Source organism: Oncorhynchus mykiss, chromosome 17 (assembly GCF_057628025.1).
Source record: "Oncorhynchus mykiss isolate SJ-2025 chromosome 17, ASM5762802v1, whole genome shotgun sequence".
Taxonomy (NCBI): domain Eukaryota; kingdom Metazoa; phylum Chordata; class Actinopteri; order Salmoniformes; family Salmonidae; genus Oncorhynchus; species Oncorhynchus mykiss.
The window spans coordinates 40,712,864-41,001,221 of NC_143038.1; the positions used below are offsets into that span (position 1 = coordinate 40,712,864).

The following is a 288,358-nucleotide window of genomic DNA, read 5'->3' on the forward strand; positions in this document are numbered from 1 at the left end:
GGGGCGGCTGCTCGGGACAGCGGGGCGGCAGCTCGGGGCAGCGGGGCAGGGGCTCTGGCGCCTCTGGGCTGAGGGGCTCTGGCGCCTCTGGGCTGAGGGGCTCTGGCGCCTCTGGGCTGAGGGGCGACACTGGCGGCCCCTGGCTGACTGCGGCACTGGCGGCCCCTGGCTGACTGGCGGCCCCTGGCTGACGGGCGGCACTGGCGGCTCCTGGCGGCTCCTGGCGGCTCCTGGCAGACGGGCGGCACTGACGGCGCTGGGCAGACGGGCGGCACTGGCGGCGCTGGGCAGACGGGCGGCTCAGGCGGCGCTGGGCAGACGGGCGGCTCAGGCGGCGCTGGGCAGACGGGTGGCACTGGGCAGACGGGTGGCACTGGCGGCGCTGGGCAGACGGGTGGCACTCGCGGCGCTGGGCAGACGGGTGGCTCAGGCGGCGCTGGGCAGGCGGGAGCACCTGTAAGGATGCGCCGGAGAGACAGCCTGGTGCGGGGGGCTGCCACCGGAGGGCTGGTGCGTGGAGGTGGTGGCGGATAGACCGGTCCGTGCAGGCACACTGGAGCTCTTGAGCACCGAGCCTGCCCAACCTTACCCGGTTGAATGGTCCCGGTCGCCCTGCCAGTGCGGCGAGGTGGAATAGCCCGCACTGGGCTATGCAGGCGAACCGGGGACACCGTACGCAAGGCTGGTGCCATGTAAGTCGGCCCCAGGAGACGCACTGGAGACCAGATGCGTAGAGCCGGCTTCATGGCACTTGGCTCGATGCCCACTCTAGCCCGGCTGATACGCGGAGCTGGAATGTACCGCACCGGGCTGTGCACCCGCACTGGGGACACCGTGCGCTTCACAGCATAACACGGTGCCTGCCCGGTCTCTCCAGCCCCCCGGTAAGCACAGGAAGTTGGCGCAGGTCTCCTACCTGGCTTCGCCACACCTCCTGTGTGCCCCCTCCAATAATTTTTTGGGGCTGCCTCTCGGGCTTCCTTGCCAGCCGTGTTCCCTCATATCGCCGGCTCCTCTCTCCGGCTGCCTCTGCTCTCCTAGCTGCCTCCACCTGTTCCCATGGAAGGCGATCCTTTCCCGCCAGGATCTCCTCCCAGGTGTAGCAACCCTTGCCGTCCAATACATCGTCCCATGTCCATTCCTCTTTGCGCCGCTGTTGCTGTTGCCCGTTACCACGCCGCTTGGTCCTGTTGTGGTGGGTGATTCTGTCACGGTTTTCTAGGTGTGAAGGAGAGTCGGACCAAAATGCGGCGTGGTAAGTGTCCATGGTAAATCTTTAATAAAGAAAGTACTGACACTGCATACAAAACAATAAACAAATGACGACCGTGAAGCTACAAATTAGACCTGTGCTGACACAAGCCACTAACATAGACAATCACCCACAAACAAACAGTGCAACCCAGGCTACCTAAGTATGATTCTCAATCAGAGCCAACTAATGACACCTGCCTCTGATTGAGAACCATACTAGGCCGAAACATAGAAATAGACAAACTAGACATGTAACATAGAATGCCCACCCAGCTCACACCCTGACCAACCAAAACATAGAAACATACAAAGCAAACGATGGTCAGGGTGTGACAGCAAGTTTGAATTTTGTAAAGTTAGTGTGGGAGCGGTGGGAAAATGATTGTTAACGATCAATAATGACAAACCTCCTGGCATTGACAACTTAGATGGAAAGCTTCTGAGGATGGTAGCCACTCTATAGTGGCTACCATCCTATAGCCACTCCTATCTGTCATATTTTTAATCTGAGCCTAGAGGAAAGTATTTGTGCTCAGGCCTGGAGGGAAGCCAAAGTAATTTCGCTACCCAGAGTGGTAAAGCCGCCTTTACTGTTTTTAACAGCAGACCTATAAGCTTGCTGCAAGCTCTTAGCAAACGGTTGGAAAAAATTGTGTTTGACCAAATACAATGCTATTTCTTCATAAACAAATTAACAGACTTTCAGCATGCTTATAGAGAATGGCACTCAACATGTACTGCACTGACACAAATGACTGATGATTGGTTGAAAGAAATTGATAATAAGAAGATTGTGGGAGTTGTACTGTTAGATTTTAGTGCAGACTTTGATATTATTGAACATAACCTGTTGTTGAAAAAACTTAAGTGCTATGGCTTTTCAACCTCTTCAAGCTTCAACCTTTTCAAGCTAGAACTCAATAGAACTCAAAGGGTTTTCTATAATGGAAGCATCTCTGATGTCAACCATGGAAAGTGAGGTGTACCGCAGGGCAGCTCTCTAGACTCTCTACTCTTTTCTATTTTCACCAATGGCCTGCCACTGGCATTAAACAAAGCATGTGTGTCCATGTATGCTGATGATTCAACCATATTCGCATCAGCAATCACAGCTAATGAAGTCACTGAAACCCTTAACAAAGAGGTGCAGTCTGTTTTGGAATGGATGGCCAGTAATAAACTGGTCGTGAACATCTCTAAAACTAAGATCATTGTATTTGGTACAAATCATTCCTTAACTGCTAGACCTCAGTTGAATATGGTAATGAATGGTGTGACTGTTGAACAAGTTGAGGAGAGTAAATTACTTGGCGTTACCTTAGATTGTAAACTGTCATGGTCAAAACATATAGATTCAATGGTTGCAAAGATGGGGAGAGGTCTAGCCGTAATAAAGAGATGCTCTGCTTTTTTGACACCACACTCCAAAAAGCAAGTTCTGCAGGCTCTAGTTTTGCCTAATCTTGATTATTGTCCAGTCGTGTTGTCCAGTGCTACAAGGAAAGACCTAGTTAAGTTGCAGTTGGCCCAGAACAGAGCGGCACATTTTGCTCTTATTTGTAATCAGGGGCTAATATTAATACTATGCATGCCAGTCTCTCTTGGCTAGGAGTTGAGGAGAGACTGACTGCATCACTTCTTATTTTTATAAGAAACATTAATGTGTTGAAAATTCCAAAATGTTTGCATAGTCAACTTACACACAGCTCTGACACACAAACTTATCCCACCAGACATGCCACCAGTGGTCTTTTCATAGTCCCCAAATCCAGAACAAATTCAAGAAAACGTACAGTATTATATAGAGCCCTTATTGCATGGAACATCCTTCCATCTCATATTGCTCAAATAAACAGCAAACCTGGTTTCAAGAAATAAATAAAGCAACAACGCCCAACGCACAACGCCTCTCCCCTTTTTGACCTAGATAGTTTGTGTGTATGCATTGATATGTAGGGTACGTGTGCCTTTTTAAAAATGTATGTAGTTCTGTCCTTGAGCTGTTCTTGTCTAATGTAGTTCTGTATTATGTCATTCTGTATTATGTTTCATGTTTGTGTGGACCCCAGGAAGAGTAGCTGCTGCATTTGCAACAGCTAATGGGGATCCTAATAAAATACCAAATGAGCAAGGCAAAGGCAACAAGCCTGATATGGAGATGGTGCAGAGATGGCAGGAGCAGTGGAATAGATATATTAAGGCATTTATTTCAAGTACAGAGGAAGGTTGGGGAGGGTAGAACGGCAGTAAGGGACAGAAGAGAGGAGACGATTTTTTGCAAAATTAAACTTGAGACCCAGCCAGTTGAATAAGATCTGAAATGTGATAGAAAAGCATCCAACAGGAAAGTGTTATTCTTGCCATTAAACAGATACAGTGTGAGCAGTTTCAGAGGGAAAGAGACACTGAGATCTAGTACGAGGGAAAAGGGGATACAGGAAATTAGTTTAATTAGTATATTGAGTAGAATGTTATTATATATTTGATATTTTTTAAGAGCAACGGGCCTGGCAGATAGGATTTAGTTTCTCACTTTCTCTGGCCCGCACTCCAGTACAGTAGGTGGCAGTAATGTACCATAACGTTGGATGCCAACTACTGATAAACCCCACCAAAGAAGATGTTGTGTTACTGGCTCAGTGGTGTCACTGCACTTGCTTGTGTCGACATCTATCTAACGTTAGCTATGTGTTATTTAATGTAATGACATTTACACGACCATACTTTTTACACGCTATATCCAGGTAAGACGGCACATTTTTTAAAAATGTATTCCAGTGGTTGTTTTACTTGTGAACTGTGCAGCTATTTAACCGGCTAATTGCTTGCCAGATAGGTCAAAGTTAGCTGGCTAGCTAGTTAACGTTAACTGTTAATAAAAAAAAACGAAAGTCACGATAACATCTTTCTTCACTGCTTTATGGTAACGTTACTCATTTGATGTCTACTTTTTGGTCATTTTAAGTAGCTGCCAACCATAGAAATGTCTAGACTTTCTGGCTCCCTTCCTAATCCACTTGCTTGCTATTTAACGTTAGTTGTTTTTGACTGGGTCTCACTGTCAAAGTGAGCCCATGTGATCAAACAGTTTACAGGAAATAAATATAGTCTAGTGTCCAAGTAGTCCAAGTAGTGCTCTTAAGGAGCCCAATGTTACCGTTACTCCTTAAAGTGGAACCGACAGCCTTTGAACTACTTTGCAGATATGAAACACAATCATAATATCAGTAAAAAAAAAAAAATCGAATTCCCAGTTTATGCTTAAAAACTAACTTCATAAGAATTTTTAAAAAATGATTGTATTTAACTCTATTCCATGACATGCATATTGCGTGCGTTCATACTCTGATTTCAGAGCACTCTTGTCTGAGTGTACATATTATACACATTTGCAAAATGTGTAAAAAGTCAAGGGGTCTGAATACTTTCCAAATGCACTGTATTTGCAGAAATTCATTCGGGTGTATTTTGTGGCTTTTGGCGAATGCATTCCAATGATCAGAAGTCGCGCTACTGCCTGTGAACACAGTCCAATTCAAAGGGAATGGTGGCAGGCCCGTGTGACAAATGCCTTATTAGCCTATAAGCCTATTGCAGCTTTGATTGGCTATGGGTCACCGGTCTGTGTAGACTTCTGTCCTTGAAAAATATGTTTTTATTAGGTTTTATTGACTAATTCTATGAATTTATGAAAAGATGAATATGACCATATCTAAGTGCTCGCTTGTCAGAAATGGTGCAAAAAAAAGTGTCATATTCTTCCTGGGGGTGTATATGAACATATTTGAATAAGATTTAATATTGCTAAATCGTTGTCAGTTCCAGTTTAAGGTCCAAAGACCTTAAGTCATTTTCAGAAGTAGACTGGCTCTGGCAGCCAATACTGCATCTAAACGTGAATCGGTTATTCATTGCGATACAGTTCTTGAAATATAAAGCCTTTTACTTTCATATCACAATTTCACAAATACAAAACACACTTACTGTACACTGTTTTAACCGGCTTTATCACAGCTGCAGCCAACAGTATTTTTCTTCTGTTACCTGCGCTAATTATCTGTCTACAGTCTGTTTTCTGTAAACACATGCTGTAACATGGATATATGCCCATGTGGGAATACTAACTCTAACCCTATAACGGTGTGTCTCAATTTAATGTATTTTTTTTAAATATCACTCTGATATGAAAGATGAGGGCCTTATGCTTCCAAAAACGTAATGTAAGCGATGCGTGTTAATGTTCAGACAGTGTCGACGCTATTTACAAAACTCCACCGTACAAAATACTCCTTTGTCCAATGACTCTTATGTGTACTGTAATGGAACTGAGAGTCATGATCAAGGGCTAGTCTCATGTATGCAGTGTAGGTTGCAGGTTCAAACATATACCTTACATAACTTCACTGTTTGAAATACTGCTAGTTCATCATTTTAATCTTCTCAATGGAGTAGTGTAGATATAGGTACAGTGGCATATCCCATCCTTGCATTGAGGTATGTTTTCTTACCCATATCTCGCACCAGCACCACAGTGTCTTAATGTAACCATGATTGCGTTCTGACCTCAGTGTAAACTATCATAACGGTATGGTCGATATCTTTTGGCAAGGCCTATAGCCTAGTATAACATTTTAAACAACTTTATAAGATGTTCTAAAGTTGCTACGCTGTTCATTCAGCCCTCTGAGGCATTTCTAGGTCAAACTGTTCCTTGTCTTGTGAGGAATGTAGCCTAAAGATTTGTGCTTCAGTCCTAATTTAGGCTGTTGTACCTTTAAAAGAGATTGTGTGTGTGCAAGGTCCTTGTTCCGTTAGGGAGGTGACAGATATGGAGTGAGCTGTTTTTTGCAGATTAGGTCTGGTAGAGAGAGAGGAGGGGGGCGAGAGAGGCCTGAGGTTAGGGGGAGAGCAGAACTGCTCCCACTCTGTTCCATTCTTCTCAGTCTCATGCGTCTGTTCTTGGGAAGAATGAATGACCGGGACTGGTAATTTGACAATTTTGACTGAGTAGTCCTATACACAGGTGCTATACAATTTAATTTGATTTACATTGATTGGGGTGTAAGTCCAAGGTTGACAATGGATAGGGAGTCGTTCCATGTCATTTCAGCATGCCATGACACCCACCATCTCAGATTGTTCTGAAGTTGTTTCTGTAGTTAGAACCAAGTAAAATAGGCATTCTTGAAACATTATTTTGTTGAAATTTAATTTGATCTCAAAGAAATTAAGAATTGCACACATTGGCCATTTTTTATTTATAGGATTCAGATAATATTAAATAATTCTATTACCTAACATCTGATTTGGGACCAAACTTATTCCTACCCATTAGGGCTGACCACATTTAGTCGATTGTTTGGACGATAGGCTGTTGGTCAAGCAAGATTTTTTTTTTAGTCGAGCAGTGGCAAATAAATTATTTTTATATATGGCACACAAGTCACCTGTCTAAGTGGACTAATCCATTATGGAGGCCGCAGGGATGGCACACCAGTATCACCAGTAGTAACCTACATTTACCGTTAAATTAACATAATTTGTCATCTAGAATGTTTTTGTTATGCACGTGAGTGAGGACCCAAAAGCGGTTTAACAAAAACAGAGTCCTTTAATGTCAAAACACAAATGAAACATAAAGTCCTTCTGAAAAGCACAGAAGAGTTCCCCTTCTAGCAGCAGAGGAGAATAGCTGGGTTAGAGTCCCCTTCTAGCAGCAGAGGAGAATAGCTGGGTTGTAGAGGACAGAGGTACCTGATCACACGTAGCCTCAGATGAACAGGCAGATTCCGACAGGACAGGACAAGGTTGAAGCAAACGAGACGATAGTTTGGTTCTGGCATGAGAAACTCAAACGAGAATCTGACAAAGACAGAAGCAGGAACAGAGAGAGAAATAGAGACCTAATCAGAGGGAAAAAAGGGAACAGGTGGGAAAAGGGTGAACGAGGTAGTTAGAGAAGATGAGGAGCAGCTGGGGGAAGGAGGGGAAGAGAAGGTAACCTAATACGACCAGCAGAGGGAGACGGAGTGAAGAGAAAGAACAGGAACAAGACATAATATGACAATACATGACAGTACCCCCCCACTCACCGAGCGCCTCCTGGCGCACTCGAGGAGGAAACCTGGTGGCAACGGAGGAAATCATCGATCAGCGAACGGTCCAGCACGTCCCGAGAGGGAACCCAACTCCTTTCCTCAGGACCGTACCCCTCCCAATCCACTAGGTACTGAGGACCACGGCCCCGAGGACGCATGTCCAATATCTTACGGACCCTGTAGATAGGTGCACCCTCGACAAGGATGGGGGGGGTGGAAGACGAGCGGGGGCGCGAAGAACGGGCTTAACACAGGAGACATGGAAGACCGGGTGGACGCGATGAAGATATCGCGGAAGAAGTCGTCGCACTGCGACAGGATTAATGATCTGAGAAATACGGAACGGACCAATGAACCGCGGGGTCAACTTGCGAGAAGCTGTCTTAAGGGGAAGGTTCTGAGTGGAGAGCCAAACTCTCTGACCGCGACAATATCTAGGACTCTTAGTTCTACGCTTATTAGCGGCTCTCACAGTCTGCACCCTATAACGGCAAAGTGCAGACCTGACCCTCTTCCAGGTGCGCTCGCAACGTTGGACAAAAGCCTGAGCGGAGGGGACGCTGGACTCGGCGAACTGAGACGAGAACAGCGGAGGCTGGTACCCGAGGCTACTCTGAAAAGGAGATAGCCCGGTCGCAGACGAAGGAAGCGAGTTGTGGGCGTATTCTGCCCAGGGGAGCTGTTCTGACCAAGACGCAGGGTTACGAAAAGAAAGACTGCGTAAGATGCGACCAATAGTCTGATTGGCCCGTTCTGCTTGACCGTTAGACTGGGGGTGAAAGCCGGAAGAGAGACTGACGGAAGCCCCAATCAAACGGCAAAACTCCCTCCAACATTGAGACGTGAATTGCGGACCCCTGTCCGAAACGACGTCTGACGGAAGGCCATGAATTCTGAAAACATTCTCGATGATGATTTGTGCCGTTTCTTTAGCAGAAGGGAGCTTAGCGAGGGGAATAAAATGAGCCGCCTTAGAGAACCTATCGACAACCGTAAGAATAACAGTCTTCCCCGCTGACGAAGGCAGTCCGGTGATAAAATCTAAGGCGATGTGAGACCACGGTCGAGAGGGAATGGGAAGCGGTCTGAGACGGCCGGCAGGAGGGGAGTTACCGGACTTAGTCTGCTTGCAGACCGAACAAGCAGCCACAAAACGACGCGTGTCATGCTCCCGGGTGGGCCACCAAAAACGCTGGCGAATGGAAGCAAGCGTACCCCGAACGCCGGGGTGGCCGGCTAACTTGGCAGAGTGAGCCCACTGAAGAACGTCCAGACGAGTAGGAACGGGAACGAAAAGAAGGTTCCTAGGACAAGCGCGCGGCGATGGAGTGTGAGTGAGCGCTTGCTTTACCTGCCTCTCAATTCCCCAGACAGTCAACCCGACAACACGCCCCTCAGGGAGAATCCCCTCGGGGTCAGTGGAGGCTACTGAAGAACTGAAGAGACGAGATAAAGCATCAGGCTTGGTGTTCTTAGAGCCCGGACGATAAGAAATCACGAACTCGAAACGAGCGAAAAACAGCGCCCAACGAGCCTGACGCGCATTAAGTCGTTTGGCAGAACGGATGTACTCAAGGTTCCTATGGTCAGTCCAAACGACAAAAGGAACGGTCGCCCCCTCCAACCACTGTCGCCATTCGCCTAGGGCTAAGCGGATGGCGAGCAGTTCGCGGTTTCCCACATCATAGTTACGTTCCGACGGCGACAGGCGATGAGAAAAATACGCGCAAGGGTGGACCTTGTCGTCAGAGAGGGAGCGCTGAGAAAGAATGGCTCCCACGCCCACCTCTGACGCGTCAACCTCGACAACGAACTGTCTAGAGACGTCAGGTGTAACAAGGATAGGTGCGGATGTAAAACGATTCTTGAGGAGATCAAAAGCCCCCTGGGCGGAAACAGACCACTTAAAGCACGTCTTGACAGAAGTAAGGGCTGTGAGAGGAGCTGCCACCTGACCGAAATTACGGATGAAACGACGATAGAAATTCGCGAAGCCGAGAAAGCGCTGCAGCTCGACGAGTGACTTAGGGACGGGCCAATCAATGACAGCTTGGACCTTAGCGGGATCCATCTTAATGCCTTCAGCGGAAATAACAGAACCGAGAAATGTGACGGAGGAGGCATGAAAAGTGCACTTCTCAGCCTTCACAAAAAGACAATTCTCTAAAAGGCGCTGGAGGACACGTCGAACGTGCTGAACATGAATCTGGAGTGACGGTGAAAAAAATCAGGATATCGTCAAGGTAAACGAAAACAAAGATGTTCAGCATGTCTCTCAGGACGTCATTGACTAATGCCTGAAAGACAGCTGGAGCGTTAGCGAGGCCGAAAGGAAGAACCCGGTACTCAAAGTGCCCTAACGGAGTGTTAAACGCCGTCTTCCACTCGTCCCCCTCCCTGATGCGCACGAGATGGTAAGCGTTACGAAGATCCAACTTAGTGAAAAACCTGGCTCCCTGCAGGATCTCGAAGGCTGAAGACATAAGAGGAAGCGGATAACGATTCTTCACTGTTATGTCATTCAGCCCTCGATAATCTATGCAGGGGCGCAGGGACCCGTCCTTCTTCTTAACAAAAAAAAAAACCCGCTCCGGCGGGAGAGGAGGAGGGGACTATGGTACCGGCGTCAAGAGCTACAGACAAATAATCCTCGAGAGCCTTACGTTCGGGAGCCGACAGAGAGTATAGTCTACCCCGGGGGGGAGTGGTTCCCGGAAGGAGATCAATACTACAATCATACGACCGGTGTGGAGGAAGAGAGGTGGCCCTGGACCGACTGAACACCGTGCGCAGATCGTGATATTCCTCCGGCACCCCTGTCAAATCACCAGGCTCCTCCTGTGAAGAAGAGACAGAGGAAACAGGAGGGATAGCAGACATTAAACATTTCACATGACAAGAGACGTTCCAGGAGAGGATAGAATTACTAGACCAATTAATAGAAGGATTATGACAAACTAGCCAGGGATGGCCCAAAACAACAGGTGTAAAAGGTGAACGAAAAATTAAAAAAGGGTTTCGCTATGATTACCAGAGACAGTGAGGGTTAAAGGTAGCGTCTCACGCTGAATCCTGGGGAGAGAACTACCATCCAAAGCGAACAAGGCCGTGGCCTTCCTTAACTGTCTGAGAGGAATGTCATGTTCCCGAGCCCAGGTCTCGTCCATAAAACAGCCCTCCGCCCCAGAGTCTATCAAGGCACTGCAGGAAGCTGACGAACCGGTCCAGCGTAGATGGACCGACAAGGTAGTGCAGGATCTTGAAGGAGAGACCAGAGTAGTAGCGCTCACCAGTAGCCCTCCGCTTACTGATGAGCTCTGGCTTTTACTGGACATGAAGTGACAAAATGACCAGCGGAACCGCAATAGAGAGAGGCGGTTGGTGATTCTCCGTTCCCTCTCCTTAGTTGAGATGTGGATACCCCCCAGCTGCATAGGCTCAGCACCCGAGCCGGCGGAGGAAGATGGTAGTGATGCGGAGAGGGGGGCAACGGAGAACGCGAGCTCCTTTCCACGAGCTCGGTGACGAAGATCAACCCGTCGCTCTATGCGAATAGCGAGTTCAATCAAGGAATCCACGCTGGAAGGAACCTCCCGGGAGAGAATCTCATCCTTTACCTCCGCGCGGAGACCCTCCAGAAAACGAGCGAGCAAAGCCGGCTCGTTCCAGTCACTGGAGGCAGCAAGAGTGCGAAACTCAATAGAGTAATCTGTTATGGATCGATTACCTTGACATAGGGAAGACAGGACCCTGGAAGCCTCCTCCCCAAAAACAGAACGATCAAAAACCCGTATCATCTCCTCCTTAAAGTCCTGATACTGGTTAGTACACTCAGCCCTCGCCTCCCAGATTGCCGTGCCTCACTCACGAGCCCGTCCAGTAAGGAGAGATATGACGTAGGCGATACGAGCTGTGCTCCTGGAGTAAGTGTTGGGCTGGAGAGAAAACACTATCACACTGGGTGAGGAACGAGCGGCATTCAGTGGGCTCCCCAGAGTAACACGGCGGGTTATTGATTCTGGGCTCCGGAGATTCGAAAGCTCTGGAAGTGGCCGGTGGATCGAGGCGGAGATGGTGAATCTGTTCTGTGAGGTTGGAGACTTGGGCGGCCAGGGTCTCAACGGCATGTTGAGCAGCAGACAATTCCTGCTCGTGTCTGCCTAGCATCGCTCCCTGGATCTCGACGGCTGAGTGGAGAGGATCCGAAGTCGCTGGGTCCATTCTTGGTCAGATTCTTCTGTTATGCACGTGAGTGAGGACCCAAAAGCGGTTTAACAAAAACATAGTCCTTTAATGTCAAAACACAAATTAAACATAAAGTCCTTCTGAAAATCACAGAAGAGTTCCCCTTCTAGCAGCAGAGGAGAATAGCTGGGTTAGAGTCCCCTTCTAGCAGCAGAGGAGAATAGCTGGGTTGTAGAGGACAGAGGTACCTGATCACACGTAGCCTCAGATGAACAGGCAGATTCCGACAGGACAGGACAAGGTTGAAGCAAACGAGACGATAGTTTGGTTCTGGCATGAGAAACTCAAACGAGAATCTGACAAAGACAGAAGCAGGAACAGAGAGAGAAATAGAGACCTAATCAGAGGGAAAAAAGGGAACAGGTGGGAAAAGGGTGAACGAGGTAGTTAGAGAAGATGAGGAGCAGCTGGGGGAAGGAGGGGAAGAGAAGGTAACCTAATACGACCAGCAGAGGGAGACGGAGTGAAGAGAAAGAACAGGAACAAGACATAATATGACAATACATGACAGTTTTGTTTGGTTATTTTTGTTGATACATTCAGCATACACTGAATGAAAATATAAATGCAACATGTATAGTGTTGGTCCCATGTTTTATGAGCTGAGATAAAATAAAAAGCTTATTTCTCTCAAATGTTCTGATTTGTTTAAATCCCTATTAGTGAACATTTCTACTTTGCCAAGATATGCCACACCTGTCAGTTGGATGGATTATCAAGAAGCTAATTAAAAAGCATAATCATTACCTTGTGCTGGGGACAATAAAAGGCCACGCTAAAACGTGCAGTTTGTCAGGCGTCACAATGCCACAGATGTCTCAAGTTTTGAGGGAGCGTACAATTGGTATGCTGACTGCAGGAATGTCCACATGGAGCTGTTGCCAGATAATTGAATGTTCATTTCTCTACCTTAAGCTGCCTCCAATGTCGTTTTTAGGGAATTTGGCACTACGTCCAACCAGCCTCACAACCACAGACCACGTGTCTGGCGTGTTGTGTGCGCACAAGTGGTTTAATGATGTCAACGTTATGGTATGGGCAGGCATAAGCTAAGGACAACGAACACAATTGTATTTTATCGGTGGCTATATGAATGCCCAAAAATACCGTGACGATCCTGAAGCCCCTTTTTTTTTGTCAATTTATTTGTTGTCTTTTGTTTTGAGCACTCCTGTCAATTTTGATTAAGGACACTCACTTGATTATGCGGAGAAGGAGAAGGAGACCTAGGCTGCCTGGCCTGCATGCAAATTTAGGCCCCAAAATTTGCCCATTTGGGGATCTGATACTATTTCTGATTGTCTTAACTCAGCATCACTTTGGAGCTTCTCAAAGTAAGTTTTTCTTCGCCTCAAACAGCAAGTAAATTATGTCTATTTTTACATCCATTGAGAATGACAATAGTTCCTCAACTGTTTCCAGCTCTATCCCTTGCAATAACCACTCACCATGAAAGGGGAAACAAATGTGATACTCTGATCCGGTGGAAATGTCATAAAATAGGCCTACCTGATTACCCATTTTCCTTGCGCAAATAGCCTACAGTTGTGTCTGTCTGGAGCTCACTGGCATGGGAAACAATGTTGTAAGTTTGCTAGCACTAATTTAGGGCCTGACCAAGTTAATAGTTGAAAAGTATTACAGCCTTATTCTAAAATGGATTCAATTGTTTGTTTTTTATTATATCTCAATATACAATACCCCATAATGACAAAGCAAAAAGTTATAAAAAAAAAAACAACAAATGTTGGCAAATAAATAATAACATTTATCACATTTGCATAAGTATTCGGTCCTATATTCAGTACTTTTTTGAAACACCTTTGACAGCGATTACAGCCTCGAGTCTTCTTGGGTATGACACTACAAGCTTGGCACACTTGTATTTGGGGAGTTTCTGCCGTTCTTCTCTGCAGAGCCTCTCAAGCTCTGTCAGGTTGGATGGAGAGCGTCGCTGCACAACTATTTTCAGGTCTCTCCCGAGATGTTCGATTGGGTTCAAGTCCGGGCTCTGGGCTCGGCCACTTAAGGACATTGAGACTTGTCCTGAAGTCACTCCTGGATTGTCTTTGCTGGGTGTCCTGTTGGAAGGTGAACCTTTGCCCCAGTCTGAGGTGCTGAGTGCTCTGGAGCAGGTTTTCATCAAGAATCTCTTGGTACTTTGCTCCGTTCAGCTTTCCCTCGATCCTGACTAGTCTCCCAGTCCACGTCGCTGAAAAATATCCCCACAGCATGATGCTGCCACCACCATGCTTCACCATAGGGATGGTGCCAGGTTTCCTTCAGACATGACGCTTGGCATTCAGGCAAAACAAAGCATGATTCGTTGACAATTATAATCCAAGCCCAACCTTATTTGTTGTCTTTTCTTTTGAGCACTCCTGTCAGTGTGACACACTGAGGTTCCAAACTCAGTTTTAGACTAGACTGGCTTTGATAAAAATGATCCTATTTACACTTTGTAGTCAATTTTGACACCAGAATAAATGTTTGACTCGTCAATCCCACATAGACCGTTTTCAAAGGGATTAGTTTCTTTTTAGGGGCAGTCGCTCTTTACAACTGAATTCATGAGAATCACCCTGCTCTCTTAGGGGGCTATCCCTATGCAATTCTCATATGAAGACTTTTCCTATAAGCCCAAAATATTGATTAAGAAATGGGCAAGGGACTACAATGTTGGGACTACAATGTTGTAATAACCTTAATAAAATAAATAATTGCATGGAAGTCTCATTTAAAAATAAAAGAAAATGAAATGATCAGGAAACAGCTCTATCTATTGTGATTAGTGACATTTACCATTAAACCCAACGCAACCCAAAACCATTAAAATTGCAAATCAATACACAGTGTGTTTGGAACTTTTACCATTGATGATCATTACAGACCATACCATTGAAACCATTAGAACTAAAGCCTAATGGTTTGCTTGTTCAACAGGAATGGTCTAACAATAACTAATCCAGACCTTTCTTGAAGAGAGAACTACACACAAAGGGGTGGTTTCCTAGACACAGATTAAGCATAAAAGACCAACAAACTGATTTTCTTTCATGGAGGACTGGCTTGAATTGTGAGGATGACCACACAATTGTTTTTCATCATGAGGCAAATCTATTGGTTTTCTACACAAAGTTGCAAAGAATATGTTGTGATCTATTTAATTAACACGAGACCTGCAAAATATATAAAAGACTGGCGGTATTGCGGTAACAGCTGCATTGTGAACAAAACCTGGGGTTTCCGCACTACTTCATGGTAAACAATATAAGTGACTTCAATTATTCTCTCTGAACAGGGAACACATTACATAGAATGGAGAAGCAATACTACAAGCCGCAGCTTCATACTACTGGTCAAACATAGTGTATTCAGACCCCATCCCCTTTTCCAAGTTTTGTAACATTATTATACATAATTTTTTCCTCATCAATCTAAACACAATACACCATGATAAAGTGAAAACTAATTCATAAAAATAAACAGACACCTTTTTTACATATGTATTCGGACCCTTTGCTATGAGACTATAAATTGAGCTCCAATGCATCCTGTTTCCATTGATCATCCTTGATGTTTCTACAACTTGGAGTCCACCTGTGTTAAATTCTATTGATTGAACATGATTTGGAAAGACACACACACCTTCCAGAAGGACAACAATCTCTGCAGCATTCCACCAATCAGGCCTTTATGGTAGAGTGGCCAGATGGAAGCCACTCATCAGTAAAAGGTACACTACAGCCCGGTTTGCCAATAGGCACCTGAAGGACTCTCAGATCTTGAGAAACAAGATTCTCTGTTCTGAGGAAACCAATATTGAAATCTTTGAACAATGAGAACTTTTTAAACTTAATATAATACATAAATAAAATCAATTTAGTCTCAAATAAATGATGAAACATGCTCAATTTGGTTTAAATAATGCAAAAACACAGTGTTGGAGAAGAAAGTAAAAGTGCAAATGTGCCATGTAAAAAATATAATGTTTAAGTTCCTTGCTCAGAACATGAGAACATTTCAAAGCTGGTGGTAAAATATTCCCAGTTCTTCAATGATCTCATTTAAGAAGTTTTAGGTTGTATATATTATAGGAATTATGACGCGTAGACTATTTCACTCTATATACCATTTGTATTTCATATACCTTTGACTATTGGATGTTCTAATAGACACTTTAGTATTGCCAGCCTAATCTAAGGAGTTGATAGGCTTGAAGTCATAAACAGCACTGTGATTCAAGAGTTGCTAAGAGCAGCTGGCAAACGCAATAAAGTTTGAATGAATGCTTACTAGCCTGCTGCTGCCTGCCACCACTCAGTCAGACTGCTCTCTCAAATATCAAATCATAGACTTAATTATAATATAATAAACACAGAAATACGAGCCTTTGGTCATTAATATGGTAAAATCCGGAAACTATTCAAAAACAAAACGTTGATTCTTTAGGTAAAATACAGAACCGTTCCGTATTTTATCGAACGGGTGGCATCCCTAAGTCTAAATATTGCTGTTACATTGCACAACCTTCAATGTTATGTCATAATTATGTAAAATTCTGGCAAATTAGTTTGCAATGAGCCAGGCGCCCCCAAACTGTTGCATACAGAAGTGACACAATTTCCCTAGTTAATATTGCCTGCTAACATGAATTTCTTAACTAAATTGGCAGGTTAAAAAAAATATACTTCTGTGTATTGATTTTTCTGATAAGGTAAAATGTTTCTGTTTCTGTCTCCATATGATAGGGTAAATATATCCAATGCAAAGAAAATCTACATTTAAATGCTATTAATATTAATTTGCAGAAGTCGGAAGTTGACAAACACCTTAGCCAAATACATTTAAACTCAGTTTTTCACCATTCCTAGTAGAGAATAATAGTAGAGAACATGATTTATTTCAGCTTTTATTTCTTTCATAACATTTCCAGTGAGTCAGAAGTTTACATACACTCAATTAGTATTTGGTAGCATTTAAATTGCCTTTAAATTGTTTAACTTCAGCCAAACGTTTCGGGTAGCCTTCCACATGCTTCCCACAATAATTTGGGCTCCTGACAGAGTGGGTGTAACTGAGTCAGGTTTGTAGGCCTCCTTGATTGCTTACACTTTTTCAGTTTTGCCCACACTTCAATAGGGTTGAGGTCAGGGCTTTGTGATGGCCACTCCAATACCTTGACTTTGTTGTCCTTAAGCTATTTTGCCACAACGTTGGAAGTATGCTTGGGGTCATTGTTCATTTGGAAGACCCATTTGCGACCAAGCTTTAACTTTAACTGATGTCTTGAGATGTTGCTTCAATATACAGTGCCTTGCGAAAGTATTTGGCCCCCTTGAACTTTGTGACCTTTTGCCACATTTCATGCTTCAAACATAAAGATATAAAACTGTATTTTTTTGTGAAGAATCAACAACAAGTGGGACACAATCATGAAGTGGAACGACATTTATTGGATATTTCAAACTTTTTTAACAAATCAAAAACTGAAAAATTGGGCGTGCAAAATTATTCAGCCCCCTTAAGTTAATACTTTGTAGCGCCACCTTTTGCTGCGATTACAGCTGTAGGTATGTCTCTATCAGTTTTGCTCACTCCTTGCAAAACAGCTCGAGCTCAGTGAGGTTGGATGGAGAGCATTTGTGAACAGCAGTTTTCAGTTCTTTCCACAGATTCTCGATTGGATTCAGGTCTGGACTTTGACTTGGCCATTCAAACACCTGGATATGTTTATTTTTGAACCATTCCATTGTAGATTTTGCTTTATGTTTTGGATCATTGTCTTGTTGGAAGACAAATCTCTGTCCCAGTCTCAGGTCTTTTGCAGACTCCATCAGGTTTTCTTCCAGAATGGTCCTGTATTTGGCTCCATCCATCTTCCCATCAATTTTAACCATCTTCCCTGTCCCTGCTGAAGAAAAGCAGGCCCAAACCATGATGCTGCCACCACCATGTTTGACAGTGGGGATGGTGTGTTCAGGGTGATGAGCTGTGTTGCTTTTACGCCAAACATAACGTTTTGCATTGTTGCCAAAAAGTTCAATTTTGGTTTCATCTGACCAGAGCACCTTCTTCCACATGTTTGGTGTGTCTCCCAGGTGGCTTGTGGCAAACTTTAAACAACACTTTTTATGGATATCTTTAAGAAATGGCTTTCTTCTTGCCACTCTTCCATAAAGGCCAGATTTGTGCAATATACGACTGATTGTTGTCCTATGGACAGAGTCTCCCACCTCAGCTGTAGATCTCTGCAGTTCATCCAGAGTGATCATGGGCCTCTTGGCTGCATCTCTGATCAGTCTTCTCCTTGTATGAGCTGAAAGTTTAGAGGGACGGCCAGGTCTTGGTAGATTTGCAGTGGTCTGATACTCCTTCCATTTCAATATTATCGCTTGCACAGTGCTTCCTTGTTTAAAGCTTGGGAAATCTTTTTGTATCCAAATCCGGCTTTAAACTTCTTCACAACAGTATCTCGGACCTGCCTGGTGTGTTCCTTGTTCTTCATGATGCTCTCTGCGCTTTTAACGGACCTCTGAGACTATCACAGTGCAGGTGCATTTATACGGAGACTTGATTACACACAGGTGGATTGTATTTATCATCAGTCATTTAAGTCAACATTGGATCATTCAGAGATCCTCACTGAACTTCTGGAGAGAGTTTGCTGCACTGAAAGTAAAGGGGCTGAATAATTTTGCACGCCCAATTTTTCAGTTTTTGATTTGTTAAAAAAGTTTGAAATATCCAATAAATGTCGTTCCACTTCATGATTGTGTCCCACTTGTTGTTGATTCTTCTCAAAAAAATACGGTTTTATATATTTATGTTTGAAGCCTGAAATGTGGCAAAAGGTCGCAAAGTTCAAGGGGGCCGAATACTTTCGCAAGGCACTGTATCCACAATTGTCCTTCCTCATGATGCCATCTATTTTGTGAAGTGTACCAGTCCCTCCTGCAGCAAAGTACCTCCACAACATGAAACTCTCACCCCCGTGCTTCACGGTTGAGATGGTGTTCTTCGGCTTGCAAGCCTCCCCCTTTTTCCTCCAAACAGGGTCATTATGGCTTCATCAGACCAGAGGACATTTCTCCAAAAAGTACAATCTTTGTCCCATGTGCATTTGCAAACCGTAGTCTGGCTTTTTTATGGCAGTTTTGGAGCAGTGGCTTCTTCCTTGCTGAGCGGCCTTGCGGGTTATGTTGATATAGGACTTGTTTTACTGTGGATATAGATACTTTTGTACCCGTTGCCTCCAGCATCTTCACAAGGTATTTTGCTGTTATCCTGGGATTGATTTGCACTTTTCGCACCAAAGTCTGTTCATCTCTAGGAGACAGAATGCGTCTCCTTCCTGAGCGGTATGACGGCTGCGTGGTCCCATGGTGTTTATACTTGCGTACTGTTGTTTATACAGATGAAGGTGGTACCTTCAGGCATTTGGAAATTGCTCCCATGGATGAACCAGACTTGTGGAGGTCTAACATGTTTTGAGGTCTTGGCTGATTTCTTTTGATTTTTCCCATAATGTCAAGCAAAGAGGCACTGAGTTTGGTAGGGTAGGCCTTCAAATACATCCATACGTACACCTCCAATTGACTCAAATGATGTCAATTAGCCTATCAGAAGCTTCTAAAGCCATGACATAATTTTCTGGAATTTTCCAAGCTGTTTAAAGGCACAGTCAAATATGTGTATGTAAACTTCTGACCCACTGGAATTGTGATACAGAGAATTATAAGTGAGTGAAATAATCTGTCTGTAAATTTTTTGGGGAAAAATTACTTCTGTCGTGCACAAAGTAGATGTCCTAACCAACTTGCCAAAACTATAGTTTGTTAAACAAGAAATTTGTGGAGTGGTAAAAAAAAAAAAAAATCCCACGGAAAGTTTCCACCTGTGAATAGTCCACAAAATGTGCAACCTTAGTCAAGTGCCAGTTTTGTCACAATCACCCAGCACTTGTGGGGACTATTCAAGGAGAGTTGGGCTGAAGCGTTAGGTTGCGATTAGGACAAAGTGAATTGCTTTCCTGGAGGACTGGCTTGATTTGTGAGGATGACCACACAATCTATTGGTTTTCTACCCAAAGTTGCAATGAAAATGTTATCTATTTAAACACAAGAAACCAGCAAAATGGATTTAAGAGTTTGGTGGTATAGCAGGAACAGCGGCAACTAGTGGTCTGAATTTGGTACTTTCCCACTACTTTATGGTAAATAATGCAAACGTCGATGACCTAATTTCTCTGAACATGTGAAAAATAAAGTAAAAAATCACCTGATTCACAGGGAATACATTACATGGTACTGTATGTAGAAGCAATACTCCAAGCCACAGCTTCTTACTACTTGTCAAAAGTCAAGAACTGATACTGTATAATCCTACAGGTTTTTAGTTTGTGATTGGCATGAGGGGTCTGAGTGGCTTTTGTTTTGTTTTGTTTTTCCCCCTCATGTCTTACTCACTGGTAGGAAGAAGTTTGGTCCAAATCGGATATATTTATTTAATATTATCTGAATCCTCTAAATTTGAAATGGGCAATTTGGTTTCAATGAATTAGCTTAATTTCTCAGGGTTCAAATTCTATTTCTGCAAAATCTTTCATGAGTGCTAATCGTGTCGATCTAAGATGGTGGTTGTCAAAAACCTCTCATGCTTTTTGAGGTGGAACGACGACCCAAGGGTCTTCTGATATCTCTTGTATGGGCATTTGTAAAGCTGTACTGTGTAAATGAGGTCAGGGGTTTTTTGTTGACTTCACATTGAGGGAAGTACTGAATAAGATGTATTCTAACCATGGTGACCATATTGAGGTCAATTCAAGGCTTTTGTTATGTTCTCACTATTAGGCTAATATGAGGGAAGTGGTCATGTGCAGTGTTTGAAATTATATTTTTCTTAATATTTTTGTTTTAATTTCAGTTGTCTGTTTCCAGACAGATCTCCAGTCCCTGCGTTTACAGAGCTCCCCCTCCCCTCGGGCCCCCCTTTAACCCCACCCCACCCTAATGAAGACAGCGCGGGAAGCAGACCAGGAAGGTAACTTATGATAACAGAAGCACGACACACTCACTCCTACGCCTTACTGTGGTCAGCTCAGCACAGATGGTGCACTATAGGCCCTATGCCTGCCTACACAATACATAGAATTGTAGAATTGCTTTACTAAAACTCATTTATTGTTAACATTTCGGTCCAAGACCTTTTTTACAAGACAATGTGAGATTCACACATTGTTCTAGAATATAGAAATGCTTTTGCAAAAACGTCCTGCACTACAACGAGAAGCTTGGTAGTGGGAGTGGTAACTCTCTTCTAAAGTGCACACAATAGATTCACTTACAGTGCCTTCAGAAAGTATTCACACCACTTGACTTTTTCCACATTTTTTTGTTACAGCCTGAATTTAAAAATTATTCTATTTTGATTGGCCAACATACATTACCCCATAATGTCAAAGTGGAAAAGCTAAAATGTCTTGAGTCAAGTATTCAACCCCATTTGTTATGGCAAGCACCTCTTGTGACTAGGGGGCAGTATTTTCATTTTTGGAAAAATAACGTTCCCAAAATAAACGGGATATTTTGTCAGGGCAAGATGCTAGGGCAAGATGCTAGAATACGCATATACAGTGCCTTGCGAAAGTATTCGGCCCCCTTGAACTTTGCGACCTTTTGCCACATTTCAGGCTTCAAACATAAAGATATAAAACTGTATTTTTTTGTGAAGAATCAACAACAAGTGGGACACAATCATGAAGTGGAACGACATTTATTGGGTATTTCAAAATAAATCAAAAACTGAAAAATTGGGCGTGCAAAATTATTCAGCCCCTTTACTTTCAGTGCAGCAAACTCTCTCCAGAAGTTCAGTGAGGATCTCTGAATGATCCAATGTTGACCTAAATGACTAATGATGATAAATACAATCCACCTGTGTGTAATCAAGTCTCCGTATAAATGCACCTGTACTGTGATAGTCTCAGAGGTCCGTTAAAAGCGCAGAGAGCATCATGAAGAACAAGGAACACACCAGGCAGGTCCGAGATACTGTTGTGAAGAAGTTTAAAGCCGGATTTGGATACAAAAATATTTCCCAACCTTTAAACATCCCAAGGAGCACTGTGCAAGCGATAATATTGAAATAGAAGGAGTATCAGACCACTGCAAATCTACCAAGACTTGGCCGTCCCTCTAAACCTTCAGCTCATACAAGGAGAAGACTGATCAGAGATGCAGCCAAGAGGCCCATGATCACTCTGGATGAACTGCAGAGATCTACAGCTGAGGTGGGAGACTCTGTCCATAGGACAACAATCAGTCGTATATTGCACAAATCTGGCCTTTATGGAAGAGTGGCAAGAAGAAAGCCATTTCTTAAAGATATCCATAAAAAGTGTTGTTTAAAGTTTGCCACAAGCCACCTGGGAGACACACCAAACATGTGGAAGAAGGTGCTCTGGTCAGATTAAACCAAAATTGAACTTTTTGGCAACAATGCAAAACGTTATGTTTGGCGTGTCTATAATACCGCCACACCGGCGGTCACGAGTCATGACTGCAGTCAAATTCCACTTGACCGTTTAGTCATGGTAATTAGTCTTCTCCAAGCTCTGATGCTGCTGATGGTCATTAGTAGCCTACCAAACATGCTAACTGCCTGGTACTCAGCACTCTATTGTCCCTCTAAACACTCTGACATCGATGCAAATGTATTCGAAAATCGAATCAAACACTTCATGAGAGCCCATGAGCTCATGTTGCGCAACATTTCAATAGGCTATGCAATTGCGTGAGAAAACAGTGAGATTGCCTCTATTAAAAAGAAGATCCCATCAGCTTTCTATAAGCTAGGCCTACTATATTTATTTCTCAAATTTCCTAATATTAAGCACATTGCTTCTCTTTACAACAGGAGTATAGCCTACCTGGCTGGCATGAAAATGAACCGCGGGAAGAGTGTCCTCCATTCGCTATTTAAATGCATACAGTAGATTACTTTTTTTTCTGCCCCTGTTTTCGAGACCCGGTGCATGATAATCGTCTATTCTAAATCAAAACAAATTTCACATATTATTTAGTATATGTCAAGACAAGATAAATCAAAAATAGTCTAATTGGTGGCAATATTAGCTGAAAACTTGTGAATTATATATGATCAATTGTGAGTGATGCCCAGCTTAAGGCAAGAAACAGCCATGCATTTGCAACTTTTTAAAATCATTGTCGCACACCTCATGTAGCCTAGCCCAATGGCCTATAAGGTTTGTATCACAACTAAAGTGGCCAAATTTATGGTCACTTTTGAGAATGGTGTTTTTCTGCTAATGGAACAAATGCGCATATCCGTGTACGCATTTCTGCGCTAATAATGTGAAGAAATAGTCAAATAGTTTCTCAACATTTTAAGTTAAACGTTCTCATCTGTTGCGTAAACCTCATTGCTTAAAACTGTTTTTTTAAAAAAATGCTAGTCATTGTATTAATTTGGGATCCATCGCATCCCACAACTGTCCCAGACTATGTTTGGATATTTATTTATAGCACCGAATAGAATATGTAAACTTTTGTACTATGGGGGATAGTAGATTGACATAGGCTACTGCTTTTGCTGTTTGTTAAACCTACTCATCTTGTTGGCTGACGAAAAGTAAAGGACAGTTTTTCCAATATCTTTAATATGCGTCTCAGATTTGGATAAGGATGCGCGCAGTTGGGTCCCCGATGTGTCTGTCTTCACTTGTAGCCTGTGAGAAAGACCCGATCACCAGACAATGAGAGGTGCTTCGGAATGCATCCGGGAGAATGAAATTATAATTATTATATTCAGCCTAAGGGCGCAATGGCCACTGGCTGCAAAAGGCATGGATTTTTTGGGTAGAAATTACAGCCACACAAAGGGGATGCAGCCGGGAAATTTGAGGCATTATCAAGTGCTTGTCAAATTGTGAATGAGAGACTGATGAACTGTGTACAGCCTGCACAAAAAAAACTAAGCAAAGCCCATGCCTTTCATGCAACTTTTTTCAAATCATCATTCATCGCATCATGTGTAGCCTTAGAATGTGTTAAAAATCAAAACATATAGCCCAACATATGTAGCACAAATAAATGTACATAAATAACTCTAAGCATATAAGACTACCTGTTTCTTTGTTAACCGCTCAATGCAGAATAGCTGCATGTGCGACTTCCCTCAAATCGTTTGGAGGAAATATATTTATATTTGTATTCAGAATACTATAAAATACTGCCACAGAATTCTAAGAAATCTTGTCTGCTAAATGATTTTGTGTAGCCCACAGCCTTATGGCATAGCCAGATCAGGACCTAACATAAGGACAACTCAGAGTATGCTATTATGTTCTTCTGAAATAGACAACATTTTCTTCATATCATGTTTCTTTAGACCTGTCTAAAATAAATAATGGATTTATTGTTATGGTGTAGGCTATATTACATGGATTTATTCGATTTGTTTTAATTGTAGTTTTTCCAAAGGTCTGCATCAGTGGCTTGTATGCTGTGCGTGAAAGCCAGGAGATGCTAAATAGGTTTATGTTAATTAATGCTAAATTAACGTGAGACCGCTTTTCAAATCAAATCAAATTTTATTTGTCAGATGCGTCGTAACAACAGTTGTTGACTAGCAGGGAATTGCGTACTTACGAGCCCGTCTCAACAATGCAGAGAGGAAGAGAAGATAAATAATAGTAAAGTAAGACAAGTAATAATAAATACACAATTAGTAACGATAACTTTGCTATATATAGTGCCTTTGGAAGTATTCAGACCCTTTGCATATAGCAAAGACTCGAAATTGAGTTCAGGTCCATCATGTTTCCATTGATCATCCTTGAGATGTTTCTACAACTTGATTGGAGTATTTTATTTTTATTTAACTTTTTAATTTAACTAGGCAAGTCCGTTAAGAACAAGTTCTTATTTACAATGACGGCCTACCAAAAGGCAAAAGGCCTCCTGCGGGAATGGGGGCTGGGATTAAAAATAAATTAAATAAAAATATAGGACAAAACACACATCACGACAAGAGACAACACAACACTACACAAAGAGAGACCTAAGACGACATGCCATGTGTTGCTGCCATGCTAACACAGCATGGTAGCAACACAACATGGCAGCAACACAACATGGCAGCAGCACAACATGGTAGCAGCACAAACATTGTTGGGCACTGACAACAGCACAAAGGGCAAGAGGGTAGAGGAGACAATACATCACCCAAAGCAGCCACAACTGTCAGTAAGAGTGTCCATGATTGAGTCAAAACTGTCCAGTTTGAGCATTTGTTGCAGCTCGTTCCAGTCACTAGCTGCAGCGAACTGAAAAGACGAGCGATCCAGGGATGTGTGTGCTTTGGGGACCTTTAACAGAATGTGACTGGCAGAACAGACAGAACATGTGGCGGATGAGGGCTGCAGTAGATACCTCAGATAGGGAGGAGCGAGGCCTAAGAAGGTTTTATAAATAAGCAACAACCAGTGGGTCTTGTGACGGGTATACAGAGATGACCAGTTTATAGAAGAGTATAGAGCGCAGTGATGTGTCCTATAAGGAGCATTGGTGGCAAATCTGATGGCCGAATGATAAAGAACATTTAGCTGCTAGAGAGCACCCTTACCTGCCGATCTATAAATGACGTCTCCATAATCTAGCATGGGTTGGATGGGCATCTGAATTGGGGTGTGTTTGGCAGCTGGGGTGAAAGAGTAGCGATTACGATAGAGGAAATCAAGTCTAGCTTTAACCTTAGCCTGCAGCTTTGATATGTGCTGAGAGAAGGAAAGTGTACCGTCAAGCTCTAAACTACCTCAAGCTCTAAACCCTCAGAGGTAGTAATCACACCTTTGGAGTACACTTGTGTGTGGTAAATTGAGTTGATTGGACATTATTTGGAAAGGCACACACCTGTCTATATAAGGTCCCACGGTTGACAGTGCATGTTAGAGCAAAAACTAAGCCATGAAGTTGAAGGAATTGTCCTTAGAGCTCCGAGACAGGATCGTGTCTGGGGAAGGGTATCAACAAATGTATGCCGCTTTGAAGGTCCCCAAGAACACAGTGGCCTCCATCATTCTTCAATGGAAGACATTTGGAACCACCAAGACTCTTCCTAGAGTTGGCCACCTGGCCAAACTGAGCAGTCAGGTGAGAAGGGCCTTGGTCAGGGAGGTGACCAAGAACCCGATGGTCACTCTGACAGAGCTCCGGAGTTCCTCTGTGGAGATGGGAAAACATTCCAGAAGTACAACCATCTCTACAGCACTCCACCAATCAGGCCTTTATGGTAGAGTGGCCAGACGGCAGCAACTACTCAGTAAAAGGAGTAAACTAGGAATAAAAGCTATTAACTATTTAGCAGTCTTATGGCTTGTGGGTAGAAGCTGTAAAGGGTCCTGTTGGTTCCAGACCTGGTGCATCGGTACAACTTGCCATGCGGTAGCAGAGAGAACAGTCTGAGTGGCAGAAGTATTAGACCATTTTTAGGGCCTTCCTCTTACACCGCCTGGTCTAGAGGTCCTGGATGGCAGGGAGCTCGGCCCCAGCGATGTACTGGGCCGTATGCACTACCACCTGTAGCATCTTGCACTCGGATGCCAGGCAGTTGCCATACCAAGCCGTGATGCAGCCAGTCAAGATGCTGTCAGTGGTACAGCTATAAAACTTTGAGGATCTGACGACCCATGCCAAGTCTTTTAAGCCACCTGAGGGGAAAGAGGCATTGACGTGCCCTATTCACGACTGTGTTGGTGTGTTTAGACCATGTAGTTCGTTAGTGATGTGGACACCGAGGAACTTGAAGCACTATGGGCGTGCTCAGCCCTCTGTTTCCTGTAGTCCACAATCAGCTCTTTTGTCTTGCTGGTTGTTGTCCTGGCATGTGAGCGGAGTTAAGAGGTTGCACCCATCTATTTTTGACTACCTAGACCTGCCATTTGGTTTTGAAGTATTGAAACCAAACCATATGATTTGAATGATGAGTATTTTATTAAGCAACATGGAAAGGTGACTAAGAGGAGCTCATAATTTCAAATAGGCTTCATGTCATATTAAACAGCACATAAACACTAGGTCAGTAGCCAGACAGGTAGCCTAAAAAATGAATTATTTAGACTATAATATTAGCCTATTTCAGTTATTTCAAGGCTATAGCCTACAATAAATTAATTGTGAATCAGTTGTTGGTGCGGCACACTAAGCTGGGGGTAACATTAAGCACTCAGCATTTAAGCAACATTTTGTTGTATTAAATCATTATAGTCTATAAATTGCGCATATGGGCTATGACTTCGAATTAAATGGGCTCCTGAGTAGCGCAGCGGTCTAAGGCACTGCATCTCAGTGCTAGAGGCATCACTACCGACCCTGGTTTGATTCCAGGCTGTATCACAACCGGCTGTGATTGGGAGTCCCATAGGGTAGCGCACAATTTGCCCAGCGCCGTCTGGGTTAGGGTTTGGCACACATCACACTGCCAGGTCTTTGATCTCCCTATAGGCTGTCTCAACTTCGTCGGTGATCAGGCCTACCAATGAATATTTATTCATATCACGTGTCGTGAACAGTCGTTTGATCAGTCTGTTAATATTTTAACTTTTAAGGAACTGCATATATAGCATTGAAGTACTATTCTTTGTTTACTTTCTAGATGTATAATTAGGCCTAGATATAGCCTATTTATGTAGACAAAAATGTCTTAAGAGAAAAAGGTGTCCTTAGTCGCCTTGCGTTAACCTATAGTTGACATTTCATCTACTTTTACTTTTTAACCTGAAGTGTTTAAAATTGTGTCAAAACAGGTTTGTGGGTCCTTCCTGTGGACTCAGCTGATTTCAGAGTATTGATTGACGCACTCTTTACACATGACTTTGATGTACCGGGCTATATGTGGCACTTTCTTGTTGAAAATGGCAAATGCTGCCTTCTAGGCATTTATGACGTTAATGACAGAAGTGATTGTGGAGAATGAAAGTAGAGCTTTCAATCTGTTGACTGTGGCAAGGTTGCCAATGAAGGTCTGCTTTCATCTGGTGCTGTATAGAACAGATGGCTTGTCATGGGAATAGTGGGGGTAGAATAGAATCTCTTCATATTGTTTAGGGTCATATGCTCACAATTGTTGTTTTCATGTCAACAGAATGAAGTATAGGCAACATGCTGCTTTTGTTGAAATTGTTGAGGGACCTTTTTGCCTCTTCCTCTCCTTTCTTCAGAGGAGCCTCCACAGGAGAATGGGATTATCCAGACCACCCAGGACCAGCACAGCTCCATCTCTCCGCCATCCTCAACAGTGTCTGGGGCCCCAGACGACGAGCCCTTCTCTACATACTTTGAGGAGAAGGTGCCAATCCCAGAGGATGTCACCCAGGTACTGAGGCCATTACATGGCTTATGACCTCACAGGGATTATTAACACAGAGCCTATGACCCCCAGGTTCTATGACATCACAAGGAAAACTATGGTTCTTTCAAGACAATTCAGAACCTCAGTTAAAAGTGTGCATATCTTTTTTTGCGTAGAGCTTTCTATTGGTTGATTCTGATACTTTCCAAGTAGGAAACTCAAACATTTGACTTGGAAATATAAAGGTGAGCTCTATTTCCAAGTCGAAAGTTTGAGATGTTTTGAACGCGGCATCAGATGCCCATGGCATCAAAGGGCTTTCATGACCGCATATGGACTCTGACCTCAAAGTTATTGAGTCATCGAGCCTGTGGAATCACAAGAGTTATTATAACCTCACCAGGTATGACATCACAATGATTATTGAGTCATAGAGCCTATGACATCACAGGGATTATTACCTGTCTGACATCACAGCGATTATTGTTACCTCTGTCTGACATCATAGAGATTATTATTACCTCAGTCCGTGATATCACAGGTCCTCAGAGCCTATTACATTAAGTTTATGACCTGTATAAAGTGATATACACAAAATTGCTTTGACTATAGAATAGTTTAGAAATTATGAATCATCCTAACTTCAATGACAGATAATACTTCATGCTAAGATTTATTTTCAGGCGTTAATTGTGCTATTTGTGATTCTCTCGTTCAGATGTTCAGTTTGCGTAAACTCTGGGCCTTTACGGGACCTGGTTTCTTGATGAGCATCGCCTATCTGGACCCAGGGAACATCGAGTCTGATCTACAGTCTGGAGCTAAAGCTGGCTTTAAGGTGAACACAGACACAACATCAGCCACGGGTGACCTTCACTCTCTAGCGGCAGGGGTACTATGCTCAAAAACTATGGCAAAAAATGATTTAATCTGCAAAGTTCTATCTCCGTTTGACATTGAAGTTGTACTTTATTCCATTCAATTCTATAATCAGCATACCCTGTTCCCTCTGGTATTTTTTCTCTTAGTTATCTCTTCATTGACTCATTTAATCCCATGCTTCATTACCATTGTACCGTTCTCCCTCTTTCAGCTCCTATGGGTATTGTTAGGGGCCACCATCATCGGCCTCCTCTTGCAGAGGTTGGCTGCACGCCTGGGGGTTGTCACAGGGATGCATCTAGCAGAGGTCTGCAACCGCCAGTACCCTACTGTGAGTATCCCTCCCTCGCCTTACACACACACTCATGTTCTTCATACACACTCTGGGATAACACCATATAAAAGGGTTTGGTTTTGTTTAATGTCATTTAATGTGGTTGCTGTGCGTGTTATATCCAGTCTTGTTATTCACACCTCCATCCCCTCCTCACTCCCAGGTTCCCCGTATTATCCTGTGGCTGATGGTGGAGCTGGCCATCATTGGCTCAGACATGCAGGAGGTCATTGGCTGTGCCATTGCCTTCAACCTCCTCTCTGTTGGCAGGTAGCTACAGTACCACCAGCCAGTGCCCAACTAGACTACAATTTACTACACTAAGAATCAAATTTTATTTGTCACATGCTTCGTAAATACGTGTGGACGAACAGGGAAATGCTAACTTACGGGACCTTCCCAACAATGTAGAGACAAACATATATAAATAGTAGAAGAAATAGAAAAAATAATAACACAAGGAGTTTGCTATATACACAAGGTACCAGTACTGGGTCGATATGCAGGGGTACGAGGTAATTGAGGTAGATATGTATAGGTAGGGATAAAGTGACTAGTCAACGGGATAGATAATAAACAGTAACAGCAGCGTATGTGATGAGTCAAAAGAGATTAGTGCAAAAAGGGTCAATGCCTATATTCTGGGTAGCTATTAGTTAACTTTTGAACTATTTAGCAGTCTTCTAGCTTGGGGTGTAGAAGCTGTTCAGGGTCCTGTTGGTTCCAGACCTGGTGCATCGGTACAACTTGCCATGCAGTAGCAGAGAGAACAGTCTGACTTGGGTGGTAGGAGTATTAGACCATTTTTAGGGCCTTCCTCTGACACTGCTTGGTCTAGAGGTCCTGGATGGCAGGGAGCTCGGCCCCAGTGATATACTGGGCCGTACGCACTACCCTCTGTAGCGTCTTGCGGTCAGATGCCAAACAGTTGCCATACCAAGCCGTGATGCAGCCAGTCAAGATACTCTCAATGGTGCAGCTGTAGAACCTTTTGAGGATTTCAGGGCCCATGCCAAATCCTTTCAGCCTCCTGAGGGGGAAGAAGTGTTGTTATGCCCTCTTCACTATTGTGTTGATGTTTGTGGGCCATGATAGTTCCTTAGTGATGTGGACACCAAGAAACTTGAAGCTCTCGACCTGCTCACAACAGCCCAGTGGATGGGGGTGTGCTTGGCCCTCCGTTTCCTGTAGTCCACAATCAGCGCCTCTGTCTTGCTGACATTGAGGGAGAGGTTTTTGTTCTGGCACCACACTGCCCGGTCTCTGACGACCTCCCTGAGGCTGTCTCGTTGTCGGTGATCAGGCCTACCACCGTTGTCATCGGCAAACTTAATGATTGTGTTTGAGTTGTGCGCCATGCAGTCATCGGTGAACAGGGAGTACAGGAGGGGACTAAGCACTCACCCCTAAGGGGCCACTGTGTTGACGGTCAGCGTGGCAGATATGTTGTTGCCTACCCTCACCACCTGGGGGCGGCCCATCAAGAAGTCCAGGATCCAGTTGCAGAGGGAGGTGTTTAATCCCAGGGTCCTTAGCTTAGTGATGAGCTTGAAGGGCACAATGGTGTTGAATACTGAGTCAATGAACAGCATTCTCACATAGGTATTCCTTTTATCCAGGTGTGAAAAGGCAGTGTGGAGTGCAATAGAGATTGTGTTATCTGTTGGAGTGGTATGCGAAATTGGAGTGGGTCCAGGGTGTCTGGGATGATGATGTTGATGTGAGTTATGACCAGCCTTTCAAAGCATTTCATGACTACAGATGGCTATTGCCCTGTAGCACTCACATTTAGACAGGTTACCTTGGTATTCTTGGGCACAGGGACTATGGTGGTCTGCTTGAAACATGTAGGTATTACAGACTGGGTCAGGGAGATGTTGAAAATGTCAGTGAAGACACCAGCTGGTCAGTGCATGCTCTGAGTACGCGTCCTGGTGATGCTTCTGGCCCTGTGGCCTTGAGAATGTTAACCTGTTTAAAGGTCTTATTCACATCGGCTATGGAGAGCGTGAACACACAGTCGTCCGTAACAGAGGGTGCATGCATAGTTGAGTGTTGCTAGCTTCGAAGTGCGCATAGTTGGTATTTAACTTGTCTGGTAGGCTCATGTCACTGGACAGCTCACGTCTGGGTTTCCCTTTGTCAGTGCATTCGGAAAGTATTCAGACCCCTTGACCACAATTTGTTATGTTACAGCCTTATTCTGAAATGGATTAATAAAATCATCAATCTACACACAATACCCCATAATGTCAAAGCCAAAACAGGTTTTTAGATATTTTTGCACATTTATAAGAAACAGAAATACCTCAAAATTGAGCTTGGGTGCATCCTGTTTCCATTGATCATCCTTGAAATGTTTATACAATTTGATTGCAGTCCACCTGTGGTAAATTCAATTGATTGAACATGATTTGGAAAGGCAGACATCTGTCTATATAAGACAGGATTGTGTCGAGGCACAGATCTTGGGAAGGGTACCAAAAAATGTCTGCAGCATTGAAGGTACCCAAGAACACAGTGGCCAACATCATTCTTACATGGAAGAAGTTTGGAACCACCACAAGACTCTTCCTAGAGCTGACCGCCCGGCCAAACTGAGCAATAATGGGGTGGTCAGGGAGGTGACCAAGAACCCGATGGTCACTCTGACAGAGCTCCAGAGTTCCTCTGTGGAGATGGGTGAACCTTCCAGAAGGACGACCATCTCTGCAGCACCACCAGTCAGACCTTTATGGTAGAATGGTCAGACGGAATTCACTCCTCAGTATGAGGCACATGACACCCCGCATGGAGTTTGCCAAAAGAGACCTAAAGGACTCTGACCATGATTAACAATATTGATGAAACCAATATTGAACTCTTTAGCCTGAATACCAAGCATCACGTCTGGAGGACCAGTCAGGATCGAGGGAAAGGTGAACGGAGTAAAGTACAGAGAGATCTTTGATAAAAAACCTTCTCCAAAGCGCTCAGCACCTCCAACTGGGGTGAAGGTTCATCTTCCAACAGGTCAACAACCCTAAGCACACAGCCAAGACAATGCAGGAGTTGCTTCAGAAGAAGTCTCTGAATGTTCTTGAGTGGCCCAACCAGAGCCCGGACTTGAACCCGATCGAACATCTCTAGAGAGACCTGAAAATAGCTGTGCAGCTATGCTCACCATCAAACCTGACAGAGCTTGAGAGGATCTGCAGAGACGAATGGGAGAAACTCCCCAAATGTTCCAGGCTTGTAGCATCATACCCAAGAAGACTCGAGGCTGTAATCGCTGCCAAAGATTCTTCAACAAAGTTCTGAGTAAAGGGTCTTAATACTTAAGTCAATGTTATATTTCAGTTTTAGATTTTTAATGCATTTGTAAAAAATTCTAAAAAACTGTTTTTGCTTTGTCATTATGGGGTATTGTGTGTAGATTGATGGGGGGGACGACGACGACGACGTTTTAACCCATTTTAGAATAAGGCTGTAACATAACAAAAAACGTGGAAAAAGTCAAAGGGTCTGAATACACTGTATAATGAATGCACTGTATAACCTTTGTCACGAAAGTAGTGCACAATATAGGGAATAGGGTGCCTCTGGTCAAAAGTGGAGATGCAGACATGCAGTGACTTTTGAGATGTAGACATAGGCATAAAACGGCCGCTCTAGAGGTCAATTTATTGGGCTCAAACTAACATTGTTGTTTGCCATCTACCAGGATTCCACTTTGGGGAGGTGTCCTCATCACCATCATTGACACCTTTGTGTTCCTCTTTCTAGATAAATATGGTGAGTGTTTATTTGACGCACACCAAGATGTGTATGTGATTTAATGGTCCTTGGGTACTGGTGTGTATCAATTTCTGCCTAGGTGTGTTTCAATGTGATTTTCAACTTTTGTTTTTTAGGCCTGAGAAAACTTGAAGCCTTCTTTGGGTTTCTCATCACAATCATGGCTGTAAGCTTTGGGTATGAGGTAAGAACAAGTTTTTCTCTGTATTGATCATTAACACTTTCCAACTTCTCCCGTAGACCTGGCAGCAGGTTTGATAATATATACCGTAGCTTTGATAGAATTTGGTAGGTTTTTGTTTCTGCGTATGTGTATCTGACTGTCTTTTCTTGTATGTGCCTGTAGTATGTGATGGTACGTCCGGACCAGGGGGAGCTGCTGAAGGGGATGTTTCTGCCGCACTGTGAGGGCTGTGGTCCTGCCCAGATGGAGCAGGCTGTGGGCATCGTAGGAGCTGTCATCATGCCCCACAACATCTACCTGCACTCAGCTCTCGTCAAGGTAGGTCTCTTGCATTATGACATGGTGCAGGGGAGTCAAAGTCCTGCTTAGACATAGTATGAACCCTCAGACCCTCCGTTATACAGCTGAACCATTGAGAGCATCTTGACTGGCTGCATCACCGCTTGGTATGGCAACTGTGGCATCCGACTGCAATGCGCAACAGCCCATAGTGTAAGACTTTCACTGACATCGTACAGGGGAGCTAAATGCCTTTACTGTGACAGTACAGTTTAGTCAAATAAGTAATTGGGACATAGTACAAGGAATCAGACCTTCACTATGACTTAAGACCAAACAAGGACCAACCGAAATTTGACTTCCGCTTTTAACCCAACGCCTCCGAAAGACAGACATACATAGGCTTACATAAGGGTCTTTCTATAAATAATGGGGCCAATGTGTGACATTGGGATCAACATTTGAAATGCTTTGAAACGTAAATAAAAAAGATTTTCATGCAGTTCCACATATGTACTTAGAGGAATGAATATATGCAAATTGGCCCATAACTCCAGCTATATAACAACATAGGCCTAGACTATACATCCTTTAAGCAGGGTTCATACAGACATTGATAAGTCAAATTCAAGGACTTTCATGGACCTTTTAAAATACTTAATTGTAATGTTCAAGGACCTCAATGTTATATATGGCCTAATACAGAACCCCCCCCCCCCCCCCCCAAACAAAAATGCTAAAAGTGTCAGAAAAAGTAGGCCATTATCACTTTAAGAATAATGCATTTTGTAGGCCTTGCCAATGCATTGATATTCAAATGATTAAATGTGAGAATAATGTGTACATTGCCTGACGAAATAGATTGGATGCATGCATTTATTTTCTGTAGACTATGGCAGACGCAGGCACACATAAAAAGCGGTAGCATTAATCTCACCATTTTTAATTTCACAGTCGCTGTTTTTATAATGAGAAAGTGACCAAAAACCAGGTTGCTTTTTTAAACAGAAGGATTTGTATGGAAAGCCAAGTTGAAGCCAACATTAGATGTTGTCCTCATAATAACCACACATGGTTTTAACTCAACAGAGTAGAGTAACACCCTTCAATTGAAGTAGCGGGAAACAAACGAAAGTGGCGACCTCTCTCATTAACTGATCAAAAATGAAATCACAGATAATTATAAGGGTGTTAATTATGACTTATAAATTGTCTCCAATAATTACAAGGACTTTTCAAGCAACAAATTGAGGCAATGTCTAATTTTTAAGGTTGGCCTATTCGAGTATTTTAATTTCTGAGCTCCAAGTTAAAGTTGTCGTCTTTAAGCCCCTCGTATTGTTTAAATTACAGGTGTAACATGGAAAACAAAATGTATTTGTCATGTTATTTAATCACCAGAACATATTGTGAATAAGCCCACTGAACAAAAATATAAATGCAACATGTAAAGTTTTGGTCCCATGTTTCATGAACTGAAATAAATGATCCCAGAAATGTTCCATATGCACATTATGCATATGCATTTCTACTTTACCAAAAGTAATCCATCCATGTGGCATATCAAGAATCTGATTTAAACAGCATGATCATTGCACAGGTGCACCTTGTGCTGGGGACAATAAAAGGCCATTCTAAAATGTGCAGATGTCTCAGGTTTTGAGGGAGCTTGTAATTGGCATGCTGACTGCAGGAATGTCCATTTAATGTTAATTTCTCTACCATAAGCTGCCTCCAACATCATTTTAGAGAATTTGTCGGTACGCCCAACAGGCCGCACACCCGCAGACCACATGTATGGCATCGTTTGGGCGAGCAGTTTACTGATGTCAACACTGTGAACAGAGTGCCCCAAGGTGGTGGTGGGTTTATGGTATGGGCAGGCATAAGCTACAAACAACAAACATAATTGCATTTTATTGATGGCAATTTGAATGCACAGATATAACGTGACGATATCCTGAGGCTATTTGTGGGGACCTTTTTTTAAGTAATCCGTGACCAACCGATGCTTATTTCTATTCCCAGTCATGTGACATCCATAGATTAGGGCCTAATGGATTTATTTCCTCGTATGAAATGTAACTCAATAAAAACCTTTTGAAATTGTTGCAATTTATTTTTATTTCACCTTTTATTTAACCAGGTAGGCAAGTTGAGAACAAGTCCTCATTTACAATTGCTACTTGGCCAAGATAAAGCAAAGCAGTTCAACACATACAACAACACAGAGTTACACATGGAGTAAAACAAACATACACTCAATAATACAGTAGAAAAATTAGTCTATATACAATGTGAGCAAGTGAGGTGAGATAAGGGAGGTAAAGGCAAGAAAAAGGCCATGGTGGCGAAGTAAATACAATATAGCAAGTAAAACACTGGAATTGTAGATTTGCAGTGGAAGAATGTTTACATATTTGTTCAGTATACTTTGTCATTATATCCAGAATAAATCATAGGAACAGGGTTTGGTTTTGCACAATATTCCATCCCAGTGGATCCCAAACTGTGCGCGGGGTTAAAGGAACTCTGTCTGTGGAAATCAACATCTAAGAGGTTAAAGGAACTCAGTCCGGCTTTAAACTTACTCTTGAAAGTTGTAGTAGTAGAATGCACAAGGTATAATTTTGAAATTGGAATCCGTTCCTCTTATCATGTCAGTCATTGCAGACCTTGGAGATGTTTTTTTAGACCATAGATATTGGTGCAATTTTTTTGTAACTTTTAGTGACACATTAGACATGGCAACATGTATTGAATTGCAAGAACTTGATTTAAAATTGCAGATATTTTTTTTGCACCCCATGACAAAATGTGTAGAATTGCATGAAATGAGCTTTAACCTAAAAAATGATCTCCACCAACAAGTGGGTTGTGAAGAGTTTGTGTTATGAACAGTGCATTTACCCATATAAATAGGCATGACTCGTGCTCAGCGGGGGTGCAGGATGTTGCCCAATGCTCGAGTGATAAAGTTTGGGAACCCCTGGTCTATCCTACTGTTAGGTTCTAATTATCAGTGTAAGAACTTGACAGACACTATGAAAGCTTAAACCAAATGTATTCTTCCCAAAGGATCGAACAGGTGAATCGACAAAGACATGGTTACAATAGTGGTGGTATATGTACCCCACTTTGGGTGGAGTCTCCTCCTTCTCGCTAAACATTGCTTTATTACTAGGTAGGTGAGGTGATATGGGAAATAAACAGTTCCTCTTCCCTTAACCTGACCTGACCTCGACCCCCTCATCCACGGCTCTCTCCCATCAGTACTGCCACGTGTGACTGTTTCCCCTGCACTCAGCCCCTCCCACCCAACACAACCCTTCCTCCTACGGACAACTCATGGTGTAAACCCTCAGCTATTGCACCCCTCATGTCTCTATTGGATCTTATGATTAATAAAAGTTAAAGCTCAGAAATCCAAACCCATCACTACACAATTGCACACAGCAGACTCATATGAACTCATTACCTTGATGCGTTCTCTGTTAAATCTAACAAGATGCTTCTGTAAATCAAGCAGACAACAACAGATCCATATCAATTTGCTAGGGATATTTCGAGCAAACGTAGAACCAGGCACAACTGTCTTCACTTGCGTAATGAATGAGACTCCAAAATATGCTGGACCAGTGGTTCCCAAACTTTTTATAGTCCCGTACCCGTTCAAACATTCAACCTCGAGCTGTGTATCCCCTCTATCACCAGGGTCAGCGGACACTCCGATGTTGTTTTTTGCCATCATTGTAAGCCTGCCACACACACACACACTATACGATACATTAATTAAACATAAGAATGAGTGTGAGTTTGTCACAACCGGCTCGTGGGAAGTGACAAAGAGCTCTTATAGGACCAGGGCACAAATAATAATATTCAATTATTTTGCTATTTATTTAGCCATCTTACATTTAAAACCTTATTTGTTAATTGAAAATTGTGAATAACTCACTTCAGCATAATGAGAAGGGTGTGCTTTGAAAGGAGGCACATAACTCTGCAATGTTGGGTTGTATTGGAAAGAGTCTCAGTCTTAAATAATTTTCCACACACAGCCTGTGCCTGTATTTAGTTTTCATTCTAGTGAGGGCTGAGAATCCACTCTCACATAGGTACGTGGTTGCAAAGGGCATCAGTGTCTTAACAGCATGATTTGCCAAGGCAGGATACTCTGAGCGCAGCTCAATCCTGAAATCTGGCAGTGGCTTCTGATTAAATTACATTTTCACAGAACCGCTTGTTGCAATTTCGATGAGGCTTTCTCGTTCAGATATCGGTAAATGGACAGGAGGCAGGGCATGAAAGGGATATGAAGGCCTTTCGCAAGGCACTGTATGTCCATTACGTTTATGGGGGGGTCAGTTAAGGAAGACATCTTCTTCTGCAAACCAGGACAACAGGAGGGGATCTTTTTAAAGTACTGGATAGCTTTGTGACATCAAATGGACTTTGCTGTTCAAGATGTGTTGGTATCTGTACTGATGGCGCAAAAGCCATAACAGGGAGACATAGTGGAGTGGTAACGAGCGTGCAAGCAGTTGCTCCCGATGCCACTTGGGTACACTGCAGCATCCACGAGAGGCTCTTGCTGCCAAAGGAATGCCTGACAGCTTGAAATACGTTTTGGACACTACAGTGAAAATGGTTAACTTTGTTAAAGCAAGGGCCCTGAATTCTCGTGTATTTTCTGCACTATGCAATGATATGGGCAGCAAGCAGTAACGCTTTTACAACATACAGAAGTGCGCTGGTTATCAAGGGGCAAAGTATTGACATGTTTTTTTTTAATTGAGAGACAGCCTTAAAGTTTTCTTTACTGACCATAATTTTTACTTGTCTGATCACTTGCATGATGACGAGTTTCTCACAAGACTGGCCTATCTGGGTGATGTTTTTTCTCACCTGAATGATCTGAATATAGGATTACATGGACTCTCCGCAACTATATTCAATGTGCGGGACAAAATTGAGCCTAAGATTAAGAAGTTAGAGCTCTTCTCTGTCTGCATTAACAAGAACACACAGGTCTTCCCATCATAGATTTTTTTTGTTGTGAAAATGAACAAGCTTATGGACAATGTCAAATGTGATATAGCGAAGCACCTGAGTAAGCTGGGTGTGCAATTACGCAGGTACCTTCCCGAAACGGACGACACAAACAACTTTCATATCCCTTTCATGCCCTGCCTCCTGTCCACTTACCGATATCTGAACAAGAAAGCCTCATCGAAATTGCAACAAGCGGTTCTGTGAAAATGTAATTTAATCAGAAGCCACTGCCAGATTTCAGGATTGAGCTGCGCTCAGAGTATCCTGCCTTGGCAAATCGCACTGTTAAGACACCGATGCCCTTTGCAACCACGTACCTATGTGAGAGTGGATTCTCAGCCCTCACTAGAATGAAAACTAAATACAGGCACAGGCTGTGTGTGTAAAATTATTTAAGACTGAGACTCTTTCCAATACAACCCAACATTGCAGAGTTATGTGCCTCCTTTCAAAGCACACCCTTCTCATTATGCTGAAGTGAGTTATTCACAATTTTCAATGAACAAATAAGGTTTTAAATGCCTTGCGAAACTTTGCGACCTTTTGCCACATTTCAGGCTTCAAACATAAAGATATAAAACTGTATTTTTTTGTGAAGAATCAAGAACAAGTGGGACACAATCATGAAGTGGAACGACATTTATTGGATATTTCAAACTTTTTTAACAAATCAAAAACTGAAAAATTGGGCGTGCAAAATTATTAAGCCCCTTTTACTTTCAGTGCAGCAAACTCTCTCCAGAAGTTCAGTGAGGATCTCTGAATGATCCAATGTTGACCTAAATGACTAATGATGATAAATACAATCCACCTGTGTGTAATCAAGTCTCCGTATAAATGCACCTGCACTGTGATAGTCTCAGAGGTCCGTTAAAAGCGCAGAGAGCATCATGAAGAACAAGGAACACACCAGGCAGGTCCGAGATAGTGTTGTGAAGAAGTTTAAAGCTGGATTTGGATACAAAAAGATTTCCCAAGCTTTAAACATCCCAAGGAGCACTGTGCAAGCGATAATATTGAAATGGAAGGAGTATCAGACCACTGCAAATCTACCAAGACCTGGCCGTCCCTCTAAACTTTCAGCTCATACAAGGAGAAGACTGATCAGAGATGCAACCAAGAGGCCCATGATCACTCTGGATGAACTGCAGAGATCTACAGCTGAGGTGGGAGACTCTGTCCATAGGACAACAATCAGTCGTATATTGCACAAGTCTGGCCTTTATGGAAGAGTGGCAAGAAGAAAGCCATTTCTTAAAGATATCCATAAAAAGTGTCGTTTAAAGTTTGCCACAAGCCACCTGGGAGACACCAAACATGTGGAAGAAGGTGCTCTGGTCAGATGAAACCAAAATTGAACTTTTTGGCAACAATGCAAAATGTTATGTTTGGCGTAAAAGCAACACAGCTGAACACACCATCCCCACTGTCAAACATGGTGGTGGCAGCATCATGGTTTGAGCCTGCTTTTCTTCAGCAGGGACAGGGAAGATGGTTAAAATTGATGGGAAGATGGATGGAGCCAAATACAGGACCATTCTGGAAGAAAACCTGATGGAGTCTGCAAAAGACCTGAGACTGGGACAGAGATTTGTCTTCCAACAAGACAATGATCCAAAACATAAAGCAAAATCTACAATGGAATGGTTCAAAAATAAACATATCCAGGTGTTAGAATGGCCAAGTCAAAGTCCAGACCTGAATCCAATCGAGAATCTGTGGAAAGAACTGAAAACTGCTGTTCACAAATGCTCTCCATCCAACCTCACGGAGCTCGAGCTGTTTTGCAAGGAGGAATGGGAAAAAATGTCAGTCTCTCGATGTGCAAAACTGATAGAGACATACCCCAAGCGACTTACAGCTGTAATCGCAGCAAAAGGTGGCGCTACAAAGTATTAACTTAAGGGGGCTGAATAATTTTGCACGCCCAATTTTTCAGTTTTTGATTTGTTAAAAAAGTTTGAAATATCCAATAAATGTCGTTCCACTTCATGATTGTGTCCCACTTGTTGTTGATTCTTCACAAAAAAATACAGTTTTATATCTTTATGTTTGAAGCCTGAAATGTGGCAAAAGGTCGCAAAGTTCAAGGGGGCCGAATACTTTCGCAAGGCACTGTATACAAGGAGCTGTGCCTGGCCCGCCACTTCTGTTGACTAATCCAGCTTAAACGCATAGAATTCACTGGCTTGTATGCTAAGCAGTAATTGTTTCAAAACATCTCCTGCCATGTCACTGTGTTGGGAAACAGTAATGTTTGATGAAGGCATTGTCTGTATAGTTTTTTTCCCACAGCATTGTCCCAGCCATATCTGCCGCAGCAGGAGGAATTAAGTCCTCCACAATAGAATGGGGCTTTTCTGTCCAAGCCACTTGGTAGATCATCATATAAGACACTTCTAGCCCCTTCTTATTAATGGTATCTGTTGCTTTTATACATGTCTTACTACTTGAAAGTCATCTTAATTCTCGCTCAAAAAACTTCTGTGGCTTATTTTTGAAATTGGCATGTTCTGTTTCTAAATGTCTGCGCAATAGTGAAGGTTTCATTGAGTTGTGAGATAGTACTTTTGTGCATAGGAAAGGCACTACTCCCAATATAAGTGACCCCTAAATCAATGTAGTTCTCATCATATTTGCGTCTCTTCGATGGTCCAACGTCCTTGTCTATTGTTCGGGGCTTTCCCGGGTAAGGGGACAGTAGCTCTTCGGCTGCATCAGATTCACAACTGTCAGTGTCCATGCTAGCTGTGCTAACAACACATGTAGAATTACTGATGCTAGCATTGGATGTGCTTGTGAAAGCAGAACAACTTGTGTCGTCGACAGGTGCAGGTGTAGTACTGCTGGTCGTAGCAGTACTACCAGTAGAGCTGGTATGTGTCTCTATGGATGCGGACCTTACTTTTCAATTATTTATTTTTACAATTTATCAGTTTTCAAGCAAACGGAATGAGCAGCAGCTACTTTTGGAATTCCCTAGCGATAGAGTAACGGTTTAATGTGATTGGATGTTAATTATTGGACTTGGCTACCTGTATTTGACGTTGTGTTGTTATTTCGCTCATTTCACTATTTTTGGCAGTGAAATGAGGCTACTCAGGCGAGGAAATAAAACCTCATCCAAATGTATAAACCCGTTGGAAAATCTAAATGGACTTTTTGAAAATGTGAATCACATTTTTATTTGGCGTACACCTGACGGCAACTGGGGTACCCCCGTTTGGGAATACCTGTTCTGGATATTTCTCACAAACTCTTTTTTTTCCAGCACTTGGGCTGTTGTTGCATCACATGTGCCATCACAACAGCTGTTTGTCTCTTGATTGTCATTTGGAAAATTCCTTCTTGGATCAGATGTGAAAATATCACGGCTTAACTAATCAGCTGGACACCAAATGCATAATTATTGAAGAACCACGTTAATGACTGCATCGATTTAGGTTTTAAGTATCAAGGTAAGGTGAATCTTTTGGTTGGAAGCATTTGATTTTGGAATCGCATACATTATTTTGAATTTGTGTGCCCATGAAAACTGGGATTTGATACCAGCAACCCTCCAGTTTGCCAGCTTACTTCCTGCCTCCGGTTGCTGACTCTCCTCTGTAACCTCTAGGCTACCTGCCGCCCCAGAGCCATCATAAACCTTCACTATGACATATATAATATTAGTGAATACATTTTGAGAATAATTGGAACAGAATCATTGCAACAGTTTTTGGGGCAAACAACCTGAAAGTCCAATGTCACAGCAATTGTGATTTTATATTTTAATTAATATGAATGATATTTTATCGTCTAGTCTCGGTCAATAGATCGTGGGAACAAGAAGGAGGTGAAGGAGGCCAACAAATACTACTTCATCGAGTCGACTATCGCTCTCTTCATCTCCTTCCTCATCAACGTCTTCGTTGTAGCAGTGTTTGCCGAGGCCTTCTACGAGAAAACCAACATTGAAGTGGTGGGTACAATGACTAACCAGACCCAGCATGTCATCTTATGTCTCAGAATGTAACACTCCTTTACAGATGTTTTATTTAAGCAACAAGGCCCGAGGCGGAGTGGTATATGGCCAATATACCACGGTTAAGGATTGTTCTTATGCACGACGCAACACGGAGTGGCTGGACACAGTCCTTAGTCCGATGTGCCTTATTACTATTATAAACTGGTTACCAACCTAATTAGAAGAGTAAAAATAACTTTTGTCATACTTGTGGTATACGGTCTGATATACCACGGCTATAAGCCAATCAGCATTCAGGGCTCAAACCACCCAGTTTATAAATAGTAATATAGCATGGCCAGTATGGCACCTCTAAATCAGTGACGTCCTTTGGTTGTGATGTGCTGCTGCTCTTCTCTGTGTGTCACAGAATGCAATGTGCAATGCATCAGACAGTCCACACACAGACCTCTTCCCCCTGGACAACAGCAGGCTACAGGTGGACATCTACAAGGGGGTATGTCTTTAATGGATTAACAACAGTCTACATGGCCTCCTGTGATAGGAAATGACAGGATCTGTCAATAAATTTGTCATGAAATAACATTTATTTACGTCTTGATAAGATGCATAACCATAAAGGGGACTGTCTTTCTGTATGTATCTGTCTGTCTCTCTCTGACTGTACAGGGGGTGGTGCTGGGTTGTTTCTTTGGCCCTGTAGCCCTCTACATCTGGGCCATCGGGATCCTTGCTGCCGGACAGAGCTCCACCATGACTGGCACTTACTCTGGCCAGTTTGTCATGGAGGTGAGAACGTGCTGATTTACTCATTGACTGTGTTTCTGTGTGTTTGAGAGAGTGTGCAAATTGTATTGTTAACCATTACTGTGTGTGTGTGTGTGTGTGGGGAAGATAATGGGTTTTGTGTGGGTGTGTTGACTGTTAGTTTTCTCTCTCTCTTTGCCCCTGCCTCAGGGTTTCTTGAATCTGCGTTGGTCCCGTTTTGCACGGGTTCTTCTCACCCGCTCCATCGCCATCTTCCCCACCCTGCTGGTGGCCGTCTTCCAGGACGTGCAGCACCTGACGGGCATGAACGACTTCCTCAACGTGCTGCAGAGCATGCAGGTCGGAGCGAGTGGGAGGTCTGGGGACATGGAGGACAAAGAGAGAAAGGAGACAGGCTTGACAGAGAGGAGACATGAGGGCTGGGGACATGCAGGTCAGAGAGAGGAGACAAGGGGGCAGGTCAGAGAGAGTAGAGGCTGGGTCTGGGGACATGCAGGTTAGAGAGGGAACACCATGGAGACTGGGTACTGCTGTCCTCTTAGTGCAGCTAATCAGGGCTGGCTGGGAGTCTTTTAGGGTGTTATGCTGATGCTTGTATTCAAAGGTATAGAAGGGGACTGAATGCAGTCAGTTTTAACTGTTCTTTCTGCCTTTCCTTGTTCTATAGCTGCCGTTTGCTCTGATCCCCATCCTGACCTTCACCAGTCTGACATCCATCATGAATGACTTCGCTAATGGACTGTGAGTCATCATAACCCTCTACCCCAGAGATGGGCGGCAGGTCTCCTGCCAGGTAGGGGTTAGAGCGTTGGGCCAGTAACCGCTTGTTCTAATCCCCGAGCCGACAAGGTGAAAAATCTGTCGATATGCCCTTGAGCAAGGCACCTAACCTTAATTGCTCCAGGGTTGCCTTTGATAATGGCTGACCCTGACTCTGAGGGGAGTTGTGATATGCAAAAAAAAAAAACACATTTCCGATTCACAGATGCGTATAATTCATACATACATAAAATAGGAAAAATATAAGCACCCACCAAATTATTATTATATGACTTCGATTGGTTCTGTGTTTTCACCGATAGACCAATTAATTCATAGACGTGATGACAGGGATGCGTCTCAAATATAACCTACTTTTCTACTTGTGCTGAGCGATTAGTGCTTTTTGAGGTTGGTTCGGTTATTAAAAAATAATCAGTATTATTTTAAACATTAAATGCATTTTGAAATAATGACATTAAAATGATTTTAGAGCTTCCCTCAACCATCACCTGCCTTTTTCATGCCACTGACAGTGGGTTGAATTCTGTAACAACACAGAATAAAACAATAAGAGCCCCATGATGGTAGTGAATGCCTATTACTGCTTCTCAACCAAAATGTATTCACATTACTTACTTTAATACAATATTTCAGTTGTGTATATTACTTAGTTTTTATTTGATGACTTTATAATTTAATTCCTTTTAAATCATCATCTCATTTTACATTTACATTTTGTCATTTAGCAGACACTCCTATCCAGAGCGACTTACAGTTAGTGAGTGGATTAATCTTAAGATAGCTAGGTGGGACAACCACATATTGCAGGCATAGTAGTTGAGGTGAGGAGGAGATTATTTAAGATATTATTTGAAGAGTTATGGTTTCAGGTGCTTTTGGAAGATGAGCAGGGACTCTGCTGTCCTAGTTCCAGGGGGAAGCTGGTTCCAACATTGGGGTGCCAGGACAGAGAAGAGATTGGGCAGAGTGGGGGCTGCCCTCCCATTATCGGTGGGAGGGCCAAGAGACCAGAGATGGTAGAACGGAGTGCTCGGGTTGAGATGAAGGGTTTGAGCATAGCCTGACGGTAGGAAGGGGCAGTTCCTCTTTTTGTTTTGTAGGCAAACACCATGGACTTGTAGTGGAACATTTTAGTTATTTTAGCAGATGCTCTTATCAAGAGTGATTTACAGTAGTGAAAGCTACGTTTTTTTGTACTGGTCTCCGTGGGAATCGATCCCACAACCCTTGTGTTGCATTCGCCATGCTACCAACTGAGCCATACGAGACTCCATCTCATCTCTGCTCAAGCAGTAGCAGCCAGCCAGACAACCATCTGTTTCTTCTGTGCTTCCCATTGAACAAGTCATCCTATTTAGGTAGGATAGTAGTAGCTAAACTATCAATCAGGTAGAGCTACCTCAAACTGTCTGTCCCTCTCTTCGTTGTGTTGTCATTCCTCTTTCATGCAGTCTCCTATGGTCTGTGTGTATCCAAAGAACAGGCGCAATGGATTATGGTCATTCATTATAGTTAATTACCAAGTTTCTGCGTTAAGCTAGGTTGAATATTTGCCTAATGAAAACTACAACTTCCAATGAGCCCAGCGTCCAACATGGTTCTTGACTTAATTTATCTTGTGAATTGCTTGATTTCTCTAGAGAAACTAATTGAACCGACGTCTGTCAAGTAGCTGTTTAATAACCGAACCCCAGCCTCCCGGGTGGCGCAGTGGTTAAGGGTGCTGTACTGCAGCGCCAGCTGTGCCATCAGAGTCCCTGGGTTCGCGCCCAGGCTCTGTCGTAACTGGCCGCGACCGGGAGGTCCGTGGGGCGACGCACGATTGGCCTAGCGTCGTCCGGGTTAGGGAGGGATTGGTCGGTAAGGGATCTCCTTGTCTCATCGCGCACCAGCGACTCCTGTGGCGGGCCGGGCACAGTGCGCGCTAGCCAAGGTTGCCAGGTGCACGGTGTTTCCTCTGACACATTGGTGCGGCTGGCTTCCGGGTTGGATGCGCGCTGTGTTAAGAAGCAGTACGGCTGGTTGGGTTGTGTATCGGAGGACGCATGACATTCAGCCGTCATGCGTCTCTCCCGAGCCCGTACGGGAGTTGTAGCAATGAGACAAGATAGTAGCTACTACAACAATTGGATACCACGAAAATTGGTGGAGAAAAAGGGGTAAAATTCTAAAAAATAAAAAATAACCGAACCCCCCCCCCCCGCTCAGCACTATTCCCTACATAATATACTACTTTTGAACAGGGCCTGTAGGAAATAAGGGTGCCATTTTGGATGCAGTTAGAATTTCTGTATTTGCACTGATAGAGAAATGATTTCATACATGTGATGACGGTGACAATTTATCATTGTGCCAACTTACCATCTCAGTTGTGCCTGTGCTCCTCAGGGTGTGGAAGATAGGCGGAGGGGTGGTCATCCTGGTGGTCTGTGCCATCAACATGCACTTTGTGGTGGTCTATGTGACCAGCCTAAGCAGTGTGGCTCTCTATGTGCTGGCGGGCTTTCTTTGTATAGCATACCTATGCTTTGTGGGCTACCTGGTGAGTTACTATAGCAGTCATTATAACACCATGGACCGGGCTAGATTAGCACACAACACTGTATATTAACACCAGAATGAGGTGATTACTTTTCAATGCTGAATACTGAATGCAGGGTTTGGAAAGATTCATTGTAAACTATTATAGGGAGTACAATGACCCTCTTCTGACCTCCTACCCTCTTTGTGTGTGTCCACAGGTGTGGCATTGTCTGATAGCCCTGGGGGTCTCCTGTCTGGACGTGTCCTGTCTGGCCAGCAGGGTAAGCAACAACAGACCTTCTGTGTTCATAGAGGAACAGCCAGAGTATGACACCTAAAACTGAACAAGACAGTGTTTAAAAGATAGACCAACACAAATGTCAGCTGTGCACACAACCTGCTGGTTGTCAAAGAACGGTGGCAATTCACAGGGTGTCCGGAGGTTCGTAGTCTTAAATTCATTTATCTGTTTTCAAAGGTCTTAAAAAATGTGAAGGAAGTGACTAGTGTTTCCGTTATATTGTGCAGCTACTTAATTGTTGCCACCATGGCCCAAAAAACTTTTGAACGTCACAATACTCAAGGCGCGCTTTCAAGATGTTAGAGAGCTATCCACATGTGTGCCTCTGCGTGTGCCAGTGCGCGTCGGTCCGTTGCCAAAGGAGAGAACAAGGTAGCCTTTACAATTTGATAGACACCAAGACTAGAGTTGGTACGCTAAACCGAAAATTGCTGACACTGTCATTTCCCTCTTAACAAAGCAATTTTGCTTACATCGGTGATTCGGCTACACAACATGCCTGCAGATTTTTGGGTTCTAAAACCGTTATTTGGTCAACAGTAATGTGCATTCACCTGCTTCCCACAATGAAAGTATCTGCCCTTTCCTTGTTTCGTTGCTGGCTCTCACTCCCGCTCCACTTTTTGCACACGGAGTAAAGGAAGAGATCCATTCTGATAGGTGCAAGCGTACTGACAGTTAAGCAACATTTCAAAATGTAGGCTAATTGCAGGAAAGACAGTTTTTAAAACAACTTACTGTTAAAAAAGAGGAACATCTCTGCTTTTATGAGTATACCAATTATTTCTCAACTGTCAATATAGAGGAAATAACACCACTTTACCAGCATAGTATGTAATTGAGATTATGTGCCGGCGGAATGGAGTGGAGAGCGCCATTTGTGGTGAATAGGCATCAAGTAGCCTATATAGGTCTACCAATGGAAAGTTTTTGTAGAACATCAAATGTACTGCTAGAAACCATATAATATTTAGAGTTAGCAATCTAGCTAATGTTTTTCGAGTTCCCATTTCCTCAGGTGATAAATTATGTAGCATATAGCCTAGGCCAATATGCACAAAACATGCAGGCAAATTCATCTCTCAAAAGATATCTGATTATTCTGGATCCTATTTTGACATGTTGCACATCAAAATATCCATGATGCATTCCCTGAACATGTTAAATGAAATAGCTCACTTCTTTCGTGTCTTACTTGGCACTGGAAAAAGTCAGTCTAGAGCCCTGCTGCTTAGCTACCTTGCTTTGAAGTATAGCTATATGATAACTGATTTAATGAATGAGGGAATTATTTTATTAAACTTTCTGGTTGTAGGCTAATGTTCAAATGTTATATCATAATACCTCCAGGAGAGCTACTGGGTGAGTAGACATTTATTTCAGCCCAACTCTAGCACCAGATTCTACAAATTCACTGCTCAACAGGACCTTGTTAAGCTGACTCTGTTGTTTGAGCAGTGCTGAATCAAAAGCCTGCACACCCAGTGCACATTTGACTTTAAGGCATTTGTATTTCAGCCCAACTCTATTGAGTGAGCATTAAGCTGGTATTGGTATCGAAGCCAAAATTCTGAACATTTAGTTTGAAATCTAGCTAATAATTAGCCCATTGGGGTAGCCTAAACAAATGCAGATGGGCAACCCCATGCTTCAGCCATCTATAGCATAGCCACTATGCTACTAAATTCCTTAGGCTACAGGACAAATGCTCATGGCTAAAATGGCACACCTGCCTGATAATATGAGCCATGTAGGCTAAAGCCTTTGGTGAAAGAGCTAGCCCTAAAAATACTACTTTTTTTGCCAACATGGGCTCATTTCTAGAGGGGAATATTAGCAGGTGTATGGAGCACGCAGACCTTAAAATTTGTATTCCGAGTAGCATTAATAAGGTCTTAAATTCAACTTAATTGAATCTGCAAATATCCTGGATTTAACATGTAGAATCATTGGAAAATGAACACAAAATGAAGCCTGAACAGAAAATGACTCACCAGCTGTGCACAACGGACATTATGTAAACCCCAATGACAACAAACACACTTGTTCCTGTTCAGAGGCCTCCCTTTCCCTTTTGAGAGGATTAGTTTTTGATATCCTATCTTTCATGCTCAAGCAGAGCAAGTGTGACTTGTTCTCATGTTTGTCAATGAGAGAACTAAGTTTGAATTCGATTTCTCTCAAATTATTGCAGTCCTATTCCAGGTTAAGATGTGAAAAGTTAATCTTGCACAATGGAAATTAATATCCTGCTGACATGATAATAAGCCCAAGTCTACAGTATTTGGAAGCTGCTATCTATCTATTTGGTATTTGAACATTATTGTACACTACATGAACAAAAGTATGTGGACACCTGCTCATCAAACATCTAATTGCAAAATCATGGGCATTAATATGGAGTTGGTCCCCCCATTGCTGCTATAACAGTCTCCACTTTTCTGGGAAGGCTTCCCACTAGATGTTGGAACATTGCTGCGGGACTTTCTTCCATTCAGCCACGAACATTAGTGAGGTGGGCACTGATGTTGGGAGATTAGGCCTGGCTCACAGTCGGCGTTTCAATTCATCCCAAAGATGTTCGATGGGGTTGAGGTCAGGGCTCTGTGCAGGCCAGTCAAGTTCTTCCACACCGATCTCGACAAAGCATTTCTGTATGGACCTAACATTGTGCACGGGAGCATTGTCATGCTGAAACAGGACATGGCCTTCCCCAAACCGTTGCCACAAAGTTGGAAGCACAGAATCGTCTAGAATGCCATAGCGTTAAGATTTTCCTTTACTGGCACTAAGGGGCTTGGCCTGAACCATGAAAAACAGCCCCAGACCATTATTCCTACTCCACCAAACTTTACAATTGGCACTATGCATTGGGGCAGGTAGCATTCTCCCAGCATCTGCCAAACCCAGATTTGTCCATCAAACTAACAGATGGTGAAGTGTGATTCATCACTCCAGAGAACACGTTTCCACTGCACCAGAGTCCAATGGCGCCGAGCTTTCACCACTCCAGCCCACACTTGGCATTGCGCATGGTGATTTTAGGCTTGTGTGCGGATGCTCGGCCATGGAAACCCATTTCATCAAGCTCCCGACTAACAGTTATTGTGCTGACATTCCTTCCAGAGGCGGTTTGGAACTCAATAAAGTGTTGCAACTGAGAACATACTATTTTTACGTGCTATACGCTTGTGTGGCCCACCAATTTGCGGCTAAGCCGTTGTTGCTCCTAGACTTTTCTACTTCATAATAACAGCACTTACAATTGACCGGGGCAGCTCTAGCAGGGCTAGTCTGTAGCAACCACTTCATAATAAAAGTCCCGATGAACCATATTCCTGCAGCTATGCATTGCACTGGGCTGACCACATTTTATGTTGAATAAATATCACCAGGCCCTAGAAAGCCCAATGAGAATAACTTGGTAAGCACTACTTTTGACACTACATTTGGTTGGTGTCAGTGATAGATTTCTTTGCATTTGTCCATTTTTGACACCATAGATTACAACATTTGCATTGAACACTCACAATCACTTGATGAAAAGGGCTTTGCTGCTTACAGTACATAGCCTATGCACAGTCAACATACAACTGCTTAAGCATTTCCCAGGAATGGTTAATGAGTTGATGAATGAGATCCTACCAATCGAGTGCTTATGACATTCAGTAATAAGAGAATCAAACTCGCATTGCATGAGATTAACCATCTCTCACGCTCTTCTTCACTTCTCAACAGATGCTGACTGGCCACAATGACATTTACCTGCTGAAGGACATGGACAGCGACACAATGGTGGAGAGATTAGAAGAAGAACACGTTGGAGGAGTGGTTATTAACAGTGATACAGTCCGTAGCTAGAGAGAATTCACAGGGGTGACCTAACATGGAGGATGCAGTGCGCCTCCTGTGCCTTAGTGCCAGCCAGACCTTCGTAAGTGCCCATCCTCATCATCTGACCCTTACAAGAAGCCTTGAACCCCTCACTTGACATTCCACTAGGCAGGTAGCCTAACTATGATTGGCATTATATGAAGGTTAGGGCTATGATCAAGTTTACCCCAATGAGTTGTTGGTTTTTATCATGTCGAGCATGCTTGATCAACGTGGCACTATAAAAATTCTGCAAATGAGCCGGCTTTTTCACGGGACAGCATTTTTATGACTTTGAAAAGCTGTGATCATTTTATATGGGAAATACACTGTGTGTAGTGAGTTTGTTACAAAAAAGGCAATTGCCACCAATTTATATGCATGTACGTTGTAGAATTTTTTAAATTTATGAACACACAGAGAACTTCATTTTCATAAGACTTTATCAGAGCAAGCACTTAAAGGGCCAATTCACAGTTGTTACATCCATTTTTGAGCGTATAAATTAATGATATACACTGAGTACACAAAATATTAGGAAGACCTCCCCACAACCCCCTTTGCCCCCAGAACAGACTCAATTTGTCGGGGCATGGACAGGAATGCTGGTACATGGTGACTCCAATGCTTCCCACAGTTGGCTTGATGTCCTTTGGTTTGTGGACCATTCTTGATACATACGGGAAACCGTTGAGCGTAAAAAACCCAGTAACGCTGCAGTTCTTGACAGAAAATGGTGCGCCTGGCACCTACTACCATATCCCGTTCAAAGGCACTTGAATCTTTTGTCTTGCACATTCACCATCTGAATGGCACATATACAAAATCCATGTCTCAATTATCTCAAGGCTAAAAGTCCTACACTAATTGAAGTGGATTTAACAAGTGACATCAATAAGATATCATAGCTTTCACCTCGATTTACCTGCTCAGTCTTTCATGGAAAGAGCAGGTGTTCTTAATGTTTTGTATTCTCATTGTATATCAATTGTTTCTTGAAGAATATTACTTAGAAATGCCTCATGACCATAGTTCAGTCGTACCCCATCAGAACACAGTACATCAAATCTTGGAGGGTCAGTCCTTGCATCCATAGCGCAGTCTATGAATTTAAGTGGTTACATTTCTCCAGGCCCATCCCTCAGCTTTTTATCAAAACAGAGGCGGGGTGTCTGCTTTGTTATTGTTTCAAGTGCGGATTGGCCATTTAAGAACAATTTCCTAACCCAGTTGCTCTGGCACTTGCAATTATAACTCCCCAGGGCTCCTGAGTGGCGCAGCGGTCTAAGGCACTGCATCTCAGTGCAAGGGGCGTCACTACAGTCCCTGGTACGAATCCAGGCTGCATCACATCAGGCCGTGATTGGGAGTCCCATAGGGCGGCGCACAATTGGCCCAGCGTCGTCCGTAATTGTAAATAAGAATTTGTTCTTAACTGACTTGCCTAGTTAAATAAAGGTTACTTTTTTTAAAGTAAAAAATAACTGGAATATCTTGGCCACGTTTTTATTTATTAATTTCAAAAAAGAAGGTATGCGCCCACTGCCCGGCTTAAACTGGGGCAGGGGTGTTCAAAATAATTCTACATTTTATTTATAAAACACAATTTATCACACTCAAGGTGCTAATAGATAAATATTTAAGATTTTGGGTGTAGTCATTTAAAATGTTCTACAAATGTCCTGCTATTTTGGTCATTCCCTCCAAAGCACCCCAGTAAAACTAAAGCTTTGGCTTTACAGTGAAAGGCATAAAAGCAGCCCACATGCCCAAATTATCCCATTTCCTTAAAATTATTTCTCAGGGAAAATGTTAATGTGATACTAACAATTGTACTGACCTCTTTCTGTGAATTCAGTGTTTTTGTTAGTACAAAACTCTACCCATTGAAATTCAGTTGAAGTTTAAATTCATACCCAAGCCCAATATAATGAAAGATGCAGGCTTTTTCTGCTTCTTGACGTGGTCTATGAAGTTAGGTGTCACTGCTAAATACAGCTCCTGATGACCATTGTAGAATTTACATATATTTATAGACTGACATTTTGAGAGTAGATCTATCATAAATAGGTCTCTGTGTGTGCATGATCACACCACTTTAGTGAAGTCATTACCCTGGATTGTTTTAATTATGAAATCTCCATACAGAAGTCATTCACTTGTATGGTTTACATGTTTAGATATGACATTTATTTTTAATGTGGAATTTTATGTACTGTGAAGCCAGCATTTGTATTTGGTCAATTTAACAATCGCATAGATATCTTGACTTTATTTTTTATATATATCTTTTTTAAAGGAAACTAAAGTATCAACAGTTTGTGGCTGTTAAGTTTCGCTGGTACCATACATTTTTGATGAATAAAATGACATCATGCCAAATAAAATAAAAAATATTTGTACAAAATAACTTTGTTTTTTTTGTCACTTTCCAAAGATAAATCATTAAATACTTTTTACTAATTTCACTATGTACAAAACTCATTAACAGCATTATATATATTTTTTAAACAGTCCGGACACTGAACATATCATCTTTGAGACCCGTTGAGCTTCATGAGGTTTGTCAATACTTCTCTTTAGGGAGTGAACGTTCTTTATAATAAGGGTTACATGGAGAAAATCGGGCCGCTCTGAAATGAAATTGGATGGCTCTCCCTTCAGCAAAATATATTTTATCTAAACCCTCCCCCAACGCTTGGGGGGGAAAAAACAAGTAACCATCCCCTAAAACCAAAATAATAATTAAATCAAAATGGATAGCAGAGAACATTCCTACCATTTTCCCTCACTTCCTGGACAGATTAGAGCCTTAGATAAGCAGTTTTAGAAACGGTTCTTCATCCTGTAAGCATTACATGGCAACACAGGAGTTGATAGCACAGAAGGCTGCAGGCCAGAAAGTTGTGTGTTCGCAGACCACCATGGACAAGAGTAGGGGTGGAATGAATGTCTTTATAGTAAAAGCATTGCATGGATCTATCATTGTTTTTGCAGGTCTGAGAAAAACTGGCCCTTTTCTAAAGATGTCATGCAATTCTAAAAAAATGTAATACCACACAAATGACAAATTACAGGCCTCTCTCTGTCCATTCTTATCTTATTTCTACAATGCTAAATCAGTGTGTCTTGTTGGCAAACAATTAAATCTGCGACAATCAATAGGAATCTGAGCATTGTATTTTCAAAAGTTAGGTCTACTTTTCCACCCCAGACAGAGTAGGCCTACCAATGCAGAAATATGTAAGCTTTGACTACTGGCTACTCTTCTTCTGTGACTTAACTCAACGAGAGTTGGTCATAAGTGTTTACCTAAAAGCTGTCTGGGTTTTTATTTTATTTCACCTTTATTTAACCAGGTAGGCCAGCTGAGAACAAGTTCTCAATTACAACTGCGACCTGGCCAAGACAAAGCAAAGCAGTGCGACAAAAACAACACAGTTACAAATGGGCTAAACAATCGTACAGTCAATAACACAATAGAACATCTGTATACAGTGTGTGCAAATGAAGTAAGGAGGTAAGGCAATAAATAGGCCATCGTGGCGAAGTAATTACAATTTAGCAATTAACACTGGAGTGATAGATGTGCAGATCAGGATGTGCAAGTATAAATACTGTTGTGCAAAAGAGCAGAAAAAAAACATATGGGGATGAGGTAGGTAGTTGGTTGGATGGGATATGTACAGCTGCAGCGATCGGTGAGCTACTCTGACAGCCAATGCTTGATGTTAGTGAGGGAGATATGTCTCCAACTTCAGTGATTTTTGCAATTCGTTCCAGTCATTGGCAGCAGAGAACTGGAAGGAAAGGCGGCCAAAGGAGGTGTTGGCTTTGGGGATGACCAGTGAAATATACCTGCTGGAGCGTGTGCTACGGGTGGGTGTTACTATGATGACCAGTGAGCTGAGATAAGGCGGAGCTTTACCTAGCAAAGACTTATAGATGACCTGGTTCCAGTGTGTTTTGCGACGAATATGTAGCGAGGACCAGCCATCGAGAGCATACAGGTCGCAATGGTGTGTAGTATATGGGGCTTTGGTGACAAAACGGATGGCACTGTGATAGACTGCATCCAATTTGCAGAGTAGAGTGTTTGGAGGCTATTTTGTAAATGACATCGTCGAAGTCAAAGATCGGCAGGATAGTCAGTTTTACGAGGGTATGTTTGGCAGCATGAGTGAAGGAGGCTCTGTTGTGAAATAGGAAGCCGATTCTAGATTTAACTTTGGATTGGAGATGCTTAACGTGAGTCTGGAAGGAGAGTTTACAGTCTATTCAGACATCTAGGTATTTATAGTTGTCCACATATTCTAAGTCAGAACCGTCTAGAGTAGTGATGCTAGGCGGGTTGGTGTGGGCAGCGATCGGTTGAAGAGCATGCATTTAGTTTTACTAGTGTTTAAGGGCAGTTGGAGGCCACGGAAGGAGTGTTGTATGGCAATGAAGCTCGTTTGGAGATTTGTTAACACAGTGTCCAAAGAAGGGTCAGATGTATACAGAATGGTGTCGTCTGCGTAGAGGTGGATCAAAGAATCACCCGCAGCAAGAGCGACATCATTGATATATACAGAGATAAGAGTCGGCCCGAGAATTAAACCCTGTGGTACCCCCATAGAGAGGTCCGGACAACAGGCCTTCCGATTTAAACATCTATTGTACAGAAAGTGAATAGCTTAATCAATTGATAGTAACAGAATTAGATTACTTCCCAAGCAAAGTCTATTTTTCTTCTCGGCTATAGAAGGTTGTAGCTCAGCCTCAATGTCAAAGACACAAGGCAATGATATTCCCATATGCATTGGAGTCGTGTCTTTCCCAGGTGTTTTACAGCATAAAGCATCACGGACCAAAGCGCTGTTATAGATCATGCTTTTTGCCATTTTCTTAAATAAAAGGTAGGCATACCCTCTCATTACCCCTCAATTTGAGTCTTGGATTTAACTTAGCTTACCTCCGTGACAGTGAAGGGCTGTTATTTAAAGAGTGCATGGTGGGTTTTTTAAACAAATATTTATTTAAGTCAGTTAAGAACAAATTCTTATTTACAATAACGGCCTAACCCGGACGACGCTGGACCAATTTTGCACTGCCCTATGGGACAGCCTGGAATCGAACCAGGGTCTGTAGTGACGCCTCTAGCACTGAGATGCAGTGCCTTAAACCAATAAATCTATGGATAGCCTATTTTTGTCTGTCAAACAGGTACGCCTACCTCTTTCGTAAATAGGCTCCAACACAAAGCTCTCTTGTTGTTAGTTAAGTCTAACATTAAGACTATGAATGAATTACACTTACTCGAATTTGCCTACCTACAGCACCATGAGCTGTCTGTCCATTTCCGATTGATTGTACTGCAGCTGTTGCTTCAAGTTTCAGCACCACAATGTAAGTTACTCGTATCTGGCTTATTGTGAGGACAGTAACTGATAAATACATAATGGGCAAGAAACATTGTTTTTACTGAAATCAATTATAGTTGTAGCACGCTATCAAAGTTTACCTTTGTTCCTCATCTTTGTGCTCTCCTCAAACTGAACAGAACATAGGCTAGTATGTGTGCATTTTTTTTGGAATAGGCCTAATCATAAATGATTTTCAGAAGAAGCCTTTGACTCTCCTCCTAAATTGCCACTGTAGACCTACACAGCACACCAAAAAAGTTTTTGATCAGCAAGAGCAGGCCAGGACTCAGGGTTGGAATATCTATTGCAGCCTAATTGTATTTACACCATCCCAGCAGCTTTCTTAGAAATGTAACTTTGCTCTTTGCTTCTCCGAGCATGCACTTCGTAGCCTATAGGCTATAGATCATATGATTGTCACCACACTAAATAGCCTATAAGCACACTTGACATTGCGCATCCAGGCACACATTGATATATAGCCTAATAAGCAACAAATTCAAGAACACTGAAAATTATTGAAATTTCATCAATTACAAATTACACGACCCTCCCCTGGACTAGAGTTAATAAAAAAATACTAAACCCTCCCCTTGACTGAAATGTAAAAAGCATGACCCTCATCCATTTTCCTCCAGGTAACCATTCTGTACATTTCAATCTATCCCCTAGAAGAGTTAGTAGTGTGCGGATAGGTGGTTGAAAATAACCTTTTACCTACTTCTGTACCTGTTAATTAAATAAAAACTTAACCCATATTTCAAAGTAGAGTTTAGAAAATAACCAATATTATTTATTATATAATAACAATAACACTACATGGTGAGGCTGACAATGGTCAATGAGTGGATCGGCTATAGGAGTTTATGGGTGTGCTGGTCGCCTTCAAGGTGGCATTTTACTGGTGGTTTACAGCAGGTGTCTAGCAATGAGGTAATGATTGAAACAGAATGAATGTGCCACTCGACTTCCTCTGAAATGTACTAACCTTCTTCAAAGTGACTGCCAGAGAATGCTGCTTAGCTTAAATGACACCCTCACCAAAATAAATGACTTGCCATGAATGGAATGTTATTTTGACAGATATAATCCATTCTATGATTTCTATTTCTAAGGGTAGAATGCAGAAATGGCAGGCATGGAGTGTTTTCTGGTCATGTCACTTGCTGATTGGCTAGTAGGCTCACTTGCTGTCTTTACCTGGGTCCGTGGGGGCAAGGTATTGTTTGTACATAGAGTAGATCACCCCTACAAATAGACAAACATTACAGTCATGTTAATGTTCCATTTTATGGTAGTGGTACGTGTATAAGGGCACAACACAGTCGTGTGATACATGTTGCACCTGTAAATTGATTAAGATATATTAGCTGTTGGGCCTGTGTATCTGTTATACAGCACATATTGGATTAGGACTTACCTAATGTCATTGCGCCTACTATAAAGCCTTGAGCTCCAACACGCATGTGGATGAGGTGGACTGACATCTTTGTGTCTCCCCGCGACTTGAGCCTCCACAGACCAAAGGCGACCACTGCAGCGCATCCTGCCATGCCTGTAAAAAAACACATGGGAAATGCAATGATGGTCTGGTTGTATGATATCTAACCTTAGAACCAGGGTTGGAAAAGTGGATTACAATTTATTCCATGACTGACTGGGATTCAATCAAACATGCACTATGGAAAAGTTCCACTGCGGTGAAACCACCAACATAATTCATGCTCTTCACTTACCTATTGGGACAAACGGAGACTCCTTCGCTTTCCTCATAAATTTTGATTCATTCTCATCATATGTTGGCATATCTTGGTTGGAGGACATGGTGACTGCTGGGAGGAGAGGCTGACATAAGGAATAGTGGCTTGAATAACACATAGTCCAACTTCTATCCCTCACTAATTACAGTAGGTACTATAGTCTTGTCATACACACTACTGTTGGTAAAATATAATGTAGTGTCTTCGGAAAGTATTCAGACCCCTCCACGTTTTGTTACGTTACAGCCTTATTCTAAAATTGACAAACATTTGGTTTTCCTTCATCTAGACACAATACCCCACAATGACAAAGCAAAAACAGTTTTTTTTTACAAATAATACAACTGAAATATCACATTTACATAGGTATTCAGACCCTTCACTCAGTACTTTGTTGAAGCACCTTTGGCAGTGATTACAGTCTTGATTCTTCTTGGGTATGATGCTACAAGCTTGGTACACCTGTATTTGGGGAGTTTCTCCCATTCTTCTCTGCAGATCTTCTCCAGCTCTGTCAGGCTGGGTGGGGAGCATCGCTGCACAGAAATGTTCAGGTCTATCCAGAGATGTTCGATCAGCTTGAAGTCCTGGCTCTGGCTGGGCCACTCAAGAACATTCAGCGACTTGTCCCGAAGCCACTCCTGCATTGTCTTGGCTGTGTGCTTAGGGTTGTTGTCCTGTTGGAAGGTGAACCTTTGTGCCTGTCAGGTCCTGAGCGCTCTAGAGCAGGTTTTTATCAAGGATCTCTCTGTACTTTGCTCCGGTCATCTTTCCCTCGATCCTGACAAGTCTCCCAGTCCCTGCCGCTGAAAAACATCCCCACAGCTTGATGCTGCCACCACCATGCGTCACCGTAGGGATGGTGACAGGCTTCCTCCAGACGTGACGCTTGGCATTCAGGCCAAAGAGTTCAATCTTGGTTTTATCAGACCAGAGAATCTTGTTTCTAATGGTCTGAGAGTCTTTAGCTGCCTTTTGGCAAACTCCAAGCGGGCTGTCATTTGCCTTTTACTGAAGAGTGGCTTCCGTCTGGCCACTATGGTGGACTGCTGTAGAGATGGTTGTCCTTCTGGAAGGTTTATCAACAGAGGAACTCTAAAGAGAGCTCTGTCAGAGTGACCATCGGGCTTGACCAAGGCCCTTCTCCCCCGATTGCTCATCTCTAGGAAGACTCTTGGTGGTTCCAAACTTCTTCTATTTAAGAATGATGAAGGCCACTGAGTTCTTGGGGACCTTCAATACTGCAGAAATGTTTTCGTACCCTTCCCCAGATCTGTGCCTCACAATCCTGTCTCGGAGCTCTACGACAATTCGTTCAACCTCGTGGTTCGGTTTTTGCTGTGACATGCACTGTCAACTGTGGGCCCTTATATAGACAGGTGTGTGCCATTCCAAATCATGTCCAATCAATTGAATTTACCACAGGTGGACTCCAAGTTGTAGAAATGTTTCAAAGATGATCAATGGAAACAGGATGCATCTGAGCTCAACTTCGAGTCTCATAGCAAAGGGACTGAATACATGTAAAAAGGGAGGTTATTTTTAATACATTTGCAAAATTTTATAGCAACATGTTTTCGCTTTGTTGTTATGTGTAGATTTGAGGATTTTTTTGTTATATAATTGTTTTGAATAAGGCTAACGTAACAATGTGGAAAGTCAAGGGGTCTGAATACTTTCCGAAGGCACTGCAAAGATACTCATTTAATTATAATACATTTATATTCCAGATGCATTGCTTATAACAAATGTCCCTTTGCCACATAACGCTACTTAGCTATGTGACACAAAGCAGGAACATGCCTTGAACTTATACATTTGAGTTTACTATTCAACTTACTGCAGTACAGTAGACGAGGGATGAACCCAGAGTTTAGAGCTTCAGCCCGGTGGCTTGGTGTGGCATTTTAAACTACGGCGTTTGACAATAATTTACAGTCACTGCTTTGTGTCAATGTATGTTTTTTATTGCAAGTTATTTGTCCTCGTGACCTTAGAATGTCACCTAACGTTACAAGCTAGCTAGTATCCCAGACAAGGACAGAATCCCAAAAGACAGTCCTAATCATCTATAAAGCTAGGATGGAGCAGCATTTACAGTGAGAGTACAAATTATTACACGGCCATTCGAGTGAGCTTTATACTATTGGTTAATTACTTACATTCGATCTGTCGAAAGATCCCGATAAAGAAGCAATGTTTTGGCTGCGTTTGCTCTCTGTTTCAACCTCTGAAGTCATGCAAAGATAGTGAAGTCCATTTCCCGTGACCTCGTTTCCGTATCACGCAATATTCCTACCGCGATAGAAAAGCTACGGTAACGTTAGTGTACCGTAATACACCGTAATAACGTGCATAAGGACAACATTATCGAATATTTGTATATTTTTTTCAACATACGATTTGATATGTAGGTAGGTTACAGTGATTTTTGGAAGCTATTAATTTGTTTATTTAAAATGAATAAGAGGTGCTGATTGATCAGTCAGCAAGTTATGCCTGGGTCAGCAAGGTGTAGTAGCCGTATGCCTATCGCACTCAATTGTTTTTTATTATTTGTATGTAACTTTTATGTTACTAAGCAAGTCACTTATGAACAAATTCTTATTTACAATGACGGGCAAAAGGCCTCCTGCTGGGACGGGTGCTGGGATAAAATATCTATCTATATATATATATATATATATAGGACAAAACATATCACGATAAGAGAGAAACCACAACGCTACATAAAGAGACCTAAGACAACAACATCACATGGCAGCAACACAACATGACCACAACATAGCAGCAGCACAACATGGTAGCAGCACAAAACATGGCACACACATTGAGCACAGACAACAGCACAAAAGGCAAGAAGGTAGAGAGAACAATACATCACGCGAAGCAGCCACAGCTGTCGTGAGTGTCCATAATTGAGTATTTGAATGAAGAAATTGAGATAAAACTGTAGTTTGACTGTTTTTTGTAGCTCGTTCCAGTCGCAAGCTACAGACCGTTAACATAATGTGACTGGCAGAACGGGTGTTGGATGAGGGCTGAAGTAGTTATCTCGGATAGGAGGGAGTGAGGCCCTAATCTCTGGCGATGCTTACCGTCGGAATACACACGGGGGTGCCCGCGAGGTAAAACAAGTGTCTTGTGTCAACCAGAGAGGATCTTTGCATCGACAGTTATTTATAATACTTGCCACAGTTTTTAAAAAACATTTTATTGCTTATTTGCTGTTGTTGCAGTTACATTTATTGCACTCCCAAGTTATTCCATTCTGTCTGTTATGATGACATCCTTATAAATAATGAAAGTCTCTGCACATCATTTCTACATTCATTTATTTTTATTTTTTATTCTTCCTCGAACATCTATTCCATTTTACAGGTAGGCCAACTGGTGTTACTCTACAAAGGGGTTCTCCGTGAAATCCCTTATTTTCCCAAAGTGAGCAGTCTGCACTGCTGGACAGTGAGATTGCTTTAGGTTTTATGGAAAATGGGAGGGTTTTTCTTGCATTTTCTTTCCTTCTCTCCCCCACCTCTCTGATTCAGAGGGTTAAATGCAAAATACACATTTCAGTTGAATACATTCAGTTGTACAACTTCTGTCTCCCTTAATCTCTCGATTTGGGCATTTTTGTTTGCTTCTCTTGTTTTATCACCTCTTTTTACTACGCCTCTCTCCGGGCTGTCTCTCTCGTTCTGTAGTTCTCTTATTCCCACTTTCTCTCTATCCTCCTGTTCCACTCTGCCCAGGCATCACAGTTTGCATTCTAGGCCCCTTTTCCTGGAACCAGGGCTCTACAGCAGAGGCCACCTCAGGGCAGGATGGCAAGGAGGGGGAGCAGTCTTCCTGCAAATCACATGGTACAGGAGGTGTCTTTACTTCATGAGTTCAGCTTGTGGTCTACGATGTAGTTGAGATATAAATATATTTGTAACCAGGGGTATTAATCAAAAGGGACTATTACACCACTGTTTTAGTTAACGTCGCTATGTGTGTCTGCTTGCCCCACCCTTGTGAGTTCTGGTGTTCTCTACTTATCCTGTCTCCCTCTCTTCAGCCCCCTCGTTCCTGCCAGACACTGAGGATCACGTGACCTCTGTATAGGTTTTCCATAAATTCCTCACATTCAACCAATAGGTATCCAGTATCACACCCTTCTATTTCCCTGTTACTTCACTGTTCTGCTGCCTGCACATGTGTGCTCTCTTTTCCCCTATAGGTCAATGTATTGGTTTACTGTATATAGTGCCAGACCTCGCACAATGCAGCGCACACTGTATTGCTCAGGCATATCTGGGACAGGTTGTTGGAGTATGTTGTCAGAGAGTGAGATATTACAGTTGAAATCAGAAGTTTACATGCACCTTAGCCAAATACATTTAAACTCAGTTCTTCGCATTTCCTGACATTTATTTAATCTTAGTAAAAATTCACTGTCTTAGGTCAGTTAGGATCACCACTTTATTTTAAGAATGTGAAATGTCAGAATGATTTATTTAAGCTTTTCTTTCTTTAATCATATTCCCATTGGGTCAGAAGTTTACATACACTCAATTAGTGTTTAGTAGCATTGCCTTTAAATTGTTTAACTTGAGTAAAACATTTCGAATAGCCTTCCACAAGCTTCCCACAATAAGTTGGGTGAATTTTGGCCCATTCCTCCTGACAGAGCTGATGTAACTAAGTCATGCTCGCACACGCTCTTTCAGTTCTGCCCACAAATTGTCTATAGGATTGAGGTCAGGTCTTTGTGTTGGCCACTCCAATACCTTGAGTTTGTTGTCCTTAAGCCATTTTGCCACAACTTTGGAAGTATGCTTGGAGTCATTGTCCATTTAGAAGACCCATTTGCGACCAAGCTTTAACTTCCTGACTGATGTCTTGAGATGTTGCGTCAATATATCCACATAACTCTCCTCATGCCTCATGATGCCATATATTTTGTGAAGTGCACCAGTCCCTCTTGCAGCAAAGCACCCCACAACATGATGTTGCCAATCGGTTCACGGTTGGGATGGTGTTCTTCGGCTTGCAAGCGTCCCCCTTTTTCCTCCAAACATAACGATGGTCATTATGGCCATACAGTTCTATTTTTGTTTCATCAGACCAGAGGACATTTCTCCAAAAAGTATGATCTTTGTCCCCATGTGCAGTTGCAAACCGTCGTCTGGTTTTTTTATGGCAGTTTTGGAGCAGTGGCTTCTTCCTTGCTGAGTGGCCTTTCAGGTTATGTCGATATATGACTTGTTTTACTGTGGATATAGATACTTTTGGACCTGTTTCCTCCAGCATCTTCACAAGGTCCTTAGCTGTTGTTCTGGGATTGATTTAGCGCTTTTTGCACCAAAGTCCGTTCATCTCTAGGAGACAGAACATGTCTCCATCCTGAGCGGTATGACTGCTGCGTGGTCCCATGGTGTTTATACTTGCGTACTATTGTTTGTACAGATGAACATGGTACCTTCAGGCGTTTGGAAATTGCTCCTAAGGATGAACCAGACTTGTGGAGGTCTTGGCTGATTTCTTTTGATTTTCCCATGATGTCAAGCAAAGAGGCACTGAGTTTGAAGGTAGGCCTTGAAATGCATCCACAGGTACACCTCCAATTGACTCAAATTAGGTCAATTAGCCTATCAGAAGCTTCTAAAGCCATGATATAATTTTCTGGAATTTTCCGAGCTGTTTAAAGGCACAGTAAATTTAGTGTATGTAAACTTCTGACCCACTGGAATTGTGATACAGAAAAATTACTTGTCATGCTAAAACTAGTTTGTTATCAAGAAATTTGTGGAGTGGTTGAAAAATGAGTTTTAATGACTCCAACCTAAGTGTATGTAAACTTCCGAATTCAATTTTACATGTTTTTTTATTTATTATTATTTATTTATTTCACCTTTATTTAACTAGGCAAGTTAAGAACAAATTCTTATTTTCAATGACGGCCTAGGAACGAACAGTGGGTTAACTGCCTGTTCAGGAGCAGAACGACAGATTTGTACCTTGTCAGCTTGGGGATCTGAACTTGCAACCTTCCAGTTACTAGACCAACGCTCTAACCACTAGGCTACCCTGCCGCCTGGTGAAGGTTTACTCAATGACATTAGTCCTCAGAGGCCATGATAAACCATTAGAATCAACATATAGAAAACAGATATCATTGTGATGTCAACCATAAGCCTATTCATCATTGGCTGCAATGCATATTTAAAAAAAAATGTATATCACAATGTAATTAATATAAATAATTTATCCAATCTGCAGCCTAGTCACACTGCTGTTTTTAATGAGCTTTGCTCTTATCAAAACACATCCTGTGTTCTTTGCTTGGTGTTTGTTAGAACTTATGTTCACGCATGTTCACCTGTTATATTCTGTTTTCAGTAAATTCATTTATTTTCCAGCTGTGTTGAAAACTTTCGATTTCTATATGTCGTCATCTCTTAAAAACGAATTCAACAAACCCTTATGCAAACATACCATCAATGTAGATTAATTAAATTTCTGCCTGGTATTGCATTGTTATGCAGACGGTGTTGCAGATATTCTATATTTCCAAACAACAATCAAACTCTCTCTCTCTGCATAATGGAGAGAAAAATCTTAGAATTGACTTTGATGTGTTATTACATGCATGATTAAGAGGATATGTAGGTTAATCAGACAAGTATGTACCTAATAATGTTTATAAGCCGTTTATAAGCAGTTTACAATCATACTCTGTATGACATGGGCCATGGGCCAATTTTCTCTTGAGCAGATGTATGTAAATGTATGTAAATTAACCACAAAAAACCTCACAGACAAAAACAGAATTTCAAAACTTGATTACATTGGGATACGATCACATAAGCCTCTCTATTTATACATGGGAATACGATTGAAAGCGTTTTTTGGGGAAACCCTGACATAGAATATCAATCAAAAACCAAATAACTAGGTGATAAAAACGGTCCTATAAATGCCGTTCTAAACGGGTTGAGCTAGGCTAATTTTAGCCTATGATGAAATTATAAAATGTGGATTGTAATCAAACGATTAGTGCTGCCACAAGGTCAAAACATAAAAGTATGCAGACTTTATATTCTTCAGTTCAAATATTTCACATGGCAGTCATTTATTTAGTCCTCAATTGCCGCAGATAGATAATTTTTGGCAATAGGCCTTTGCATAGGCTTCAACCACATAGGTCTACTACTTAATGTATATATAAATAGCATTTAGAATAGTATTCAGCATTGAAATATACAATTTATTAAATGTATATTAAATGTCAAACTCGTCTAAATAAGCAGTCTACGGATATTAAACAAATTGGCCGTGAGCCATATGCTATATCGATAATGGGCGCATGTCTCTGCCCAGGCGTTGCTGACTGACGCCTGCCAGATTGTACAACGTCTGGATAGGTAGGCCTGTATCAGCTAACCAAATGATATGTTATAGTAATCTGTCAATCGATGACACAGCACGCAACCATTGGTTGATGCATGCAACATCTGAGCAGGGAACGCAACCAAACATGGTCATTGCTAGGAGGGAAATTAACTTCAAAAGCCCCCCTCCCCCCTGTTCCTAACCTTAACCTAATTATCCTAACCTACTGCGTAACATTCTACGAAAAGTCCAATCTGATGTTAATTTGACAAAAGATGGATCCCTTCTAGCCTGGACCATCAAACCTGGCCATATACCCTGCGACAACTAGTGAACACAGGAATGCGCTCAGAACGAACTCCGAAGCGAGTTGAGAAGAATGCCTGTGGTACTCCCACTTCTACGTGATCCAATCCGCGACGATGAGCGGTTTCAAGGCGCCCCCAAAATCCTCAGAAGAGCAAAAACAAAGCGTCATCCAATATACTAAAACAATCATTTATTAATCAGACATATACACATTGTTCATTTGGACCAAGATAAGGAATTATTTGACCAACATATTTTCAGTTTTCTTATAGTGGATTATGATCACTCAAGGTTGTTTATCAGTATTAAGGGGGACTTGAAACCGCACCCTGCCCCATTTCCTCGGTTGTTTTGCTTTTTTCGCCTGGATTCTCCATGTTGGAGTATTAGCGAGGTCTTTCCTAGTGTTAGCTAGCTATCAGAGGGGACCGCAGCGTTACACTAATACACTTCATGTTGAACGCATGAAGCACACTGCCTAGCTTGAACTAGGAAAGATAGCGGAAGCTATAATTGATACAAGAAAAACCAAGAAGCTGTTTTTATTGGAATATTTTCGGATACCAAACGCAACGGGTTGGTAAACGTGATTGCTAACCAGCTAGCTGAATGTTGAAAGTACCTGCAAATTGGGGTAACGGATTGGACTTTGAGGGGCTGTGCATTTGTTAGATGGAAAGTTCTATTATCACTCAAGTGCAGAAAGAAGATAGTCAACTGCCGTCCAAAACAGGTAAGTCCTCGTGTTTATCCGCTCAGTGAGATACTTTCTCAATGTATAATATTGTTTGTTGAAGCGGAAGAAGCCAGCCAACTGTCGCGCGAGCTAACTGGTAGGCGCTGCTAGCATGCTAATAGCTACACGCCAATCATTGGCTTGCGCCCGTCTAATTAATGAATTTCAGGTTTGAGTGAGTTTTGTCATGTGAACAAGTTATTGGAAAATGTGTTTGACATTACATGTACGACATGAAGATATTCCAAATGCTGGTTGTACTGAATCAGGTTTGCCACTGTGTGGGTGTCCATTTTACATTCAGCATGCGAGTCAAATAGTAGAACGTAACTCGTTAGTTCGTTACGGGTAGCTTAACGACCATCTCGCAGACGATAGCCTCAGTCGGGTATAGGGAACCTCTGGATAAAGTTATTTTAACAGCAAACTAACTAGCGAACTACGTTGTTGGAAAAACAATCGATTGTAGCCTATATTGTGAGCCACGTAGTAAAGAACTATATATATTTATTTTTTTGTACTTTCAATTACGTTTGACATTGTTTCACGGCTTTTCAATTGAGACAGACAAGTGGTGAAAGTTTAGAAGTTACTAGTTGTCTGGAGTATGCCTGGTCAGCTTATTTTTCCAGACAGTAACATAATTATTTTGTTTGCAATTTGTCATATCGGCTTGTATACATTCATTTGTTTGGCTCTGATGTAGCTACTTTAAACCTATGGTCTGTAATCCAATTATATCTGTCAAAGTAGATGCTCTTTTAATAAAACAGAAAAACATTGGTAAAATGGTCTACTTAATTATACTTTAATACCTAAGCATTACAGAAAGTCAACATAAGATATGGTTAATGCCACAGGCGACAAAGATGGTTACAATGTATGTATGTTGAGCATGTTTGTGCACTTTTCAGTCACCCCTAACCAGTACCCTACCCACATGTAAAAATGTGACCAACAGGCTTGATTCGGTCTTATGTAGCAAAATTTGAAATAGTTTTTTTTTATATTGAGTAGAGTAGACTCGGAGCTAGAAAATGGTATATCATACACTGCAGTTGAGGAACAATGGATAATGAATTCTGCTTTGAAAGTTGATGAACTTGTAACCTCACTTTTGAGAAAATGGCCTTTGAATATTTTGATACACCTACTGGAGAGCTCTTCTTGGTCCCATTCAGCATGGTTCACACCCTCTAAAGCCTAATCCCACCCATCTCTTTAAGGATTCATGTGAGGCCATGTACTGAACAAACAAAGATTTCAAGACTGAAGGCTGGTTTATGCTATGGGTGTGTTTGTAAATTTAATCTGGAGTGCCAGAGTGCGCTCTGGTCATTCGTAAACTCAGCTTTGTCAGATTGTCTTTTTGTAAATTCAGAGCGTTTCACTCTAGGAGCGTTCAGGGCACTTACTGGACGCTCTGGCCGAGGAGTAGGATTGATCTGAGCATTCTCACTTAACAGCTGTCAAGCACCCAAGCTAACATTGGCTAGCTACTTCCAGACACAAATGAGAGAACAGTTCACTAACCATTTTATTTGCCCTAGCAGAGCTGGTTAGGCTGTTTTTATCTTATCCAGGGTGTTGGTTACTGCAACTGTGCAGCTGGCAACAATTTTAATTACGCTTTTTGCCAACGTTTCCTGACACCGGCCATATTCTACGGGTGTTGTGTGTTTGAAAAGTTATTCTGCGCTCTGGCACACCCAGACGAGAGTGCTCTGAAATCAGAGTGGATAGCCAGAGCGAATTTACCAGCTCCGCCTATCGACAGTTGTTGCAGTGACATAATGAAATTCTATTGATATGGTTACTTGCATAGTAGTTGAGTCTTTTGTTTAGACATGTAGCTAGCTAGCTAGCTAGCTAAACAATTAACCATAATCACAATTTATAACATTACTACCCTCCAGGTAGCTAACCAAACAGGTTCAATGTTAGCTAGCTAACTTTAGGCTATAACAACACTGGAAGTGACTCTGAGATATGAGTAATATAACTACACACCGATCATACACGTAACAATAGCTTGTGAGCCAACCAGCTAACATTAGCTAGCTACTAACAGTGCACTTTATCTTGAAATTAAAACAACTTTCTGACAAAATTAGAAATGTGTAATGTGAAAATGTAGCTAGCTAGACTGTCTTACCCAAATACATGGGTTGACGCTTCTCCCTCTGTCACGGATGACATGGTTGCCCTTAGTTTGAAGATGTAATACGGAGACTGGTGTTTTATGCAACAGCCTTCGGTGTGTTCTTTTCTACTGTCTGCATATTTACTATAATTTTTTCCATCTCCTTAGCTATCATATTCTAGTGCCACTGATTTCAAAACCCAGTCCTCCAGAAAGTGAAGAGCAACACTTATGTAGTTCTACTATGTGATATCTTTCATAAAAGCAACGCTGAAAATTATTACCTACACATACTGACCAGCTCATTTTATAGACAGAAGCGAGCTACATGGCAGACCAATCCAAACTCATCTCGGCAGGTCCAGCCCACTCATTATCTCAGTCAATCATGGCTAGCGGGAAGGTTGCAGACTTTTCCTTTGGCTAAACCAACTAGGTTCTTAATTTAACAATTGTATTCATATTTACAGATGGGATGCACGTTTAGTATTAAGGCACACAAACCTTCACACGTTCCAGAAGCCATTTCTGCCAAAAAATGCATTTTGATTTAAAAAATAAAATGTTTGCGTTCAAATGGCTCTCCTGTGAATTAGTGACACGCGACATACGCTACGTTTCCTGAAACGAGTCGCTTATGGTAATAGGATGTTGCAGCTCATATGAAGGCACTATGTGTTGTTTATGCTCCTTCTCTGATCAGGATTAACCCCGGTCAAACTAGAACCCGGATGTGACTATGGGACTCCCAATCACTGCTGGAATTAAACCAGGGTCTGTAGTGACGCCTCTAGCACTGAGATGCAGTGCCTAAGACCGCTGCGCCACTCGGGAGCCCAGATGAGAGACTCCATATTTGTTTTTCAGATTGACTTGAGCTGCGGGGGGTAGGTGTTATTTATTGCACGTCAACTGTCCTTTGTTGTCCTGCACAGGTAGGCCGACATCGTGTCTGACAGGCAAACAGGAAGCAGTTTATTGTTTTTCAGCAATGTAGGCTAGAGGTAGACCGATTATGATTTTTCAACTAGATGCCGATTTATTGGAGGACCAAAAAAGCTGATACCGATTAATCGGCCAATTTTTTATTTTTTAAATTTGTAATAATGACAATTACAACACTCGACAGATGTGTCAGGACTTGTAAACTATCACAGATTACAAAGGGAAACCCAGCAGTGAGCTGCCCAGCGACCTTCCAGATGAGCTAAAGGCCTTCCGTGGGGGAAAATAAGAAAGAAATCTATCGAAATATCTGCATATTCGTCTGTTTCAGCACCAATTGGTTGATCCAAAAAATATTCAGATTTTATAGATTATTTAGTTTTCGGAAGTATTTATGAGTCATGAACAGGTTGGAGAGCCTTTATGCACAAAATAAAGTGGTTTCATTCAGAAAATTGCCACATTCAGTTCTTCAACCCATTGTAATGTAAGATTAGTGTAAATCTAATTATAATAGGCTATAACCTCATCTATTGCTTGCATTAATCATGGAATTGTGTGACGACACAGCCAATTATCGTGTTATGCGTCGCTTTCAAACGGTTACGTCTTGGTCTGTGCTCCGCTCCGTATCCGTTTAATTAGCATACATGTCTTATATTATCAACTGTTACTACTGACCCTAAGCACCAACCACACGGCCGTGACGGCGTTTACAGAGGAAGCAAATGAAGGTAAATTGAATGTTAATGTAGGTTATAGCACCTGAAGGGAACTAACAGTAAATTGGCATTTGAATGAGTTTATTAGGCCCACTGACGGTCGACAATGATAGTGGCTAATATTTAACATGATTGAAATAGGAAACCGAAAAGTCAGGGTAGCCTATAATTAAGACATTCGAGAGTGCCCATCCCTGCAAGTACACATTTCAATTCTGCATAATGAGACAGCATTTCATAAACTTGGGGAAAGTTGATATGCTACAGTTTGCTGCCATTATGACTGGTTTCACATTTGTCTCCAGCAATTATACGATAAAATAGATCTAAAACAAGTGTGATCTATTGTTGTCTAGTGTTCTATTTACAATTCTGTTAATCAAACAGATCTTCTCTAGACCTTATTCATGGTTTCCTCACGTGTAAAAGGGGTGTAATTATTAGGTAACTAAGTCAAGGTCAGAATATGGAATATCTGTAGACACACCTCCGCAACACCTTCATTTGTTCAAACTCCACCCCAAATAAATAGCGGATTAATAGCATGCTTTTGTCATGGTCAAGTTCAAGGTCAGAATATGCATAGAGAGTAAAAAGTGCATAAAAGGGAATTGCATTCCATTTACTCACGTTTATCTCTGGTCGGAATTCCCCACATACTACCCCAACAGACCCACAGATGACATGTTCTCTATTGCACTCCACACTGCCCTCACCCACCTGGACAAAAGGAATACCTATGTAAGAATGCTGTTCATTGACTACAGCTCGGCATTCAAAACCATAGTCCGCTCAGGACCCTGGGACTGAACGCCTCCCTTAACTGGATCCTGTACATTCTGACTGGCCACCCCCAGGCGGTGAGAGAATAACACATCTTCCACGCTCCTCATCAATACGGGCCCTTTAGGGTGTGTGCGTAGTCCCCTCTTGTAATCCCTGTTCAACCATGAATTGTGGCCTCACACGACTCCACCACCATCAAGCTTGCTGACGACACAACGGTGGTAGGACTGATCGACGTTGAGGTCGTCAGAGACCTAGCAGTGTGGTGCCTGGACAACAACCTCTCCCTCACGGTCAGTATTGAAAATAAGATGATCGTGGACTACAGGTAACAGAGGGGCGAGTACATCCAATCCACATCTTTTGGGCTGTAATGAAGCGGGTTGGGAGCTTCAAGTTCCCCAGTGTCCACATCACTTACAGATTAAAGGTCCTGAGCAAGTTGGATGACATTTGGAATGAAACCAGTTCAAAGTAGGGTGACTCAAGTATGGAAAATGACTGTAGCTGATACATTGATAAAGTTTGATCATAAAGTTACTGGTCCCCTCCCGTGTCAAACACTTGGATTCAGGAGGCAGGCACTACCAAGGATTTACTTCATGCTTTATGTAACATCGCATAAAGCTGAGGATTATATACACCAATAGTAGCGTCTTGAATATGTACCGCCTTAACCGTCATTACATGTGACATTGATAAAGTTTGATCATAAAGTTACTGGTCCCCTCCCGTGTCAAACACTTGGATTCAGGAGGCAGGCACTACCAAGGATTTACTTCATGCTTTATGTAACATCGCATAAAGCTGAGGATTATATACACCAATAGTAGCGTCTTGAATATGTACCACCTTAACCGTCATTACATTGTGCCTATGCCATGCTTTGGCCTTGTTTACAAACTAGCTCAAGCAGAATGTGTAGACAATCACAGACTACAAAAAAACAACAGCTATGTCACGGACAAGCTAAACACATTTTTTTTGCCCGCTTTGAAGATCACACAGTGCCACTGACCCGGCCAGCTACCAAGGACTGTGGGCTGTCCTCCTCCGTGGCCGACGTGAGTGAGACATTTAAACGTGTTAACCCTCGCAAGGCTGTCGGCACAGACGGCATCCCTAACCACGTCCTCAGAGCATGCGCAGACCAGCTGGCTGGTGTGTTTATGGACATATTCAATCTCTCCCTATCCCAGTCTGCTGTCCCCACATTCTTCAAGATGGCCACCAGTGTTCCTGTACCAAATAATGCAAAGGTAACTGAACTAAATTACTATTGCCCCATTGCACTGTCATCATGAACGTCTTTGAGACTAGTCAAGGATCATATCACCTCCACCCTACCTGATAACCTAGACCCACTCCAATTTGCTTGCTGCCCGAATAGGTCCACTGACGATGCAATCACCATCACACTGTACACTGCGCTATCCCATCTGGACAAGAGGAATACCTATGTAAGAATGCTGTTCATTGACTATAGCTTAGCATTCAACACCATAGTACCCTCCAAGCTCATCATTAAGCTTGAGGCACTGGGTCTGAACCCTGCCCTGTGCAATTGGGTCCTGGACTTCCTTACGGGCAGCCCCCCAGGTGGTGAAGGTAGGACCCCTCAAGGGTGCGTGCTCAGCCCTCTCCTGTACTCCCTATTCACCCATGACTGCGTGGTTATGCACGCCTCCATCTCAATCATAAAGTTTGCAGATGACACAACAGTATTAGGCTTGATTACCAACAATGATGAGACCGCCTACAGGGAAGAGGTGAGTGCTCTGGGAGTGTGATGTCAGGTAAATAACCTCTCACGCAACGTCAGCAAAACAAAGGAGATGTGCACCCCCCTATCCACATTGACAGGACAGCAGTGGAGAAGGTGGAAAGTTAAGTTCCTCGGCATACACATCACGGACAAACTGAGATGGTACACCCACTCAGTGTGGTGAAGAAGGCCTCTTCAAGCTCAGGGGGCTGAAGAAATGTGGCTTGTCCCCGAAAACCCTCACACACTTTTACAAATGCACAATTGAGAGCATCCTGTCGGGCTGTATCACAGCCTCGTAGGGCAACTGCACCGCCCTCAACTGCAAGGCTCACCAGAGGGTGGTGCGGTCTGCACAACGCATCAACAAGGGCAAACTACCTGCCCTCCAGGACACCAACAGCACTCGACGTCACATGAAGGCCAAAAAGATCAAGTACAACCACCTGAGCTACGGCCTGTTCACCCCTCTATCATCTGGAAGGCGAGGTTAGTACAGGTGCATCGAAGCAGGGACCGAGAGAGTGAAAAGCCGCTTCTATCTCAAGGCCATCAGACTGTTAAACAACCATCACTAACATAGAGGCTGCTGCCTACCTACAGACTTGAAATCCTTGGCCACTTTAATGTTTACATGTCTTGGATTACTCATCTCATATGTGTATATACTGTATTCTATACTATCTACTGTAATGTAGTCTTTGCCGCTCTGACTTTCCTCGTCCATATATTTATATATTCTTAATTCCTTTTCAAAAACGTTACAAGCTACATAGATGGCTCCTGAATCTCCTCTTCAACGAAGTCATCCTTGATCCAGCGCCATGTGTGGGGAAGCTGTGTGAGCTGTCCATCCCAGGACCCCTGTCTGCTCAGTGTGAGAGGCCTGATAAGGAGGCCATAGCTGCATTTTCCTTCCGCTACAGTCTTGGTGACTGAAGTCAAGTGGATGATGGAAGCTAGGTACATGAGTCCTCCTCTCCCACTCGCTTCCCCATCAATCTCTGTAGTTGGTTGTAATTCACTTAAAATGAAATATCACATTTTGTTACTTAGTATTTTTTTCATTGGATGGGAGATGAGTGCTACAAATTGTACAAATCAATGTGTGCTGCACACTGTAGGGCAGCCAGGTGCCTATATTAGGCTTATGGCTCTAAGATTTAAAAAATGTTTTTACGTGAAATGTCTCACTATTATTTCTCAACTTTATTTCTAATGAGTGTTTATGTTGATTAATGTTTTGGCTATGCTGGCGAGTTGTAAATGATCAAATAAATGTCTGATCGATGTGTACAATTCTGAACATATTGTCATTTATAATGCAGATGCACCGATAATTTGTCCAGTACACTTATTGTATGCTGTTTTCATGTACATTCCCTTATGTCTAAGCTTCAAAGGTGAATTCTTGTGAAATGTATCAGTGAACTATTCTGTAATTGGTTACAAAGCAATATAAATGCAATTGTGTAATTCCTGTTTGTCTGATATCCAACAGTCCACGGTCAACTCTGTTGACCATGAGAGCATTTTGCTGAGAGAATGGTTTGAGACATACTATTTAGGCTTGGAATGACATGTGCCCCATTGTTTACCTTGTTACATGGCAATGACCTCAAGGGCAAGCTCATGAATATAAGCTCCCCACCCACTCAGCTTGTTCTTTCAGGCGTCCTGATAGTTGGAGATGAGAGAGAGGTCACATTTCTATTCTATTTTCAATTCTGAGCATTTTAATAGCGTAAAAAAATGTAGTGGGTGATGTTTTGGTGCTTAACCTCTCGGGGATATGTAGGACGGTAGCGTCCCACCTCGCCAACAGCCAGTGAAAGTGCAGGGCGCCAAATTCAGAACAACAATCTCAATTAAAATTCCTCAAGCATACAAGTATTTTACACCATTTTTAAAGATCAAATTCTCGTTAATCCAGCCACAGTGTCTGATTTCAAAAATGCTTTACAGCGAATGCACCACAAACGATTATGTTAGGTCACCACCAACTCACAGAAAAACACAGCCATTTTTCCAGCCAAAGAGAGTCACAAAAGCACAAATATAGGTAGAATTTATCACTAGCTTTTTATGATCTTCATCGGATGACACTCAGGACTTCATGTTACACAATACATGTATGTCTTGTTCGATAAAGTGTATATATCAACAAATCTCATTTTACATTGGCGCGTCACGTTCAGTAGTTCTAAAACATGCGGTGATTGTGCAGAGAGCCACATCTATTTACAGAAATACTCATAAATGTTGATGAAAATACAACTGTTATACATAGAATTAGAGCGATACTTCTCCTTAATGCAAACGCTGTGTCAGATTTAAAAAAAACTTTAAGCAAAAAGCATAATCTGAGTACAGCTTTCAGACAAAGCAGCCAAAAAGATATCTGCCATATTGGGTGGTCGACATTAGTCAGAAATAGCATTGTAAATATTCACTTACCTTTGATCTTCATCAGAATGCACTCCCAGGAATCGCAGTTCCACAATAAATGTTTGTTTTGTTCGATAATGCCCAATTATGTCCAAATAGCTTATTTTGTTAGGGCGTTTGGTAAACAAATCCAAAAGCGCGTTCAGGTCCAGCCAAACTCCGGACAAAAAGTTCCTTTAAAGCCCGTAGAAACTTGTCAAACTAAGTATAGAATCAATCTTTAGGATGTTTTTATCATAGATCTTCAATAATGTTCCAACCGGAGAATTCCTATTCAGAGTCTGCGGCAATCTGCCAGACACCTGGCTCATTCCTCTCTCATTCGGTCCCACTTCACAGTCGAATCCTGAAACAAAGTTCTAAAGATTGTTGACATCTAGTGGAAGCCTTAGGAAGTGCAACAACCAATATCCCACTATCTACAATAGGGGCTGAGTTAAAAAAAAAAAAACTACAAGCCTTAGATTTCCAACTTCCTGGTTGGATTTTTCTCAGGTTTTCACCTGCCATATGAGTTGTGTTATACTCACAGACACCATTGAAACAGTTTTAGAAACGTCAGTGTTTTCTATCCAATACTACTAATAATATGCATATATTAGCATCTGGGACAGAGTAGCAGGCAGTTTACTCTGGGCACCCTATTCATCCAAGCTACTCAATACTACCCCCCTGTCACCAGGAAGTTAAGGCTATTATTACTTGGGAAATAGTATGACTGTGTGTGACCTTTAACATGGTCCACACACACCCAAAATGTTATGAAGAGGGCATCCCTCCCTCTCGGGGAGGCTGAAAAGATTCAGCATGGGCCCTCAGATCCTCACAGTTCTACAGCTGCACCATTGAGAGCATCTTGACTGGCTGCATCACCGCTTGGTACGGGAACCCAACCTCAAGGGGTTACAAAGGGTGGTGAGTACGGCCCAGTAAATCACTGGGGCCCGAGATCCCTGCCATCCAGGAGCTCTATACCAGGCAGTGTCAGGGGAAGACCCAAAAAATTGTCAAGACTCCAGCCACACAAGCCATAGACTGTTCTCTCCGCTACCACACGGCAAGTGGTACCAGTGAACCAAGTACTTTACCAACAGGACCCTGAACAGCTACCTACAAGCCACAAGACTGCTAAATAGCCAATGAAATGACTTCCCGGACTACCTGCATTGACCATTTTTTGCACACACTCGGGCCACACTCACCACATGCTGCTGCTATGTCTGTCTATTATTTTGCCTAATCACTTTTACTCCTATGATATGTACATAGCTACTTCAATTACCTCATATTTATCGACTTAGTACTGGTTCTCCCTGTCTATGGCCATGTTATTTTTAATCGCTTTAAGCTATTTCTGTGCAGTTATTCCTCGTGTCACTATTAAAAAATATATATCTTTAACCAATGCGTTGTTGGAAAAGGATCCGTAAGTAAGCCTTTCAATGTTAGTCTACACATGTTGTATAGGAAGCATGTGACAAATAAGATGTTCTTGATTTGAGGATGATTTTTGGTTGTGAAGTTGAACCCAGTCCCAGTTTAGAACAGGGAGTGTACTTCGTTGCAGCTTCATACCTGTAGTTGAGAGTATGACCTATAAAACTTGGTTGCTCATCAACTTAGTTTAGTTGGAAAATCCAAATCCTCTGACACAGCAGGCCGATCTAGAGTCAAAAAGTTTTATTTAAGTTCCAGCGAGGGGAACCTGAGTCTGAAGTAGATTTAGGCCTTAACCTGAACAGGGCAGAGGGAACAGGAAATACTTACAATAAAGGATGGCAGAAAGGTATTGACAAAAATGTCATGTTAAGGCTACGTACTCGTTTCAAGGAGCACGTGAGCGCTGAAGTTGGGGGGGGGGGGGGGAAGGAGCGCTCAAAAAATGTAGGAGTGCAATGAAAAACATTTGAACTAACTTTTTTTTGTAGTAATGGTCTAGGATGACTGTCAATAATCTGTGGTCAGTGTATTCTCCATGGCATTCAGGGGCTGCAGTGAAGTAATCATTGCAACAATTATCAGTTTTATTTTTGTACTTTTAAATATATTTTTTTTAATTACAGTTTGCGTGGCTGCATATTTTGCCGCAAATGTGAGTAAAATGGTCGCGTTGAAGAGCCCTGTAAGCATTTAGTTCTGATAAGTGAGAGGCCCACTCTTGCACCTCTTCACATTCACATCAAAGTGTGTGTGTGTTCACCTTATCCAGGAGGGAGGATGTTCAGTAAGGTTATTTCCATTTAAAAGGACTCATGAGCACCAACATTAAGTCTAGTCAGACTGTTAAACAGCCACCACTAACATTGAGTGGCTGCTGCCAACACACTGACTCAACTCCAGCCACTTTAATAATGGGAATTGATGGGAAATGATGTAAAATGTATCACTAGCCACTTTAAACCATGCTACCTAATATAATGTTCCATACATTACTCATCTCATATGTATATGTATATACTGTACTCTATATCATCTACTGCATCCTTATGTAATACATGTATCACTAGCCACTTTAACTATGCCACTTTGTTTACATACTCATCTCATATGTATATACTGCACTCAATACCATCTACTGTATCTTGCCTATGCCGCTCTGTACCATCACTCATTCATATATCTTTATGTACATATTCTTTATCCCCTTACACTTGTCTATAAGGTAGTAGTTTTGGAATTGTTAGCTAGATTACTTGTTGGTTATTACTGCATTGTCGGAACTAGAAGCACAAGCATTTCGCTACACTCGCATTAACATCTGCTAACCATGTGTATGTGACAAATAAAATTTGATTTGATATATTTTTGAGAAATTGAAGGTATACATTTTTAAAACATTTTGCATCATAAAAATGTTGAAAAATCAAAGGCTTTGATTTCTGGTCAAAAAGATGGAAAGGGGATCTTTGAAAACATCTACCAGAATAAGTCTTAAAACATTATTAGAAATGCATCAAAACACAGCCAACTAATATCAAAACGTATATGTAAGTTTAAGAAACGTTGTCTTGTGCCTTGAAATTCCGTTACCAAAAACCCATATCTTTAAGATCTTTTCCAATTTTTCTCCTTCATGAGGAAAGATAGGTCTGCCTTTACTTGTTAATTCCGTTAACTATCAATTACTTGTAGTGTGTTTACAGTTACCAATTTTTGTTCATGAATGATTAATTAACCTTTCTGATCTCCCCATCCCGGATCCGGGATCGTGAATACAGACTCAAGCTCATTACCATAACGCAACGTTAACTATTCATGAAAATCGCAAATGAAATGAAATAAATATGCTAGCTCTCAAGCTTAGCCTTTTGTTAACAACACTGTCATCTCAGATTTTCAAAATATGCTTCTCAACCATTGCAAAACAAGCATTTGTGTAACAGTATTGATGGCTAACGTAGCATTTAGCATTAGCATTCAGCTGGCAACATTTACACAAAAAAAACAGAAAAGCATTCAAAAAAATCATTTACCTTTGAAGAACTTCAGATGTTTTCAATGAGGAGACTCAGATAGCAAATGTTCAGTTTTTCCTGAAAGATTATTTGTTTAGGACAAATCGCTCCGTTTTCTGCGTCACGTTTAGCTATGAAAAAACCCCTGTATCCAGGATTGTGTAAATCTATCAGCAAGCTCATTAGCATAACACAACGTTAACTATTTATGAAAATCGCAAATGAAATGAAATAAATATGCCATCTCTCAAGCTTAGCCTTTTGTAAACAACACTGTCATCTCAGATTTTCAAAATATGCTTCTCAACCATAGGAAAACAATCATTTGTGTAAAAGTAGCTAGCTAGAGTTAGCATTTCGCGTTAGCATTTAGCGTTTGCATTAGCGTTAGCATCCAGCACGCAACATTAACAAAAACATAAAAGCCTTCAAATAAAATCATTTACCTTTGAAGAACTTCTGATGTTTTCAATGAGGATACTCTCAGTTAGATAGCAGATGCTCAGTTTTTCCAAAAAGATTCCTTGTGTATTAGAAATAGCTCCGTTTTATACATCACATTTGGCTACCAAAAAAAATCCATAAATTCAGTCCTCAAAACGCAAACTTTTTTCCAAATTAACTCCATAATATCGACTGAAAACATGGCAAACGTTGTTTAGAATCAATCATCAAGGTGTTTTTCACATATCTCTTCATTGATACATCGTTCTTGGACACATGCTTTCTCCCCTGAATCAAATGGTAAAGTAGAAGCAGCTGGCAATTGCGCACCGAATTCGACGCAGGACACCAGGCGGACACTTGGAAAATGTAGTCTCTTATGGTCAATCTTCCAATGATATGCCTACAAATACGTCACAATGCTGCTAAGACCTTGGGCGAACGACAGAAAGTGTAGGCTCATTCGTTGCGCAATCACAGCCATATAAGGAGAGAATGGAAAACAGAGCTTCAGAAATTCTGCTAATTCCTGGGTGATGCATCATCTTGGTTTCGCCTGTAGAATGAGTTCTGGGGCACTTACAGACAAAATCTTTGCAGATTCTGAAACTTCAAGAATATGCATAGTCGAGCATCTTTTTGTGACAAAATATCGCGCTTAAAACGGGAACGTTTTTTATCCAAAAATGAAATAGCGCCCCTAGAGCTCTAACAGGTTAAAACTCAAATCTGTTACCAAACCGGTTATGTAAATTCTGAAAAATTGTACATGGAATTTATGCAATTGAATTGGCTACATTGGGAAGTCATAGTAGTCACAAACCACAGTTGTATTCACAAGTTTGGCAGTAAAGAAAACTAGAGTAAATGTAATTTTTATTTGTCACATGCTTCATAAACAACAGCTGTAGACTATCAGTGAAATGCATCAATGCCGAGAGAAAAAGGGGAAATAATAGAAAAAGAATAACATGAAGAATAAATACACATTTACTAATGATAACTTGGCTATATACACGGGGTACCAGTACCGAGTCGATGTGCAGGGGTACGAGGTCATTTACTTTATTTATCTAACCTTAGATTAGTTCAATAAAACTAATTGAGGTAGATATGTACATGTATGAAGGAAATAAGGGACATAGTTCCGTTTGAGTTCATTAAAATAATAGCCATTGTGTAGAATAATATCCAAATATGCAAAGGAGATATTGCATATTTATACATTTCTGTGTACCTATTTAGGATACATCACCATGAAGAGAATGACATTCATATCCATAAATATGCATTTCCGTATAGTTCAGATCAGGGTCCCATGATGAAATTTCGTTACTGCAATTCCATTACCTGGTGTATATCCACTTCACTTACTGCAGTTAAATAACCAATATGTGTTTTTTTCTGTAGACATCATAGAATCTTAATTCAGAGCAGATATTTAACATTTTTGGGAAAATGTGGTCACGTTTACTGAAATTCTGTGACCAAACTGCATCTGCACAGTTCTTCCAGTAAATGTGTTTTTGCTAAATATTCAGTGTGAATTCTTAAAAGTTCTCCTTGTGCATAGTTGTATGGTTGGTTAAACTTTGAAATCAGTGGATTTTGTTTGGAATACATTTCAAGTGAAAAATCAGTGTCTCGCCACTAGTTCCGTGACCGTGGAATTACCTGTAATGCAATTGGATCCTTTTCCTCTCTTTTGCCTCTCCTTTTCTAATCCTAACCTGAGTACCAGAGAGCTGGCGTTACTCCAACAGACTCTTAAATTGTAGCCTGTTATTTTTGTAGCTAAAATGTTTTTGGTGCCGAGTCACTATTAATAGCTATGCTGGAATTTGTCTAATAATAGACATTTACTGTCATTAAATGTTTGTCAGCACTTTTTGGTTGTAGCCTTCTCTTGAGTCAGCGAATGTGTCCCAAACGACCCCCTATTCCCTATGTAGTGCACAGCCTATGCTACAGTAATATAAGGCCTGAATGCATGTCTAATTTACACATATGTCTGGCCTAACCTGAACCATGAAAAACAGCCCCATTATTCCTCCTCCACCAGACTTTACAGTTGGCACAATGCATTGGGACAGGTAGCGTTCTCCTGGCGTCCACCAAAACCAGATTCCTCCGTTGGACTGCCACATGGTGAAGCGTAATTCATCACTCCAGAGAATGCGTTTCCACTGCTCCGCTTGGCATTGCGCATGGTGATCTTATGCTTGTGTGCAGCTGCTCGTCCATGGACACCCATTTCATGAAGCTCCCGATTAACAGTTATTGTGCTGACGTTGCTTCCAGAGGAAGTTTGGAACTCGTTAGTGAGTGCTATGCGCTTCAGCACTCTGTGGTCCCATTCGGTGGGCTTGTGTGGCCAACTACTTTGCGGCTGAGGTGTTGTTGCACCCAGATGTTTCCACTTCACAATATCAACACTTACAGTTGACCAGGGCAGCTCTAGCAGGCAGGAATTTCACGATCTAACTTGTTGGAAAGATGCCACGTTGGAAGTCACTGAGCTCTTGAGTAAGGCCATTCTACTGCCAATGTTTGTCTATGGAGATTGCATGGCGGTGTGCTCGATTTTATACACCTGTCAGCAATGGGTGTGGCTGAAATAGCCGAATCCACTCATTTGAAGGGGTGGCCATATACTTTTGTGTGTATCTATATATATCCTAGCCTCTGTCTCTTGTGCAACATCCCCGCTGTCCTCTCATTAAAAACTTTTTTTTAACTCTTTGATTCCCATCACTGGTTTTTGCTCTAACATGCACTGTCAAGTGTGGGACCTTTATTTCGACAGGTATGTGTGCCTTTACAAACCATGTCCAATCAATTGAATTTACCACAGGTGATTTTATTTTATTTCATTAGGATCTCTTTTAGTCCTCATTTGTACTAATTTTCCTAGAGTCCTTAAGCATTAAAATACAATTTAAATACAATGACATTTTCACATATAACACACTATTACAGTCAAAATACTCTGTCTAAAACATAGATTGATTATTCGTCTACCATAGTCCAGCACAACTTTCCTATGTGTTATATTTAAATGGTTTTAAAGTATTGTTTGAATTTATATATTGAAAGGTTTCTGGTTTGCTCAGATAAATTATTACATTTCTTTATTGCTCTAAATCGAAAAGTTATTTTGCCTGTCTGGATAACACAATGATGGTGGACAATCTATTATTAGTATTTACCGAATGTATGTCTCTTACCAACTGAATGCTGTTGTGAATAGACTTTGACCGTTTTTTCAATTATCTTGTTGATTGATGACCAACCAAGAGCATTAAACATGACTACAACAGAAGATCCATATCTCCACCTTAAAACAATTGTTGCTGCTTTGTTCTGTACAATCTGCAGCCTCCTAATTTCACTTGCTGATGCATTTCCCCAGACCACAGAACAGTACTTCACCTGACTCTCAATTAATGCTTGGGTTATTTGCTTAAGAATCTTTCTCTGTAAATATTTAGCTATCCTTCTGATCATGCATGCAGTTTTTGTTTATATAGTTATTTGAGACTACCTAGATAAGCAGTTGTCTAGCTGCATTCCTAGTAGTTTGATTTCTGCCACTTCCTCAATTTGTGCTCCCCCATACTTAATTTAATCCCATGCTGTGTTGGCCTTTTCCTGGTGGAACAGACCAACATAACCTTGGTTTTCTTGGTGTTCAAAACAAGTTTGTAACAGCAAACCCACTCCCTGATATTTCCCTGATCTACTTGTAGAGCTTGCTGTACCTGTTGAACCGATGTCTTACTGTATCAATTATAGTATCATCTGAAAATATAGTAGTTTGAGTTTCAGATAAGACATAAGGAAGGTCATTGGTATATATTAAGTAAAGAAGTGGCCCAAGGCAGCTGCCCTGCAGTATTCCACAGTTTTAAAGCATGAGGGGAAGAAAAATAACCATTGATATAGGTGGACTGTTTCCGATCAGTTAGATATGACTGTACCCAATTCAATGCTGCCTTCTTAAAACCATAATGCAATAATTTTGTAAATTATCTAATGAGCCACTAAATCAAACGCTACTCTAAAATCTAAAAATAGTACACCCACAAACCTGCCATTATCCATAGCATTGAGCCACTGGTCAGTCATGTCAACCAATGCAGTAGTAGTGGAATGGGTTTTGCGATAAGCTTGCTGATTGACTGTAATCAGATCATTCTTTTCCATGTACTCCCATATTTGTCTACTCACAATACCCTCCAATATCTTACTGAATGAATGGAGTAGACTAATTGGTTGACTATTGGCAGGAGTAATGGGTTCTTTGCTGTCTTTCGGGATAGGACCCAGTTTAGCATGCTTCCATACATTTGCAAACGTCCCCTTTTCCAGTGACCAATTAAATGTGTGTTTTAGTGGAGCTGTAATCTGGGGAGCAGCAATCACGTTGTAGAAACATCTCAAGGATGATCAATGGAAACAGGATGTACCTGAGCTCAATTTTGAGTCTCATGGTAAAGGGTCTGAATACTTAATCTAAATAAGATATTTCTGTTTTTGAATATATTTGCAAATATTTCTGAACTTGTTTTCGCTTTGTTATTATGGGGTATTGTGTGTAGATAATTATTTTTTTATCCATTTTAGAATAAGGCTCTAACTTTAACAAAGTGTGGAAACAGTAAACGGGTCTGAATACTTTCCGAATGCACTGTAACTGTTGAAAGTGAGGAAGGAGGAAGCAACAATAGAGAGAGAGTAATACGCACATCATTAGGGGAAATATTATAATATATATATATGCGTCAGCCTACTAAATGTACATTTCTAAATTAAAATCAAATTTACTAGCTTATAATTGTAACGTTGTCAGACGCATGTCCTGCACCAGTATTGCATGTTCGTTTCCATCTTCATGGTTTGATCGAGATGCGTAATTCTACTTTAATACAGTACAGTAGGCCTAATACAGTCCACACTCAAAAATATTAGCCTACTGGAGCTTGTTCCATTTATCTATGGGCTTTTATGGTTTTCTGTAGTGTGTAATGTGCTATCCATGTGCTGAATCACAGCACAATCCTTTTGGGCTCGGGCTCATGAAATGTCTTAAGCTAGTAAAATATCTTTACTGTATGGTTCAGTGTGCATCAGGCTTGAATTTTCATTCCTACAAAATTTGTAATCAAATCCAGACATATTTATATGCTTTAGAATGACACTTCTGGTTTTGGTCGGAAATACTGGGTTACCCAGGAGTAAAGTTATTTATCCTCGGGATGGAACATTTTGTAAAATAACTGGAAAATATTCAACCCTACAACATGTTTCTTTCCAACATTAGTGCTGTTTTCCTAAAGTTAAATGCGCTTCGTGTTTTGTTTTCTTGCATGATACTAACAAGTGTTGAGATACTGGTAGCGTCCTGACCCTACTTTTGACCAAGGCTCATAGTCCACTACATAGGGAATAGGGTGCTTTTTGGGACTCAGACCAGTCAGTCAGTCAGTGGCTTTTTATACTTCCTCCTCTCGTGCCTCCCAGATGCCTGAGTGTGTAAATGGAGCCGACTCCCTCTGACCCTGTGAACTGAGCTCATGCAGAAATAGACCCACACAGAGAGCAGGATCAGTTTCCTGCCTGCTCTGATCTGTCAGCCCTGGTAAAGACTAGGCAGGGAGGCCTGAATGATATATTCTAGTGACAACAGGATTCTCCTCTAGAGAGCGATATGGAAGGCATATAATGGCCGTCGGAGATGAAGCCTAGTCCTGGAATAAAAAACAAGCCCAATCTCCGTTACTCCAGGACTAGGCTTAATTGGTGTCTGGAAAACCGGCCTTAAGGTTATACCTAAGCGATAAGGCCCGAGGGAGTGTGATATATGGCCAATATACCATGGCTAATGGCTGTTTTTTATGCACAACGCAACACGGAGTGCCTGTATACAGCCCTTAGCTGTGGTATATTGGCAATATACCACAAACAGTAGAGGGGCCTTATTGCTATTATAAACTGGTTATCAGTGTAATTAGAGCAGTAAAAATACATATTTTGTCATACCCATGGTATACAGTATGATATACCATGGCTGTCAGCCAATCAGCATTCAGGGCTCGAACCACCCAGTTTATAATGGTTATCAGAGAGGGTGACATCATAAATGTTTGGTACCAATTAGGGTGTCAGTTATTGTAGGTCTACTTGTTATGGGTGTTAGTTAGTGATTGAGATTGACTCATGATTGCAAATGAAAGTAGTCCCGGCGAAGTCTGTTTAGGGGTAAGGGGGGTAAGGGATTTAATTTTTGTGTCTTCTCTTTATCCCATATTAAAACACTCAGTAACTTATATTCTAGGTGTGGGTATACCCATATGGGTTTCACCTGCTGTGAGTTTATTTACATATTTGTTGATATTGTTTTTGTTCCTTCTCTCCCTAGGCCAGGTGAACAAATCTTCCCCAAAGAAGCCTCGGAGCCGAAATATCTTCAAAGCGCTCTTCTGTTGCCTCCGAGCACAGGATGTCTCTCAGCCTCCACCCCCTGCCCAGGATACCTTACTTCCTCCTGAGGACAATGGGACGATCGCCAAGGTAACACAAACAGCCCCCCCCCCCCCCCCCCCCCCCCCACCAACTTCTGTCCAAGAGGCTATGGCAAGTAGTGATGCAATGTACATCAGAATTGGTCTTAAAAAGTGGCAAATTCAATGAAATGTCATGTTAGATAAATCGGAGTGAATGGAGAATAAAGCCTAGATGGAGATTTTATAACTTCTCCCTGACAGATAAATTGGTCTTCATGCTGTACAATCTTATTTCCTCAGATTCAGTATTATTCTGGCTGTTTTCACACTGTTCAGTACTCTAGATAAACCATGTAATTACTATATTAAATGGCTAATGTGGCCTAATATGAATCACTATGGCTCTATTAATGTAATTTACCAACTATAGTGGATCCATACAGTACAACACTTGTATTTGGGTCAGTGGGTAAGCATAACTACATCCCAAATGGCACCCTGTTTTCTGTGTAGTGCACTACTTTTTACCAGGGTCCACAGAGCTCTGGTCAAAATTAAGGCACTTTTTAGGGAATAGGGGGCCATTCGGGACGCATCCCATATCATTACCCTGCAGATTAATATCTGTAACTTTGAATTACAGTTCTTTTTAGCTTAATGACTCATGTCCCCACACCATGTTCAGATGTTAGACTGCTCACAAACAGTCAATCCCCAGTTCACTTAAGTCTTCAGGATTTAATTGGGCCAAGATAATAGGGTGTAGATAAATATAATTAAATTATTCAAATGCCACAGTTGAAACTACCACGCTTCCCAGATCTTCCCCCTGTATTTATTTATTTATATTGTAGGGTGTCCAAACAAAACGCAGATTTTGACCATGGGTAAAATGTTAATTGTATAGATAATCCTCTAAGAAAACCAATGGTCCAAACCTCATGTCTCCATCATAATCGGTTCTAAAGTTAGTTTTTGCCCTTGTAAGATGGACAAATAAATGGAGGCCAAAGAAAGAGTGGTCAGAAGTAAGGAAAATTGCACAGCATCATGTCAGCTAGGCTGGATGCGGTGCGAGAATGATTGAACTCGTCATCTTTCATCTCGACTCTGCAGGATATGAAACAATTTAGAGGTAAGAGAGATCCATTTGAGACATGTAGTGTTTTCAACCGAGCACTGAGCTTACTGGAAGCTTTTTATTTTCAAAACCTTTTACATTTAATTCATCCCGTGCCATACTTATTTAGATTTTTGCAACCCACGAAAACAACAGGAAGACTACCATCACAACATGTAAAATCCACTAAAGGACCTCGGTGCTTATTATCGGATGTCATAGGTTACGAAACCTGACTTTTTGGATCCTGTTAATTAAATGTTCGATAAATACTCCACTGAACGATTCAGAACATGAATAATCATATTTGTCGTGTTAAATGTATTTTATAACATAAGGAAGTGAAATTTCCTCTCACGTGTGTTTTCACCCACTCTGGGCATAGTGGGTGGACACCCTATATATTGATGACACTGGTTTAGTTAACATGTTGGACAATGGGCTTTTTAAATATGAGCTGTTCAGACAAAGGCTAACCGTTTAAACTCTCCCCTGTGCTAACTAAGGCTAACACCTTAAACTCTCCCTTGTGCTAACTAAGGCTAACCACTTAAACTCTCCCCTGTGCTAGCTAAGGCTAACCACTTAAACTCTCCCCTGTGCTAACTAAGGCTAACCACTTAAACTCTCCCCTGTGTTAACTAAGGCCAACACCTTAAACTCTCCCCTGTGCTAACTAAGCACCCTCTTCGACTGATGATGCTTCAACTGTTTACCAAACACATTAGTCAGTAAAAAAAACCACATCTGTTATGTTTGACTTTATAACATAGATTAACACGACCGTGTGGACCTCACTGTTCTTCTGTTAAAAGTGTTTAGAGAGAGAGCGTGGATAGGTTTAGAATATATAGGCAGGCTACTTGTAGGCAGCAGCACATTTAGACCAAAGAGGAAAATATTTTGGTTGCAGAAATTAAGCTACTTTTCTCCCAACGCTAGGCTGTATTAGGCCTGTCCTCAAGCCAATAAAATACTTTGTTGCTGATATGTAGCCTAATGCTGGTTTGTTTTCTGCTAGGCACAGTTAAGAACTGTCATGGATATAGGCCTAGAATAGATGTTTGTTGAGCCCTGTTGGTGGGTTTGGGGTGGATGAGTGGGAGACTCTAGAACCTAGTTAATGGTCTTTCATCTCTCTGATTAGCTTGATCTACTTCAAAACCTTCGCTACCAGTTCCAAGTACGTAAAGGACAATATCACTGTGGTTTTTGTGGAAGTTAGAACTATACTGAATGGGGTTAAATTAAACTGTCAAATTGGGGATGATGCTCAGGCAAATGTTTGTTATGACATTTTTTGTTCGTTATTTTGATCCATTATCGTCAGACATGTTATACACAGCTGTTAAATGCTATTGTATTTGGGATGGAAAAGGAAATTAATTCAGTTTTGCAGGACAGTGTACTGTGCAATAGGATACGTGTCTTCAATTTTGATTGTAGATTGGCCATAGGTTATTTTTCTGAAACTCACATTGAACGTGATTCCTGTATAGAATTGTACCAGAGTCCCAGGTTATTAGATGATGGATTCCCTCTGGAATCTGTCGTCAAGTGTGGGGTGTGATGGGTATTCAGGTACTGCAGAGGGTCTGAGATTTGTATTTATTTTATTATTGTTATTTCAATGTTTTTATGAATATTGCTAACAGAATAAACACATGTTTAATTACAGAGTAGAATAGAGGATAATATCATCTTTCTAATAATGCCCACATTATTTCTCAACTCCTAATATTGAGCATGTTACACTCATTGAAGCCAATTACACTCACAGGAGTATCTGCCCTAGGCTTTGAAAAAGCACCCGTGAATAGGCTACCAGTGCAGCACACAGCTGGTAAGCTTTGCCAACACATTGCTTACCTTTGTTTTACCAGCTAAACAGCTGCTTTTAGTGAAAATGTTTTTGGAGTTGCCCTTCTAGCTAATAGGCTATGTTAGAGTTTCTACTTCCTCTTCCAATTATAATGTGGGGAGATCAAAATAATGAAAAACTATTCCCAGTCTATTCATTTTAAAATGTTAATTACTTTTCCTTGCCATTCACCTGATAAGACAAGAAAAACTGTTTTGCTAACGTATGATGGTGTCCCGGTTTGCCTGGGAGAGGGTCCCTGGGCAAGAAAAGGTTCAACACATTGAAAAGTGTAACCTGGTGGCCAAACATGTTACTACAGTGCACTCTGAATATAAGAATCCTAGATATAAGAATTAACCACTTACAGTAGTTTTAAACGGTGGGACGGAAGTATTTCTAAACTGTAATCAACAATGGCCACTTACTTACTGTGACTTATGTGATTTTTATAGCCAATGCGATTCTTACAAGGCTGGTGCACTGTAATGTGAAAAAGAGAGTAGGATGAGTGCAACATGTAGTGGTGCAGGCTGGGTAATGTGGTTCCTTTTTGACCTCCCCACCTCTACCCTCCTACTCCTCTCCCTACCCTTCTCCCTGTCCTGCCCCTTTCAGGTCCCAGAGACCAGTCTACTGCCAGAGGTAACCCCTGAGGATGAGGGCAAGATCTGTGTGGTCATTGACCTGGACGAAACGCTGGTGCACAGCTCATTCAAGGTAACACACACACACACACACACTTAATAAGAAATGGTGCTTATGGAAAACCTTGACCTATTATCTCACCACATATGAAGAATTCCGAGAGATGTTGTTTTGATCCTGTGCAAGCCAGGGCAGATGATCATGCAGTATATACAGTTGAAGTCGGAAGTTTACATACACTTAGGTTGGAGTCATTAAAACTCGTTTTTCAACCACTCCACAAATTACTTGAAAGCAAACTATAGTTTTGGCAAGTCGGTTAGGATATCTACTTTGTGCATGACAGAAGTAATTTTTCCAATGATTGTTTACAGACAGATTATTTCACTTATAATTCACTGTATCATAATTCCAGTGGGTAAGAAATGTACATACACTAAACTGACTGCCTTTTAAACAGCTTGGAAAATTCCAGAAAATGATGTTATGGCTTTAGAAGCTTCTGATAGGCTAATTGACATTGTTTGAGTCAATTGGAGGTGTACCTGTGGATGTATTTCAAGGCCTACCTTCAAACTCAGTGCCTCTGCTTGACATCATGGGAAAATCAAAATAAATCAGCCAAGACCTCAGAAAAAAAATTGTAGACGTCCACAAGTCTGGTTCATCCTTGGGAGCAATTTCCAAATGCCTGAAGGTACCACGTTCATCTGTGCAAATCAATCCCAGAACAACAGCAAAGGACCTTGTGAAGATTCTGGAGGAAACCGATACAGAAGTATCTATATCCACAGTAAAACAAGTCCTACATCGACATAACCTGAAAGGCCGCTCAGAAAGGAAGAAGCTACTGCTCCAAAACTGCCATAAAAAAGCCAGACTACGGTTTGCAACTGCACATGGGGACAAAGATCGTACTTTTTGGAGAAATGTCCTCTGGTCTGATGAAATAAAAATAGAACTGTTTAGCCATAGTGACCATCGTTATGTTTGGAGGGAAAAGGGAGATGCTTGCAAGCCGAAGAACACCATCCCAACCGTGAAGCATGGGGGTGGCAGCATCATTTTGTGGGGTGCTTTGCTGCAGGAGGGACTGGTGCATATCACAAAATAGATGGTATCATGAGGTAGGAAAATTATGTGGATATATTGAAGCAACATCTCAAGACATCAGTCAGGAAGTTAAAGCTTGGTCGCAAATGGGTCTTCCAAATGGACAATGACCCCAAGAATACTTCCAAAGCTGTGGCAAAATGTATTAAGGACAACAAAGTAAAGGTTTTAGAGTGGCCATCACAAAGCCCTGACCTCAATCCTATTGAAAATGTGTGGGCAGAACTGAAAAAACGTGTGCGAGCAAGGAGGCCAACAAACCTGACTAAGTTACACCAGCTCTGTAAGTAGGAATGGGCCAAAATTCACCCAACTTATTGTGGGAAGCTTGTGGAAGGCTACCCAAAACGTTTGACCCAAGTTAAACAATTGAAAGGCAGTGCTACCAAATACTAATTGAGTGTATGTAAACCTCTGACCCACAGGGAATGTGATGAACGGAATAAAAGCTTAAATAATTCTCTCTACTATTATTCTGACATTTCACATTCTTAAAATAAAGTGATGATCATAACTGACCTAAGACATTGACTTTTTACTAGGATTAAATGTCAAGAATTGTGAAAAACTGAGTTTTAATGTATTTGGCTAAGGTGTATGTAAACTTCCAACTTCAACTGTAACTCTTACTTCACTTGTTTGCAACAACAGGTTGTAATCTCGTGGCTCAGTTGATAGAGCATTGCGCTTGCAACGCCGGGGTTGTGTGTTTGATTCCCACGGGGGGCCTGTACAAAAATGTGTGTTCTCACTGCTAGTGATGCACCGATATGACATTTTTGGCCGATACCGGTATCCAATATTTTCCTTGCCAAAAAAACAATGCAGATAACCGATATTTAAACTTTTAGCAGCCTTTTAAGCATTCTAGTACAGTTAAATAGTTAACACACACATGGACGCAGTGGTCTAAGGCACTGCATCTCAGTGCAAGAGGCGTCACTACAGTCCCTAGGCTGCATCACATGTTAAGTCCTTGCATCCATAACTGTTTAGTCCGGTCCGTCATTGTAAAAAATGATTTGTTCTTAAAACTCTTACAGCTACCCCCCTACTTTTTTCAATTTCCGCCTGAAGACATACCCAAATCTAACTGCCTGTAGCTCAGGCCCAGAACCAAGGATATGCATATTATTGGTTTCATTTGAAAGAAAACACTCTGAAGTTTGTGTAAATGTGAGTTGAATGTAGGAGAATATAACACAATAGATCTGGTTTAGATAATACAATGAAAAAAACATGTTTTTTATTTTTTATTGTTGTATCATCATCTTTAAAATGAACAAGACAAAACAAACATTCAGATAGGATGATGGGGACAATTTCAGTGAAAAACATAAGAGGGCAACAGTACTTTTGCAAAGTTTCAGAATGATAACTTCCAAAATGAGTGTGCTACATGACATTTATCATGAAGTCACCCAGGTGTCCAACACAAGTAGCCCAAATGTACCCAAGTGGCCAAATTGGTGAAGTTATACATTTTGAAAGGAATAACTATATACCAAATACCAAAATGGTATTCTAACACACACCCGCCCCCCCAAAAAATGGGGAAAAAATATATAAATTTACAAAATAACACTTTCAATATTTGGAAGACCCTCAGTCCTCTACACAATATTGTGCTGCTGATGCCAGGTGCCATAGCAGTCTCTTTCTGCTGTAAAGCAGAGGGTCACCAAGCATGTGGTGCAGGTGATGGGGGACTTCATTTTGCAAAGAACACAGCGACGCCTCCATGCTGTGCCCTTTTGGCCCTGAGGCACATCCATGCCTGCAGAAATAAATTTGGGCAGATGAACACCACTTGTGGCAGGAGCTGGATGAACCAGCTTCAGTGGGGGATGGACACCTTGGCACTGGGGGCTCCCATTCGGAGTCAGTGTCACTGTGAAATAAAATGTTCAGTTAGAATAGTTTCACATATGAGCCCTGTATCAACAGGTATAATAAAAAAAAATATATATATATATATATATATATTTATTTATTTATTTATTTATTTATTACAGGGAACATAAGGTTGAATATATTATTATAGACCTGTAAGATCTACTGTCTATTTTACATTATGACATTTCAGCTAGATCTACTGTCTTTATTATATTACAACAGACCAGCTGTATCTACTGTCTCCATTTCACTTTGGCCATTGTTGTGGGCCTGCCCTCCCCTCAACAGCCTCAAATAGGCTATTTCATGTGGGGGTGGGGTGGAGCGGCAGACACGCATCTCGGCCATGCTCCCTCTAATCCACAATATGTATATATACACACACAAACATAGGCTATGGGTCATAAACATACATACAAACATACCCCCACCCACAATGTATAGCCAACGTGTACTTTACACATTTCATTACATTTTTATATATTGCTACTAAAGTTTTAAAAAATCACATTTTATATTATTAATTTCGAACAACGACATTAGCATGAGAACTTACCAGTCCAAAACGATGTCCTCGCCGTTTCAAAGAATATTCCTCCATTTGGGAATCAAAGCTATGAATCGTCCTCCAACAGTCTCTGTCTCACTTTCCTGATCAATTTCTTCTAAAATGGTGTGTACATCTGTATATCTAGACTTAGATTTAGCTTTCCCTGACTTAGTCGCCATACTGATTGATATATAAAAAGCTGAAGATGCGCTTTACCAAAAAAGTGCTGTGCGTCCTTCCAGTATGAATCTTCAATGGCGAATGACCCTCTTTACGCCGGAGTTTACTACATGGGTTGGTCTTCCAACACATAACCATTACATATTGCCGTTTACCTCAGCTCATTTGCTATCTACCCAGCTAGATTTCAAGACGATCTGTGGTCATTGGGTTAAAATACAGTCAATCAACGAAACAGCAGTCATATCATTGGTGCACAATGATGTCATTACTTGTTGTCTTCAAATCGGTTTCTTTCAGTCAATACGTCCAGCGAAAGGACCTATCAAGTTTGGTTGTGTTACAAACAAACCAGTTGATTGCAATGAAACCAAACATGACTGGAAAAGTCACGTTTAGTGTGTGTATTTACATCGAATGTGTCGTCGTCAAATTGAATGGGACGGAATTCACAACACAAGCGGTTCACAAAATGTTTTGTGTTAGGCTATAAAAATGGATTTTATCAAACAAAAGACCATTCATTGTGTAACAATGAGCATTGGGATTGCAAACAGGAAGATCGTCAAAGGTAAACAATTTATTTTATTGCAATTTGTGATTTTGTTACGCCTGTGCTGGTTGAAATAGTTTTTTTTTTATGGGGCTCTATCCTCAGATAATCGCATCGTATTCTTTCGCAGTAAATCCTTTTTTTTAATCTGACAACGCAGTTGGATTAGCAAGATTCTAGTCTTTCGAAACATGTGAGACACTTGTGTTTTCATTAATGTTTAATATGACTATTTATGTAGCGATCACTGTATGTTGTTGAATTTAATCCCGCTAACGGGTTCGGTGCGCAGAGAGGTTCAGTAGCTGGCTAGCGATCATTTTCATGAACTGAAGTTCCATTTCAATAGGCGAACAATAAGTGGCAACCTTGCTAAAACTTACTCATAAGGTTTCTTAAATCATTGCTAAGAATAATAAAAATGACTGCAGTTTCTGCTGGTCATTGTTTTCAGGCTGGTTGTATTGGTGCTAGCTAGGTACCAAGCTAAAGCTAGCCACCCTATAAGTTGCTTTGGAACAAATTATGCTTTATTACCAACTCAGTATTGTAAACACATCGTTCGTGTCCTTGTTTGTAGACATCGTTCGTGTTCTTGTTTGCTTGTTTGTAGACTTTTTTTGTACAGCTTAGACAGTGCTACTATCTTTTTTGACACGCAAAGACCCAAACGGCGTTCCATAGTGTGTATGTCGTGAAGCTAATAGTGACGCTATTACTGTGTAACTCCGGTAGGGCAACATCTAAAAAATAGCACACTTGGTAGTGTGTACCTGTGCTCGACCAGTCGGCGAAAGCCAACATCACCCTCGACAGAGAACGGTTGATTGTCAAGGGCAATGAAATCCATTATCTTGGCTTTAATGCATTTCACCTTTGAGTTGTCTTGCTGAAATGTTCTTACTCTTTCAAATGACTGCTCGATTTGTTGACTGCTCGATCCGCACAGCAGACATTCTATGGGCTAGGTTAGGAATTCCGATATGTTCACCAATATATCGTGCATCCCTACTCACTACTGTAAGTTGCTCTGTATAAGAGTGTCTGCTAAATGACTAAAATGTAATCATTTGATTTAGTCCTCTTGTTTGTGGTCGTCTCACTTGTAGATCCCCCTATTAGTCTGTGTGTCATATGTAGTAATGGACAGCTGTTAGCTGGATCAGGTAGCTCATTACACTGGCTAGGAGAGTGAAAGAGGAGATGATGATGCTGTAAACATATTCATCAACAAAACATTGGTCACTGGCAAACAGACCACTGTTGTACATATCCCCCTTAGTTTACATGTTTCTCTTGATAGGGCATGATTTCAACTGCTTTTGGTGGGTAGGAGTGGTTTGTTTTTTTCCTCATTTAAAACTTGACTATGATTTTAAATGTGTTTTATAAGACTATCATCTCTGTTAGCTGGGAATTAAAATCTAGTGTTAGTTGGTCGGCTGTGTAATTTAACTTTTGTGTTTTACTTGTTAGAAATTAAGAGTTCTGACAAAAATGAAGTTTCCACCCTCACAAAAGGAAACTCTCAGTCAAAGCCCCTCCTCTCCCGGGCGGTGTGGGCGCACACACAAAGCACTCAAGGGGAATCTGCTCAGATCTCACGCATCTCATATAGTCCTGGCAGATTCTCTCGGTCTACACGCAGAATCTGCTCACGGGAGATTACAGAATATCTAATCTTTGTGGTTAATGTATACTTTTGTCTTTTGAGTGTCACTGCAACTGGTTTTATTGGATTTGAAAACTGATGATGGTGAATGGTTGTCCTTTTCTGATCCTGTAGCCCATCAGTAATGCTGACTTCATTGTACCTGTGGAGATTGAAGGAACAACACACCAGGTAATTTACAATGACTATGGCATTCAGATCAACACACATGTATTGTGTGTATGTACTGTATGTGCTCCATCAGACAAATTCAAATAATCAGCCTCCCTGTGTTTATGTTTAGCTATTGCAGCCCATTAGAGAAATACAAATGCTTCGGAAATTGAACACATTTAACATTAATACATTAATTCAAATTTGAAATCAAAAGGAACATTTGTTGTATAAATATGTTATTTTCCATGATCAAGATGGATTTACTTCGTAGTTATTGTAGAAGTCATAGCTACATATGTATCAATTGTAAAAATGTTAAAGCTGTATAGTACAGTTAAGCCAGGGGTCAGCGAGGGCTCCCTCACCCCATAATGGCCTCCTCGCCGTGGGACACTAGCCAAAGCTCTCTGGCTTCGGCCTGATTCAAGTAATCCAGGATAGGCTGGTTCCCGCCAGCACGGCCTATTCTCGATTACTTGTTTCAGGAGGCGGCTGCCAACTTCCAACACACCCTCTGGAACGACCACACCGACAGACGCTTGGACGCATTCCCTGACCCACAGACGGAATGAGTAGGAAAAAGCAGGCAGACCAAACAGGGAGGCAGGCCTCCATTGTATTCAGTAAATGTTTAACCCTTTTTTAACCTTCCTGTTCAGTTTTGTTTTATATGTTGGCTTTCTTTTATTTTCTGAAATGTTGAACCAGGTTGTTGAATGGATGAAAGATGGATCCACTTGTGCTTACTAGCCTCTGTTTTCTTTTCACTGTTGCCTTTTCAATTTGCCAACACATTAAGCTTATTAAGCCAGGTGAGTCAACTCTGTAGCCAGTGAATAACTTTGATCAGATTGCAGATCAATAGATACTGTGGTCCTTATGGACTGGAGTTGTGTGAAGTTGCTCCAGTCAGTTAGTTAGTCCATAGACTAGTGTTCATAGATGGTCGCTGCTGGATAGCTGTACTTGATTCTCCTAGCCAGATGCTTATAACCGTGCTGTGATGTGTCCCAGGTTTTCGTCCTGAAGAGGCCACATGTCGACGAGTTCCTCCAAAGGATGGGAGAGCTGTTTGAGTGTGTTCTCTTCACTGCAAGTCTTGCAAAGGTAACATTGCTTTTACTGTTTTGGAAAATTAACTGGTACTTATACCATTTGCTCCACCTGGTGGCGATGAGATATGCCTCTTGAAAACGTAGCAATTCCAGCATTGTTAAAGGGATACTTCGGGTTTTTGGCAATGAGGCCCTTTATCTACTTCCCAAGAGTTGGATGAACTTGTGGATACCATTTTTATGTCTCTGTCCAGTATGAAGGAAGTTAGAGGTAATGTTGCTAGCCAATGCTAGTTAGAAATTGCGCTTGTGCTAGTTAGCAATTAACTTCAAACTGCCGCAGAGACATAAAAATGGTATCCACGAGTTCATCCAACTCTGGGGAAGTAGATAAATGGCCTCATTGCCAAAATCCCGAAGTATCCCTTCAATTCGTCTGTACCACCCAACATACCACTCCCCATACATCCTACTCTCTGTCCTACTCCCTTCCTGGCCCTCGCTACCTTTCTGTTTCTATCTTTTTCTCTCCATCTCCTACCGTCTCTCCTGTAGTATGCAGACCCAGTGACCGACCTTCTAGATCAGTGTGGTGTGTTCCGGACGCGTCTCTTTCGGGAGTCCTGTGTGTTCCATCAGGGCTGCTACGTCAAGGACCTGAGCCGCCTGGGCCGCCAGCTCAACAAGACCCTTATCCTGGACAACTCCCCCGCCTCCTACATCTTCCACCCTGAGAATGCTGTGAGTGCTGCTGTCCAGCCTGAGCTTTACTGTCTCACCAAAGGCCTTACAGGCCTGTCCCAATGTAGAATCACTGAGGTGATCTTCCTGGTTTAAGCAAGAAGCTATTTGATGCCAACATTCCCGTTTTTTTTCTGAACTTGTTTTAAACTGTGGAAATCAACATTTCCCAACTGCAGTGAAAAGTTTATTTCCTTAATTAATAGCCTAATTTCTCTAAAATGTCAAATGTTTTATTCTATGTGTGTGTCCTCAGGTGCCTGTGGTGTCCTGGTTTGACGACCTGGAGGACACAGAGCTGCTGAGCCTCCTGCCTGTCTTTGAAGAGCTGAGTGAGGCGGAAGACGTCTATGCCAAACTGCAGCAGCTACGGGCCCCCTGACACGACACACCCCCTCTTATAAGCCAGAATCTCCCCCTCCCAGCCAGACCACACCCATCAACCGACGGAAAAAGACCAAACCTTACCTACATACACACACTGTGTGCGGTGTTAGTATCCTAGACACACACTCTGTGTTTGTTTGGCCCCTGAACTGTGTGTCTGGACGGCTGTCCACTTTTCCTACTATTTTCCTCCTCAGTATGTTAGCTGGTGCTGCAAAACTGCTGTTCTGGAAAAAATCCAACAAACACAATGCAAAGTGGCTCACTCTTTTCTCATTTTAAATGTACTCAAACGCATACTAGTACTCCAATCATTTAAACTGACTGGCCAGATCTTTGTTTCTCCAAAAACGAGACTTAGATTTTATAGCACTAATTGCGACACAAAACAATTGACTGTACACACAACATCTCTGCTTCGACAATAATCTCTGTACAAACACTTTGAAGGGGGACTCTAAAGCATTGCAAGGAATCTACAAAAACCACATAGTGATTTTAATTTCCATTTCGTAGTACAACGGCCTGTATAAAGGCGTTTTTTAAGGAAGTTTCTCCTGAATGGATTGAGTCCTTCAGGAAATTAATTTTAAAAGCTAAACCCAGTGGTCTTTCTGATCCAAGGCCAGCATGACATGACATTACAGTGCATGACATGACCTCATTTGAGCAGACCTTACATGGGGAGCAAGGGATCTCCATCTTTGTGCCTTCTGAAAAGAAAAATATATTAATTCTGTTTTGGTTTTGTTTTTGAAGTAAGAAAAAATTGCGTTCTTTCCAGAAAATAGTTCTTTTTCAATTTAGGTTTTTCTATACATTTTTGAGATGTCTTTTAAATGTTTGATATGGTAAGAAGTGTAGATGACTTTTGTAATGTCTTGGATGTTGAGGAAGAACAGCCATACGTTAACAGCCTCTGTGTATGTTGTATTTACATGAAATCCTCCATTCTCATTAGCTGAAGATAACCTAATCCTCGGCCAATTGGGACCATTACAAACCAAGGGTCACACCATTGTGTAAAGGCAGGGCTGTAACATAAACCCTGCCTCTTTATGCAGATTCACCCTGAGATGCATCAGGTACAGGACACTTGAACTGGTTTCCCAAAATTTTTGGCACCCCCTTAAAAAATGCCCTTTAAATGAACAGACTAATTTAGACTTTAAAGTTCGGTAGCAAATTTGGAGTGATTCTCTGCTGGTGTATAGTCTGCTAAGGATGCCATATTGGTTAAACCGAGGCCTTTTTGTTACATTTTGTGTCAAGCCTTCTGGGTGCCATATTTGGGTCGCGTGAGGGACTTGTGATAAGTAGGCTGCTAAGAGTGAACACAATGCACACTAGTTTACCCCCTACCGGTTGCCCTTTATCCATAGTTTGCCAAGTCATTTCCACTCAACTTTTACTATTTTTAAATGTATCCTATTTAAGGTAAGATATTTCGGTTTGTAAAAAAAAAAAAAAGACAATACTGAGAAGTAAAAGTATGTGTTTTACAAATTCTCTGCGTTATTGCCTGTTCTAGAAGTTCTACAGTACTCACACTGACATATCTTAGGTGTTGTACACATTGTGGGGTGGCAGTGGTTTTGTGGTGGCAAAATATGGATTGATTTAGCAAGATATGTTCTATTGCTCAAATTGTAACTGTAAGCACACACAGGCATGCCCAATCCTGACTAGTCACTGTATCCCAAAGAGATTTGTTTTGTGGTTGTTTTATTCACAAGATAAAGCACCGCCTTATACTATTACACTTTATGAAGTGCCTACGGTTTCTTTCTGCGTTGAAAGCTTTAGAATAAAACATCAAGGGTCTCCATCATCCCCATTTTTCATTTTAGAATTTTACAACTGATAACCTGTTTAGTGTTGGTCGGAAATTGAGTAATCCACAAATCGCTCTTTGCCAAGTGATCCTACTCCGCTGTTTCATTGGGATTCAAAGAAAGGGCAGTGTGTTATAATGTTGTGGACCCCACATCCACGCTGTCAGAAATGTATCTACTGCATGTTTGTCATGTGTTTTGTAGATATTTATAAGCGTGTTAATCCCTGGCTGCATTGCAAATGGCACTCTATTCCGTATATAGTGCACTACTTTTGACCAGAACTATGGGCTCTGGTTAAAAGTAAAAACTAAAAAAGGTTTTATTGTCACATACACCGGATAGGTACAGTAAAATGTGTTGTTTTACAAGGTCAGCCATAGTATTACGGTGCTCCTGGAGCAAATTAGGGTTAAGTGCCTTGCTCAAAGGCACATCGACAAATTTCTCACATTGCCGGCTCGGGTATTCGAACCAACAACCTTTCAGTGACTGGCCCAACGCTCTAACCGCTAGGCAGTGCACTATATAGGGAATAGATTACCTTTTGGGACGCACAAGAATCCTCTTCTTTTGTCAGTTGGATAGGATGTTAAGTTTTGTCTTCTGGTGGTGGGATTTGGTGGAGGGTGCACAAGGTGTGACCTGACTGTGTTATTGTTATGTCTGAAACACGAAAGGTAAAGTGGGGTCATAGACATCAGTATTTACCAAAGCTCAACACTTTTATTTTGTGGAGGTGGGTTGTAGGAGGTGAGGGGTGTGGGCACTAAATATTCACACTACAATTTTAATTAAAGCATTCTTGCGCCAGTTTCCCTTCTAGTCGAAAGAACCAGTATTGTTGCATTAAACATGCAGCACTTCACTGTCAGTAATGGTGAATCCTACATGATACCTGGTATATTTAGTCAAAATGTCTGCTGACATGAAATTACTAATGTAGTGAAAGATATTGAGATTCAAATCAGAGGTAACATGTCAAATGCTAATTACAGTCATGTTATGGATCATGGTTTCAGGAGAAAGTTTATCGTCTATGATTGTGAGGTAATATGTAACGTCTATGAAATGCATGCTATGGCCCTCAACAAATGCGACTTTAAAAATGTCCTGTGTTTGATTCAGATATAGTTTACTCTTAAGTGAGAAATACAAGATTTCATGATCCCTTTGTTCCTATGCATCGGAATGATGCAATTATAATTGAGATCATACTATTGATTTTATCTTCCACATATACATTTTATTTTCTCAAAGACCTGGAGAGAAAAAATGTAAAGAACTAGAGTGTTATGTCCTTGAAATTAGTTTGTCCTAAACAGTCCAATTGTTAAAAAAAATAAAAAATAATTCTTGGTACTTGGTAATTCTTTTCTTTTTTGATATGAAATATTACAAACAAATAATGGATTGAAATATAGCTCTAAAAAGCTTTGTGTTCTCTTGTTTTGGACATGGATAATTCCTATTTGGATTATTTTGTCATTTCTAACATATATGGAGATCTTTCTGCAATCTCTTTATTTTAAGTGTTCAGTTGGTTTACTTACTGTGCGGCTTCTTAGATGCCAACCAACGATCAGAACAAAATAAGGTATGATTCAGAGGGTACAATCTATTGATGCCTGTATGTCTATTGATCAATCTATTGAATAGATTGTCATGGTGACCAATGTAGTATTTTCTGATAAGTGATGGGAAAAATTTCAGCAAGTAAGTTCTGTTTGGATCAAATTATTTTCTCATTTTAGATTTTTTTGTTAACTGGATTCTTTAATGGATTGATTGTGTGGTTGGGTCAGGATTTGTGTACCATGAACAAACTGCTGATCTTACACAGAAACTATGCAGAAGGAGATACAGAAATACATACAGTATATTGCTAAAATGATCAACCCACCGGGCACAGACGTCAATTCCACATTGGTTCAATGTAATTTTGTTGAAATGACGTAGAAACAACGTTGATTCAACCAGTATGTGCCCAGTGGGAACTTTTACTCTTGAAAATATGTTTTGTACAGCTATTTTCTGAAAACTTTAACGTAAGATTCCTGCAATATATTTTTGGGGGCTTTTTTGTTAAACTAGCAATTCTGAAAATTGTTTTTCAAAGATGGAATAAAAACATTGATTATAGTGAGTTTGTCTACTGTAGTGTATATATGTCCGCATTTCCAGAGAGCAGTAACACATTCATTCACCTTGCTACACACACTAAACAAACATACCCAAACCTCAATGCCCAATCACAAAGAGATTTGCATTCCACAAACAATATTGTAGAATCAGAAAGTCAAATTCAGAGTAAGCACCCCAAATGGCACCCTTCTCCCTATATAGTACACTACTTTTAACTAGGGACCATAGTGGTTTGGTCCAAAGTAGTGCACTATGTTGGGAATAGGGTGGTGTTTGGGATGCAATCAGAGGCTTTTGGGTAATGACGTTATGACATCATATGTGATGTTATGAATCAGCTGTCCACTGTGTTTGGACAAAGCCCTGTCCATCAATGGCCACGTAAAAAAAAATGGAGCCTTAACTAGATTTGGGAAATAGCCAGGGCAGAGGTGGGGCATACTGAGATTGGATCATTCTGATCACATCCAACCAATCACAAGAGGTCAGCATGAGTAGATGTGGCTCCTTCCCTGGGTGTTAACAAATCCTTTCATATTTCACTAATCGTGCCTGGGTGGTATCATTTCCATTCTGTAGGGTTTTCCCTGAGAACACAACAGACCACTGCTGTAGTTTTTCATGTTCCTCTGAAATTGTTTGCATTAACGGTGAGGTAGCAAACTGTGACTGACACCGTGTCCAAAATATATGGGTGTGTGATGTCCTTAGCATTGTGTACACTTCTTCAACACAAGTCATTTGCCTGTCAAACTTCTCAGGCTGGTAAGGGCCCCCCAGTATTTGTGTGATGCGTCCAACAAGGTTGAGTTCTTGAATAAACCTTTCAGACTGCTTCCGTATGTCTGGCATGAATCATCAGATTTCATGGAAAGGTACTTTTAGACTGCAGCTAGATTTGTCAGTAAGGACATCCAGTGAGAGCATTCTGATGTTGAAAATCAATAACACCATTCGAAACATAATCAATGTAGAGTGAATGTCACATAGCAATGTGGCCTCGTGAGATTCTCTCCTACAGTATAGGCCTCTACTTGGGGTGGCTGTTAGGACCTTCTAATACATGAATATTATAGGCAGCAACTGCATTAAAGCATCAGTGGTACACCCTCTGTGCAGTACATCATTTAACTAAAAATCCATAGCTCTGTGGCTTCCTTCCAATACAGCCAGATCCATTTCCTGGCAAAGGGAGGGTTTTAACTACTCCACCTCCCTCCCTTTATTTCTCTCCCCCTCCACTCCCCCCTCCCTCACACAGTCCCACCACCACTACCACTAAAGTGTCTTTTCAGCCTGTGGTCTTTTGAATAGGAGTCGTGTCTGCTTTATCCTCATTTGCCTGCTGGTTTGTGTATCTTTCCCTTTCTCTAATCAGCGATTGGACGGAGCGATAGGAGGTCCTGGAACATGCAAACTCAGGCAAATCTCTCAGGGGGCGAGGGCCAGGAGGAGGAAGAGGAGAAGGATGCTTTGATGCTCCAGTGACAGCCCTAAATCGTCTGGTTCTCTCCTGGGGGTTGCACTGCTGTGTCCAACCTTGAGTCAACGGAAGAACCATCCAGACACACACAGAGACACTTACTCCTACAAGCAAGCAACTCTCTAGCTGGACACGCTTGTCTTCTGTCTCCGCAGCCGCAACTCAAGGTACTGTTTGACTTGATCATATCTGCCCTCTGTAATTTCAGACAGTGGCTCACTGAGTTTCATGATGTGATTTGAAAGGAGAGAGTTAGGATGTTTTGTGGCTGGATCGATGGAGTTAATGGTCAGCGGGCTGAGGCAAACACATCTCTGACTATCAGAACAGTAAAATACAGTATGTCGTGAACTTTGTGAGATTGACTGAATCAAACGTATAGTAGTGGGTGTCAACAGCAATGCAGTGCTTTTGAATGCTTCTTTCTCTTCTTCCGACAACACGCTGTCTGACCGGTTTATGATGTAAATACATTAGTCCTGCAGTAAACCTCCAGTAATCCTGAAATGGATATTGAAGTCCTTTTAATATCCATCTCAATAACCTCCGGTTTTAGATAATGTAATTTGTTTAAGTGGTTAACAAATTACTCCTTCCTGGGTCCAAAACCAGGAGGTGGGCCAAGGAACTCTTTCCAACATCAGATTGAGATTGCCTGAATCTGAGAAACATGGAGTACACATTCCGCGCAGTAACCCACAATCCTGGGATTATAATCTGGCGAATCGAGGTAAAGAGGCTGTCAGTCAGTATATTATTTAAAATGGATCAGGGTGTGTATTCACAGTCAGTGGTGAAAACGATTTCTTTGTCCTCCCAGAAAATGGAGCTGGTGCAAGTCCCTGAAAAATCCCTTGGCAATTTCTACGAGGGTGACTGCTACATCCTACTCTCTGTAAGTCCGGGGGCCATGATACTTATCAGGGGTGTCATGTCAGCACATTCATTTGTTGAATTAGGGAGTTATGACTTAGCTAAATGCCCTGGAGGGAATCAGTGTGTTTGCACTATAGATGATGTTTGCTTTGGAGTCTGTGCTACATGATTATCAATGCCCTATGTGATGTTTCCTCTTTCCATATCTGTCTTTTTGTCTGTCTGCCTCTCCCTCCATGCTTTTTGTCTCCCCCCCCCCCCCCATCTCTCTATCTCCCCTGTCTGTCTCAGACCCAGAAAGTGGGCAGCTCTCTGATCTATGACATCCACTACTGGATCGGCTCCCAGTCCAGTCAGGATGAACAGGGTGCGGCCGCCGTCTACACCATCCAGCTGGATGAGTTCCTGGGATCAGGGCCTGTCCAGCACCGTGAGGTCCAGAACTATGAGTCTGATGCCTTCCGAGGATACTTCAAACAAGGGGTCATGTAGGTCTATTTGCAGAGCAGCCAGGGAGCCACATTAACCTTATAGGCTTACAGAGAGAGAGAGAGCAATCTCATCATTACACTCTGTTCAGTATTCTCATTCTGATCTTATTCTGAAGCACTAAGGGTAATTCTTCTGTGAGTGTAGTTTGGGGAAATGAGCGTAGTTATCAATGGTGATTAGTGTGCAATCTCAAACCCATTTTATTTTAGAGCAAATGCTCTATTTCTTGAACTGCATTGTTGGTTAAGGGCTTGTAACTAAGCATTTCATGATGAGACCTGCACCTGTTGTATTTGGTGCATGTGACAAATAAAATTTGATTTGATATATATATATAAAAAAGGACCATGCACTGTAATAAAAGCAAGAGATTGATTGTTTTGCCTACTTACCTCTCCGCCCCTTACAGCTATAAGAAGGGTGGGGTGGCGTCAGGAATGAGACACACAGAGACTAACAGTTATGACATCCAGAGACTGCTCCATGTGAAAGGGAAGAAAAGGATAAGCGCCATGGAGGTGAGAAACACATACAGGGGGAAGTCATTCTGTGGAACACAACAGGAGGTGCCTCTGATAATGCCTGAAATTTTACTTGTAATATATCTTGCACAATTTCCTGCATACTGTAGGTAGAGATGAGCTGGGAAAGCTTCAATCTTGGGGATGTCTTTCTGTTGGACTCTGGTAAGACCATCATTCAGTGGAATGGACCAGAGAGCAACAGACAGGAGAGGCTCAAGGTACAGTAATGATCTGTGCAAATGCTGTTCTCAAGGAGTGCACCAACAGTAAAGTCAACCCACACTAGTTGAATCAATGTTGTTTCAACGTCATTTGTCAACCTATTGTGATGTGGAATCTACGTGGGAAACACATTTGTATTTTGAAAAAGTCATCAGTGAAAGGTCATCCATTTTCATCTCATTTCAATCAGCGCTGTAAACATTGAAATTAGAATAAAACCTTTACATAAATACAATGATTTAACCTGACTAACAGGTTGTTACATCGATCTAGTTTTAACATAACCATTAGAACTATGTATATGTTGAAATTGCATAGAAAAATTAAACAATACGTCATATAACATCATTACACCACTACATACAGTATAATACCACCATGCAACAATATTACAATGTACTGTACATGTGCGTAGTGTGAGTGCTAGCGTGTGTGTTTACGCGTGTGTGCCTGTGTGTGTGTCTCTCTTCACAGTCTGCGGCGTTGTTCCATAAGGTGTCGTTTTACCAGTTTTAAAAAAATCTGATTTTACTGCTTGCATGAGTTACTTGATATAGAATAGAATTCCATGTAGTCATGGCTCTGTGTAGCACTGTGAGTTTCTTGGAGTCTGTTCTGGACTTGGGGACTGTGAAGAGACCCCTGGTGGCATGTTTTGTGGGGTATGCATGGGTGTCTGAGCTGTGTGCTAGTCGTTTGAACAGACAAGTAGTGATGCAGTCAATCTCTCCTCTATTTTGAGCCATGAGAGATTGTCATTGATGTCAGCTCTGTGTGTATATTTAAGGGCCAGCCGTACTGCTCTGTTCTGGGCCAACTGTAATTTGCCTATGTCCCTCTTTGTGGCATTTGACCATATGACTGGGCAGTAGTCCAGGTGCGACAAAACTAGGGCTTGTAGGACTTGTTTTGTTGATAGCAATGTCAAGAAAGCAGAGCAGTGCTTTATTATGGACAGACCTCTCTCCCCATCGTAGCTACCATTGCATCAATATGCTTTGACCATGACAGTTTACAATCCAGGCTTACACCAAGCAATTTAGTCTCCTCAATTTGCTCAATTTCCACATTATTCATTACAAGATTTAGTTGAGGTTTAGGGTTTAGTGAATGGTTTGTCCCAAATACAATGCTTTTAGTTTTTGAAATGTTTAGTGCTAGCTTATTACTTGCCACCCATTCTAAAACTGACTGCAGTTCTTTGTTAAGTGTGGCAGTGATTTCACGAGCTGTGGTAGTTAACACGTATAATGTTTAGTATTCAGAGTACATCGACACACAGGCCTTACTCAGTGCCGGTGTCAGGTCATTAGTAAAGGGCCTAAACAACTGCCCTGGGGAATGCCCGACTCCACCAAACAGCAAGCAATGCAGGTGTAGAAGCACTGTGGCTAGGAAAAACTCCCTAGAAAGGCCAAAACCTAGGAAGAAACCTAGAGAGGAACCAAGCAATGTGAGGTGGCCAGTCCTCTTCTGGCTGTGCCGGGTGGAGATTATAACAGAACATGGCCAAGATGTTCAAATGTTCATAAATGACCAGCATGGTCCAATAATAATAAGGCAGAACAGTTGAAACTGGAGCAGCAGCACAGCTAGGTGGACTGGGGACAGCAAGGAGTCATCATGTCAGGTAGTCCTGAGGCATGGTCCTAGGGCTCAGGTCCTCCGAGAGAGAGAAAGAAAGAGAGAATTAGAGAGAGCACACTTAAATTCACACAGGACACCGAATAGGACAGGAGAAGTACTCCAGATATAACAAACTGACCCTAGCCCCCCGACACATAAACTACTGCAGCATAAATACTGGAGGCTGAGACAGGAGGGGTCAGGAGACACTGTGGCCCCATCCGAGGACACCCCCGGACAGGGCAAAACAGGAAGGATATAACCCCACCCACTTTGCCAAAGCACAGCCCCCACACCACTAGAGGGATATCTTCAACCACCAACTTACCATCCTGAGACAAGGCTGAGTATAGCCCACAAAGATTTCCGCCACGGCACAGCCCAAGGGGGGGGCGCCAACCCAGACAAGACGATCACATCAGTGACTCAACCCACTCAGGTGACGCACCCCTCCCAGGGACGGTATGAGAGAGCCCCAGTAAGCCAGTGACTCAGCCCCTGTCATAGGGTTAGAGGCAGAGAATCCCAGTGGAAAGAGGGGAACCGGCCAGGCAGAGACAGCAAGGGCGGTTCGTTGCTCCAGAGCCTTTCCGTTCACCTTCCCACTCCTGGGCCAGACTACACTCAATCATATGACCCACTGAAGAGATGAGTCTTCAGTAAAGACTTAAAGGTTGAGACCGAGTTTGCGTCTCTGACATGGGTAGGCAGACCGTTCCATAAAAATGAAGCTCTATAGGAGAAAGCCCTGCCTCCAGCTGTTTGCTTAGAAATTCTAGGGACAATTAGGAGGCATGCGTCTTGTGACCGTAGCGTACGTGTAGGTATGTACGGCAGGACCAAATCAGAGAGATAGGTAGGAGCAAGCCCATGTAATGCGTTGTAGGTTAGCAGTAACACCTTGAAATCAGCCCTTGCTTTGACAGGAAGCCAGTGTAGGGAGGCTAGCACTGGAGTAATATGATCAAATTTTTTGGTTCTAGTCAGGATTCTAGCAGCAGTATTTAGCACTAACTGAAGTTTATTTAGTGCTTTATCCAGGTAGCCGGAAAGTAGAGCATTGCAGTAGTCTAACCTAGAAGTGACAAAAGCATGGATGAATTTTTCTGCATCATTTTTGGACAGAAAGTTTCTGATTTTTGCAATGTTACGTAGATGGAAAAAAGCTGTCCTTGAAATGGTCTTGATATGTTCTTCAAAAGAGAGATCAGGGTCCAGAGTAACGCCAAGGTCCTTCACAGTTTTATTTGAGACAACTGTACAACCATTAAGATTAATTGTCAGATTCAACAGAATATCTCTTTGTTTCTTGGGACCTAGAACAAGCATCTCTGTTTTGTCCGAGTTTAAAAGTAGAAAGTTTGCAGCCGTCCACTTCCTTATGTCTGAAACACATGCTTCTACCGAGGACAATTTTTGGGCTTCACCATGTTTCATTGAAATGTACAGCTGTGTGTCATCCGCATAGCAGTGAAAGTTAACATTATGTTTTCGAATGACATCCCCAAGAGGTAAAATATATAGTGAAAACAATAGTGGTCCTAAAACGGAACCTTGAGGAACACCAAAATTTACAGTTGATTTGTCAGAGGACAAACCATTCACAGAGACAAACTGATATCTATAGCAGGGGATAAAAAGCCATAACACGTACATTTTCCAGCAGAAGATAATGATCGATAATGTCAAAAGCTGAACTGAAGTCTAGCAAAACAGCTCCCACAAGCTTCCTATTGTCAATTTATTTTGTAAGTGTCAGACATGTATTTGTTATTTAACCTTAATTTTATCAGGGAGTCATACTGAGATCAAGGTCTCTTTTATAGATGAGCCCTGAATTACAGAAATGACAAAAAAATACACATCAAAATATAAATACAAATTTAAGAACATTTTGAAGATTGTTCCACAAATAATGTGCAAGAAAACTAGAAGCTGATATACGTAACTCAATAGAGACCAAATTAATTTCCAGAGTTAGCCATCCCTGAAACCGGGTATGGTAACTCACATGTCCAAAGTTTAGTAAAGATGTTAGGTTTAGTGGGACTTTATGTAAAAGGGCATTATAAATTAAATAGCAATATACAGTGCATTCGGAAAGTATTCAAACCCCTTCACTTTTTCCACATTTTGTTACGTTACAGCCTTATTCTTAGACATTTAATCAATGTTTTCCTCATCAATCCACACACAATGACAAAGCGAAACCAGGTTTTTAGAATTTCTTGCAAATTTATATAAAAAAACGAAACTGAAATTCTTTATTTACATAAGTATTCAGACCCTTTGCTATGAGACTCAAAATTGAGCTCAGGTGCATCCTGTGTCCATTGAACATCCTGAGATGTTTCTACAACTTGATTGGAGTCCACCTGTGGTAAATTCAATTGATTGGACATGATTTGGAAAGAGACACACGTCTACAGTATATATGGTCCCACAGTTGACAGTGCATGTCAGAGCAAAAACCAAGCCATGAGGTAGAAGTAAGTCGTAGAGCTCCGAGACAGGATTGTGTCAAGGCACAGATCTGGGGAATGGTACCAAAAAATGTCTGCAGCATTGAAGGTGCCCAAGAACACAGTGGCCTCCATCATTCTTAAATGGAAGAAGTTTGAAACAACCAAGACTCTTCCTAGAGCTGGCCACCGGGCCAAACTGAGCAATCGGGGGATTGGTCAGGGAGGAGACTGAGAACCCGATGGTCACTCTGACAGAGCTCCAGACTTCCTCTGTGGAGATGGGAGAACCTTCCAGAAGGACAATCATCTCTAAAGCAATCCACCAATCAGACATTTACGGTAGAGTGGCCAGACGGAAGCGACTTCTCAGTGAAAGGCATGACAGCCTGCTTGGAGTTTGCCAAAAGGCACCTAAAGGACTCAGAACATGAGAAACAAGATTCACCGGTCTGATGAAACCAAGATTGAACTCTTTGGCCTGAATGCCAAGCCTCACTCCTGGTGGAAACCTGGCACCGTCCCTACAGTTAAGCATGGTGGTGGCAGCATCATGCTGTGGGGATGTTTTTCAGCGCAGGGACTGGGAGTTTAGTCATGGATTGAGAGAAAGATGAACTGAGCAAAGTACAGAGAGATCCTTGATGAAAACCTGCTCCAGAGCGCTCAGGACCTCAGACTGGGGTGAAGATTCACCTTCCAACAGGACACCGACTCTAAGCACACAGCCAAGACAACACAGGAGTGGCTTCGAGACATGTCTCGGAATATCCTTGAGTGGCCCAGCCAGAGCCCGGACTTGAACCTGATCGAACATCTCTGGAAAGACGTGAAAATAGCTGTGCAGCGACGTTCCCCATCTAACCTGACAGAGCTTGAGGATCTGCAGAGAAGAATGGGAGAAACTCGCCAAGTACAGGGGTGCCAAGCTTGTAGCGTCATACCTAAGAAGACTTGAGGCCTTAAACGCTGCCAAACGTGCTTCAACAAAGTACTGAGTAAAGGGTCTGAATACTTAAGTAAATGTGATATATAAATATATATATATTTTTAATACATTTGCAGAAATGTCTAAAAACATTGTCATTATTGGGTACTGTGTGTAGAGTGATGAGGGGGAAAAACAATTTCATCCATTTTAGAATAAGGCTGTAATGCAACAGAATGTGGAAAAGGTCAAGGAGTCTGAATTCTTAACGAATGCACTGTAGTTCTGATGATTATGTTGAAATTAAATTGATGTAACAACCTGTTAGTCAGGTTAAGTCATTGTATTTAAGTTTTTAAGTTTTACCCTGATTGAAATGTTTACAACACTGGTTGAAATGATGTGAAAACAGTACTGGTTGATGACTTTTTGCAAATCCAATTGAGTTTTCCATGTAGATTCTACTTCATAATAGGTTGACAAATGATGTTGAAACAAGGTTGATTCAGTCAGTGTGTGCCCAATGAGAATGTAATCTTATTGCACCTACCATCCTACCAGTGACACAAGGAAGCTAATTCCACATTGGTAGCTCAATAAATCAAGAGTAGTTGAAGGGAAATCCACTTCACTCCCCTAAAGATTGGCTGAAGAGACCCTTAATAGAAACACATTAGAATTAACGTTTTAGAATCACAGAAAATCAATCCATGTCACGCACCTCTAACTTTACATTCAATGACTCTTAGGGCATGCTGTTGGCTAAAGACATTCGGGACCGGGAGCGAGGGGGTCGGGCGGAGATAGGAGTGATAGAAGGGGACACAGAGGGGAACTCCTCTAAACTGATGGAGATCCTTATTAGCATCCTGGGGCAACGGACCTCCAAGCTTCTCAATGGAATGCCTGATGAAACAGCGGACCAACAACAGAAAGCTCAGCTTACTCTGTACCAGTGAGTGGCTGAGGGCCATGTCCAGATGTCCTGTCTTTTTGCCTGTTTGAATTGTTTCAGGCATTTATTGCAAAGAAAGTGGAACTTAACAAAGTTTTATACTCTTTCTAAATAATACTTAGCCTAGTCCCAGATGTGTTTGTGCTCATGTCAATTCCATTGCTAATTTTCAAGCCAAACCATGTTTGCATGATAGCACGACTGGCACGCAGGCTAAATCATACTTACTCATTAGTAAATACGGTGCATTCGGAAAGCATTCAGACCCTTTCTCCACATTTTGTTACGTTACATTCGTATTCTCAAATGAATTAAATATTTTTTTTCCTCATCAATCTACACACAAAACCCCATAATGACAAAGCAAAAACAGGTTTTCAGAAATATTTGCAAATGTATAAATAATTAAAAACAGAAATACCTTATTTGCATAAGTATTCAGACCCTTTTATATGAGACTCAGGTGCATCCTGTTTCCATTAATCATCCTTTAGATGTTTCTACAACTTGATTGGAGTGCACCTGTGGTAAATTCAATTGATTTGACATGATTTGGAAAGGCACACACCTGTCTGCATAAAGTCCCACAGTTGACAGTGTATGTCAGAGCAAAAACCAAGCCATGAAGTCAAAAGAATTGTCCGTAGAGCTCCGAGACAGGATTGTGTGGAGGCACAGATCTGGGGAAGAGTACCAAAAATGTCTGCGGCATTGAAGGTCCCCAAAAACACAGTGGCCTCCATCATTCTTAATTTGAAGAAGTTTGGAACAACCAAGACTCTTTCTAGAGCTGGCCACCCGGCCAAACTGAGCAATCATGGGCGAAGGGCCTTAGTCAGGGAGGTGACCAAGAACCCGATGGTCACTCTGACAGAGCTCCAGAGTTCCTTTTTGAAGATGGGAGAATCTTCCAGAAGGACGTCCAACTCTGCAACACTCCACCAATCAGGTCGTTATGGTAGAGTGGCCAGACGGAAGCCACTCCTCAGTAAAAGGCACATGACAGCCCACTTGGAGTTTGCAAAAGGCATCTAAAGGACTCTAAGACCATGAGAAACAAGATTTTCTGGTCTGATGAAACCAAGATTGAACTCTTTGGCCTGAGCGTCATGTCTGGAGGAAACCTGGCCATGCCTACGGTGAGGCATGGTGGTGGGAGCATCATTCTGTGGGGATGTTTTCAGCTGCAGGGAATGGGAGACTAGTCAGGATCGAGGGAAAGATGAACTGAGCAAAGTATAGCGAGAGCCTTGATGAAAACCTACTCCAGTGCTCAGGACCTCAGACTGGGGCGAAGGTTCACCTTCCAACAGAACAACGTCCCTAAGCACACAACGCAGGAGTGGCTTCGGAAGAAGTCTCTGAATGTCCTTGAGTGGCCCAGCCAGAGCCCGGACTTGAACCTGATCGAACATCTCTGGAGAGACCTGAAAATAGCTATGCAGAGAAGCTCCCCTTCCAACCTGACCGAGCTTGAGAGGATCTGCAGAGAAGAATTGGAGAAACTCCCCAAATACAGGTGTGCAAAGCTCATAGTGTCATACCCAAGAAGACTTGAGGCTGTAATCTCTGCCAAAGGTGCTTCAACAAAGTACTGAGTAAAGGGTATGAATACTAATATAAATGTGATATTTCAGTTTATACATTTGCAAAAATGTAAAAAAAACTGTTTTTGTTTTGTCATTATGGGGTATTGTGTGTAGATTGATGGGCGAAAAAACGATTTAATCAATTTTAGAACATGGCTGTATTGTAACAAAATGTCGAAAAAGTCAAGGAGCATGAATAGTTTCCAAATGCACTGTATGTCCTTTCCCCAACAGTGTGTCTAATGCTGAGGGCCAGATGAAAGTCACGGAAGTTGCCACCAGGCCACTGGTTCAGGACCTGTTAAATCATGATGTGAGTCTGCAGAGCAGCAAACTGTACAAGTCGGACATAATTTGATCTCGGCATTATTAAGAGTAATTTGCTCCCAAGCTATACATATTACCTCATGTGACTTCATCTTTCTCTAGGACTGTTACTTCCTAGACCAGGGAGGGGTGAAGATCTTTGTGTGGAAGGGGAAGCGAGCCAACAAGGCCGAGAGACAGGCTGCCTTTTCCAGAGCTTTGGTGGGTACAAGAGATCACACATACTGTACATACTGTAACAAAAAATAAGCCATAGTTGAGTTTTGTGTGTCAAATACCAGTTGCAGTATCTGATGGGAAGACTCTGAAACTGTCTCCTGCCTCTGTGAACAGGAGTTCATTAAGCTGAAGAACTACTCCACCACCACCAACGTGGAGACAGTGAATGACGGGGCCGAGTCGGCCCTCTTTAAGCAGCTGTTCCAGAGCTGGAGTGTGAAGGACCAGACTGTAGGCCTGGGAAAGACACACAATGTGGGGAGAGTGGGTATGTGTTTCTATGTTAGCTAACAGAAGCAAATCAATCACTAGAAAAACTCTAAATGGTTCTACCTAGAACCCATTATAAGGGTTCTTCCTACTACCCTCTATAAATCGTTCTGCCAATAACCCTTTTATTATCTGAAGGTTTTTTATAGAACTCTCTTTGAGCGGTTCTTATGAGAATCCCTTCATCTTTAAAAGGTTCTTCTTAGAACCTTCTATGAGGAGCATTTCAGCCAGCCTTTACAATTAAACACTTAATGACAATATATTACATCCCACTGGGCACAAACTGGTTGAATCAACATTGTTTCAACCTAATTTGTCAACTTATTGTGACGTGGAATCTACATGGAAAATGCATTTGATAAAAAAGGGTGAACCACGGAATTGTCGTCATTGAAACCAATTTTCAACATATACAAACCTTGTATAAAGTATGCTGAATTTGTACCTTTGAAACAACGTCAGATCTTCAACTATGAAATAACGTATGTGGCCTCCACAATCTCCCAACCTCAACCCAATTGAGATGGTTTGGGATGAGTTTGACTGCATAGTGAAGGAAAAGCAGCCAACAAGTGCTCAGCATATGTGGGAATTCCTTCAAGACTGCTGGAAAAGCATTCCAGGTGAAGCTGCTTGAGAGAACGCCAAGAGTGTGCAAAGCTGTCATCAAGGCAAAGGGTGGCTTTGAAGAATCTCAAATGTAAAATACATTTTTATTTGTTAAACACTTTTTTGGTTACTACAAGATTCCATAATAGAACTGATTAGGCTGTTTTCATGTTATCCATAGGTAAACAAATCATCGGCCAGAGCGTCAAGTGTGCGCTCTGAACTCTCCGAGAGCAAACGAGATGGGTGGGGCTAAAGCTTAAGAGGGTGTAAATTATGCTGAATGTGTGTTGACAAAGAAGAGCTCTTCACTAGATACCAAAACATTCAAAGGGCCATTTTCTCAAAAGTGAGTTTACAAGTTTATCAACTTTCAAAGCATAATTACTTTCCCATTGTTCCTTAAAAATTCAGTTTATGATAAACCATTTTGTAGCTCTGAGTCTCTACTTTTCTCCAATGTAAAAAACACAATTTCAAATTTTGCTACATAAGACCGAATCCAGGTGGTGAGTCTCATATGTGTTATTTCATAGTTTTGAAGTGTTCACTATTATTCTACAATGTAGAAAAGTAAAAATAAAAAAACCCTTGAATGAGTAGGTGTGTCCAAACTTTTGACTGGTACTGTATATGCCTAGGGTTTCAAACTTTGGTTGATTAAAGTTTGGTAATCTTCAAGTTAATCATTAGTATGATGGATTCACATCTCCATCTCAACCAAGAATCAAAGTTAAAGAATAGGACTAAATCGAATCAAACTTAAAATGCATTTAAAAAAAAGTTTGATTTGATTTAGTCCTATTCTCAAACAAAAAAAGGAAAAGCATTCTTGGTTGAGATATAGACATTATTCATTTGCCATGTCAACCTGTAACGCGGACACGGAGTCATGAAGTAAGTGCAGTTGGTGAGTTTAATAACCAAGAAAATGAAGACATACAAAACTGGAAAAGCGTACTGGGAATGAAAACAAAAACAATACTGCCTGGAATCTGAGGCTATTGAGGACTAAATAAAGGTGGAGTAATCAAGGTACTGATGAAGTCCAGGAGTGCATAAGGAGTGCAGGTGTGCAGGTGTGCGTAATGTGGGTTGCAAGGACCAGTGGTCAGCAGACCGGCGACATCGAGTGCCGGAGTGGGAGTAAACATGACAGTAACCCCCTCCTGATGCACAGCTCCAGCCGCAGGACAACGCCATCCAGGGGGACCACCCCGAGAGCGAGGAGCGTGCTGGTCCGGAGGTGGAAATCCCGGATGATGTTGGGATCCAGGATGTCGTCCACCGGGACCCAACAGCGCTCCTCTGGGCCGTACCCATCCCAGTCAACCAGGTACTGGAGCTGACCCCCACAACGTTGGGAGTCCAGGAGGGATCTGAAGGCATAGGCAGGGCTCCAATCGATGTCCAGGGGAGGCGGAGGGGTGTCGCGGGGGAAGGAACCAGCCAGGGGACCAGGATCCACCGGCCTGAGGAGGGAAACATGAAAAGAGGGTGAGATCCGGTAGTTAGTGGGGGAGCTGTAATCTATAGGTTAACTCGTTGACCGTCCAGAGGACCTTGAACAGCCCCACAAATCAGGAGCTCAGCTTTTTACAGGGCAGGCGGAGTGGGAGGTTCCTGGTGGAGAGCCAGACGCGATCACCAGGATGAAACACGGGAGCCTCACTGTGGTGGCGGTCCACCTACTCCTTCTGGCGGTGGACAACGTGCTGGAGTCTCATGTGGGCATTGTTCCAAACCTCCTCTGCGCGCCTGAACCACTCGTCCACAGCAGGAGCTTCGGTCTGCCTTGGTGTCCACGGAGCCAGGGCTGGCTGATTTCCTAGGACACACTGGAAGGGGGTCAGTCCGGTGGAGGAGTGATGCAGTGAATCCTGGGCGTAATCTGCCCAGAGAAGAAACCAGGATCACTCCCCCTGCTGGTCCTGGCAGTGACTCCTAAGGAACTTCCCCAGCTCCGGGGTTATCCTCTTCACCTGCCCATTGGACTGAGGCCTGTTCCCGAAAGTGAGGCTGACCGTGAACCCAGCTTCTCCATGAACGCTTTCCATACCCGTGACGTGAATTGGGGGCCACGGTCTGAGACAATGTCCTCCATAGGCTATAGTGTCGGAAGACCTGCTGCGACAGTGCCTCAGCGACCTGGAGAGCGGTATGAGGACTGGAGAGAGGGATAAATCGGCAGGATTTAGAGAATCTGTATACAATAACCATAATCGTAGTGAAATCATCTGAAGAGGGGATATCAGTGATGAAATCAAAGGACAGATGAGATCAACCAAGGCGGCTGATGCACTGGAAGGCAAGGAGTTTCCCTGCTGGAGCGTGCCGGGCAGATTTGGTTTGGGAAAATATGGAGCAGGAGTTGCGTAGCCGGCAACGTCCTGTGCCAAAATGGGCCATCAGTACTTAGTGGAGATTAATCGAATGGTGCAGGTGAAACTTGGGTGTCCAGCGGCAAGGGATGTGTGCGCCCTGGTCAATAGTAGCAGGCGCTGGTTCCTTCTCCAGAGCCTGGCGGATGTCCACGTCTATGTTCCAATGTATGGGGGCAACGATTCGGGAGGGCGGAATGATGGGCGCACTCTGGACAGGAACCTGTCCCGAATCGTGGAGACGGAACAGGGCATCGGCTTTGGTGGTACTTCAGGTTCCGATGGTCTTTGAGGATGAGAAATGGGTCCTTGGCGCCCTCCAGCCAGTGTTTCCACTCCTCTAGTGCCAGCTTCTCCGCCAGGAGCTCCCGGTCGCCGACGTCATAGTTCCTCTCTGCAGGAGACAGTTTTTTTTAGTAGTACGCACTCTTGTAGTAGTAACATTTTTGTGGGTTACCTAGGCGTTGTGACTGGACAGCCCCCACACCCACTTCTGAGGCGTCAACTCCACCACGAAGGGCAGTGTAGGATTTGGGTGTTTCAGAATCGGGGCGGAGGTGAAATGCCCCATCAGTAGGTGGAAGGCCTCATCGGCTGTAGGACTCCACACAAACTTACGGGGGCCACACTTGAGGAGAGAGTTGAGAGAAGAGGCGATGGAGCTGAGGTTCTTAATGAAGCGGCAGTAGTCCATTGTAGTCCCTTTATGGTGGTTGGGACTGGCCATTACCTGACTGCCTCAAACTTCCTTTCATCCATAACCACTCCCTGCGGGCTGATCCGGTATCCCAAGAATGAGACAGCGGCCTGATGGAACTGGCACTTCTCCGCTTTGACGTACAGATGGTTCTCCAGGAGGTCGTCCCAGAACACCTCGTTCACGAATGCCTGGAACAACGATGGAGAATTGGCTAATCCATAAGGCATCACCAAGTACTTGTAGTGCCCAGACATCGTGCTATAGGCTGTTTTTCATTCATGCCCCATCCGGATGCAGATCAGATTGTAGGCACTCCGCAGGTCCCGTTTAGTAAGAAAACTGGCCCCGCGGAACTGTTTGGGGGTGGATGAAACGCTGTCGGAGAGTCTCCTGGATGTATTCCTCCATAGCCTTGGTTTCAGCCATTGACAGGAGGTGGAGGCGGCTGCGCAGAGGCACAGTATCTGCTAGCAGGTTAATGGCACAGTCCCAGGGACGACTCGGAGAGAGACAGGTGGTGCTGGTCCTGGAGATCCCGGTAAGCCTCTGGGATGTTGATCTGGAACCACAGGACTCTCAACTGACGTGGAACCACAGGGTAAGGGAAGCAGGTATTCTGACATCTGGGTGCCCAGGCAGTGATCTCCATCCTCGACCAGGAGATGGTGGGGTCGTGAAGTTGAAGCCACAGAGGCCGAGGATGACTTTGTGTACGGGTGCCTCAATGATGACGAAGGGAAGGCTTTTGTGGTGCAGGGGTCCCATGGTAATGGTGAGTGGTGCTGTGATGTGTGTGATTGTCCCGTTTCCAAGTGGTCGACTATCCAGTGCTTGAACTGAAAAATGAGAGGAGAGTGGGTATGAGGTGATGTTCAGGGAGGAGGCAAGGGCCTTGTCAATGAAATTCCCCATGGCACCAGAGTTCGCTAGAACAATACATGAGGGACAGCCAGCCAGTGAAATTGAAACCAGAAAGCGTTTGGTGGAAAGTGATGATGATGGAATACTCACGCCTACCCGGGGAGACTGTTGATCACAGGGCTGTTCCCCTGCCCTCGTGGATCCCTGGTTGGGACGCACCGGGCACTGTTGAAGCTGGTGCCCCTACTGACCGCAATAGGGACAGTGCCCCAGCTCTGCCGCCGGCAGGTTTGTAGACCCTACCTCCATGGGTTCAGGCTCTGTCTCAGGACGGCCAAAAGAGGAGGGCGAGAGGCAATGTGGGTCCCCACGCTCGCGAAGAAGATTGTCCAGATGGATGGTCATCGCGGTGAGTGCGTCCAAAGAGTGGCTGTCATTTCGACACGCCAGCTCCGTCTGGAGCTGTTTGCACAGTCTTCTTCTGAATAGGATGCGGAGCGCCGGCTCATTCAATCCACTGGAGGCTGCCATGGTCCGGAAGGTGAGGGCGTACTCCGCAGCGGTTTGGGCACTCTCCTGAAGTTGGAGTAGTCGCTCACCTCCCTCTCCGCCCTCCAGTGGATGATCGATGACCACCCTGAACAGAGCCATGAACCTCTCATTGGAACCCAGATCCTCCTCTTCTCTCTCCCAGACGTCCGTGGCCCACTCCAACGCCCGTCCGGTCAGCAGGGAAATTACATGGCAACCTCGAACCTCTCAGTGGTAGGGTCTCACGTCTGATGGAAGAAATAGAGGGATCACTGGAGTAGGAAGCCACAGCATTTAGATGGAGTCCCGTCATATTTGTCCGGGAGGACAACCGGGTATCGCTAACCTGGGCGGACTGCTGGATAGGCTGGGGGACTGGCTAGTTGTAGATGACGCCCCTCGGGTGATGTCAAGGCGTTGGAGAACGCAGAGGACCTCATTCATAGCCGTACCCAGTTGCGCCAGTTGGTCGTGGTGTTGCCGGATTAGGTGTGCCTGTTCAACGACATTCTGGGAGATGTTTGGATTTTCTGCTGCTTCCGTCGATCACTGGAGCGGGACAACGGGAGTAGGCTTGACACAGCCAAACACAATTCAATATTACTTTTGTAATACAGTAAATAGCCTAAAGTTTAGGCTATCTCAAACTAATGTAACATTATTTATTCAACCTTAAAGTAACACATCTATGGCCACATTTTGAGGTTAGCCTAATATAACTATAAATGTATTCTTATGTAATCATAGAAAGCGTGCATGCAAAGGTCAAAGATCTGTGGAGGTCATCAAAATTGCTATAATAATCTGCGTATGAATCTCAAACAGCATTGATCACTCTCACTATGAACTTTTAATGAAATTTCAACTGCAATTTAGGTAATTTGGTTGGTTGTGCTATTAGATGAAGCACAGAGATAACACATAACGTTGTTGTATAAATACTAAATATCTGACAATGTACTCCCATTTTAACTGTGTTGTGCTTTTAAAGTGCAGTGATTACACATGTAGATGACAACTAAACCAAAATATCTGACTGTTTTTCCATTGGAATTTGGTTATGCTTTTAGATTGTTGAAAGCATAGTGAAAACACATTGGGAATTCAATCAACTTCTGGCTGTCTTTTTGAGTGGGTGAATAAAGGTTGAAATCTCACTGATCAACGTCTCAACCAAATATTACCCAAATTCCCACGTTGAAAGTACGTGGTGTGCCCAGTGGGACATATCATAAGGCCTTTCTTTGAGGGACTAGTTATACCTTAACACAGTGGTTTTAGAAAACACCTGGTTTACAGGCCACATCAGGCCTGCAAGTCACCTTATGCAGGTGTGCAAATTGTTGTGTAATGCCTATCGGAATCCAGCAAGAGGTAGGATATCCAACAATTGGAACTTTTAATCACCCACGACTTGCATTCAGAATGACTGCCAGGGTAGGAGAGATTGATAATATAGACTACTTAAAAGATGTAAACTGAAACAACCATCTCAGTAATTGGTGCAATAAGTTAGAGGTTTGCAGAGTAGTTGGACAAAACAAGTATATTAAACGGATATGGGCAATTTACTGGATACGATTATATTCAGAGTATTTTTGTAATTATCCTTGATCTGAAAGAAATGACTTTTTGGGTGCTAGCACGCCTCTTTCTCATGTCAGTCAGTCAAGTGAGGTACTATGTGGTCTAAATAACTCAACTGGCTAGTTTGCATGTTTGTAAAGAGAAAGAGTAGCTGTAGGACCCGACTGCTCTGATTGGATAGAATGAAGCTGTATTTTTCTGTCCACTCACTTCATAATTTCACACGATCACTTTCACTTCTCTGTTTCAGTCTTTTTCAACTGTAGATGGTTAAAGTTTATGCACTGAGGTAAACCTTCATGCTCACAGCACTATTTAAAAGAAGAAAAAGTACATTAATTCGGATTCAGAAGGGTTTTATTTAAAATGTTCTTGCCTTCCAAAGAATCCTTCTTGCCCTTCCAAATAATTATCAAAGAACCCTTTCTTCCAACAATGGTTCTTAAGATGAAAAAGGTTCTTGGTAGAACCCTTTGCCTTACAAAGAACCCTTGTCAATCAAAAAATGGGTTCTTCAGATGAAAATGGTTTTCAGTAGACCCCTATCCCTCCACAAAGAACCCCTATGGAAGTGTACCTTTCTTCCTTTTTGATGTATGATTGAGATGTGAGTGCTTGGCAAATACTACCTTTAGTATGTAATTCCTCACCTTGTCTTTGTTTTGTGATTCTACACTGTCTTACCTACATATACACCGTAGCCATTGTGACTCAGGAGAAGTTTGATGCCACACAGATGCACGTGATGCCAGAAGTAGCGGCACAGGAGCGCATGGTGGACAATGGCACTGGTCAGGTGGAGGTAAACTCACCAAAATATTAACTCTGATTCATGTAATTTGTTCCAAGATATCTCGCCGTCATTCTACTCACCGTTTGTTACCTGTGGACATTTTAACACTCTCTGTGACACATGCAGGTGTGGCGTATCGAGGACCTGGAGTTGGTCCCAGTGGAACCCCAGTGGCATGGCTTCTTCTATGGAGGAGACTGCTATCTGGTGCTCTACACTTATGAGGTCCACAGCAAGCTAAACTACCTCCTCTACATGTGGCAAGTAAGGGAGCTCCCTGCCATTGTAGAATGCATAAAGTTGAATCCTTTTATTTGTAATAACATGGCAACAAAATGGCATACCTTTAGAGCTAAATGCCTCATCATTTTATAAATAAATATTTTGTTTTAGGGGCGCCATGCCTCTCAGGATGAGATAGCAGCGTCTGCCTTCCAGGCCGTGGCCCTGGATCAAAAGTATGGCAACCAGCCTGTACAAGTGAGGATCACCATGGGCAAGGAACCCAGACACTTTATGGCCATGTTCAAGGGTAAAATGGTTATCTTTGAGGTGAGATAATTTTGTTTTGATTTAATGGTACAATGATAAAATGTAAATATTGTGAAACTGGTTGTCATTATCTGATAGCAATGAATTGTCTTTGGTTCAACCATGATTATAGGTTGATATAGGATTTCTAACCATGAAGTAATTTATTACCACATACTGTACATTTAAATCAAACCTGACTTGCTATCATGTTTTAGGGTAAGACCCAGATGCAGACAGTGTCAAAGTAAAAAAACGTTTATTTTTAATACATGGGCATGCAAAAAGACAGGTCAAAGACAGGTCAACAACGTCATTAATCCAGATAGGGTTAAAAAAAAGGTCCAGAATGGCAGGCAGTCTCAGGGTCAGAGCAGCCAGGGGTCAATAATCCAGTGTTCTGTGGCAAGGTACAGGAAGGCAGGCAGGCTCAGGGTCAGGACAGGCAGAACAGTCAAAACCGGGAAAAAATAGAAAACAGGAACTAGAACAGACATGAGCAAGGGGGAAAACGCTGGTAGGTTTCACGAAACAAAACAAACTGGCAACAGACAAACAGAGAACACAGGTATATATACACTGGGGATAATGGGGAAGATTGGCGACACCTGAAGTGGGGGAAGACAAGCACAAAGACAGGTGAAACAGATCAGGATGTGACAACTGCTTTCCTCATCTTCTGTTCTACAGGGCGGTACCTCCAGAAAAGGCGTGTCTGACCCAGAGCCACCAGTCAGATTGTTCCAGGTCCGCGGTTCTGACGCCTCCAACACCAAAGCCATCGAGGTGCCTGCCCTGGCAGCCTCGCTCAACTCCAACGATGTATTTCTGCTGAGGAGCCAGTCAGGGATTCACCTGTGGTGTGGCAAGGTACTTTTGGGAGGGGAATTAGGTATATGAAGTTGTGGATACTACAGATATAGCAGCTTAGAGATACCAGGGTCTAATGGTCAAAATAAGTAGGAATAGGTTGCCTTTTGGGACACAGACACAGAGATATAGAGATGGTAAAACATTCTGTCTAATAGTCTCTCTCTGATTGGCCAGGGATCAAGTGGGGATGAGAGGGCCATGGCTAAAGAGGTCAGCTCTGTGATTGGACAGCACTCGACTGCTGAAGAGATCATGGCAGAGGGTCAGGAGCACATTGAATTCTGGAATTTACTTGGAGGGAAGGCCCCTTATGCCAACAACAAGAGGTAATACACAAGTTGCCTTGCCATAATCTGTATTTCAACCAACTATTATCTAATAAAATGTCAATGGGAGCAGCTGTACGAAGTTAGTTAAGTGATTGCGTCCTTAACCATGTACAATTGATGGATTGTGATTCACTGTGCTAGATATTATGAATTTTAAGTAAACAGTGTGGTGTATGTAAAGTTGTTTGTGTTCTCTGTATGTGTTTTGTGTGTGAAAGACTACAGCAGGTTGCTCTGGATCATCAGCCGCGTCTCTTTGAATGCTCCAATAAAACTGGTCGTTTCATCGTTACCGAGGTGACCCAGTTCACCCAGGATGACCTCAGCGAGGATGATGTCATGTTGCTAGACACGTGGGACCAGGTACCGTGTGTATTGTTAAAATGTCAGTTTAACAGCCTTCTTCAGTGTGTAGGTCCAAACATTAGACTATAATACTATTAGACCACTGCCAAGCACCCATTTGTGGGCCGTCATCAATTATTTGATGTTGCGTCCAGGTCTTCCTCTGGGTGGGGAACGAGGCCAATGAGGTGGAGAGGAAGGAAGCGGTGGTCACCAGTCAGGAGTACCTCCGTACCCACCCAGGGTCCCGGGACCCTGACACCCCTATCCTCCTCATCAAGCAGCGGTATGAACCCCCCACCTTCACCGGCTGGTTCACCGCCTGGGACCCCTCCAAATGGAGTGTGAGTGCAAATGATCTCCTTCTCTTACAGATTAACTCTTGGTCTGCTTGTGTGTGTGTGTGTGTGTGTGTGTGTGTGTGTGTGTGTGTGTGTGTGTCAAATAGTGTACACAACTGTTTAAGTTAATATATTCCATCAATAATACTGTACACGCATGTTTTGTGTTAGGGTGGGAAAACGTACGAAGAGCTGAAGAAAGAGTTGGGTGAGGTGACATCCCTCGTAAGGATCACAAATGTAAGCACAATTGTATTTACCTATGCACTCACCAAAACTTGGTATAACGAGTGGGATTGAGACAATGATGAGCTGGATCCAGAAAATCAATTTATCTAACCTTGCTGTGAACTCAACCCAACAAACTCATGGTTACATCAATTTTATTGGCCCCATACACACTTCCCACTGGGCAAAAGCTGGTTGAATCAACGTTGTTCCCACATCATTTCAACAAAAAAACACAATGTGATGGTGTTGAATCAATGTGGAAAACTCATTGAATTTGCAAAATGTCATCAACATTTCGTACATTTTTCAACAAACTTTTAACCTACAGTAAATCCAATGAAATTGTGAAATGTTTTGTTGATTTCACATTGAATTCACGTTAGTTGACAACTCAACCAAATGTAAATCAAAACTAGAACTAGAACCGTGACTATAGGACCTAGGCCTTCAGAGGGACCAAAAATATTACAATACATTGTATCAAAGAAAATAACATCACTTAATGCGCCCGACGTTATATCTTCTGTAGTCGGACCAGAGGAGCAATTATTTTTGATGACATTAAGAATTAATAAAATAGGCCTGGCAGCGTTTTGGGCTGCGGCAACACAGAGCCGGAACCCGGCATGGACACAACATGTGACAAATAGCATAAAATAATGCGACCAGCAAAACAAAAACACACTGTTTATACAACCAATAGTAACCTAGCACCACTATCACACTATCATCAATAGCGACAACAACAGTGTCACATCAAAGGTGATGGCTCATGGTGCTGAAAGGACAGCGACCGTAATACCTCGGCACTCCATGGCGCTGAAGGAGAGACAGATTTGATCAAACACATAGACACAAACTTTTTGGGCCCACGACCCCAAATTATCGCGAACCCAACCATGTGAAAAAAAGGTATGTAATTAACAGCCAATGTTTACTTTTTAAATTGGGGCTATGGCAGTCAATTGAAAAACATTATAACAGTATTTCTGATCGACTTCTCAACTCACCATGATATACCTTTAATGTGGGGCTATGGCAGTCAATTGCAAATTAATCTGACATAATGTCCCACCACTAATGAGATGTGGCGTCGGAGCTTCTCAAAGTCGCGCACATAATCTCTCAGGGAGAGACGGCAGAGTATTTATTCCAAGCGTTGAAGGTGAACAGTCAACACTCGTGTGAGACACTTACAGAATATGTTTTCTGTTAGAAACATGCACAGCCGAAGGAAGAGGTCTTGGTTCGGTTTTGAAAGTCTCTCTCGAATAAGAATTATTTCCTCTGAATCAACTGATTCGGTCACTCATCTGTAGAATGCTTTTGTATTTCCCCTGCATGCTTGCGTTCAATTCGTTCAGTTTCCTAAATATGTCTGTGACATCAACACAATCTCACACTCAATTTGTGCAAATATGTATTAAAAGTATTTCAGAAGATTTCGTGCGAATTTTGCGTTTTTGTGTGGCTTAATTCGTGGAAGAAAAAAAATGTACGACATTCATAGGGAAATATATTTTGGTGGGGAACTTCCGAACGTTATTGGAGCAATGCATTTTGGGTAATAGGGTTCTACACTGCCTTTTTTTAAGTCCAACATTTATTTATAAACATTTTTAAAAAGTGTTAGCAACCCAATATTAGTAATAAACCAGGTTGTCACCGAAATACTTGTCATATAATAGTAGCCTTACATTTTATTTTTTATTTTTTGATGCCAATGCTGTTTTCTATTTTTGTTTCCGCTTAATACTTTGGGATACTTGTGCTATGTCGGATTTTATGAGGGTTGCCAGATTATAGTAAAAAGTTGTATTTGTCTGTATTTTTTGTGTGGTATCAATGGAAGGAATTTGATTGGGGAAGGGGGATACATTTTCATGATGGGAAATTCATTTATCAATAAATGTGGGGAAACAGAGTACCTGCAAAAAATATCTGTTTGGTTAACATTTCTCTGGTGCAACTGCGTGGTATTTGCAACTATAATGAGTCTAGAATATGATCAATTAAACCATATCAATGCATTTAAATAGGTTAATGTAAAATAACGAATTATGTTGGCTTAATCTTATGGTACTCCAAGGCCGTATCATTATGATTATTACGGTCGTATCATTCATGTTATATACTTAGGCTATTGTAACAAGGCATATGCCAGCATTGTAGGCTGACTGCCTCTGCCCAGAGGCTTACCAGAGTCGTGGAAATTATCGCCAGGGACACATTAAGTTAATATTAAATGAATCATTATTTCATATCAGCAAGCTGTAGAGGTTCCAACAAACTTAATGCACCATAGTACACGTCGGTCGGGCTCTCCCCCGGGGCAGTCCCGTTAGTTCTCTTACAGTGCCTTGCAAAAGTATTCATCCCCCTTGGCGTTTTTTTGCTTTACAATCTGGAATTTAAATGGATTTTTATTTGGATTTCATGTAATGGACAGACACAAAATAGTCCAAATTGGTGAAGTGAAAAGGAAAAGTGGTGCGTGCTGTAAAGCCCCTAAATAAGATCTGGTGCAACCAATTACCTTCAGAAGTTACATAATTAGTTAAATAAAGTCCACCTGTGTGCAATCTAAGTGTCACATAATCTGTCACGTGATCTCGCCTCTCGTCCCAGCCGCGCTGCCGTGCTAGCTCCTCACAATGCCGCCTCTCGGCTTTCGCTGCCTCCAGCTCTGCCTTGGGGCGGCGATATTCCCCAGCCTGTGCCCAGGGTCCCTTGCCGTCAAGTATCCCCTCCCATGTCCAGGAGTCCGGAGATTTCTGCTGTTGCCCGATACCACGATGCTTGGTACTTTGGTAGTGGATGATTCTGTAACGCTCGTCTTCCTCCTATTCTGAGGAGGAGTAGTAGAAAGGATCGGAGGACCAATGCGCAGCGTGGTAAGTGTCCATATTGATAATTTATTATCATGAACACAAAAAAACTAAATAACGAGATCGAACGCAACGAAACAGTCCTGTACGGTGAATACACAAAACAGAAAACATTCACCCACGAAACACAAGTGGGAAAAGGCTACTTAAGTATGATTCTCAATCTGAGACAACTAACAACACCTGCCTCTGATTGAGAACCATACCAGGCCAAACGCAAAACACAACATAGAAAAAGGAACATAGACAACCCACCCAACTCACGCCCTGACCATACTAAAACAAAGACATAACAAAAGAACTAAGGTCAGAACGTGACATACAAGCCAAAGAGCACCATCCCAAAAGTGAAGCACGGGGGTGGCAGCATCATGTTGTGGAGGTGCTTTGCTGCAGGAGGGTCTGGTGCACTTCACAAAATAGATGGCATCATGAGGTAGGAAAAGTATGAGGATATATTGAAGAAACATCTCAAGACATCAGTCAGGAAGTTAAAGCTTGGTCGCAAATGGGGCTTCCAAATGGACAATGACCCCAAGCATACTTCCAAAGTTGTGGCAAAATGGCTTAAGGACAACAAAGTCAAGGTATTGGAGTGGCCATCACAAAGCCCTGACCTCAATCCCATAGAAAATTTGTGGGCAGAACTGAAAAAGCGTGTGCGAGCAAGGAGGCCTACAAACCTGATTCAGTTACACCAGCTCTGTCAGGAGGAATGGGCCAAAATTCACCCAACTTATTGTGTGAAGCTTGTGGAAGTGGTGATCCTAACTGACCTAATACAGGTAATGTTTGCTAGGATTAAATGTCAGGAATTGTGAAAAACTGAGTTTAAATGTATTTGGCTAAGGTGTATGTCAACTTCCAACTTCAACTGTACACACCTGTCCTGAAAGGCCCCAGAGTCTGTAACACCACTAAGCAAAGGGGCACCACCAAGCACGCGGCACCATGAAGATAAATGATCTCTCCAAACAGTTCAGGGACAAAGTTGTGGAGAAGAACAGATCAGGGTTGGGTTATAAAAAATATCAGAAACTTTCAAACATCCCACGGAGCACCATTCAATCCATTATCAAAAAATTGAAAGAATATGGCACCACAACAAACCTGCCAAGAGAGGGCCACCCACCAAAACTCATGGACCAGTCATTAACCAGAGAGGCAACAAAGAGACCAAAGTTAACCCTGAAGGAGCTGCAAAGCTCCACAGCGGAGATTGGAGAATCTGTCCATAGGGCCACTTTAAGCCGTACACTTCACAGAGCTGGGCTTTACGGAAGAGTGGCCAGAAATACATTGATTAAAAAATAAAATAAGCAAACACGTTTGGCGTTCATCAAAAGGCATGTGGGAGCTACAGTGCCTTGCGAAAGTATTCGGCCCCCTTGAACTTTGCGACCTTTTGCCACATTTCAGGCTTCAAACATAAAGACATAAAACTGTATTTTTTTGTGAAGAATCAACAACAAGTGGGACACAATCATGAAGTGGAACGACATTTATTGGATGTTTCAAACTTTTTTAACAAATCAAAAACTGAAAAATTGGGCGTGCAAAAAAATGTACTTTTAACAAGGCACACCTGTTAATTTAAATGCATTCCAAGAGTGTGCAAAACTGTCATCAAGGCAAAGGGTGGCTACGAATCTCAAATATAAAATGTATTTTGATTTGTTTAACAGTTTTTTGGTTACTACATGATTCCATTTGTTATTTCATAGTTTTGATGTCTTCACTATTATTATACAATGTAGAAATAGTACAAATAAAGAAAAACCCTTGAATGAGTAGGTGTGTTCAAACTTTTGACTGGTACTGTATATATTCTTTCTTCAGGATTTTGTAAATTCTCCCGTGACCCCATTTGGGACCGACCGGCTCGATTTGGTCTTATGTCGCAACATTTTAAATTGTATTTTTTTAAACATTGGATAAAAGTACAGACTCAGAGCTAGAAAATGGTGCATCATACACTACAGTTGAGGAACAATAGGAAAGTAATTCTGCTTCAAAAGTGAATAAACTTGTAACCCCACTTTTGAAAAAATGGCCCTTGAATGTTTTGATACACCTACTGGAGAGCTCTTCTTTGTCTACACCCATTCATCAACGTTCACACCCTCTTAAGCCTTTGCCCTCCCATATCTTTAAGGATTCACAAGTGAGGCCATGTGCTAAACAGACTGAGTATGGTAGTGTACTAAAAATCAAAGATTTCAAGTCTAAATACTGATTTATACTAGTAGACAGTTTTCGCAGTGACATCATGAACATTCTACTGTCTTCCGACATCAAACTTGCTGTTGTTGTTATGAAAAAGTATAAACACAAAAACGACAGGCTGCATGACATCAGCAGCCTGGTGGTCCAAAACAGCATAACTGGTGTTTTTTAAATGAATTCAGTATGTGCCAATCTAGCAAACCAGGCAACTAGAAGCAACTTTCTAAACAATGTTTTGGTTCATTTCTAGTTTGTTAGCTAGCTAACGTTAACTTAGCTGGCTAGCCAGTTCAAATACTGACCATATCATGGCTGACAACGTCTTCATTTTAGCAATTATTTTGTAATTATTACAGTTAATGACGAGCTAATTACAAAAAATAGCTCACAGTTGTGATTGTTGCAAAATAAAAGCAGGGCATTCTACTGGAGAATTGGCCTAACGTTGGCCTAATGTTATATCCTAATTTTACTTTGGTGGAGCTCATGTTGTTCTTCACATTGCCGTCTTTGGTAAATTTTGTAAAAAAAAAAGAAAAAAGGTTGTATTTCTTTATTTAACCATTATTTAACTAGGCAAGCCAGTTAATAGCAAATTCTTATTTACAATGATGACCTACCAGGGAACAGTGGCTTAACTGCCTTTTTCAGGGGCAGAACAACAGATTGTTACCTTGCCACCTCGGGGATTCGATCCAGCAACCTTTTGGTTACTGGCCCAACGCTCTAACCACTAGGCTACCTGCCGCCCCAAAACACTATATCAAATCAAATCTACGTTTATTTGTCACGTGCACAAAATACAGAAGGATTAAAAGGTACCTTGAAATGGTTACTTGCATAGTGGAGTCTTTTGTTTAGCTAGCTAGCTAAACAATGAACCATAATCCCAACTCATAACATTACTACCATGCATGAATATGCAGGTAGCTAACCAACTCGGTTCAATGTTAGCTAGCTAGCTAACATTAGGCTATAACTAGCAATGCAAATGTCTTTCTAAGATAAGAATAATATTACTACACAGATCATACATGTAACATTAGCTAGCGAGCCAGCCAGCTGACATAGTCTAGCTATCTAACAGTACGCTTTAACTTGCTATTAAAACAACTTTCTGACAGAATTATATATAATAACTGAAAATTTAGCTAGCTAGACTCTTATCCGTATACATGGATGAACGCTTCTCCCTCTCCGTCACGGATGCCATGGTTGCCCTTAGTTTGCAGATGTAATCCGGAGACAGTTGTTTTATACAACAGCCTTCTTTATTCACTTTTATACTCCCTCCGCATATTTGCAATCAAAAGACAGAATTTTCTCCATATTCTTAGCTATCATACTCTGCTTTTACCAGGCATTCCACTGATTTCAAAACTCGGTCAACTTCTTCCATGGTAATAAAACTGTTGATCGCTGTTTCTCCCCATCACTGTCATCAGAAGACTTTACAATGTCTGGTTCAATGAAAATGTTTTAACCCAAATCAGGTATTTCCTCATTGTCTGATTTTTTTCAGAGTCAGAGAGTCAGCAAGGCATGATCGTTCTCCAGAAAGTGGAAAGCATTTGCAACACTTTTACAGTTCTTTGTGATATCTTTAAAACATATATATATATATATATATATATATATATATGCGTTAGAAAGAATTACCTACAAGTACCGAGCAGCTCATATCATATACAGAAGCATGCTACATGGCAGACCATTCTGAACTCATCTCTTGGCAAAATTCTGCTCTGATACAGTTGAACCACAGAGTATCTAAACCCAGAGGCACAACATTGCGAGACTTCTGGAGACGCTTGTGAACCAGACCAAGCAGACCAGGCTGGGGTTTGGGGTTAGAGAAGTCAATGAATGAAGTTAAACATTTTTCCTGAGTTGTTAATTTTAGCGAAATTTTAGCACAACCTATAATTGAGCCAATGTCTTAAGTAGTTGAACATGTTATTGCTCCAACCCAATGAAAATTGCAAACTGAGACGTTTTCAATTTTGTCAAAAATAACTTTATATTGAAGGAGTGCCTTTGATTTGATGGCTGCACATGCGTAGTTCGGAGCACGAGCATTGCTAGCCAATGTCGCCATGACATTGCCTACAAGTGTGATCAGGGATTTCTATTAAAGAAGCAGTTTTAGCCTGTCTTTGTTTGAATGTCAGAGGACTTCTGTCCAGATTTTGAAGGCCTAGCCAATGGCTGGCTGGACTAGCTAGATTTTTCTACCTATGGACCACCAAATAAAATCCTGATTGGATATTGTTTTCTCTTTAGTATTAATGAAATCAGAAGATCATAAAAACAAATTCTAAAGATGAAATAGAAATCAAAACGAAATGTGATAAAAAAAACATGTATACATTGAGACCAGTGTCTCTTTTACATGAGAGCTCTACATATACAATTTCATAAAATACATCAAAAAACAAATACAACGTGAACTCATGGTTCCCCACTGCGTTGAACTGACATTTGTGGACTGTGGGTAAGGTCGTACAACACATTTACAACCCATTTTGGTTGTGATACAACTGCTAGTTTTGTGATAGGCTACAACAGAGAGCTTGTATAAAGAAAAATGATTACACAACTATTATGCAATGACTCGACAACCGTTGTGATAATATTTTTGTGCGGGCAAACCTGAATCGAATCATTTTCTCTCAGGGGCAGAATGGTGTTGAGACCAGGAAGAGCTTCCAGTCTTACCCACCAGAGGACTTGATCAACAAACTAGCCAATGAGCTGCCTGAGGGTGTCGACCCCACCCAGAAGGAGGTAGGTGTTCTGAGCTGCTATAATGAAGTGACTAGTGTTCAAAGTACTGCCACACTGATACACTCAGATGCAATATTGTTCAGTAGTTTTTGAAGTGTGAAAAGTAGATTCCTCCATACACTACTATGAGTTACGGGTTATTATAGATGGTTTTAATAAAGTGTCTTGACAAATGTATTCTTTACACTTGAATGTTGCCTTGAAAAATAACAATGGTCTCCTTCACTCTCTGTCTGTCTCTCTCTCTTTCCTCCTTCCTCTGTCTTCCAGAAACATCTCTCAGACTCAGACTTCACTGCCATATTTGGAATGTCTAAAGACCACTTTGCCAGCCTGCCTCAATGGAAGCAGCTGAGCATTAAAAAAGGCAAAGGCTTATTTTAAGGGGAATTCATCTCTGATGAATTGATGTCTTATTATTTAAATCTAATGACAGTCGGTCTAAAAAAAACCTGCACTTGTCTGTTCCTAATTGTGCATTTAAAAAAGATGTTCCTATATCATACTATATATATACTGTATGTCTGCCTCTCAATTAAGTAAATAGATGTCCATGTTGAATACGATCAACCTATTGACTCTTCTGTGTTCCGACCACACAATACTACCATATCTCTTGCAGTTTTGTTGAATGTAATATGGTATGGTGGGACTTAATATACAAATAAAAAAAATGGGAAATGTTACGTGTATCTCATCTTGTAGTGCACAAGTCCTGAGTTAGAGAGTACACCCCCCCATCCAGATTCAATAAATTGTTGTTAATAATGTCAAAGTCAAACACTCATTCATATACAGTGCATGTACAGTGCTGTGAAAAGGTATTTGCCCCCTTTCTGATTTTCTCTACTTTTGCATATTTTTTTATACTGAATGTTATCAGATCCTCAACCAGAACCTAATATTAGATAAAGGGAACCTGAGTGAACAAATAACACAACAATTACATACGTATTTCATAAACAAAGTTATGCAACACCCAATGCCCCTGTGTGAAAAAGTAATTGCTCCCTTACAATCAATAACTGGTTGTGCCACCCTTAGCTGTAATGACTCCAACTAAATCCTTCCTGTAGTTGTTGATCAGTCTCTCACGTCGCTGTGGAAGAATTCTGTCCCACTCTTCCATGCAGAACTGCTTTAATTCAGCGACATCGGTGGGTTTTCAAGCATGAACTACTTGTTTCAAGTCCTGCCACAACACCTCAAGTGGGATTAGGTCTGGACTTTGACTAGGCCATTCCAAAACTTCACATTTGTTGCTTTTTAGCCATTTTCATGTAGACTTGATTGAGTGTTTTGGATCATTGCTGCATGACATAGCTGCACTTCAGCTTCAGCTCACAGATGGATGGCCTGACATTCTCCTGTAGAATTATCTGATACAGAGCACAATTCATGTTTCCTTCTATTAAGGCAAGTCACCCAGGTCCTGAGGCAGCAAAGTGACCCCAAACCATCACACTACCACCACCATGCTTGACAGTTGGTATAAGGTTCTTACTGTGTACTGCAGTGTTTGGTTTTTGCCAGGCACAATGGGGCACATGCAACAGTTGCAGCTAAAGCTGGCATAACTAGTGATTGAGTGTAAATGGGCAATTACTTTTTCACACAGGGGAATTGGGTGTTGCATAACTTTGTTAATGAAATAAATAAAAACGCACCATTTATTTTTGTTATTTGTAAACTTAAGGTTCCCTTTACTAATATTAGGTTTCGAAAAAATAAATTCAGAACGGAGGAAAATACTTTTTTCACGGCACTGTATAAAGGCTTATTCAATGCAATTCATGCAACTGTTGCACTTTTGTTGCACTATATTCGGGGCGTGTCTATCTAGCTCCTACGATGTCACAACGTACCCTATAACTTTCATACGTACGCTTTGAAACAACGACAGCATCAAAAGGCTGAAGTGTGGAAAGAAATAGCTTGCAAATCAATCTGTTGCTGACCGCTGTGGAAATATTGACATCAGGTATGTTAATTAAAGTATATTTGATGCAGCCAACCAGTAAATTGTAAACGACACCTGAGATTGTTGTTTTGACGTGATACTGAAGAGCCAGGAGACCGAGAAGCAAAACGTCGTTAGCCAGCAATGTCAATGGCAGCTACTGGTAACGAAGCTAGCTAGCTAAATGGCTGACTTTCTACTACATTTTGTTGTCGATAAATATAAACAAACTGTCCCGATACAATGTTTTATTTTAAGGCTTGTGCTTATATTATTGTTGGTAATTGGAATTTAGCGAGTGAACGTTAGCTAGCTCGCTCACTGTTTCGTATAATCACCATTCGATTGAGTTGCGCTTGATTGGGGGAGAGGGCCTTCGTTAGCCAAATTGGCTGGCTACCTAGGATAGTTCGACATCAAGTTACGTTACATGTCTGGCTATAATGACAACGCCCCCTTCAACGAGCCGAATCATGGTTTGGGAGCATTATGTTACACTACCCAAATATTTAGTTAGGTAGATTTGATTAACTCAAATTGGCAATGACATATGTTGTAGCCTGAAATTAGCTACCTACTGTAGCTTCCTGGTTACACTTTGTCCTCTCACAAGTAGCTAACGTTACTGTCATGTTGAATCCATTGCGTAGGTAGCCTGATGTAACTGGGCAATTGTTAACTCGTTTGCGATTACGATAATGTTTGATCACATTAGACAGAGCTGTTAAATATTTCCCGATAGTTAGCCGTAATAGTTTCTAGTTACTGGTGGCGGGGTGATTTTGGCCTAGATCTATTTACAGTAGTCGTGTGTTTAGGTTAAGCAACTGTCGCTAGCTAGCTAAGTAAATCTGAACGATTTGAGACTCAGAATAGAGGTTTAAACTCAGGAAGCCCATAACTGAGCTGCACTTGGTCAGAACACAATTATGGTTAGGGACAGATCGACATTTACTGTGGGGGAGGGTTGTCAAGTTAAAAAAAAATAATTTGGGGTGGGTCGTGTATTTCATTTTTGGGGGGCACAGGGTAGGGTATTTAGTTTTCCCCCCTGGTTTACATTCGCTCCTCTGCTCATTTTCCCAATAAACCATTTCTCAACTTTTTGATATTACCCTAATAAAGTTCAGAAACATTTGGTATGGCGTGGCTATTAGTATGCTTTAGCTAATGCAGGCCTATGATATGAAGGCAGTGCGCCCCGGTGCTCCAACTGACTCCACTTGAGGTGAGGAAGACTGTTTCTTGCCTACTAGAGTTACTCCTATAATCTAACAATATGTTTATCTTTATACAAAATATTATGTTTCAAAATTAACAAATGATCCTCAATGTTTATATGCCGGTATTTATGCACGGACCGGTTTGGGTTTTTACTTTACCTTCTATAACAGTATTTGAATGTTTGGTTTGTTAAATATGATACGCCATGTGTAACTAACTTCCATTTGTATATTTTACTCCGCTACTTGAGTCATATCTCTCTCTCTCGCTACAAAGTACTGTGTCAGAGGAAACGTAGCTAGCTAATACAGCCTGATAACAGTACTGGTGGAGGCTTAAATCAGCATGTTTGTGCAACAGTATCTTTTAAGTCAGAGAGAGGAATAGGTCAAGCATGAATATGTTGCCTATATGAATAAAGAGATTTAATGTAGCCAAAGATTATAGGGTCCCCTAGGAAACACAACACTTTGGTTCCGATTAATCGGCCATTTAAAAAAAAATCTATTTAAAAGAAAATTGTAATAATGACAATTACAACAATACTGAATGAACACTTATTTTAACTTAATATAATACATCAATAAAATAAATTTAGCCTCAAGTATATAATGAAACATGTTCAATTTGGTTTAAATAATAAGTGTTGGTGAAGAGAGTGCAATATGTGCTATGTAAGAAAGCTAACGTTAGCTAAAGCTAATGTTCCTTGCTCAGAACATGAGAACATATGAAAGCTGGTGGTTCCTTTTTAACACGAGTCTTCAATATTCCCAGGTAAGAAGTTTTAGGTGGTAGTTATTATAGGACTATTTCCCTCTATACCATTTGTATTTCATTAACCTTTGACTATTGGATGTTCTTATAGGCACTTTAGTTTTGCCAATGTAACAGTATAGCTTCCGTCCCTCTCCTCGCTCCTCCCTGGGCTCGAACCAGCAACACAACGACAATTAGCGCGCGCTAACTAGCTAGCTAGCCATTTCGGTTATGCCGACCTCATCTCGGTAGTTGATAGGCTTGAAGTCATAAAAAGCGCAATGCTTGACGCACAACGAAGAGCTGCTGGCAAAATGCACGAAAGTGCTGTTTGAATAAATGTTTACGTGCCTGCTTCTGCCTACCACCGCTCGGTCAGATACTTAGATACTTGAATGCTCAGTCAGATATGCAACGCAGGACACGCTAGATAATTACACATGGTTGATGATATTACTAGTTTAACTAGTGATTATGATAAGTTTAATGCTAGCTAGAAACTTACCTTTGGCATACTGCATTCGTGTAACAGGCAGTAGTCTCCTTGTGGAGTGCAACAAGAGAGAGCCAGGTCGTTTTTGCGTTGGACTAGTTAACTGAAGGTTGCAAGATTGGATCCCCCGAGCTGACAAGGTACAAATCGATCGTTCTGCCCCTGAACAAGGCAGTTAACCCACTGTTCCTTGGCCGTCATTGAAAATAAGAATGTGTTCTTAACTGACTTGCCTAGTTAAATAAAGGTATATAACATTTTTAAAAATCCGCAAATCGGCGCCCAAAAATACAGATTTTCGATTATGAAAACTTGAAATTGGCCCTAATTAATCGGTCATTCCGATTAATCGGTCGACCTCTAGTTCCTACCCTGTCACAATAACTAGTCCATGGCAAACAACACTCTATTCAAAGTGCCTACTGTTATTGATATTATAATAAACATTCTATTTCCATGTTTCCAAAAGTCCACCCAAGTGTTTTGCTCTAAATCGCAATTGCAACATTTGGTTTAAAATAAGGCCTAGTATTTTTGCACATATCGTGGAAATGATCTCAAATGAGTGCAAGAAATGCAGAAATTGATGCAAATGCAGGAAATTATTTTAGGTTGAAGTTGAATTGAACGGTATAAAACAATACGAATGGAGAAAGACCCATTGAAAAAATGTGGAATATGTGTTGCTACCCTAGGGTCACGCACTACCCCTTAAGCAAATGAAGAACTTTTATTAATCAAAAACATAGAATACTGTAAAAAAAAAAAAAAAACATGTTATTTTGCCCATTTCGCCTAGCCCTAGCAGAAGCCGTAGCCATCTGACATAAAGAAATGCATCTGTGTCGGAGCATGCCACCAGCATATCTCACTACATGGCCAAAAGTATATGGACACCCAAATTAGTGGATTTGGTTATTGCAGCCACACCTGTTGCTGCAGTGTATAAAATTGAGCACACAGTAATGCAATCTCCATAGACAAACATTGGCAATAGAATGGCCCGTACTAAAGAGCTCAGTGACGTTAAACGTGGCACCCGTCATAGGATGCTACCTTTCCAACAAGTCAGTTTGTCAACATTTCTACCCTGCTTGAACTGCCCCGGTCAACTTAGACTACTGCGCCACTCGGGAGCCCATAAGGCACTGCATCTCAGTTCTAGAGCCGTTAATACAGACCCTGGTTCAATTCCAGGCTGTATCACAACCGGCCATGATTCGAGTCCCATAGGGTGGCAAACAATTGGCCCAGCATGTTCTGGGTTAGGTTTTGGCCGGGGTAGACCGTCATTGTAAATAAGAACTTGTAATTCACTGACTTGCCTAGTTAAATAAACTAAGTGCTGTTAATATGAAGTGGAAATGTCTAGGAGCAACAACAGCTCAGCTGCAAATTGGTAGGCCACACAAGCTCACAGAACAGGACCGCCGAGTGCTGTAGCGCATAAAAATTCTGTTTCTCTGTTGCAACACCTTTCGTTACTGGGAAAGCCGACATGGTAGGGAGGGCTGTAATTTCTGTTTGTGGAGTTGGACATAGTCTATTTATTAGAGGTCGACCGATTAATCGGAATGACCGATTTTAATTAGAGCCGATTTTCAAGTTTTCATAACAATCAGAAATCGGTATTTTTGGGTGCCGATTTAAAATAAATAAAATTGCTAAAGTGGCAGTCGTTATCCACGTTTAATCATAACTGCGTTCCTACCCCAGTGCAGCTCAATGTAAATAACCGTGACTGTAGGGTCGGTATCTTTTTGGCAAAGCCCCCATACAAGACCTAAGTAATGAATGCAATGTAACTTAGGTTAATCAAAACAATTCATTCCTTACATAAGTGGAGGAGGCTACATTTGTTCATTTTCAGAGAGTTAACGTTAGCTATCTATTTGATCTACCAAAGCATGTGATCCAGAATAGATAGGAAGTGACAATGTACTTTTGGTTCTGGTGACGCAGACACATGTTTCCAGTTCTACCATTCCAGGACATGTAGACTAGTTCAAGTTTCTAAATTAAGAAGGCTGTATTTATTTCATGCTGTACTAATCAACAGCAATGTCTAATGTCCATCTCATATCTGTTTTGTTTCAGGAAATTTTACTCCTGTGACAGGGTCCAACCAAATCCAGACAAGATGAACGTGTTCGATCGAAGTATAAATTTTGATTCCCTTTTTAAATTTTCCCAAATGTAAGTATCTTGGTTTACTGTTTCCACACAATGTCTGGAAGGAGACTCACTGTCACAATGACTGTATCATCATCATCATCATCATCATTATCATCATGAGTCATTCATTGAACAGAAGCAGTCTGTACTGGTCACAAACTGGTTGTGCTACAGACAGTGATGTGTTACCAAATTAGAATATGACTAGATAGGCCTAACTGATAAGGAGGCAGACATTTTTTGTTAGTGTATTTTCTGTAGAGCTAAACCTGTTCCTTGTACAATTAAAAACTCTCCCCTCTATCTTAGCTCCCACTCCACTCAGTCTACAAACCTAGCTATAATGGGGTAGGGTAGTGATGCATCAATTTATCTGTGTCAATATAGTTTTCTCTTGATGTCTTGCAACTTAATGAAGAAAAATAAAATCTATCCATCTATTCCTTATACAATACAGCTCCCACTCCACTCAGCTGCACCTGAAGAATGTGTACTCCAGCCTGGCCCTGTGCATGTTTGTCGCTGCAGCAGGAGCCTACGTCCACGTCGTCACCAGGCTCTTCCAGGTAAGCAGTGGCAGTGGGAACAAGTACATCCGAACTGAAGCACTTTTATTAGTGTGCTGTAATATTAAAGGGCCAATGCAGCGTATTTTTTTAATTTTATCTCAATATCAGATAATTCCTGGGTAACAATGAATTACCTTACTGGGATTGTTTTCAATTAAAATAGCTCAAATCACAAATGGCTCAAATCAAATTTGATTTGTCACATGCTTTGTAAATAAAAGGTGTAGACTGGGAAATGCTTACCTACTGGTCCTTTTTCAACAATGTAGATTTAAAGATAAAAATTTTTAAAAAGTGACGCATGGCTATATACAGGGAGTACCAGTATTGAGTCGATGTGCAGGGTTATGAGGTTGTTGAGGTAGCTATCAAATTTTATTGATCACATGCAGATGTTATACGAGTTTAGCTAAATGCTTGTAAGGACTAGAAGCGAGGCAGCCCTCTATCGGCACCACTGTTTTCTATGTTAGTAATGTGCATATAGGTAGGGTTAAAGTAACTAGGCAACAGGATATATCATAGACAGTAGCAGCAGTGGGTAACCATTTAATTAGCTGTTTAAGCAGTCTATTGGCTTGGGGGTAGAATCTATCAAAAAGAAAAGAGAACCAAAGCACGCTTCATATAATGAATTAAAATGCCTTTATTTGTATAGCATGTTTTAATGGAACAAAGATTGAAATACTTTGACGTGTTTCGGCTGCATGGACTTCATCAGGTAGTACAAATATCCGATGTTGTCTTTTGAACAAACCATTTTCCAATCAACCCTAATTGAAGAGGGAGTGGTCACAGAACAGCTTCTAGTCAAAATGAATTGGACAACTAGTAAACAACACTATACATTCATCATTGAAATAGATATGCTATCAAAATGCACATCAAGGTCAGAAGTATTAGAACCACTAGAAAACAAAGTAATTCTAGCCTTGAGTGGGAGAAATTGAGAATGGGAGAGCCATACATTTATAGTACACTAGATGATGGCTAACATGGACCAACGCAGTCCAAACATAGCATAGGGCATTATGTCCACTAGATGACAGCAAATGGACCACTAAGACCCTACAGGAACTGTGAAAAATCCATGTCTTTCTTTTAAACCAGTGTACTTAGTGGGCTGTAGTTTCTAAATCCCCAAACTTTCCCTTTGGGTTAGCAGTCCCCTTCTAGTTTAGGTCTGAACATGATCAATACCCATAGTTTGTAGGGAGGCAGGGTTGCCATGGTGTAAGTACTTGTAGTCCCTTGCCATGGTATCTTTTTATTTTAATATTATAAAATTAGGGGGTAGATTGGAAATGACGCAGACAATTACATTGATGGAAGTTACAATCTATGGGGTAGTCTTTGTTGCATACGTGTGTCCCTTTAAGCCAAGGTGGGGCGAAGTACGGGCCGTATCCCGCCCGCCGGGCACTTCAATCCAACCTGCATGACATTATTATAATTACGTTTTCTTTACCACTTTTTCTCCCCAATTTTGTTGTATGTAATTGACAGTTAGTCTTGTCCCTTTGCTGTTACTCCCGTACGGACTCGGGAGAGCCGACGGTCGAGAACCGCGTGTCCTCCGAAACACGACCCAGCCAAGCAGCACTGCTTCTTGACGCAATGCCCGCTTAACCCGGAAGCCACCCACACCATTGGTCGCCAGGTTCCCTCAGACACGTGTCAGCGTGCATGCAGTATCTCTAGAGGCATAGCTAGCACTGTGATGCAGTGCCTTAGACCACTGCGCCACTCGGGAGGCCCCGCAAGACATAAAAAAAAGATTATATTTGAGTTCCAATTTTTGGCCTAAAATTACTCATTCCATGATATCCAAACAACCTCCAATAGATGGCGCTGTAGCCTGGCAGGGCGCTCTGTATTTGGTCCTACAGTCAGAATTCAGAATGCGCTCAATAATCATAGCCACTTCATTGCTTGATGACTTTTGATGTGAAAAATGAGTGCTGGGAAAATGAGAAGTGGACTCTGAATGTTGTGTGTTTTTAAAGAAGAATGGACAGCAAAATACTTTTATACTAATATTGGACATAAGGCGGTATGTCTGATATGCCAAGTTGTTGCTATTTTTAAGAAATATAATCTCAATTGTATTTTTCAAGCAAGCATGCTAACTACGCTAGCCACCTGTCCTCTCAGGAAAAGGCAAGGAAGGCCTCAACTTGCCACAAACTTAAAATCCCAACAAAATACGTTTACTAAACGGTGCTCTACTCAAGACTGTAACTAAGGCAAGCTACACAGTGTCACATAAAATCCCAAGCATAGCAAGCCTTTTGCTGAAGGGGAGTTTGTGAAAGACTGTATGGTGGAGACTGCTGGTGTACTTTGTCTCGAATTGGCTTTTACTCTTAGGACAATCACCAGGCGAATGGAAGTGATGGGTGAGGAGCTAATCTCCAAATTGAAGAAAGAAGCAGATGGCTTAGATTTTTTTTTTTCTATAGCACTGGATGAGAGTACTGACACTGCTCAACTTTACATTTTTGTCAGAGGAATAAATGAGAACTTCTTGCGTTGGACTCAATGATGGGAACAACCAGGGGCTCTGACTTATATGACAGGGTGTCTGCCCACTTGGGAAAAATTAATCTACCGTGGAGCAAACTGACAAACGTAACAACGGATGGATCACCAAATCTAACTTGTAAAAACAAAGTAATCTTTTTAGTAGGCTAAGACATAGGGCTTTCTTCTTTTACTAACTCGGAGGAATTTATATTTCTTCACTGTACTTTTCATCAGGAAGATCTGTGTAAAAAATGTTAAAGCTGGAAAATGTTGTCAAAGTGGGTGTAAAACTTGTCAACTTTAAACGGGTAAGGGGGCTTAACCATGGTCAGTTCGTTCAGCTGCTCAATGACAGACAGCACCAGGACTTGTTATATCATTCAAATGTGTGCTGGCTAAGCCTGGGGAAAGTATTTAGCTGTGTGTGGGAACTGAGGTGATGTAGGTATGTTCCTTGATACGGTTGGTAAAGCTGATGACTTCTCCGAGTTGTAAGACAGACTGGCTGGGCGACTTTGCTTTCGTTGTGGACATGTTGGTGCATATGGACAATCTAAATGTGAAACTGCAGGGAAATTGTTATTTGTGCATGAACTGTATTCCAATGTGGAAGTATTCAAGGCCAAACTTGTCTTGAGAACAACATATGAGCAGCCGGTCTCTCGCTCGTCTTCTGACACTGGCAGCAGTGCCTCACCCAGACATACAGTAACACTTTGATCGACCTGCATGCTGAGTTTTCCTGCCGCTCCTCAGACTTCACTGAGACTTCACCGAGACTGAGACTTCACCGAGACTGAGACTTCACCGAGACTGAGACTTCACCGAGACTGAGACTTCACCGAGACTGAGACTTCACCGAGACTTCACCGAGACTGAGCTGGAGCTTGTATGCCCCCTGTCTTTCGACACAGAAAGCACCACCCGACACACAATTGGAGGTCAACAACATCCAATGGGACAGTGCTTTGAAGGAGAAGTACAAAACGGCAACAATACACCAGTTCTATGACTCACTGAATGAAACGTAGTTTCTAAACATTAAAATGCACATCCAAAGGATGCTTGTTTTATTCGTGTGTGTGTGTGTGAGCAAACATTCTCGGTCATGAATTACAACAAATCCAGTCACAAAAAATGACCACTTGTCATCTCTTCTGAGAATCTCTACATCACAGATGACACCACACTTTGCCCTTGCCAAGAGAGGTGACCAGACTCATTGTTCACATTGACTCGAATAAGCGTGACTGGGGTAGGCAAGGATTATTTTTCATGTTGATGGTTATGTAGTGAGAATTATCCAGCAATGCACTTGGATACAGGTCCCCATATGACAATGAACACTTTTATTCAGTCAGATTTGGCCTGAGGTGATTGGATAACTGTAAATATGGCTCGCAATTGAAATGAGAAATGTTCCTTAATCTGCCTTCAAAAAAAGACAATTGTGAAACGGATGCTCTTACCATATGTTTCAGTCAAATTTGAGAGTAGTTTTTTTACACCTGCTGTTACATTTTGCATGTCTCCAGTTGTTTATAATATCTGTTTTTAAGTTTGCATATTGTGACTAAGTTTGTACTTTACATGGGTAGAGATGCAGGATCTGTGTGTGTTTTGACTGTCTGTGACGTTATACATTTTATCAATATTTTGAAATTTGTTCATAAAACAAGGGTAGAGATGGTACAAGGGTAGAATTGTTCTGCATATGTACACCTACAGTACACTAGTAGTTGCATGTCGGTGTGGAAATGAATAAAGGCTTCACATGTTTTGTCACGCATATAGTCCTTCATTTGGTTTCAAAAACGTAATGTGGCCTTTGAGCCAAAAGGTTTGCCCACCCTTGCGCTAAGCTGTCTTGAAGGCGTCTCTTTGTCTGTCCAATGTAGAATACCTTGCACTGTGGACATTCCAATCTGTAGATGACATGAGTGGTTTTACAGGTAATGAAAGGCTTGACTTGATACTGTGTGCTAGTTGCATTCGAAAGAGCCCCTGGGTTTGTGTTCTTGCCAAATATTTTGAGTTACCATTTTACAATTGTCATTTAGCAGGTGCCCTTATCCAGAACAACTTACAGGAGCAATTAGGGTTAAGTGCCTTGCTCAAGGGCGCGTTGGCTCCGGATTCGAACCAGCAACCTTTAGGTTACTGGCCCAACACTCTTAACCGCTAGGCTACCTGCTGTGAAGGTAGTTGTGGACTAATTTGTTATTCAGGGTAAGAGCTCTCTTAAAGCTTATGTCTGGTGGCTCTGGGAAGACTTTGTAGTAGCGTATCACTTTAATGATTCCACAATTATTTTTGATTCTTTTAATGTTCTCTGCTTCAGTGCTACATTTTAGAACAAAGTATACTCTGGTGCATCACAAGGAGCTCCCCTCTACAAAAAGTCCTCTCTGTCAAGATGACCACTCCTTGTCCCTGCTTCTTTCAGAACCTGACTGCTGTAACCTTGGTTCACGAAGCGAGACTCCCAATTCAGCTGATTTGACACTGGTCTGTTTACTGATTGCAAATTCTGCGGACTGTTTGGAATTCTCCATAAATAATGTTCTCTCTTAGCCTTTTGGGGTAGAAACTGTCTGTTCAGGATCCTGTTGGTTCCAGACTTGGTGCAAGGGTACCGCTTCCCTTGCGGTAGCAATGGAGTGTATGGCTTGGGTGGCTGGACTCTTTGACAATTTTTAGAGGCCTTTCTCTGACACTGCCAGGAAAAGAGGTCCTGGGTGGCAGAGAGCAAGGCCCCAGTGGTGTACTTTGCTGTACTCACCGTTCGAGGTCTTCACAAGGGCGGCAGGGTAGCCTAGTGGTTAGAGTGTTGGACTAGTAACCGGAAGGTTGCAAGTTCAAACCCCCGAGCTGACAAGGTACAAATCTGTCGTTCTGCCCATGAACAGGCATTGCTGTCATTGAAAATAAGAATTTGTTCTTAACTGACTTGCCTAGTTAAATAAAGGTTAAAAAAAAAAGAGTCCAAAAGTCCAAAACTTTTTGTAGCTTTTTGTAGCCTATTGCTGCTTTGATGACTTATGACTGGCCAATAGCAAGCTACATGTGCAACGCTCTACTCGTGAAAAGGAAGAGCAGCAGCCTAAATTATAAAATGTTTCCCTACTGCAGCAGTCACGTTCAGATTTGTACTAGTCCTTCCAGCCAAGTCAGTTACAATTGCACATGCTCAAGACCGTAACAATCAGATCTGACTCAGACCCGTGACATTATTTAGAATTCTGGATCCGGATGCATTTAGTTCCTGGAACGGGTCTTGGGTACGTGCGGATCCGGAAAGACCTCTACTCACAACCCTCTGTAGTTGGTGGTGCAGCTGTATAACTTTTTGAGGATCTGAAAGCCCATGCCAAATCTTTTCAGCCCGCTGAGGGGGAAGAGGCACTATTATGCCCTCTAAACAACTGTGTGGGTGTTTGTGGACCATGTTAATTCCTTAGTGATGTGGACACAGAGGAACACGAAGCTCTTGACCCGTTCCACTACAGCCCCATCAATGTAGATGGGAGGGGCGAGCACGCCCCCCATTTCCTGTCGTCCACGATCGGCTCCTTTTTGTCTTAGTGAAGTTGAGGGAGAGTTTGTTGTCCTGGCACCACACTGCCAGGTCTCCGACTCCCTATAGTCAGCGTCGTTGGTGATCAGTCCTACCATCATGTCGTCAGCAAACTTAATGATAAAATATACAGTGCCATGCGAAAGTATTCGGCCCCCTTGAACTTTTCGACCTTTTGCCACATTTCAGGCTTCAAACATAAAGATATAAAACTGTATTTTTTTGTGAAGAATCAACAACAAGTGGGACACAATCAAGAAGTGGAATGACATTTATTGGATATTTCAAACTTTTTTAACAAATCAAAAACTGAAAAATTGGGTGTGCAAAATTATTCAGCCCCTTTACTTTCAGAGCAGCAAACTCTCTCCAGAAGTTCAGTGAGGATCTCTGAATGATCCAATGTTGACCTAAATGACTAATGATGATAAATACAATCCACCTGTGTGTAATCAAGTCTTCGTGTAAATGCACCTGCACTGTGATAGTCTCATAGGTCCGTTAAAAGCGCAGAGAGCATCATGAAGAACAAGGAACACACCAGGCAGGTCCGAGATACTGTTGTGAAGAAGTTTAAAGCCGGATTTAGATACAAAAAGATTTCCCAAGCATTAAACATCCCAAGGAGCACTGTGCAAGCGATAATATTGAAATGGAAGGAGTATCAGACCACTGCAAATCTACCAAGACCTGGCCGTCCCTCTAAACTTTCAGCTCATACAAGGAGAAGACTGATCAGAGATGCAGCCAAGAGGCCCATGATCACTCTGGATGAACTGCAGAGATCTACAGCTGAGGTGGGAGACTCTGTCCATAGGACAACAATCAGTCGTATATTGCACAAATCTGGCCTTTATGGAAGAGTGGCAAGAAGAAAGCCATTTCTTAAAGATATCCATAAAAAGTGCCGTTTAAAGTTTGCCACAAGCCACCTGGGAAACACACCAAACATGTGGAAGAAGGTGCTCTGGTCAGATCAAACCAAAATTGAACGTTTTTAGCAACAATGCAAAACGTTATGTTTGACGTAAAAGCAACACAGCTCATCACCCTGAACACACCATCCCCACTGTCAAACATGGTGGTGGCAGCATCATGGTTTGGGCCTGCTTTTCTTCAGCAGGGACAAGGAAGATGGTTAAAATTGATGGGAAGATGGATGGAGCCAAATACAGGAAACCTGATGGAGTCTGCAAAAGACCTGAGACTGAAACGGAGATTTGTCTTCCAACAAGACAATGATCCAAAACATAAAGCAAAATCTACAATGGAATGGTTCAAAAATAAACATATCCAGGTGTTAGAATGGCCAAGTCAAAGTCCAGACCTGAATCCAATTGAGAATCTGTGGAAAGAACTGAAAACTGCTGTTCACAAATGCTCTCCATCCAACCTCACTGAGCTCGAGCTGTTTTGCAAGGAGGAATGGGAAAAAATGTCAGTCTCTCGATGTGCAAAACTGATAGACATTACAGCTGTAATCACAGCAAAAGGTGGCGCTACAAAGTATTCACTTAAAAGGGGCTGAATAATTTTGCACGCCCAATTTTTCAGTTTTTGATTTGTTAAAAAAGTTTGAAATATCCAATAAATGTCGTTCCACTTCATGATTGTGTCCCACTTGTTGTTGATTCTTCACAAAAAAGATTTCACAAAAGGTGGCCACATAACATAGGTAATGCTTTTTCATTTAACTGGTGAATGACAATTGCCATTGATGTTATTACATTATAACTGTTGCTGTGTGTTTTGTGTCCATTAGGGTGGGATGTTGACCATGCTGGGCTCCCTGGCCATGATGGCTTGGCTGGCTATGACTCCCCACAGCCCTCTGACTGAGAAGAAGAGACTGGCCATCCTCTCTGGTTTTGCCTTCTTCACAGGTATCCTCATCTGCCCTATAGCTCTGTCAGAAAAGGGCCTACACAGTGTGTGCACTCATTCAATCACCCGCATGCATTTAAAAGCATTGGATTGGTGCAAACATGGCTGTAGGGAGTTTTCACCATAGAGATCCTATTAAATTACGAAAGGGACTTTCATAAACCCTCACTTCCAGAATGGGGTGAAATTGGCAGCCATAAATGCGGTAAAGAGGTCAATCGAACTTGACCACAACAATGGAATTGCCATGGAAACTCTTGGTGGGAAGATCCTGAGTTGCCCCCTAGCAAAATTAGGTTACATTTTAGGCTATAGTTTAAATGTGTATTAATAATCAGGAGTATAGTGCTTGTATGAACGGGAGTTAGCATTTAGCAGTCGCTTCTTATAAACCTGAAAAGGGACAACTTCTACATGTTTTACAACAAAAACAGACAAATGTATCAATTGGACTTTAGCAAACACATCGTGGGCCTGTTACAATACATACAACTTGACGGATGACAAATATCCCTTTTTGTTACATCAGATTTGTTGAATGTGGGCCAATCTGGTCAATGGAACATTGTGTTCCGTTGACTCTTTTACCGCATCTTATATTGGTCATGGAGAAATCCAAACCAGTCTAATTGGAATGAATGGCAGTCGAGGCATAATCCTTTTTTTGGTTATCAACCTTTTATTTACTTTTAAAGGAACACAGACAATAACAAAAAGCAGCCGGAATGGTCATGCAGTAGGTAAATACAATTAGAATAGACCACATGGCCTATACATCCATACACTGTTACATCAATAAGGGATCAGAGCTTTTACCTGGTCAGTTGGTCATGTTTTGTACACTCAATGTATATTGCCCACCCGTGCTGCATCAACCTACACTCCAGCGCCTCCTGGTGACCACCCCAACTCACCCAACCTGATCTCCATGACATTAAATACTGTAATCAAGCAATTGTGATAAAATCAGCAGGGTACACTTTTGCACATGAGTAACAAGTAAAGAAAATGATAATGAACAGGTAATCTTTTGGGAAATAAAGTTGCTACAGTAGTTCTTCAATAACCAGCTGTCAATTGTTTTTGTCAAACCTGACAGTTATACAGTCTTTACTGTAATGACATAAGTGGTGAATTATCATTAAAACCTCTACGGGATCGGTGTCCCTAACCCGGGACGGTTGTTGCTAACGTGCACTAATGTGACAGACATGTCTTATATGGGCAGAAAGCTTAAATTCTTGTTAATCTAACTGCAGTGTCCAATTTACAGTAGATATTACAGAAAAAAAAGACCATGCTTTTGTTTGAGTAGAGTGCACAACAACAACACTTCATGGTAACTGGTTTGATGCATTCACCTCTGAAGCTAAGTAATGTACTTACTTTCAGTATTCTTGCTCTGATTTGTCATCCTGAGGGTCCCAGAGATAAATATTTAGCATAGTTTGATAAAAATCCATTTTTATTATCAAATGTAGGAACTGGGGTCTACAGTTTGACTCTCTTGCTCCACACCCACCCTGCCTGGCCATCTAGATGTGTATAAGTTAATGAGCCGTCATGTATGACATTCCTGGGAGTGTGTAAACGTATTTTTATATTACCATAGCATTTTTGTATGTTCCATCTAGTTATCTATTTGAAAATGTATCAATTGACCAATTTGGCACATTTGGGCAAACTCAAGGCAGGCTTGATACAAAATATTGTGCAGTAATGTAATTCTTCAGTGGATCAGTGTAAAATGTTGTGCACACTGCTGGCATCTGGTGGCCAAAATCTGAATTACACTTCGACTCCTGTCTGAAAGTATGGCCTTTCTCTTGTATTTCAAAGATGATGAAATAAAAATAATAGAAAACGCATGTTTTGTTTGTTTAGGTAAAAGATAGGGTTTACAGTTGTGTGCGTACTTTCACTACAAAGTGTGTACCTAACACTGGGAAAGCTGCCTGTGCAAAATCCAACCATTGCATCCCAACTGTATCAATATTAGGTTACCTGTCTGAGTTAACTTGAATAACTTTAACCTGTTAACTTTTAAGGATTTGAATAGAACATACCGTGTCAGTTGTGGTCACAATAAAATCCACTGACAGTCAAGTAATAGCTAATCAGCCTGTACATTATACGCCTTTAACAATAGTCCAGACCGACTCGTGTCCATCTTCCTGTACTAGCCAGCTCTCTTCGTTGCTGTTTAACTCACTCCAGGCTAGTATTGATGTAGTATGTGAACTAATCAGTCTTTCTGAACAGTCAGTTAGTAATCCCACCAGAGAAGAGTCCTTTTATCCATGCCAAACTTGGTGCAAAACCACACCAAAGGAAAAACCTAGCTACATTAAAAGCTGCGCTGACTGGTCAGTTCGGTTGTTCCCTGTGACGAAGTAAAGGTTTGCCTTGCATTTTCCCGGATTTTGATATGATGTAGCTTTTTATTTGAGTGATTGCAGCCAGACCAGAGAGCCTCGACGTCATGTATAGTTGCATTGTTTTTAGAGGTAGGTAAGCTGTGAATTATCACTAGCTTACAACACCGAGATTTAAAAAATTTTTTTTTTGCCGAAGCTGTCTAGTTATGTGCGCCGTCTAGCGTTAGCTTAGTGTGGTTAACTGTTTACGAAAGGACTATTGAGATACTTAGCAACATGACATTTGTGCTAGTTTACAACTAAAAGATGCTGCATAGCTAGCTCTAGCTGAATGTGCAAAGCAAGCACCCTTGATTCCGTATTCCTGACAATCATATCATTTTAGCCATCTACAGTTGCTTACCTTTCTTTTAGCTCATTTCAGACGAGGCCGCGAAACTGTTCGTGTCCCATGGTTCGTGGCATGGCAGGCATGGGCATACTCAAAACTCCCTGTTCGCGGGGATTCCCTCTAGCGTTCTTCCTCTCTCACGCGCATTTTTACTTTGTCAAATTGAATGTCCAAACTCTGACCGATCAGTGCGGCTTTGAATGTTGCTAGGTTACCCGTGGGCGTGGTTTTGCACCAAGTTTGGAGTGGATAAAAAGGACACCCCCAGAGAACAAGTCTGAATGCTGGCCATCACGTAAACTATCCAGCGGCACAGCAATACCCACTGTTGGATTCTGGGGGAAACTTTGAACATTGTTATACTCAGAAGTTTAGGAACATTAGTTACAGAAGAGACCTGAGGGGTGCCATAATGAAGCTTGGGAGGGGCTGAGTGCAGGGAACACGATTGCATGTTCTCCCATTATCAGTGGAAGTACTGATAAGGGGAGAAACTGTTGAAGGCTCATATCACTTAGCTCCCTGCTTAGCAATAATGATGCAATGTTTAGCGATTAGGAGACTCCCACCCAAAGTGGGGTATGAATACTACCACGGGGGAAGCCATGTCTGTGTCTGAATTACAGCTGTATCGACCCTTAGAGAAGCTTAACCAAGTTGAATTCTTCCTAGTGTCCGTGAGTTATTTACTCTGAAAAATAGAACCTAACATTGAGAGAATCTTCCTCCTTTGGACTGGAAAGTTATCATTTCTGCGCCATGTTTGAGTGTGACAGCAGAAATGCTTGGAATCTGCTTTTCTGAGACCAGTCCCTTTTCTTTGAAAAGGCCAGATGCATGGTGTAGTTGCATTGGTGAAGTTACTGTAGTCTGCCATGACTGTAGTCTGCCTGGCCAGAGTGGGAGCGTTCTTCCTAGCCGCCTTCAGAATGCAGTGTCGGTCAGTGAATCTGCGCACCAGGAAAATCAGGGTTTGGGATCCGGCTGAGTTGCCAATGTGCCTGCCTATGCAAAGAGCTCTCATAACTTCCAGTTCGGTACCAGTCAGCTCTGGAAACCACTCTGGAAGTTCTCTTGATGAAAGAGTGCATTCTGGCCCTATTCTCACATTTTTCTGTTGCATGCCCTCATGGGAAGCCATTTTCTCCTCCATCGTCCAATTCTGGTTTGGCCCTTAATCAACTTCTCCTTACATTTGTCAAGTCTATTGTCCAGCTTGCACTCAGCTCAAAGTTTTTTTTCAATTGTTTATTTTTTCCTTTTTTTAAAACCAGTAATGCACTTGGAAAAGTAATCCTGAATTAAATCCAACTTTTTTTGTACTCCACTAAACTCTGAGGCGATGAACTCTTGTTGGTTTACAATAGCTTCATCTAACACGGTAGCTAGCGCTTTGTTGTCAGGAGATGTCTTCTTTGATTTAGCTCGTAAAGCGTGGCGTGTTATCGGAAGTTACTAAATACTGTTACAGGTTAACTGTGTTAAATCAACTGAAATGCTTCTGAAAAAGCAGCCATATTTCTGCATATTTCTGTCACATGACTCCCATTAGTTAGAGGCATAATCCTGATTTGATCTGAGCAGGAAAATTTAAGTGAGACGTGATATCAGGAAACGTATAATAGAATTGTCAACCTAAAAATATTGTCATAATTATAAATACAGCTTATTCAGGTTTTAGAAATTCTGTATAAATATCCTCTAAATATGTAAACAGACAAATGTCTCCATTTTTTGTTTTCTTGGAAAGCTGTGAGTGCTATTATATGATACAATATCACTGATTTCAGCCAGTGTGTGGCTATAGATTGACTCTATTGTTTGAATGGAATGTTTGTATATTGGCAGTTAATTTCATAAATATTTTTCAAATGATTTATTTAAGTGGATGGCTAGCTAGTGAACAAACATTAATATTCATTCTTCAAACTCCATTGTGTAAAATAATCTTATCACAATGGCTGACCTTTTATTCCATCATAAGAAGGTTCATGTCCGTTCTAATTCTATGTTTTCCCATATTCCCATGAGGGGAGGGTACGAGTACACACTTCCAAAGAAAGGTAGAGAATCGGAATGCAGCCTATGTATTTTTAGCTATTGAAGTAGCCATGAGCTGATGTTTTCCTCTTCATTTCAGGTGTTGGTTTGGGCCCAACCATGGATTACGTCATCTCTATTAACCCAAGGTAAGATGACAGTAATAATGTGTATAGTAGCTAGTTTCTTTCAATGAGGGGTTTCTCCTGAGGTGACTGAATGAGCCTCACATCTCTCTGCTCCTACAACTAGCATCATTGTGACAGCCTTCCTGGGGACCTCAATCATCTTTTTGTGCTTCACGCTGAGTGCCCTCTACGCCCAGCGCAGGAGCTACCTCTTCCTTGGAGGTAAAGTGCTGAACTTTCTTATTCATGCATAACGGACCAAATAATGAAAGACTAGCACTGTAGTTTTGAGTTCCACGAAGTGGGTGTGGAAGTGGTGACAGCAAAAAAAGATATCTAATAAATAAATATAAACCACCTGGTACCAACAACCTGTATGGTAAATTGCTGAGGTTGGTGGTGGAATGCATTGTGACTCCTGTTTGTCACATCTTAAATGTAAGCCTAGAAGATGGTGTGTGTGCCCTCAGACATGGCGGCAAAGGTCATTTCGCTACCCAAGAATAGCAGAGCACCCACCACTTTAATGATTTAAACAGCTGACCAATCAGCCTGTTACAAGTGCTTAGCAAACTTTTTGGGGAAAAGTGTTTTCAAATGTAGTTATTTTATAGAAAACAAATGAACAACCAATTTTCAGCATGCTTATAGGGAAGGGCGCTCCACATGCTCGGCACTGACACAAATGACAGATGATTGGCTGAAAGAAATTGATACTAAGACGATTGTGGGAGCTGCTCTGTTAGACTTCACTGCAGCTTTTGATGTCATTGATCATAACCTATTGCTGAAAAAACGTAGGTGTTACGGATTTGCATCCTGTCTTATTATGGTTTGAGAGTTACCTATCTAATAGAACAGAGGGTTTTCATTAATGGAAGCCTCTCATGCAATTTCAGTTTGTGTGTGTGTGTGTGTGTACCGCAGGGCAGCTGGCTCGGGCCATTGTTTTCTGTTTTTACTAATGACCTTCCACTGACCTTGAATAAAGCCTGTGTGTCTATGCACGCCCGACGACTCAACAGTATACACATCGGCTGCCACAGTAAAATAATTAACATCCTTAACTACATGGAACTCTGCCACACCAGGTATTTAAAAAAAACAATGTAACCTTTATTTAACTAGGTAAGTCAGTTAAGAACAAATTCTTACTTGCTATGACTACTTACCCCGGCCAAACCCGGATGACGCTGGGCCAATTGAGCACTGCCCTATGGGACTCCCGATCACGGCCGGTTGTGATACAGCCTGGATTCGAAACAGGGTGTCTAATGACTCCTCTAGCACTGAGACGCAGTGGCTTAGACTGCAGCGCCACTCGGGAGCCCAAGCTAGCAATAAGAACAGATTTTAAAAAACAGATAAAAGAACACCTTACTGCACAAAGGGGACTGTGAAGAGATGGTCATTTTATATATCTTGTTTTGTAATTTGCACGTATGTATTAGACCTAGATATTGTGTGTATGTACTGATATGTAGGCTGTGTGTGACGCTTTTTTTAATGTATGTATTGCGGTCCTTGACTAATAATGTTCTGTATTGTTTCATGTGGACCCCAGGAAGAGTGAAGGGGATCCTAATGAATACCAAAGTGTTCTGTGCTGCTTACCAGATATTGTGTAATGTAAAGGAACTGAAACTTTAGAAAGTAAACTCACACACCTTGAAGTGCTACCAGGTGCATAGAGAAAAAAAGTGTACTCATTACCAGTGTGCTGTAGTTTTCCTTTTTTATTAAGGAACTTAAACTTACCACTCTGGATTTAGTGAGACTGTGCTCACTAAATAAATGTTACCAAATGCACATACCCTTAATAAAGAAGTTTCCAACTTTCTATTCTGTTCATTTACCACAAAAATATTTCTGTCTTTCAGGTACTCTAATGTCCGGACTGTCCATCCTGCTCCTGGTCTCTTTCCTCAACATGTTCCTGGGGTCTGTCATGTTGTTTACGGTAAAGAGGAAAATAACCCAATATTGTTATGTTTGCTTTGATCCATTATTATTGCTACACAATGCTGCCCAATGCTACTCTTCATGGACTTAGCTATTAGTTACAGTATGACTTAGTGCGCTGGTTGTCATTTTCACCAAGCATTTCTCTCTCTGTGTGTCTAGGCTCACATGTACCTCGGTCTGGTCATCATGTGTGGATTTGTGCTGTTTGACACTCAACTCATCATTGAGAAGGCTGAGATGGGAGACAAAGACTACATCTGGTAAGGGACACACACTCTCTCTGGGCCTGGTGATGAGGGTGAGTGGTTAGATGTTGAAACACATTTTTTTGCTATTGTCATCTGGAATTTAGTCTGTCAGCCCGTGACTGTAAATTAAAATGTTTCAGTGGTATCACTCCTAAAGTTAGGAGCACAACATAACATTTTTGGAGCACCAGAAAAAAGGATAAACATTTTTGTTGTTGTTGAGATATAGCCTTATTGGGCATATATGATTTTGACTGTAAGCACATGTTGTGCAATAGAAACTAATCGGTAACCCTGTAAATAGATTTGTTAATTTATAAAAAGCTAAAATGTTGACGTAAATACCCGTCACTGAAAATAGTTATTTCTGGAATATTAGATTTCTACATAGTTATGGCCCTATAAAATGTCTTTATTTTTGTTAACATAATTTCCCATTTTTGTTTTGCCCAAATTCCGTTTCATCCATTTAGTGTTCACTTTAAAAAACAAAATTTAAAAAAAAATGGAACATCCAGTTTCAAGTCCAAAACAGTACTTAAACCACATCAGGAGACTGCTTTTCTAAGACATTTTTTTTTTTTTGTGTAGTTACCCTTTAATTCAAGTGCACACCATGCACCTATAGCAATAGACTGTTTGGTTAAAAGTGTTTCTGTAGCGTGCGTGCTCGCGCAGAGCTTGCAAAACAAATGACCAATGGATTGATGCAAGGAAGCATATCTTTCTGCCAGGTAGGCATAGGCTACTTTGTACTTAACATTTAATTGAGAAGGTTTTTGAGAAAGCCTTTCCATCTACCAAAAGGCAGTTGCCGTTAGCGATGCTAATGATTACACAAAGTGGTAGACATGCGCACGAACGGTACCGCGCGCGCACACAGAAGGGACATTCCTGTGCTTTGCATCTTCAGAAGGTTGCAGGAAATCCGAATCCCTGATCCGCTCTGTTCATGTCTCGTGATATACTTGGGCAAATTGAGTGAATCTTTCAAAATGTTTGGGCTAGAAACAATCTGTTTTGATGTGGCCTAGTATTGGTGCAACCATATTCGCTAACAAATCTGTTGGCTTTTTTTTCCCTCTAAGGCACTCAGAAACAACAGTACAGTGAAACTTAATCATTACAACAATTATCTGGTTGTTTTTTTTCTAGGCGCACTGGTGCTCCCAAAGAGATTCCAGGTCGCACAAGAAAATATTAAGGAGCATGTTTATGGTTGCTTTAGGTTTAGAAGAAAAGATTGTACACAGAAAAACATACAATACAATTGGTATGCACTTGGTAATTGGGGCTCTTTTACAATGAACTTATGAAGTGTTTTGTAAGATATATGATAACTTCTCTTTTCACTCTGTTGAAGGCACTCTGTGGATCTCTTCTTGGACTTTGTGACCATCTTCAGGAAGCTCATGGTTATTCTGGCCATGAATGAGAAGGTACAATATTGACAGTGTATTGCTATTTATATAGCATACCGACTGTAATACACTTCCACTATCTCTCATACACGTTGCTATGTTTTGAACCATAGAAAAACATGAACCTAGGACCAGAAAGCATTCTAAATACAATATGTGCGATAAACCAGCATATTGTACTTTGTAGAAATGTTGCACTTTGCACTGCTAGGCTAGTAATGGTTTAATGTCAGTTAGGTGAAGTGTTCTCTTTATTTAGCAGGACAACAGGAAGAAGGAGAAGAAGTAAATGTGGAGGAATGCAAGCAAATAAAAGATCTGTGACTTGGAATTGCTTCAGGAGTGCTTCTGGTGCATTCACATAACTGCTTAATTATTCAAATTATTTAGACCATGTTTGATTTTGTACTTTGATATAGTGTCTTAATTGTTAGGAATCGATTGGTTTGGAATTTGGCTTTGGCGTAAGGTTTGACGTTTTTAAAAGTTGATGTTAAGGTTTTTAGACGTCCCTGTGTCTTTTTTTTTGTTTTGTTTTTTTAACTCCCATTTTGAAGGGATGGTGTAGTTAACTAACATACTTATTTCGATAGTTATTTTTGCATTGTCAAGTAACGATTTGAGACAATTTGTTCTTTGCTCTTCCATCTGATTAAGCAGGAAATCAATGCCTCAAATACTTTTAAAATTGCCACTTTTTATATACCAACTGATTTAAAGTACAGTATCAGTTTGGAGTTGTGCGAGGTTGTTAATTCTGTGAATATTATCTGTCCATTTGGGAATTCTGCCATTTTAAATAAGCCACACACTATATTAGTCTCAATTATGACATCACAGGCTTTTTGTTGCAATGAGTAATGAAGAACATGATGCATTTGTAAGGTGGACATTTACATGGGGTATCATTTATTAGCAAATTACAAATATTACTAGTGCTTTTACAGTACAATCCCTTTTTACTGAAATCATGCATTCGTAACATTTCCCCTTCAATGGGTAATTTACTGGTTTCATTTAAGACATTGATTCTCTCTGTGAGGCTGCTCTAACCAGTCTTTCTTTTGTAGTTTGTGCCAATAGGGGATCTTGTCAGTTTGTTTTAATAAGATGCAAATGATAGAGCAGACAGCTTTGCATCTTAAATGTTAAATATTCAGACCTTGCACGGACTCATCTATTGAAACATAAATGACATTTTTCAATGTAATTGCTGGTGGTGTCGTCTGCTATGGTGTCAAGAAAGTGATGTTTTATGGATGGACTTGTATTGAGAAGTGTAATATATTTTCCTCATAATGAATTTTGTCAAGCTTGTTCTCTTTCCACTACTAACAAAGATTCAGTGCTTGAAATAGAGGTGATCAGTAGAGAATCTGTTTCATGTAATTAGGTGACATGAAAGAAATCCCACTAATCTTCATGTTATTCCCTATGTGCGGGGGTAACAACATTTATTGAGAGAATCTCCTGTGACAGGGGTTACAGGATTAATTGAGAAGGTATGGCAGTACTGCCAAAGTCAATTAACTCACTGAATCACATGGCATAGCATCCAGTTACCAGTCAGAACGTGTCCTCATCTACCCAGGAATAGCTTGGCTAAAGGATTAGCCATTAAATGTTTCAACCTCTCGCTTGATGTTGGTAATCTAGATGACGTGAAATTTACTTTTTCTGATATGGGTCGTAGTCCTTCATTTTAATTTTTTTTTAACCTTTTTTAGTTGAATGACATTGAACAGATAATCTGGCAGTCAAACATCCTCTGCTATGCAGCTCAAGGCTTTATTTTCTTAGAAGTGCCAATAACAATACAAGTTTACCAAACTAATCACCTGTTGCTTTTCAACTGAGGATTTTACTGTTTCAAAAATGAAATAACTGCATATCTTATACTGTGAAATTTGTTTTGCTTTTATGGGAATTACTTTTGTAATTCTGCTACATTTAATGTAATTTAAATTTGTTAAAATAAAGTTTGATTAAGTCAATGACACTTATGCTCATGTTTTAATAATGGTTACAAAGTAGCACACATCCATCCCTATGGGGATTTTTAACAGGGTTTAATCACTTCTATCTGACAGTGTACAAAACCATTAGGAACAACTGCTCTTTCCATGAGACTGACCAGGTGAAAGCTATGAACCTTTACTGATGTCACCTGTTAAATCCACTTCAATCAGTGTAGATGAAGGGGAGGAAACATTAAGCTTTGAGACATGGATAGTGTATGTGTGCCATTCAGAGGGTGAACGGGAAAGACAAAAGTGCCTTTGAACGAGGTATGGTAGGTGCCAGGCACACCGGTTTCTGCCAAGAACTGCAATGCTACTGGGTTTTTCATGCGCAACTGTTTCCTGTGTGTGTGTGTGTGTGTATCAAAATGGTAACTTGACACAACTGTGGGAAGCATTTGGCATCAACATGGGCCAGCATCCCTGTGGAACGCTTTCGACACCTTGTAGAGTCCATGCGCTGATGAATTGAGGCTGTTCTGAGGGCAAAAGGGAGTGTAACTTAATATTAGAAAGTGTTCCTAATTTTTTTGTACACCAAGTGTGTCATCCTAACTGTAAACATTATGTATAGTACTGAATGTACCCTGTCATCTCTGGGGTATAAACACTATTTGATTCGGTGCAGTCTGCACTAATGATTAAAGTGTAATTTACTATGGATGCAACATATTTTTATGAACTTTTGGGTCAGATTTAATATACTTCCTAAATTTCTCACTCCCGTCAATGGACCGGTATGTGTCGGACAGCTCTGTTGCTTTGATTTCAGAATCCCTGTCCAGTCATCTCTCAGGACAGTGTTTGCTCCAACACCAGGCACCTCCACACCTGAGAACATTCAGTCCAATCTAGCCAATACCAGTGTCCATATCAGGGCAGTGTTGCCATGGAAACAGTGATGATGAGGAGGAGCGCAGTGGGTCTGGTGGGGGGATGGCTGGGGGCCAGGGAGATCCTGGGGGGGCGGGGTCCGTTGCAGAGGGGGGTGTTACAGCAGCTAATGCAGACAGAGCCCACCCGACCAGGGACACAGAAAGACTGATACCCTGCTGAAACAATCAGACAGGTGGAGAAGGAGGCACAGGCCTTCCTGTAAATCACACCTGGAGGGAGATAGAAGACAAAGCCTTGGCCAAAAATTACACAAAGGGTGCACATTTTAGATCTTGTAAAACAAAAGTTATTTACTATTAACCTACTAGAATAAATTCAGACTTGATGTCAGAAAAAGTCAAGGCTCACCATTTTCACCCACAATAACCTCCTTCTGACAGGCATTCTGGATGTTTGCTGTGCAGTTGACAATGAACTTTGGAGCTGAACAGTCATTGTCCAACAGAGTCTCTTCACAGTGGTAACACTGCATCTGATAAGGCCAGACTGAAACGCATGCACACACACTAATTGTGATGCCTAAAATACATGGAAGGAAATCTCTAGTTACAGTGCACGAGAATGGAAGTACGTGTTTCCAAGCAACCTCCATGGAGATAATGCAGTGCAGAAACTCCACAAGAGGGAGCCATTTCCCTCTGTTTATGCCTCTATTCCCTCTAATACATTGATAAGTCCATTGTCCAGTGCCCTTTTCAATCAGATTGGACAGTAAAACAGCAGAGGTTTAAACCTGCTTAAAATGCTATAACCACTGCTTTTTCAACTACACTGTTACTCATTTTAACACACTATTATTATGACCACTGTCTCAGGAAAAGGAGATATTCAGATGCACTTTTAAATGTGAAGGCTATCCAGTCACTTGTGGTGAAATGCCAAGTTCCAACAGCCAATACAGAGATAATCATTAGTATGAAGAATCCTTGACTCACTCAACCTTGCTTCCATATTTGTAATCAGTACAGTCACCCAGCTAGTGTTCAACAGAGACGTTTGGAATAGATCTGTTGTGCTTCCTCTGACTATCTGGGCTTGATTGATATGTTATGCCTGCATGATCTGATGGATATTGCTTGCAACACATACAACGCATTATAGGAGCACTTTGTAAAACACATCGCTATATCACTAATTTGACCCCCCAAAACGGATTACATCCTATATTCATGGTACTGTACTTTGTCTCTGTCTGTCGGGTCATTAACTATAAAATATGAATGCAATGTGGCCAAACATTATTATTGCATTAGCCATAGTTCAAACAAAAATATTAACCTGTCTAACTATAAGGGTGTTGGAGCAGAAATTATTCATGCGTCTGTCTGAATGACAGATTGACAGAATGCCCATTTTAATCATGTTCACCGACTGGTATTATGATTATGACAGGTTGGCTCAGACTCCAAAGGTAAAACAAGTTCAATCATTAATTTATGTCATTGTGTGTAATTGCGCATGTTTAGTCTACATTTAAAGCGATTGCATTCATATTTGCATCATTTTAGAACATAATGTATACATTATATTAGCAGAGAGCCTTAACGCATGGATTTAGTTGGGTAGGCTAAAAGGCTTCTCAAAAATCTCATTTTATTGTTGACTATAAACTTTAAATTGAGAGATTTTGGGGCAACGAGACAGTAATTAAGAAATGAATTATTACTCCGGATTGCCACTGTTATAAATAATATAAATAAACCTACACTGACATTTTAAAAAAGAGAAACAGTAGTTATGTACCTGAGCAAAGGACGCATCCACACAGAGAAGCGAGGAGAACAAACGATTGCATCGTCCATAAACTCCATCAGGTTACTTTTTCTCCCAAAAAAACATTACACAGTTGTATGGTCAGCCTCAATTTGAATCCACTTCTGATAAAGTAGGAGCAGTAATATCACCAGTAAGCATGCAGTGTCATGCCTAAAAAGGTTTCTAGGGGGCTTGCTTCTCCTAACTTTGAGTGCGCTCTGTTTGGCAAGCGCCACAGAATCAATCTCAATCTGACGCCTCGATCACACCGACGGTGTCATTGCGCAAAATGGGACGTAGCATCATCTGGATGTGCAAAACGTAATCATTCTGCTACCATTTCTGTCGAGCCTCCTACGCACACAGTTTGATGCATATTAGATAAATCCAATGTATGTGCCACACAGAACGCACTGCAAGAAGGCAAACACAGGGTTCCATTAGAAATTAATGTAGGTACTTCTGGTGTACCAAAACGCATTAACACTGTAGGTGTGATCCAGTGGCAGTCAGTGCCGTTTATGAGGGAGGACAATTTTTTGGGTTCATGAGCATGGCCTTGTTTCTATAACAGCATGTTGGATGACTATCATTCATATTCCATTCAAACAGTTCAATGTCACATCGATGGGATTAGGCTACTACATGATATTCACATTTTCACTATACCCATCATGAGGTTGCTGCAACCTAGCCTATGAATGAACGTTTACAACGTAGGTGCACACAGGTCGAGAGAAAAAATTGAGATGACAGACGGTTACACATTCAATACCGCCTTGCACACTCTTGCCTGCATCTAGCTGATCTAGGGTGTAATCATTAGCCCAACAGTTGCAAACAAGACTTTCTATTGGATAAATTCAGGTATTTTTATCCCTGTGTCGTTTGCTTTAGTTTAAGAAACGTTTTTCAACAGAATCGGCAGATCACAGCCGCCATGCTGTATTCATTCACCCTCTATGCACTCTCCTCCTCTCACCTTTTCCTTTCGTTTGTGGACTTCAATGAACAACACATCAGCTGTATGTGACCAGGCGTAAAAAACTTTCCAAGCTAAACCGTGTCATAACCGCTACACACAGCCTACATCGTTGTCCCCATATTAGCTAAACTAACGTCCTGGTCCACATAGCTAATAGAACTAATGCATTAATAATTATTTGTAGGCAAGTCAGCTAAGAACAAATTCTTATTTTCAATGACGGCCTAGGAACAGTGAGTTAACCGGCCCCGGTGGCAATAATAAAAACAAAAGCTTAACGAGAACTTGGAAGAGTTCCAGTGTTGTGTGGGATAGTCATAGCCAACTAGCTAACATAGCATACCTCTGTTTGAACCAGGTGTTTGAGTAACTAAACTAGCCAGCTGCATTTGCTAGCTAAGTAAGTGAAACTGAAAGTGAAAAAAAATAACGAAATCTCTCTATCTTGTATGTTCAAAATTGTTAAACCTCTGTCTTTCTCTTTGAGTCAACTACTCACGACATTTTATGCACTGCAGTGCTAGTCAGCTGTAGTTTATGCTTTCAGTACTAGATTCATTCTCTGATCCTTTGATTGGGTGGACAACATGTCAGTTCATGCTGCAAGAGCTCTGATATGTTGGAGGACGTCCTCCGAAAGTTGTCATAATTACAGTGTCTATGGAAGGGGGTGAGAACCAAGCGCCTCTTAAGTTTTGTATTGAAGTCGATGTACCCAGAGAAGGACAGAAACTAGCTGTCCTCCGGCTACACCATCGTGCTACCCTACAGAGTGCTCTTTAGGCTACTGTAGACCTTCATTGCCAAAGAGTGTGTTTTAATCAATTATTTGGTGACATTAATATATTTAGCATAGTTTTTCACTGTTTTACCATTTTTATTTGTATGAAATTCACTGTGGAGGATGGTCCTTCCCTTCCTCTTCTGAGAAGCATCCACTGGTGGGGGTGTCCTTGTCTCATCGCGCACCAGCGACTCCTGTGGCGGGCTGGGCGCAGTGTACGCTAGCCAAGGTGGCCAGGTGCACGGTGTTTCCTCCGGCGCATTGGTGCGGCTGGCTTCCGGGTTGGATGTGCGCTGTGTTAAAGAAGCAGCGGCTTGGTTGGTTGTGTATCGGAGGACGCATGACTTTCAACCTTCGTCTCTCCCGAGCCCGTACGGGAGTTGTAGCGATGAGACAAGATAGTAGCTACTACACAACCAATTGTGTAGTAGCTACTATCTTGTCTCATCGCTACAACTACGAAATTGAAAAAATGAATTGAAAAAAAAAAAAAAAAAAAACATTCTTCATTTTGTCCCTGTAGGGGAAACCTTTTTTAGGGCTGTGAAGAACCTTTATCTGTTCTTTGTTAGAACCAGAGCCCAAACCAGTTTAATAAATGTTGTTTCAATGTAATTTGTATAACATAATGTGAAGTTGAATATATTTATGTAACTAGGCAAGTCAGTTAAGAACAAATTCTCATTTACAATGACAGACTAGGAACAGTGGGTTAACTGCCTTGTTCATATTTTTACCTTGTCAGCTAGGGGATTCAATCTTGCAACCTTTCGGTTACTAGTCTAACGCTCTAACCACTAGGCTACCTGCGGTTGAAAATACATTGGAGTTGAAAAGAAATCAACGTAAACTGTTGTTTTCGGGGTGGAATTTCAACCACATGATTATGTGATCTTTAACCAGGTTTCCATCCAACCTTTTTATGCTAGTATGTTGGATAAAAAATGTCATGCCAGGTCTGATGACAATAGCTGATTTGGCAGTGAACTTTCAGAATGTCGACAAAGCAAAATACACTAGAGAAGGTGTGATCTTCGTGTCTGTAAAATGAATTATACGATAAATGGCTGTGGACTTTACACACAAATATCAATATAATATGCATCACATTGTGACTGCTCTTCGTTCGATGCGATTCGGTTCCCGAAGTTCACCAAAAATATCTGTTCAATAAGAGCCGTTCGTTCGCGAAGGACCCATCACTATTGTAGGCTACCAAATAAAAAATACAAGTTAAATAGGCTTCCATCGCTCCCTGATTTGCATACTGATACTACTGCTTTTTGAGCTAAAACAATGATTTTCTGCAGATAAGTTAATAATAATTCTCTAAAATCAGGGGTCTCCAACCCTGTTCCTGGAGAGCAACTATCCTGTAAGCTTTCATTCCAACCCTAATCTAATGCACCTGATTCTAATAATTAGCTGGTTTATAAAGATGAATCAGGTTAGTTACAACTGGGTTTCGAGTGAAAACCTACAGGAGGGTAGCTCTGACCCTTCTTTTCAATTTTCAACCTAAAATAACATACCGAAGTCTAACTGCCTGTATCTCAGGACCTGAAGCAAAAATATACATATTATTGATACCATTTGAAAGGAAACACTTTGAAGTTTGTGGGAATGTGAAATTAATGTAGGAGAATAACACACATTAGATCTGGTAAAAGATAATACCATTTTTTTTATTCTGTCATTTTTGAAATGCAAGAGAAAGGCCCAAATGTATTATTCCAGTCTAGGCACAATTTAGATGTTGGCCACTAGATGGCAGCAGTGAATGTGCAACATTTGTAATGAACCATTACATTTCTGTTCAAAATGTTGTATCAAGTCTTCTCAAATGTGCCTAATTGGTTTATTAATACATTTTCAAGATCATAACTGAGCACTTACCTCAAATAGCAAATAGTAGCATGATCTTTTTTCACTGTGATAGCTACTGTAAATGGACAATGCAGTTAGATTAGAGGGGGGGGGGGGGGGGGGGGGCGATCCTGTAGAGAGTGAATCCTCACTGCAGAAACAATAAATTGTGGGGAGAACGCCTCAATCTGGTCCATGCTGATTTTTTCAGTTTGTAGAAAACTTTTTTTGCAGGCCATTTAATAATTTGGCCATGTACAAAATGTATTTGAACTTGCATTTCACAATCTTTCACAAGCCTACATTTTGGGCTTTACATTGGAGATTTGCAATATTTTCACAGTTCTAGGCTGTTCTTTAAGCATTTTGAACAAAGAGCCATTTGGGAGCCAAATGAGCCGTCTCTTTTGCGTGAACAGAGCCTAATGAGCCAGCTCAAAGAAAAGACACAGAATGCCCATCACTAACCTACATGGGAATTTAACCACAGATTGCCTGCAAGAGATTGCCTGCAATGACAACAAGCTCAGTCCGATGACGCTGTGACACACCGTCCCAGATCATGACGGACCCTCCAAATCGATCCCACTCCAGAGTACAGGCCTCGGTGTAACGCTCATTCCTTCGACGATAACGCGAATCTGACCATCACCCCTTGTGAGACAAAACCGCACCTCGTCAGTGAAGAGCACTTTTGGCCAGTCCTGTCTGGTCCAGTGACGGTGGGTTTGTGCCCATAGGTAACTTTGTTGCCGGTGATGTCTGGTGAGGACCTGCCTTACAACAGGCCTACAAGCCCTTAGTCCAGCCTCTCTCAGCCTATTGCAGACAGTCTGTACACTGATGGAGGGATTGTGAGTTCCTGGTGTAACTCGGGCAGTTGTTGTTGCCATCCTGTACCTGTCCTGCAGGTGTGATGTTCGGATGTACCGATCCTGTGCAGGTGTTGTTACACGTGGTCTGCCACTGCGAGGAATATCAGCTGTCCATCCTGTGTCCCTCTAGCGCTGTCTTAGGCGTCTCACAGTACGGACATTGCAATTTATTGCCATGGCCACATCTGCAGTCCTCATGCTTCCTAAGGCACGTTCACGCAGATGAGCAGCGACACTGGGAATCCTTCTTTTTGTGTTTTTCAGAGTCAGTAGAAAGGCCTCTTTAGTGTCCTAGGTTTTCATAACTGTGACCTTATTTGCCTACCGTCTGTAAGCTGTTAGTGTCTTAACAACCATTCCACAGGTGCATGTTCATTAATTGTTAATGGTTCATTGAACAAGCATGGGACACAGTGTTAAACCCTTTACAATGAAGATATGTGAAGTTATTTGGATTTTTACAAGTTATCTTTGAAAGACAGGGTCCTGAAAAAGGGATGTTTCTTTTTTTGCTGAGTTTAGAAGTAGGACTAGTGTTCCTGGCCTTTGCGTAAATGCAGGCCTATAAATGTCCCCATTTGGGGATCTGATATTATTTAGGGTTGTCTTAACTCACCATCACTGTGGAGCTTCTCAAAGTAAGTTTTTCTTTGCCTCAAACAGCAAGTAAACAAAGTCTGTTTTTACATCCATTGAGAATGACAATAGCTCCTCAAAGTCATCTTTCCAGCTCTCTCCCTTTCAATTACCACTCAGCATGAAATGGGAAAAAATGGTATGCTCTGATCTGGTGGAAATGTCAAAATAGGCATACTTGACTACTTCCTATCCCCTTGCAGAAATAGCCTAAAGCAGTGTCCCGAGCTCACTGGCGCTGGGAACTCTGAGGGCCCAGAACATTTTACACAATGTTGCAAGTTTGCTAGCACAAGTTTCTGGCCTGACCAAGTTGATAGAATAGTTGATATAATGTTTCAAGTTCCTTGCAGACAGGCCATGCACAGCCAATGTGATTTATAGGATATTTATTTTTATCAGGATAGTTTCTGTTGGCTTTATGTAGGCTATTTTCACATATTGGCAATGGCAATAGAAGTTACTTTTAGATTTGTATAATTTTCATATAGATATAATTTTGAGATATGAAGACTTTATTATGAAATTCAATTAAACTGTTCCACGAAAATGTGCATATGAAAACCATAACTGGCACGCAGATCAGTAGAAATGGTTCAATAACTTGCCCCTCCAAATTGAAAAGGTTGCCGACCGATGGTGTAGCCTATTACCGGCAACTTCAGAAGCATAATGGCAGAATCTGGGAAGGCCAGCAGTAGCGAGCAGATGAGGGTCGGGAACAGTTTTTTTTTTGATTGAGTGTAGTCTGGCCCAGGGGTGTGAAGGTGAACATAAAGTTACTGAAGCAGGAATTGCCCTTGCTGTCTCTGCCTGGCTGGTTCTGCTCTCTCCACTGGGATTCTCTGCCTCTAATCCTATTACGGGGGCTGAGTCATGGGCACACTGGTGCTCTTCCATGCCGTCCCTAGGAGGGGTGCATCACTTGAGTGGGTTGAGTCACTGACGTGATCTTTCTGTCCGGGTTTGCGCACCCCTTGAGTTCTTGCCGTGGGGAAGATCTTCATGGGCTATACTCAGCCTTGTCTCAGGGTAGTAAGTTGATGGTTTGAAGATATCCCTCTAGTGGTGTGGGGGTTGTGCTTTAGCAAAGTGGGTGGGGTTATATCCTGCCAGGTTGGCCCTGTCTGGAGGTATCGGCGGAAGGGGCCACAGTGTCTCCCAACCCCTCCTGTCTCAGCCTCCAGTATTTATGCTGCAATAGTTTATGTGTTGGGGGGCTAGGGTCAGTCTGTTATATCTGGAGTATTTCTCCTGTCTTATCTGGTGTCCTGTGTGAATTTAAGTATGCTCCCTCTAATTCTCTCTCTCTCTCCCTCCCCTCTCGGAGGACCTGAGCCCTGGGACCATGCCTCAGGACTACCTGGCCTGATGACTCCTTGCTGTCCCCTGTCCACGTGGTCGTGCTGCTACTCCAGTTTCAACTATTCTGCCTGCGGCTACCCTGACCTGTTAACCGGACGTGATACATTGTCCCGGATCTGCTGTTTTTCTCTCTCTACTGCACCTACTGTCTCTGAATGCTCAGCTATGAAAAGTCAACTGCTGAGGTGCTGACCTGTTGCACCCTCTACAACCACTGTGATTATTATTATTTGACCCTGCTGGTCATCTATAAACGTTTGAACATCTTGGCCATGTACTGTTATAATCTCCACCCAGCCCAGCCAGAAGAGGATTGGCCACCCCTCAGAGTCTGGTTCCTCTCTAGGTTTCTTCCTAAGTTCCTGCCTTTCTAGGACGGTTTTCCTAGCCCCCGTGCTTCTACATCTGCATTGCTTGCTGTTGGGGCTTTAGGCTGGGTTTCTGTATAGCACTTTGTGACATCGGCTGATGTAAAATGGGTTTTATAAATACATTTGATTGAATTTGATTGAGATGTACAAACTATGGCATAAGGGGACAACAAGCAGATAAGAGGCAATCCGTAATTTCAATTAATGAGCAAGCTAGGACAGACGTAGTCAATATAACTATTTGTTCAGCGCTTTTGAAATGGGCTACTGACAGCTTACAACATACACTTAGTTTTACTTTCTTAGCTACAGTATACATATCTCTCTGGAATATTACATAATTTAGGCAGCAGCATACACAACACATTTGGACTCACCTTGTTGTGCTGTTCTCACTTGAACAGGAAGGTGTCACGGGGGTCCTTCATAGGGATCATTTTGTGTCAATCTTTGTCAAAGTCTGGCATTCTCTGGATTTATGGTGCTTGAAAGACATCTGTGAACTCTGAAAAAAAACAGGTGGAATCATGATGACGTCAGTGATCTTCAGGTGGGAACTCTAGAAAGAGGCCCGAGTTCCTGACTTGCAATTCCGAGTTGAATGACCCTTCAAAATGTATTTTTCCATCCGGTGCTCTTTAAAAAAAAAAAATGTTTTTTTGAGTTCCCAGTTGTCTTGAACTCACTGAAGTCTGAGATTTCCCAGTTCAATGTTTCCAGTTGTTTTGAGCGTGGCAGCATGGCCAATGTTGAATGTTTATCCTTTTAAGCTTGTAAAAGAGACTCTTAAACCCAGACCACATACCCACTCCACTGAATAGCAGGCTAGTGATTGCCAAAATGAATACCATATGCTGCATTTGCTTTAGAACTATTGCTTACCTTTTTGTTGGTGACACTTTGATATCTGTTTAAAGGGCAAATCCACAGATGAAACAATAACAAATCGCCCTGCCTCTGTTTTGGTAAAAAGCTGAGGGATGGGCCTGGAGAAATGTGACCACTCTCAGATTAATAGACAGAGCTAGGGATGCAAGGACTGACCATCCATAATATAAAAATGGTTTTAACCATGTTATGAGGCAAAAAAAATGGAGTAAAACAAGCTTATATTTTGGGTTCTCATGGAGTGTGACTGTTGAACTAAGCTCATGAGGCATTCATAAGTTATATCCTTCAAGAATCAATGGATATACACTACCATTCAAAAGTTTGGGGTCACTTAGAAATGTCCTTGTTTTTGAAAGAAAATAAAAAATGTTGTCCATTAAAATAACATCAAATTGATTTTTATGGAATGTCTGCATAGGCGTACGGAGGCCCATTATCAGCAACCATCACTCCTGTGTTCCAATGGCACGTTGTGTTAGCTAATCCAAGTTTATCACTTTAAAAAGGCTAATTGATCATTAGAAAAACCCTTTTGTAATTATGTTATCACAGCTGAAAACGGTGGTTCTGATTAAAGAAGAAATAAAACTGGCCTTCTTTAGACTAGTTGAGTATCTGGAGCATCAGCATTTGTGTGCTCAATTACAGGCTCAAAATGGCCAGAAACAAATAACTTTCTTCTGAAACTTGTCAGTCTATTCTTGTTCTGAGAAATGAAGGCTATTCCATGCGAGAAATTGACAAGAAAATGAAGATCTCGTACAACGCTGTGTATTACTCCCTTCACAGAACAGTGCAAACTGGCTCTTACCTGAATAGAAAGAGGAGTGGGAGGCCCCGGTGCACAACTGAGCAAGAGGACAAGTACACTATAGTGTTTAGTTTATAGAAACAGACGGGTCACAAGTCCTCAACTGGCAGCTTCATTAAATAGTACCGGCAAAACAACAGTCTCAACGTTAACAGTGTATCAGTATCTGACTTGCCAATAAAAATAAAATATTAAGATGGGTTAAAGAACAGACACTGGACAGAGGAAGATTGGAAAAAAGTGTTATGGACAGACGAATCTAAGTATGAGGTGTTCGGACCACAAAGAAGAACATTCGTGAGACGCATAAAAAATGAAAATATGCCGGAGGGGTGCTTGACGCCATCTGTCAAGCATGGTGGAGGCAATGTAATGGTCTGGGGGTGCTTTGATGGTGGTAAAGTGGGAGATTTGTACGGGGTAAAAGGGATCTTGAAGAAGGAAGGCTATCACTCCATTTTGCAATGCCATGCCATACCCTGTGGACAGCACTTAATTGGAGCCTATTTCCTCCTACAACAGGACAATGACCCAAAGCACAGCTCCAAACTATGCAAGAACAATTTAGGGAAGAAAGACGCAGTCAGCTGGTATTCTGTCTATAATGGAGTGTTTGAGTTCGATTTTTTAACATTTTTACAGGGACATGGCACATTAATCAACGTTTCAGTAAAAGTGCCGGTTTTAGCCAGCCGGCTAATTTTCAACCTCAGTCCCTGGGCAGGTTATTAAAAACAATTACAATAATAATATAGATAATCATTGAGCAGTGAGCACACGCAGAGCAACATAGGACAAGCAAGACATAGCACACAGACAGAGAAACATAGCACAAAAAGACAAAATGTTTCCACACCTCACAAGCTACAGACAACATGGAAAGCGGCAATACACAACTAGGGATTATGTTCACAAATCTGATTGGCCTTAAGCCATGTCTTCAGGTTTTTTGTGTAAGTGTGATAGGTGGTGCAGTTTTGTGTGTCTGATGGCAGTGTATTCCAAACATGGGAAGCTCTCACAGAGAAGCAGATTGACTAAAGGTGTTTTCCCTTAAGGGAACTAACTATACAGTCACCTCTCATGGCAGACCTTGTGGATCTGCTGCCATATGTTTGGGTTTTCTGTTTAACAAAAGTACTGAGTGGAGGGGGAGCCAGGCCATTTAGGATCTTGAATACAAGACATGCGTCTGTGTATTGCACAAGATTCTTCCAACACAGGAGCTCATGCTTTCTGTGGATGTAACAGTGATGATGGCTATTTGGGCTTCCTGTCAAGCACTTTGAGAGCCTGTTTGTAGACAGAATGAATGGGTTTTAAAACCTCTTCGGGCTAGGGGGCGGTATTTTCACTTCCGGATGAAAAGCGTGCCCAAAGTAAACGGCCTCCTACTCACGCCCAGAAGCTAGGATAGGCATATAATTGGTAGATTTGGATAGAAAAACAAAAAAAAAACTTTAAAATAATGTCTGTGAGTATAACAGAACTTATTTGGCAGGCGAAACCCAGAGGACAAACCATCCAGGATTTTCTTGTTTGTTGAGGTGACAGTGTGTTCAATTGGTTTTCTATGTGGATCTTGCTTGCAGTTCCTATTGCTTCCACTAAATGTCAACAGTCTTTAGAAATTGGTTGATATTTTTCCTTTGAGAAATTAAGAAGTACCCATTTTCTATCTGGGTGGATAGCCAAGTGTACTGTTGTGGTTGGGGCGCGCGACCTGAAAGCTCGCTCCACTTTGTTTTTATCCGCTATTGAACGCAGTTTATCCCATCTTAAATTTTATCGACACGTTAAAAAATACCTAAAGTTGGATTAGGAAAGTTGTTTGAAATGTTTGGACAAAGATTTCAGGTAATTTATTAGATATTTTGTAGTCATGTTGCGCGAGTTGGAACCTGTGTTTTTCTGAATCAAACTCGCCAAATAAATTGACAATTATGAGATATAACGATGGAATTTATCGAACAAAAGGACCATTTATGATGTTTATGGGACATATTGGAGTGCCAACATAAGAAGATCTTCAAAGGTAAGGCATGAATTATATAGTTATTTCTGAGTTTTGTGTCGCGCCTGGTGGGTTGAAATATGATTGTCATGTGTTTGTTTGATGGGGTGCTGTCCTCAGATAATAGCATGGTTTGCTTTCGCCGTAAAGCCTTTTTGAAATCTGACACGGTGGCTAGATTAACAAGATGTTAAGCTGTATTTTGGTGTATTACACTTGTGATTGTATGAAAGTTAAATATTTATAATAATTGTTTTTGAATTTCGCGCTCTGCAATATCACCGGAAGTTGTCGAAACGTTCCGCTAGCGGAATCCCTAGCCGTAAAAGGTTAACTTCTTTGGGATATTGGGCAGCATTTTCACTTTGGGATGAATAGCGTTCCCAGATTAAACTGCCTCCTACTCAGTCCCAGATGCTAATATATGCATTTATTATTAGTATTGGATAGAAAACACGCTGACGTTTCTAAAAATGTTTGAATGATGTCTTTGAGTATAACAGAACTCATATGGCAGGCAAATACCCAAGAAAAAATCAAAACAGGAAGTGGGAAATCTGAGGTTTGTAGTTTTCGAATTCACAGTGGGATTTGGGTTATTATGCACTTCCTAAGGCTTCCACTAGATATCAAGCGTCTTTAGAACGTTGTTTCAGGCTTCTACAGTGAAGGGGGGCCGGATGAGAGCTGTTTGACTAGGGGGTCTGGCAGCAGCCTCGTTTTCAGTCACGTGCATTTCACGAGAGGTAGCTCTCGTTCCATTGCTTTTCTACAGACAATGGAATTCTCAGGTTGGAACATTATTGAACATTTATGATAAAAACATCCTAAAGATTGATTCTATACTTAGTTTGACAAGTTTCTTCGACCTGTAATATAACCATTTAAACTTTTCGTCCGACTAGACCTGAACGCGCGTTTGGATTACAAAATAAGCTATTTGGACATAAATGGACATTATCGAACAAAACAAACATTTATTGTGGAACTGCGATACCTGGGAGTGCATTCTGATGAAGATCATCAAAGGTAAGTGAATATTTATAATGCTATTTTTGACTAATGTTGACTGCGCAACATGGCAGATATTTTTTTGAGCGCCATACTCAGATTATGCTTTTTCCGTAAAGTTTTTTTGAAATCTGACACAGCAGTTGCATTAAGGAGAAGTGTATCTAAAGTTCCATGCATAACACTTGAATTTTCATCAACATTTATAATGAGCATTTCTGTGAATTCATGTGGCTCTCTGCACAATCACCGCATGTTTTAGAACTACTGAACATAACGCGCCAATGTAAAATTAGATTTTTTTGATATACATATGTACTTTATCGAACAAAACATACATGTATTGTGTAACATGAAGTCCTATGAGTGTCATCTGATGAAGATCATCAAAGGTTAGTGATTAATTTTATCTCTATTTGTGCTTTTTCTGACTCCTCTCTTTGGCTGGAAACATGGCTGGGTTTTTCTGTGGCGTGGTGGTGACCTAACATAATCGTTTGTGGAGCTTTAGGGTTGAGATCCGGTGACTGTGCTGGCCATAATAATGGCCATCTTTAAATCTGGTGACCCTGCTGACGTGAGTAACTACAGGCCCATTAGTATACTACCTGTGGTGTCGAAGGTTATTGAAAAGTGTGTAGCAGAGCAACTGATTCCCCACCTCAACAGCCCCTACACATTACCATCCATGAAGTTTGGCTTCAGAGCAAAACACTCCACAGAAACGGCCAACTGCTTTCTTCTGGAAAATGTGAAGTCCAAGATGGACAAAGGGGGCATTGTTGGGGCTGTGTTTCCGGACCTAAGGAAGGCTTTGATACTCTTCACCATGAGGTTCTCATCACAAAATTGTCCAAGTTAAACTTTTCCCCCGATGCCTTGAGATGGATGAAATCATACGTTGAAGGCAGAACTCAATGTGTAAGACTGAGCAATGAGCTGTCACCCACTCTTAGCTATGATGTGGGCGTGCCCCAAGGGTCAATACTGGGGCACCTCCTGTTCAGCCTGTACATTAATGATCTGCCTTCTGTCTGTACTGGGTCTGAAGTTCAAATGTATGCAGATGATACAGTAATATATGTGCATGCAGAGAGCAAACAACAAGCTGCACAAGAACTCACTACTGTAATGGACCAGGTTACAAAGTGGCTCAGTGACTCGTGTTTGCATCTCAATGTGAAAAAAAACTGTCTGCATGTTCTTCACAAAGAGGACAACTGATGCTACTGAGCCAGATGTCAATGGGTCAGGGGAGAAGTTCCAGGTGGCATCTGATTTGAAGTATCTTGGCATCATAGTTGATTCCAACCTCTCTTTTAAAAAGCAGGTGAAAAAGGTAAATCAAACAACCAAATTCAACCTAGCTAATTTCCGATTTATACTAAATTGTTTGACTACAGAGATAGCAGGACTGTACTTCAAATCTATGATACTCCCCCACGTAACATACTGCTTGACTAGTTGGGCCCAAGCTTGTTGTACAACATTAAGCAATAAAAGCCCCACTTTTATTCCATAGGCTTGGATCCACAATATGCACATTTTTCACTGGCTGTCCGCTGTTTTCAAAAACAATGATTGATAAGCAGCTTAATTCAACCATTGGGTTCAAATACACATTTATCCTTAAGGTGCAAATAGCAAAATGAGAGAGCAGCAGTGTGATTCACATCAATGCGCTATGTAGATATCCATAATAAGTGATATCCGTATTTACATTGACTACACCACTGCTGTTGTCCTTACCTCCAAGAGTTTATTCAAGTTGATAATCTTTTGGATGCCGACAGCAGTCGCACCATTGGAAGACAGCTTGGACTGTAGCCTAAAAAAGCCTATTCCTGCTCTTTTCCCACCAAACAAATTTGGTGTCATCATAGTGGTCTCTGAATTTTGGTCAGACTCACTCAGGTGGAACAAACTTATACTTGTGCCTTTTTTCATTGCTGATTTGAATGTTAGAAAAGTGTCAGATTTTTTTCCGCAAACATCCTTTCTTAATTTAAAAAGTATTCCTCAAAGTAATCCACTAGTTTTTCAAAAGTATTATCAAGGCACAAGGCGAGACCCAAATGCAGACACAGGAGGCAGATGGTTGGAGTCTTACAATGTTTATTAATCCAAAGCGGTAGGCAAGAGAATGGTCGTGGACAGGCAAAAAGATCAAAACCAGATCAGAGTCCAGGAGGTACAGAGTGGCAGACAGGCTCATGGTCAGGCAGGCGGGTACACAGTCGAGAAACAGTCAAGGGTCGAAACATTGTCGAAGGAAGGCTACTGTACGACGGGACCCTGGATGACAGGTCAGCCTGGAGGAATGAGCCCATTCCAGGACCCAGGACCAGACTGGATTAGGGACAAACAGCCGGTTAGCCAGGCCCCCTTCAGGTCCAGGCTGGGAGCATTGTGCCTTGCGGACCAGGTTCTCAATACCCCAATCCACAGTGGCAGCAAGGCATGAGGTAGGGGGAATGGTTTCAGAGGTCGAGGGTGTGGCAGAGGAACTGTATAGGTGGGAGAGGGCGTCAGGCTTCACATTCTTTGACCCTGGGCGGTAGGAGATGGTGAAGTTAAATCTGGTGAACAGGAGGGCTCACCGGGCCTGCCTGGAGTTGAGGCGCTTGGCTGTACGGAGTTATTCGAGGTTTTTACAGTTGGTCCAGACCAGGAATGGCTGTTCTGCTCCTTCCAGCCAGTGCCTCCACTTTTCCAACGCCGTCAGGAGTTCTTGGTTGCCAACTTCGTAGTTCCTTTCAGCAGGATTGAGACGACGGGACAGGAAGGCACAGGGATGAAGCTCCTGGTCCTGGGCAGATCGCTGGGACAGGATGGCCTCCACTCCAACATCTGAAGCATCCACTTCCACCACAAATTGATGCAAGCGGTCGGGATGGATGAGGATGGGTGCTGTTGTGAACCGATGCTTCAGGTCCACAAAGGCTTTGTCGACAGCTGGAGACCATTTGAGCGGTACCTTGGCGAGTGCAGAGAGGGGGGCCGCCAGGGTGCTGTAGTGCTGAATGAAACGGCAGTAGAAGTTTGCAAACCCAAGAAACCGTTGCAGCTGCACCCTGGACGTTGGTTGAGGCCAATCCACCACTGCTTTCACCTTTCCAGGATCCATCTGAACATTGCCCTCAGCAATGACATATCCCAGAAAGGTGATTGTAGAGCAGTGGAACTCACTTCTCGGCTTTCACGGATAGTTGGTTCTCCAGGAGGCGCTGGAGGACCTGTCTGAAATGAAGAACATGTTCTTGTGCAGATCAGGGAAAAAACAGGATGTCGTCAAAGTACACAAACACAAACCGGTTTAGCATGTCCCGAAGCACATCATTAACCAAAGCCTGGAAAACAGCAGGGGTGTTGGTGAGTCCAAATGGCATGCCCTGGTACTTATAATGTGCACTGGCTGTGTTGAAGGCTGTCTTCCACCCATCCCCCTCGCATATCCAAACCAGGGGGTAGGCATTTCAAAGGTCCAACTTGGAAAATATGGTGGTTCCCTGGAGAGGTTCAAAGGAGAGGTAGGCGCCATATCGGGTGCACGAGTATGCCCGAGATCAGACCTTTCACTCTTGCGTTCCCTTAGGCGTCCATTAATTTTAATGGTTAAGGTGATAAGGGAAGGGGATGAGAAGGGGATGAGCAGCTAGCTCATCCTTAACCTCCTCAGATAATGCAGAAAAGTCTAGAAAAGAGACTCCAGATTCCAGGCACGCTCGGCGGCCAACGTGCGAAAGTCCACCGCGTAGTCTGCCACACTATGGGAGTTGACGTAAGTCAAGCAGTTTGCTGGCCGCCTATCTCCCGGATACCAGAGACTCAAACTTTTCTCACCTCTGCCATGATTTCTCCAAATACCCGCAAATGGCAGATTGTTGCTCCCAAACTGCCGTAGCCCAGGAGAGCGCCCTTCCCGACATTAGCATAATTATATATGCTATCTTCGATCGGTCTGAAGAAAACCAAGATGGCTGTAGCTCAAAAATAAGCGAGCGCTGAGAAAGGAAACCCCGGCAGGCACCAGGATTCCCCGAATATCGCTCTGGAGGTGGTAAGCAGGGTTCACGTGTAGTCGGGATGGGCTGTACCAACTCACCACAGATAGGGAAAAAAATTACTGGGTGATTGGGGTTTTTCAGAGGTGGCAGACAGTCTCTGAGCTAACTCCCTGAGTTGCTCCATAATAGCCTTTAACCCATGGTCGTGGTGTTCCGGCAAGGAACTGAGTCCTTCCAAAAGGCCCTGTAGTAACTCCTGATGTCTCCCACTGGTGGCTCCCTGCAGGGAGACAGCATGGCGGAGCTGGTCCAAGTCTGCTGGGTCTGTCATGGCCAGTTCGTACTATCAAGGCACAAGGCGAGACCCAAATGCAGACACAGGAGGCAGATGGTTGGAGTCTTACAATGTTTATTAATCCAAAACAGTAGGCAAGAGAATGGTCGTGGACAGGCAAAAAGGTCAAAACCAGATCAGAGTCCAGGAGGTACAGAGTGGCAGACAGGCTCTTGGTCAAGGCAGGCAGAATGGTCAGGCAGGTGGGTACAAAGTCCAGAAACAGGCAAGGGTCAAAACCGAGAGGATTAGAAAAAGGAGAATGCAAAAAAGCAGGAGAACAGGAAAACCGCTGGTTGACTTGGAAACATACAAGAAGAATTGGCACAGAGAAACAGGAAACACAGGGATAAATACACTGGGGAAAACAAGCAACACCTGGAGGGGGTGGAGACAATAACGAGAACAGGTGAAACTGATCAGGGTGTGACATGTATCTGTAATCTGATTACAATATTTTAGCAGGTAACGAAATGGTTTACAGTTACCGTTTTTTACATGTACATGTAATCCTTTACATGTAATCCGTTACTCCCCAACCCTATCTGTGGCCAATGACTTTGCGCCTTGCTGGATTGGCACTTCTAATGTAACTTTATTGCAGCACCCCAAGGGGCTTGAATTTTTGGGCTCTACCCATAGATTTTGCAATGATGTAGTGTCCCCATGAGTGACAGAACACTGAGCCAATCACGGCGTAACTAGAGAACATTACCAACCCCTACGCTACGTTTTTTTTAGCTGGCTGCCCCACCACCACAGACAGCACTGAGCTAGGCTGAAACACCTGCCTTACTCAAGAAAGCAACAAAAAAAAGACGGTGTTTGTATGCGGCTTTACTAACTAAATTATTAGTTTTTGTACATTGTTTGCAAACTGATATGTAACACGTATTGATGCCAAAATAACAGGCAAAACAGGCACAACATTTATATTTTATTTTAGCTAAACAGGTGGGGCTCAAAACAGGTGAGCTCTGCCCTGAATGACGGGTCGCCACTGATAGTAACATGGAAGATTGTTGTGGAAATCTGTTGCAGCTCAAGTCAATTCCAAAATCCACAATGCAATGCTCTCGCTATGGGCTGGCTAGGTAGCTAGCTAGCAAACGTAGCCACACAATAATACCAAATACAATATCATCATGTGAAGTAGCTAGTTAGCAGTAAAATCGCCTAAATGTAGGGGTCCACAATCTCACAATGTCCTAACCCTAGCTTCATGTCAACATCCCAGTTCAACTCGAACCCTTAACTACAACTCTAACCCTAGCGTCATGTCCACATCCAGGTTCAACCCTTACCCTAACCTCAACCACAACCCTAACCTTAGCTTCATGGCCACAACCCGGTTCAACCCTAACTCTAGCCTCAACCACAACGATAACTTGACATAACACTAACCCTAGCCTTATGTTTAACCCCGACTCAACCCTAATCCAGAGTATTGCATATGCAGAGTATTGAAACAGCAATACTGTGTCAAAATAGCAGGCTCTGATGCTTTGTGGATGTTATATACATAGCAGGTTAGCTTTTCAATCAATAGTCTTCAATGAATAAATGAAGAATGTCAAGCGAGCTCAGAGAGATTTTTATTTGTTGGGTTCTTGCATTTGTTTAGAGACATAAAATGAACATAATCATCATCATTGTGTTTTTACTGCCTTGATAAAATACATTACGGTTTATGGCTTCATTTGAGATCTGGTGGAAATTCTATGTACATAACACCTTGAAATACTATTTACAATTACATGAGTAATAAAATGAGAATACCCCAGACAACAGAACAAAAGACAGGCCTCTGATGAAAATAACAACCTTTCACTCAATAGAATAAAATAAGAGTATAGTACAAAAATAATGGGTATCAGAATAAAAACAGCAATAACGTCAATGACTCAACAGAAACAAAAATTTCATTTCAGTATGATTTGACCTAAAAAAATAAATAAGTACATAAATACAACAGATCGAGATAAATCGCGAGTCCATAAAGCAAACGTACTAAGTAAAGATTCCACGACATCGCCACGCCACTCCATACTAGTCAGCATTGGCATGGTTATTGTACATGGTGTTGCTAAGACTCCTGACCGGGGAATGACCCATGTTTTGGGGGGTTTGTCCGCAACGTAGAACACAGGATGTTTTATGAGATGATTGTAAAGCGAATGGCCTTCATGTCAAACCCTTGTTTTCATTTTGACATAAACCAGACGGGCTTGAAAGGGTGGAACGGTAGCAGATATTCTGGAAGACTACCTCTTCAACTGAAATCTATCTGTTCTCACAGACGACTGTGTATACAGTAACAGTCAGATCTCCATTTAGTAGTTTTTTTTTTTTTTAACTCAGAAGGGGGAGAGAGGGGGGCTAAAGGAAAGGCAAGGTTCAAAGTGGGATTATGAATAATTTTCAACTAGAAAAAGGTCAAATTCATGTCCGTTTTGAAAGATCACTTGCTTCTGAAAGCTCAGAGTTTGGAAGCACAAGGATGTCTTATCCCTGAAGGAGTTTCTGGGGAGTTATGAAGTTGAAGTGGATGGACCTATACTGAACAAATATATAAAATGCAACAAGCAACAATTTAAAAGATTTTACTGAGTTACAGTTCATATAAGGAAATCAGTAAATTGAAAATAATTCATTAGGCCCTAATCTATGGATTTCACATTACTGTATAAACAGATATGCATCTGTTGGTCACCTTTAAAAAAAGGTAGGGACATGGATCAGAAAATCAGTCTGTATCTGGTGTGACCACCATTTGCCTCATGTAGCATGACACATCTCCTTCACAGAGAGTTGGATCAGGCTGTTGATTGTAGCCTGTGGAATGTTGTCCCACTCATCTTCAATGGGATGGCAGATAGCCTAGTGGTTAGAGCATTGGACTAGTAACCGAAAGGTTGCAAGATCGAATCCCAGAGCTGACAAGGTAAAAATATGCTATTCTGTTAGTTCCTAAGCTGTCATTGAAAATAAGAATTTGTTCTTAATGGACTTGCCTAGTTAAATAACAGTTAGAAAAAATGGCTGTGCAAAGTTGCTGGATATAGGCAGGAACTAGAATATGATGTTGTATCAGTTTGATGCAGAGCATCCCAAACATGCTCATTGGGTGACATGTCTGATGAGTATGCAGGTAACGGAAGAACTGGGACGCTTTCGACATGGGCTGTGCATTATCATCCTGAAACATGAGGTGATGACAATGGGCCTCGGGATCTTGTCACATTATGTGTTTTTTTCTGTGCATTGAAATTGCCATTGATAAAATGCAACTGTGTTTTTTGTCCGTAGCTTATGCCTGCCCATACCATAATCCCACCATGGGGCACTCTGTTGACATCAGCAAACCACTCGCCCACGTGACACCATACACGTGGTCTGCGGTTGTGAGTCCGGTTGGACGTACTGACAAATTCTCTAAAACAACATTGCCTATGGTAGAGAAATTAACATTAAATTATCTGCCAACAGCTCTGGTGGACATTCCTGCAGTAAGCATGCCAATAGTATGCTCCCTCAAAACTTAAGACATCTGTAGCATTGTGTTGTGTGACAAAACTGCACATTTAAGAGTGTATTTTTATTGTCCCCAGCACAAGGTGCACATGTGGAATGATCATGCTGTTTAATCATCTTCTTGATATGCCACAATTGTCAGGTGGATGGATTATCTTGGCAAAGGAGAAATGCTCACTAACAGGGATGTAAACATATTTGAGAAATATGCGTATGCGTTTGTGCGTATGGCACATTTCGGGGATCTTTTATTTCAGCTCATGAAAACAACCCTTTACATGTTGCGTTTATATTTTTGTTCAGTGTACTTATGAGGACATAATCAAGTACATGGGCAGGAAGGGAGGGAGGAGTCCATGTCCTTCTTAGTGTCTCTTGGTGCTGTTCTGAACTGGGAGTTTAAACAAGGGGTGTGTCCCAAATGGATCCCATTCCCTATAGTGCACTTCTTTTGACTAAAGTAGTGCACTATATTTAGGGAATAGGGTGCCATTTGAGAAGCAGTAAAGTTCCCTAATGGGCTAGGATCTCCTATCAGTTTATATTCTGTTTGCAAAAGAAGAATGAAACTGTACCAAAAAAAAGCGATAGGTGTTTAGCCACAGACAGGGTTGCCACAACCTGAAACGACCCACAGTTGAACATAAAAAAAACATGTTTTTGGCAGCCAGAGGGAATTTAAAACACATTTACATACAGCACTTCTCCATTAGCATAACCTCAGATTCTAACAAATGCTAAATGTGTGTAGAAACACAATACTCTTCCTTCTGCAACAAACATCTGTAAGCCTACCTAAACACTTTAGTGTATCATCTGCAGTACAGCACTAGTGATTGAATAGCACATGTGTTGTCTTAATTGGCCAACAGTAAATTGATTGAATGTGTGTCTGTTTAGGCAAACAATTGGCCCATATTGCAGAAGTAAGTAACTACTCTATGTTAATCCTTCACAAGGAAGGCCTACATATATCTTTTTGCTTTAGTGGAGCATTTTGTGGACCCAAAGTAGGGTTATCGTTTTTCTGGCAGAATAAAGATGGACCCTGTGCCAAACGAAATGTCAGAAGACTATAGCAGTGATTCAATCCAAGGTGAGTTACAGAGCTGCGGACTAAACAGTCGACAATGCACCTTTTAAAGGCATTTCCCCGATGTTCACAGAGATCGCATTCATGGTAAACACTGTACATGTCAGATAAAGCATGCATTATCTTAAAAAGTCTGTTACATTACGCTGCTCTTGAACACGCCTTGGATTGAATCCTGGCCCATGTATACAAACTCAGTTTATAGTCAGTATAAAGGTGGATGAGTCCTGTTACTTGTTTACTCTTTCAGCATGTCAAACTCTCATTTTGAGTATTAAATGGCAGCTTAGTTGAGAACTACATTTTTAATGGTGGCAGTCACAGGCTGCCTTTATAATGGCATTATTCCTGACATAACAATGGATCAAACACATGTAAAACATTTGACTTGGTTGAGATTCTTAGAATGTCATTGTCCATAACACATACACTACTAGGTAATATCTGGTCATAAGGCTAATATAATGGCTGTTGTCTTGATCCGCCACTATCTGTTAGTTCAGATGTTAGGTCGATTTCTTTGTCAGTGTTACAGTAAGTTGTGATACAGTACAGTATATGGCAGCTTCAGGGAAACTGGTCAAAGCTATCATGGAGACACTGCATTAAGTCTCACTCACATACACTCATCCATCGATCCATCGATCCATACATCCCCACACTTAAAAAAAAAAAAAACATAACCCTTTACACTCATGGGAATTGGCCTAGATGGATAGGGCTCAATTTAAATGTTTCTTACAGAAGAAATATGAAATGCATAACCATGGTAGCAAGTGAAAGGGAACAGTTTGAAGATTATGGGAAATTAGTTGACCCAAGGTGAGGACAACAGTTCATCTGACACAAGACCGAAACCAAACATTACACTCGATTATATGAGCATTTTACTTTTAGCTGCATTCGTTGAGAACGAAATCTGAAAATACTCTGGATACATTCAGTAACATGATAAGAATATTCCTGGAAATTGTGGGGTAGGGGCAACACAAGACAAAACAATGACAACGGTTTGAGTGGCTCTCCTAGCTGTGCCGTTCAGGAACTAAAGCAAGCACATTTGTAGTTGTTTAGGTTTATCCCCTCCCTCACACAATTAAGGTTGTTAATGCAATCCAAAAACAGATCATTATAAATTGCAATCTGGGTCAGGTGGGCATCATTTGAAAGCTTATTCTATTACCAACATGACTAGATAAGTTATAAAATACAACATTACAGTGTTAGGGTTTTACAATGGAATTCAGGGAAACAGATCGTCATTTTGGTGCACATCGAAAGGAGTCAGGAGTTCGTGTGCTGCGACATTTTCTTCACAATAGACAAAACATAGGTTTATTCAGTTCAGAACATCTTGTAACTGTACATCAAACATATTGATCATAAACGTTAACACTGTATATGACATGAGTTTTATCCTATGGAAATGTGAAGTGCACATTTGGATTCATGGGTGTTTGGCTTGCTTGTATGACATCAAAGCTGTATTTATTATAATCCATCTTTCAAAATAAATCGAGTCCTCTTCATTTACAGAATTTCCCTCACTCAGACAACAAAAATGTGCAAAGGTTGCCCAATTAGCACGAGGGATGGGGGCAACTTCTTGTCGAGGGAGGTGCTCAAGTTCAGAATGGCTGTCAGTCAAAACCCATACAGCGCTGTCAAGCACAGAGCCAGAGCTCTGACGTTATGTCTAGCATGTTACTTTACAGCCACTGCATTCCAATGTAGGCGTTTATCAGTGCCCAAATCTGCCATTTTCAACCCGTATACGTGTATGAGTGTAAAGGGTTAAAGTAACATGATATATAACATATGACAACGCACAACAGCTTAAAAAAAATAACATTACGACTGAAACCATGGAAGTCTATGACATATTTATGATCGATAACCACATTGCATCACATTTAATGGACGGTAACATGTTATTTTTTCTGGCGTTAAAGGCAACCCAGTTCTATGTGACCGAAACATGTCTACATCCAGGGCAGACACGATAAACCCCTGATACCAGCCACTTCTTGGGGACCAATGATCCCAGTTACATGATTTAACAACGATTCTTCAGATCCAGGCCATAGTGAGCGTGTGGCTGTCTCGAACTAGGTGATGTTTTTTCCATGCATCTCGTTGGTGTGTGTTAGGCTTGGGCAGTATACCATATACCGGGGTATTTGGGAATAGCCACGGGATGGTTTTTCAATACAGTCGCATTCTTCATTTCACCTGTTACATAATTATTCATTATGAAGCTTACTGGTAGTACCCAGACACATGGTGTTTGTTTACAAGCACACAATGACCGAAGCCTTGCGAGTCACTCACTATTGTGCAACACATGCCATCTAGTTAAAGTATGAAATTCACAACTAAATGTTTGCCAGCTAGATATCTTATAACTATTAAGTTACCTGTCCAAAATGTGCTAAATTCTCTGCAGTAGCTAGTTAGCGATCTAGCTAAGTGGTTAGCTTCTTCCAAAATCAAGCTTTGCTTGCCAGTAACAGTAGAGAATCCCATCCTGGATCAAGAGCCTTGCTTTATCATGTTTGTTTTGTGCATGCAGCAAATTGTGAGTAGCATATAACTTTATGAGCTGGGATATCTGTCCTGAAAACAGTTTAGGTCAGAGACTGTATAAAATGTTCGCAAAGTACTCATTAGCATTTAGTTAGCATTCTCTATGGGACTTGACATGTACTTGTTAGCATTGCTAACCTTCGGATTAGGCTTAGTGGGGTTTGAAAATAGTGCCCCTTGTGTCCAGTGCCAATATTACCAAATATCCCGGTATGACACAAGGTCGGTATGAAGGTATGACAATCTGGATACCGCCCAACCCTACTGTGTGTGTGTACAGTTGAAGTCGGAAGTTTACATACACTTAAGTTGGAGTCATTAAAACTCGATTTTCAACCATTCCACAAATTTCTTGTTAACAAACCATCGTTTTGGCAAGTGGGTTAGGACATCTACTTTGTGCATGACACAAGTAATTTTTCCAACAATTGTTTACAGACAGATCATTTCACTTATAATTCACTGAATCACAATTCCAGTGGGTCAGGAGTTCACATACACTAATTTGACTGTGCCTTTAAACAGCTTGGAAAATTCCAGAAAATTATGTCATGGCTTTAGAAGCTTCTGATAGGCTAATTGACATCATTTAAGTCAAATGGAGGTGTACCTGTGGATGTATTTCAAGGCCTACCTTCAAACTCAGTGCCTCTGCTTGACATCATGGGAAAATCAAAAGAAATCAGCCAAGACCTCAGAATTTTTTTTTGTAGACCTCCTCAAGTCTGGTTCATCCTTGGGAGCAATTTCCAAACGCCTGAAGGTACCACAAGTTCATCTGTACAAACAATAGTATGCCAGTATAAACACCATGGGACCACGCAGACGTCATACCGCATCGGAAGGAGATGCGTTCTGTTTCCTCCTTGTTCTGTCTCCTACTTTGGTGTGAAAAGTGCAAAGGACCTTGTGAAGATGCTGGAGGAAACAGGTACAAAAGTATCTATATCCACAGTAAAACGAGTCCTATATCAACATAACCTGAAAGGCCGCACAGCAAGGAAGAAGCCACTGCTCCAAAACCGCCATTAAAAAAGCCAGACTACGGTTTGCAACTGCACATGGGGACAAAGATCGTACTTTTTGGAGAAATGTTCTCTGGTCTGATTAAAGAAAAATTTAACTGTTTGGCCATAATGACCATCGTTATGTTTGGAGGAAAAAGGGGGACGCTTGCAAGCCGAAGAACACCATCCCAACCGTGAAGCACAAGGGTAGCAGTGGCAGCATCATGTTGTGGGGGTGCTTTGCTGCAGGAGGGACTGGTGCACTTCACAATATAGATTGGATCATGAAGAAGAAAAATTATGTGGATATATTGAAGCAACATCTCAAGACATCAGTCAGGAAGTTAAAGCTTGGTCGCAAATGGGTCTTCCAAATGGACAATGACCCCAAGCATACTTCCAAAGCTGTGGCAAAATGTCTTAAGGACAACAAAGTCAAGGTATTTGAGTGGCCATCACAAAGCCCTGACCTCAATTCTATAGAAATTTTGTGGGCAGAACTGAAAAAGCGTGTGCGAGCAAGGAAGCCTACAAACCTGACTCAGTTACACCAGCTCTGTCAGGAGGAATGGGCCAAAATTAACCCATTTATTGTGGGAAGCTTGTGGAAGGCTACCAGAAATGTTTGATCCAAGTTAAACAATTTAAAGGCAATGCTACCAAATACTAACTGAGTGTATGTAAACTTCTGACCCACTGGGAATGTGATGAAAGAAACAAAATCTGAAATAAATCATTCTCTCTACTATTATTCTGACATTTCACATTCTTAAAATGAAGTGGTGATCCTAACTGACCTAAGATAGGGAATTGTTACTATGATTAAATGTCAGGAATTGTGAAAAACTGAGTTTAAATGTATTTGGCTAAGGTGTATGTAAACTTCCGACTTCAACTGTATATGTGTCTGTGTGTACATTTGAGTTGCGCTGGTCTGTCGTATGATGCTTGTTGCTTGGAGGACAATGGTGTCCAATTCTCAGCCTAGTTCCTCAAATTATGTATGTGAACATCAGTCAACCTGAGGGTGAGTTTTCCAGCAGTATTAACCAGATCTCAGTAACACGGAGAGGGTCAGCAGGAAGAGGTGTATGTGGAAGAGGGAGGAGGTACTTCAACTCTGTCTGCCTCAGGGGCTGGCCCCACCACTACAAGAAGGGATGGGTGTGCCTCATAGCTGTGGTTTAAAGGGTGTCGGTCGGTCCGCCTCTCTCTCTGCTCCCCTCTCTGTCCATGGGCCCTTGGGCCTGTCAGCCCTGGCTGCCACAGGAGGACAGGCTGTCGTAGAGGGAGTCACTGAGGGATTCGGGCGTCTCTCTCGGGGACATGATATCTTCTGGTCTCTCCTTCACCAGCTCCAGCCCTCCGTCCTTCCCTACCTCTGGGGCACTGGGCATCCTCCCCTTACCCCGTGTCCTGAGCCCCGTCTGGGGTGGCAGGGGGAGGCTGCATGGGTCAGCAGCCAGGGGGCCCTGGGGGACACACTGTTTCAAACTCTTGGAGGAGAGGAAAGGTGGGCACATGAAGAAGGGGAGGGTGGATGGGGAAAAGGGGAGGATATGGATGGTAGGGATAGACAGGGATCAGATGCTATAGTTAATTATTTTATTTTAGATGTGAAATTTACCAGGTTGAAGGGAAACATTTATATCTGCCACTTCAATAAATGCTTTTGTCAGTAACCATGTTTCCAGCCAACCATTTTTATGGTAGTAAAATACCTGTTGGATAAAAAAAAACTCACAACAGGCCTAATGTCAGTAAATTTCCTAAATTACATCAAAAAATATATATTTCACGAGTGGATAATTTTATTTTTTTTCCCCATAGAATATTGTTGATATTGCAATTGTTGATAAATTTGCAGTCACGTAATGCTATGTTGTGTGGTCCTGCCACTACGACTTGGAAAAGCATGCACAGTTTATTAGGCTACCGATCAAATAAGCTATATGAACTTCACATGGTGGTGAATGTGCACTGTCATAAGATTGATGCTCCTTTCCAATAAATATCTAGGGTCTTAACTTGTATGGTGGTGACATGATGATTGCTGCTTAACTGCCAATTGACAAATAAAAATGATCTAGCTTTTATTCATTATCTCAACATGTACCCTCTACACTGTGTCTGTGAGCACGTGCCAAGATGAGTGGGCAAACTTGCCATTTTTCGCAGGTCTTTTGAGACAAAACCATTAAAATCGGTACATGAAAAGTTATACGACGAAGTGATTCTTATATGCACTAGCTAGGTCATTATGCACAGCTCTTTATTTGCAAAAAGACAGTTTGTTTGAAACACACTGTTGCTGAGAAAATGCACATATTTCTTTGTGCAAAATTTATTGCTGGAAAATCTTTCCAAAAATGGGATGGAAACCCAGCAAAACATACTCTGAATGGTGGGTTGGAGTTTGAATGGGCCATTGCACTCTTCCCCCCCCCCCCCCCCCCCCCCCATGAACTTTCTTGTTGTCATTTCTTAAGAAAAGCAAAGGAGTGTCTGGAGGGAACTTGCTGTGCATTTCAGTCCAGGCTGCCATTAACACAGCCCATTCAAAGGGAGAGAGTCAAAAACAAGTTAGTCAAAACTCTTTTTGACTTGAGAGACATGATTGTGCCTCGTTCATTATGACTGAGACTTGTAAAAGTGTGTTTTAAACAATGTACATTTGTGATAGCTAGGCATAAAATAAGATTATATCTTGATTTCTTTTAAACAAGGTCTAGTTGCGGCCGCAATCGGACTAGATTGTGAAACATTTTTGGCGGAATTCTTGACTGCCGAGAGGATTGACGGACCTTCATGTCTTAAAGTAATGATGGACTTGGTCTTTTACCAAATAGGGCTGTATATCATCCCTACCTTGTCACAACATAACTGATTGGCTCAAAGGCATTAAGGAAAGAAATTCCACAAATTAACTTTTAACAAGGCACACCTGTTAATTGAAATGCATTCCAGTAGACTACCTCATGAAGCTGGTTGAGAGAATGCCAAGAGTGTGCAAAGCTGTCATCAAGGCAAAGGGTGGCTACTGTAGAAAATAGTAAAAATAAAGAAAGTAGGTGTGTCAAAACTATTGACTGGTACTGTGTATACACACACACAATATTTTTTGCTCAATCTGATTAGGTGGGCATGGCTCCCAAGTGCCTACACCCATGCCTACAGTAGGACTGATACATGCCCCTCCAGCTCACCGGCTCCAGAATTCTCTGACCAACTACTGTCTATCATATGTGCGCACAGGCAGCATAGAGAAGAAAAATGCATGTTTAGAACTGATAATCGACCTCATGGTGCAAGAATGAATACAATTAATTGATTACGATACTGTGCTTAACACCCTCTCAGCAGTCAAGAATTCCACCAAAAATCTTTCACAATCTAGTCTGGTTGCGGCCACAACTAGACCTTGTTTCAAAGGAATCAAGAAATAATCTTATTTTATGCCTAGCTATCACATATGTACATTGTCTAAAACACACTTTTACAAGTCTCTGTCACAAATAACTGCTCCAATAAGCCCCTTATGGTGAAAGAGGGGCTTGCAGAATCATGACCCTTTCGAGTTTTCAGTTCATCATTCGCCTGTAGGGGGTCCTGAGTGCTCTGGGCATTACTGAATCGAATGAACGAAACGAGTCAGGGGGAGACGGGGAGTGGCTGAACGAGTTGAAAAGATCAGAGTCAGTAAGCTGAACTTCCCATCACTCGTCAAAACCCCTTCTCCATCTCGTTTCCACAGCAACCCCCACCTCCCCCTCCCCTGAGAAGTGGCATGAGGAGTTAGGCGTCTTTCAATCTAAATGCAGATAACTAACATTGCACTCCGCTTCATCCCTCCTTCCCGCTCTCTCTCTTGTTGGAGGGCAGAATCTGAGGATAATGTCAGCTAATGGGACTATGGTATAAAGTGCTGACAAGGGATGACAACTGACAGACAAGTGATCAAGGCCCCAGCTGTCTTTCTATCAGCCTCATCTCTTAAAATATTAATAAAGAGAGGAGCTTTCGTCATTTCATTTTTCACTGTAGATGAGAAAGTTGGCACATGTCAGCACAGAGTACTACATTTCTTGTTAACGATGGAGATGAACTCAGCTCGCTGACTCACTCACCCTTCTGGAGGGGGTCCTCTGGCTGCCCGGGTCTCCCTGCACATCCAGGTAAACATCACTGACTCCTGCAGAGTCTTTCAGGTTGGGAAAGGTCCAGTCCTTGGTTGGGGGATTTTGCATATGAGCCCCGTAGGCATCAATGTCTACAAAAGAACAAATATAATTCAAGATGTAAAAACAGAGCTTAGCCTAGGTGTTTTGTTTCAAGATTTAAGCTTGTGTGAATAGTTAGTCCACAGTTTTAATAACACACAAAATGTTGGTTTTGCAGAACTGATCAAACTTACGCAACCATATCTAAACCACTAATGTAAAATGTCAGCATTGAAATGGCCTATATGGGAACACAACAAGTCCTATGGGAATACAAAGTCCAAGAGTCCAAGCTGACCCTCATGGATGGTGCTGGACAGGTGCATGTTGGGACCTTTTCCCTCCAGTCCTGAGCCATACAGGATAGATGGGTTGACTTCATCCAGAGATGACAGCTCTCTCTCCAGCGTATGGGCTTTCCGCGAAACTTTCATCTTGGCCCCATGTTTCCCCTGGGAGCCTGAAAACCCTTGCTCTCCCTGTAGCTTCCCCTTAGTGATGCTCTTCCCTGCTGCATTACTGGTATAGTCTGGCATGGGGAATGTGCCGATGCCACTGTCGAGGGTACGCATGGATGCACCAGAACCTAAACATTGAGGAAAGAACAATGAAGTGAGACTAGAGTCAGGGGGAGACGGGGAATGTTAGTCAAGGGAAATGGATGACAGACATTATTATGACTCTCACCTGTAATGTGCTGGGAACTAATGGACTCTGCCAAGCTCTCGTCTGATGTGACCTCATCCTTGCCAATCATATCAGAAGCCTGAAACAACAAGGGTTACACTCCATGTAAGATTGAATCATATTACTGATGTGTCATTTATTAATTTGTCTATAGTGTATAAGAGGAGAAAGAAAAGTTTACCTGGTCCATCTCATCCCTGCTCTTTGTGTGGCTGATCCCATCCCTCTGGTGACCGAAGATGGGCCGCGACCTCTTCGAGTCAAAGGAGAGGCGTCTGTGTGCCATTCCAAAGGTGGTAGGTATAGCTCCCCTCTCGTCCACCCTGTTTCCAGAACAAGACGTCGAGGGACTTAAGAAAGAAGAAGTTACAAACTCATAGGGGAACTAGCTTTCGACATATACTAATCAAATTAGATCAGATTTGATCATAAGAGAAAGAGTTTAACCCTGTGGCAAGTTTTGTAATTACAGTGCATTCAGGAAAGTATTCAGACTTTATCCACATTTTGTTACGTTATTTGTTACGTTGTACCTTATTCTAAAATGGATTAAATCGTTTCCCCCCCTCATCAATCTACGCACAATACCCTATAACGGAATTTTTGCGAATTTATAAAAAACTGAAATATCACATTTACATAAGTATTCTGAAATAACACATATGGAATCATGTAGTAAAAAAAACACCATTTGCCTTGATGACAGCTTTGCACACTCTTGGCATTCTCTCAACCAGCATCACCTGGAATGCTTTTCCAACAGTTTTGAAGGAGTTCCCACACATGCTGAGCACTTGTTGGCTGCTTTTCCTTCACTCTGCCGTCCAACTCATCCTAACCCATCTCAATTGGGTTAAGGTCAGGTGATTGTGGAGGCCAGATCATCTGATGCAGCACTCTCGTTCTTGGTCAAATAGCCCTTACACAGCCTGGAGGTGTGTTGGGTCATTGTCCTGTTGAAAAACAAATGATAGTCCGACTAAGCGCAATCCTGATGGGATGGAGTATCGCTGCAGAATGCCGTTGCAGCCATGCTGGTTAAGTGTGCCTTGAATTCTAAATAAATCACTGACAGTGTCACCAACAAAGCACCCCACACCATCACACCTCCTCCTCCATGCTTCAAGATGGGAACCACGAAGATCATCCGTTCACTTACTCTGCGTCTCACAAAGACACGGCGGTTGGAACCAAAAATCTCAAATTTGGACTGGTCAGACCAAAGAACAGATTTCAACTGGTCTAATGTCTATTGCTCGTGTTTCTTGGCCCAAGCAAGTCTCTTCTTATTATTGGTGTCCTTTAGTAGTGGTTTCTTTGCAGCAATTCGACCATGAACGCCTGATTCACGCAGTCTCCTCTGAAAAGTTGATGTTGAGATGTGTCTGTTACTTTAACTCTGAAGCATTTATTTGGGCTGCAACTTCGGAGGCTGGAATGTGTAGGTGTCCAAACTTTTGACTGGTACTGTATGTAAATAAGGTATCTGTTTTTTTTTATCACATTTGCATACATTTCTAAAAAACCTGTTTTGCTTCATCATTTTTGGGTTATTGTGTGTAGATTGATGAGGATGATAATTCTTTTTTACAAAATGTGGAAAAAGTCTATGGGTCTGAATACTTACCAAATGCACTGTATTTTGTAATCATCATTCAGTACACTCATGGCTGCAAAATTATACGTTTGTGCAAGACTTCTGATGTATTTAATGTAATCTTAGGAACATAATTTAAGATTACATATCATTCTTACCTGTTGAGGAGCTGCTGCATGAAGTTGTCTGCGGTCACTCCTCTGTACATGAGTGACAGTTGGCCCTGGGCCTGGTCCATCACCACCTCACAGGAGTGACCCCTGCCGGAGCGGTCCATCCCGACCCCGTTCACATATGCCCGCTCCTCCTCCAATGCCTTCCGCAGGTCCTCTGCCTTCTCCATCAGCATGGAGATGTTCAGGCTCTCCACCACCTTCCGGGGCCCACCTGACTTAAAGTCCTTAGCTCCTCCGCCGGAGGCAGAGGACGACGAAGGAGAGGGTGACATATTGTTCTTGAGCTTGGACACTTCTGGTTTACGGCTGAGGGCGGGGAGCTTGCTCTTCCTCAGGCCGAACCAGCTGGCGATGCCGTTGGAAGCCTTTTGCTTGGGCTCAACCAACTGGCCCCGGTCCTGCTCCTGCAGCTTAAGCATGTTCTCCTCGATGCCACGCATTACTTTCTGCTCGATGGCCGACTGGGGCACTGGTGGGCCGGACGAGTACTGCTTCTTGTCGTTTTTCATGATGGCTTCAGTAGACGACCGCGGTGGCAGAGGAGGAGGAGGCGGGAAGCTCTCTGCATGGACGAAGGTCTTCTTCTTGCTGGCCAGGAGTTTGCTTTTGTCCTCCAGCCTGGGCAGGTGTCTCTGAGCCAGGGCGCGGTCCTCGTGAGCAGGCCTGACCCCTCGGGGGTAAGAGGAAGCCTGGCCGACCTTTGAAGGGGACTTTGAGGAAACTTTAGTGGGGCTGTTTTGAGGGCTAGGGGTAGTTTTACTGTGGTGGCTCCGGGTGATGGGGCACTTCCCATAGCTCCTCACCACGGAAGAGGTCTCTGTATTGGAGGATAATGTGCCCATCTTGATCTTTGGACCATCTGCTTTCGCTACATATATCCGGGGAGAGAATGATGACTCCTGCTCTGCCTTGGGTATGGATGATGGGGTAGCTGATGATTTGGCGCCTGATTCATGTATTGGACCTGGCACCCTGGGGTGACTGCAGAGGCTGGTTTTGGGGTATTGCTTCCCTTCAAGGGAATCAGTGTATTTCTGATGTCTGTGCTGCTCTGTCCCAGTTCTCTCGCCTTGCCTTTCAGCAGTCTTGCTTTTCTCAATATTGTTGGTGGGGGGTTTACCCACGTTACTTTGTGCATCCTTCTTGTCCATGGGCTGTGCGCCTACTGGCAGGTTCTCTGTGCTCTTCAGTTTCCCCAGAGCAGCCAGGCGCTCTTTGAATGGGTGGTGACTGGACTCACTCTGGGGTTTTCCCTGCACCAGCCTCTTGGGGGTGGAAGACCCAGGCGACCGGTCACCTTGCCTGGCTGCAGACTGGGTTGGCTGGGGGGGTTCACAGATTGGCTGACTGGGCTCCAGAGTTGCACGGTGCTCCTGGTGCCTGTCCCTCATGCTGGAGTAGCTGGGGCGACTACTGTGTGCTTTACTAGCAGCGGCGGAGGACGAGGAGGGTAGGCTGAAGTGTTGGTGGGGTTTGTGCCAGACAGGGCTTTCTGAGTCAGTGCCCTGGTCAGTGCCCTGGTCAGTGTCCTGGTCAGTGTCCTGGTCAGTGTCCTGGTCAGTTTCCTGGTCATCTGGTTCTGGGGATGAGTCAGGGTGCTGTGAAGATGGGTGGCTGAGGAGGTTCTCCTCCTGCTGCTGCTTGTCTACAAGCCCCTCAGGTTGGGTGTAAGGGAGGTACTGGGGCGTCCCATCTGACGTGCAGACTTTCTCGTAGTGAGCCACCTTCTGAGAGCCCCTTTGTGTGTGAGAAGAGGAGGAGGAGGGGGCTGCCTTTGTACTGTGGCTGGGTTTGGGCGCAAAGTGGCTGCTGAACGCTATCTCCTTGACTGTGGGAGGGGGGCCCGCACTGTCCTCTGGCTTGGGTGGCGAGGTGGGGGCAGAGTGTGTGGCAGTGTAGGGGGATGAGGACAGCTGCTTCTCCCTCTCCGTGGTGGTAGCTTTGCGGGTCAGGACAGGTGAGTGGTACACCTCATAGTTGTTGTTGTTCCTGCAGGGGATCTTGGAGCTGCGGGTGAGCTGGGGACTTAGACGGAGGGGGTTGCCTGGTTGTGCCTGGTTCATCCCCGTCGGGATCTTCAGGAACTTGAGCAGCCGGGACGGGGAGGAAACGGGGGAGGGCTTGACTTCACCTAGGCCTGTGGAAAAGGTGGGGCTGAGTGCAAGCTTGCTCTTGCCAGAGGGAGGCAGGGCCTGAGCTGAGCTGGTCCTCTCGGGAACCGGGGCTGGAGAGTACAACTCCACCGCCACCTTCTTGCAGACAGACGTCTCATTGGAGGAGAAGTAGAGCCCGTTGCAGACCTGCTCGCTCACTTCCTGATCTTCTTGATACCCTGGGTCTGTCTCCGTGGCAACAGGGTCTGTATGTGAGGTAGGGGTGTGCAGGCTGTTGTTCACATTGTGTGCCACTGATGCAGCCTCTTCTTCCAGGTAGCAGCACTCCTCTGGACTGTCCCGGTTTTGGGTCAGCGATGTGTGCTTCACATCCTCACTGTGAGAGGGTTGCACCTCAGCCGGAGGCAGCGGTTTGCCAAACGGATGCCTGTCTTTGTGTCTTTGAAAGTTCCTGGTCTCCTTCCGTAGCATCCCGTTGAGGTTGGCTTGGATTAGCGAGGAGATTGGATCAGAAGAAACCAGAAGTTCTGGATGCTGCTCTAGAGAGTCCACTGCTGTTTTGTGCATGTAGCACTGGCTTGTGCTGCCAGTAGAGAAGAGGTGGGGGAGAGCTGCTGCCTGGGGAAGGCCTGTGCTCTGTGCCAACGCCCCCTGGTCGTCTGCCCAGGCCTGCCCGTTGAGGCTCTCCACTCTGCCCGGGTGTGCGGCGCCGTGGACCTGGGCACACTTCAGCAGGCTGTCCAGGCTACTCTTCTGGGAGAGCATTTGGCAGGAATGGCAGTCCCTGTGCTGGTGCTGTTTGTGCAGGGCATGGTCCTCCTGGAGAGCCCCTTCTCTGTTGGTATAATCATGGTTGTCCGAGTCTGAGCCGGAGAAGTGGCAGCGTGACGAGGGATGTGCTACCAGGTGCTGAGAAGAGGGTAACCCAACAGAGGACATCAGGGACATCTGGTCTCTTTCCATGGAAACCAGCGCCTGACCCAGGTCGTGGTGTGGGGACAGGCAGGAGGAGGGGTGGAACTTGAGGGGGTCCGACTCCTCCAGCTTGCGCAATACTTCCAGGATGTGTGCTTTCTTTTTGAAGAACGGAGACAGGGCCTCTATGGAGGTGGCAGGGGCCGGGGCCAAGCTGGCTGTTCCGTTCTGTGTGTGGTCCCCATTGCTCTGCATAAACAAGGACATCAGGTTGTAACTCCACTACATCTTCATCAGACAATACAAACTAAAATCAAAAATGTTGCCAGTATGGCTAAAATCTAAAGAAAAGTTCTCATCTACAACATCTAACATATTGCGTGCATAGTGCAGCAGGACTCAAATGTATTGATTTCATGTTGACAATCGATTGTGGAGGTTCCTTTTTACTTTGATGAGAACAAAACAACATTTGCTTCGATACTTCAGGACTTTTTGAGGGGACCTGCAACTCATGTTTCAAGTGAACATACTGTAGTGAACTAACTGCCCAAGTCCCCAATGACTCTGTCACAGCAAAAGAGGACATCCTGAGAATGCTGAGCACCCCTGTCCTGGCAGGGGGAGGAATAAATGAATGAAGGAGAGAAGAGTGGAGAGGCAACTGAAGTCACTTTGGTTACACATGGCCAGCCAACCTTAGGAAGCAGTCTTTATCTTTAATTAAAGAAGCAATTAATTCTGTAATCAGTGAGAAAACTTCTCCTCCAACCTCCTCCTCATCCCGTCTTCTTGGAGAGGAGCCAATCTGTTAACTAAAATAGTCACCGCCAGTGGGGACCTCTGGGATTATCCAATTAAGACAGAGGGGCGTGAGACAGAGCCACTTGCTTAGTTTACACAGACCATTCGTTCTCTTCCCCTGTCATTATTTCCACTACTACTCCACTGGCATTCTCCAAAGCCATGGCATGTAAATTTGATGAATCCAAGTAACAGGCCTGGTTTCTACAGGTTAGGGCCCACTTGATTACCTCAGCATACACTGTGGATTGTTTTCCCTTTTCAGTCTCCCTCCATCTCTCCCAAGTGAACCCAAAGAGCCATTGCGTGCAAATTTGACAAACCCAGTCGAATGAGGTGACTTTGAAAACCCCTCTGCCATCGCTGCAGAAGTGCCTATTCTGATGCAATGATTTACTTACTACCTAATAAATTCTCAGTCTACACCTGGGAGTTCTGATAAGCCCATATATATGCAGTATGTATATATACACAATCTGGACGGGTGATGCACTTGGATCAGGGGAGCTGGGAGTGATGCAGAGCTTAGCTGAGGATATGGGGGTGGAGAACCGAACTGTATGGTATTCGGTCAGTCAGTCAATACATTTCTCTACTCATGGTCCATTAAAAGCCCAGTGCAGTCAAAAACATGAATATACATTGATTATACCAAACATTAGGAACACCTTCCTAATATTGAGTTGCCGCCTCAGCATCCATGAGAGAGGATCTATGTTGTAAAGTAGTCCTTCAACAGTGGACTCCATCAATGTGTGTGATGGGTTAGTGGTATGGGCTCTCTTAAGGGGTGCCGCATTGATCCAAAACCTCCATCCCACTATATTCTTGTTTAAAATCCCAGAGCCATATGGATGGTATACTAAATGCTTTGAGACTTGGGGCCAGAGAGAAACCATTGGCCAAGGAGATCTGATGGAAATAAAGCCTCAACCTCACAGAATTACGGAGGAGTGGAGACGGAGGGAGAGAACGAGAGGAATGCATAGGGAGTGTTTGTTCAGAGGGAAACAAAAATCTATATTCAATTTGACACCTCTCTCCCTGCCTGATAACAAGAAACCAATCAGTTGCCCTCGGGGTTGAAATGACTGGGTCTCTCTCGTTCCTGTCTTCCACATGCTTCTCAGTCATTTGTCAGCAGGAGTCTAGTGCTGCTCCTTGGGGCAGCAATAACACGGGCCTATTTTAAGAGAGAACATTACAGAGGGGCACGGTGAGCGCCGTTGGGGGTACTTCGGTGAGTGGTGGGGCAAAACAGGAGGAACCTTCAAAGCAGAAAATGTTATGGTGGCGCTAGAACATTGAGCGAGCCGAGCCCCTTTATATTATATTAATTTGTGGGTGAATTAATCCTGGGAATGAGAATGGACTTTGTTCACTGAGGAACCTCCTTGGAACGTATTAAATCCTTGGAACACATCAAATTAGTGGATTCGGCTAATTCAGCCACACCCGTTGTTGACAGATGTATAAAATCGAGCACACAGCCATGCAATCTCCATAGACAAACATTGTCAGTAGAATGGCCTTACTGAAGAGCTCAGTGACTTTCAACGTGGAACCGTCTTAGGATGCTACCTTTCCAACAAGTCAGTTCATCAAATTTCTGCCCTGCTCGAGCTGCCCCCGTCATCTGTAAGTGCTGTGATTGTGAAGTGGAAACGTCTAGGAGCAACAACAGTGTTAGGCCACACATTCTCACAGAGCGGGACCACCGAGTGCTGAAGCGTTGAAAAACAGTCTGTCCTCAGTTGCAGCACTCACTACTGAGTTCCAAACTGCCTCTGTAAGCAACATCAGCACAAGAACTGTTCTTTGGCCTAAGATCACCATGCTCAATGTGAACCGCCAGCCGTCAGCTGGAGTAAAGCGCACCGCCATTGGACTCTGGAACAGTGTAAGCGCGTTCTCTGGAGTGATTAATCACACTTCACCATCTGGTTTGGCGAATGCCAGGAGAACGCTACCTGCCTGAATGCATAGTGCCAACTGTAAAGTTTGGTGGAGGAGGAATAATGGCCTGGTGCTGTATTTCATGGTTCGGGTTAGTCCATGTTAACGCTACAGCATACAATGACATTCTAGATGATTCTGTGCTTCCAACTTTGTGGCAACAGTTTGAGGAAGGCCCTTTCCTATTTCAGCATGACATTGCCCCCATGCACAAAGCGAGGACCATACAGAAATGGTTTGTCAAGATCGGTGGGAAAGAACTTGACTGGCCTGCACAGAACCCTGACCTCAACCCCCTCGAACACCTTTGGGATGAATTGGAACGCCGACAGTGAGCCAGGTGTCATTGCACATCATCATTGACCGACCTCACTAATGCTTGTGGCTGAATGGAAGTCCCCACAGCAATGTTCTAACATCTAGCGGAAAGCCTTCCCAGAAGAGTAGAGGCTGTTATAGCAGGCAAGGGGGGACCAACTCCATATTAATGCCCATAATTTTAGAATGAGATGTTCGATGAGCAGATATCCACATACTTTTGATCATGTACTGTAGTGTATGAGTATGAAAATAAACCATGATAACTAACAGAATATGTCCAATGCTGGTGAAGCAGAGGTAAACAAAATATGAGTTTGCTGAGCTGATTAAGGGTCCCTCCCTTTGCCCTCAGAACAGCCTCAATTCGTCAGGGCATGGACTCTACAAGGTGTTGAAAGCGTTCCACTCCAACGCTTCCCACAGTTGTGTCAAGTTGGCTGGATGTCCTTTGGATGGTGGACCATTCTTGATACACACAAGAAACTGTTGAGTGTGAAAAACCCAGCTGCGTTGCAGTTCTTAACACAATCCTTAACACAATCTGGCTAGGACTGTGGTGTTCACGAAATTTCATCAGCTGGTGATTGTCAAGCAAATAACTGTCGGTCTCAAGGTAACTGACAGTTAATTAACATACACATTTACTATCTCCTGGCTTCCACACAAGTCATTTTAAAAAGAATAATACATCCATGTAATATTGCCTACACCTTCACAATAAATCCATTATTTATTTTAGACAGGTCTAAAGAAACATGATATAAAGAAAATGTTGTCTATTTCAGAAGAACAGAATAGCATACTCTGAGTTGTCCTTATGTTAGGTCCTGATCTGGCTATGCCATAAGGCTGTGGGCTACACTAGTTCATTTAGAATTCCGTGGCATTAGTTTATATTATTTTATAGTTTGAAGAATAGAATTGAACAAAGCTGAATTAAATATAAATATTTTCTCCAAACCATTTGAGGGAGTGCGCACATGATGAGCGGTTAACAAAGAAATAGGTACTCCTACATGCTTAATTTAGAGTTATTAATGTAACTTTAGTTCTACAAACGTTGGGCTGCATGTTTAGATTTTTAAAACATTGTAAGGCTGCATGATGCGACCAATGATGATTTGAAAAAAAGTTGCTTGAAAGGCATGAGCTCTGCTCAGTTTTTTTTGCTCAGGCTGTACCACACTCCAATAGTCTCTCATTCACAATTTGATAAGCACTTGATAATGCCTCGAATTTCACGGCGGCATCCCCTTTGTGGCCGTAATAGACCCTAAAAAAATCCATGCCTTTTGCGGCCCAGAGTGCTGCGTTGTGCCCTTCTCCCAGAGGGGCTGCGTTGTGCCCTTCTCCCTGAGTGTGCTGCACAATCAAAAGCGTCTCTCACTCACATGGCTCTCCGTCACGTGATCGGGTCTTTCTCACAGGCTATAAGTTAAGACAGACACATCTGGGACACAACTGCACGCGTCCTTATCCAATTCCGAGGTGAATATTAAAGATATTGGAAGAACTGTCCACATTTACTTTTCGTCAGCCAACCAGATGAGTAGGCCTAACGAACAGCAAAAGCACTAACCTATGTCAATCTACTATCCCCCATAGAACAAACGTTGACCTATTCTATTCTGTGCGAGAAATAAATATTCCAAACATAGTCTGGGACAGATGTGGGATGCGATAGATCCCAAATTAAATCAACCACTAGTATCAAAAACCTTTTTTATGCAATGTGGCTGATCAGAACGTTTAGCTTAAAATGTTGATAAACTACTAGGCTATTTCTTCACATCATAAGAGCAGCGGGAAAACACCATTATCAAAAGTGACCGCAAATGCAATTATGCATGTAATGCTTTTATTATAAAGGTGCATTGTTATAGTAAACATTATCTTCCCCAAACTTGAAAGCTGCTTTTATGCCAGTTAGGCTCCACAACCCTTGTAAAGTGGTTTTCATGTGCTTAATTTTAAGAAGTTATTTAACCACTTTAGTTATGATACAAACCTTATTAAAACATATAGGCCTATGGGGCTAGGGTACATGAGGTGTGAGACTATGATTCGAACATTCACAAGGGATAGGCTAATATTGTCACCCATCAGACTATTCTTGATTTAATATTGTCTTTACATATACTAAATAATATATGTGTGACATTTGTTTTGATTTAGAATGGACCATTATTATGCACCTGTATTGAAGCAGGGGCAGCTGGAAAAAATACATGTCATCTATGCACTTAAATAGCGACTGGAGGACGCTTTTCCCTGTGGTTTATTTGCATGCCAGGTAGGCTATACTCCTGTTGTAAATATAAGCAATGTGCTTAATATTAGGAAAGTTGAGAAATAAATATAGTAGGCCTAGCCTATAGAAAGCTGATGGGATCCTCCTCTTTTCAGAGGCCATCACTCCGTTTTCTCACGCAATTACATAGCCTATTGAAATGTTGCACAACATGAGCTCATGGGCTCTCATGAAGTGTTTGATTAGATTTTTTCGAATACATTAGCATTGATGTCAGAGGAATTAGAGGGCCAATAGAGTGCTGAGTACCAGGCAGTTAGAAAGTTTGATGGGCTACTAATAACCATCAGAGCTTGGAGATGCCTAATTACCATGACTAAACGGTCATGTGGAATTTGACTGCCTTCATTTTGCACAAATTTGTTTACATCCCTTTAAGTGAGCATTTCTCCTTTACCAAGATAATCCATCCACCTGACGTGTGGCATATCAAGAAGCTGATTAAACCGCATGATCATTACACAGGTGCAGCTTATGCTGGGGACAATAAAAGACACTAAAATGTGCAGTTTTGTCACACAACACAATGCTACAGATGTCTCAAGTTGAGGGAGCATGCAATTAGCATGCTGACTGCAGGAATGCCCACCAGAGCTGTTGCCAGAGAAATGAATGTTTATTTCGCTAACATATGCCATCTCCAACATCGTTTAGAGAATTTGGCAGTGCATCCAACCTGCCTCCCAACCGCAGACCACGTGTAACCACGCCAGCCCAGGACCTCCAAATCCGGCTTCTTCAGCTAAGGGATCGTCTGAGACCAGCCACCCGGACAGCTGATGAAACTGAGGAGTATTTTGTCTGTAATAAAGCCCTTTTGTGAGAAAAAAATTCATTGATTGGCTGGGCCTGGCTCCCCAGTGGATGGGCCTATTGACTGATTTCCTTATATGAACTGTAACTTAGTAAAATCTTTGAAATTGTTGCATGTTACGTTTATATTTTTCTCCAGTATATGTGTTCGTAATTCTATGGTCAAAGTGAAGTTTTAGTCAGGGGTCAGGGTTTGTGTGTGGGTCAGTTGCTCACCTTGAGTTCCCTTTGGCTCTGGGACACCAGCAGCTTGTCACTGTCCATGGTCAGGGGCTCTGTGCTGTGCTCTGGGACAGACACCACCTGCAACTGGAACGGGAGAGAACAGGGAGAGAGGAATGACAGTAAGGGCACCATATTGACTATTGTCATTCTCTGCACCCTCTCCTGATTTCCTTTAACCTGCCTCCTAATACACAGATAAAAATGGCATTAATGGAGCGGGCCAGCCTCTTTTCATTCCCATCTCAGCCCGGAGTAATTAAATTGCTTCGGCAGTGAGATGGCATCAGTTTTCCTTATGATTATTATATTCATGACAAAGAAAGGCGATGGCGAGGCAGAGGCTCTCACTCTGTATGCGAGGAAACATGTTTATTTTTTCCCCCACAGGTAAGAGACGCAAAGAGAACGACTGAAGAATACAGAAAAATGGAGGCGTAGGGGGAGAAGAGAGGTAGGGAGAAGGGGTTCGATTTTTGGGGGAGTTGGGGACAGTTAAAATGTTCATTTACAGTAATAGAGAATGTGCCATTTTGCTCCCCTGGCAATTACAGGGCACATCTATTTAGATTAAATACTGTTTTGAGATTTCTGCAGCAGATTGCTTCTTTCTCCTATCCGCTCACTACCGTGGAGCGGTTGGAATACTAATACAGTTGATAAGAAAGAGAGAGAGAGAGCAAAGGAGTTGGGGTTAATAAACAGAGCTGAAGAAAGAGAGAGGGAGGGAGGGGGATAGTGTCATGAACGTCATCAGGGAAATGACCAGACCAAGGTGCAGAGTGGTGAGCGTACATTTTCTCTTTATTTAAAATGTCACCAACAAAACAAGAAACGTGCAGCTTACTAGGGCTATACAGGCCACTAACAAAGACAACTATCCACAACTAAGGTGGAAAAACAGGCTGCCTAAGTATGAATCCCAATCAGAGACAACGATAGACAGCTGTCCCTGATTGAGAACCATACCCGGCCAAAACATAGAAACAGAAAACATAGAAATAAAGAAACTAGAACACCCACCCTAGTCACACCCTGGCCTAACCAAAATAGAGAATAAAAGCCTCTCTATGGCCAGGGCGAGACAAATAGAGAGGGAGACAAGTGGAGAACGAGGTGCCCTGTGTCACACACAAAGAAATGAAAAATATGACCAAGGTCACTGAACATCTTTATCAAAGACAATCTCTGCCTCTGTTCTTTTGAAGCCAAATTCTCAGAAACTTAAGAGTTGCTGTATAAACACCTCAGCAGGGGATTCTAAAACTATACTATGAGAGCAGCACTTTTGTCCTTGGTTTCTTTAAACAAGGCCAAAATGGATAGAGTAAGAGCTCCAAAGAGCTTTTGGGCTCCAAGCTACAGTCCATGTTACAATTAATATTAGATATCAGTTAGGATCAAATAAATCCAAAATAAGGGATATCTAAACATCTATCGGACCTCAATGCATATTACATCACTAGCTGCACTTCAATAGAACTACAAATAACCGTTGCTTCATTTCAGCTTGACAACAGTCACCTAAGCAACAACAGTGATGAGATCAGTGTGACAGAGATGAGGGAGAACTTCTCATCTCCCTCCCAAATGAAAACAGATTCAAATCAGAAACACTGTGCTTATTAGGTAGGAAACAGAAACAGCATGACACATGGGCCCTATTATCTTTTATATAAAACAGCGATAAAACAGCGATATAATCATAATGAACAGGAGACAAGCAAGGCAGTGGTTTAGATACAGATGTATGATCTTAATTTGATCACTCCGTCACAGAGAATTTTCCTGCAAACTTGTAGTGTATTTGAGGTTTAAAAAGGCTGTTACAGTGCCTTCAGAAAGTATTCACACCCCTTCACTTTTTCAACATTTTGTTGTTACATTTCAAATAGATAAATTGAGATGTGTCACTGGCCTACACACAATAGCTCATAATGTCAACGTGGAATTATGTTTTTCGAAACGTTTACAAATGAATTAAAAATGAAAAGCTGAAAAGTCTTGAGTCAATAAGTATTCAACCCCTTTGTTATGGCAAGCTTAAATAAGTTCAGGAGTAAACATCTGCTTTATTAACACGTTCCATAATAAAGTTGCATGGACTCGCTTGGTGTGCAATAATGATTTTTGAATGACCACCTCATCTCTGTATCCCACACATACAATTATCTGTAAGGTCCCTCAGTCGAGCAGTGCATTTCAAACACAGATTGACCCACAAAGACCAGGGAGGTTTTCCAATGCCTCGCAAAGAAAGGCACCTATTGGTAGATGGGTAAAAAAAAAACAGAATATCCCTTTGAGCATGCTGAAGTTATTAATTACACTTGGAGAGGGATAAAAACACTCAGGGATTTCTTCATGAGGCCAATGGTGACTTTCAAACAGATATAGTTTAATGGCTGTGATAGGAGAAAACTGAGGATGGTTAAACAAAATTGCAGTTACTCCAAAATACTAAACTAAATGACAGAGTGAAAAGAAGGAAGCCTGTACAGAATACAAATATTCCAAAACATGCATCCTGTTTGCAAAAAGGCACTAAAGTAAAACTGCAAAAAATGTGGCAAAGAAATTAACTTTATGTCCTGAATACAAAGCGTTATGTTTGCGGCAAATCCAACACAACTCATCCCATTTTCAAGCATGGTGGTGGCCGCATCATGTTTTGGCTATGCTTGTCAACGGCAAACACTAGGGAGTTTTTTAGGATAAAATAAAGAGCTAAGAATAGAGCTAAGCACAGGCAAATCCTGGAGGAAAACCTGGTCATTCTGCCTTCCTACATACACTAGGAGAAAATTTCACCTTTTAGCATGACAATAACCTAAAACACTCAGCCAGCTAAACACTGGAGTTACTTAACTAGATGACATTGAATGTAACTGAGTGTCCTAGTTACAGTTTTGACTTAAATCGTCTAGCAATGATCAACAGACAGCTTCACAGAGCTTGAATATTTTTTTTAAGAATAATGTGCAAATATTGTACAATTCAGGTGTGCAAAGCTCATAGAAACTTACCCAGAAAGACTCACAGCTGTAATCACTGCCAAAGGTAACATGTACTGACTGACTCAGGGATGTGAACACTTGTGTAATTTTTTTTTTTTTTTCATTTTTAAATAAATTAGCAAACATTTCTAAAAACATATTTCCACTTTGTCATTATGGGGTATTGCACGTAGACGGGTAAAACATTATCATATTTAACATATTTTGAATTCAGGCTGTAACAACAAAATGTGGAATAAATCAAGGGGAATGAATCCTTTCTGAAGGCACTGTAATTTCCACAAGCATTTTAAACTTGATTCCACTTAACAAAAAATTTATCAACCCATGCAAAAATGTCCATGAATTATAAACCACATTTCTTGTTGCTTCGGGATAATTTTCCTGCTCTAAGAAAATGGTCAAATTAAGATTGTAATGCATACAGATGTACTCACACACACATATACACACACACACACACACACACCTTCTTTGGTCACATTTTCAACAACTGTCTGTCAGTACTCATGACTAATTCTAATTAATTAATTAATGTCTCCTGTCGCATTCAATCTAGTTTAGAAAAAACTACTGAAAATAAAATGAAAAGCAACTTACTGTCGAGAGAGAAAACTGTCACACACACACACGTTCTGTACCTGTTGCAGAGAGCTTTCCTGGGGGTGTAGTTTCTGGGCAAAGAGCTCAGTCAGAGTTCTGTTCTGTCTCTCCAGGTCAAACACACGCATCTTCAACTTAATACACTCCTCCCGCAGGTCCTAGGACAAAACACACAACACAAATAAAAAAACAACTGACACACACACACACACCTTGTTGTGTAATGAACTGTTCCTTGACTTGTTAGACTTCAGTCTGAACATCATTGACTTGTCTTGATGCACCATGTCTTACCTTTTGACTCAGAAGGGCCTGTACCACGTGGTTGGCAACCTGAATGAAATATAATACAAGTTTAATCTTTGCTTCGGTCTGTGGTCAGAAATTGAGAATGATTTTGGAGTCTTAAGAGTGGACAGTAATCATAGCAGAGTATAAAAGCTGAGACATTTTAAGTAATGGGTACAGAGACAGACAGAATACAGTGTGACAGTGTCAGGATGACATTCTCCTAATGTATACTGCAGCTCTATATGAAAACTCACCTCATCCAGACACCTTTCATACGCCTCTCTCTGGCTCTCATTCGCAAGGGCCAGGACTGAATTATCAGCCTACAAAGGAGAGAGAGAGGAGAGAAAAGAGATAGACGTATGTAATCGGTGTCTATCGAAAGCATTCATTTGACAACAAAGATCAACCTCTGTTTCATATGATCCGTTTCAAATGTCTACACCTAGAATGAAAAAATCCCTTGATTTCACAATCTTTCCCAACAATATGTTCTGTTTCATTTCATGGAGAATTTAACAGTGTTAAAGAATGGAAGAAAGAGGAAATTATGAGGTAGGAATTTTTCTCTTCTCCTTGCTCTGATAGGTGCAGATGGAGTCACAGAGAATCCGGCCACCGGCTCATTCGCCATGATCAAAAGCGCGAATATGTCACCGCGGCGAAGACGAAATCGAAGGGCTGATAGGGGACAGACTGAGTGATGGGGAGAGAAGGAACAGAGTAGAAAGAGAGGGAAAGAGAGGGAAGCATTCTGAAAGATTGAAAGAAAGAGGGAAACAGAGACAAGATGAGGAGGGTTAGTTGTTTGATTTATTTGAAATTATTAGGATCTCTTTCAGTACTCATTTGGACTAATCTTCTAAGTGCCATTAAGTAGTGGAGGACGAACAGGCTGATTGGAATAAAAAAGGGAGAGAAAGAAGAAAAAATAGAAAACAGGCACTAAAACCACCAGTGTCTGCACATCAAAACAGCCCTCACACATTTAATGCTCCCTCTACAGTGGGTCACAGAAGCTGTGACGGGCCCAAGTGCTCAATGATCAGGTGAACGGTGAGGGAAAAAGGAAGACGAGAGACCAAATAATTTCCCCGCACTATAAATTCACATCTCAACCGAGCAGAGAAAACAGAGTTTATGACGTTTCGAAGGGGAACAGGAATCAGAGACTAGCTTAGTAAAAAATTATTGCATTATCAAGGGTGTGTGTGTGTGTGTGTGTGTGTGTGTGTGTGACAGAGAATGTGTGAGCAAGCCAGTTCAGTTCAAGCCAGATAAAGGGCGAGATCATTTCTTAAATAGATAAACATATACACATTGGTCAATGTATAATCATATGGAGATTTGGTTCGGCCTCTGATTTGAGCGTTAATCACCTTTAAAGTAGGACTTGGTGGATCCCTCGGTGAGCAGTACAAGATGATCACAATCAATATAATTCCCCGCAGAACAGGGAAGAGACGCAGCAGCAATTACAGCCTGATTCACACATCAATACACCGCTGTGCTAAGGGTGAAGGTGTGTGCACGTGTATACAAATTGGGACAGGGAGAGACCGTTTGTGAAAGTGTCATCTTTGTAGTGTGTAGGTAGGGAAATTTTCTGTGTGTGTTTGAGTATATGTATATATATATATATATGTGTGTGTGTGTGTGTGTGTGTGTGTGATCCTGTCACGTCTGAAACTCAATGGGTCGCTCAACTACCCAACCTGAGAGCAATATGTGTAATAAGCTTCAATGGTGTCCTCTACACAAAGTGTGGGTTGGCTGACATATAGAAGGCAGAGGACCATCACCTGATTCTGCAACATTTCATAAGTACTGCAGGGCCTCAGTCGAGGGTATATAACCACAGTAACAGTCACTCTCCATCACAGTGGCATGATTATAAAACACAAAAATGTTTTTTTTTTTCTAACAGTCAAAGACTGTTTTTAAAGCACTTTCTTTCCCACCTCTCATTCTGCCACTAGGGCTCAGGAGATAGGGTCAGAAGAGCTGGGAGACTTCAAGGTGTTATAACAACTTTTAAAGTGCTGCAGCGGTCTATAGTGCTGAGTTAAGAGATTTAACACAGGCACTTAAGGCTCTAATGGCAGAGCCTTTTAGATTTGTCGATAAAGCAAAGCCCTGAAAGTAGCTGCAGGTTACTCAGTCGTGTGATATCCATCATCTTGTACTAAGCTGAGAGGAGAGTGGGGGTATGTCATGCAAAGTGGCCCCTGGCTCCCCGAACATCCCTTCCAAAATACCCTCATCGCCAAAAGAGATAAAAAATAGTGAATTAGTAAAATGCGGGGAGGGATCTTTGACGCACAAAACCATTCAAAACCAATACTATTATTGAGCATATAAATGGTATATTCACTTGCCATGCCAGGCTCTCAGCTGACTTCTATGGCCTTCCACCCATCACTACATACATAAGCATCCTATTCATTCAGAGATCAGACTGTGTTAAAACAGCTTATTTCACGGGAGGAGGGAGACACCTGGTGGAATATGATACAATTAAATGCATAGCCCTGAAATCAGGGCTATCAAGAGTCTAAGAGTGGGAGTGCTGATCTACAAAGCATCTCAGAAAAGGTTCTGGGAATCCTGCTAAAACCTGTTTTAAGACAAAAACAAAACAACTCTTAGCTCAGAGTAGGTTTAAGGAGGATGTTAAGACACTGCCCAGACAAACTGTGAGCCAGGAGTAAAATCAACTTCTAAAAGTTTCTCAGCTCTGTAATCACAACAACTTGAGGTACAGCAAACTGCGCCCGTCCTTATCCAATTCCGTGGTGCATATTAAAGAACTGTCCACATCTACTTTTCGTCAGCCAACCAGATGAGTAGGCCTAATGAACAGCAGAAGCACTAGCCTATGTCAATCTACTATCCCCCATAGAACAAAAGTGGACCTATTCAATTCTGTGCGATAAATACATATTCCAAAGAGTCTGGGGCAGTTGTGGGATGCGATAGATCACAAATGAGTAAATCCACTAGCATCCCAAAACTTTTTTACGCAATGAGGCTGATACAACAGATAAGAACGTTTAGTTTAAAATGTTGATAAACTATTAGGCTATTCTTCACATTATAAGTGCAGCAATGCGCACACGGCAGTAGGCTTCAAGTGCGAATGTTCCATTAGCAGGAAAACACCATTCTCAAAAGCAACCACAAATGCGATTATGCATGTAATGCTTTTATTAAAAAGGTGCAAATCATCTTCGCAAAACTTGAAACTCATGCGCTGTTTATGTATGCCAGTTAGGCTCTACACCTCTTGTAAAGCAGATTAATGTGCTTAATTTTAAGAAGTTATTTAGCCACTTTTGATACAAACCTTATTAAAACATATAGGCCTATGGGCTAGGCTACATGAGGTGTGTGACTATGATTCGAAGTAGCACATGATTCGAAGTAGCACAAAAAAGGCATTGTTTCTAATGCTGGGCATCATTCACAAGTGATAATATATCATTCACAACTGATAGGCTAATATTGTCACTCATTGGACTATTCTTGATTTAATATTGTCGTTACATATACTAAATAATATATGTGTGACATTTGTTTTGATTTAGAATGGACCCTTTTCATGCATCTGCAACGAAAAATCGATATCATCTATGCACTTAAATAGCGAATGGAGGACGCTTTTCCCCATGGTTTATTTGCATGCCAGCCAGGTAGGCTGTACTCCTGTTGTAAATATAAGCAATGTGCTTAATATTAGGAAAGTTGAAAAATAAATATAGTAGGCCTAGCCTATAGAAAGCTCATCCTCCTCTTTTCAGTAGAGGCCATCACTCTGTTTTCTAGCGCAATTCCATAGCCTATTGAAATGTTGCACAACATCAGCTCATGGGCTCTCATGAAGTGTTTGATTAGATTTTTTAATACATTTGCATTAATGTCAGAGTGATTAGAGGGACAATAGAGTGCTGAGTACCAGGCAGTTAGCAAGTTTGGTAGGCTACTAATGACCATCAGCAGCATCAGAGCTTGGAGAAGCCTAATTACCGTGACTAAGCAGTCACATGGAATTTGACTGCCTCCATGGATCATGACCGTGGTAATACAGTCACCGCAATAGCCCTACTCCCAGTCCCTGCTGCTGAAAAACATCCCCACAGCATGATGCTGCAACTACCATGCTTCAGTAAGGATAGTACCAGGTTTCATCCAGATGTGACACTTTGCATTCACGCCAAAAAGTTAATTCTTGGTTTCATCAGACCAGAGAACCTTCCTGACCGCTTCTACCCCGATTGCTCAGTTTGGCTGGGCAGCCAGCTCTAGGAAGAGTCTTGGTGATTTCAAACTTATTCCATTTCAGAATGATGAGGCCACTGTGTTCTTGGGGACATTCAATGCTGCAGAAATGTGCTGGTGCCCTTCCCCAGATCCGTGTCTCAGAGCTCGACGGACAATTCCTTTGACCTCATGGCTTGGTTTTTGCTCTAACATGGCTTGGTTTTTGCACTGACAGGTGTGTGCCTTTCCAAATCATGTCCAATCAATCAAGTCATCAAAGGATGATCAATGGAAACAGGATGCACCTGAGCGCAATTTCACATCTAATAGCAAAGGGTCGAATACTTATTTCGTTTTTTTTATTCTTAAAAAATTTGCAAATTATTTCTAAAAACCTGTTTTATTTCATACATTTAAAAATAAGGCTGTAACGTAACAACATTTTGAAAAAGTCAAGGGGTCTGAATACTTTCCGAATGCACTGTATATCCTTCTTAGCTCTATGGTGCAGGTGAGGGGCTCTAGTGCCAAAATTAATAGACTGGGGATGCGGGGCAACTTGTAGAACAGAAGAGCTGAAAGGGGTCAGATATCATACCATTAGTTTTAACTGAAGTAATATGTTAATGATAGAGTTCCCTAATCTATTGCACGATAACAGACCCCAAACCAAATCGAGAATGTGCATATAACAGGTAAGACCACCATTCTATCAAAAGCTTTCTCTGCATCCAGCGATACTGCTAGTGCTGGATTCCGGAGAGAGCTAGCCCTTGACATTACATGAGAAAGGTCTCATGTTGTTGGGAGGATAAACGACTTGGTACAAACCCCACCTGATCCAGGTGTATTAAAGAGGGGATAGCCTTCTCTATGGGCATAGCAAGGATCTAGGCAAACAATTCATTGTCGTTATTTAATAAATTCAAAGGACGAAAGTGGTCATTTGCATAGGATCCTTGCTAGGCTTTGGTAGCAGAGAGACGGTGGCAGAACGCATGCTCATTGACCGATTATCAATTATGTCAGTGTACAATATTTACAAGAGTACATGTTTCATTTTGTAAAAAGCCTGACAATACAAGATTAGAGATTATTTTAGCTACTAAAATACTGACACGCCTGGCTGCTCCATTAACTGGTGCTGAAAATACTTTAAAGATGAATTGTCATTAAAAAGGTGTGTTTCTTGTAACATAGCCACATCACAGGCTAGGGATTTCAAATGAGAAATTATTGGACTTTATTCAAAATCGTATTCACTTTCAATGAAATCAGATTTATATAGTATTAGATTCCATTTGTGACAATGTGTATAATATCAGCCTTAGTAAGGAGAGAAAGGACTCGGCATCAATGTACTACTGTTTGTATTCTGTACCAGTAGGGAGGGAATGTGGAGGGAACACACAAGACAAACAAACATTAAAGGATGTCATGAGGCAAATAGAAAACACGAAACAAAAGTTAGATAGATGCCCTATCCAGCTCTTATTCGTGAAAGAACAGGTGTATGCGCTGCTATCCACCATAGCCAGACCTCTTATTAGGTGGATTTGTTTCACCCTCACTGTGCTCTCCAGACCAGTGCATTGTTCGAGACTGCACGGCAACCGTGCGCAAACGAGAGTCAAAACATAACCACCAATTTCAAGTCTACACCAAAACATTATTTGCACAAATTTGTCTCCGTTATTGCATAATGTATTGGCCTGGTAAGCTGGCTATAGCCATATTTTAGAGTGCCATTAAAGGCATTTATTGCCCTTTTTCTGTATATATTTTACCAACACTCGGTCAATATGAGGGGAGAAAAGTAACAATCTCAACAAAAACATTAGAGACTAGTGCAGTCCTTCATCGCCTCAATAACTTGCCCGAGTTACAAAACATTTTTTAGGGAGCCGTAAATTCAAGTCCTTGACCACATCTTCTGCGCTACTGTAGAGACTGTATGTTTCTTCCCATCTATGGTGACGATGTGTCTGGCTGCATACAGTAGGGGTGGTCTGTAGGGGTAGTCTGTGCCCTGAAGTTTCTTCTTGATGTTGGCATACTCCACGCAATGTAGTTGGAGCTCCACTGGGAAATCATGGTACACATGGAACGGTCTCCCTCCCCAGATCAGCTTCTCCTTCTTGCCTGCAGCTCTCATGATGTTTTGTCGGTTACCCCACTGTAGCAGGCGTATGTAGTATGGACGCGGTGGTTTGGGTGGGTTTGACCGGGATCGGAAGCGTCTGATGTCTCTCCATCTCTGGTACTGGGTCAGTCTCTTTCATGTCCAGAATGTACCGGAGTATCTCATCCATCTCATCTCATCCAGCAGGCCCACCTGAACCAGGTTATTCCTCCTTCCACGCGATTCCAGGTCGATCACCTTAGTATTCAGGTGGTCCCGGTCTTTAAGTTGTTTTAGGTCTTCTCCGTCCACAGAGTCTCTTCCTTGCTTACTCTGTTCAGCACGGCCTTGGTGTCTTTTTAAGTTCTTTAGACTCATTGAGTCCATCAAACCTCTGCTAGAATGATACCTTAAGTTTGGTGACCTCCTCAGTCAGGTGCGTCTCCTCCTCGGTCATAAATTGTTCGGTTGGACACCAATCTGTATATTGTTTCGTTGCCGTTTGCCCGGTCTGCTGTTGGACTCCTCTACCAGTCATTCGTCAAACTGTGTACAAAACGCAGTTTTGCAGTTTACAAAATAGAAGTGGGCGTTTGAGGGTGTTAAAGAGGCTATATTTTGCTGAATTTCAACATCTGGAATGTGAAAGAAACTAGCATGCCATTCCGTGGCATCATGTTATCCTGACTAGACATATTTTGTAACAACATGATGTTGCCCTCCAAAATGGATAACATGAAATAACAACTTAAACAAAATCAATTTTTTTATTAGCTTAGTGGTTATAAGTATTTAGTGAAATCTTTGTCAAAAGCGCTAGAGATACTGTTGCATGTAGGTCTAGATTATTTATGGATTAATCATATAAAAATATGAAATATATAAAAACCTTATTTTAACTCCAGTTCAAATGTGCACGTGGCGCAGGAACCACTGACTCACTGCATTTTTCTATTATCAAGACACCTGCTGGTAATTCTTAACTGGTTAGGACAGCTCATGAGGTCTCCTAAATATCTGTGTGACTCTTATGACTAAAGACGGTTCATGCATAGCTTTTACTTTTGCCCACAACAGTAGGAGTAAAATGTCTCTATTCGCAGCAATTTTCTACTCTGAGACACTATGTGTAAACGGGCCCTGGTTCCCCCAGTCCATGTAATCTTATTCATTGAGATGTAAAATGCATAACTGTCCCTAAAATCAGCACTCCTACCCTGAGACACTTGATATATACGCCACCATGTGCACATCTATCAAATTGGCATCATCTTGAAAATAAATATGAAATACAAATTCTACTAGCATTAATAATGACACAGTGCTAGTGATGGTATTACAAGTAAATATCACTGCTGCTCTAGGATGAATCAAAGACTGATTCTTTGAGTTTGGTTGTTTGGACTGAAGCATGTGATCGTTTCGACAGCTGCAATTCTCGGTCAAAGCAAGCAACTGCATTAATTAAATATTGCAAACTGTTATTCGTTTCCATTGAATGCTTTGACTGATGCAGCTCTCAGTCTCCAGGTGTACCCAGATAATCCCCACCTCCAGGGGTCAAGACTAAAGCCCTTTCTCAATTCCTCTTTTTCTCCTTCTCAAAACCAATTGAAGAAGAAGATCCAAGGGGAGGGAACCTTGGACTTTCTCATCCAATACAGTTGAGTAGGTGAGGAGATCGGATGTGAGGAATCAAAGAAAGACAAATTGGCATACAGCCCACAGTCTTGTGTTCCCCAGCCCTTCCCTCTTTCTCCCTGGGTCTCACCTCCAGCTCCCTGAGCCTCTCTAGGAGCTCCCTGCTGCTCGCCGGCTCCTCCAGGTATGGCTCCACATCGCCCTCTTCTGACTCAAAGGCCTCATCACAATCTCTCAGCTCTGTCTCTTCAGACTCCATTACTACCTGCAGTGCAGAAAGGACGGTCAGGGACACGGTTAGTAACGGTGCAGGGTTAAGTTGCCCCTAGAAGCTGATCTTGGGTCAGTTTTGCGTCCGGCTAAGAATTAAGGTCAGGATTGGGAGAGGGTTCCTGAACCTAGGGGAAATTTCACCCCGAAGCTTAGAGAGAGGTTGGGGACACGGTTACCATAGTAATACAGAAGTTGGGTAATAATGTCACTGCACACAATAACAACATCAACATTTCATGGGGATTTGTCATGGTTTCACACTCTTTCCAGGGTGATAATTAAAATAAGCTTTTATATTTTCACCTACATTTCACCTTTCCACCCACTCTGATTTTGGTTACGGAGACTGTTTTCAGTAGTGATAGTGACAATGAAAACTGGATTAATTGAGATTTAAATGAATGCTGTACCCGAATAAAAAGCTGTACATATGAATTTTTAACACCCCTGATCATACGTGCATGACACTCACATTAATGTAGCAGGGGATGATTCTCTAGATATAGTTTCATTTGATCACCAGGTCACCATGGCTGGGCCAGAGGCGGCGAAACAGAAGCTCTGTGGTTTATAAAAACTTGCCAGACTCACTTTCCATCCAAGGTTTCAGAGTCCTTTATCAAACTATCAATCACGATCATGTGAAGATGAGGTCTCGTGATTTATTAGGAAAATAATAGAGTTATTCAGTAGAAAGAACATTAGAGTTTTAGTCTGAAATACACAATACCACTACATTTAGGCCCTACTTTGAGGTTTAAAAATGGAACAGTTGTGTCTTTACTCTTCTCCCCAGCTTTGTGCTTTATTGGGAAGGGCTGCCACCTCAGGCCATAAACCAACCAACCAGTCTATTGTATCCAGAGGATGGGCCGTAGACAGGGCCAGTAAATTAAAGCACAGTCGCCCCTATTCTAACCCCTTTCTCTGCCCATCCAAAACAACCTATTGACCCTTTTCAAGACGGCCAGAGGTATCTGAAGCGTGGACTACGTGGGGAAAACTGCAGTCTTCTCGCCTATATGGGATTCCACAGAGTTTTAAATGGCAGATTTACATCTATAATACGTTATAAAAAGGAATAAAAAGATGAATAATGATGGAGGACACGGCAGACATAAAACAAGTATGGGGTGACAGAGAAGTAAAGAGAAACTCTCTCAGGTGAGGAATACATGAGGTACCGCTTTGAAGCACACTTCAGAGAGACTATTTTGGTCAGTTAAGGGGAAAAGTTCATCCTTTGCAGCACACTTCAGAGAGACTATTCATTCTGGTCAGTTAAGGGAAAAAGTTCATCCTTTGCATAACTGCCAGTGTTGCGACAGTCTGCAGTAATTGTCAGTTTATGGTCCAATGCAGCTGATCAGAGCTGAGGTAACTGTCTTTGACCAGGGGATTCATTTATGGAGGGATCAAAGTGAACAGGAGGCTGTGTGCCAGAGTCTGATGCTGCACTATATAGGGCAGGGGTGGGCCAGAATTTTGCCTCGAGGGCCACATCGGGATTTCAAAATTCTATGGAGGGCCGCACAGATTTTTTTTAGCCCAAAAAAAATTCTGTCCAGAAAAAGGGCTTTTGAAAATATAGGAGGTCAGGGTAGCCTAGCGGTTAGAGCGTTGGACTAGTAACCGAAAGGTTGCAAGTTCATCTCACCGAGCTGACAAGGTACAAATCTGTCGTTCTGCCCCTGAACCGGCAGTTAACCCACTGTTCCTAGGCCGTCATTGAAAATAAGAATTTGTTCTTAACTGACTTGCCTAGTTAAGTAAAATAAAAATTTCTCCAAATTTTGTAACTACTTCAGATTTTCAAGTGTGCCCTGGAGTGTTTTTTTCTAACCCAAAATAATAATCCCCCCCTCAAATACAGGTTTTGATATGGTCAAACCCGTGGACCATAGTTTGCCAACCCCTAATATAGGGAGTAGGGTGTCATTTGGGATGCACCCAGAGAGGCCAAAGAGTCTAGGCCAGACAGAGAGCACTCTCAGGGACATGTGATGGGTGCCACATGCCGGCTTAGATCAATACACTGCCACCGCTGCAGCCTCTCCTCTCCCATGTATCCCTCTTTCTGAGAATCCAAAATAAACAGGGCAGTTGTATAATCAGACTTGCGTAGTTAGGGGGTAATTTTCACAAAGTCACATGAAAGGTAAAAGGGAACAACATTGACATTTTGAGTGTTCCTTCACCTTTTCCTATCGGTCTGCAGGTCAGTGCTTTTCTCTTCTATTTCGTGATGACGTCTGTCTGTTGACGTGATAGAGCTTAGGGGTTGGGTTTTGATTCAGCTAACAATTCAAATAATGGTTCAAAAATGACTAAAATAGACTCATGGTGATGAGTGAGTGAGTGAATGAGTGAGTGAGTGAGTGAGTGAGTGAGTGTGTGTGTGTGTAGGAGGGGGTACCCACCTGTCAGGCTGGATTTACAATGTGCAGAAAGGACAAGTTTAGTTATGATGCCCTTCAGGCCCGCTCCACAATTTACCTGAGAAACACATAAAAAAGGACAAAACTTTAGTCTCACGGTCTCCCCCGAGTTAACTATTTAGTTTAACATACATCTTCCAGGGAAGAAAAACACACCAAAAAACAACATTGTAATCCCCCAAAATGTAATGCTAAACATTCTTTCACTATTTTCGCAGCCATCCTCTTTAAGCATTTGCCATAGCATGTGGCACTTAGATGTGACACAAGACAAACCAAAAACAGTCTATACCAGCCAGTCCACTTCATTGACATTTCCAGCACCCTTTCCAAATAAACCTGCAAAACATTCTCTATCCAACCCTACAGATAAACAACTGCATCCAAACTAGGTTCACGTAAACTGACCCTTTATGCTAGCCCTGTCTGGCATTTCCAAATCACCAGATATAACGTGCTACATCTTTAACCAGTTTGTCCACCTTTTAAAATAAAAACCTTCTAGCAATAAAGCTCATGCCCATTCCCCACTATGGGATTTGTAATGAGTTCATATGAGTTAACAGATAGGGTCATGAACTGATAGTACCTCAGATGGTAAACCAGGACACTACAATGCATTGTTTCTCACTAGCTCAAACCCTGTACCTAATTCAAAGCTCAGGGTTTGCGATAAACCAGCAGAGCTGAATTCCAAGTGGTTAGTCTACTAATGGTTATGTGGGGTTAGTTTAGAGATGGTTGCGGTTTGAGATCTGATTGGGAGTGGATCGGATGTTTAGGCGTCGGCCTGATGGAATGCACAGCCTTAGAGGAATTTGTTGACATAAAACATAGCCCAATATGGAAGCTTATATTACCTACTGAGAGCGAAAAGCTGATTCATCACCAGAGTGAAAGCTGATAGATCAGAGTGAAAAGTGAGAAACGAAGGAAGACTAAAAAAACAACAAACTCTGCAGTGAAAGATTCTTGGCAGGCATTTTCGTCCTCTCCCCCTCTCCACACCCTGTTCCTCTCACTGTCCGTCCCATGTCACTTCTGACAGGCAGTTCCCCATCTCATCCTCCCCTGGACTCCCTTGGACCCCTTCAGGTGCCAACGTTTACAGTTAGATAAGCATTTGAGAGCATCTGCCCTATCCTCCCAGAGTTCCCCTCTCTAGAAAGCACAGACAGGCAAGGGCTGGCGCTGCCAGGTGGGATGTGTTTTCACACCACCAAACAGGTGCTTCAGAAGAGCTCCTTAAAACCTGTCTCAGTCTTGACATCAGCTGCTGCCTCCCAGACATTACTGTTAACCCCCACCACCTCCCATGTTAGGGGAATGCCTTCTGTTCGGGGCAGAGGGAAAGAGAAGGTAAAAAAAAAAAAAGATTGCGATGGACATGTTGTTTTATCATCCCCGGCCGTCTCCCTTCAAACCTAACAAAGATAATCCACCACACATAAAAAAAATAGACACAGCAAAGATGCTTATAACATAATTGAATAATACTGATCTATCTATGCAGCAGAATGTGAGGCTACATCTTTCAGTAGATAACCTAATAACAGCGCTCTCACTACAGTGGGCCGTACGTATAACCTATCTAATCTCTGATCTACAAGGTAAACTCTACAGTGAGACTCGTCTTATGACTACAGACACTAATTGCTAGGGTTAGGCTATAGCCTCACGTGCCAGGTTTCGATGGTGAACAAGACAATATATGGGCTGAACCCAATGCCGGGATCCTGTGAATCACTCCAATGATAAAATGCCCTGAGGAGTCAGCAGACAAAGCATCGGAATGAGGACCAGACCTATGAGGCCTGACTTCACCAGCAGCCGCCGCAGCGTTGGGGCCAGAGAGACTTAAACCACTCTGTGTCACTGTGCACCTGGAGGCTGTGGAAGGGGGGGTAGGCAGGCGGCAGGACGTTATTTCAGCGTGAGTATCAGGGAGGGTAATTCCACAATTGTCTGCCAGGAGTGGGCATCAGAGATGGAGGCTCAGTGGGTTCGCAGGCTGTTTTTTTGGAGAGTGGGTATGTGGAGTCAACACACAAAAAGAAAGAGGCATAAAGAAAGATATACTGAACAAAAATATAAAAACTCAACACGCAACAATGTCAATGATTTTGATTGATGAAATTGTTTTTTCCCCTCATCAATCTACACACAATACCCTTAAAACAAGTTGAAAAAAATTGCTACAAAGTTGGCTCAGCTGTATTTAGGGAGTTTCTCCCGTTCTTCTCTGCAGATCCTCTCAAGCTCTGTCAGGTTGGATGGGAAGTGTCGCTGCACAGCTATTTTCAGGTCTCACCAGAGATGTTCGATTGAGTCTGGGCTCTGGCTGGGCCACTCAAGGACATTCAGAGACTTGTCCCAAAGCCACTCCTGCGTTGTATTGGCTGTGTGCTTAGGGTCCTTGTCCTGTTGGAAGGTGAACCTTCACCCCCAGTCTGAGGTCCTGAGCACTATGGAGCAGGTCTTCATCTTTCCCTCGATCCTGACTAGTCTCCCAGTCCCTGCTGCTGAAAAACATCCCTACAGCATGATGCTGCCAGGTTTCCTCAAGATGTGACGTTTGGCACTGAGGACAAAGAGTTCAATCTTGGTTTCATCAGACCAGAGAATCTTGTTTCTCATGGTCCTAGAGTCTTTAGGTGCCTTTTGGCAAACTACAATCGGGTTCAAGACAATCTTGTCTTGGCGCTATAGGCAGGTGTGTGCCATTCCAAATCATGTCCAATCAATTGAATTTACCACAGGTGGACTGCAATCAAGTTGTAGAAACATCTGAAGGATGATCAATGGAAACAGGATGCACCGGAGCTCAATATCGAGTCTCGTATCAAGGGGTCTGAATGTCTAAACCTGTTTTTGCTTTGTCATTATGGGGTATTGTGTGTAGATTGATGACGATTTGCCTTTATTTAATCCATTTTAGAATACGGCTGTAACGTAACAAAATGTGGAAAAAGGGGTCTGAATACTTTCCGAATGCACCCAATATACACAGAAATGACGACGGGGAGAAAACGGTGTCATGACAGAATTGGAGGAGAGAAAGTGGTATAACGGGAGAAAAGAAAACGGGAGTAGGAAGAAAGAGATATATACCAATATAGAGATGCAGACAGAGGTGTAAATTGTGGGGGTGGGGAGGTGGATTTGACTACCCCGTCTGAACGCAAATCAAAAAGAATTCTACCCTCGGGGGCATTTCTAAGCTCCTGCCAAGAGCCCCCACACACCCCCCACCCCACCCCAACCCGCCTTGGGAGCTCTCCTTTTCCTAAAAGACTGGGTTAGGGTACGATCACAGAAACTAGAATATTAATCCACACTCCCATGCATGATAAGTCCCATTCCACTATAATTAGCTCATCAAAACAACTCAAATATATGCCATCGTTAATTAATCGTGTTTCGGGTGGGTGGAAAGGGAGAGGGAGTGATCGGAGCTGTGGTTTACAGATTAAAATCAGGTGCTTATAGGGGTTAAAAATAGAGCAGATTAAACAATCAATCAGTCAAACAATAACACATTTGATCCAAGGGCCCTTTGAACATGGCAGGGTAAGAATTCTGCACGTTCTCCAAAATAAGCCAAGCCATCTGTTGAAATGAATTTGTCATGACAGCGGGAGAAACTCCTGGAAAGGGCATAGAAGAACTGAGTCCGAACTGTACAGCTACAGGGAAAAAAGTTATCCAAGCGTTTTAAGAAAACCCTATCCATTACTACTGCAATAAAAGAGCTGTGTCTGTTTGCTGTAAGTCACAGGGTGAACTGCAAAGTCTGGAAAACACTAAATCCTTCCCGTCTTTAAAGTAAAAACAGAGGCCAACATTAACAAAGAATTACAATCTTATCAAAGACCCCTCAGACCCCCCTCTTTCCTCTTTGCCAACTCTGATGGGCACAAGGACAGACAACCCCCACATCCATGTTTCTCTGTTGATTTGCCCTCCCCGTCACTTTATACACAGATCTCAGCTAAACATAGAATCACATGGTTTATTCATCGCTCTGTGACCGCCGGTAACTTCAGAAAAAAGTTGACTCCAAATACAAAGTTGCCAATGTCTTTGCAATTGATGCAAACAAGTGACGTATGAAAACCGAGGTGACTGCATTCAAATATAAACAGTAGGCTATAGGCCTATTTCAACCATATTGAAATACATTACAGGGCCCGTGACTAAAGCTCCCCCATCTTGATCAACTTTACCTCAAAAACTCCTTAGAGTTTGAGCTCCTGAGAGTTACAGCCTCTGTCTGACTGAGTCAGTGCTGTGACATTGCAGTAGTCAGCAAATTCACCCAACCGAGCGTAGCGGAGCAGAACAAAACATAGGCTGGGGCAGCTGAGGAGCTATAAAAACCAGACCCCGTCGGTCATTAATGAGACATAACCTCAAATACCTCAGACTAGCTTATCAACAGAAACAGCATCTGTCTGTACTTTAGTGGAGGACCCACTGTGTCCTGACTTCACCAAGCAATGTTTTAGAGGCTTCGTGAGAGTGTTGTAAATTCACCACTCATTCAAGGTTTTTAGGCTCTTTTGAGCCCTTCTGTCTCTGTGAAGGTTGGTTGGCTGTTTTTTGAGGCATCAAACTCTGCTGACAAGATGAGTTACAGACGTGTCCTCAAAGTCACGGTCACGGTGAGATGTCTAGCTCTTTGAACATCCCCAACTGCATGGCATACATACCCAACACTGGCCAGCCATCTGGCATGAATACCGCGTGCTTAGAGGACTCCTGAAAAGGGATAAAATACTGTGGACTGGTTCTCACATTTGAGGAGACCAGACCAGAACAACAAATCAATATAGTGTATGTCCCAAATGGCACCCTAGTATTCCCTTTACAGTGCACTACTTTTGACCAGAGCCCATAGTGCCATTTGGGACGCACCCTTGGCCTTTGTTCTTTGTAAAAGAACAGCAAGCACTAACTAGTCCAGCTATTAAAACAATTTAGCACTCAATACCAAGTGAGAATCGAGAAGTTATGTGTTCAAAACCCTTCAGTCTGGAGGAGTTGAGGCACACACAAACACACATGCACTCAAACACCACCCTCATTGCTAAGCCTTATGTCTACACACCAGTGTATCACTTCCCCAGGGCTTATTACAGTTTAGCAGTATGAAGGCCCACCCACAACACAACACTGGTTAAACAAACAATCCAGTGTTTTTAACAAAGAGAAATACACATACGGGAAGATCATGATAGAGCTTGGTATAGGGTCATGGCACAGGGTGATATTGGTATAGGGTCATGGCGCGGGGGTGATATTGGTATAGGGTCATGGCGCGGGGTGATATTGGTATAGGGTCATGGCGAGGGGGTGATATTGGTATAGGGTCATGGCACAGGGTGATATTGGTATAGGGTCATGGCGCGGGGGTGATATTGGTATAGGGTCATGGCGCGGGGTGGTATTGGTATAGGGTCATGGCACGGGGTGATACTGGTATAGGGTCATGGCGCGGGGGTGATATTGGTATAGGGTCATGGCACAGGGTGATATTGGTATAGGGTCATGGCACTGGGTGATATTGGTATAGGGTCATGGCGCAGGGATGATATTGGTATAGGGTCATGGCACGGGGTGATACTGGTATAGGGTCATGGCGCGGGGGTGATATTGGTATAGGGTCATGGCGCGGGGGTGATATTGGTATAGGGTCATGGTGCGGGGGTGATATTGGTATAGGGTCATGGCGCGGGGGTGATATTGGTATAGGGTCATGGCGCGGGGGTGATATTGGTATAGGGTCATGGCGCAGGGGTGATATTGGTATAGGGTCATGGCGCGGGGGTGATATTGGTATAGGGTCATGGCGCAGGGGTGATATTGGTATAGGGTCATGGCGCGGGGGTGATATTGGTATAGGGTCATGGCGCGGGGGTGATATTGGTATAGGGTCATGGCACGGGGTGATATTGGTATAGGGTCATGGCGCGGGGGTGATATTGGTATAGGGTCATGGCGCGGGGTGATATTGGTATAGGGTCATGGCGAGGGGGTGATATTGGTATAGGGTCATGGCGCGGGGGTGGTATTGGTATAGGGTCATGGCGCGGGGGTGATATTGGTATAGGGTCATGGCGCGGGGTGATATTGGTATAGGGTCATGGCGAGGGGGTGATATTGGTATAGGGTCATGGCGAGGGGGTGGTATTGGTATAGGGTCATGGCGCGGGGTGGTATTGGTATAGGGTCATGGCGCGGGGGTGATATTGGTATAGGGTCATGGCGCGGGGGTGATATTGGTATAGGAGCCTCTTTTCACTGTTTTGCCCATATTCCTCTAAGTACAGTCATGTCAGAGCTGCAACTGGCAAAAATTGTAATGTGTGTAGTGTAGGATAAGAATGCCAAAGCCCATTCTACTCTATAAACAGTTGCTTTAAGCTTTGTTGAAATATCTTACGCACATTATAATATAATTCTGCTGACTAAGTAGAACAGAAACATCAAATGAAGCCTGCAGTGCCCCCTTCCCAATGCCCCAAATATGGGTTACTCCTCCTGCGGGCAACTGGTTATGACTACGCCAAGTTGAGTATTTGGGGCTAGTAGCTGATCCATGCCAACGGGTGACTCCCGGTCACGCACCCATTTCCACAGCAGCCCAGCTGTTTCATCCTGCTCCCCCTCCCCCGTCATCATGTAGAGAGCTTCTGATCACCGCCCGCCACAACAAAACCCAGGCAAAAGCCTGCCAGCCAGGGGATTAGCAGCCCGCTGACAAAATTAGACACAGAGAGAAAAAAACAACCATACACACACAGACACAGAGAGAAAGCATATACAAATATTAACCTAAATGCTATTGCGTACACATGCAAACGTGTACACTGACACACACATTCTGCATGCAAAAATTAGCTACAACACACACATGATCTAATAAACACATCCACATGCATCCAGTCCACATACACAAATGTGCACAAAGAAGTACACATTATGCACAGAATAAGTAGGCCACCATCTTCTGAAAATACACAAAATAAATACTCACACGATAAACAAAGCACACCAGCCCACGTCGACAGAGCTCCGCATTTACAGATCTCTGGCAAAAAATAGCATCCCTCCTTTCTTCCAGTTCATCTCCACTCTTCCCTGATCATCACCTCATAGTGAAAGCACCCTGTCACAGCATCCTATACGTTCCAGAGCTCCTGTGTGGGGAATGTCTGGGATCAATATGGAATAAACCCTATGAACATACGGTAATGAGAAAATGTTCCATGCACATAGCGCCTCTGCCAGCCAGTCACTGCTCCTAGTCCCAGTGTCAGCTGGGCCAGCCTCGTGCTGCAGTTACAGACTCTCTCCCCTCCAAGAGGAGAGGCAGAGGAGAAGGTAAAGGATGTGTGTCGTCTCTAGAACTCTCTCTATCTGAGGCTCAGTGCTGAGACGTCAGGGACATCCTAGTGCAGCAGTAGCAGTGGTAGCAGCAGCAACGCTGGCATATTGTGTGTGTCTGCAGTAGCGACTGTCATTGTTCCAGAGGCCGAGCAGAGAGAGAGAGAGTGTGTGAGTGAGAGAGCGAGCACACTAGCCAGAGCTAAAGCACATAAGAGCATGTACTGTAATAGACAGAGGAAGGGGTAGAGCGAGTGAAAGAGAGTTAAGCCCTCCTCCACTCAGACAAACCCAGGCTACTACACTACAACAGCTGTGGACGAGCCCACGTGCGCTCCACCTCCCCCTCTCCTTGTGCCCAGAATTAACTCTGTAGTTGCTAGCTGGCTGAGATGGAGCAGAGGAGCGAGGGATGGAGGGGATGTCATAGAAAGACAAAAAAGGGGATATTGTTTCCAAAAGGGAACAGTGTTAGCCTATAGACAAAGCCTGGGGAGGGGAGCGTACAGTGCATCCGCTCAGCTCCACAGACATTTGAGCTGTACGGGAGGGGGGACGGGGGGACGGGGTGATGGGGGCAGGGAGCTGTCAGCTAAGAGGATTTCCAGCCCCTGAAAACGAGTCTGCAGTCAAAAAAAGTCACACAATGAAATTAATGGGGAAGTAGAGCACTCCTAACTGAGAATCGATAATGTCAAATGTTTTGTTTTATTCTGTCAGGAATAAGAGGAATTATAAAACTGAAGGGGAGGGGCGTGGAGGTTTCCTACACTACGATTGTAGATTAAACTACGTCTCATCTATTGAGTAACCGCCAGATCTATTAAAATATGAAATATGGTTACAGAATCTAATGCTATCAATGACCTTATAGATTAATAACTAAAGGGGTGAAAGGTGATTGTGTTTTATGAGAGCTGCCGGCCGCAGAGTGTTTTTCCATGCACCATACGTGGAGGGTGCAGAGATGGAATTAGACTGATGTAGAGACGTGTCGTCACACCAAGACAGGTGGCTACAACCTGCCACCATCTTTACCCTAATAAGTGTGTGTGTGTGTGTGTGTGTGTGTATGTGTGTATGTGTATGTGTGTGTGTGTGTGTGTGTCCGACTGACACTATAACCTAATTACAGCTCTGGAATGCTGGGTATTCATTAGTACTCTGTGGTCCTGACTCCTGGGCCCACCCTGCTGCTGTCACACCCACCCATCCACCCACCACAAGACTGCCCTTCCTCCTCCCAAGGAACAACGACATACTATGTAAAATAGGGAATTGACATCTATACTATAGTATTCACAATGTTTGGAATCTACCTTTCACTTAAACTGACATACCACATTTACATACGCTCTCCTATAAAGATTACATTTCCTGTAAAGACAATTTATTCTACTGTGACCCTCTTTTGGAATCTTGGCATTGATTTACAGTCCATGAGGTACACTACCGTTCAAAGGTTGGGGGTCACTTAGAAATGTCCTTGTTTGAAAGAAAAGCACATTTTTTTCTCCATTAAAATAACATCAAATTGATCAGAAATACAGTGTAGACAGTGCTAATGTTGAGGCATCTGTTTCTCAAACTAGACACTCTAATGTACTTGTCCCTCTTGCTCAGTTGTGCACCGGGACCTCCCACTCTTTCTATTCTGGTTAGAGCCAGTTTGCGCTGTTCTGTGAAGGGAGTAGTGCACAGCGTTGTACGAGATCTTCCGTTTGTTGGCAATTTTTCGCCCGGAAATAGCCTTCATTTCTCAGAACAAGTATAGACTGACAAGTTTCAGAAGAAAGGTCTTTGTTTCTGGCCATTTTGGGCCTGTAATTGAACCCACAAATGCTGATGCTTCTCAGCTAGTCTAAAGAAGGCCAGTTTTATTGCTTCTTCAATCAGCACCACAGTTTTCAGGTGTGCTAATATAATTACAAAAGGGTTTTCTAATGATCAATTAGCCTTTTAAAATTATAAACTTGGATTAGCTAACACAACGTGCCATTGGAACACAGGAGTGATGGTTGCTGATAATGGGCCTCTGTACGCCTATGTAGATGTTCCTTTTCTATTTTTTTTAAAACAGCCGTTTCCAGCTACAATAGTTATTTACAACATTAACAATATCTACACTATTTCAGATTAATTTGATGTTATTTTATTGGAGAAAAAAAAAGAAGCTTTTCTTTAAAATACAAGGACGTTTCTAAGTGACCCCAAACTTTTGAATGGTAGTGTACGTTGAGATGAAAGAACAAGGAGAGAAAGTAAGCTGTCTTAAGGGTCGTACAGATCTCACCAAATGTGGATCTCCCATTTGTCTTCCGATCGTTCAGTGCGCTGTTGACTTCTGACTGCCGACATTTTCAGTGATTCTACATATAAAATAGGTTCGCAATTGGTGTGTTCGAGCCCTTAGAGCCAGACCATTCTTAGATCACCCTCTATCCATTTCCTTCCCTGTGGTGAAAAGTGAAAAGTGGGGTCAGATGTTTTACTTTGTTTTACTTTGAGGCTTTGTAACGTAAACACACTCACTTTTGTACATCGCCTTGGTTCGTACAATTGACCTAATTTTAGCGCCCCAAAAACGTGAATACTTAATACTTAATGTCAATACCATTGTAAAGCACAATTTCTCCCCTTTCCAACAAAATCAATGACATGAGCTCCACGCTGCCCGTTTCTGCATAATTCAACAAGGCAATGAGCTCCATCGGGTCTTTGTAGAAATGGCGGGTGGGGAAGCTAAACTAATGCGCGATAGTGAGAAGGACAGATAACGTGTGGAAAAACTTTTTTTCACTCGATCTGTCCAACTTATCACCTTATCGCCTCTAAAATGTAAATAAAACACTTTAAAGAGTTTATATAAAGTGTCATTACATACCTATTTGAAGGTTTGTGTCGAATTTGAATCGGGTTTTTAGTGCGGTGCTAAAGCGATCTTCAGAAGTAAACAGCGGCTTTCAGAGTCACGATGCTTGCAGTGATGACGCACTGTCCATTTCTTGTTTTTAAACGATGAGAGAAGTGCTACACCTGGTGGAGAGAGATTGTAAGACAGAAATAGTTGCTTTATGCGTGCTGTACGTTACGACATGACACGTCAAGATGTAATGGAGGGTCAGTTTTTTCAACTTTTCTCCAATACTATAGAGCCATTAATTACCATGTCGATCGACGCTTGAAGAGAAACCTAGTTCACACCCCCGATTTTGAAGTCAACACAGTCGCTACAGTCCCATTCGTTCTCTTTGCAGCCTCGTTTGAATGTCGCGGTTGCGCACATTTGTACGGAATGGGGTGAGTTTACGTTAGTTAAAAGAAGAAGCCCAGTAGATGTTTATAAACTCAAACATTTTCTGTTCTTGAAGAGTTAAAAAAATGCTTGTTTTGTCTCCCCTATACGGTTAGCGTGTGACTAGTGTTGTCCTCAAAAAGGTCCTCTTCATTACACACTGTTGACTGTGTATTGTGGGTCAGAGCCTGTTTTAATACCCAACTGTCTGGCAGGGTCAACAAAGCTCTTGCATTAAAAACAAGACTTGAAAACCCCCTACACTACTCAGTCAAATAGCGTGCGTCATCAACATGGCACCCCGACATGGCTGGCTGTCTTCATGGCCCCAAGGGAGGCAGTGAATAGCCTCTTATTGGAAAATACACATTTAGCCAAGCTAAAGGGTTCCTAGCCTGAGCGGCTAATTCAACTACGTGGCTCAGACGTATATTGTACATCCCACATAGCACCCTATTCTCTTTCTAGTACACTACTTTTGGCATGGGCCCATAGCGGTTTGGTCAAAAGTAGTACACTATATGGAATTGTGTGCTATTTGGGCCACATTCACGGTGTGGCCCTGGTTCTGACGCTAGTCACTGTAGCTGGCTCAATAAGCTCCATTACCCATACACTTGTTCCGACACACCCCCACTGAGTCATTACTGAAGCATTCAGCCACATGCCTCAAGATAAGCTTTAAATCAGCTGCCATCTACTGGAATCCCAGAGCTCACCATGTATGAGCCATCCATCATGTAAATCTAGGCTACATCGACAATTAGGTATGGCCAATAAAATATTTCTAGGTTTCCGTCCAATTGGTGACAGATTTTCATGCGAATATTCAAAAATCTGAATAAAAACAATACGCGCATTTTCCCACCAGAGATGTGTTTCCATCTAATTAACTTGTTGCAGATAAAAAAAAGGCTGTGCATGATGATGAGGTGCACATAAAATGACTTGTGGTTAAATTCCCATGTACTGAATAAGTACAAGTTAAATGGGTTTCCATCGCATTTTCAACTCTACTGATGATTTTGTCACAACAAATGTTGCTTTATATAGCGAATGTGCCCATTCTGGTCTTAGCACGTGTGCTCTAGCCAACAGCTAGCAGATACAGTGTGGTTAGGCTACTTACTACATGATGAGATTATTATGTATGAGAACTAGAAAATGTTTATTTGTCAAACGGTAGCCAAGCATCGATTATCATGTCACCAGAATAAGACCCTCAATATCTATTGGAAAGGAGCATCAAGCTCATCACCTTGCACTTTCACAACCATGTGAAGTTCATCATAACTTATCATAATTTAAACTGTAGCCTAATAAACTGCATGCTTTTCCATGTCGTAGTGGGAGGATCACACACACCATATCATAGCGTGATTCCAAGTTTACTTCGAAACGTTACTATATCAATATTTGTGTATAAAAAGGGGTTTACACTTCCATTTCTCGCATAATTAATTTTACAGATACAAAAAGATCCCACCTTGTCTAGCGTATATTGTTTGTCGACATTTGGAAAGTTTACTGACAAAATGTGCTGTTTCCATCAGGCCGGTCGTGACATTTCATCCCACGCAAAAGTTGGATGGAAACCTAGTTTAGATCAGCAAATGTCCCCCAGAACAGGTGAATCATCAGTTTGAGAATGAACATCAGATACAATAACACACAACTGTTATGGATAGAGATCTTTTTAGTGTAATAGGATGATAGTTCTGACGCTCCATGATCAGCAATCAATCAGCACCTATGGTTTGTGCATTACAGTAGGAAGAACTGCAATAATAAGACCTTTGCAAAACACTGTTCCTCATGTGGACCGACTCAGACAAACAAAAGCCCTAACAACACAAAGCCAAAAACGACAAACTCACTTCCCTTTCACAACGGCTTCATACCAACAAAAACACACCCGTCAGCAAATTTGGTTTCATCATAATGTTTGTATAGTGCTAGCACACACTAAACATGTGCGTGTGTGTGTTTGTGTGATAAAACTGTGTGAAAAATGTAATCGTCACACTTCCCTCATTCTACAGTATGGCTGGCTCTCTTCTGCATCCCCCCCACTACTACTTCTGACCCCAGAACAGTTTGTCTTTGCTTGGGGGGGTGGGTTTCTCTGTCTCCCAGTTGAGGGGTGGGATTCCTCTGTATCACATCATCCCTGGGGGGTAATCAAGCCAAGTCATCTGATTAACAAGACAAGACACACTGAGTCCCCACCCAAAGTGGTTAATTAAGAGAGAGTGAGATAGTGAGATTAAGAGGAAACGAGTGTAGGGTAGATGTCGAAGTAGCCTACAGAAAGTGAGTCAGAGCTAATCAAAGAATATTAGATATATATCCTGGTGTAATGAAGCCACTCCAGGGACCAACAAGGACACAGACACTGGTGACAAAATCAATGAGGGTTTACAGCTCCCCTCTCAATTACGATAAAGAGATCTACTGTCTGAATTATAAGTCAGCCCCCTCCCTGCATCTCACAGAGGAACCGTACAGGGCGTTTAAATGAGTACGGTTAAACGCAAAAAATAATATGATTATCATCAATAGTCCGATTAATATAGTTTAATTTAAACATTTACGTGCTTTGCAAGGAGAAGAATTTCCCTAATAATTATGTTTAAATGGAGCCATCTGATATCAAGCTATCTGTTGGGACTTTGATACATGCAGAAAGTCACCAAATCAAAATAAAACCACCACAGCAACCATATTATTCGTGGGAAACACATTTGATTCCGAGTTCGGACACAAAGTTTGCATGTGAAAACTATTTCTATTTCTAACCAAAAAAGTGTTAAAGAAATCAAAATATATTTTATGTTCTTCAAAGTAGCCACCATTTGCCTCGATGACAGCTTTCAACACTCTTGGCATTCTCTCAACAAGCTTCAAGAGGTAGTCACCTGGAATCCATTTTCAATTAACAGGAGTGCCTTGTTAAAAGTACATTTGTTGAATTTTTTCCTTCTTAATGCGTTTGAGCCAATTAGTTGTGTTGTGACTAGGTAGGGGTGGTATACAGAAGATATCCCTATTTGGTAAAAGACCAAGTCCATATTATGGCAAGAACAGCTCAAATAAGCATAGAGAAATGACAGTCCATCATTACTTTAAGACATAAAGGTCAGTCAATAATGAAAAAGTCAAGAACTTTGTGCAGTTGCAAAAACCATCCAGCGCTACGAAGAAACTGGCTTTTATGAGGACCGCTACAGGAAAGGAAGACCCAGAGTTACCTCTGCTGCAGATGACAAGTTAGAGTTAACTGTACCTCAGATTGCAGCCCAAATACATTCGAAAATGGAAGGTAGGTTGAAGTCATTAAAACTAGTTTTTCAACCAATCCACAATTTCTTGTTAACAAACTGTAGTTTTGGCAAGTCGGTTAGGACATACAGTGCCTTGCGAAAGTATTCGACCCCCTTGAACTTTGCGACCTTTTGCCACATTTCAGGCTTCAAACATAAAGATATAAAACTGTATTTTTTTGTGAAGAATCAACAACAAGTGGGACACAATCATGAAGTGGAACGACATTTATTGGATATTTCAAACTTTTTTAACAAATCAAAAACTGAAAAATTGGGCGTGCAAAATTATTCGGCCCCTTCACTTTCAGTGCAGCAGACTCTCTCCAGAAGTTCAGTGAGGATCTCTGAATGATCCAATGTTGACCTAAATGACTAATGATGATAAATACAATCCACCTGTGTGTAATCAAGTCTCCGTATAAATGCACTGTGATAGTCTCAGAGGTCCGTTAAAAGCGCAGAGAGCATCATGAAGAACAAGGAACACATCAGGCAGGTCCGAGATACTGTTGTGAAGAAGTTTAAAGCCGGATTTGGATACAAAAAGATTTCCCAAGCTTTAAACATCCCAAGGAGCACTGTGCAAGCGATAATATTGAAATGGAAGGAGTATCAGACCACTGCAAATCTACCAAGACCTGGCCGTCCCTCTAAACTTTCAGCTCATACAAGGAGAAGACTGATCAGAGATGCAGCCAAGAGGCCCATGACCACTCTGGATGAACTGCAGAGATCTACAGCTGAGGTGGGAGACTGTCCATAGGACAACAATCAGTCGTATATTGCACAAATCTGGCCTTTATGGAAGAGTGGCAAGAAGAAAGCCATTTCTTAAAGATATCCATTAAAGTGTTGTTTAAAGTTTGCCACAAGCCACCTGGGAGACACACCAAACATGTGGAAGAATGTGCTCTGGTCAGATGAAACCAAAATGTAACTTTTTGGCAACAATGCAGGACGTTATGTTTGGCGTAAAAGCAACACAGCTCATCACCCTGAACACACCATCCCCACTGTCAAACATGGTGGTGGCAGCATCATGGTTTGGGCCTGCTTTTCTTCAGCGGGGACAGGGAAGATGGTTAAAATTGATGGGAAGATGGATGGAGCCAAATACAGGACCATTCTAGAAGAAAACCTGATGGAGTCTGCAAAAGACCTGAGACTGGGACGGAGATTTGTCTTCCAACAAGACAATGATCCAAAACATAAAGCAAAATCTACAATGGAATGGTTCAAAAATAAACATATTCAGGTGTTAGAATTGCCAAGTCAAAGTCCAGACCTGAATCCAATCGAGAATCTGTGGAAAGAACTGAAAACTGCTGTTCACAAATGCTCTCCATCCAACCTCACTGAGCTCGAGCTGTTTTGCAAGGAGGAATGGGAAAGAATTTCAGTCTCTCGATGTGCAAAACTGATAGAGACATACCCCAAGTGACTTTCAGATGTAATCGCAGCAAAAGGTGGCGCTACAAAGTATTAACTTAAGGGGGCTGAATAATTTTGCACGCCCAATTTTTCAGTTTTTGATTTGTTAAAAAAGTTTGAAATATCCAATAAATGTCGTTCCACTTCATGATTGTGTCCCACTTGTTGTTGATTCTTCACAAAAAAATACAGTTTTATATCTTTATGTTTGAAGCCTGAAATGTGGCAAAAGGTCGCAAAGTTCAAGGGGGCCGAATACTTTCGCAAGGCACTGTATACTTTGTGCATGACACAAGTATTTTTTCCAACAATTGTTTACAGACAGATCATTTCACTTATAATTCACTGTATCACAATTCCACTAGGTCAGAAGTTTACATACACCAAGTTGACTGTGCCTTCCAGAAAATTCCAGAAAATGATGTCATGACTTTAGAAGCTTCTGATAGGCTAATTGACATAATTTGAGTCAATTGGAGGTGTACCTGTGGATGTATTTCAAGGCCTACCTTCAAACTCAGTGTCTCCTTGCTTGACATCATGGGAAAATCTAAAGAAATCAGCCAAGACCTCAGAAAACATTTGTAGACCTCCACAAGTCTGGTTCATCCTTGGGAGCAATTTCTAAACGTCTGAAGGTACCACGTTCATCTGTACAAACAATAGTACGCAAGTATAAACACCACGCAGCTGTCATACCGCTCAGGAAGGAGACGCATTCTGTCTCCTAGAGATGAATGTACTTTGGTGCAAAAAGTGCAAATCAATCCCAGAACAACAGCAAAGGACCTTGTGAAGATGCCGGAGGAAACAGGTACAAAAGTATCTATATCCACAGTAAAACGAGTCCTATATCGACATAACCTGAAAGGCCGCTCAGCAAGGAAAAAGCCACTGCTCCAAAACCGCCATAAAAAAGCCAGACTACGGTTTCCAACTGCACATGGGGACAAAGATTGTACTGTTTGAAGAAATGTCCTCTGGTCTGATGAAACAAAAATAGAACTGTTTGGCCATAATGACCATCATTATGTTTGGAGGAAAAAGGGGGAGGCCTGCAAGCCGAAGAACACCATCCCAACCGTGAAACAGCATCATGTTGTGGGGATGCTTTGCTGCAGGAGGGAGTGGTGCACTTCACAAGATATATTGAAGCAATGGGGGTGGCAGCATCGTGTTGTGAGGGTGCATTGTTGCAGGAGGGACTGTTGCACTTGGAAATAGATGGCATCATGAGAAAGAAAAATTATGTGGACATATTGAAGCAACATCAAGACATCAGTTAAAGCTTGGTCGCAAATGGGTCTTTCAAATGGACAATGACCCCAAGCATACTTCCAAAGTTGTGGCAAAATGGCTTAAGGACAACAAAGTCAAGGTATTGGAGTGGCCATCACAAAGCCCTGACCTCAATCCGATAGAACATTTGTGGGCAGAACTAAAAAAGTGTGTGCGAGCAAGGAGGCATACAAACTTGACTCAGTTACACCAGCTCTGTCAGAAGGAATGGGCCAAAGTTCATCCAACTTATTGTGGGAAGCTTGTGGAAGGCCTCCCGAAATGTTTGACCCAAGTTAAACAATTTAAAGGCAATTCTACCAAATACTAATTTAGTGTATGTAAACTTCTGACCAACTGGGAATGTGATGAAAGAAATAAAAGCTTAAATAAACCAGTCTCTCTACTATTACTCTGACATTTCACATTCTTAAAATAAAGTGGTGATCCTAACTGACCTAAAACAGGGAATCTTTATTAGGATTATATTTCAGGAATTGTGAAAAACTGAGTTTAAATGTATTTGGCTGAGGTGTATGTAAACTTCCGACTTCAACTGTAAATTCTTCACAGAGTTCAAGTAATAGACACATCAACCGTTCAGAGGAGACTGTGTGAATCAGGCCTGAACCTCTCTAAGGTAGAGGGCAGCATTCGGAATTTTGGATGAAAAGCATGCCCAAATTAAACTGCCTGCTACTCGTGCCCAGAAGATATGATATGCATATGGTATATTTGGATAGAAAACACTAAAGTTTCCAAAACTGTTGAAATAGTGTCTGTGAGTATAACAGAACTGATTTGGCAGGCGAAAACCTGAGAAAAATATTTTTTGGGGGGGGGGTTGTAGTTTTCTATTCAATGCCATTGCAGTATCCATTGACATGGGACTCAATTTGCAGTTTCTATGCCTTCCACTAGATGTCAACAGTCTTTTAGAAATTGTTTCTTATAAATTAGGGAGTAAGACCAGTCTGAATGAGTGGACCCTGACGTGTCACAGAGCTTTTTCATGCGCAATCCCAAGAGAGTGCATTTCTTGTTTACCTTTTATATTGACAACGTTATTGTCCGGTTGAAATATTATAGATCATTTAGGCTAAAAAAAACCTGAGGATTGAATATAAACATCGTTTGACATGTTTCTATGAAATTTACGGATACAATTTGTATTTTTTTGTCTGCCTGTTTTGACTGCGTTTGAGCCTGTGGATTACTGAAGAAAATGCGCAAACAAAACGGAGGTTTTTGGATATAAAGAGACTTCCGAACAAAAGGAACATTTATTGAGTAAATGAATGTCTTCTGAGTGCCACCATATGAAGATCATCAAAGGTAAGGGATTAATTGTATCTCTATTTCTGAGTTTTGTAACGCTTCTGCTTGGTTGGTAATAACTGTTTGTAATAATTTGTCAACTGGGCTATGTTCTGGGCTAGGTATGTTCTGGGCTAGGTATGCTTTCGCCAAAAAGCATTTTATAAATCTGACACCGTGGTTGGATTAACAAGAAGTTAAATCTTTAAACCTATGTAAAATATGTTTTGTTTTCTGAATTTCTATAATGAGCATTTCTGTATTTGAATTTGGCGCTCTGCAATCTCACTGGATGTTGGCCAGATGGGACACTAGGATCCCACATACCCTAGAGAGGTTAAAGGACACCAATAAGAAGAAGAGACTTGCTTGGGCCAAGAAACACGAGCAATGGACATTAAACCGATGGAAATTTGTCCTTTGGTCTGGAGTCCAAATTTTAGATTTTTGGTTCCAACCGCCGTGTCTTTGTGAGACGCAGTTTGGGTGAACGGATGATCTCTGCATGTGTATTTCCCACCATAATTTATGGAAAAGGAGGTGTTATGGTGTGGGGGTGCTTTGCTGGTGACACTGTTTTATTTATTTAGAACTGACCTGGCCTCCACAATCCCCTGACGTCAACCAAATTGAGATGGTTTTGGATGAGTCGGACCGCAGAGTGAAGGAAAAGCAGCCAACAAGTGCTCAGCATATGTGGGAACTCCTTCAATACTGTTGGAAAATCATTCCAAGTGAAGCTGCTTGAGAGAATGCCAAGAGTGTGCAAAGCTGTCATCAAGCCAAAGGGTGGCTACTTTGAAGAATCTCAAATATAAAATATATTTTGATTTGTTTAACACTTTTTTGGTTACTACATGATTCCATATGTGTTATTTCATGGTTTTGATGTCTTCACTATTATTCTACAATGTATAAAATAATAAAAAGAAAAGAAAAACCCTTGAATGAGTAGGTGTTCTAAAACCTTTGACCGGTAGTGTATATAGATATAAGCTCTCCAAATGTATTTTCATATCTTGTAATAAGGTTAGAGAAGACAAGCATGTGTAGTATCAGCTGTTCTTCTGAGTGTTTATCTGGTACAGAGGCCTGTGTCTCGGTCATGACAAGTATATAGGACTACCCCGTTGTCTGCTGTGTAGCTATTCATCATACATTTATTCATTTAGCAGATGTTTTTACCCAGAACCAACCATCCAGATTTTTTTTCTTCTAACTTAGATCGCCAAACACAACGCACTACTGTACATTTTGTAGACTACCCCCAGAGAGGGTCATTTTCGGTGTCCTTCACGCTGCCTGTTATGAAGATGTGCTTTATAAAATAATATCTTGCTTTTGTGGTATTAGGTCCCCAAACCAGCCTGCACCCTGCTGATACAGAATCCTACTGTTTAATTGTGACCAATTCAGTCAGTTGGATTCCAGTTTGCTTATTTTGAGAAAGAGAGCGAGGTGAGGAGAGAGAAAGAGAAGGCAAGCCAAGTGGGACTCAAATCCCTGCCTAGGGAGAGGGTAAGAATGAATAAATATATAAAAATAAGAGGGGCTGCATCCACACAGCACACATCAAAAGGGAAGGGGGAAGCTAGGAGGGGAACACTGTACGCACTGTGTGTATGCATGTGTCTGTACACACACTGCCTGACACCCAAACCAGCTGGACCACACCAAGGTGGGATTTGTTTAGGGTGTGGGTGAGGGGGCTTAAGGCATCCGCATACATAGGTTCGGTTTGCTCCTAGCAGAACTCGGCTGGGCAAAATTAATGTCTGTGCTCGCATCCTCCCTTAAAATACCTTCACTTGAAAAACAAGAAAAAAGCTGCAGTATTTGCGTTTGTCCCTCTTGATGCACTGTAGCCAGTACACTTCTTCAAAATATAGTCTTTATTAATCTAAGATAAAATAAATATGTAATTAATTGAGACGTTTTTGCAGAAGAGTTCATAGGTCACGCAATTTTACATCTAAGATGGCCGTAGACGGCTAACACGCTTGGGATTTTGAAGTAAAGTCAAGTGAAGCGCTGGAATTTAAAATGTGCAGTATTTCTCAAGTGAAAAAAATGTGCATGAGAAAACTTGTCGGCTGTCGTTGAATGACAAACACTTAATTGAAGAATTCCTACTGTTGACCAATCACCAACTTCGGCAAGCCTCAAGAAAGAAAAAAAAGTGCTCGAAAGCTGAAAAAATTCCTGCTGAACATCAAAACAAATAAAAATGTGTCATAATATATTCACAAACTGTTGACTGTGAAGCATACGGTAAGTTTTACTCTACTGCATATTGAGGGTAGAGTGTCTGACACCAGGGCAAAAGGATTACTCTACATTAAACCTTCTCTTCTCCACTTCATCCGCAAAGGTCACAGAAAGTAAGTACCCATACAGATAGAGCTAGCATATTGACATTTTAAATAGCAGCCATGTGCCTTAGAACAGAGAGTTAACTCCCTATCAGCAAAAGTGAGAACAAAACGAGATTGGATGGATGGTGAAAGATGGCACATCTGAACAACAACAGTGAGCTTGATTTAGAATAACAAACTACCTCATCTGTGTGAAGTGAAATCTAATCAAACGTCCTTGTGAGTTATTGTAAGGAAGCAGTGGAACAATGATGTGTGAATGTGTAAATGTCAGAGGGCTAGTGTCCAGGGAGTTCTCAGGTATAATGGACACACACACATACAGAATTCTAGCAGACAATGTGAAAGCATGCCTGACCCTGCTCTGTCACCTTAAGCCAGTGGTATTAAAAAAATAAAAAATAAAATTGTACATGTATTTATAGTTTTTTTCTCATTTTGATAAGAGATAAAAATGCAATGAATTGGAGGTTATTTGTTGATGTGTCATTCGATTTTGGGTTGGGTTGGGTTGCAAGAAATCCGTGGGAAAATAAAATGGGTCACCAGAAATTTTGCCAGAAAAAAAAAATGGGGTCCCCACTGAAAAATGAATACATTTACATTTTAGTCAACTAGCAGATGCTCTTATCCAGAGCGAAATGCCGTAGTGATTGCATACATTTTCATTTGTACCACTGGTCATCACACCCGGCTGTATTTCTGCCTGTTTGAATGGCATTAACTCAGATTCCCATGAAATTACAATGGGAAATCGATAGAACATCACTCAGAGGTGAAAAAAACAATATAACATTCAGAATGGGTGAATCTTTCTTTTAAAAAAGGTGCAATATGCAGAAATCGCACCCCCATTTCCTAAAATTCTAATAGTTTGCCTAATTTCAGTTTGTGACAAAACAAGCAATATATAGTGTAGAGAATCATTGTACCATCTAAACCGCTGTGAAAAGTATTTAAAATAACCAAAAATATAGTTTAATTTGTTTGAAGCACATAACCAAGAGTAAAATACTCAAAAACTAAACGTAAAAGAATGGGAATAGCACACAAAGTTTCAAGTTAATGTCACATGCACAGTGAAATTACTTTCTTGCAAACTCAAAAACCCAACAATAAATAATCATTAACAATGTAATACTAGGCCCACCCACTTGGGAGCCAGGCCCAGCCAATCAGAATGAGTTTTTCCCCACTAAAGGGCTTTAGTACTAATATAAATACTCCTCAGTTTCATCAGCTGTCCAGGTGGCTGGTCTCAGATTCTTGAGAAATAAGCTTTTTGTGTGTATGGAAAATGTCTGGAATCTTTTCTCTCAGCTCATGAAACATGAGACCAACACTTTACATGTTGTGTTTGTGTGTATGTGTGTGTATATATATATATAAGTGAAGGCTCCTCAGAGGACAGGTGAGGAAGAGGATCATCCTCAGTGAAATGTAATTTTTTTTAAATTGTCAAACATTTTTTTTTTAAGTTATCCTTTTTAGATAAAACTATACAAAATACAGTGCCTTGCGAAAGTATTCGGCCCCCTTGAACTTTGCGACCTTTTGCCACATTTCAGGCTTCAAACATAAAGATATAAAACTGTATTTTTTTTGTGAAGAATCAACAACAAGTGGGACACCATCATGAAGTGGAACGACATTTATTGGATATTTCAAACTTTTTTAACAAATCAAAAACTGAAAAATTGGGCGTGCAAAATTATTCAGCCCCTTTACTTTCAGTGCAGCAAACTCTCTCCAGAAGTTCAGTGAGGATCTCTGAATGATCCAATGTTGACCTAAATGACTAATGATGATAAATACAATCCACCTGTGTGTAATCAAGTCTCCGTATAAATGCACCTGCACTGTGATAGTCTCAGAGGTCCGTTAAAAGCGCAGAGAGCATCATGAAGAACAAGGAACACACCAGGCAGGTCCGAGATACTGTTGTGAAGAAGTTTAAAGCCGGATTTGGATACAAAAATATTTCCCAAGCTTTAAACATCCCAAGGAGCACTGTGCAAGCGATAATATTGAAATGGAAGGAGTATCAGACCACTGCAAATCTACCAAGACCTGGCCGTCCCTCTAAACTTTCAGCTTATTCAAGGAGAAGACTGATCAGAGATGCAGCCAAGAGGCCCATGATCACTCTGGATGAACTGCAGAGATCTACAGCTGAGGTGGGAGACTCTGTCCATAGGACAACAATCAGTCGTATATTGCACAAATCTGGCCTTTATGGAAGAGTGGCAAGAAGAAAGCCATTTCTTAAAGATATCCATAAAAAGTGTAGTTTAAAGATTGCCACAAGCCACCTGGGAGACACACCAAACATGTGGAAGAAGGTGCTCTGGTCAGATGAAACCAAAATTGAACTTTTTGGCAACAATGCAAAACGTTATGTTTGGCGTAAAAGCAACACAGCTGAACACACCATCCCCACTGTCAAACATGGTGGTGGCAGCATAATGGTTTGGGCCTGCTTTTCTTCAGCAGGGACAGGGAAGATGGTTAAAATTGATGGGAAGATGGATGGAGCCAAATACAGGACCATTCTGGAAGAAAACCTGATGGAGTCTGCAAAAGACCTGAGACTGGGACGGAGATTTGTCTTCCAACAAGACAATGATCCAAAACATAAAGCAAAATCTACAATGGAATGGTTCAAAAATAAACATATCCAGGTGTTAGAATGGCCAAGTCAAAGTCCAGACCTGAATCCAATCGAGAATCTGTGGAAAGAACTGAAAACTGGTGGCCTCACCCCCTTCCATTGACATACATGGTAATTATGACCACTCCCGGAGGACACCCTCCAACCAATCAAAGCTTTTTCAGTATGAACTGACATGTTGTCCATCCAATCATAGATGTAGGATCAGAAAATGAACCTAGTGTGTTGTATTGGGATTGTGCCACAGAGCATTATGGGGGTTCTGTGTGTTGAGAAGCTTGGTGACATTGTTGGATAGAGATTAAAGAGTGAAGAGTGATAGTTGAGCATTTTTGGGACATTATTCAAAAAAATAAATAAAAAATTACAGGAGATGGATGAGGTATATTATCAATTGTTGTCTTGGGTTTGTAACTTTATTTTTGTGTCCAGTTAGTGCAATTTATTCACATTTGCCTTACTAACTTGTGTGCAGTTTTCTCCGCCCGAATTATAGAATGGCCAACGGTGCCAAAAATGTTGTGGATTTTTGTTGAAGAACCCCTTTTATTCTCTAGGGTACACAGAAAAGTTGCAAATTATAAGCAAGGGTCGACCTCTGCCTGAGATCAGTTTCATGAATAAGGATGAAAAGGTGAGGGCATTCAATACCAACTGATATCAAATGTATAGCTGGTTAACACGGAGCCTTTCATCAAGCTGCCTGTAATTGCATGTTACGATGCTTTACATGCTGAACATCTTTTCTGGGATGTCGAAGACAATTCTGAATGATTTGATAGCTTCCATCGCATCATTAGAGAGGTTGACGCAGCACATGTTTCCGTGTGCACTCAAGTAGGCTTTGCACTTTCCTCCGGTATTTATTTAGCAAAGATGATAACACATAATCACTCCGGACAGACACAAGCAAAAACTCATGACACAAATGTTGTAGCAGCCTAGGCTACATCTAAACATTAGAAATCTGACATGGGGTATGGGATAAAAACTATACTATTTTTATACTATTAACTGTAGGCTACTAATAAGAGCAGCTGCATACAGCCAATGCGCCCTGTCCATCTGGTCAGGGTTACCTAATTGGTAACGTTATGCATTTATAGTCCATTTGTGTGTCAGGAGAAAATGTGAATGTGATCAAATTTAGATTATAGCTCATCAATGTTATCGGTGGAGTCTCGAAACATATTCTATTCAACGCTAGCAAAGCAGTCCTGTAGCATCATCTCAGATTCTGGTGACCATTTCTCAAAAGAGCGAGTCAAGGGTACTTCCTGTTTGGGTTTCTGCTTGTTAACAGGAAGCAGGAGTACGGAGTCATGATCTGGTTTGCGGAATGGCGGATGAGGGAGGGCCTTGTATGCTTGCTTGGGGGTATAACGACAGTGGCGTGGAGACGTGTTGATGGAAGTTGGCCAACACGCATTTTAGTGATGCGGAATTAAAATCTCCGGGCAACCAGACAGGCAGCCTCTGGATGTAGGTTTTCTTGCTTGTTTATAGCGTTGTACAGTTCGTTAAGTGCCAGCTTGTTATTTTTATTGTACTGAGGTGTAATGTATACAACAGTCAAGATAACAGCTGAAAATTCCCTCGGGAGGTAGAAAGGTCGGTATTTGACCATCAGGTATTCCAAGTCGGGTGAACAGTGGGTCGACACACACCAGTTGGTGTTGATGTAGAGGCAAACCCCTCCCCACTCAATTTCCCCGACTGGAAAATTGATTGAGTTGGATAGCCATGGGGGGTGCTGTCCAAGAGCCATGTTTCAGAAAAGCAAAGAATATTGCAATTGAGACTCCCGTTGGTAGCAAATCCGCATTCAGATTCATCCATCTTATTATGGAGTGACTGGTCAGTAGAATGAGGGAAGACGTGACCGGTTTTCCCTTCGCTTCCATATCACCAGGACCCCCCCCTCCCTGCCTCTGTAATGCCAGCGTTTCCTCTTGGGTAGCCTAAAAATTGGGTCGGAATTACAGAGAGAGCCCAGGGCAGATGAGTTGAAGTAGAAGCCGGAATTGGGGTAAGTAACTGCCGAGCTGATGTTCAAAAGTTATTGTCGGCTGTAAGAAATAATAGCATACATTGTGAAAGTAAAATAAAAATAAACAACAAAATAATAAGTTGGGTCGGAGCTTACAAAATGACAGCCATCCAGTACGGTGCCATCTTAGACTTGCTTTCAATGAGAATGACAGAGCTATAACTCACATTTCTATGTGAATCTGATCGGGTCACCCAAAGTGATATAGGCACACACACCTCAACTCCCCCCTCATAGTGCATAAACTCAGAAACCCATGCTTACACATTACACACACTTGTCCCCAGAGATTTGTGGAATGTGAGATCAGTTGTCATATGTCGTTAATCTTTATGAACACCCACACAGTAAGGGTAGCATATGTGCTACAGGGACCCTCCAGGGGCTCACAGTGTGTCCCACAGGGATGGCCATTATGGAGAATCAGAGCACAGTTTCACATAGAGTAGACACTTCTAATGAGATCTGGTTGTGAAAGTAATAATGTCCTGGAGGTCTGATAACTAGCAAGACTGTTCCTTTCTTAGTCTTTCGTGGTAATATTTTTTTGCCTAGGTTTAGAGAACTTATATTAGACTACCAACAGACTGAACTATATCTAACCAATGTCCACAGAAGCCAACTTGACAGTGTGGTAGTCAAGTAAAGAGTTTTGAATTCATAGCCCATTAGGTCACCCAGCCTACATCTTTTTGTGAAGAGGGATATTGGTCATCATTATCCCCGGTATGCCCCCACCCATTCCCTCTCTCCATTGGAATGTTTGCCATCCTGGGGGGCTAGCAGTTGTTAGCGAGCATGTGTGTCTGCAAGTGTCAGTGATGTTTGTGCACCTGGTCCCAAAATGAGTGCCTAAGACAAGATACATTTGTCTAAATATCACTTTATACCAGTCACAACTGATAAGGAAAACGGGTAGTGGACTCTGCTGTAGTTTTATCTCTTTTCCAAAACAGTGAAAAAACATTGTTGAAATCATGTGGTGATACAGTATAACCTCTGTTGACTGAAAACCAAGAACTCGGCATGAATTCCAAGAATGGATTGAAACCATATTCATGAACTACTGAGACAAATAGACAGTCGAGTGGATGAGGTTCCTGCACAGCGATGTATACAAAATCAAAGGGAAATTTAAAAAAGTAATTTAACCACAGTGCCAGAAATAGACTGCCGCACTGATAAAACAGAGTTTCCACAACCAGACAGCCTCCTCTCATGCATTTAAATAATCTCACAGCAGATTACAACCGCAGCAGAAGTGCCGTTTGACGTCAATAGCGTCCATTAATTTACATGGGAGAGTAAACCGCCCAGAGAAATAATACACTCCTTAAAGAAAAACGAAGAGAAAGGAGCAAATAAAGACAAAGATGAAGAAAGGAGAAAAAAAAACTGCCTTTTGATGAAGACTTGAATAATTCATCAAGGAGAATCTCAGATTGAAAATAATTAAAAATCAACAGATGGCCTCTCTATTACCCCCTCTTTCGTTCCCTCTCTTCACTTCCCAGCTCTATCACTCACTTAATCTTGTTCTCCTTTTGGCATTGGTTCACTCCAGAGAAGCCCCTTGCTTTCCCCACTCTTCCCCTGTGCAATGGTGGCGGGACTGACCCTGGACACAGTGGACAGACGACTCCATTCACTTTCTCCTGTACAAGCCAGCCTCAATGGAGACGCAATGGAGGGGCTCAGTCAGTGACCACTAAATCTCCAAGCTCAACAGGAGCTTGGGGGGGGGGGGGGGGGGGTCTAATCCAGCTAAGCCTGTAGCACTGTGACACTCAAATCTCAGGCATGACCCACTGTTGTAACCGACACCAATGGAAAGTCATTAGCTGGACGTACTCAAGGTCATGGTGCAGACGTTAGACTGGCTAATTCTAATGGTCAACATAAGCTAGCTAGGGGAAGTTCCTTCTCAATATTAGCTGTAAAATGCTCCCCTCGCAATCCTTCTTAACCTTAATTTCAACAAATAGCAAAATAGTTGATCAAATCACTTTATGACATATGAAGTAAAAATTGCATGTCCCCATTTATAGCTACTGTATTCCAAGGTGCATTGAAGCTGTTCTGGCCCTTTTAGACATGCTCTGGAACTTTGGCAACTACAACATATTTTTTAAACCTTTCGCTTTGGGCTGGATGTATTTACCTTTATTTAACTAGGCAAGTCAGTTAAGAACAAATTCTTATTTTCAATGACGGCCTAGGAACAGTGGGTTAACTGCCTGTTCAGGGGCAGAACGACAGATTTGTACCTTGTCAGCTCGGGGATTCGAACTTGCAACCTTTCGGTTACTAGTCCAACGCTCTAACCACCAGGCTACCCTGCCGCCCCATTGACATGTGTCAATGTGTAGTTCATACTTTGTGCATAATCTATGAGCAGAATTACTGTTTTACCTCAATTAGCCACAAAATCCCTAGTTTGAAAGCGACTTCTTTCTGGAAGCTGTGCTGCGCCATTTTCCCTACATTTCCCCCCACGTCGGCCAGCCCCATAGCAATTAGAGTTCAACCAATGAGCTTCTGCCCCTCGCCATTTGAGTGACAGCTAGCAAGAGGCACATCATGCACACACAGCAGAGTGGGAAAGACGTAGTACTACATTTTTGGGGATCACTTTTGGCTCGAGAGTGCTACTTTCAGAACTACTGGCTAAAAAGCATACAAAAGTACCAGAGAATCTCTAAAACCATGTTTGGCTGTTACCTGTACGTCCCCAATATTGACCAATATTGATGAGGCGCTGCTCATTGGATGGTGACAATCACCTACAGGGGCTTCAGTGTGATACCTCAACAACTATACGAAATCTAACCTCAATAGAAACTGTAAAGTGTATTATTTTTTAGCAGTCAATTCCCTAGCACTGCAGATATCAGTGACACAGACCAAATAGTCATAATGAGTCCACTCACCTCAGAGCTAGCTTCTAGCCGTCTATCATGTGGCCCTCTGGGGCCAGGGACCTCAACCTCAGGAATAGGAGTGTGGTTCCTGTCTCTGGGGGGCAATCCCATGCTTTATCTCACTGGCGCCACTGATGTTCCTGCATCACATTATACCACGTTGAATCACCAGAGATAAGGGAAGATGGAGGGTAAGAATCCTGTTAACAAAGACAGAGATGGATAAGTCACGATGGCAAATTCATGAAGAATGCGCATTTACGATTTTTTCCCCAATAAGTGAGGCAGTAGGCATCCTGCTGGCATCAGAATTTATAGAAATGTAGCATATTCAATGCTGACACAATCACTTCTTGGTACGGACGTTGCTGATAGCTCAGGCTATAATGTTTTCACAGCTGATACATTTCCATCACGTCCAAGATAGACAGGTCGAGGAACCATTGCACAAGGATATGGAAATGCCATCTTTTAACAGTGGTTTGCAATTTATCTTTGAAGATTTCATTTCCTCCTCTTTGTGCTTTCTTAGGCAAAGAAGTGACATAGCCTGCAGCATCAGTCAGCTCATTTAATTTAACACCACACTGCTCAGCTGATCAATATCTTCTATACATTTCCTGTTTAAGTAAAGTCAATACAAAAACATTACATAACCTATACCATCTGTAAGCTAATTGGGAAACATGACCAGCACACCTTGCCTCAGCCTGAACATGTCAACAGAGTGTGAGCCTTCTGGATTTAGACCATTGCGGGGGGGAGGAAATCACAACAACAACCTATGGGTACCCTTTGAACACGAAGCTCGTGTATCTCTCTACCAGTAACTAATGCCCAACAGTCTTCTGCCTCGTCAATAAACTAAAGGGTGATACCACCATCCGTCTCCAATCTGATGCATGTAATTAAAAACTAAAAAAGGTTCACCCTGGTCATGACAAGTCAAGACCTTTGACCAGGAACCCAACTTACAAGACACAGGAGCTAGCTGGCATGTGGCCTTCTGGCTGACCCATCAAGCCAGTATCCAGCTGAACCCTGAGAGGAAAAGACCCCCCCCCCCCCAAAACTCCTGAATGTTGCTCTGCCTCGCTTCACACGTTTCCCGTGAGAAACATCCGGAAGACAATACCACTAATTTACCTTTTTTTTTTTTACCAGCTTTTTGTATATCTGAAAGGGGTAGGGGGTAGAAAACATGGAAAAACAAAGGCCACCTAAAGACTTACACTGAGTGTACAAACATTAGGAACACCTGCTCTTTACATGACAGATTGGCCACGTGAATACAGATGAAAGCTATCATCCCTTATTGGTGTCGCATGTTAAATCCACTTAAAAAAAATATATATATATATTTCACCTTTATTTAACCAAGTGGGCCAGTTGAGAACAAGTTCTCATTTACAACTGCAACCTGGCCAAGATAAAGCAAAGCAACACAAACAACACAGAGTTACACATGGAGTAAAACAAACATAGTCAATAACACAATAGGAAAATAAATCTATATACAGTATGTGCAAATGAGGTAAGATAAGGGAGGTAAGGCAATAAATAGGCCATGGTGGCAAAGTAATTACAATTTAGAAATTAAACACTGGAGTGATAGATGTGCAGAAGATGAATGTGCAAGTAGAGATAGTGGGGTGCAAAGGAGAGAAAAAAAATAACAATATGGGGATGAGGTAGTTGGATGGGCTATTTACAGATGGGCTATGTACAGGTGCAATGATCTGTGAGCTGCTCTGACAGCTGATGCTTAAAGTTAGTGAGGGAGATATGAGACTCCATCTTCAGTGATTTTTGCAATTAGTTCCAGTCATTGGCAGCAGAGAACTGGAAGGAAAGATGGCCAAATGAGAAATTGGCTTTGGGGGTGACCAGTGAAATATACCTGCTGGAGCACGTGCTACGGGTGGGTGCTGCTATGGTGACCAGTGAGCTGAGATAAGGAGGAGCTTTACCTAGCAAAGACTCATAGATGACATGGAGCCAGTGGGTTTGGCAACGAATATGAAGCGAGGGTTAGCCAAGGAGAGCATACAGGTCACAGTGGTGGGTAGTATATGGGGTTTTGGTGAGAAAACGGATGTCACTGTGATAGACTGCATCCAATTTGCTGAGTAGAGTGTTGGAGGCTATTTTGTAAATTACATCACCGAAGTCAAGGATCGGTAGGATAGTCAGTTTTACAAGGGTATGTTTGGCAGCATGAGTGAAGGAGGCTTTGTTGCAAAATAGGAAGCCGATTCTAGATTTCATTTTGGATTAGAGATGCTTAATGAGAGTCTGGAAGGAGAGTTTACAGTCTAACCAGACACCTAGGTATTTGTAGTTGTCCACATATTCTAAGTCAGAACCAGCCAGAGTAATGATACTGGGCGGGCGGGCGGGAAGGTGCGGACAGCGATCGGTTGAATAGCATGCATTTAGTTTTACTTGCATTTAAGAGCAGTTGGGGGCCACGGATGGAGAGTTGTATGGTATTGAAGCTCGTCTGGAGGTTCAAAGAAGGGCCAGAATCAGTGTAGATGAAGGGGAGGAGACTGCTTAAAAATAAGGATTTTTAAGCCTTGAGACAATTGAGACATGAATTGTGTACGTGTGCCATTGAGGTGAATGGGCAAGACAAAAGATTTAAGTGCCTTTGAATGGGGTATGGTAGTATTTTCCAGGCACACCGGTTTGAGTGTGTCAAGAACTTCAACTCTGCTGGGTTTTTCACACAACAGTTTCCCTTGTGTATCAACAATGTTCCACCACCCAAAGGACATCCAGCCAACTTGACACATGGGCCAGCATCCCTGTGAAAGGCTTGACACCATGTAGAGTTCATGCCCCGACGAATTGAGGCAGGTATTCCTGATGTTTTGTACATTCAGTGTATATCCCTTTCATACTAAGACGTATTTCCGACAACTTTACCAACTTTTTTCAGTCTTCTCTTTATATCCGAAACATATTGCTGATAGCAAAGTTATTTAGTTTATTTCCGCCTAGTAATAATTTTGGTAAATTTCTGCCTACGGCTTAATATAATGCAGAGGCGGCATTTTTATGCATTATGAGCTGTACCAGTTAACAATTATTTAAGATATAAATAGATTTGATTGATTGGCATAAAGCCCTTTTTACATCAGCAGATGTCAGAAAGTGTTTATACAGAAACCCAGCCTAAAACCCCACAGAGCAAGCAATGCAGATGTAGAAGCACGGTGGCTAGGAAAAACTCCCTAGAAAGGCAAGAACCTAAAAAGAAACCTAGAGAATAACCAGGCTCTGAGGGGTGGCCAGTCCTCTTCTGGCTGTGGCGGTGGAGATAAGAGTACATGGCCATTAAGGCTAGATAGTTCTTCATGATGTTCAAATGTTCATTGATGACCAGCAGGGTCACAGTGGTGATAATCTAGCAAGCCAGGCAACTAAAAGCAACTTTCTAGACAACAATATTTTGGTTTGGTGCTAAAAGTTAGCTTGTTAGCTATCTAGCTGGCTAGCCAGATCATATAATTACTAGAACATACAATATATATACACAAAAGTATGTGGACATCCCTTCAAATAAGTGGATTCAGCTATTTCAGCCACACCCGTTGCTGACAGATATATAAAACCGAGCACACGGCCATGCAATCTCCATTGACAAACATTGGCAGTAGAATGGCCAACAAGTCAGTTTGTAAAATGTCTGCCCTGGTAAACTTTAATGGCTGTTCTTGTGAAGTGGAAACGTCTAGGCTCAGTCGCGAAGTTGCAGGCTACATAAGCGCGTAGCGCTTAAAAATTGTCTGTCCTTGGTTGCAACACTCACTACCGGGTTACAAACTGCCACTGTAAGCAACGTCAGTACATGAACTGTTCTTTGGGAGCTTCATGAAATGGGTTTCCATCGCCGAGCAGCCACACACAAGCCTAAGATCACCATGCGCAATGCCAAGCGTGGGCTTGAATGGTGTAAAGCACGCGGCCTCTTACTGACAGTTGTGGCTGCGTCGCATGATGTATTGTTGTCTCTACCTTCTTGCCCTTTGTGCTGTTGTCTGTGCCTAATAATGTTTGTACCATGTTATGTGCTGGTACCATGTTGTGCTGCTGCCATGTTGTGTTGCCATGTGTTGCTGGCATGCTGTTGTTGTCTTAGGTCTCTCTTTATGTAGTGTTGAGGTGTCTCTTGTCGTGATGTGTGTTCTGTCCTATATATATACAGAAATGGTTTATCGAGATCGGTGTGGAAGAACTTAACTGGTATGCACAGAGCCCTGACCTCAACCCCATTGAACACTTTTGGGATTAATTGGAATGCCGACTGCGATCCAGGTCTAATCGACCAACATCTGTGCCAGACATCACTAATTCTCATGGCTAAATGGAAGCAAGTCCTCACAACAATGTTCCAACATCTAGTGGAGAGCCTTCCCAGAAGAGTTGAGGCTGTTATGGCAGAAAGGGGGGCACCAACTCCATATTAAAACGTCTTAGGGCTGCAATCGATATGACAACAGCCAGTGAAAGTGCAGGGTGCCAAATTCAAAACAACAGAAATCTCATAATTAAAATTCCTCAAACATACATGTTATACCGTTTTAAAGGTAATCTTGTTGTTAATCCCACCACATTCCAATTTCAAATAGGCTTTACAGCTAAAAGGACCACAAACGTTTATGTTAGGTGACCACCAACTCACAGAAAAAAACAGCCATTTTTCCAGCCAAAGAGAGGAGTCAACAGAAATCAGAAATAACATTATAAATATTCCCTTACCTTTGATGATCTTCATCAGAATGCACTCCCAGGAATCCTAGTTCCACAATAAATGTTTGATTTGTTTGATAATGTACATTATTTATGTCCAAGTAAGTTACTTTTGTTAGGGAGTTAGGTACACAAATCCAAACGCTCGTACAGGTCCACCCGAACGTCGGACGAAAACTTCAAAAAGTTATATTACAGGTCATAGAAACATTTCAAACTAAGTATAGAATCAATCTTTAGGATGTTTTTATCATAAATCTTCAATAACGTTCCAACTGGAGAATTCCATTGTCTGTAGAAAAGCCATGGAACGCAGGTCGCTTTCATGTGTAATGCGCATGACCAGGACCTGGCTCTCTGCCAGACCACTGACTCAAAGAGCTCTCATCCAGCCCCACATCACAGTAGAAGCCTCATTCAAGTTTCTAAAGACTGTTGACATCTAGTGGAAGTTCAACATAACCAATATCCCATTGTGTATTCAATAGGGGCTGGGTTGAAAATCGACCAACCTCAGATTTCTCACTTCTTGTTTGGATATCTTCTCAGGTTTTTGCCTGCCATATGAGTTCTGTTATAATCACAGACATCATTCAAACAGTTTTAGAAACGTCAGAGTGTTTTCTATCCAATACTAATAATAATATGCATATACGAGCAACTGGGACTGCTACTCAATACTGCCCCTGCAGCCATAAGAAGTTAATGCCCATGATTTTGTAACGAGATGTAATGAGATGTTCAATGCGCAGGTGTCCACATACTTTTGGTCATGTAGTGTATCTGTAGCCAACTTTTTATTCATCATAAGAGGAAAATTAAGACATTACTAGGTAATTATTTACAAATGATTTACAAGTATAAGCAAAAAAACTTACCAGAAGCAGGCGGGTGAGTGAGAGCAGTGACTGTATACTGTATACTAGCAGGGAGAGGCTATACGGACACAACTGGTACACAAATTGACAAAGTATGTCGCACAGCGAGAGTTGAGTGAAAGCTAATGGATTCTGTCATCCTGATGAGCCCTGCTAGTTTATGCTGGCTAGCTGGAAACAGCAGCATGGCACTAGTAAAATAAAGTTGCTAATTTCGATGGGTGAGGGAGAAATAACTTGTAGTATTAGCCACCATCTGGATGTCACCGTGACATGCCAATGAGCTAATGTAATGGCAAGCCATTGCAAATGACCAGTGCAACTGTTGTATTTAGGTGCTTGCTAGCCTCTGATACTGGCGACATCTCCCAGAGTGAAGCAATATGGTCAGGCAAAGAGGCTATAGTGCTTGCCAACGTGAGTTGAATAATGGAAACATTTTTCTTGTGTGACTCCAGATGTGGGATCTTAATTTGATCACTCTGGTTGCGGCGAATTTTCCTACACTGCAGGAAATGCAAACTTGTAGTGTATTCAAGATTTTTAAAAGGCTTCTAAGTTTGTAGTTTCCACTTTAAAATGTCAGACTTGATTTGCCCAAATGAAAAATGTTTGGCCATTACTTATAATCCACATTTCCTGTAGCAAACTGGCTCAATTTAAGATTCTACATCTGTACAGTGCCAGCAATAAAACACAAAAAGAGACATGCTCTAATTGAGCGAGGCGTCAAAGTGGAAACCCCGCCCGGCTTCGGTTGGGTCATTATAATTCCAAACAATGCATTCTAAAATTACTGTGGGATGAGTTTTTGCTTGTAAGCAGGAATCCGGAAGATATAATTATGGTCAGATTTGCCAAATGGAGGGCGAGGAAGAGCATTGTACGTATCTCTGTATGTAGAGTAAAGGTGGTCTAGAGGGTTTTTTCCTCCGGTTGCACATGTGACAAATCACACACACAACTAACATCTTTGCCTTTGAATTTAGGCCATTACTGTTGTTAATGTGAAGAAATGAAAGCAGTGTAGTCACTCAGGTTACCATGACAATGATCACAACAACAGGGTCAAAGTTGAATTCCTCTTGCGCTTCCCGGCAAAAAAAATGTAAATATAAAAGGTGAATGCCGACAAGGTATAATTCACATAGGATTTTTGGTACGTTGCCTGAAAATAATTATTGGGCAATGTGTTTTTCCAAAGTTGTGGAAAAATGGCTTTCCAAACAGCCAAATGTTTACGTGGTAAATAAATACTCTGTTACTGTTTTAAAAGAGAAGTTATTTTTTACAACCAAGTAAAAAAATTTTATGGGATGATACAGAACGGTCCTGACAACTTTTTTGTGATTTCACGTTTTTAAGAAACTACCCCAAACAGCAAATAACTTCCTCATCCTAGTTTTTTAGTATGGGGACCCAGAAAAACATGAACAAATGCTCCAAAAATACCCAAATACATCCTTTAAAAACATCAAAGCTCTCAGTATAGTGATGCAGGTCTTTAGATGTTGTACACATGAAATTGAGTAATTCTGAACTTTATCTGTAACGTTAAATTCCATTTTGTTGCGACTTGAGAAATACTTCTCCATCAATTCTACAAGTAAAAATAAAGGAAACACTTGAGTAAATGAGGGATACAACATGCGCCGAATACAACAGGTGTAGTCCTTCCTGTGAAATGCTTACTTACAAGCCCTTAACCAACAATGCAGTTTTTTTGTAGTGATGTACTGGGATGCACACACTAACCTTTGTAGCGCCTTGCGGTCGGATGTCAGTTGTTGCCATACCAAACAGTGATGCAACCAGTGTGGATGCTCTCGATTGTGCAGCTGTACAATTCTTTGAGGATCTGAGGACCCATGCCAAATCTTTCCAGTCTGAAGCAGAATATGCATTGTCGTGCCCTCTTCATGACTGTCTTGGTGTGTTTGGACCATAATAGTTTGTTAGAGATGTGGACACCAAGGAACTTGAAGTACTCAACCGGCTCCACTAGAACCCGCCGATGTGAATGTGGGTGTGCTCGGCCCTCCTTTTCCTGTTGTCCATAATCACCTCCTTGTCTTGCTCACATTGAGGGAGAGGTTTTTGTCCTGGTACCACATTGCCAGGTCTCTGACCTCCTCCCTATTGGCTGTCTCATAGTTGTAGGTAAGTGGTTCCCAAACTTTTTATAGTCCCTTACCCCTTCAAACATTCAACCTCCAGCTGCGTACCCCCTCTAGCACCAGGGTCAGCTCACTCTCAAATGTTGTTTTTTTGCCATCATTGTAAGCCTGCCACACACACTATAAGATACATTCATTCTTATGTTTAATAAATGTGAGTTTTTGTCACAACCCGGCTCGTGGGAAGTGACAAAGAGCTCTTATAGGACCAGGGCACAAATAATAATCAATCATTTTGTTCTTTATTTAGCCACTAAACATATAAAACCTTATTTGTTCTTCCAAAATTGTGAATAACTCACCACAGGTTAATGAGAAGGGTGTGCTTGAATGCATGCACATAACTCTGCAATGTTGGGTTGTATTGGAGAGTCTCAGTCTTAAATAATTTTCCACACACAGTCTGTGCCTGTATTTATTTTTCATGCTAGTGAGTGCCGAGAAACCACTCACACAGGTACGTGGTTGCAAAGGGCATCAGTGTCTTAAAAGCATGATTTGCCAAGGCAGAATACTCTGAGCGCACCCCATCCAGAAATCTGTCAGTGGCTTCTGAATTAAATTCAATTTTCACAGAACCGCTTGATGCAATTTCGATGAGGCTTTCTTGTTCAGATATCGGTAAGTGGATTGGAGGCAGAGCATGAAAGGGATAATGAATCCAGTTGTTTGTCATCCGTTTCGGGAAAGTACCTGCGTAATCGCACACCCAACTCACTCAGGTGCTTCGCTATATCACATTTGACATTGTCCGTAAGCTTGAGTTCATTTGCACACAAAAAAATAATTCAATGATGGAAAGACCTGTGGGTTGTCCATGTTAATGCAGACAGAGAAGAGCTCCAACTTCTTAATCTTAGCCTCAATTTTGTACCACACATTGAATATACAATTGAAGTTGGAAGTTTACATACACTTAGGTTGGAGTCATTAAAACTAATTTTCAACCACTCCACAAATGTCTTGTTAACAGACTATAGTTTTGGCAAGTTGGTTAGGACATCTACTTTGTGCATGACACGAGTAATTTTTCCAACAATTGTTTACAGACAGATTATTTCACTTATAATTTACTGTATCACAATTCCAGTGGGTCAGAAGTTTACATACACCAAGATGACTGTGCCTTTAAACAGCTTGGAAAATTCCAGAAAATTATGTCATGGCTTTAGAAGCTTCTGATAGGCTAATAGACATAATTTGAGTCAATTGGAGGTGTACCTGTGGATGTATTTCAAGGCCTACCTTCAAACTCACTGCCTCTTTGCTTGACATCATGGGAAAATAAAAAGAAATCAGCCAAGAATTCAGAAAATAATTGTAGACCTCCACAAGTCTGATTCATCCATGGGAGCAATTTCCAAACACCTGAAGGTATCACGTTCATCTGTACAAACAATAGTACGCCAGTATAAACACCATGGAACCACGCAGCCGTCATACCGCTCAGAAAGGAGACGCGTTCTGTCTCCTAGAGCTGAACGGACTTTGGTGCGAAAAGTGCAAATGAATCCCAGAACAACAGCAAAGGACCTTGTGAAGATGCTGGAGGAAACAGGTACAAAAGTATCTATATCCACAGTAAAACGAGTCCAACATAACCTGAAAGGCCGCTCAGCAAGGAAGAAGCCACTGCTCCAAAACCACCATTAAAAAATCCAGACTATGGTTTGCGACTCCACATGGGGACAAAGATCGTACTTTTTGGAGAAATGTCCTCTGGTCTGATGAAACAAAAATAGGATTGTTTGGCCATAATGACCATTGTTATGTTTGGAGGAAAAAGGGGGACACTTGCAAGCTGAAGAACACTATCCCAACCGTGAAGCACGGGGGTTGCAGCATCATGTTGTGGGGGTGTATTGTTGCAGGAGGGACTGGTGCACTTCACAAAATAGATGGCATCATGAGAAAGAAAAATGATGTGGATATATTGAAGCAACATCTCAAGACATCAGTCAAGAAGTTAAAGCCTGGTCGCAAATGGGTCTTCTAAATGGACAATGACCCCAAGCATACTTCCAAAGTTGTGGAAAAATGGCTTAAGGACAACAAAGTGTGAACTTCTGACCCACTGGGAATGTGATGAAAGAAATAAAAGCTCTCTCTACTATTATTCTGACATTTCACATTCTTAAAATAAAGTGGTGATCCTCACTGACCTAACACAGGGAATTTTTACTAGGATTGAATGTCAGGAATTGTGAAAAACTGAGATGAAATGTATTTGGCTAAGGTGTATATAAACTTCCGACTTCAACTGTAGTTGCGGAGAGTCCATGTAATCCTAGATTCAGATCATTTAGGTGAGAAAAAAAACACCAGATAGGCCAGTCTTGTGAGAAACTCGTCATCATGCAAGGGATCAGACAAGTGAAAATGATGGTCAATAAAGAAAACTTTAAGCTTGTCTCTCAATTTAAAAAAAACATGTCAATACTTTGCCCCTTGATAACCAGCGCACTTCTGTATGTTGTAAAAGCGTTACATGGTCGCTGCCCATATCATTGCATAGAGCAGAAAATAAGCGAGAGTTCAGGGGCCTTGCTTTAACAAAGTTAACCATTTTCACTGTAGTGTCCAAAACATCTTTCAATTTGTGAGGCATTCCCTTGGCAGCAAGGATGCTGCAGTGTACCCAAGTGGCGACGGGAGCAACTGCTTGCACGCACGTTACCACTCCACTATGTCTCCATGTCATGGCTTTTGCTCCATCAGCACAGATACCAACATGAGGAGCAGCTACATTTGGCTACATACGGACCATTAGTGGAATTCCCGTAATGGTTAATGTGATTGGATGTTAATTATTTGACATTACATGGTTTCATTTTAGGCAGTGAAACGAGGCTACTCAGGCGACAAAAAAACCTCACCCTTTGTACGCATCTTTGTGTGTGGAGTAAAGTTGGTCTAGAAGGTTTTTTCCTCCAGTTGCACATGTGACATCTTGGTAGAAATTAGGTTAAATTAATTTAAAGTTTTACTGCATTAAAGTCCCTGGCCACTAGGAGTGCCGCTTCTGGGTGAGCATTCTCGTTTGCTTATGGACTTATACAGCTCGCTGAGTGCGGTCTTAGTGCCTGCATCGGTTTGTAGTGTTAAATAGACAGCTACGAAAAATATAGATAAACTCTTGTTAAATAGTGTGGTCTACAGTTTGTCATGAGGTACTTAACCTTGAGACTTCCTTAATATTAGAGATTACGCACTAGCTGTTATTAACAAATAGACAGACCACCACCCATCATCTTACCAAAGGTGTGCTGTTCTGTCGATAACTGTCTATTATCTATGTCCCCGTTCAGCTACAACTGAACGAGGACGTGAAACATAAGATATTACAGTTAATGTCCCGTTGGTAGGATAGTCTCGAACAGAGATCATCCAGTTTATTCTCCATTGATTGCACATTTGCCAGTAGGATGGATGGTAAAAGTGGATTATCCACCCACCGACAAATTCTCACCAAGCACCCGAATCTGCAGCCCCTGTATCGGCGTCTCTTCTTCATGCAAATGAAGGGTATTTGGGCATGGTCTGGGAGACGTAAATATTTTGCCTTAGATTCATTAAAGAAAAAAATCTTATAGTGAAAGCATGGGGTGCTTCCACACAGGAAGTTCCAGACACTTGTAGAATCTATGCCAAGGCGCATTGAAGCGGTTCTGGCAGCCCAACGGACTATTAAGAGATTGTTGGCGTTTCCTTTATTTTGGCAGTTACCTGTAGCAGCAGGCTACATGGAGAATGGAACAGCTGGAGGGGAAATGGCTCGAGTCGCACAAAAGGAAATATAACATTCTGGATAAAGTTCAGAATGACAAAAAAAAACATTTAAAATCAGGAGTTTAATGGTTGTGATAGGAGAAAACTGAGGATGGATCAACAACATTGTAGTTACTCCACAATACTAACCTAATATTACAGTGTGAAAAGAAGGAAGAATGTACAGAATAAAAATATCCAAAACATGCATCATGTTTGCAACAAGGCACTAAAGTAATACTGCACAAAATGTGGAAAAGCAATTCACTTTTTGTCCTGAATACAATGTGTTGTATTGGATTTGCCCCAAACAACATAACACATTAACGAGTACCACTCTCCATATTTTCAAGCATAGTGGCGGCTGCATCATAGTTATTGGCCCAGTGTCGTCTGGGTTAGGGGAGGGTTTGGCTCGGGGGGCTTTACAAGTAGGCTGTCATTGTAGATAAGAATTTGTTCTTAACCGACTTGCCTAGTTAAATAAAGCAATAAATGTTATGGTTATGCTTGTAATCGTTAAGGACTGGGGAGTTTTTCAGGATTAAAAAGAAACAGAAAGTGTTTTTTAATTTTAAAAAAATTATACAAATGTTATTTTTTTGTGTGTAGATCATTGACACAACATTACAATTAAATCCATTTAAATCACACTTTGTAACAACAAAATATGTAAAAAGTCTAGGGGAGTGAATGCTCTCTGAAGGCACTAGTCATGATTACTGCATTTTCACAGGCTCTGTAACCAAAAATACAGGTATCAGATGTGTGTCTGTGTATGGTTGTCTGCTTTTTTCAAGGTAAATTCATTAACACTTCCATTGTTCCCTAATTTGAACTGGAAACAGCCCCCATGGTTTAACACCATCCCCACCCCTCTCAATTTGCCAGTTACCCACTGATATGTATAAAAGGTATGTATATACCTGCAAAAAAGTGGTAGATAAAAGGCTGTTTGAAAGGGAGTCAAATAAACATTGCCTTGTACTTTTTACAGGTAACATATACTGTATGTCTGCTGCGGTGACCGTATTACTGCCACGCAGGCAGTAATGAGTCATGACCACAGTAAAATTCCACGTGACTATTGAGTCACAGTAATCTCCTTTTATGCACTCTTGACATGCCTTGATAATACCCAACTTGCTAATGATCATCAGGCCCTCATGGCCTGGTACTCAGGGCTCTATTGTTCCTCTAGCCACTCTGACATCAATGCAAATGCAATGGAAAATCACAAACACATCAAAAACAGTATAGTGCTTTTAAAAAACTAATCTCACAGTGATGATCTCACCATGGTCTCCTGACCCCTCCTGTCTCAGCCTCCAGTATTTATGCTGCAGTAGTAGTTTATGTGTCGGGGGGCTAGGGTCAGTTTGTTATATCTGGACTACTTCTCCTGTCCTATTCGGTGTCCTGTGTGAATCTAGGTGTGCGTTCTCTAATTCTCTCCTTCTCTCTTTCTCTCTCTCGGAGGACCTGAGCCCTAGGACCATGCCCCAGGACTACCTGACATGATGACTCCTTGCTATCCCCAGTCCACCTGGCTGTGCTGCTGCTCCAGTTTCAACTGTTCTGCCTTAATATTATTCGACCATGCTGGTCATTTATGAACATTTGAACATCTTGGCCATGTTCTGTTATAATCTCCACCCGGCACAGCCAGAAGAGGACTGGCCATCCCACATATGCTCTCTCTAATTCTCTCTTTCATTCTCTCTCTCGGAGGACCTGAGCCCTAGGACCATGCCCCAGGAATACCTGACATGATGACTCCTTGCTGTCCCCAGTCCACCTGACTGTGCTGCTGCTCCAGTTTCAACTGTTCTGCCTTATTATTATTCGACCATGCTGGTCATTTATGAACATTTGAACATCTTGACCATGTTTTGTTATAATCTCCACCTGGCACAGCCAGAAGAGGACTGGCCACCCCACATAGCCTGGTTCCTCTCTAGGTTTCTTCCTAGGTTTTGGCCTTTCTAGGGAGTTTTTCCTAGCCACCGTGCTTCTACACCTGCATTGCTTGCTGTTTGGGGTTTTAGGCTGGGTTTCTGTACAGCACTTTGAGATATCAGCTGATGTACGAAGGGCTATATAAATACATTTGATTTGATTTGATTTGATGATCAAGTTGAAGAAAGAACTTCAACAGCAGGTTGAAACTGAGTGTAAAACATTGTCATGGTGGATGTTGTTTCAAAGCTTAATGAAATGGACAGAGCTTTCTAAGGTGATGATTCATTCAAAATACCCATTTTAGAGCTCATGCAAAACCCTGAAGTAAAATTACGATTGTGCTACATAGCCTACCGCATATTAACCACGGCAGAAAAACATAAAACTGATTTAAGATGCATTTGGTACATAATTGGTCTATTCTAGCCTCTACTCCAAAATTAAACAAATTAGAGTAATTACCTTTGAGTGTGGACTGTATTATTATTATTATTATGATGCATACTGGATGGACTGGTTACCTTATGCTATACTCCAAAAATGTTATCCATGATTCTGGGAGAGAGCCCTGGGCGAGCCCTAATGTTGATTCATCGATTTTTCAGAGCAGCTTACAGGTAGCCTACAATTAGTGAATTTGTATTTGATTTTGAATAGCCTAGTAATAGGAAATTCTTTATATTTTCATAATTAATTAGGTGACACGTTACCTTTAGCCATACAGAATATCTCACCACCATGCATTTCCATCAATTCCTCTCTCTCCTTTATTCCTTTCTCGAGCAGCTAGACAGGCTGTCAACAGTTTAGTGAAATATGTTTTGTTTGCGAAAACATGTTAATATCTATGTTCACCAACAAATGTAACTTGGTTTCCCAAATGAAGCACTGGGCAGCTGCAGGAAGAGAGTTGAAGAGACCATGGCATACAGAGTTTGGGCGGACTATCACCTGTCGAGCAGTGAGAGCATGCTCCTCAAACAGTGGTTTATCCAATAAGTATTCCTATATTTATTTCTCAGCTGCTCATACTAAGCACAGCTCCGCTATAAAACCGAAGTAGCCTACCAGGCATCTTTGAAAAACAGACTAGAGGGAAAGCACACTGCCTCCATTCGCTATTGAGTGCATACAGATGACATGTCTTTTTTCCCCTACCCATTTGAATATGGGCCATTCTAAATCAAAACTACATTTGACATATTAGCAAAGACCAGATTCAATTCAGACCAGTGAGCTGAGATAAGGCAGGGCTTTACCTAGCAAATACTTATAGATGACCTGGAGCCAGCGGATTTGGCGATGGATTTGTAGCGAGGGCCAGCCAAAGAGAGCATACAAGCCGCAGTGGTGGGTAGTATATGGGGCTTTGGTGACAAAATGGATGGCACTGTGATAGACTGCATCCAATTTGCTGAGTAGTGTGTTGGAGGCTATTTTGTAAATGACATCGCTGTAGTCAAGGATCGGTAGGATAGTCAGTTTTACGAGGTTATATTTGGCAGCATGAGTGAAGGAGGCTTTGTTGCGAAATAGGAAGCGGATTCTAGATTTAATTTTGGATTGGAGATGCTTAATGTGAGTCTGGAAGGAGAGTTTACAGTCTAACCAGACACCTAGGTATTTGTAGTTGTCCACATATTCTAAGTCAGAACCGTCCAGAGTTGTGATGCTAGGCGGGCGGGCAGCAATCGGTTGAAGAGCATGCATTTAGTTTTACTAGCATTTAGGAGCAGTTGGAGGCCACGGAAGGAGAGTTGCATGGCATTGAAGCTTGTTTGGAGGTTTGTTAACACAGTGTCCAAGGAAGGGCCAGATGTATACAGAATGGAGTCGTCTGCGTAGAGGTCGATCAGAGAATCACCAGAAGCAAGAGCGATATCATTGATATATACAGAGAAAAGAGTAGCCCTGAGAATTGAACCCTGTGGCACCCCCATAGAGACTGCCAGAGGTCCGGACAACAGGCCTTCAATTTGACACACTGAACTCTGAGAAATAGTTGGTGAACCAGGCGAGGCAGTCATTTGAGAAACCAAGGCAATTGAGTCTGCCGATAAGAATGCGGTGATTGACAGAGTCGAAAACCTTTGCCAGGTTGATGAAAACGGCTGCACAGTACTGTCTTTTATCTATGGCGGTTATGATATTGTTTAGGACCTTGAGAGTGGCTGAGGTGCACCCATGACCAGCTCGGAAACCAGATTGCATAGTGGAGAAGGTACGGTGGGATTCGAAATGGTCGGTGATCTGTTTGTTAACTTCGAAGACTTTAGAAAGGCAGGGCAGAATGGATATAGGTCTGTAACAGTTTGGGTCTAGAGGCTCTCCCCCTTTGAAGAGGGGGGGTGACAGCGGCAGCTTTCCAATCTTTGGGGATCTCAGACAATACGAAAGAGAGGTTGAACAAGCTAGCAATAGGGGTAGCAACAATTTTGGCGGATCATTTTAGAAAGAGAGAGTCGAGATTGTCTAGCCCAGCTGATCTGTAGGGATCCAGATTTTACAGCTCTTTCAGAACATGCGAGGAGGCCTGGAGATGCTAAACGTCTTAATTAAGTTGGTCAATTACCGTGAGACTGGCAGGCTTTTGCATGACAATAACCGGCTGATAAAATGTCATGACCACTGCAGCCCTAGTAACTTACCACATCTTCTGTCTGAAATGTACTGTCTGAAATGGGTGTACAAACCAGTTGTGGCACTTCAAAACGCCCCTTCGATTGTGTTACTGGTCAAACTAAATTATAATAACTACTGCTTTGACTGCTTCTCCACGTTTGTAAAAAACCAAACGACATAAAATGTCTCGCTATCAAGTACCAGTCTCTCCATCTGGTAAACCAATGTGAGTCGCTCTCCTTCTCCATCCCACTGCCACCAACACAACTCTCTTCCCCGAAGGCAATGAATGCATGATCAAGTACTCAAGCATCGCTTCTGACCTATATTCCTGCAGCAACATCAGAGACATGTGTCAAGTTGTCACTGATCCCCACCCTTTGCCATTTTAATTAATCAATACTTTAAGAGCTTCTGCCACTCTCCCTAGGCTAATATGAGATGCCATATGGCACCTTTGACTGCCACCCACATTAAGTTATGGTCATAATGCAGAGGCCCTATGACCACATATAATACATTATTACATGCCTACCATATACATACATACATATGTATTCTGAAAATAGATAGTCTGTGAAAACCAAAAGGGGAAAGAGTGAAAGAGAGAATGAGTCGGGCACAAGAAAGTGCGGAAGAAGTACCTTGGAAGGTCAGACAGCTGGGCACAACTGCATGGCAGTCTTTGCGACTCGGCATTGACTGTGCTTCAGCGCCTTTGAATCTGGTTGAGCTAGCCCCTACCAACACATACACTGACCCACACAGGTTTCGCAACCTTGTCCCATTTCTGATACACACATTCTGTCACATCCAGTTAGCCATGTGGCTTCTGCAGTGTTTACAGTCTGAAGCATGTGAAGGTGTCCATGTGAAGGTTAGTCACAACCCTGCAACTCGCATTCAAGGGTATGTTGGAGACAGCAATGAATACGTGCGCCAAGTCAACTTAATCAAATTGGTTGTTTCTGAGCAAGCAGCCATATCTGGGCTAAAATACTGTGGGGCTCAACAGTCAGACGCACATTCAAAAAACTGCTTGCCGTCCTGACACAGCTATTGTTTCTAACCGCATAGCCTAAAACTCAACTAGATTCGCTATATTTCAGATTACTATCAAATGCTTACATTTCCCACCATCTCTTTCTATAACAATTGTGTCTCAACCCAGTATCAATCAAAGCACAACACTCAATACTTTTATGAATCTTGAAGATTCACAGGACATGGATCGAGAAACCAAAGCATTTTCCTTTTACTGTACCTGCTTTTTCACTGTTTTTTTCTTACTCAAGTTGCATTTTGTCAGTTGAAGACTTGTACTGTGACATCAGAGGTGACCTCTAAGAGCTCTGAATATGGTTTTCTACAACTACCACTGATTTATCATTGTCTGTATGTCACCCCAAATACAGAATCAGGGGGGATTTAGTCCCCGATAGGAGTGTTTATCCGATATAGCTCCCCATATTGCACTGCTGTCCCACTCCACTGGTCCCTCCACCCCTTAGGGCAGGGCACACACCTATACAAACATTCCCTTCGCTTGTACACTGTTGACCAGGGAGTAGAAGGCAGGAGAGGGGGAGGGAGAAACAGTGCTCCCCTCTCACATCTGCAAGTAATAATCTATAGTATGTGAATGCTTGTGGGCTGGATTAGCAGCCCTGTTGTTTTAAAAAGCACAGTAACCCCCTTTTGCAGAGAGACGTGGGTATTAACGGTGGGGCAGGCGGGGGAGAAACCAGAGGCTAGTAATCTTCTTATGGGAATGCTTTGGCCTTGATTACCATACCACTGTGCCCTTGCAGATGACCCCCTTTTCATACAGCCACAGACAGAACATTCCATATATACATCACACCGACCAGAGGTCAGGGATATTGCTTTATTCATTTAGAAACACGTAGAATTTCTGTAAGCATTGAAATCTGATTGAAGGAAACATTTCTGAAGGGCGTGTTACGACTTGGCAGATATGGAGATATGGATCTGGCATAAGAATATTTATGTTTCACTTTGATTAGATCAGCAGGGGTTTACGTTTGGTTGGAATTAAAAGGGTGAAAAGGTTCAATAATAAATGCTTAGTTTGACAAGACCTACAAGACTGTTGCAATGAAAATGTCACAATGTGAACAGGAAATTAACAAAGGCCAAGCACAATCAAGATGGGTCAAAAACGGTAAGTGCCAGACTGCTTTAATTTCTTAAGTGCGTAGACATCAGCATTGTATATGAATTAGTAGAGATGTCTCAAGAAGATATGGCAACTCATTCCTTAAATTACCAAACTAAATCTGTGCTACTTTGATGAGGAACCAAGGCAACCGTACATAGATAATGGGGAAAGGAGAGAGAATGAGATATGAAGAGAAAAGATAAGACAGAGGAAGCCTAGAGGCACACGGGGTGGGGTATAAAAATTGGTGGCAGTGTGTCGGGTTGGGCGGTATCCAGATGTTCATATTGTCCTTCTCTTATCCCGTGATTTATTGTATTACCGGCCTAGTACATAAGGGGGCGCCAAAAACCGAACCAAAAGCCCATTAGGCGTCTACCACACTGTTATCAAATTTAGCACAAGTAATAGTACATTTCCATGGAGAATGGTAGCTAAATATGCTAATGAGTTGGGAAAAAATGCAAAGACAGGCAGTCCAGCTCATAAAGTAATACATATATATATAGGTACATTTTGTGGTGAGTTTGAACATTTACAAGCGAATGTGAACGAGAGACATTGTTCAAATGAAAAGTATGGGCTCTGGAGCAGCAGATACGCTGTGTCTGTGTGGAGTCTGACTGCGCTAGGTCAACAAGCCAGCCTGCTCTGCTCTGAGAAGATGGGGGAGGAGCAGACCGGCCAAGAACTGAGAGGAGAAAAAAAAACGCAAGGAAATCAAAAAGATAGCAGTGGCAGCTGTACAGATAACTCATTCCTAAACAGGCTTTGCTTCCTCAAACAAGGCAGAAAGCCAACACAATATAATGCACCATCAACTTATTAATTAAGCCACTTAATTAACTAGAAAGCTAAATTTACAGGTAACGTTCACACAGAATTCTTTGTTTTTCATGAATGAAAAAAGAGATACAACACATAAGAAATATCTTGCTTCGTTTCGTAAACACAGATCTAAAATGCTTCGTATTATAATTTCTGCTCAACATAAGACGAACAAGCATATCAGCAGACAGCGCTCTGACTGACGTGTAGCTACATTTCTCCTCTGGTACCTACTTTTCCCGGTGTAGCCAGCCTACTTTTCTCATTTGAAGAAAAATATTAGGAAATGTAGCTGGATACATTTTTTCATGATAAACAGGAATATGATGGTCATCCATAGTTTTTGCAAAAAATACTTTATTTTTCATTCTAAGCATATTTAGCTAACTTGTGTGGCTGCCAGCCAAATTCGAATTGCATCAGTCATCTGATGAACATTAAGTTGCGCTAACTCCTTTGAAGGAGGACTATAGTTGCATGTCCCTGATCACTCCACTGAAGCAAAAAAAAACAAAAAAACACTTGACGTTCAATATAAAATGCGACCCCTGTCAATACACAGCTGGACTCACCGACTCCCGCTTTCTCCAGTTGTGCCATTTACAAACAAACACGTGATTGGCCATTTTGTTTACGTGTTGCTGTGCGCTTTGTGCGTTTTGTTGCCAACCTTACTTTGCTACCTGACAACTTTACGGTTTTTACTTTTTAATTACCGTTTATATTTTTGTTTTTTCCCCTCACTCAACTTTTTTTTCATTCAACTTTTTCACTCTGGACGTGGTTTGTCAGGACCTCCCAACTGCCGAAGCTAAGTAGTAACATTAACATGATGCCTTCTAATTGCAGTCGCTGTACTCATAATATACAGGAGAACGATCGCCTTACGGCGAAGATAGCTGTGTTGCAAGCCCAGCTTCAGACGCAATCGTTAGGCAAGGGTCATTTCAGTATAGGAAAGGATGAAACAGCGTCTGTACCACCGGTAAATACAGATAGTAACGTCAGTATAAATCCCCTCGCATGGTCCCCGTAGCCGGACAACTTTCTCATGGTTTCTGGAGGGAAATGCTGTAGGAATGCTCAACCGGTGTCGCTCATTCAGCCGACAGAAACTTTCAACCGGTTTTCCCCATTAAGCAGCGAGTTGGAGGCCGAGCCTTCTCTTGTCTCTACTCTTCCAGTTACGGGATCTGAGACGCCGAAGCTTCCCACCATTAGCTCTGACAAATTGAAAACCCTAGTCATTGGCGACTCCATTACCCGCAGTATTAGACTTGAAACGAATCATCCAGCGATCATACACTGTTTACCAGGGGGCAAGGCTACCGGCGTTAAGGCTAATCTGAAGATGGTGCTGGCTAAAGCTAAAACTGGCGAGTGTAGAGAATATAGAGATATTGTTATCCACGTCGACACCAACGATGTTAGGACGAAACAGTCAGAGGTCACCAAGTGCAACATAGCTTCAGCGTGTAAATCAGCTAGAAAGATGTGTCGGCATCGAATAATTGTCTCTGGCCCCCTCCCAGTTAGGGGGAGTGATGAGCTCTACAGCAGTCTCACAACTCAATCGCTGGTTGAAAACTGTTTTCTGCCCCTCCCGAAAGATAGAATTTGTAAATAATTGGGACTCACCCACAAACAGGACCAAGCCTGGCCTGCTGAGGAGTGACAGACTCCATCCTAGCTGGAGGGGTGCTCTCATCTTATCTACCAACATAGACAGGGCTCTAACTCCTCTAGCTCCACGATGAAATAGGGTGCAGGCCAGGCAACAGGCTGTTAGCCAGCCTGCCAGCTTAGTGGAGTCTGCCACTAGCACAGTCAGTGTAGTCAGCTCAGCTATCCCCATTGAGACCGTGTCTGTGCCTCGACCTGGGTTGGGCAAAACTAAACATGGCGGGGGTTCGCCCTAGCAATCTCACTTGGATAAAGACCTCCTCCATTCCTGTCATTATTGAAAGAGATCGTGATACCGCACATCTCAAAATAGGGCTACTTAATGTTAGATCCCTTACTTCAAAGGCAATTATAGTCAATGAACTAATCACTGATCATAATATTGATGTGATTGGCCTGACTGAAACATGGCTTAAGCCTGATGAATTTAATGTGTTAAATGAGGCCTCACCTCCTGGTTACACTAGTGACCATATCCCCAGTGCATCCCGCAAAGGCGGAGGTGTTGCTAACATTTACGATAGCAAATTTCAATTTACAAAAAAAAAAAAAATGACGTTTTCATCTTTTGAGCTTCTAATCATGAAATCTATGCAGCCTACTCAATCACTTTTTATAGCTACTGCTTGTAGCCTCCTGGGCCATCTTAATGTTTTTACTCATAATCCTGGACTATCGGACCACCATTTTATTACGTTTGCAATAGCAACAAATAATCGGCTTAGACCCCAACCAAGGAGCATCAAAAGTCATGCTATAAATTCACAGACGGCACGGGGATTCCTTTATGTCCTTCCATAAAAATCAGTTAACCACCTAACTGAGGAACTCGATTTAACCTTGCGCAATACCCTAGAAGCAGTTGCACCCCTAAAAACTAAAAACACTTCTCATAATTAGCTCCCTGGTATACAGAAAATACCCGAGCTCTGAAGCAAGCTTCCACAAAATTGGAACGGAAATGGAGCCACACCAAACTGGAAGTCTTCCAACTAGCTTGGAAAGACAGTACCGTGCAGTATCGAAGAGCCCTTACTGCTGCTCGATCATCCTATTTTTCCAACTTAATTGAGGAAAATAAGAACAATCCAAAATTTATTTTTGATACTGTCGCAAAGCTAACTAAAAAGCAGCATTCCCCAAGTGAGGATGACTTTCACTTCAGCAGTAATAAATTCATGAACTTCTTTGAGGAAAAAATAATGATTATTAGAAAGCAAATTACGGACTCCCCTTTAAATCTGCGTATTCCTTCAGAGCTCAGTTGTCCTGAGTCTGCACAACTCTGCCAGGACCTAGGATCAAGAGAGACGCTCAAGTGTTTTAGTACTATATCTCTTGACACAAAGATGAAAATAATCATGGCCTCTAAACCTTCAAGCTGCATACTGGACCCTATTCCAACTAAACTACTGAAAGAGCTGCTTCCTGTGCTTGACCCTCCTATGTTGAACATAATAAAACGGCTCTCTATCCACCGGATGTGTGCCAAACCTTGACACAGAAAATATTTAAAAAACTATCGGCCTATATCGAATCTTCCATTCTTCTCAGAAATGTTAGAAAAGGCTGTTGCGCAGCAACTCACTGACTTCCTGAAGACAAACAATGTATATGAAATGCTTCAGTCTGGTTTTAGACCCCATCATAGCACTGAGACTGCACTTGTGAAGGTGATAAATTACCTTTTAATGGCATCAGACCGAGGTTCTGCATCTGTCCTTGTGCTCCTAGACCTTAGTGCTGCTTTTGATACCATCGATCACCACATTCTTCTGGAGAGATTGGAAACCCAAATTGGTCTACACAGACAAGTTCTCGCCTGGTTTAGATCTTATCTGTCGGAAAGATATCAGTTTGTCTCTGTGAATGGTTTGTCCTCTGACAAATCAACTGTAAATTTCAGTGTTCCTCAGGGTTCTGTTTTAGGACCACTATTGTTTTCACTATATATTTTACCTCTTGGGGATGTCATTCAAAAACACAATGTTAACTTTCACTGCTATGCGGATGACACACAGTACATTTCAATGAAACATGGTGAAGCCCCAAAATTGCCCTCGCTAGAAGCCTGTGTTTCAGACATAAGGAAGTGGATGGCTGCAAACTTTCTACTTTTAAACTCGAACAAAACAGAGATGCTTGTTTTAGGTCCCAAGAAACAAAGAGATCTTCTGTTGAATCTGACAATTGATCTTAATGGTTGTACAGTTGTCTCAAATAAAACTGAGGGACCTCGGCGTTACTCTGGACCCTGATCTCTCTTTTGACGGACATATCAAGACTGTTTCAAGGACAGGTTTTTTCCATCTACGTAACATTGCAAAAATCAGAAACTTTCTGTCCAAAAATGATGCAGAAAAATTAATCCATGCTTTTGTTACTTCTAGGTTAGACTACTGCAATGCTCTACTTTCCGGCTACCCGGATAAAGCACTAAATAAACTTCAGTAAGTGTTAAATACGGTTGCTAGAATCCTGACTAGAACCAAAAAATGTGATCATATTACTCCAGTGCTAGCCTCCCTACACTGTCTTCCTGTCAAGGCAAGGGCTGATTTCAAGGTTTTACTGCTAACCTACAAAGCATTACATGGGCTTGCTCCTACCTATCTCTCTGATTTGGTCCTGCCATACAGACCTACACGTACGCTACGGTCACAAGACGCAGGCCTCCTAATTGTCCCTAGAATGTCTAAGCAAACAGCTGGAGGCAGGGCTTTCTCCTATAGAGCTCCATTTTTATGGAATGGTCTGCCTACCCATGTTAGAGACGCAAACTCGGTCTCAACCTTTAAGTCTTTACTGAAGACTCATCTCTTCAGTGGGTCATATGATTGAGTGTAGTCTGGGCCAGGAGTGTGAAGGAGAACGGAAAGGCTCTGGAGCAACGAACCGCCCTTGCAGTCTCTGCCTGGCCGGTTTCCCTCTTTCCACTGGGATTCTCTGCCTCTAACCCTATTACAGGGGCTGAGTCACTAGCTTACTGGTGCTCTTTCATGCTGTCCCAGGGAGGGGTGCGTCACTTGAGTGGGTTGAGTTACTGATGTGATCTTCCTGTCTGGGTTGGCGCCCCCCTTGGGTTGTGCCGTGGCGGAGATCTATGTGGGCTATACTCGGACTTGACTCAGGATGGTAAGTTGGTGGTTGAAGATATCCCTCTAGTGGTGTGGGGTCTGTGCTTTGGCAAAGTGGGTGGGGTTTTATCCTTCCTGTTTGGCCCTGTCTGGGGGTATCATCGGATGGGGCCACAGTGTCTCCTGACCCCTCCTGTCTCAGCCTCCAGTATTTATGCTGCAGTAGTTTATGTGTCGGGGGGCTAGGGTCAGTTTTTTATATCTGGAGTACTTCTCCTGTCTTAACCGGTGTCCTGTGTGAATTTAAGTATGCTCTCTCCAATTCTCTCTTTCTTTCTCTCTCTCTTGGAGGACCTGAGTTCTAGGACCATGCCTCAGGACTACCTGGCATGATGACTCCTTGCTGTCCCCAGTCCACCTGGCCGTGCTGCTGCTCCAGTTTCAACTGTTCTGCCTGAAGCAATGGAATCCTGACCTGTTCACCGGACGTGCTACCTGTCCCAGACCTATTATTTGACCATGCTGGTCATTTATGAACATTTGAACATCTTGGCCATGTTCTGTTATAATCTCCACCCGGCACAGCCAGAAGAGGACTGGCCACCCCACATAGCCTGGTTGCTCTCTAGGTTTCTTCCTAGGTTTTGGCCTTTCTAGGGAGTTTTTCCTAGCCAACGTGCTTCAACACCTGCATTGCTTGCTGTTTGGGGTTTTTAGGCTGGGTTTCTGTACAGCACTTTGAGATATCAGCTGATGTACGAAGGGCTATATAAATACATTTGATTTGATTTGGCTCAACTGTTCTGGGGAACTACGGTAAGCTTCATAATGTCAAATAATGTGACAGGTGAAATAAAGAAAGCAATCTGCTTTATCTTCTAACATATTGTACAAGTTGACAAAAGTAGCAACAAATATTAAAATGTAAGAAATGGTTAACACCATCCTGTGGCTATTTCCAAATACGGTACAAACACACACACTTTATTTTTACTATTTTCTACATTGTAGAATAATAGTGAAGACATCAAAACTATTAAATAACACATATGCAATCATATAGTAACCAAAAGAAAGTGTTAAACAAATCAAAATCTATTTTATATTTGAAAGTAGCCACCATTTGCCCTGATGACAGCTTTGCACACCCTTGGCATTCTCTCAACCAGCTTCATGCGGTAGTCACCTGGAACACATTTTAATTAAACTAATATTAAATTAAGTTTGTGAAATGTATTTCCTTCATAATGCGTTAGAGCCAATCAGTTGTGTTGTGAGAAGGTAGGATTGGTATACATTTGGTAAAAGACCAAGGCCGGGCCTCCCGAGTGGCGCAGCAGTCTAAGGCACTGCATCGCAGTGCTAGCTGTGCCACTAGAGTCGACTGCGACCGGGAGAGGCATGGGGTGGTGCACAATTGGCCCAGCATCGTCCGGGTTAGGGGAGGGTTTGGCTGGCAGGGATGTTCCTGTCCCATCATGCACTAGCAACTCCTGTGACGGGCCGGGGTGCAATGCACGCTGACATGGTTGCCAGGTGTACGGTTCTTCCTCCAACACATTGGAGCGGCTGGCTTCCGGGTTAAGCGGGCGTTGTGTCAAGAAGCAGTGCGGCTTGTGTTGTGTTTCGGAGGACGTCAGCTCTCAACCTTTAACTCTCCCGGGTCTGTACGGGAGTTGCAGCAATGGAAATTAACTAACTACCAATTGGGGAGAAAAAGGGGTAAAATAATTTTTAAAAGACAAAGTCCAGCTCACTAAGCAAAGAGAAACGACAGTCCATCATTACGTTAAGACATGAAGGTCAGTCAAAAAGGAACATTTCAAGAACGTTTCTTCAAGTGCAGTCGCAAAAACCATTAAGCTCTGAAACTGAGGACCACCACAGGAAAGGAAGACCCAGAGTTACCTCTGCTACAGAGGATAAGTTCATTAGAATTAACTGCACCTCTGATTGCAGTCCAAATAAATACTTCAAGTAACAGTTCAAGTAACAGACACATCTCAGAATCAACTGTACACTGCATGAAATCAGGCCTTCATGGCAAGAATGCTGCAAAGAAACCACTACTAAAAAGGACACCAATAAGAAGAAGAGACTTGTTTGGGCCAAGAAACACGAGCAATAGACTTTAGAACGGCGGAAATCTGACCTTCGGTCTGATGAGTCCAAATTTGAGTTTTTGGTTTCCAACCTCCTAGTCTTTGTGAGATGCAGAGTAGGTGAACGGATGATCTCTGCATGTGTGGTTCCCACCGTGAAGCATGGAGGAGGAGGTGTGATGGTGTGGATGCTTTGCTGGTGACACTCAGTGATTTACTTAGAATTCAAGGCACACTTAACTGGCATGGTTACCACATCATTTTGCAGCGATACGCCATACCATACATGGTTTGCGCTTAGTGGGACTATACTTGTTTTGTTTTTCAACAGGACAATGACCCAACACACCTCCAGGCTGTGTAAGGGCTATTTGACCAAGAAGGAGAGGGCTGCATCAGATGACCTGGCCTCCACAATCACCCAATCTCAACGCAATTGAGATGGTTTGGGATAAGTTGGGCCGCAGAGTGAAGGAAAAGCAGCCAACAAGTGCTCAGCATATGGGAACTCCTTCAAGACTGTTGGAAAGCATTACAGATGAAGAAGTTTGAGAGAATGTCATAAGTGTGCAAAGCTTTCATCAAGGCATAGGGTGACTACTTTGATGAATCTAAAATATATATTTTTTGGTTACTACATGATTCCATATGTGTTATTTCATGGTTTTGATGTCTTCACTATTATTCTGCAATGTAGAAAATAATACAACTAAAGAAAAACCTTTGAATGAGTAGGTGTGTCCAAACTTTTGACTGGTACTGTATGTATATGCATATATGGTATACCGCCTAAGCCTAGCAGTGTGTATGTGTCCGTCTCAAGAGTCACCTCAATGTGACAACCTGCTGTTTCCACTCATTCCATAGGACATCTTTACACGGGACATACATTATACATACAAAGTATGTGGACACCTCTTAAAATTAGTTAAAGGTTAATTGAATAAAAAAATAGAGGAGTCGGCTATTTCAGCCACACCCGTTGACAGGTGGGTAACATTTAGCACACAGCCATGCAATCTCCATTGACAAGCATTGGCAGTAGAATGGCCTTAGTGAAGAGCTCAGTGACTTTCAATGTTGCACCCTCATAGGATGCCACCTTTCCAACAAGTAAATTCATCAAATGTATGCCCTGCTTCCCTGGTCAACTGGGAGTGCTGTTATTGTGAAGTGGAAACATCTAGGAGCAACAACACCTCAGCCGCGAAGTGGTAGGCCACACAAGCTCACAGAATGGGACTGTTGAGTGCTGAAGCACGTAAATATAGTCTGTCCTCGGTTGCAACACTCACTACCGAGTTACAAACTGCCTCTGGAAGCAACACACACAAGCCTAAGATCCCCATGAGCATTGCCAAGCGTCGGCTGGAGTGGTGAAAAGCTCGGCGCCATTGGACTCTGGAGCAGTGGAAACACATTCCCTTCGTTCCAGTCAAGGGAAATCTTAACAATACAGCATACAATGACATTCTAGACTATTCTGTGCTTCCAACTTTGGAGAAAGAGTTTGGGGAAGGCCCTTTCCTGTTTCAGCATGACAATGCCCCCGTGCACAAAGCGAGGTCCATTCAGAAATGGTTTGTCGAGATCGGTGTGGAAGAACTTGACTGGCCTGCACAGAGCCTTGACCTCAAACCCATCGAACACCTTTGTGATTAATTGGAACGCCGACTGCGAGCCAGGCCAATCACCCAACATTTATCACTGGTCTGCATACCCACACTCATACCAACACATGCAGTCGGCCCTAGTGTTTTGGGGGGCCTATGTTTATTATTATTATTACTATTATGGACCCGCCCCCCATCCTGCAGGTTTGAGTAAATTTCTATAAATTCTACAAATGTTATCATGGTGCAGAAAGAAATGTTTGCAGTTAACATGATATCCAAATGGTGCCCCCCCGGTCGGTAATTCGACCATGATTACTACAAGTTTAGATAGCTGGCCGCTAGACTAACTTACCAATAAAAACAATATTTAGCTGACATGGGCTAATTGAGTGACTGTCAGTGACTGACACAACCAAATTTCAAAATTGCACCTTGTGGACTGTACTGTTCTAACTCTCAACAGTAAATTGAGTCCCCTATTTTTATTTGTCTTTGGACTTTGATCAGTGGGCCTACAAAATCCATGTTTATACAATTGCAGGTGTTACAGGTTGAGAACTCATATTTTATTTGAATTGCCCACAGAAAAGTTAAAGCGATGCCGGTTGACTGCCATCTAACCATGTTAGCGATATCTATCCACTAAGAAGTTGACAGTTATGGTAGAGATTGGGGTCTACAATCCCTTTTAAACAAATATAGGATCTTAAAATCAGACCCGTTTCTCACAGCAGGGAAATAAATCCTGCAACAACAGGAAATGTGTATTATACATTAATAATGAACATGTTTGTAGGGGTTGATAAATGTTTTTTAGGCAAATCAAGTCGGCCATTTTTAAAGTGAAAATGACAAATTTTAGAAGCCTTTTTAAACCTACAAGTTTGCTTTTCCTGCAACAGGGGGATCAAATTCTAAAATCAAATTTGATTGATATGCAGATGTTATCGCAGGTGCAGTGAAATGCTTATGTTTCTCCAACAGTGCAGTAATAGCTAGCAATACAATAGACACAGAATCCCCCCCCACACAAAAAAAAGAACAAGCAATGCCAGAGTCTGGAATACAAATATAGCTATAAATAAATGTGTGTATAGACAGTATATTAATATAAAAGGTGTGTAAAGTAGTAGTTATATAGGATGAGCAATGACTAGAATACAGGATATAAAGTGAATAAAACAGTATGCAAACATTAAAAAGTGACCAGTGTTTAATGACTATGTTCATAGGGCAGCAGACAGTTCTCAAGGTTCAGAGCAGGGTACCAGGCGGAGCATGGCTAGTGATGATTGTTTAACAGTCTGATGGCCTGGAGATAGAACTGTTGTCCCAGCTTTGATGCCCCTGTACCATCTCAGCCTTCTAGATGGTACCGGGGTGAACAGACCGTGGCTAGGGTGGCTGAGGTCCTTGATGATCTTCTTGGCCTTCCTGTGACACTGGGTGCTGTAGATGTTCTGGAGGGCAGGCAGTGTGCCCCCGGTGATGAATTCGACTGACTGCACCACCCTCTGGAAAGCCCATACCAGGGGGTGATACAGCCCGACAGAATGCTCTCAATGGTGCATCTGTAGAAGTTTGTGGAGGGTCTTAGGGGCAAAGCTGAATTTCTTCAGCCTCCTGTTGAGCCTTTCTTCACGACTCTGTCGGTGTAGAGGGACCATTTCAGGTCCTCAGCGATGTGCACGCAGAGGAACTTGAAGCTTGACCTTCTCCACTGTGGCCCGTCGATGTGGATTAAGATCCTACATCTCTATACTCCAGCCTAGACATGCAGTGGCAACAAAGCTGTAATCTTGCACCCTCAATATTTAGCATAGGCAACAACATGAGGCTTTTTAGAGCCAAACAGCTAAATATTTAAACGTGCCTCCCTGCAGCCCGCCGTAGCAAAGTCAAAGTGAATGTGAAATTCGACACGTGCAGTTTCTTTAAAAACACACAAAAATAACATTTTGCTGTGACATTGTCTGCCTTGCCTTACATACTGCCCGCGGTGAACAAATTAAGAGGGTTAGGTTGTAGCAAACACTCCCCCTCCCGCTTCCCCACCTCTTAGTGAAAAGTATGGATGGTGGCTAGAAGCTGTCCTCTACTGTATGTGGGACACCCATCAAACCAACTACACTGATCAGTACACATCTCCCGCCCCCTTCCCCATTATAGCTCCATTACTATGCACATATATTTCACACATGTGTTTAAATATCAGCCAGACTCCTCAGCCAATTCCTAGCCTCCTGGGCACAGCTTTGCATAATTTCGGGTAAGGCCCTCTCAATTTTCATTTTTTTTCCCTGGCTGTAATATACTGAGGATCTAGTCAACATAGGCACAAAGAGGCTGTGATTTTCATACTGTCCCCAACTTTATTTATCTGAGCAATTTCTGCCAGTGTTATATTCTTAGGACTCTATAAAATCTGCATTGCAGACGGGATCACAGAATCCAAACATTAAAACTGAATTCAACAATATTCACAAATGTATTGAAGTTAATAGGAAATCAACTAAATCTATAGAATTTCTTAGAAAATAAATTAGTTTGCCCAAGTGAATTATAAGACATGAACAAAATGCATCAGTGATTTGTATTTCCTGAAACGGCACAGGAATGCCCTTGTCTGTGTGCGTTGCTACTTGGTGTAGCCATTAGCGATGACACTAACGATAACCTTTTTCCTGGTAGAGATAGAATGGCTTTCCCTAAAAACCTTCTCAATTAAAATTGTTACTACAAAGTAGCCTATGCGTACCTGGCAGAATGATATCATGATTATTTGCATCAATTCCGTGGCCATTTGTTTTGCAAACTCTGCAATCACATGAAGTCAAAAAAAAGGTATTAGGTGAACAACAGATAAGAAATAAAAAACAACAGTAAAAAGACATTGAGTAATAATAGTAGCGAGACTATTTACAGGCACCGGTTAGTCAGGCTAATTGAGGTAGTATGCACATGTAGGTATGGTTAGAGTGACTATGCATATATGGTAAACAGAGAGTAGCTGTAGCATAAAAGAGGGGTTGGCGGGTGGTGGGTGGCGGGACACAATGCAGATGGTCTGAGTAGCCAATGTGCGGCGGCACCGGTTAGTCAGGCTAATTGAGGTAGTATGTACATGAATGTATAATTAAAGTGACTATGCATATATGGTAAACAGAGAGTAGCAGCAGTGTAAAGAGGGGTTGGGACACACAATGCAAATCGTCCGGGTAGCCATTTGATTACCTGTTCAGGAGTCTTATGGCTTGGGGGTAAAAGCTGTTGAGAAGCCTTTCCTAGACTCGGTACCGCTTGGCATGCGGTAGTAAGGAGAACAGTCTATGACTGGGGTGGGTGAGGTCTTGACAAATTTTAGGGCCTTCCTCTGACACCGCCTGGTGTAGAGGTCCTGGATGGCAGGCAGCTTAGCTCCAGTACCAGGCAGTGATGCAACCAGATCTGAGGACCCATGCCAAATTTTGCATTAACCTAAAAAGTGGTCTCCTGTTGTGGTTTAAACATTATTGTAGACTTAGAACATCCAATTACGTTTTTCAATAAAAAATAAAGTGATTTTGAGAGTGAAAACAAAATAGATAAAAATGGAATTTGGGAGTTAACTTCTGTTTTAGGGATGGCTCTGCGGAGAAGGGGGTATTTTTCACTACAGACAAGTAGTATGGGCAGGCCCGTAACTAAGGAGGACATGGACACAATGGAATCAAATCTTTAAATTATGTCTCCATTCCAACATAGAAAAAAAATAAAACATCCAGTTGGTCTCTTGTGCCAGGGTGGCTTAGTTAAAATACTCCAGTCTGCCATTGTCCGTGCATTCTGAAGAGCATTACAAACTGCTTTACACACCAATCTGTTGCAAGGATTAATCAAAACACTGCCATTTTGGACAAGCATAATATATAAGGTTGTCCAAAATGGCACCATATGTGCCCTGGTCAAAAGTAGTGCACTACATAGGAAATAGGGTGCTATTTGGAACATACAGTATAATGTCGAGATGACAAATCCTAAAGCAATACAGTGAGGGTAATGGGATTGACCACTGGGTTTATTTATTTTTTAAAAAGGTCACTCAAGGTCGAACCATCTGAAGCAAAGAGACCTTATATGTTGTGTCACCTAAACTAGAATAGGGTGTCATTTGGAAGACATCCAATCTACTCGCATAGAGAAACAAAACCGATCAAAGACTCTTTAAGACCACAATTCATGCACATCTAGTGATGATGAATATCAAAAGGTGATGAATATCAAAGGCTGCATCCATTAGCCCTGAACACACACACACACACACACACACACACACACACACACACAAACTGCAGCTTCCGCACATCAACAACAAACGCTGTCTATAAATAACTCAGGTCCTTTTGCATTTCACACAGCCTTACGTAACAGCACAGCAGCTCCATTGTGAGAAAGACACTAATAATAAAAGAAGAGCAGAGAGCCTTTGAAATATACATGAGTTATGATGTGCAAATTGGCATGTGATGGTGCAGGGCAGAGAGATTCCGTCCCAAATAGCAACCTTTTCTCTAGATAGTGCACTACTTTTGACCGAGGCTGATAGGGCTCCATGTAGGAAATACTGTAACATTTGAGAGGCAACCAGTGATGTAACCCGAGGCACTGGTCTTTCACATTACACCACCCCCCGCCAGGAAACATCTATCCAGGAACAGAGCGGAGCACAAGTCCATTGCCATTTTCAACATCTCCCTGACTGAGTCTGTCCTACCTACATGTTTCAAGCAGACCACCATAGTCCTTGTTCTCAATGTGAGCTAGACAAAAGGAGCCGATCGTGGACTACAGGAAAAGGCGGGCCAAAGACACCCCCATTCACGTCGACGGGGCTGTAGTGGAGCGGGTCAAGAGTTAAGTTCCTTGGTGTCCACATCACCAACAAACTATCATGGTCCAAACACACCAAGACAGTCGTGAAGAGGGCACGACAACGCCTTTTCCCCCTCAGGAGACTGAAAAGATTTGGCATTGGTGCCCAGATCCTCAAAACGTTATACAGCTGTACCATCGAGAGCATCCTGACCAGCATCACCGCCTGGTATGGCAACTGCTCGGCATCCGACCACAAGACGCTACAGAGGGTAGTGCGTACAGCCAAGTACATCACTGGGGCGGAGCTTCCTGCCATCCAGCACCTATATACTAGGCGGTGTCAGAAGAAGGCCCAAAAAATTGTCAAAGACTCCAGTCACCCAAGTGATAGACTGTTCTCTCTGCTACCGCACTGCAAGCAGTACCTGAGCGGTTCAAAAGGCTCCTTAAAAACCTCTTTGGGCTAGGGGGCAGTATTTTCACGTCCGGAGGAAAGGCAGTAAACTGCCTGTTGCTCAGGCCCAGAGACTAGGATATTCATATAATTGGTAGATTTGGATAGAAAACTAAAGTTTCTAAAACCATTAAAATAAATGTCTGAGTATAACAGAACTGAAATGGCAGGCAAAACCCAGAGAACAACCCCCCCCCCCCCCAAAAAAAAAATCATCCTACCACCGTCTTCAATGGCTGTCACAGGCAGTTCCTAGGGCTTCCACTAGATGTCAACAGTCTTTAGAAAGAGTTTCAGGTTGGTTTTTACAAAAATTAGGTAGAAGTTGTAGTTTCTAAGTGGCTCCCATTTTGGCTGTAGTGTTTCCATACGCATGGACGAGAGCGTGTTCTTTTTGTTTATCTCCGGTAAAGACAATAACGATTTTCCATCTGAAATTGTATAGTTTATTTACGTATTAGGGTACCTAAGGTTTGATTATAAACGTTGTTTGACTTGTTTGGATAAGGTTATTAGTAACGTTTGGGATTAATTTTGTATGCATTTTGATGGAGGGAAACCTGTGGATTATTGACTGAAGCGCGCCAGCTAAACTGAGTTTTTATGGATATAAAAAAGGACTTTATTGAACAAAAGGACCATTTGTAATGTAACTGGGACCTTTTGGAGTGCCAACAGAAGAAGCTCTTCAAAGGTAAGGCATATTTATATATTGCATATATTATTTCTGACTTTCGTGTCGCAACTGCCTGGTTGAAAAATTATTTGTCATGCATTTGTATGCGGGACGCTGTCCCGCATGGTGAGCTTTCGCCGTAAAGCCTATTTGAAATCTGACACGGCGGCTGGATTAAAAAGTTAAGCTTTATTTTGATGTATTACAACGTATATTTTCATGAAAGTAAAATATTTATAATACTGTAGTTTGAATTTGGCGCTCTGCAATTTCACCGGATGTTGTCGAGGTGTGCTGCTAGCCATAACTGGTTTAACAGCTTCTACTCCCAAGCCATAAGACTGCTGAACAATTCATCAAATGGCCACCCTATTTACATTGACACCCCCCCCCCCCTTTATTTTTACACTGCTGCTATTCACGGTTTATTATCTATGCATAGTCAGTATCTATGCAAAAACAGGCGAGAGTCATTGAGAACACATCATTCAAACACGTTCTCAGTAAAATGTGCAGTCAAATGTGTTGGTGTTGCATTTGATGTTTCATGAAATGGCTCCTCCAACATGGCAGCTGGATTGTGAGGATGATTTATTGAGTCACGGATAAACAAAGTACATTCCTATAATGTTAAGTGTAGTCTGTTACATTACCAAGCTGCTGTAAGCCCAATTCGAAATTGCTTCTCACATTCACTACAAATGCTGACAAGAGAGATGATTCAGTGTGCAAAGTGCCCTGGCTGACAGACATGGTCATTTCTAGGTAAAAGGACACATGAGCACCAACATGTGAAGTTCATAGGACCATGTCAAATTGGGTGTCAAATGAAAGCCAAGAGTCTGTATATTTTTTTTAATTAAGGCGTATACATTGCAACATTTACCTCACGTTTACTCTGCAGGTAGCACTACTAGGTGATTTGAAAAGTCATAGTCAAAAATTGATCAATATAATAATTTTAGCAACAACAACAAATCTTACAAATGTACAATCTGTAGAAACTATGAGAATAGTAATGTTCAAAACTTTTGTGAAACATCACAGCACAATTGAAAAATATATGGCAAATAGAAATCCTATATGGATGGTGTTAAGAGACAGATGGGAGCAGTTGAATGGAGGTTAAGGGTGGGACTAATAAACAACAAGATAACTAATGTAAAATGTATATCGGTTCAGAACATTCGTGAAACAGCACAGTTAAAAATGTATGGCATAAAAATAAAATGGGATGGACATCGGAAATAGATGGGAGAGGTTGAGGAAGGACAGAACTAAAAACAAACAAAATATAACTATTGTAAAATAGATTGTGTCATATATATATATATATATATATATATATATATATATATATATATATATATCTATATATATATATATATATATATATATATATATATATATATATATATATATATATATATATATATACACATATGAGCTGGAAGTAGAAGCCTAAGTGTTGTTGTTCATTAGTGTTCTCCAATTAGGGGAGGCAGCAGGCAGGGTCAGGCAGAGTGGTCAGGCAGGCGGGCTCAGAGTCCGGACAGGCAAAGATCAAAACCAGGAGGGCGAGAAAAAGACTGGGGAAAAGCGGGAGCTGAGAAAACCGCTGGTTGACTTGATAAACAAAATGGCAACAGACAAACACAGGTATAAGTACCCAGGAGATAATGAGGAAAATGGGCAACACCTGGAGGGGTGGGGGTGGGTGTTGAGACAAGCACAAGGACATGTGAAATAGATCAGGGCGTGACATCACAATGAAGAGAATAACATTCATAACGGAAGTACATTCTGCTACCGGGTGTAAATCCACTTCACCTACTGTAGTTCAATAACCAAAATAGATTTTTTCTAAGTTAATGTGTCATGTCATAGCATGTCATTCGTTTTTGGAAAACTAAAAACAAACTGAGGGAGATTTGACTGGAATTCTGTTACCAAACTTTGCATTTGCACAGTTCTTCCAGTAAACGTCTCTTAGTAAAACTCTGTGTAAATTGTTTTTAAAAAAATCAAACAAAGGTAGTCCTTGTGCATAGACATGTATGGTTTGTTAACCTTTGAAAGCAAGGGTTTTTGTTCGGAATACATTTGAAGTGAAAAATCTCAGCGCAATTCGGTCACCGTGGAATTGCCCACATGCAGTGCACTTGAACTTTTGACAAAACTCATTCAGTATTAATACTCAATTTACTTTAAAATTCTGTAATCGTTGTTTTTGAATGATAACGCCCACTGTGGTTAACACAAACTCTGTTATTCAACATGCATAGGATGCTAGCCCGTGAGGAACATTTCTCTCAACAACCTCTGATCATTTCAGCTGACCTCATTATTGCAACCACCTTGTCGAGGGAGAGCGTATTTGTGTGTCCCAAATGGCACACTGTTCCCTACATAGTGCACTACCTGAGACCAGGGCTGTTGAAAAGTAGTGCACTATGTAGGGAATAGGGTTCCGTTTGAGACACGGATATAATAGTTTTTAATTTCTGGAATACATATTTATACCCTGGAAGACAGCTCTTTCAAAACACAGACTACAGGTCAACATAATTGCGTGCCTTCAGTAGGAGAAGAAAACCAACCATTGGTTTGACTAAACTTCTTGAACAAGAAAATCCACTCACTCCATCCAGCCCCCCCAGGCCTTTGAGCAGGCGGCAGGGAGGGCTAATGTTTCTGCTGTAGTTGAGGGCTGGGGCAGATCCCTTAAGCAGGATTTGTGATTTCAGCATGATTAGAAAAGGGTGGCAAACAGGAGGCGGGAATAAAGAAACCAGAGGAGCACCATCTGGGATGGGCATGTGAAAGTTCAGAGCATAGGCCTAGATAGGGTATTCATGCTGGTGTTAATCAGAGCAATCCTTGCATTCAATAATGGGATAACCCTTCACACAATGGGCAGAAAGCACACTGATCTATACTGGTCAGCAAACAATCTCTTTTGATATACAATGGTTAGGTCACAATGAAAAGGTTCTAAAGGGTTTAAATGTCCCTAAACATCAGTAAGATGTTTTCACTTTAAAATGGGGGATCAAATAAACTATAACAAATCAAGTATATTCCACTAAAACATGCATTTTTTACTCTCCACACGTAGACAAAGATTAAGGCCTTCAACGAGCATTGATGTTTTGATTCTCTGGAGGACTGAAACATTAGAACAAAGCAATGTGGAAAAACGATGGAAGCAAATGGAAGAATGGAGGAAGGGAGGGCGAGAGGCAAAATTTGCCTGAAATTCTGCAGTTGATTTAAAGGGACTACTACACCCTGTGGGAGTGCCTTGTCCAAGGGATCCAAATCAAAGCCAAATACTGATGCAGCACAAACTGACACTGTGATAGACTACATCACAGGAGACAGTACAGATCAGAGAGATTAATATCCTCAACATCAAATAAATCACACACTAAAACAGTCGACACAAACAATCTGATGTCTTCTTAAATAAATCTCACCAAGACCCCTAAAACAATCTTCAAACAGTGAAGGAAAACTGACGAGGGGGCGATTCGGTTGGGCTGAAACTATTAGCAGAACGTAATGAGTATTCCCTTTTAATGCACTTTAAGATGTTTTAGTGCAGTGAGAAAATAGGCTTGTAAAATAAAATGAAACCAATTAGTTTGGATCTGCACAGACAACTTACACAGCAATAGGTTATGATGGGGGGTGGAGGCACTCTCAGGGGCTCGACCCAGATGTTCCCCATTTAAAGCAGTGCAAGCACCAGCCCCGACAACCACACTTACATCAAAGTGAAACAAAATTAAAAAGGAGCTCATATTAAATTGTTTCCTCTCCATTTCACTTTATCGTTTAAGAGGGGACCGGCGATTGGTTGATGCTTAGCAACGCAGAAACCTGAGTAGGTGTCTGTTAGGGTAATGGGGGGCTAATGATGCGTGGGAGTGTATCTGAGCATTGGCCTGCTCAACGGACTGTGATCAGATACTCACTTTCCCTACATATCAAACGCGTTGCTTTCTAACAAGGTCACATTGGCAGTATAATGGTGTTTGAGGATCTACTGGTAACACTCCATCTGAAAACAATGGTGTCGACTACTATTGGATACAAGGTCTGTGTCCCAAAAAGAAACCCTATTTCCTATTTAGTGCACTAGTTTTGGTTAGTAGGGCTCATATTCAGAATAGAGGAACCAAGTCTGGTATGAAGCAGGTCTAGTTTCAAAGTTGAGCCGTGTTACATGCATCTGAAATGTCTCACTCCATCAGGCACAGATGGTAGTTTTGAGCCCAACAGACTTTCCCATGGCTTGGCCAGTACCTGATTGAATCTCTTAAAAAGGGTCAGAGATACTGCATTTTCATGACTAGAAGGTTTACCTATGACTTTAGAGAAGATGGCTTCTGTAATTCCGCTCTGCCGTCTCGCTGACCTAATGAAATCAAGACATGAATTAGGCTTGGGCGGTATCCAGATTATAATACATTCATACCGACCTTTTGCCATAATGGGATATTCGGTAATACTGGCACTGAACAGAAGGGCAGCTGTTTTCAAACCCCTCTGAGCCTTTGTAATCCGAAGGTTAGCAAGGCTAACAAGTACATGTAAGATCCCATAGAGAACGCCAACGAGCGTGCAAGCTTTTATGCAGGTCTCGGACCTAAAGTAATTTCAGGACAGACATCCCAGCTCATAATGTTATACAAGTAATTAAAAAATGCTACACAGTTTGCTGAACGCACAAAACAAATACTAAACAGCCAGGCTCTTCATCCAGGTAGGGATTCTCTGATGTTACCAAGCAAAGCTTGATTGTGGAAGAAGCTAACCACTTAGCTAAGTAGCTACTAAATTTGCAAACCAAAAATGCATAACTGAGGAACATTAAGCACATTTTAGACAGTAAACTTAATAGTTAAACAATATCTAGCTGGAAAACATTTAGATGTGAATCCCATACTGTAACTAAATCACATGGCTCATACTGCACAACAAGTGAAGTTTTAAATGCCACATGCACAAGTACAGTAAAATGCCTTTCTTGCAAGCTCTATATCCAACAAAAACAAACTAAATTTAAATGAGAAGAACACGGTAATATGGTACAGTTGAAGTCAGAAGTTTACATACACCTTAGCCAAATACATTTAAACTCAGTTTTTCATAATTCCTGACATTTAATCCTAGTAAAAATTCCCTGTTTTAGGTCAGTTAGGATCACCACTTTATTTTAAGAATGTGAAATGTCAGAATAATAGTAGAGAGAATGATTTATTTCAGATTTTATTTCTTTCATCGCAATCCCAGTGGGTCAGAAGTTTACATACACTCAATTAGTATTTGGTAGCATTGCCTTTAAATTGTTTAACTTGGGTCAAATGTTTTGGGTAGCCTTCCACAAGCTTCCCACAATAAGTTGGGTGAATTTTGGCCCATTCCTCCTGACAGAGCTGGTGTAACTGAGTCAGGTTTGCAGGCCTCCTTGCTCACACATGCTTTTTCAGTTCTGCCCACAAATGTTCTATAGGATTGAGGTCAGGGCTTTGTGATGGACACTCCAATACCTTGACTTTGTTGTCCTTAAGCCATTTTGCCACAACTTTGGAAGTACGCTTGGGGTCATTGTCCATTTGGAAGACCTATTTGCAACCAAGCTTTAACTTCTTGACTGATGTTTTGTTACTTCAATATATCCACATAATTGTCCCCCTCATGACGCCACTATTTTGTGAAGTGCACTAGTCCCTCCTGCAGCAAAGCACCCCCACAACATGATGCTGCCACCCCCGTGGTTCACGGTTGGGATGGTGTTCTTCGGCTTGCAAGCCCCCCCTTTTCCTCCAACCATAACGATGGTCATTATGGCCAAACAGTTCTATTTTTGTTTCATCAGACCAGAGGAAACTTCTACAAAAAGTACGATCTTTGTCCCCATGTGCAGTTGCAAACCGTAGTCTGGGTTTTTTTAATGGTGGATTTGGAGCAGTGGCTTCTTCCTTGCTGAGTGGTCTTTCAGGTTATGTTGATATAGGACTCGTTTTACTGTGGTTATAGATACTTTTGTACCTGTTTCCTCCAGCACTTCACAAGGTCCTTTGCTGTTGTTCTGGGATTGATTTGCACTTTTCGCACCAGTCTGTTCATCTCTAGGAGACAGAACACATCTCCTTCCTGAGCGGTATGATGGCTGCGTGGTCCCATGGTGTTTATACTTGCGTACTATTGTTTGTACAGATGACCGTGGTACCTTCAGGCATTTGGAAATTGCTCCCAAGGATGAACCAGACTTGTGGAGGTCTACAATTGTTTTTCTGAAGTCTTGGCTGATTTCTTTAGATTTTCCCATGATGTCAAGCAAAGAGGCACTGAGTTTGAAGGTAGGCCTTGAAATACATCCACAGGTACACCCCCAATTGACTCAAATGATGTCAATTAGCCTATCAGAAGCTTCTAAAGCCATGAGAACATTTCCTGGAATTTTCCAAGCTATTTAAAGACACAGTCAACTTGATGTATGTAAACTTCTGACCTACTGGAATTGTGATACAGTGAATTATAAGTGAAATAATCTGTCTGTGAACAATTGTTGGAAAAATTACTTGTCTACAATTTTGTTTCTGGTGTCCTTTGACAGCTCTTTGGTCTTGGCCATAGTGGAGTTTGGAGTGTGACTGTTTGAGGTTGTGGACAGGTAGTATTTTATACTGACAACAAGTTCAAACCGGTGCCATTAATACAAGTAACGAGTGGAGGACAGAGCAGTCTCTTAAAGAAGAAGTTACAGGTCTGTGAGAGCCAGAAATCTTGCTTGTTTGTAGGTGACCAAATACTTATTTTCCACCATAATTTGCAAATAAATTCATTAAAAATCCTACAATGTGATTTTCTGGAATTTTTTTTCTCATTTTGTCCGTCATAGTTGAAGTGTACCTATGATGAAGATTACAGGCCTCTCTCATCTTTTTAAGTGGGAGAACTTGCACAATTGGTGGCTGACTAAATACTTTTTTGCCCCACTGTATATAAAAATAGAAGAGGTGCTGTTGCCATAACAAGCAGTGATGCAGCCAGTCAAGATACTGAAAAATATCACTTTTTCAACCTCCTGAAGGGGACGAGGTGCGGTCGAGACTTCTCCTGCACGCCAAATCTCAGAACAAAGTCTTACTCAGTTAATAATATCAGGAGTAGAGATCAAAGTAAATCAATTTATGAAATTATTATAGCTCTAGTCAACAACTTGGTAATTCAATTACTATAAAAGATCACTGTATAATCATGTGTTGGTACAAAACACACAAGCACAAGATCACCAATTGAGTTATTCCCCCCCTTTTGATCAACTAGAGATGAATAAACCAAATCGAATTATGGTTATTGACCAATGATCTGAACGTGAAGATGGGTGATGTCTAAAGGGTTTTGGTCTCCTCCATATCCTTACATATACTACATTTCTACTCAAATTTGCAGGTTGCTTACTTATCTTGAGGAAACATTAAAAGCGTCACAACTCCTTAATTCTAGGAAAAATAAAATAACATTTTATTTGTCACATGCGCCCAATACAACAGGTAGACCTTACCGTGAAATGCTTACTTACAAGCCCTTAACCAACAATGCAGTTTATGAAATAGAGTTAAGAAAAATATTTACTAAATAAAATAGTAACACAATAAAAATAACAATAACGAGCCTATATACAAGCGGTACCGAGTCAATGTGCGGGGGTACAGGTTAGTCGAGGTAATTTGTACATGTCTGTAAGGGTAAAGTGACTATGCATAGATAATAAACAGTGAGTAGCAGCAGTGTAAAAACAAGTGGGGGGGGGTCAATAAATTGTCCGGGTGGCCATTTGATTAATTATTCAGCAGTCTTACGGCATGTGGGTAGAAGCTGCTAAGGAGCCTTTTGGACCTAGACTTGGCACTCCGGTACCGATTACCGTGCGGTAGCAGAGAGAACTGCCTATGACTTGGGTGACTGGAGTCTCTGACAATTTTTAGGGCCTTCCTCTGACACCACCTAGTATATACACAACCGTTCAAAAGTTTGGGGTCACTTAGAAATGTCCTTGTTTTCCATGAAAACATACATGAAATTATTTGCAAAATGAATAGGAAATATAGTCAAGACGTTGACAAGATAATAAATAATGATTTTTTTATTGAAATAATAATTGTGTCCTTCAAACTTTGCCTTCGTCAAAGAATCCTCAATTTGCAGCAATTACAACCTTGCAGACCTTTGGCATTCAATTTGTGGAGGTAATCTGAAGCGATTTCACCCCATGCTTCCTGAAGCACCTCCCACAAGTTGGATTGGCACTTCTTACATACCATACGGCCAAGCTGCTCCCACAACAGCTCAATAGGGTTGAGATCCGGTGACTGTGCTGGCCACTCCATTATAGACAGAATACCAGCAGACTGCTTCTTCCCTAAATAGTTATTGCATAGTTTGGAGCTGTGCTTTGGGTCATTGTCCTGTTGTAGGAGGAAATTGGCTCCAATTAAGCGCCGTCCACAGGGTATGGCATGGCGTTGCAAAATGGAGTGATAGCCTTCTTCAAGACCCCTTTTACCCTGTACAAATCTCCCACTTAACCACCAAAGCACCCCTAGACCATCACATTGCCTCCACCGTGCTTGACAGATGGCGTCAAGCACTCCTCCAGCATCTTTTCATTTTTTCTGCGTCTCACAAATGTTCTTCTTTGTGTTCCGAACACCTCAAACTTAGATTTGTCTGTCCATAACACTTTTTCCAATCTTCCTTTGTCCCATGTCTGTTCTTTTGCCCATCTTAATCTTTTATTTTTATTGGCCAGTCTGAGATATGGCTTTTCTTTGCAACTCTGCCATGAAGGCCAGCATCCCGGAGTCGCCTCTTCACTGTTGACGTTGAGACTGGTGTTTTGCGGGTACTATTTAATGATGCTGCCAGTTGAGGACTTGTGAGCCACCTGTTTCTCAAACTAGATACTCTAATGTACTTTTCCTCTTGCTCAGTTGTGCACCGGGGCCTCCCACTCCTCTTTCTATTCTGGTTTGAGGCAGTTTGCGCTGATCTGTGAAGGAAGTAGTGCACAGCGTTGTACGAGATCTTCAGTTTCTTGGCCCTTTCTAGCATGGAATAGCCTTCATTTCTCAGAACAAGAATAGACTGACGAGTTTCAGAACAAAGTTATTTGTTTCTGGCCATTTTGAGCCTGTTATCAAAGACACAAATACTGATGCTCCAGATACTCAACTAGTCTAAAGAAGGCAAATTTTATTGCTTCTTTAATCAGCACCACAGTTTTCACACATAATTGCAAAATGTTTTTCTAATGATCAATTAGCCTTTTAAAATGATAAACCTGGATTAGCTAACACAACGTGCCATTGGAACACAGGAGTGATGGTTGCTGATAATGGGCCTCTGTACGCCTATGTAGATATTACATTTAAAAATCTGCAGTTTCCAGCTACAATAGTCATTTACTACATGAACAATGTCTACACTGTATTTCTGATCAATTTGATGTTATATTGGCAAAAAAAATTGATTTTCTTTCAAAAACATGGACATTTCTAAGTGACCCCAAACTTTTGAACGGTAGTATAGGTATTACAGACTAGGTCAGGGACAGGTTGAAAATGTCAGTGAAGACACTTGCCAGTTGGTCAGTGCACACTCGGAGTACATGTCTTGGTAATATGTCTGGCCCTGCGGCTTTGTGAATGTTGACCTGTTGAAAGGTCTTGTTCACATCAGCTACAGAGATGATGATCCCACAGTCGTCCGGAACAGCTAGTGTTCTCATGCATGCTTTAGTGTTGCTTGCCTCGAAGCGAGCATAAAAGGCATTTAGCTCACCTGGTACACTTGCGTCACTGGGCAGCTCGCGGCTGGGTTTCCCTTTATAGTCCGTAGTAGTTTGCAAGCCACATCCAACGAGCGTCAGAACCGGTGTAGTAGGATTCAATCTTAGTCCTGTATTAAAGCTTTGCCTGTTTGATGGTTCGTCTGAGGGCATAGCGGGATTTCTTATAGGCGTCTATATTAGTGTCCCGCCGATGAAAGCAGCAGCTCGCAGTACGCTTACTGATGCTATACATCTAGGTATCATATGCATACTTTGCAAATCACACTATCATGTACTGAGACACTTTTAGAAACAACCATGTACTCACCACATTAGCACTGACCAAAGATATCAGGCTATTAGTTTAACATTTACAACCTAGGTAGCAGTCATCATGATGACTGACTCTCAGGGCCAGCTCTAGCCTTTTGGGGGCCCCTGCAATTCTACATATTTTGCCATGATTTATGCCCTGTTAATGATATATGAATAAGAGTGACTAACACAATCAATGAGGGCCCCCTGGAGGTCAGGGCCCCTGGGCACCTACAGCTGGCTAGACTAATTTACCAAGGAGCCGGACCTACTGACACGACTGTGAGAGCGGTGATGTCCGAATCATTTGGAGTCAGCGCTGCTGGCACACATTACTGGCCCATTTGGACCAAGATAGGCTCAAGAAAATATTTGACTATGCTAACAGGTGCAGCCATTTACTATATTGCAGCCATTTACTCCAGATTTACTGTACTTTCCAAACCAAACAATCAGTCTGAAAAATAATGTAAAACGATTTCAAGATGTGTGCATGTCGGATTCACTTGAGAAGCTGATGACAATGCATTCATTCTCTCGACATAGCTGTGCAAGTAAAGGCATAAATTGACTGCAGGCTTACAAATGCGACATGCCTCAGAGTACAGACTACAGAGGATCAAGACTGATAGTTTGAGCAGATGTTGCGCCCCATCTGACCCATGTTGTCCTTCATTGTTCTGTAGCCTAAGAAAAGTATCAAGTTTGTATCATGTTCCATAATGACACAATAAGACAATAACAGCAAACTACTATTTACTAATGATAGTGTTGTAGCCCATCAAAACTCCCACTTACATGTCAATAAGACTTCCTTCATCATAGAGTTGTTTTTAGTCAGATAGTATTTAATAAGTATTTTGCTATAGAAAAAATGATATTAGGCGATGTCCAATGCGTGGCAAGATTTTAATGTGGTATATTATCGTGATGACCGTCTGGGTGTAAAAATGTTCCCCGAGTAACCGGTTTCCTGTTCACGTTTAAATTAATACAGCGACATGAACGTCACATAATAATTCATTGTTTACGTACCACAGGCACCGCCAAATAGGCCTACATGGGAGTATGAGTAGGCTACTACAAACACATCTATGTGGCATCCTCATACATTGTTTGCAACGTTCTTCATCACATTAAATACCCAGTCTAAGGTTTATCCCAGCACCCTAACGTTACTCGTAAGCATTTTTTTTCAAACGGTACCTCGGTACACGGTGATGAATATAACATTCACTTACCTAGTCTAGAAAAATGGTGCTTCATAGGGAGATAAACGGACAGTCATACAGCACCAACGTTAAATACGGCACGTCTAAAAATAAACATCGAGATACTCCGTATTGTCTAAAAAAAGCTGCATTCCTTATTTTCCTCGAACAGAGACAGATTGAAATAAGAGCCGCACCGAGGTCTTTCCGCATTTGGATGCGGTCGTCATGAAATGTGATGTCATGGCTTTAAATTGCTCTCGACTCCCCGCTCTCATTGGGGCAGCCAATGTCTGTGTGGTACTCACATCTTATTTTGAAAACGAACGCAAACAAATCTTACTCCATTATTTTATTAAGTACAAGACATCCCGTGGTACTATTATGTTGTTATAGTAAATTAATGACTACTATTCTATATACACTCTACTATAGTCTACTATACAGCATACAAGCTACTATAGGTAGGCTACAATACCTTACCATAATAAAATATACTATAATATACGATAAAAAATAATATTTGTTTAGATTATA

At 42.1% G+C, this 288,358-nt stretch overlaps 7 protein-coding genes and 1 long non-coding RNA gene across 20 annotated transcripts; 5 read left to right on the forward strand and 3 right to left on the reverse strand.

Moving 5' to 3' along the window:
- Positions 1-3,823: 3,823 nt before the first annotated feature.
- On the forward strand, positions 3,824-53,101 carry nramp-alpha (natural resistance associated macrophage protein alpha). 4 transcript variants are annotated; one of them, XM_021567394.3, is made up of 17 exons: positions 3,824-3,998; positions 20,523-20,639; positions 27,838-27,992; positions 28,687-28,806; positions 29,062-29,181; positions 29,348-29,454; positions 32,888-32,958; positions 33,078-33,145; positions 33,308-33,463; positions 42,282-42,440; positions 42,856-42,942; positions 43,116-43,235; positions 43,404-43,553; positions 43,882-43,955; positions 46,386-46,539; positions 46,739-46,801; positions 50,560-53,101. In XM_021567394.3, the coding sequence occupies exons 2-17, from the start codon at positions 20,609-20,611 to the stop codon at positions 50,680-50,682; spliced, it is 1,758 nt and encodes a 585-aa protein (XP_021423069.2). In that variant the 5' UTR covers positions 3,824-3,998; positions 20,523-20,608; the 3' UTR covers positions 50,683-53,101.
- Positions 53,102-56,860: 3,759 nt separating this feature from the next.
- Positions 56,861-60,902, reverse strand: hig1a (HIG1 domain family member 1A). Of its 7 annotated transcripts, none has more exons than XM_090204153.1 (5): positions 60,022-60,138; positions 59,700-59,771; positions 57,836-57,944; positions 57,520-57,654; positions 56,866-57,347 (listed from the first exon to the last, which is right to left on the reverse strand). In XM_090204153.1, the coding sequence occupies exons 3-5, from the start codon at positions 57,921-57,923 to the stop codon at positions 57,283-57,285; spliced, it is 288 nt and encodes a 95-aa protein (XP_090060279.1). In that variant the 5' UTR covers positions 57,924-57,944; positions 59,700-59,771; positions 60,022-60,138; the 3' UTR covers positions 56,866-57,282.
- A 4,485-nt stretch (positions 60,903-65,387) lies between these two features.
- On the forward strand, positions 65,388-101,408 carry LOC110494189 (carboxy-terminal domain RNA polymerase II polypeptide A small phosphatase 2). The gene is made up of 7 exons (XM_021569015.3): positions 65,388-66,278; positions 85,411-85,562; positions 89,095-89,196; positions 95,203-95,259; positions 96,259-96,351; positions 96,855-97,040; positions 97,297-101,408. Exons 1-7 carry the CDS (start codon positions 66,218-66,220, stop codon positions 97,420-97,422), a joined length of 777 nt encoding a protein of 258 aa, XP_021424690.2. The 5' UTR covers positions 65,388-66,217; the 3' UTR covers positions 97,423-101,408.
- On the forward strand, positions 71,877-74,115 carry LOC149975951 (uncharacterized). The gene is made up of 2 exons (XR_016487944.1): positions 71,877-72,136; positions 72,268-74,115. It is a non-coding gene; the product is annotated as an uncharacterized LOC149975951 (long non-coding RNA).
- A 1,114-nt stretch (positions 101,409-102,522) lies between the features above and the next one.
- LOC110494190 (advillin) lies at positions 102,523-132,082 on the forward strand. Its single transcript, XM_036950256.2, has 20 exons — positions 102,523-103,057; positions 103,503-103,620; positions 103,711-103,785; positions 104,058-104,254; positions 104,668-104,776; positions 104,890-105,000; positions 110,770-110,975; positions 112,799-112,877; positions 112,994-113,092; positions 113,225-113,378; positions 120,754-120,854; positions 120,972-121,109; positions 121,239-121,397; positions 122,067-122,246; positions 122,424-122,575; positions 122,797-122,941; positions 123,079-123,267; positions 123,436-123,504; positions 131,286-131,396; positions 131,667-132,082. Exons 2-20 carry the CDS (start codon positions 103,561-103,563, stop codon positions 131,778-131,780), a joined length of 2,448 nt encoding a protein of 815 aa, XP_036806151.1. The 5' UTR covers positions 102,523-103,057; positions 103,503-103,560; the 3' UTR covers positions 131,781-132,082.
- Positions 132,083-133,194: 1,112 nt separating this feature from the next.
- Positions 133,195-157,133, forward strand: tegt (testis enhanced gene transcript (BAX inhibitor 1)). 2 transcript variants are annotated; one of them, XM_021569018.3, is made up of 10 exons: positions 133,195-133,377; positions 137,930-138,028; positions 138,465-138,573; positions 146,442-146,562; positions 151,473-151,521; positions 151,625-151,722; positions 153,381-153,460; positions 153,625-153,725; positions 155,077-155,152; positions 155,394-157,133. In XM_021569018.3, the coding sequence occupies exons 2-10, from the start codon at positions 137,973-137,975 to the stop codon at positions 155,421-155,423; spliced, it is 720 nt and encodes a 239-aa protein (XP_021424693.1). In that variant the 5' UTR covers positions 133,195-133,377; positions 137,930-137,972; the 3' UTR covers positions 155,424-157,133. The 2 variants fall into 2 exon arrangements, with proteins under 2 accessions (XP_021424693.1, XP_021424694.1); XM_021569019.3 differs by having other exon boundaries at positions 133,214-133,377; positions 155,397-157,133.
- Positions 156,695-160,230, reverse strand: LOC110494192 (ly6/PLAUR domain-containing protein 1). The gene is made up of 3 exons (XM_021569020.3): positions 159,796-160,230; positions 158,401-158,538; positions 156,695-158,261 (listed from the first exon to the last, which is right to left on the reverse strand). The coding sequence occupies exons 1-3, from the start codon at positions 159,845-159,847 to the stop codon at positions 158,029-158,031; spliced, it is 423 nt and encodes a 140-aa protein (XP_021424695.1). The 5' UTR covers positions 159,848-160,230; the 3' UTR covers positions 156,695-158,028.
- A 21,461-nt stretch (positions 160,231-181,691) lies between these two features.
- On the reverse strand, positions 181,692-288,182 carry LOC110494193 (nck-associated protein 5-like). Of its 3 annotated transcripts, none has more exons than XM_021569023.3 (14): positions 287,852-288,182; positions 242,821-243,011; positions 214,741-214,816; positions 212,178-212,312; positions 204,279-204,347; positions 204,028-204,066; positions 203,772-203,891; positions 200,108-200,200; positions 190,640-193,935; positions 189,066-189,207; positions 188,885-188,963; positions 188,496-188,783; positions 188,105-188,247; positions 181,692-185,473 (listed from the first exon to the last, which is right to left on the reverse strand). In XM_021569023.3, exons 4-14 carry the CDS (start codon positions 212,304-212,306, stop codon positions 185,228-185,230), a joined length of 4,644 nt encoding a protein of 1,547 aa, XP_021424698.2. In that variant the 5' UTR covers positions 212,307-212,312; positions 214,741-214,816; positions 242,821-243,011; positions 287,852-288,182; the 3' UTR covers positions 181,692-185,227. The 3 variants fall into 3 exon arrangements, with proteins under 3 accessions (XP_021424698.2, XP_021424696.2, XP_021424697.2); XM_021569021.3 differs by having other exon boundaries at positions 189,066-189,234; XM_021569022.3 differs by lacking the exons at positions 242,821-243,011; positions 287,852-288,182 and adding an exon at positions 221,798-222,434 and having other exon boundaries at positions 189,066-189,234.
- Between the last annotated feature and the right edge of the window lie 176 nt (positions 288,183-288,358).

Excerpts from the sequence above, each read along its gene's own strand:
- nramp-alpha (XM_021567394.3), top strand. The coding sequence starts at position 20,609 with ATGAAGACAGCGCGGGAAGCAGACCAGGAAG. Across the intron at positions 32,959-33,077 it reads CCTCTTTCTAGATAAATATG|GCCTGAGAAAACTTGAAGCC; the intron begins GTGAGTGTTTAT and ends TTTGTTTTTTAG. Across the intron at positions 33,146-33,307 it reads CTGTAAGCTTTGGGTATGAG|TATGTGATGGTACGTCCGGA; the intron begins GTAAGAACAAGT and ends ATGTGCCTGTAG.
- hig1a (XM_021567422.3), bottom strand. The coding sequence starts at position 60,099 with ATGACTTCAGAGGTTGAAACAGAGAGCAAACGCAGCCAAAACATTGCT. Across the intron at positions 57,945-60,021 it reads GATCTTTCGACAGATCGAAT|CCTCTCCTCCCAGCAGTCAC; the intron begins GTAAGTAATTAA and ends TCCTTATGTCAG. Across the intron at positions 57,655-57,835 it reads GTCTCCGTTTGTCCCAATAG|GCATGGCAGGATGCGCTGCA; the intron begins GTAAGTGAAGAG and ends GTTTTTTTACAG.
- LOC110494189 (XM_021569015.3), top strand. The coding sequence starts at position 66,218 with ATGGAAAGTTCTATTATCACTCAAGTGCAGAAAGAAGATAGTCAACTG. Across the intron at positions 66,279-85,410 it reads TCAACTGCCGTCCAAAACAG|GCCAGGTGAACAAATCTTCC; the intron begins GTAAGTCCTCGT and ends TTCTCTCCCTAG. Across the intron at positions 95,260-96,258 it reads TTGAAGGAACAACACACCAG|GTTTTCGTCCTGAAGAGGCC; the intron begins GTAATTTACAAT and ends GATGTGTCCCAG.
- LOC110494190 (XM_036950256.2), top strand. The coding sequence starts at position 103,561 with ATGGAGTACACATTCCGCGCAGTAACCCACAATCCTGGGATTATAATC. Across the intron at positions 112,878-112,993 it reads AGGACCTGTTAAATCATGAT|GACTGTTACTTCCTAGACCA; the intron begins GTGAGTCTGCAG and ends ATCTTTCTCTAG. Across the intron at positions 123,505-131,285 it reads CCCTCGTAAGGATCACAAAT|GGGCAGAATGGTGTTGAGAC; the intron begins GTAAGCACAATT and ends ATTTTCTCTCAG.
- tegt (XM_021569018.3), top strand. The coding sequence starts at position 137,973 with ATGAACGTGTTCGATCGAAGTATAAATTTTGATTCCCTTTTTAAATTT. Across the intron at positions 146,563-151,472 it reads TGGTTTTGCCTTCTTCACAG|GTGTTGGTTTGGGCCCAACC; the intron begins GTATCCTCATCT and ends TCTTCATTTCAG. Across the intron at positions 151,723-153,380 it reads GAGCTACCTCTTCCTTGGAG|GTACTCTAATGTCCGGACTG; the intron begins GTAAAGTGCTGA and ends TCTGTCTTTCAG.
- LOC110494192 (XM_021569020.3), bottom strand. The coding sequence starts at position 159,847 with ATGCAATCGTTTGTTCTCCTCGCTTCTCTGTGTGGATGCGTCCTTTGC. Across the intron at positions 158,539-159,795 it reads TGGATGCGTCCTTTGCTCAG|TCTGGCCTTATCAGATGCAG; the intron begins GTACATAACTAC and ends CATGCGTTTCAG. Across the intron at positions 158,262-158,400 it reads GGTTATTGTGGGTGAAAATG|GTGTGATTTACAGGAAGGCC; the intron begins GTGAGCCTTGAC and ends ATCTCCCTCCAG.
- LOC110494193 (XM_021569021.3), bottom strand. The coding sequence starts at position 212,306 with ATGGAGTCTGAAGAGACAGAGCTGAGAGATTGTGATGAGGCCTTTGAG. Across the intron at positions 204,348-212,177 it reads AGAGGCTCAGGGAGCTGGAG|GCTGATAATTCAGTCCTGGC; the intron begins GTGAGACCCAGG and ends TCTCCTTTGTAG. Across the intron at positions 188,248-188,495 it reads GTCCAGCACCATCCATGAGG|ACATTGATGCCTACGGGGCT; the intron begins GTCAGCTTGGAC and ends GTTCTTTTGTAG.